Source organism: Crocodylus siamensis, chromosome 1, assembly GCF_052110815.1.
Source record: "Crocodylus siamensis isolate JL-2025a chromosome 1, ASM5211081v1, whole genome shotgun sequence".
Taxonomy (NCBI): domain Eukaryota; kingdom Metazoa; phylum Chordata; order Crocodylia; family Crocodylidae; genus Crocodylus; species Crocodylus siamensis.
In genome coordinates, this window is record NC_143395.1 from 257,807,083 (window position 1) to 258,095,440 (window position 288,358).

The 288,358-nt window shown below is 43.2% G+C and overlaps 6 protein-coding genes and 1 long non-coding RNA gene across 18 annotated transcripts in view; 4 read left to right on the top strand and 3 right to left on the bottom strand.

Annotated features, from left to right (window-relative positions):
* The window catches only part of LOC149874396 (interferon-induced GTP-binding protein Mx-like), a gene marked incomplete at its 5' end in the record, with an annotated part of 16,971 nt that extends 4,519 nt beyond the window's left edge, over positions 1–12,452 (top strand). The window contains 9 exons of the mRNA XM_090043821.1: positions 1,360–1,558; positions 2,467–2,545; positions 3,053–3,286; positions 4,819–4,869; positions 5,803–6,028; positions 9,225–9,306; positions 9,445–9,457; positions 9,712–9,984; positions 11,150–12,452. Of these exons, the coding sequence (XP_089899947.1) occupies positions 1,360–1,558; positions 2,467–2,545; positions 3,053–3,286; positions 4,819–4,869; positions 5,803–6,028; positions 9,225–9,306; positions 9,445–9,457; positions 9,712–9,984; positions 11,150–11,395 (1,403 nt within the window). The remainder of the gene's footprint in view (positions 1–1,359; positions 1,559–2,466; positions 2,546–3,052; positions 3,287–4,818; positions 4,870–5,802; positions 6,029–9,224; positions 9,307–9,444; positions 9,458–9,711; positions 9,985–11,149) is intronic.
* Positions 12,453–22,760: 10,308 nt separating this feature from the next.
* LOC149874397 (interferon-induced GTP-binding protein Mx1-like) lies at positions 22,761–43,467 on the top strand. Its single transcript, XM_090060987.1, has 12 exons — positions 22,761–23,004; positions 24,455–24,589; positions 25,440–25,594; positions 27,252–27,390; positions 27,978–28,176; positions 28,762–28,840; positions 30,427–30,549; positions 31,953–32,094; positions 38,030–38,188; positions 38,608–38,684; positions 39,540–39,782; positions 43,054–43,467. Exons 1-12 carry the CDS (start codon positions 22,845–22,847, stop codon positions 43,282–43,284), a joined length of 1,842 nt encoding a protein of 613 aa, XP_089917113.1. The 5' UTR covers positions 22,761–22,844; the 3' UTR covers positions 43,285–43,467.
* A 168-nt stretch (positions 43,468–43,635) lies between these two features.
* Positions 43,636–84,493, top strand: LOC149874398 (interferon-induced GTP-binding protein Mx1-like). Of its 2 annotated transcripts, none has more exons than XM_090061000.1 (15): positions 43,636–44,219; positions 50,186–50,258; positions 56,660–57,180; positions 59,841–60,033; positions 62,017–62,154; positions 64,910–65,064; positions 67,877–68,015; positions 70,313–70,511; positions 73,868–73,946; positions 74,972–75,094; positions 76,402–76,543; positions 79,685–79,843; positions 80,223–80,299; positions 81,840–82,103; positions 83,914–84,493. In XM_090061000.1, exons 3-15 carry the CDS (start codon positions 56,710–56,712, stop codon positions 84,145–84,147), a joined length of 2,373 nt encoding a protein of 790 aa, XP_089917126.1. In that variant the 5' UTR covers positions 43,636–44,219; positions 50,186–50,258; positions 56,660–56,709; the 3' UTR covers positions 84,148–84,493. The 2 variants fall into 2 exon arrangements, with proteins under 2 accessions (XP_089917126.1, XP_089917136.1); XM_090061010.1 differs by having other exon boundaries at positions 56,716–57,180.
* Positions 84,494–86,016: 1,523 nt separating this feature from the next.
* On the bottom strand, positions 86,017–140,794 carry TMPRSS2 (transmembrane serine protease 2). 3 transcript variants are annotated; one of them, XM_090061078.1, is made up of 16 exons: positions 140,673–140,794; positions 130,612–130,673; positions 109,765–109,913; positions 105,370–105,427; positions 104,184–104,391; positions 103,569–103,655; positions 101,554–101,673; positions 99,950–100,079; positions 99,018–99,128; positions 97,934–97,977; positions 94,488–94,662; positions 92,335–92,510; positions 89,654–89,749; positions 88,524–88,666; positions 87,790–87,942; positions 86,017–87,544 (listed from the first exon to the last, which is right to left on the bottom strand). In XM_090061078.1, exons 4-16 carry the CDS (start codon positions 105,382–105,384, stop codon positions 87,533–87,535), a joined length of 1,470 nt encoding a protein of 489 aa, XP_089917204.1. In that variant the 5' UTR covers positions 105,385–105,427; positions 109,765–109,913; positions 130,612–130,673; positions 140,673–140,794; the 3' UTR covers positions 86,017–87,532. The 3 variants fall into 3 exon arrangements, with proteins under 3 accessions (XP_089917204.1, XP_089917185.1, XP_089917195.1); XM_090061059.1 differs by lacking the exons at positions 130,612–130,673; positions 140,673–140,794 and adding an exon at positions 119,727–119,852; XM_090061069.1 differs by lacking the exons at positions 130,612–130,673; positions 140,673–140,794 and adding an exon at positions 119,349–119,635.
* A 763-nt stretch (positions 140,795–141,557) lies between these two features.
* Positions 141,558–169,504, top strand: LOC149874400 (uncharacterized). 4 transcript variants are annotated; one of them, XR_016439935.1, is made up of 5 exons: positions 141,558–141,755; positions 155,761–155,830; positions 165,297–165,425; positions 166,920–167,032; positions 167,669–169,504. It is a non-coding gene; the product is annotated as an uncharacterized LOC149874400 (long non-coding RNA). The 4 variants fall into 4 exon arrangements; XR_016439936.1 differs by having other exon boundaries at positions 168,108–169,504; XR_016439934.1 differs by lacking the exon at positions 167,669–169,504 and having other exon boundaries at positions 166,920–167,579.
* A 47,496-nt stretch (positions 169,505–217,000) lies between these two features.
* Positions 217,001–284,885, bottom strand: RIPK4 (receptor interacting serine/threonine kinase 4). 6 transcript variants are annotated; one of them, XM_090061168.1, is made up of 10 exons: positions 251,839–252,093; positions 240,355–240,646; positions 230,616–230,764; positions 229,630–229,679; positions 227,963–228,121; positions 222,826–222,932; positions 221,813–222,071; positions 218,374–219,411; positions 217,772–217,834; positions 217,001–217,682 (listed from the first exon to the last, which is right to left on the bottom strand). In XM_090061168.1, the coding sequence occupies exons 1-9, from the start codon at positions 252,018–252,020 to the stop codon at positions 217,782–217,784; spliced, it is 2,289 nt and encodes a 762-aa protein (XP_089917294.1). In that variant the 5' UTR covers positions 252,021–252,093; the 3' UTR covers positions 217,001–217,682; positions 217,772–217,781. The 6 variants fall into 6 exon arrangements, 5 of the variants coding, with proteins under 5 accessions (XP_089917294.1, XP_089917283.1, XP_089917269.1 ...); XR_016443975.1 differs by having other exon boundaries at positions 217,772–219,411; positions 251,839–252,092; XM_090061157.1 differs by having other exon boundaries at positions 217,001–217,834.
* Positions 264,088–284,080, bottom strand: LOC149874402 (histone H4 transcription factor-like). Its single transcript, XM_090061206.1, has 10 exons — positions 284,065–284,080; positions 282,924–282,995; positions 279,729–279,952; positions 277,471–277,582; positions 276,254–276,406; positions 274,951–275,028; positions 269,062–269,182; positions 267,646–267,784; positions 266,951–267,063; positions 264,088–266,086 (listed from the first exon to the last, which is right to left on the bottom strand). Exons 2-10 carry the CDS (start codon positions 282,985–282,987, stop codon positions 265,696–265,698), a joined length of 1,395 nt encoding a protein of 464 aa, XP_089917332.1. The 5' UTR covers positions 282,988–282,995; positions 284,065–284,080; the 3' UTR covers positions 264,088–265,695.
* Positions 284,886–288,358: the final 3,473 nt, after the last annotated feature.

The following is a 288,358-nucleotide window of genomic DNA, read 5'->3' on the forward strand; positions in this document are numbered from 1 at the left end:
GTTGCTAAAAGAGAAAAAATGTACATTAGAATCTACAGTGGATAAGTAGCAGAGGAGACAGCCCTGTGCTTTGGCTATGGACATATTTGAAATTCATACAAAATCTTCTCATTTATTTTTTGTTTCAGATAAAAATGTCAGATGCTCTAGGCACAAATCCTTAAGAGACTACCAAAAAAAAAAACCCACAGCATTTTTAATCCTTTCTCTCTTGTGTGAAATGAAGTAGTATAACTAGATGAGAACCAGTGGTACACTAGCCCCAGGTGCTGATTTAGAGGTGGCACCAGAATTGTGGCCCCTGGTGAGTGCACATGATAGCAGCAGCAAGGGGTATGTGAGAAGCCTGCACCATGGCAGCAGCGGGCAGGGTATGGGGAGTCAGCACTGTGGCAGCAACAGCTGGGGGCTTTGAGTTTCTGGAGTCAGTAAGGTCCTCAGGCACTTAGCACACTGCTGCCCTGCTCTCTGGCATTTCTAATTATATGTTTACTAAAATGTTGGGAGTTATGCCTCTTCTGTGTTCCTGAAAATGTCTATTCTAAAACTTTCTGATTTGTGAATCGTATAAAATTAGGGTTGGGATCTCAGGAGTTCATCTAGTCCAACCCTTTGCTCAAAGCAGGACCATCCCCAAATAGATCATCCCAGCTAAGACTTTGTCTAGCCAGGCCTTAAAAACCTCCAAAGATGGAAAGTCTATCACCTCTCTGAGTAACCTGCTCCAGTGTTTTACTACCCTCCTAGTGAGAAAGTTTCTCCTTATATCTAACCTCAACTTCCCTTGCTGCAACTTGAGACCATTGCTCCTTGTTCTGTCATCTGCCCCCACTGAGAACAATCCATCTCCATCCTCTTTGGAACCACCCTTTGACATGCAATCCACTGCTGTTTGGATTAGGTTTCGGGTCACATCTGCATCCAGCCCCTCTGGCTTGCCCACATGCACAACCATCCCAAATGTGAATTCTCAGTGAGTACTCTTCCTCCACTGACCAGACACTGTACCTCTCCAGTGTGAATGGCTGTAGTCTTTGATGCCTAATCAGTAATTACCTGACTGGCTAAATAAAATAATGCAATTACATCAAATATCAGGGTTCATACAAACATAAAAATAAGACTAAACACAGTTTAAAATTAGCTACAAACAGAGACCTAACACCGTATTAATAAAACTAATTGAGGAAAACATCTACACGTGAGATTCCATGAAAACTTCAAAGTATTCCTACTTTTGGGATGGGTTCATGACAATCACCTTATCCTTAATTATGAAACCAAAGGTGGTGCTTCCTTCAAAAAAAAAAAAAAGTGCATCAGCTCTCTGCATATAACAATTCTCTTGTTGCTTTTCAGGAGTTCTGACCAAACCAGACTTGGTGGACAAAGGAACAGAAAGAACTGTCATTGACATAGTCCACAATTTAAGTGTTCCTCTAAGGAAGGGTTATATGATTGTAAAAAGTCATGGACAACAAGACACCAATGACAAGTTGACCCTGGCTTCTGCAATTACAAGGGAGAGAGAATTCTTTGAAGAGCATGAATATTTTGGGTTGGTTTTTAAAATCAATTCACACTGATCAACCTACAGAGTTTTCCCTATTAATTGTTGAGAGGGGAAAAAGTAAAGTAAATGTGACCAGCACAATTTTTTTCAGTAGTTAAGCCTAGGTTACATAGGGATTGGGTACAGACAAGAAGGTTATCTGTGTGCTTACTCTCCAGCTGAAACAGGTAGATCTTATTTAAACACTGGATGAAACTGGTTCAAACTGAAGAAAATCCATGTTACAGAAGGCTGGAAAGGGAAAATAAAGTACAAGGAGGTGCAAGAACTGGATTATCCCTCAGAAGTGGAGAAAGAAATAAAAAATGGTAAATATACCCTGAGATACAAGTGGCAGGCTGAAAACTGAACTGATTCTTTTTAGAGAACACTCCAGAATGGTTAGGTCTCTCCAGCCTGGAGAAGAAACGACTAAGGGGGCATATCTGACAAGTCTATAAAATCGTGAATATTGCAGACATACAAAAAAACTAGAACTCTTGGTTCCAAAATGATACCTTTTATTAGACCAACTGGGAAATCACAAGAAAACTGTCCTTCTTTGCATGCTTTCAGGTTCAAAGTCCCTTCATAAGGCTCTGGGAAAAGTACAGATGATACAAGATGGCATAAAGTCCCCATAGGTAGGAAATAAACTTCATTTTTGCACAGATGGAGCTGAAGATGGAAGGCTGTCCCTCTGGGTCCATGAGAGCTGTGCTGAGTAGCTCTTTGATGAGTAGATCAGGTAGAATTCCTTCCCTGGAGGTTTCAGATGGTGTTAACCAGGTCTTCAGTAGGTTCATCATAGTAATTTATAAATTCATATGAAATCCTTTGGGATAAAATAAGCTCTTATGTACACTGCAAGTATAAAAAGGTATTATTTTATTGTATTCTTTAATCTCTTTCAGCATTGTTCTGGAAGAAAAAAAGGCTACTATCCCCCTCTTGGCAGAAAGACTTACACAAGAACTGACAGATCACATTAATGTAAGCTATCAAATTAGAGCTCCTGGTTCTTTGGAAAGGTATTTGATAAGGCATGAAATGAGAGAATGTTTTTTTAGCTCCTTTGCCAGGGTATTTATTTTGCTGGACAGACCTTTCTGAAACCTTAACTAGCTTCTAGAAAATTGAACATAATGGGAACTTTTTCTCCCAAAAATATGTATTTTGTAACTAGTGATTAGGGATAAAGCAATTTACATGCATTTGTTACATATGGTCAAACAAAAAGGAAAATTATTTTTTATTTAATCATTTAACAGTGGGCTATTAGTGACTGTCTGAATGTACCTCTATGCCAATACCTAGGTGGATAAAAAAAATGATTGATACTTAACGAAATGTTGGTTGAAGTTTAAAAAAAAAGCAAAAGAAAACAGCCTCACTTTGTTAATATACAATGACAATGTATATTGTTAACTAGTCAATCAGCTGTTTTTGTTTCTTTCTTTTTTTTTCAATTCTTTCCTTTTTATTTTTCCTTACCTTCAGAAATCCCTGCCAAATTTAGAAAAGCAAATACAGCACAAACTCCAGGTTGCAAGCAGCAAGTTACAAAAGTGTGGCCTAGGCATACCAGAGACAGCTGAAGGGAAGATGCTCGTTCTAGTAGAGGTAAGTGTAAATGTGGATTTAGTAACACATTTGAATAAAAGGCCAATTAGCCTTTGGAATCAAGAGTATATTAGATGTTCAACTCTTTGTAGACTGTGTGGTCATGAAACCACCAAATAACTATACCCATATCCACATGTGTTTTTGTTAATTTTAGAAAATTAGACTATGTAACGTTATTGTTAATTCTCATCTTTAGCAACCCAGGATGCAAAATGAACTCGGTTAAAAAAAAGACACTTTTTTTCTGTCATGCAATTATTGGCTGTCATAATCGAAGGGGAGCATCCAAGCTATCAGTGTCCTGAAGCATGCCCTGGATTATAGAGTATCCTGCATTAAGAAAAAATACGGTGGGCATCAAAGCTAAATAGAAGGTTCACCCAATTAAGATTCAGCTCTACAAAGCTATATCCCACAACAATATTTTGCCCTGAATAGCAGTAATTTTTAGAAGTAACATTGTCTGCCATCTGTACTTGAACCAAACCAGGTAGTCCTGGAATTAATGTACAACGCCACTCCTCAGACAATGAGACAGTCAGGATTGAGGTTACACACTAAAATAGGGCTGACCAACATGTAGCACTGGATAGCCTTTTTGGGTGGTATGAAACAGATTAGGGAGGGAACAGGCAGCACAATGGCAGATAGAGAAGGAAGCAGAGCAGCAGATTGGGCAGAAGAAAGGGATCTGTGTAGCATATAGAGCATGTGGGGCCAATTTGTGGCATGACTACCAAAAAGGTGAGGCCCCACTGCACTAAGTTCTCCAAAATTGTACTTATGGGGCCTTTATTTAATACATCCACTGTCTTGTGAATCACTGACCCCGCTTTTGTAACAACCCAGCATCTCATTACAGCAATTGCTTGCATGGTAAAATAACATTAAGAACTACCATTTGTTATCTATATTACAGTTACATTTAAAAGCCCAAGCACAGATCAGAACCCCTTTACACTAGGTACTGTGCATATGAAGAGAGAGGTTTTTGTTCCCTGTGCAGCCTAGACAGGCCAGACAAAGAGTACAAGGAAAACTGGTACAGGGAGATGAGTGGTAGTGTTGAAGTGATGTAATTGTGATGGTCCAGGAAATATGCAAGAGGCAAGGATTTTTGTGGGTTATATCTTTTATTGGACCAACTGCATGGCTGGGATAATTGATCCAATAAAAGACCACCATAATTCCTCATTAAGACACAAAAATTAGTGCCTCTCAAAGATGAAGTAACTTGCCCAGTGCTACCCAACAGCCTGACAAATCTGAGAATATAACGAAGCCTAATGAGTCTTTGGTCTCATAAGCTTGTTCAGAGGCTAAAATACTGCCCCATCAGCCCTTCATGTATCACTGACAAAAAAGGTGCAGATCATCAGCTGTTCAGAGTTCATAGCTTGAGTACCAGGGCTGAAATACACATCGTATGACCTTTGGCTGCATCTCAGAATGTCATTTCCATATTTCCATGTACAAGCAACTTGCAGTATATGAATATGACAGTTTTGCCAGGAAATGGCATGCAAATTTTTCCCCTCTCGACTGTAAAGTTTTGCATGTGTACCATAGTCACTAATAACTCAAGGTCTGTATTAAGTCTTGTAGTTATTTTTAAATGGCAGTTTCCCATCTCTTTACAGAAAATCAAGCTCTTCAATCAGGACTTCATGAATGCAGTGCAGGGAGAAGAGGTTTGCACTAACAAAAAGAGTCCTAAACTCTTCACAAAAATTTGAAAACTCTTTAATGAATGGGAAATAGATATTAATAACAATGCACTGAATAGTAAGTACTAAACTTTCACATTGTGCCTTCACAAATTCCTAGCCAAGACAACAAGCTCAATGTGTACACAAGTCAGTTTATAGGAAATAACTTATCTTTGTCCAGGACTTTTTTCCAGTAATGAGAGAGAGGAGTTCACAGTGATAATTTCATATTTGGAACCAAGCTTGTTTAAATTTTAGGAATGGTCAAGTCCAGAGTGTGGTGTGAGCCAGTTGCTGTTTTTAAATGACCTCTAATCCCAATTCAGTTCTAATTGACATAGTATCAACCCTGAAAGCTAATACTAATGAAAGTAAAACCCTGAAGTAATGGAAGTTTAATTCCAAGGATGGTTTTGTGGTGATTGTTTCTAAACTTGTCAGTGGGTTGACTGACAAAAATAATAGATGCAAGTAAAAAATCTGCCATAAAATTACATCGGTTATTAATCAGTCTAAAGATAAATGTAGTTCTTATTCCATGAAAAGCAGTGTTATTGTTGAACTTGATTTTAGGTTGTGCCTTCAGAAGCATCTCAGAGAATTAAGTGCCCAGCTTCCTTATGTCCATTTGGTATCTCATCCTGTTATATATAACCCAGACCATTCAGAGTCTTTTAATGCACTGACTCTACCTCTGCCTCCTAGATAATATACAACATTAGAAAGAATTTTCTCAACCACTCAGAGAGCATATATGTAGCCAGCAATCCTACAGGTCAAAACTGTGCATCTACTACCATTGTAACCCAAGTGGTGCTGTAGCTCTTCTTCATTCCAAAGAGTAAATATAAGGCCACTAAGTAACAGTATAAATCCTGAATTTACCACATTTTTGTAGTGTAAAAATAAAAATTCTGGAATCATCTGAGAAAACAGTGCTTCTGTTTTAATGCTGTAGCGAAAGCCCATATGAAAGAAGAAATTTTGAAATTTGAAAATCAGTATCAGGGAAAAGAGCTCCCAGGATTTATCAATTACGGAACATTTGAGAGCATTGTAAAAGATCAAATTAGGTTGCTAATAATTCCAGCTACTACAGTGCTGAAGAACACAACCGGTAAGTTTCATTCATTGAATTTTTTATAAACTTTGACTATAGTTGTGGAACTGATTATGACTTTTAGATTTACTTAGCACTAGTACTTAGGACAAGATTTTAAATGACATGAATCAAAATAATGATAAAAGCAATTAATTGAGTGCTGCTGTCTTTTTTAATACTAAAACATTATGTACCAGTGTAGCCATGGTTTTGGATTAAATATATAAATGTGTATGTTCTATGAAATATCAAGATTATTCAATGAAACAAAGAATATCCATTTCTTCAAATTAGGTAAGAGATGAAAGAATTTCTATGAAAATTATCCTTCATATTAATTTCCACATTACATCAGCACCTTGAAGCTGGTATATTTTTCATAGACTGAGCCCTGAAAGAGCCATTGTGACCTCCTGTGTACTGCAGATTACAACACTTCCCTGAATTAATTTCTGTTTCCACTAGAACCTATATATATATTATAAAAACATGCAGTCATAATGGAGACCCCACAGCTGCCCTTCATTCAGAAGGAGAAGTGGGGGTACTTGGGAAGTGCGCCACTGTCCCAGGTACCCCAGTGTCTCCGCGCCACTGCCACATACCCCCTGGGGCCTTCCCAAGTACCCCCAGGGGTATGCGTACCTCCAGTTCACAACCCTTGTTCTAAAGGTTAAAAGCCCTCATTCTTTGAACTGTGCACCTTATTTTAAGACTGAATGCGTCTAGCTTCACCTTCCAGCCATTATATTAGGTTAGAACTTTCTCTGCTAGATTGAATACCAAAGATCAAATAGTGAATGTCAAATACCAGCTCCCCAGGGAGAAATTAAGTTTGCAAACAAATCACTCCTTAATTTCTTTCCTAAAATAAACAGATTGAGCTCCTTGGTCGTGTCCACATGTGCGTGGATGTTTGGTTCCCTGGGGACAGCTAGCAGCGGTGCACCTTGTGCCATGGCTAGTTATCCCTGAGGAATGTCTGTGTCACGTGCCCTCTGGTACATGGTAAGTTACTTCAGGTGGAGTAGGAGAGGTTGGGGTCAGCACTGGGCTGGCCCCAGCAGCCTTACCTGGGGTCCTGGAGGCCTCCTGGGGCTGCAGCAGCAGCAATCCTGCCTTGCAGAACCTGACCAGCAGCTGGAGTATGGCTCTGACTGGGCAGGGTCTGGTTTTGAGTGGTGCACACTGCCCCCGTGTGCACTGCTCCACTTTTTTAAAAACCTGCAGGAAAAGAAACCTCTGCTCCCTTGCAGCATGGAGAACAGCTGAATGTGCACTACATCATGCTACACACATATCTACAGCACCACACACAACACGGCTGTGCTCATCTGCACGTGGCCTGTGAATCTATTATTAAAGTCTTTTTTCCTAGCTTTTTAATCAGTCTTGTGACTCTTCTCTGAACCCTTTTCAACAACATCCTTCTGGGACTATGTAGGCTACAGAGGCATAGCAGGGTAGCTCTGCTCCTGGGGCAGTCACAGCATATAGGGCAACACCAGCTGCCACACTGCCTATGAACAGTGGTGCAGTCAGCCACTGGTAGCTAGTTTTGTGCTCCCTCCCCCAACATAAATGTGGTTCCCAGAGATGCTGCCCTGGTTACCTGACCCTCAGTTACACTACTGATATGGCAGATCTGTAAAACCTTCCAGCAATGGTTGTACCAGGGTTAGATACAGAGGCAATTTGATATTCCCTAGTTTACATATCTAGGAACACAGGACTAGAATTGACTTCCTGGGCCTTCAGGTATGGTCTTCTGCATTTACAGAGCTATCAGTATATGTTTAGTGGAAGTGTTACAGATTTTCAAGGCTGAGATTTGAAACCAACAAATGGGTTGGACTTTTACAGGTGTTTAAAGGTTAAAAATGTGATCACATGCATTGTTAGAGCAGAAGGGATTGAAAATATTTGCAATTTGTAAGACCACAACACAATATTACCAAATGTTTGTACTAGACAGAAAATAAGTGCACTGATCAAGAAGCTTTCAAATTAAAACCTGCTTTAAACTGAATCTGAATACAATCTGTCAAGGTTTTGCATGGTTCTTTTTTATGCTAATGTCATTAGCTTACAATTTCCTTCTGATCACAGATTCACAGAAGTTTAGGGCTGGAAGGGATCTCATGAGATCATCGGGTTCAGCTCCCCTCATCTTTTCTTTTCTTTTTTTTTCCTTAGACCTTGTATGAGGTCGTGGTGGATGGGTCGGTTTCGACCTGGAGGGGTGTGGGCAGTGGGGTCCCGCAGGGCTCGGTCCTTGGACCGATACTCTTTAATGTCTTCGTCAGCGACTTGGATGAGGGAGTGAAATGTACTCTGTCCAAGTTTGCAGATGACACTAAGCTATGGGGCGAAGTGGACACACCAGAGGGCAGGGAGCAGCTGCAAGCAGACCTGGACAGGTTAGACAAGTGGGCAGAAAACAACAGAATGCAGTTCAACAAGGAGAAATGCAAAGTGCTGCATCTAGGGAGGAAAAATGGCCAGCACACCTACAGCGTAGGAAATGACCTGCTGAGTGGCACGGAAGTGGAAAGGGATCTTGGAGTCCTAGTGGACTCCAAGATGAACATGAGTCGGCAGTGTGACGAAACCATCAGAAAAGCCAATGGCACTTTATCGTGCATCAGCAGATGCATGACAAATAGGTCCAAGGAGGTGATACTTCCCCTCTATCGGGCGCTGGTCAGACCGCAGCTGGAGTACTGCGTGCAATTCTGGGCGCCGCACTTCAAGAAGGACGCGGATAATCTGGAGAGGGTCCAGAGAAGGGCCACTCGTATGGTTAAGGGCCTGCAGGCCAAGCCCTACGAGGAGAGATTAGAGAAACTGGACCTTTTCAGCCTCCGCAAGAGAAGGTTGAGAGGCGACCTGGTGGCTGCCTATAAGTTCATCAGGGGGGCACAGAAGGGAATTGGTGAGTATTTATTCACCAAGGCCCCCCCGGGGGTTACAAGAAATAATGGCCACAAGCTAGAAGAGAGCAGATTTAGATTGGATATTAGGAGGAACTTCTTCACAGTTCGAGTGGCCAAGGTCTGGAACGGGCTCCCAAGGGAGGTGGTGCTCTCCCCTACCCTGGGGGTCTTCAAGCGAAGGCTAGATGTGTATCTAGCTGGGGTAATGTAGGCCCAGCACTCTTTCCTGCTTATGCAGGGGGTCGGACTCGATTATCTATTGAGGTCCCTTCCGACCCTAGCATCTATGAATCTATGAGATGCTTTTACCGAAATTGCTGTGAAACATTTTGATAATTTCCTTGCTCTTCACAGAGCAGCAAAGGTAAGGAACTACATAATGTGTCTCTGACCCAAGTCATAATTAATGGTTTATGTTTAAATCCAGGTTTATTTCTGGCCAATCTACCATGCAGCTGTTTTAATTGCTAATGAATTCTTCTCAATGTTATTATATTCAGAAGAATATTCTTATTATAGGATAGTGACTAGCGTATAATGGAGTTTTATACAGTGAACAAATAAAGATACTGAACAAAGTGCCATAGGTTATGGAATTAGAGTCTGATTCCAATCTTGAAGGAAGTAGACAATCATCACTTTCCCTTTATCAGCCCATTTCTGTGGTGACTGATTTCAGTGCTCACCTTTGTTGTTATTGAGGCAGTAGGGTTGTACTTCCTTTTATAGATTGCTGAGAGGTGACAGGTCTCAGATGCTAAAACATTCTTCCCTTTTTAATGACAGAGTGGAATTGAAGACCTAAAACAAAAACAAGAAGCAGCAGCTGAAAATATGATTCAAACCCAGTTCAAAATGGAAAGAATTGTCTACCGCCAGGACAGACTTTACAGTGGAGATTTAGAGGAAGCTAGGAAGCTTCCTCTATCTGCTCAGCGTTTCTATTCCCTTTACACTCTGGATTCCCCAAAACAGTATTCTATTAACAAAATGACTTATCACTTGACTGCATACTTCAAGGTAAGTCTTTCTCTTTTCTTTTCCAATAAATCTTGCTTTGTAAAAAAGATATACTCATGGAAAAAGCAGGGAATCTAAATAAAGGGAAGGAAGTCTTGTGGCAAATACTGAATTGGTAGCATGCACAGAAGACCTATGCCCATAAAGAACATTCAAAACGTTCCTTCTTATTGCTTTTTGGTGCTTGTTCTCACTGTGGTTCAAAACCTGCAGTGAAACATAGGGTAATCACTTGCAGCTAGGCCTCATGGTTGTCTAACTGCTAAGAGTAATACTATATTTGGAAATCATATGCTACGGTCATTCTAGGGTAGAGATACTGGAGACAGATTTAAATGAACCAGCTTGGGGTATGTTAGCAAAATATATGTGACAGTACAAAGGTCAATAAAGGCTAATTTTACTCTTCTGCGTTTTATGCGGCCAGGGCTAGACTGCATAAGCTTATGTAGCTTAGACTGTCTGGCTTAGTAGTTAGGTTACCAGAAGAGGGACAGAGACAGAGGCAGAATCCAAAACAGAGGCCAAATCAGGAGGTAGGAATCAGGACCAAGTTACCAGATATAAGGGGTACCAAATCCAGAGGCAGAGTCCAAAGTACAGGCCAAGTCAGGGTTCAGGAGCCAGAGACCAAGTTACTTGATCCAAGAGGAAATCCAAGAAGCCAGAGTCCAGGGCCAGAGCTGAGCAGGGTCAGGAAATCAAAAAGCACTGGGTCAGACAGGCTTACCAGAGCAGACCCCCAAAACTGTTGGCCAGCCTGCAATCTATGGCCCCAGGTGGAACCAAATGGGGGAGGCCTCTCCCCAGTGGCCAACCAAGAGCTCCAAGCAGTGGCCAGCCAGGACCACCAGCTGGAACAGGGCTGCCAGGAGACACCCCAGGCAAGTGCAGCCAACCAGGAAGTCAGCCCAAGCTGGGCTGTCTGCCAGGGCCCCTAGCAGCTTGTTCCAGAAGCTGTAAACTAAACAGCAGTAGTTTCTCTGTGTGTAGCATAGGCAGACCTGAATTTCAATCTGGTAGCAAGTTAAATGGAGGGAAACATCTTATTTTAGTGAAATATACTGTTATATTCCCAGCCTCAGCTAAGGAAAACTCTAAATATGGTGTTTGTGAATTGCAGAATCCCATTTTGTATATTTTCTTGCACATCCGTCCCCCTTGATTTTAAACCTATGAATTCTCTTCTCTTCTCTTCTCTTAGGGGACAGGTAATCGACTTACCATTCAAATTCCTTTAATTATTTGTTCCTATGTCCTCCAAGACTATGGTGAAACATTACAGAATGCTATGTTGCAACTTTTGCAAGATAAAAACCAGTTCAACATACTTCTTAAGGAGTGGAAAGACATGTCAAGTGACAGGACCAATTTGAGGGAAAGTATTAAACACCTGAGAGAAGCTCAACAATGTTTAGCAAAGTTCTCAATTTCAAGTAGCCATGCTTAAGCAACAGCACATCTTCTTTCATTTTTATGCCTGAATCATTGGAGTTGGTGTTCAGCTAGATGTAGGATTTTATTTTTGTATGGTGTGTGTATTTTTGCTGTAGAGACTCATTGAAGACTCCTGTTTGGTGAATTATCCTGAATATGTTAATAAATAGTTGAAGTGTATGTTTTGTTTTATATGGTGTGTCATTACTTCAGCCTCATTACTCTTTGGTCTGTCTTGGAAGCAGACAATACATTTCTGAAGACATATTAATAGGGGTTTTCATTAAGATATGCAATTTACTTTTATGGAATGAGACAAAACATTTAAAACCTTGTATTTAATTATGTTTAAGATTAGATTCATATCATTCAATCAGATGTGAACGTTCTGGGTCCAGGGGACCCACGGTTAAGGTTTGCTGGTGCAGCCATCAGCATTAGCTAATGACACAAAGGTGCCATGTTCAGGAGCCTACAGCAACATGTGGCCTGAGGACTGGATCCAACAGATCCAGGGAGCTGAAGGGCTTTATGCCTGTGCCCAAGCTGGGGCTAGGTAGTGAGGAGATTCACTGGCACTATGCAGCTTCACCCATATTGTAACTAGGAGGTGGGGAGGGGAGGGCAGAAGAGAGGCAGCAGCACTGTCAGCTGTCCACTCCAGCCCTGGCTCAGTTCTCCACCAGTTGGAAGCAGCATCCACACCACAGCTTGGGAGCATGGGGCTGAGAGAAGCAGCAGTGGCATGGGTGCAGCTCCTGGCTGTCTAGTGCCAATGCAGATGCAGACAAAAGACCCCTGTTGCTGCTGCTGCACTATCAAAGCCACCTGTCCCAGGTCCAACCAGAGCCAGATTGTTGCAGCCCAAGGCTTATAAAGCTTGCTGGTTGCTGTCCTAGAGAATTTACAAGCTCCCCAGGAGCGGGAGTCACTTGGCTAAAGAGCTTTGGTGCAGGGGCTCAGGGCATGAAATCTTCAGCTCCTCTGGTGAAGATGAGAAATGCTAATTTCCTTATTCACAAATCAGAGTGAGGGAACATTTATTGTTAAAATAGCAATATTCAAATTTTGAGACCCTTGGGGAATCAAGAAGTTCTTCAAGTTAAGGGTTCTCTACCATAATCACCAAAATTAACTGAATTACCACATACAGGTATCTCTTTCCTATTCATGTTTTCCTGTTTAAATAACTTTAGTCATTTGTTTTCTGTAAAACAGGATACAAATCATAGCCAAGTTACTGACACAATGACTGTTTTTGACTTTTCATGTTACCTTTCTCTTTGGATCAAAACCTAGTTCTCACTGATGATTAGGGACACATTAGTTTTTCACTTTCTGCTGACAATTCCCATCCTGGCCTAACTGCTCCTCTTCCTCCTCATGATACATAAAGCATGAGTCATTCTCAGTATTCAGTGATTTTCTAGCATTAGCATTTCCCATCCTCCTTTATAAAGCCATTTCATGGCCTCGTCACCTTTGTTGGAGACCCTTCTGTATACAAATCTACCAGGTTCCCACCGTACCTAGAGCAGGTGCTAAGCGTCATATTTACAGCATGGGAGGAGTAAGAAGATCTCAAGGAAGGTTTTTATTGGGTTGGGAGGTTCCCCTGGGGCAGTCAGTACAAGATTCTGCTGGACCGAACGTATTTGAGAGGGCCACACATATGTTCCTGTCAGTTAATGTGAGCGACACATGCTGAGCGTCAAGTGTACCTGCAGTTGCCTTGACATACTTGAACCACAGAAACTCCTGCCCTCCTGAGGAACTCCATGACACTTGTCCCTTCCAGTTCCTTCTTGCCTCCTTCAAGACTTATAGCTTTTCCTTCCAGTTGTCATTCTTTTTTTCTTTTCTTTTTTTCTCTTCTCCTCCTCCTTTACCTTTCCCTATCAAATTCTCTTCTCTTTCACTTGTTTTCAGTCCCTTTCCCTTTTCTACTCTTCCTCTCTGTATTATTTTTCCCCAGAAGTCTTTTCATCCACTACTTCTTGCTTCTCTACCCGTCCCTCCAATTGCTGTCTTTGTGGTATCTTTATTTTCCAGGACACTACATCTGAGTTTTGATTCTTTCAACCAAAGCAAACTCAATTGTATCAAAACTCAGTTATTGAGGATAAAAGAAAGAGGAACTTCTTGTATGAAGTCTGAATGATGAAAAATTGTATGTGGGTCATTTGAGGACACAAAGGGAAGGAGGGGTAAGATCATGAGCCAAAAACGAAAAGGGAATGTCTAGCAAGTCACTGGTAAAAGGAGTGTTCTTGACAAGAGCCAAAAAAAGATAGGACAAAACTTGCCAGTTATTTACTTATGCATTATACAGGGAGGTTTCTATTTATTTGCTGCTGAGCTTGCTCCCAGTTCCCTGAGAACCTGGTCCCAGATTTCATGTGTCAGGTGACTGTCCCCGAGCACCCACACCCTGGTCTCTAACACAGAGGTTCATCCTCATCTCCCAAGTATTATGCCGAGATAGCTACTAGAAGACCCTCGACTGAGCTCCTTGACAGATCAATATGCTTCAGCTCCAGCAAATAGCCTTATATTTCAGGAATAGAAAAGAAGTTAAGAGAAATATTCTTTGGACATATAGCCTGCAACTATTTGGGTAAACCTATCAGGTAACTGTGTGTTATATAACTCTGATATAACACTATTTAATCTTAATTAATTTTCTAAATTATTTTTAAAAAGCCAGGCAGGACTCATAGTAGAGATGATATCTTTTAGTAGACCAACAAGATTTTTGCAAAAAAAAAAAAAAAAAAAAATCTTTAATTGCAAACTTTTGGGCACAAACACCCTCCATCAGGCATTGGAGAAAAGATTGTAAAAGTTCTCTTGGGTAGAAATGAAAGTTCATCTTTCATAGCATTTCACAGGGGAGTCAATAGATGGAAAATTCCTCTGGGCAGTCAGTTCATAGCTGGTATGAAGCCTCTCACCTCCTGTGAGGATCTGTGATGTTGCAAAAAAAGTAGTATTATATCAGAGTTATATAACATACAGTTACCTGATAGGTTTGCACATACAGTTGCAGGCCATATGTCCAAAGAATATTTCTCCTAACTTGTTTTCTGTTCCTGAAATTGTCCTTAGACCTGGCTATGTCCTTAGACCAACACAGCTACAACCTACACCCCTGTAACAGTATGACCCTGCACTTCTGCACCAGGGTCTGTTACAACTCCCACAGATTGGCCCACAGACCCACAGAGTGAAAGAACCTCATGTCCATCTTCAGGTTCTCTCATGTATACATTGCAATCACTCCTTTTTAGCTAATGGTACAAGAAACCACAATCCCGGTTTCTAGAGATGCCATGTTTTTATGTCAGTATCATGAGTTTTGGTGGACTGATGCATTGTTTTCAAGTGGTTGTAGTTGGCACTACTTACTTGGAGAGTACCTAAAAGGGAAAAGCATCGAGGCTTTGGCAATCTTGCACTAAAGCAAGGTTGGGCAGCCTGTAACACATATGCCGCAAGTGGTGTAGGCTGCCTCTGTGTGTGACATGTGGCAGACTGGGGAAGGAACAAGCAGCACAGTGGCAAATGGGGCAGAAAGCAGAGCAGCAGATTGTCAGGAATAAAGAAGCAGAGTGGCCCTTGGAATGGGTGCAGACTAATGTGCAACATGCCTGCCAAAAAGGTTGGGGACCACTGTATGAAAGTATCTATAATTGCTGCATCTATCACTTTTATGTACAAGTTGCTTTAACCATGGATGGATACAAGATGTGAGATTAAGTATAACACGGATGTCGAAAACAATTGAATGTTTCAAGTCCCTGGAAAATTCCATAGAGGAGGAGAAGGTATGGCACTATAAGTTCCCTTCTTCATTTAGTTTCATTTCTCTTGATTACCTGTGGAGAATAATAAGGAACTTGATGGAGAGGGATGAGAAACTGAAACATGATCTACATAATTATCTCATAGTTTCAATTCTCCTCTTTTCTGTCTGCGCTGTGGGTGGAGTTAGGAGCTAAGAAAAGGGAATGCAATCTAGTGAACACTTTCACCTTGTCCAAGCTGCTATGCTGGTAAGAGTCTCTTTCATCTTACTTTTTAAGATAATAATGTGTTTTAATAGCTGAATGTACCTCTACTAGCAGATACTACATAGAAATCCAAAACACTGAGCACAAGATTTCATCCTGGCTGGAATAAAAAACTATTAGCATTTTTATCAGCCAAGGACACAAAATACAGCCATTCTTTCTTCTTCTTAAGGCTGTTTCTGAGACAGTATTTTAACGTGTTAAAGTGTGGTGCATTTGTATAATATGAATTTGTGTGTTGAGGGTGCTAGAGGTTTTTTTGGAGTATTCAGCTTGATAGATAGGTAACACTAATTGTTTTCAGTACTGTGGGTACTATAGGAGGTCATTTATTTGTAGGGAAGTTATATGAGGTTAGAAAGTATAATCTAGAACAGGGGAATTAGAGGCCAGACTTCTAAGGCAACCAGCCCAGTATAGCAAAAAGAATAGTGTCTCCTTTTGGACACACACATTTTCCATATCTCTGTTTGCTTGTATGACTGAAATAGGTTGTTTGCTACTTCTGTGAGCACTGCAGAGCCAGGACAACTACCTCTCCATGGTCATCAACAATTATTAATTAGAAAGCAGGTCAGATATATATACCTTATAGACGAACCTTATAGACAGAGTTGCTTAAGTACTGACTAGTATTTACTGATGATGAAATCAGGAACTCATCACATAATGTAGTTAGTGTATTTAATGTATTGACTTATATATAATAAGTACACTGGAAGACAAACACACAAAGGCAAAGGTCAAATTAAGCCAGCATTATATTGCTCAACAAAATACAAAATGTTCTGGGCATTATTATCTTTTACTATCAGCCTATCTTTTGTGTGACACTTTTTTATGACGTGTTTTAGAAGGAACCTTGAAAAGCCTTTTTTTTTTCCTATTTCTTGAAGTTCAACACAGAGATTCATTCAGTGTGAAGCTATCCACACTGGCTCAGGTACCAGAAGCACTATGGCTGTGGCTCTGTGTAGGCTAGTTTATTCTGTTTCTCAGCTCAGTGCTGCTGAAGTTAGACTGATTCCTGTGCCCAAGCTAAATCACTTAAAGGATTCTCAGGTAGTTCTGTGTTACACTGCAGTCTTCAGAGTAGATATACCTAGAGAGAGATTTGAGTTGTCAAGTCATGGTTTCCCTCACTGAAATATCTCTGCAGCAGATGGAAATCAGGTTGGAGATTAGGAAGAACTTCCTCACTATTATGAGGGTGGTTTATGTCCTTCATTGAGAAGTCTTCCTAATGGCCAACCTAAATCTGTTTCATTACAATTTAAACCTCTTCCTTCTTGTCAGAGAAGAATCAGTCACCATCCATCTTTGGACTAGGATCATTCTGCTCATACCCATTAGTTAACTACCATACTGATAAAGGTTCTCAGATCATTTTCATCAAACTATTTCTTTGAAGAAATAGCTGTTACCCAAAATGAAGAAAAGAATCCATTTTTTCCTGGAATGTTTTATTTATTTATTTTAAAGACTGAAATACTTCAAATAGTTTTTGAACCTCCAAAGTGTTTGGCTTCCAGTTCTTCATTTTTAAAATGGGGGCTTCCACAAACCAACACAAAAGGAGGGCTGTTTGGGGGTCCATGGTGTCGTGTATAGATATGTTCCTGAAGGTGATATACTAACATAGTATTTGGTCTCTACGGGCATGTCTATATGTTGTCCTATGGTGATATTGTTACTGCACCGTACTTTAGTACTTCCTTTTAGAAGTACTAAAGCACAGCATAGTAACCACCCATAATGCACTATACTCATGGCGCATAGTTATTTTTAGGAGCTACTTTGCTGTAGTGGCATGCTATAATGGGGAAGTGTGCCAGTATGGTGAAGTAGCTGCTGGTCACATGTAGACACCCGTGCATGCTACATTGCTGTAGCAATGTAGCATCATGTGTAGATGCACCCTATTTATAGCTAATGTTAAATTGTGTTTTGTCTTATCATTTTTCTGCTTGCATGAATTTCAGTATTTGATATAAATGTATTTTTGTATTTTTATTACATGGCTGGGATTGAGCAATATGGTGACGATTAAGATCAATGTTAGCCTTAGGCAGTACTGTTGCTACATCCAAGGAATAATCACTGAGAATTTGCATGGCTGTGCATATTGGCTGCATAGGTGAGCTGAGGTTCATCCACAAATATACAATGGGGAAGGCTGGTGGCCAGCCTGCCCCTGGAAACAGTCTAATCAAAGACTGGTATTTCTCACATTTGAAGAAAATAAGTGAGAGACCATACATCACTGTGATAATTGATAGCTAAGGATAGATAGATCAGAGGTGCACTGGTGCAGGTGCAGCTGCAGCCCTCTGATTCCTTATCCATGCAAAGTTTAAAAACAACTTTCTGACAGTGGGAGAAACATTTCTAGCCATTAAATGGAAGTGGTATTATCTGACTAGCTCTGCACACTGATGAAGTACAAATAGCCATTCGTTTTCATTGATACAGCCTACTGATTTGATCTGATAAGGGACAAGACAGCTTGAGTATTTGGGAAATAAATGACAGGATAGTTTTGAATTTCACCATTGCTGTTACTGCTGAATGTTGGATCCACTCATGATAATATAAGGATAATAATAAGGGTATTATTTCAGAAGCAATAAGGAAGAGTTGTTTGACCAGGCCTTAATCACTATTCTGTGAAAAATTTATGCACAAGACCCGTGGTTGCTATACACCTTCATCTAACAAAGGAAAAGAAGCAGCCAGGGAGCGTGCAATTGCTCACAGCCAGCAACAGAAGAACAGTCAACTACTGGACTCTTTGGAAACAGTCCGTCAAAAAAAACTTTTCCAATAATATTCCAACCCCTGTCAAATACGGGTTTTGCAGCACAGTCCCCATCACAGCTCCGAGCAGCTCCCGCACTTACACTCTCAAGATCTCCCACAGCAGTAGCCTCACCTCTCTCAACAACTACACCACCTCCAGAGAGAAATAAGAGTATTCAGCAAGGGCTGGCTACAGTGCACCATATCGAATCCGAGAAAAAGGGAGATCAGAGAGAGAAATGCAGCAGGGGGAAATCTACCCTTCCGAAGAAATGATTACGGTAAGTCAAATATCTTGCACCTGTGTGGAACTGACAGATTCTCTGGGATGAATTCTCAGATACTGTAATTTAGAGCCAGATTTTGAATGGCTGGCTTTATTTTTGCGCATAGAATTTGCAGACACAAATCAAGTATGTTTCTCTCTTTTTGAGTGCAAACCTGGGCAAGGATCCTTCAAACAATTGTATGTGTAGCCCAGGTACACCCATGGGTGTGCCCTGTTGTCAACTGGATGGGATAGGTGGACAGACAATAGTGCTGTGAGAGGGAGGCTCTTATTTGGGTTCAGATCCCTCTATCCTCAGTAGAGCCAGGCCAAGCAAATGTTACTTAGCTATATACAGTTTATTGATTTGTAATATAAATATAAAATACACCTGAAAATAAATATTTACAAAGGATAGACAAAAAACAATACTCTAAAATAGTTGATGGTCTGGGAACTGACTGTCCTCTGGGGTATCACACCCAGCACCAACACCTGATAGGGAAACCCTATAACCAAGAAGCAAGGTGAGTCCCATAGTCACCCCAGTGGGAGGAGTGATAGATCCTGAAACAGGTAAGCATGGATAGGTTAAGGCATCACTTCAATAAACATATACAGGCAACCCAGCAGGTAAGCACAAGTCAGTCAGGTAACAATGCAGTAGGCACATACAGACAACAAAGCAAATAAACACAGGTAAGTCAAGGTACCATTTCAGTAAGCATACACAGGCAGCACCCAGGTAACTCAATATGAACATCTTAAAAAATACCCATAATTATATTAACATCAACATTATATCAATCACAAAATATGAGGCGCATTCAGTATCCCACAGGGTGTCCCATGGAGCCCCTCTCTTTTGAGTCCAGGCTTGGGCTCACCTCCCGGCAGAGGAGAAGGAAGGCTCCAGAATCTCCCCTCCCTCTGACAGCACCAGGCCTCCCTCCCACAACCCAGGACCCCGTATAACTAGCTCCCGCAGGGGCCTCTCCCGGGGCGCTGCCCCTGTGGGACCCACTCCCCAGCAACTCCCGCTCCCACTCTCCAGAGCAGTGAGGGTCGTCCCCTGGATGTCGGTTCCCTGTGGCCTCTCCCCAGGAGTGCCTCCTGCTCCTCTTGTGGCCAGGCATCCCACTCTGGGTACTTGGGCCAAACTGTGCTGCCTCCTCCGGCTATCCAGCCTTGCACTGGGGGTTGTCCTCTCTCTGTGGCCCTGTGCACTGAGGGCTCTGTTGGCTACGCCAAGCAGCGCTGCCGCTGGCTCCAGCCATCTGGCTTCACGCCGGGGCTTCCCCAGGCCCCGCTCCCGGCACTGAGGGCTCTTTTAGATATGCTGAGCAATGCTGTTGGCTCCGGCTGCCCAGCCTCATGCTGGGATGCCAGGCCCAAACCGCCTTAAGCGGCTCCTAGGGCTGAGGCTCCATGCACCAGTCCGTGCACCACGAGGTAGTGCAAGTGGTCTTGAACCGCTTCCAGGGCTAAGGCTCCATGCACCAGGTTGTGCACCGCAGGAGCCTCCTGCTGCTTGAATCTCCAAGCAGCGTCTTCAGGGGTTCTGGGCGAATGCCCACTGGGCAGCTCTCCCCAACTCTTTAGGACCCCGCTCTTCTTGAGTCCCTTGATGCGTCTGCCCTGCATGCCACACATGCTGTCCTTTTATTCTCTCCAGAGGCTCTGTCCCCAAAGTCTGCCGGACCTGTAAGGTGCAGTTCTCAATCAGGCCCAAGGCTCTTCTCCCTCTGCCCCACCCTGGGAAGGGGCAGAGCAGCCTCTCCTCCATTGCCTCCTGATTGGTGGGAAAGTCCCACCAATGGCTCAAAGCTCTTTCAAGCCACCAAGCCAGGCTGCTACCAGCATGCCTGCCATATATGCATGCTTAATTTTACCTGTCTGAGTAAATTCCATTAACTGCTTTGTCGTTCTGTATGTGCACACATCTAAGCACGTGTGTAAATACTGTATTTACATGATTCCAAATTTAACATGGGAGAAACCACTCATCTTGGATTCAAGTACAAGGTTGCAGGGGAACAGGCAGCTGCTGTGGTCCCAGCCCCAGCGCCAAACCAGAATTGGGATTGAGGCTACAGGTGCTATGCTCCAACAACACTGCCGCCCCACTCCCGCCTGGGGCACAGAGCATATGGTTGCTCCAGTTCTAGCCCAACCCAGTAGCAGTGCTGGCAGTGGCAGCTTCAGTCCAGGTTCAGGGTCCCAGCCAGAGTTGTCACCTCCACAGCATCTGGCCAGAGCAACCACATGCTGCATGCCCCAAGCTGGAGCACTGGTTACCCGAAGTAGTACTTAAGCATTTATAGCCAAATCTGATTTCACCTTTACACATCTGAATACCACGGAAGTGGCTTTTTTTTATACATATGCAAATTTTAGATTCTGCTTGCATCTGTGGCAGAATAGATCTTTCAGCTACACATTCATAACTGTGCTTTAAATGCCAAGATTTGTAGTTTCAGAAAAGACATGATTGCTTACTGTAGGACCCTAAAGAAGGAGATAGTGCCTGGCTACCTTTTAGCCCAATGGTCTAGTGCAGGAATACTCAACCCCTGACCTGTGGGTCAGATCCAGCCCCTGGCACTGGGTCATCCGGTCTGTTGCACAAAGGCGGTTCGTTTCCTTGGAGGCGCGCAGAGATCACAGACACACAGACATCAGTCGGCACAGAAGGATGTATTTGTTTGCAAACCAGGTCAGAGTGGGGCATTGATGCCCAAATCAGCTTCTGACAAACTAACTGTGTTTGCAAGCGGAATTTATCTTCTCTCCTGGGCACGTGTGCAGACACCGGAACTCTTACAGCTACTTCCGTTTTACACAAGCATACATGTAGTTACATCATTACATACATCGCATGTATAGTATAATTAGCTACTTAAGTATGCGGGGCGGAGAGGTAAATATGCAACAGTTCATTAAGCATGCTCAAAACTACAACAGTTCGCCAAAAGTTCACCCCTCAAGGCCATGAATAGTTGAATTCCAGCTTCTGTAATCAGCATGAGAAAGACTGAGGCGGGACCGGGGGAGAAAGGAGCCTTGGGCAGTATTTCTTTCTTATCAGGTGCAAGATGCAAGCTGCACATTTCTAACACGGTCCACACAGCTCCCCAGAAAACTATAGGGAGCACCATAGGCCATAGCCCTGCCTGCTAGATCTGGTGCACAGGGAGGCTTAGAGCCCAAGCCCAGCATGCAGGATTCAGGCTAGGGCAGTGTGGGGCCCCCAGAGGCTGAGGGGGCAGCACAGGGCCTAAGCCAGCCCACAGACCAACCCTGCACCATTTATTTGGCCTCCAGGGCCAAAACTGTGAGCACCACTGGCCTAGTGCTTATAGACCTTGCACAGGGACTAGGAGACAGATGTTCTAGGCCTCCTGCTTTTCTGGCATCAAGCAGTTAGTTTTTGGTCATGGTTTTTGTGGGATTACAGTTTCAGGAACTTATGCATAGGTACATACTTCCCAAGCAAACTTCTTTCACCTCAGAGCCCACATGACTGTACTGGGGCTTTCTAAACATGCTCAGAAGGGAACCACAGGACAAGTGCAGCTTTGTAGGTGAAAATAGACTCTAAAATCTGCATAAATGCCAAAAGTGGCCCTTTAGCACATAAAGGTGAAACTGGATGTGTTTTACAATGTAGAACATATCACAAAGTGCTTGCATTTTATATGTAGGTGCGTCTATACAAAATGTTACTGTGCAGTTGGCTAATTAACTGTGCAGTAAACATCTCAGAGTCTACACAATAGGGCACCGCTATTATGGCCCACAAAATTAATGAGCTCCATGTCATGGTAGTACTTGCAAATATAAGTACTACCCTGCTGCAGAGCTTTTTGTGTGCTGCAGAGCACGTGTAGACACTGCTCCGTCTGGCTGGGGCACAGGGTGCTTCAGGGTGAGGCTAGCCAGCAGACAGCCCCCCACACTGAAGCACCCTTTTGCCTAAGTTAGCCGCTCTACAGCATACAGAGCCCAGTCAGAGCAGCCTTGAGCAAGTAGATTGAGACACCATGTCCCCTGCCAGCCTGAGCTGCTACACATGAATAAACTCCGGAGCAATGTGCTATGGAGATTTTTGCTCCCGTGTACATGTTCAAATAGTGCTCCCAGGAGCAAAATACTCCAGAGCAATAAGCTATGGAGTTTATTTGTGCACATTAATCACACTTGTACACATGCCCACAAAGCTGCTGACAGATGTGATTTAACCTTTAACTTCACTTATGTTCTTATGCACTAATTAACTAAAACAGCAGAAAGCAGAGAACACCTTGTATAACCAATATGAGATGAGGATCCGTCCCTGTATTGATTTCATTGATGCTCTGAGAGCCCTTGGAATAGAAAAGAACCTTGCTTTGCCAGCCATTGCTGTGATTGGAGACCAAAGCTCTGGAAAAAGCTCAGTCCTAGAAGCACTGTCTGGTGTCGCTCTTCCTAGAGGCAGTGGTAAGAATTTACCTCATGACTTTCTATCTCTGAAGTCTCTGATAATTGCTGGACAGGTCTGTTTCTCTTTGGAAATGGCATACTTGTGAAGCTAATTTAGACCTTTACCATCCCATCATATGGAAAACATTACAACTAGAGCTGTGCAGAAAACAGAATTTCTGATTCACAGGAAATTCATCAGTTTTGGTATGTGAGCCCATTCTAAATTCACCAAATCTTAGACTTCATCATGAAACATTTTTTAAAGAAGAAAGGTTGGGGAAGGAAGTTAAACAAAACACTTAGTTTCAAACAAATTGATGCATTTTGTTCTGTTTAAACAAAAGTGAACATAAACATTAACCAAAAGTGAAAATGAACACTGAAATTAAAAGGTGTAAATTGTTTCAGTTTGTATACACCTTTTGGCAAAATAATCATGTTCTTTTTGCATTTTTTCCCATTAAAAGGTGTAAATTGTTTCAGTTTGTATACACCTTTTGGCAAAATAATCATGTTCTTTTTGCATTTTTTCCCATTAAAAGGTGTAAATTGTTTCAGTTTGTATACACCTTTTGGCAAAATAAACATGTTCTTTTTGCATTTTTTCCCATCAGAAATTTCTGATGAAAACCATTCTGTCAGAAAATTTATGATCAGCTGTACTTAAGACCATGAATCCAACCTGTCATTCAAAGTACACTTTTTCAGATAGGCAGGAAACAGGTTCTGATAAGTAAAAGAGAGTATTGGCAGTTCCAAAGGATGCTCATCATAATTCTTTGTATATAAGAGTAGGATCTGCAAACTCCAAACTAGCTGAAAAATACATAACTTCTCAGACATCACTTGGTCTTAATCATGTTTGCCATAACATAGATTTTCTGCTAGCATTATACTTGACCACACAGCCCAAGAATAATTTTAGGGAAATGTTCTTAATTCAGATAATACAAACATTTAGATGACTGCAAGATGTAAAGGGGACTTTGATGTTCAGTAGTGTTTCCATACCCTTACTACGTATATGATTCTATTCTGATCCAGTTTTTAAACATCTGTTTCAAATGTGTATGGCATCTGTAGTACATGGGCTTTAAACATATCTTTTCTTTTCAGAAATATTGCTAGTTCCAAAGGTATTGTCCATATTACAAAATTTGAAATATCTTTCAAATAAATATCACCTTCAAAATAGGAGAAATGATTTCGGTATTACCACTTCAAAGTGCAGCATATAAATAGGATGACTTCTCTTTTCATTGATCAATCAATATGCAACATATTTTTCCAGCTTTCACATATGGCACTGAAAAAGCTCTGTGGACAGCTATGAAGCTTTAAAGAGGGCAGCTATGAAGCTTATGCATACTACGGGAAGAATTATATTCTGTGGTGTTCTCTGTATGTATTAAAAGCAGCAAGTATGATCTCTAACGTGATTAATTCTACCTCTGAACTTCTATAGGTATTGTTACCAGGTGTCCTTTAGAACTTAAACTTAGAAAAGCACCTGAACAGGTGTGGAAAGGGAGTATTAAATACCAAGGTATGGAGGAGAAACTCGAGAATCCTATGCAGGTGGAGAAAGCAATAAGAAAAGGTATGTTCAATTTATTCCATTCTGATTCCATTGTATGTCTTTATTTTGTTTCTATGTTGTCCCCCACTAAATAGCCTCAGAACAGCTGACAATAAAAAAAGCCATAAAAACAAATAAAATAGTACAGGCAACCCCTGCTTAATGCTATTTTGCTATAACACTCATTTTAAATTGATACCTGATTTCACTTAGCACTCAGCAAGTTTTGTTATAATGCTCACAGCGCCCTGACCCAACAGCTGAACATTATGTAAAGTGCCATGAGTTACAACAGGGGCCTGCATGTCTGTCAGTGCCTGCTAAATGTTCATGGGATGGAATGCACAAAAGTTAGGCATCACTGCTCTGCACAATATGCTCAACCTACAGAAGATACAAAGTATGCGATTACTCTCCCATCCTCATACAGATCTAACTCAATATCTCTCACTTGAGATTGGTCATAACTATACTCAGTCTGTATTTATATGTATATTCTTTGACTATTTCAAGAAACAATGAAAAAACGATGAAGTCAGAAAAACCAATAACATATCCAAAAGTTTTTTCCAATTTATAAAATAGGTGTAAAAAATACTTATCTGCCTCCCAATGCTGTCAGCAAGTAACTAATGCTTGCAAAAACATTTTGAAGATGAGCAAAGATTTGTGTGAATGCTTAAAGCCAAATCCTACTTGAAGCCAACCCTATGAGATTTGCCATGAAGAGATCTCCAGGCAGGATTTGCTGCCAAATGCCTTCTTAAAAGAAAACCTGGAACAATATGTGTTTGTTATGTTCAACTCTGAAATTCCTTAAGATGAGTTTCTAAACTCTGTTTTTGTTGCTTTGTTCTTTTCCCCCTTGTAGCCCAGAATACAATAGCTGGTGAAGGAGTCGGTATTAGCCAAGAATTAATTTCCCTAGAGATCAGTTCCCCAACTGTTCCAGATCTGACCCTTATTGACTTGCCAGGGATTGTCAGAGTGGCTGTGGGGAATCAACCTACTGACATTGGAGAACAGGTAAAGCACATACATGTTCTTTTCTGGGAATCAGTTTGAGCTGTAGCGGTCCCATGCATGAGTTGCCTTAAACAGGAGGCTTTGCTGGAGGATGCAGATAGTACTATGTGGCATAGTTAATTATTTACAGACTAATAAAGAGCTAGTGAACATACAGAATGGTTCCTGGAGACAGAAAATGCTGGAAAGATTGCACTGTAGTACTGAGATACCCAAATCACTTCCGGTACAGGCAGAATGGAGGTCAGTACAGGTTAATTTCTCCTATTTCTCTAATTTAAAGCTAGCTTGGGCTTTTTACACTACACTGCAGCATGGAATACATGTTGGTCAAACCTGTCAGTGAAATTCAGCCAAAGGACAGCTCATACCTAAAGAAACCTCTCTCTCGTTTATTTATTATACTCTCTGATACTCATCTGAGGAGCAAGAAAATGACAGATTTGTTTCATTACTGACTGAGGCATCTTCCAGTGCTTCCTCAAATAGTGGTTCAGATTCTAACTTCAGAGTCCTCATGTATTTATATAGTAATACAAATGAGAGCAGAATTTGACCCATTTTCAGTTTTTTTCTGAACCCTATAGAATATTTTGTGAAGTGAAAAAAGATAATGCTTAACAAAGAGACTGACAATTTTCCTTAGTTAATTTTAGGAGAAAAGGTAACAGGAACTAATTTGTGTAATCCAAAACAAGTTATACCACAAGAGCAACACTAGTTGTTATGTAGCCCTACTGTTAATAATAGCTGAGGGCGGGATGGTGATGTACATTATACACCTCCATAACGTGGCAAAAAGTAGGCAAAGATTAATATTTTTTTTAATGAGAAGGTTCAGGAGTAGATACTGTAACATTAAAGAAAACGCAAGTGCAATTTCTTTATCAATCAAGAATTCAGGGCAGCAGTCATATTATTCTATGATAAAATTGCCATAGTAATTTTAAGACTACTTACTGTATCCACATTAAATTTGTTAGTGTGATATCACCTACACATTTCCATTGTCCTTGAGTGCCTTCATTCTCCAAAAAAAAAAAGGTAGGTAGAGCATTTTACTTTCAGGTTGTACAAGAAAATGGGGTTGAAGGGAAATATGAAAGACAAGGAAAAGAGTTACCAAAGCTCAAAGTAAGCAATTAACTTAATTAACTACATACAAGTAGATCTGTGTGAACCTTTGTCAACATGCAACACATTGACTTAACGTGAAATGAAGTCACCCAAATATCACATAAAATTTTTTTTATAACTTTCTCATGAAAATGCAAAGCAAAGACATAGTGCTTTCATCTGATGGACGTGCTTTCTAGATTTACACTTTTAGTCTGACAAATTAGCATCAGATAAATCTTAAATCTAACTTGTATATTGTTTCTGGTTATGCATTTTGATAATGGAAATGGTTGTCTTATACAACTATCACTTCTGAGAGTAAAATATAAGTAATATTTTCAACATTAAATAGATCGTTTACCCAGGCTGACATTTCACAAAGCTGATGAGACAGCAATCTGTCCTCATATATCCATAGTGTGTATAATATTCCATCTTGTCAGCGGAAGAAGTGACTGGTTATCCCCTGGAAATCATCATATGCTATATGATAACATTAACCATTATTTCATTTCTTTCTTATTATACTTTATTGCAGATCAAAACCCTAATTAAAACACACATTGTTAAACAAGAAACCATCAATCTGGTGGTGATATCTAGTAATGTGGATCTCGCAACAACAGAGGCACTGAAAATGGCTCAAGAGGTAGATCCTAAGGGGGAAAGAACTCTAGGTATGTTATAATTTCAAAAATGCAACTTAGGGAAGAAGTACGTTACATTTCATGGAGTCCTCTCGTCCTTTCCATCATGTCTCAATCTCAATCCGCTATACTAGAAAAAGAACAACCTATAGAAAATAGTATCAATTTTGCAAACAGGTAAAAGGTACGTCATAGGGATGGAATGTGAGATTTGTATTACTTTTAAATTAAGTTTAATAATGCAAATCCATATCACTTAGAAACATTTTAGAAAAGGGAAAAATGTTATCACAGGAAGACAGAAAAAGTCATTTCAGAATGACTTTAGAATATACTGTACTGTTCTACCTTGTACTTAGCTTGGATTCTTGTATTGAGTACTTGTAGAGTTTCACAGACATGATGGAGGGGGTTTTTTTAACCCAAAAGCTTGTCTCCAACTCATCCAGCTATTCAAGATGAGGCAATAATAGCTATTACCTCACCTAACCAACCTTGCCTCTTTCACATCCCCAAACCATCATGGCTTCAACAATACTGCAACTAAATACCTTGATAGATTTTCTCCATCTGTAATGTCTATGCTTCTCTAATGTTCTCATCATATTCATTCACAGGGATCCTGACAAAACCTGATTTGTTGGACAAAGGAACAGAGCACGCTGTGGTTGATATAGTACAAAACCGTGTCATCCTGCTGAGAAAGGGTTACATGATGGTTAAATGTCGTGGTCAGCAAGACATACAGAACAACGTGACCCTGGCTTCTGCAGTTCAGGAAGAGAGAAAGTTCTTCAAGAATCACAAATATTTTGGGTACTTTAACAACAAATGGCCTGATCTTTAAGTTGGTGGCAAGATTCAGACTGATTCGAGTGAGACTTCATTGGGGCCCATAATGAGCATTATACTTATTTTCCATTGTTATGTAGGATTGTTTTCCAGTGTGAGAGAGTCTGCACATCACATATTTTTTCTTAAACTGATCTACTTTTGAAGTTAAAGGTTAAGCTCCAATCTAGAAAAGAACATTTTGACTTTCAAGGACTTAAGTAGAACCAATAAAGTCAGGTCAAGCATGTATTTAAATTGTTTTGCTGAATTCAAAACAGTTCCTATCCCCTGGAAAGTATAACAAGACTTGCAGAAAAAGTATGGTCAGCTATTTCAGAAGAATACCATCCTCTGTAATAATTAATACATCAAAAGAAAGTGGAGGTCTCTTTATTTAAGTACACGTATGTAAATGTTTTTGGAAGGACGTTCCTGGAATATTGTTAGCATTCCTCAGCTTGATCAAAAGAAACAATCAACCCTTTTTATGTTTCAGAACTGTGTGAAAAAGACAATGCTCACTTTTTCTGCAAAAACAAATTTTGTCTATTCTTTACTCTTTTTCAGGGTTCTTCTGAAGGAAAAAAGGGCTACTATCCCCCTTTTGGCTGAGAAACTTACAAAAGAACTGGTGATTCACATCAGTGTAAGCTAAAACAGAAACTTTAGGCTTTTACATTGCCGACTATTAAAAACCTAAGAGTTGATGTCATAACTTGGAGGACAAGGCTTGTTGAAAATACTTCTGTAACTAGCTTTTAACTAACCTGACTTGACAGCAGTTAGGAAGTTTATCGAGCCTTTTACTGGGGATCAGGAGACCTGTAGTCTGCTCTCAGCTTTGCCATTAACTCAGGGTTGTCCAAGTGGCAGCCGAGAGGACACATGCAGCCCACAAAGGGTTAATGTTCAGCCCCCAGGTTTCTACCCAGCTGCTGCCCCCACTTATCTCTCTAAATGATGCTGCAGCTGGGGTCTCTAGGCTCATGCACCCCTCCCCCCCACCAACTTTCACTTCCTGTTCCTGCCCCAGGGTCAGAGTGGCCCAGTCCAGTGGTGCAGCAGCAGTATGCATGGCAGCAGCCCACACGAATGGTGCATAGGGCACGTGGCCCAGGGGCCACAGCTTGCATTAGTGCAGCTCCCAGGGTCTGGGGCCTGTGCAGTGTGCAGTCTGAAGACACCTTGATTTTAGGCAGCCCTGCCTTCAGTTTATGTGCTGACAATGGACATATCACTCAATCTTTTTCTGATTCAACTTTATCTCCTTTAAAGTAGGGATTATGATTGTGGAGTGGTCATAGAGTCCCAGTCCTCCACACTCACTACAGAGGACTAAAGGGAAATACTAGTGAGACAATAAACCAGGCTGGACAGCCCCTCTGGGGCACAGAAGAGTGGGGGAAGGAGGGGCAGATTATGACCCAGCCTACAGCTAGTCTAGGGCTGTGCAAAATAGCAGTGTTCCACTTTGACTTCCATTTCAACAGAACAGTGTTTTGTTTTGAGTTTTATTTCATCTTGAAAGCACTGTTCCGTTTTGCCCATAGGGGAAGCACCAAACAGCCTATAACTTTGTCATTTCTTACCTGCTTCTGATTAAACTTGCAGAGATGTTAGCCCCTTCTGAGGGCATGAAGCCTGTCAAGTTTCAAGGAGATAGGTGTAGGGGTTTCTAGGAAACTGTACCTCAAGCTGCTGCTAAGCAGGAGCTGGGGAGGAGGAGCAGCATCCTGTGATCCGGCAGGCAGATCAAGGGTCCGCACCCCCAGGAAGAGTCCAGTGAGCCCCTGCAGCCCTCCTGGGGTGCAGCCAGGCTCCCAATCTGCCTGCCAGATGACAGGAAGCTGCTTCTGCCACCTGAGACCCAGAGCTGAGGAACTGAGCCTGGCTGGGGAAAGTGCCTCCTGCCGCAGGGCTCAGTTCCCAGCAGTTCACAGTGCTGGGGAACTCAGCCCGGCTGGGGGAAGTGCTTCCTGCCACCAGGCTCTGTTCCCAGTACTGGAAAACTCAGCCTGGCTGGGAGAGGCACCAAGCAGGAGTGTAAGCACAGCACTGACTGATACTTCCATGTTTGGTAAGAGAAGTGATAAGACCTAGAGAAGGCTGTTGGACGTGCAAGAGCAGGAAGGGATATGTATATGTCTGTGGCCACTCAGAAATGTTCTAGTTTTCTGTCAAAGAATGGAGTTGTTCTGTCCATTCAAGAATAATTTTTCTTTTCCTCACTAGAAATCTTTGCCTGCATTAGAAAAGCGAATAAGTGAAGAACTTCAAAAAGCAACTGAAAAGTTACAGAAAAATTATGGGAGCATACCTGAGGAAGAAAGCGAAAAGATGCTGTTACTCATAAAAGTAAGTATAGGAATCACTGCTGGAGTTAATATATGAGGGCATTTGGCTCATGGTGTCCAGTTTGGACAAAGCTCTTCTACCTAGTTCTGTCTCTTTACTGTGGATCTTCCTATCCTTGAGTGGATAATGAACTGCTGAAAAATCCAACATTTCACCTTATATACACTAAGGGAGGATGGGGGAATCTGAAATGAATACCTTCAAAGATTTTAATGAACATATTCATAAGCATGTCTGAGTGTCTACAAATAGAACTGTATCCATGGGCGTATCGACACATGCATTAATGCGCCACTGCTACCTCTAATATGAAGTACTACATAAATACACAGTAGCCAATGCTAATGTGCAGTAGCAACGGCACAGTCTTTCTGTGATGCTTATTGTACAGTAGACTAATTCTACTATGCATCAGAGCATTAGCATGATTTTTGCCATCACACACTAATGCACAGTAGAATTAGTCTACTGGGCATTAATCATCTTGTGTAGATGTGCCCTGTCAAAGTTAACAATAAAATTAATGAAAGCAAGATAAAGTACAGCAGGTTGTCACTTCTTAATGCATTAGCCAAGCCAACCCCCTCTGAAGTCATCTGCCCCCTACTGGTATGGCTGGAAGATTGTTATTATGTCATTAGTGACCTCTATGAAATGAATTAGTGGTCTTAGCTATTTTCAGTAGACAAATGTCTATATTAAAGAAAATGCAAACCTTACATATCATATCTTTGTTAGCACTCTTGTAAAAAGAAACTAACAATTAAATGAGCTTTGACAGTGGGCTCTGCACTCCCTTGCTTATCTAAAGCAAGACTGAGGCATTTGGGCAAAGTGAAGAGGAAAAGCTGTCGGATCGCAGAAACATTTTCAAAAAATTCCAAATTCCCCCCAATGTATAATTTCTAGTCCTGAAGCTATTTTTTTAACTTACTGTTTGTAACCAGAAAAATAAATATTATGGGGAATTAGATTTTCACAGAAATGCCATATGAAGAGGACCACTTTTAGCCAATAGGCAGAAGGCAGGGCAGTGTGGCACCTTAAGGACTGATTCTTCAAGCCAATGGTCAATATAAATAGTGTGTTTTCATCCTTCTCTCCTGTTGGGTATGCTTCATTTTGTATAAAGAACTTGAGTATTCATTGAGTCAGAGGCAAGAATTTAGGTAAGTATGTACAGTATATGCAATAGTGTTTCTAGTGAGGGAAGCTGCAGTGGATTTGCAGAAACGAGGTATCCAAAGCAGAAAAGAAATATAACTGAAATTTCCAGAGAAAAAACACTTTAACTGCAAATGACTGAAGTCCTACTGAACATGCATATAAATTAGTTCTGCTGAAATGTTAAAACTGTCCAAGATTCTTTTTTAATTTCATAATTTATTTTAATCTCGTTATAGAAAATAAAATGTTTTAATACAGACATCACAAATCTAATTCATGGAGAAGAAGACTTATATGAAAATGAAGTCCGAATGTTTTCAAAAATCCGCAAAGTGTTTCAAGAATGGGGGAAAATACTGGATGCCAAGTCAAAGAGAGGTAAGTACAGAGGAACGGCAGCTGAAGCTGCTCAGAAACGTTCAGTTGCATTGATCTGGACTGAAATTGTATGAAATTTAATAGACTATGTTAAGCTGTTAAACAAATGATGCTTAGATGCCTGGAGAAAGATCCCAGAGAGTAGAGATGGTGCACTGTGTTGAAAGTAACAGATTTCCCCCTAGCTCCACTGAAGTCAATGGAGCAAAGAATATGTATAGGATTGCAGAACCTACACCAAGATGCTTCCTCTTTTTTCCTTAGCCTATGGTTCAAAGTTTGGGGTAGCCATTTGTGGGTTCCAAAACAACTGCAGGCATCAAAAGAATAAACCCTTTTTACAAATAAATCAAGCTGCTAATTGCTTACTGAATTTGAACCTGAAACTATGAAAATGACTTGTACAAATACACCATTAGTAGGGACTCAAAACATTTCTCTGTATTTCAGAATACCTACTTTGCTTTCTGTTGGTAAATATGTAGTGCTTCTTTCTATCTAGCAGCTCCTCTTCACATAACACTTTTTGTTTCTTGATGCATTTCTCCATTCATACGACTAAAATTAATTATAAATTAGTAGTTGTGAAATAGAGGTGCATGCCACTAAGAGATAAATTCATTTAGCTATAGGCATATTAATTGACTAATCTGTCCATCATGAACCCATAACCCATTAATCTGAAAGTATTACAGGAGTGAAAAAAAAGGTAAGAAAGTATGGAACAGAAGGAAATAGCAGACAGGGAGAGGGGCCATCTAAAAATGGCAGGAGCACACAGCAAGTAAAAAACTGTAGTTTCTTGGTAATGTTATTTAGTCCCCTTCCCAATTAGTGAAAGTTACATGTATATGTATATGGGAACTGCACTTGTATTCCAAGTAAAATGGAGATATTTATGCCTGCTATTTCCTTGATATTGTGATTTGAGGTCCATATATAAAAAATATTGTGTATGAGGCAGGTATTTGTGCTTACAAAACTTAAGTGACTGCAAAATTCATTTAATGATCCTAATGTCAGTAGATCATGAAAGAGCTAGAGAAAATAATAAAAATAACAGATAAAGTGAGCTTCATATGGTAAAATATGTTAGAAGATGTTCATGTGTTGGCTGACCAATTTAACAAAACCCTGCATACCTCGCTCCTAAATCTCAAACTGCCATCCGAATGACATTAAACTAGGCTTTTACATCTGCATTGTATGTGTATAAACTCATACATTTCTGGTATGTCTTAGAAGTTGTGAAGAAGGGTCCCGTAAGAACTGATGATTTGTTATCTCCCTCCTCCAGTTGCTCATGATTATACTATAATTCCATAATCCACCCATACTCCATCAATTCCCTAAGAAGAATTTTTATTCAAATCAGGGGTGCTCCATCCAGATTTGGTGGTAGGGGAGTCATGGCACCATTCCCCTGCTGCCATTAATTCCAGACTCAAAGGGAAACCTGTGCACTGGAGAACATAGTTTCATAGCCACATTGTTAGGGGCTGGAAGGGACCTTACAGATTATTGGGTCCTACCCCACTGCACTTGGGCAGGAAAGACTGCTGGGATCAGAAGACCCCAGCAAGATGGGCATTAAGACGCTGTTTGAAGATGGCTAGGGTGGATGACTGTATCACCTCTGAGTGGAGCCTGTTCCAAACCCTCGGTACACAACTTGTAAAAAAGATTTTCCTTATGTCTAGCCTGAAGCAATCTTCAATCAATTTGTACCCATTATTTCTTGTCCTCCCCTGGGGGGGGCCTTGGTGAATAGATGCTATCCCAGGCCTTGATGTACACCCCTGATTATACTTGTAGGCTGCCACCAAGTCCCCTCTGAGGCTTCTCTTCTCCAGGCTGAACAGTCCCAAGATCTTCAGCCTCTCCTTGTATGACCTGGTCTCAAGGCTTCTGATCATGCGTGTGGCCCCTCCTTTGGACTCTCTCAAGTTTCTCCACATTCTTCCTGAAACACGGCGCCCAGAAGTGGATGCAGTGTATCAGCTGCAGTTTCACCAAGTGAGAGGATGACATCCTTAGCCCTGCTTGAAATGCCTCGGTAGATGCATGCCAGTGTTTGATTAGCTCTGCAAGCTACAGCATCATTTGGTGGCTCATGTTCATTTGTTGTCTATCACGACACCCAGGTCTCGTTCAGTTGTGGTGCTGGCAAACGTAGCACTGCTGAGCTTGTAAGTGTGTTGTGGATTATTTCTCCCTAGATGGAGCACTTTACATTTCTCTGCATTAAACGACATCAGGTTCAGGTCTGTCCACCTCAGGAACTTATCCAGGTTGGCCTGTAATGCCAGCCTGTCTTCAAGTGTGACCGTATTCTCCCATAGTTTGCCAGTTCACGTTCAATACCTGAATCCAAATCGTTGATGAACATGTTGAAAAGCACTGGTCCGAGTACTGAACGCTGAGGGACACCACTGGTCACCTTCTGCCATGACGACTCAGTTCTGTCCATCAATACTCTTTGGGTCCTACCATGGAGCCAGTTACCTAGCCACTGGACCATAAAGTAGTCAAGGCTGCATTTTCTCAATTTTACCATGATGACATCGTTGGAGACTAGGTCAAAGTCCTTTTTGAAGTCCACGTATATGGCATCAACCTCACTTCCCTTATTCAGATGGTGAGTTAGCTGATCATAGAAGGAAATGAGGTCTGGCATGATCTGCCTGTAATGAAGCCACATTGGCTATCCTTCAGAATACAGTAACTGTTCTGTTAACTGGCATCTTACAAGCCGGCATGCTCAATTAACCAGCATGCTGGCTTGTAAGATAAAGTGAAACCAGAAGTGCCCACCGTGGCACTTCCGGTTTCTCTAAGCCCCCACGGCCCGGGACAAAGCAGCCTGTGCTGCCGAGCCCCCATGGCCCAGGGGCATGACAGGCTGTGCAGGGCCCGCCTCCCTGTCCCACAGGGCCCGCAGGAGGAACGGCGATGCCGCAGGAGGGGCAGCGGGACACCCCAGATGCAGTGGGAGAAGCAGCGGCCTGGGCCACTCAATTAACCAGCATATTTTGTTATCTGGCATCCCCCATTCCCAGGGGATGCCAGATAACAGAGCTTTTACTGTACTGACTTCTGTTAGCCTGTCTGTAATGGATTCTTTGATAATTTTTTCCAGGATTTTGCCAGGGATTGAGGTCAAACTGATTGGCCTGTAATTTCCTGGGTCCTCCTTTCTCCCTTTCTTAAAGATAGGCACCACACTGGCCTTCTTCCAGGCTTCTGGGACCTCTCCCAAGTGCCACAAGTCTTCAAATAACTTTACCATATATTGCGCAATGACATTAGCCAGTTCTTTTAGAATTCATGGGTGTGGTTCATCTAGTCCTGCTGACTTGTAGATATTTAGCCTTTGTAGGTGCTCCCCTGCAAGATCTATGCTAATTATGGGAGGCTCACCCTCACCATGATCATCCTGTATCCTGTCAAGTAGGCTAACACCCTTGGACTTGTGGAATACCAATGTGAAGTATTCATTCAGGGGATTGGTTTTGTCCTGAGTGTTGGTTATCACTCGTCCCATTTCATTCATCAGGGGTCCTAAGCTTTCCTTATTTTTTCCAGCTTCCTACATATCTAAAGAAGGACTTTTAGTGGTCCTTGATTCCAGTTACCAATTTGTATTTGGGTGGTGCTTTTGCTGTCCTGATCTGCTCCCTACATGTGTGCACTGTTGTTAAGTATGCCTTTTTGGTATTTATTCCTAACTTTTGTCCCTTGTAGGCTTCTCATTTTAATTTCAGAAGGTCCATGACTTCCCTGTTGAGCCAAAGGGGTCTTCAGTGTTTGCAGGGCCAGGCAGAGATTGTATGGGACTCTGGGGCTTCATCCTGGCATGCAGGGGCAACTTGGGGCCCAGCAGCCCATTCTGAGTGAGCAGGGCCTAGCGAGCATGTTGGGGAGTTATTGAGCCCCAATCTCAGCATGCAGAACATGGGGCCGAATCCCAGTTTGTGGCCCCAGGCAGGGGAAGCACAGGGGCCCTGGGCCTAATCAAGGCATGCATGGGTAGTAGAGAGCCTGAATTGGTGCACAGAGCCCAGAACTGGCTTGGGGCCCACCTGGACCACTGGGACTCAAGTCCAAGACAAGGATTGCTTTCTCCATGTTGACTGAGGGAAAAAAAAAACTTGTTTTGGACTCAAGTAACTGTAGTCCATTTCTGTTAGTTGTGGGGTACCAATATTATTTAGCATGGTTAAATTCCTCTAGTAGTGACAAGGCTTTAGTGATAGTGGTGCTAGAATGTATGTAGAATCTAGTCATGGCTTAGACATGCTGTGATGTGGCTGTTGGGTTTTTTTTTTACCTTTCCCTGAAGCACCAGATATTAGTTACTTCTGGAATGATGTCAGGCTTAATGGACCAGTATTCTGATCCACCACAGGATTAGCTTCCTTTTCCTTTAGTTTCTATGCTTTTCTGAATGACCACAATGCCTCAGCCTTAGAAACAGCAATGGCATATTTTGCATCAGTCTTATAATGCATACTGGGTACATCAAGATGAGACATTTACTGCAAAGCTGCCTAATTAGCTCCACAGTAAAGTCTCAGAATCTACATGTGTGGCCCTCTTAGACTACAGTAAACTAATAAAATGCTGCTGTAGGATAGTACTTGTCAACACAATTACTATCCTGCAGTGGCGTTATTTACTCCACTTCAGTGTATATGTAGATGCTGATGGGGCTGGCTTCAGTGTAGGGGCTACCTGCCAGTTAGCCCTGTACTGAAGCACCCTTGCACTCCAACCAGCCCCTCCACAGTATGCTGAGCCAGGTCAGAGCAGCCGCAGGGTGACGGACTGGCCCCCTAGGGCTCCTGCTAGCTAGGGCTGCTCCAACCCAGCTCAACATGCTGTGGCACAAACTGAGCCGGAGTTTATTCATCTGAATGAATAGCACATGTAGACATGCCCACTGTGCATTAGCTCTTTTAATCTAGTGGTTTTTAATTTTTGGGGGGCCTTGTACCTCTTTACCTGCACAGTATTGCTGCTCTAACCCCCTACAGCAGGCATATCTGTCGACACCTGTGTTAACTCATGGCAACACTATGGCTCACCAGGCACTGACCAATCAGAAGTAGGGATGTGTGAAATTTTGCCGGCAAAATTGGAATGAAACAAAGGCCATCGAAATAGCCTCTAAACAAAATGAGGCTGACTGAAATGTTTTGAAAGTTGAAACATTTTGACTGTAGGCTGGGGACAGGAAGTCAGTCCAGCTGGCCTGACTTCCCATCCTCAGTGCAAGATCTGGCAGGGGGTGTGAGGCAGCCAAGCGGGGCTGCTTCCTGGTACCCCATACTAGATCACACCAGGGGCAGGAGGCAGCCTGGCTGGGCTGCTTTCCCGACCCTGTACTTGAATATGCAGGGGTGGGAGGCAACCCAGCAGGCCAATGAAGTGCGGGGGTCAGGGAAGCAGCTCCACTAGGCTGCCTCCCACCCCAGTGTGATCAAGCACAGGGGTCGGGAAAGCAGCCCAGCTGGGCAATCTAGCACAAGGGATGGGAAGTCAGCCCAGCTGGCCTGACTTCCCATCCCCAGCGAAACTCAACACAGTGGTGAAACAGCCTTTCTGTTTCGACAAAATGAAACAGGACATGTTTTGACTCTAAATTAAATTCAAGACAAAACACTGTTCTGTTGAACCGGAGAAACTCAAGGCAAAATAGAACGATGCTGTTTCGCACAGCCCTACTCAGAAGCTCTACTGCCTTTATTAAAATTTAGGCACGTACACCTTGCTTATTGTTTACTGTGTATCCCTAGGGGTATTTGCATCCCAGTTTGAAAACCTCTATTTTAGTCAAAAGCATCTTTAGAACAAAGACTTAAGCTTCTTTTTAAAACGGATTGTTGTGCTTATTAATTAATTAATTAAAATAATGTTGTTTTTAATGTTATAGTAAAAAAAGCTATACAAGAGGATGTGTGGAGATTTGAAAATCAGTATCGTGGAAGAGAACTCCTGGGTTTTATCAATTACAAGTCATTTGAGGACATTATAAAGAAGTATATCAGGGAACTAGAGGGACCTGCCCTTGAGGTCTTAAGCAGAGCAATTGGTGAGTTTCATTTACTAAGTTTATTCAGAGCTTCAGAAGTATTAGTCCGTCTATGTTTTGATTGATGTGGCAAGAGTTGCCACATCTTGGCACATGTACTCAGGACACTTCATGGAGGGAAAAATGAATATGTAACAAACTGATTTCACTAACTGATTCTTCTTTGTCAAGATTTCAAATCTCTGTGCATGACCTTCAGATTTTGACAGAGCTATTTTCAAAATGTTCAGTAATTTTTGAAAAAAATAGAAACTTAACGTGATAAGAAAATTATATCAATCCTATGGTATGATGGAATTAAAATTGTATTGGATAAGCCTAGCTATGTAGTAATGTCATTTGGATCAATTAAGGAGACTGACTAGTTTTCTTATTTATCAGACTGCTGCCATCATTTTATGTTTTTCTTTTCCCCTCAGATATTGTTGGACAGTCTTTTACAGAAGTCGCCACAGCTAATTTTCAAGAATTTGTCAATCTTATCAAAGCTGCTAAGGTGAGATAAAAGGCCACAACAATACTGAACGGCCTTTTATTGAGCACATTTACTCCTTTACTCTTGGTCACTTTCTAATTTAATTAATTTTCCTTAAGCAACATATGTAATCCTACAGATGCTTACCATATTCAAAAAGTAATAAATAACAAAGAAACCTAATAGAAAAAGTTTATTTGCAGAAATACTGAAAGTGTTTATACCCTCCATTGATATATAATACACCTTTCCCCAGTTAGATGAATGGGCTGCACCATATTACACCCTCACCTACGGGTGGGGATAGTTGTAAAGATGTGTACATGAAAATGACTCCTAATCTGCTGTTGACACTCTTTCCAAAGACATCTATTTTGAGGAAGAAGGGCAAACCTTACATGATGCTGTGGTCACCCAAATGAGCTAGCTGATGTCTTTGTATTTGGATAACATCAAGGCTGTAATGACCATAATTCAGTCATTCAGTTTCTGCTCAAAATGAAACAGAGCTGTAATTAAACTGCACTGGCTTAGCTGGACTCAAACTGCCAGTCAGTTATTTAACTGACAGGAAGGCTTGCTATGAAATCTAAATCAGGTTATATCAGAGGAATGACCTTTTGGTAGAACACCAAGGTTGACAGACTGCAGGCATCTACTTATTCTAAGTCAGACTCAAGACACTTTACGGACCCACGTGGGAGGTGTGTGAGTCCAGAGCAGGGACAGAAATGTGTTTGTGTCATGTTGAGAAAGAATATGATAGTACTGGCCAACACTGCCAATATCTGCTCAATGGCAAACTGGTTGTCAGCAGCAAGGCCTGGTTGTTGGTTAGTAGCTTCTGAGAGTTTTCTTCTCCATCTTCCTTCACAGGGCAGAATTGAAGACATTAAAATGCAGCAAAGAGAAGAAGCTAAAAACATGATCCAAACCCAATTTAAAATGGAGCAGATTGTATACTGCCAGGACAATTATTACAAAAACGCTTTAAGAGATACCAATGTTAATGTTGAGGAAGCACTCAAAACTCTGACATTCCAGGATGTTAATGGAATTGTTCCAAACAGGAGCCTATCCACTGTTGACCTGGCTCATCACCTGGAGGCATACTTCAAGGTGAGTTTCTGGATTCCTGTAATAGCAGTTCCTATTTCATTCTAAATTCAACAGTATATAATGTTCATCCAGTCCCACTGCAGTCAAGAGAAGGGGTTCTCTTTTGGTTTTAAGAATATGGTGATACCAACAGGAAGACAGCATATGTAATCTCCCACTTGATGTACATGCACATCTGTCAGACTTAACTAAAACCTTAAGCAGCCAATGGAAAAAGATCATGGGCATATTCTGGGGTGACCAGAAAGGTTGGGGAAGGAATATACATACTACACAAGTAGTTTATTGGCTCACTCTGTAACAGGAAGTTGTGAAAGCAGAGGGCTCCTTCATCTTGAGCTTCCTTTTTCAAGCTACTTCTTGCTATTGATCTTCCTCTCAAATTATACCAGTTTCACCATCAAAACTTAAACAGTCCCTGAATTCAGACCTTAGCCATAAAAAAGAGGTCAGAACTCTGGTTTTAAGCTGATTCTCAACCTATTCTGTAAGCTGGTGTCGCCAGCTGAATCTAGCTGCTGTGGCATTCACTTAGACACCTAACTGTATTTTTGGAGTACAATTAAGCTAAAAAATGTGCATCTATCAAATGCTGAATACAAATACTGAATATAGTTTGTTACAAGAAGCAGTGAAAGACTTATCTTCATGAAAGCAAAATGGAAACTAACATCTTGCTGTAATTATTAAAATGGGGTATTCTGGAGGCAGATGCCATCAAATTGGATGCAGAGAAAATAAAGTAGAGTTTGTTTTTGTGTCACACATCCGTGTGGTTTCCTAAAGCGAGTCAGACTGTAATGGATTACATATTAGTCAAAGTAGTGAGTTAGCAGTTAAGAGCCTTGATACTCTCTCCTATATGACACAAAGCCAGGTATATGAAGAGTAAACTTTTCAAAAGTGATCAACCCCTATTTTCAACAGTGACAGGCACTTGAAGTTGAAGTCTCAGAGGAAGCAAGTGGAACTTGAGTACATAAGTTGCTCAGACTACAACCCATTGCCTTTCAACAGGACTTATATTGTTAGATGTCTGCCACTTTTGAACATGGGGCCTCAGCTATTAAATCAGTAAGCATCAGGTTTTAAAGACACTATGTTCACATTTAAATCCTCTGAAGTCCTGTTTAGCATCTGCCGAAATCTTGAGGGTGCCTAAAATCTGTGAGCAGCTAAAATACCAGGACTGAAGTTTCATAGGTACTTAAAAGTCTGCTTCTGAGTATGCTAAGAAATAGCTAAGCCCTGAGAGTACTGGGCAACTAGGTGCCAAGCTTAGGGTTTCCATACTTCATTTAAAAAAAAAAGAGAGGACATCTGTTGGCGGGGGGAGGGCAGTGATATGCCTGTGCCCTGCCTCTCTGTCCCTTACTGCCAAGCCACAGCCCCCTCAGCCCTGCTGCTGCCCCTCATTCGCAACCCACAGTACTCTGCACCCCCCAGACCATGTTGGTATCCCTCACTCCCAAACTGCAGCCCCCGCCATGCCTGCTGATATCCCTCACTCCCAAGCCACAGCCCTGTGGCCCTGCCTGTGCTCCACGCTCCCCACCCACAGTCCCCCCACCCCCCTGGTGCCTGTAGGTCCCAAGCCACAGCCCCCCCAGCCCTGCTGGTGCCCCTCACTCCTGACCTACAATCCCTTGCCCCCCCAGCCCTGGCAGTGCCCCTCACTCTCAACCTGCAGCCACCCCCCTTGCGCACGCACGCACACACAATCCCCAGCCCTGGCCCTCCTACACCCATCCCCCACAGACGTACCTGCCTGCAGCTGCTGGGGCATGTGCACAGATGCACATGATGTCTCTGCCTCCACTCTCCCCACCCCCGCTCCCCACAGCCCCAAGCAGCTCCTTGCTAGGGCAAGCCAGGAAGTGCCAGGAAAAAATTTGATGCTAAGCACAGGTGGAGCAAAATCCCAGACATTTGTTGATATTAAAAATAAATAAATAAAAAACACCCAGATGGAGATGGGAGGACCCAAAATGAGGATATGTCTGGGCAAACCCAGATGTATGGTAACCCTAGCCTAGCTAATGCCAAAGCCCTATCAGGATCCACAAGTTAAAAGTCCCCCCACCCACATTGGTTCCAATTTGCTTAGAGGGTCCAATTTGATAGGTGTTTTTAGAAAACACCTACCCACTCAAAACATCTTCCCACACAAAATACGGCTGCCAAGAAAGGAGGTGACGATGTTGCCCTTCTTATTAACTAAGTCTCTCCCCATCAATGGTTTGGGCATAGGCCAATTCAGTTGCTTGCTTTGCCTTATTCAAAGTAGGACTTTTCATTTCAGATCACTATGAATCAGGAAGAGCAGAGATTTGAACCAGTATCCCTAGATTTCTGTTCTTCATTGCTCCTAGTCCTGTCCCTTATAGCCACAGGGAAAAGTCCATCTCTAGCCTCTCTATAATCACCTTTCAAGTATTAGAAGACTGCTATCAAATCTCTCCCTGCCCAGTCCTCTCTCATAAATCATGCTTTCCATTCTCTGCTAGACTCCTTCCAATCTGTCCACATCTTTCATAAAATGGGGCCCAAAGCTGGTCACAGTGCTCCAGGTAAAGCATCACCAGTGCTGAATGGAGTGGAAGTATCATTGCTCTCAATTTGCAAGTGGCGCTCAAAATGAAAGCTCAAAAACAGCAATGAAATGGAATTTCCAACCTTCAACTAAATACTTTTGGGCATCTTTACACATGCTATGGGGTGGGGAGGGCACCTTAATTAGTGGCTCTCAGGAGCTGCTCTAATTAAGTGTATTCAGCACCCTGCGCTTCAAAATGACAGCAGGGATGCTTTTACTAAAGCTCGTTCGACTTGCAACTGAAAGGACTAAAGTGCCAGACTATCTTTTAGATAAGACACTTTTGAACATATTCTGTTTGATGGATAGGCTTCCAAATTGGATTCTATTAACAGTAAAATTATTTATAAAATGTTATTTATTAGATAACCCTCTACTACAAAATTAATTTCATTGTATAAAGGACATAGCAGTAACTAGTATAATTGGTGTTTATATTCCTGAGGAAACCTGTGGTTAAAATTTAGAGCAAGTCTCATTCTGTCTTTTAAAATAGATAAAAACGAAAACATGGCTCTTGGATTTCATCATTTCCAGTCTAATTCCTGAGGTTAAAAATCACTTGATGAAATTTGAAGAGTGCAGCTTTCTGTTATTTCTTACTAACTTTGGATATCTAAAGTTGCTGTCCTTTCCTCTCTTTACTAATTAAATTATGTAATTATCTCTTTTCAGGAAGCAGATCATCGCCTGTCCAGCCTAATTCCTCTCATCATTCAGTCCTTCACCATTCGGGACTATGGAGATAAACTCCAGAATGCAATGCTGCAACTTCTGCAAGAAAAGCAGCTATTAGACTTCCTGCTCATGGAGCACAAAGACACAGCTGCAGAGAAGAATTTTCTCACTCAACAAGTTAATTCCCTCAGAAAAGCCCAGCTTGACCTACTAAAACTCTCTGCCTGATAGCATTGGTGACTTCCTCAAATCACAGTCCTTTTACCAACAATACGTGTAGCAGAGCATTGTAAAACCTTTTCCAGTCACAGACCTAGCACTAAAATCACAAATAATTGCTTAGTTTTGACTTAGTTTACATATATTGAGCGTGGGCTCATCTGTGAACTATTCAGTTGGTCTTGGAGTACCTAGATAAAATTTGTGAATAAATTTCGTCAGGAATTGTCTCAGCTTCTCTCTCGTAACTATCAGAAATATTCCCAGTTTGTTTTAGCAAGCTGGGGACCAGGGGCTCTCATCAGCGCAATGCCAAGATGCCGGTGTACCAACACTTATAAATCAAAGCCTTGCAATACCTTAAAGCCGCGATCATGCCCGAGTTCCCGGCCCTCTGCTCTCGCAGGGACTGTCGCAAGCGGGGTTCTCTTTTCGCAGCGGGTCGCAGTTGTCTTCTTTTGTACTGATACCACCCGGGGCTTCATTGGAAAGCCCGTGTTATGTTGTATCCATTTACGCGCTTGTTATCGCTGTAGGGACTGCTGCGGACAGGCGAACCGCACACCCCGGATGTCTCATCTGGAGGGCGCTGCTTCCGGAGCTGCGGGGACGCCACGTGCGTGCCCCAGTGCCTCCGCCCGGCGCTGCACGCACGTGGCGTCCCGCCCCGGCTAGGCGGCCGCGCCCAACGCCGAGGAGCGGCCCGGCCCCACCTCGCCTCGCCTCGCCTCACCTCACCTCACCTCGCCTTGCCTCCAGTGCTGCTGAGCGCCCCCGCTGCGGCCCGAGCCTGCGGAGCCCTGGCACAGCCCCCGCTCCCCGCCCGCGGCGCCTCCTGCGGCTGCCTTCCTTCTCGTCTCTCTTCCTAGCTCTCTCTCAGCTCGTCCTCTCTTCCCCACCATCACAACAAGCTTAACCAAAAAGAAGGCCCACGAGCACAGGTGGTACGTGAAGTTTTATTGATTGTCCCCAGGCTTAGAATATTTAGAAACCCTGGTATTTACTATTAAAAAGAGCAACATTTATGGTTCTTAATTGTATGAATATGCACTGTGTCCTGCCGTGTACCCTTCACCCCAGTTTTGTCTGGTGTCGCCACGCTGCAGCACCTTGCGGATTTTTTTCAGTACTCTGCCCAAAAATGTTGCCTGCCCCTGGTTTGCACTACCTCTTTTCCAGTCTACAGCTGGTTTATATGGCTACCATAGCTGATAAAACAATGTTTTATGATTACTACTTGTTTTGATGTTTCATAGTTTTCAGGGTCGGAAGGGACCTGAGTAGATCATGTCGTTTTAATGCATAGTCTGTTACCTATGCGTATGAAAAATTTGCTGGTGGTACTTAAGGCTGTGTCATTTCAGATTGGTGGCATTTGGCCTCCCAGAGTTTGGGAACTGCTGCCCTAGCAGAATTGCCCTAACAGGTTTGCTTGATTAGTTGAATGACTTTTGCAAAGGGGACTGTTAAGAACAGGTCATTAATGGGCCATTGACTCCTTTGCTGTCTGAATAGTAATTCCAGTGATACCCTGCCCCCACCTCTGCCTGCAACAGCTGGGATAGAGGGGAGCAGTGTCCCAGATTTCATATTGTCCCATGTAGTCACCCTAGCTGTGTATATCTTTGTTTTGGGATATGGCTTAACCAGAGAACTTGGGGAGTGGATAGAACTGCTAATTATCATTGTGTTTTAGGGCCAGGACAACTGCAACTCACAGTAGCAGAAATAAGGGGCCACTGGTGGGCTGGGCACCCCTGGGCATTGTCAACCTGTGATGGGAGCAATCAACTCTACAACAGCAAAGGCATCTGGAAGTAATGGCCCCTCAGGCCAGTGGGACTCCAGGTACCCTAAGCATGCTAGAACTTCCTGGAGGAATCTGGTGACCCATGATTTGATAGACATTACGGCTGGAAGGGACCTCAGAAGATTGTTGAGTCCAGCCAGCCAGAGGCAGGAAGGAAGTCAGCTGGGGTCAAAGGATCCCAGCAAGATAAGATAAACATCCAAACGTCTCTTAAAGGGGTCCAGAGTAGGTGCTTGTACCACCTATGGCGACAGTCTGTTCCAGGCCTTGCGGGGCTCAGACAGCAAAGAAGTTCTTCCTTATGTCTAGCCTGAAACGGTCTTGGAAGAATTTGTGACCATTTGACCTTGTCATCCCTTAGGGCGCTCTCTGGTGAACAGGCATTACCCCAGATCCTGATGTACACCCCTTATATACTTATAGGCAGCCACAAGTTCCCCCCCCTGAGCTGGTGCTTCTCCAGGCTGAAAAGTCCCATGGCTCTCAGCCTCTCATCCTAAGATCTATTCTCCTGCCCTCTGATAATGTATGTGGCTCTCCTCTGGACTCTCTCAAGCTTATCCACATCTTTAAATCATGGAGCCCAGAGCTGGATGCAGTACTCCAGCTGCGGCCTCACCAAGACCGAGTACAGTGAGAGGATGACATCCTGGGATTTGCTAGAGAAGCCTCTATGGATGCAAGCCAGAGTTTTGCTCACTTTACCAGCTGCAGCTTCACATTGGTAGCTTATATTCATCTTCTGGTCAATCATGACCCCCAAGTCCCTTTTGGCCATGGTGCTAGCAAGTATGGCACTGCCGAGCCTATGAGCATGCTGCAGGTTTTTCTTCCCAAGGTGGAGCACCTTGCGTTTTTCAGTGTTGAAAGCCATCAGGTTTTCGTGCACATATTTTCTGAGCCTGTTAAGGTCGGCCTGGATCACTGTCCTGTCCTCAGGTGTGGATGCTTTACCCCAAAGTTTGGTGTCATTGATGAACTACATTGATGAAGGGTAACAATTCTCCCTCACCCTGGTGGTCCCATACTGGGGGTGGTAAAAAACCAACACAAAATACCCATTTAGCAAGTTGGCTTTTTCCTGGGCATCAGTTGTCCCATATGGTTTAGCAGAGGTCCAGTGTTACCCTTGCTTTTCCTCTGGCTCCCCACATATCTAAAAAAGAACTTGTAGCCAGTTGGAGTTCAGTCACAGCCTTGGCTTCCTGGTTCACTCCCTACAGGTTCAGACCAGTGCAGAATACTCCTCCTTTGAGGTGGATCCAGTCTTCCATCCTTTATAGGTCTTTCTTTTAGACACAGGAGGTCCACTAGTTCCCTGCAGAGCCAAAGGGGCTGCTGTGCCCTTTCCTGCCTTTCCTCTGAGATGGGGTAGACATTGCTTGTGCTTCCAGGATCACTCCCTTGAGGTGCAACCACTAATCCTGAACTCCCCTCCCCTTCAGATTGTGGTCCCTTAGGGCCTCGCCAACAAGCCTCCTTAGCTTGTCAAAGTCAGCTTTCCTGAAATCGAGGACTTTTGCATTGCTGACTGACTTGCCAGCCTTACCGCGGAGGGTGAAGGGGATCAGCTCATGGTCATGGTCTCCCAGCTTCCCTTCGATCGTTAGATCACTGATTAAGTCATCCCCCGTTGTTAGTACCAGGTCAAGCAGTGCTTTGCCTCTCATCAGCCCATAGACTTCTTGAGTCAGATAGATCTCATGAGGAAGCTTTGCAATCGTTTGGAGTGCTCTTCCCACGAGATGTCTAGGTAGTTGAAGTCTTCCATGACAACTGTGTACCGAGAGCCGGCAGCATCAGCTGGTTGCTTGGCAAATTCTTGGTTGAGCTCTTGATCCTGGCTAGGAGGTCTATAGTAGACTCCCACCATGGATTTTACATTAACCATGGATTTTAACCCAGAGAGTCTCCGGTCATCCACCCTGGGTGCCAGTGTTGGCTTGCAGAGACATGTAGCTTTCCTTGACGGAGAGAGCTACACCCCCACCCTTTGTGTCTATGCAATCTGACCTGTACAAGGTATAGCCATCTATACCTGTGGCCTAGTCATAGGTGGAGTCCCACCAGGTCTCTGGTATCCTTGTGACATCATAGTCATTCTTGTTTAGCAGGAGGACCATTTCCTCCTGTTTATTCCCCAAGCTCCTGGCATTGGTGTAGACACGTATGTGTCCCATTGGGGTCCCTTGCCTTCCTTATGGATTGCTCTGGGGCTGGGGTAGGGGTGGGTTCCCTTGAGTGCCTCAGCCTGCTGGATTTGCAAAAGATGCCCAGTGGGCTTGCTGTGGCAGTAGTCCTCCCCATCCCCCAGTGTGCTTAGTTTAAAGCCTGGTGGAGCAGGTCAGCCAGTCTGGCTGACAAGAGCCTCCTCCCCAGTGCAGTGAGGTGGAGGCCATCCCTTTCCAGCAGCTCACTGCCTCTCTCACCAAAGAGCAGACTGTGATTGTGGAAGCCGAAGCCTTCCCGATGACACCAGCTCCGCAGTCTTTGGTTAACTTCCTTGATCCTCCTCTCCCCATAGCACGAGACGGGAAGAATTGAGGAAAACACTACCTGTGCCTTCAATACCTTAAGCCCCACTCCCAAAGCCCTGTAGTGCCTCATGACCTGGCTGGGATTGCTCCGAGCCATGTCATTTGTGCCTATGTTGATAAGGAGCCTAGGGTAGTGGTCAGTAGGCCAGATGAGTTTTAGGATTCTCTCGGCTACCGGGAAGCAGCAGACCTCCCAGGCTAAAGGGTCGGGGCAGCAGATCGTGCCCTCAGTCCCCCTCAGGAAGGGGTCTCCCATGACAACCAGTCTACGAGTGGCCTTAGTGAGAACAGGGACAGTAGCTGTGAGTGAGCCTGCATTGCCTGCAGGAGCTGGCAGCTCTGCAGGCTCTGCTGGGGGTGCAAGATGTTTGTGCCTGTTGCAAAGCTCCAGAGAGGAGGGGACCCTGGTGCAGCAGGCCCTGGGGCCGTTGACCACCTTGGTCCAACCCCCTGGCTGGACAGTATCGAAGATCCTCGAGTCCTCCCTTGTCCTGGAAAGTGACCTTGGTCTACCCTCCACCTCCAGAGGGTGAAGGGCCTGGCAGTAGGAGACTCTCCTGCTGGCCATCCCTGATGGCACATGGTCTCTGGACTGCAGCCTGGAGCTCCTCCGTCTGGCACCCCAGAGACTCCAAAGAGAAGCAAATCTCACAAGGGCAGGTGGCCATGCTCCCGGTCCCATGTGCCTGGATATGTGCCAGGCAGCCCCCGCAGCCGAGAGCCAGGGGCTCTGTGTACGTGGAGCCTGGAACCATGGGTTCTGTCCGGGTGGAGGCCTCAGACTCCGAGGGGACCCTTGGGGTGCGGCGTGTGTCCATCCGCATTGTGTCACTGGTAGCCCAACTACTGATGGGACTACCTTCCCAAGGGCTCACTGGCAGGGCCTTGGGCCCTCCTTTTCACCCTGCTGCACAAACTCCCGCACGAAACTACTTCACCGACCCAAAAGACTGCCTGTTTGCACGTCCTGTTCGTGACGCTCTGGCTGCGTGGCTCCTTGCAGGGCTAGGCCAAGTGGGAGCCGGGGAGGAGGGCATGACCCTCCTCAGCTCCACTCAGCTGCCCCACAGCTGGGCTACATCCCTCCCACCACAGGCCCCTGCTTACCTTTGGGTAGGCTGGGGCTCGTCGGGGGTCCTGAGGGTCCCTGGGCTCAGTGGTGCAACTGGCTTCTACCCGTGCATCTCTTACTGGAGCTGGGGCCTGAACGATCCTAGTTTGTCTGTTACAAAATCTGAAATGTTCTGATAAACCCCCAAATCTGTGTTTTTCTGTGATTTAAATGAAATGCCACTGTATATAGGTATCAGGTAAACACATTTTTTTAATTGAGCTATTTACAATTTTAAAACAATTTGGAAGCCTACCAGTGCCTCAGTCATTTATAATAAAATTAATTCTAAATAGCCCCCTATTTTCGTGTTTGATTTTTGGTTTTTTTCTCATGGAAAATGAGAAGAGGGGTCCCCCTGCCCCCTCTGCTCGCCCAGACGTGGGTCCACTTATGGCTGTTTTCCCCCCTCCCCGCTACTTTTTTGCAGTGAGCAGCCCTGATACGCTAGTGTCCTGCCCATGCTGTAATGTCGCACTCCCAAGCCCCAGTGCCCCTTACTCCTGACCCACAGCCCTCCACCTCCCCCCGTCCCTGTTGGTGCCCCTCACTCCCAACACACAGCTCCCACCTCCCCAGCCCTGCTGGTTCCCCTCAGTCCCAAGCTGCTGCCCCCCACCCTTGCCAGTGTGCCATATGGTTGGCTCACAGCATGCCACCATGGTTGGCTATTTGCCCATGGTGGCACCACTCAGACTTGAATGATTAAGCTCTGCTGAGTCAATAGAATTCAGAACTGATTTGGCCCAAGGTACAAAATTAAAAAAAAAAGTTTGTATGACATATAAGTAGATGGCAAATGTGTGTTATTGAGTACCTGTACTAAAACTTGCAGCAGTTTCAACAACAACAAAAAAGGTAACGTGCATCAACTTTGGATGAACTAAATGCATGGGTAGTATATACAGTTTACTGCGGCTATGTATAATTTCAAGGTTATTGTTTTCAAATTTGCTCATCACTTCTACATGCTTAGGGTAAGCAGGGTCTGACAGTAAGGAAATGGGAAAGTTGTTGGGTGGGGAGTTGGGGTGAAGTAAAGAGCATAGGGGCTACCTGACCCCCTATATTTGTTTTCCCTGCTGTAGCAGTAGGAGGGGGACAAATTCAAAGTGAACCTCCAATAATTCAATTCTATATCTAAAAAATTATAACAAATGTATAATTTTTCTATATACAAAATCTAATTATTGGGGACATTGTCATATAATTAGGGTCCTTTTTTATTTGAGTAAATAAATACAGTGACTTCCAGTTTACAGCTTGCTCTTGTATTAGTTTCATTTTCCCTGGTTATATTTTAAGAAATAGGTTTAGTTTCATTTCCCCTTGTTACATTTTAAGAATAGTAGTGAATGTGGTTGCAAGCCAGGTGCAGGAAAAGAAACCCAGTATATTTTGTGCAGTCACTTCTATGGTTTCATTTCTTCTGCTTCTGGTCATCAACTATAGGTGGAGTCTAGCAACTAAAAGGAAGAAACAGCTATTAGAAAGCAGTTTTCCCTTGGTCCAAAGCATCAGACAGGTAAGAGTTTCTCTTTCTCCTTTTTAAGGTAATTATTTAAAAGTCTGTATAAATGCAATTGAAATTTATCCTTTTTGCTACTTATATGTGCATAAAAAGTAGACACTGCATGGGAGTCTGAAATAAGAGAGTGATGTAACATTGTTACCAGGCAAAGGATTTGTCTTTGTGCCTGGAATACAAACTATCAGTATCTCTTCCAGCCTCCCGCCTTGTAATTCGATATACACTCGGGTCTCTCTTTATGCAAATTTGTTTATATGCGACATCCTTATTTATGTCACAAACTCGCTTTGTGCCAGCAAAGTGAAACATTGTAGGAGGGTGAGTGAGGCGGGCATGCAATGCCATCACGCACTTGCCTTAGTCTCATATCATCCATTGTGCTGTGCTGTGCAGTGCTGTGCTACTTGCACTCCTATTGTGGTGCATCTATTTGGCTTTATTATTGAATTTAGTGAAATGTCATCTAACCAACTTTCTAGCGCATCTCCTAACCCCCCTCCTGAGCCAGCCATGAAGTGAAAAAGCAAGCTGGTATGTATCCCTATTCATTGCATGTAATAATAGATTTGCTTTATGCGAGGCTTTTTTGGAACGCAACCCTCACATAGAGAGACCAGAGTGTAGTCATTGCTTCCTCTTACTGGAGGTGCAGGTGAATGTTCAGTATGAGGATGTGTATGCTAAGGGGATTAGCATCTCAACCTGGCTACCACAAAGGATCAAATTTCAGTTAGAACAAGGGGCAGGGACTGATCTTTGTTAACTCTTCCTACGCCTATCTTATCCATTCAGTCTGTCCAATGAAAGAAATTGCCCATAGAAATCCTTGCCTTACAGCAAGTAAAAGCTAAACAGAAGTAATTTAGCCCTCTACCATTCAGGCTACATGAATGTCTACAGAAGTTGCTTTTTTGCCATTTAAAGTGCTTTATCACCATGGCTTAACAAAAGCACATGGCTTTACAGCACTTTAAAATGGGTGCAGTGCTTTAAATTAACCCTTCTTAAATGAGGTATTAAATTTGAAACACTGGATTTTACAGCACTTTTAAAGCACTGTAGGTTGTTAATAACTTCTGTACGCTAGTCAAATTTCTGCCTGGTGGAGAAGCCCCAGGAGGCTGTGGAGTGCCTCTTGCCACCTATCCGGAAAAGTGCAAGGAGGCTTAGAGACCACACCTCAACCAAACTTGCCCTTCTTTCATGTTTAAGAGCACAGCAACTTTATACTGCTATAAAAAAGTGCTCTAAATTACAGCACTGCTCAGAAGGTGAATGTTGTAGCTATATTGGTGGAGAAGAAGAGGCAATCAAGACCCGTAGTAGAGATGATATCTTCTATTAGACCAACAAGATTTGTGCAAAAAAATTAATTAAAGAAATTATTTTGCAAAAATCTTGTTCTAATAAAAGATGGTATCTCTGCTGTGAGTCCTGATTGGCAGGGGGATTAGCATTTCAGCCTGGCTACCACAAAGGATCACATTTCAGTCAGAACAAGGTGCAGGGACTTGCTGTAAAGCAGCTTGTGTTTGGTAACTCTTCCCAAATATGCCCCAACCATGTGGCTGGTCCAGTGAAAGAAATTACCCACGTAAATCTTTGCTTCTAGCCCACAGCAGATGAAAGCTAAACAGAGGTAATTTAGCCCTCTACCATTCAGGCTACTTTGCTCCAGAGAATCTTTTATTCTTATAGGCAGAGGAACAGTTAGAGCAAGTCACCTGCTGAGCTGTAACCCCTCTCCCCCACTTAACTCAATTTGATCCTTTGTTCCTAATTGTTTTCAGTGTTGAGAGAACTGCATCAGTCCACTTCATGCCAGTTGTGTGAAATGTTAAGTTATGAAATTGGATTCAGATGTATAAAGGATTGACATGAAAACTCATTCAAGGAATGACTGAATTTGAGGACAGAAAGGCTTTATTTACTACGTCTATTCACTGGTAAATAAGCCTACAACAAAGTCCACTATACCTAGCTGTAAAAGTGGTGGTATTTCATTAATACAGGAGAAGAGGTGGTGTCAGTTTTGTCAGCTTCTTAAGGCTTGGATCTGTTAACCAGAAGATCATCTGGGCGCAGAAGCAGTTTTTGTCAGAATGATTTCTCATTCTTGAAGTGTACCCTGTTAGCGACTCCCTTCCTTTTCTTGAAGTGCACCCTTCAGCTCAGCATCTTCAAAGCTTTTTTGTAGTTGTGTAAATTAAGTGAGAAACCCAAGCAGTAATTAACAAGAAAATCCTATTAATCAAACTGTTCATTACTGGTTATCAGAAAGTCCCAGTTTTGATTGAATTAACCTCCTGTTACCAAGGAATAGATCAGTGTGTAGTTATCAAAAGACCAAGGAGTTAAGCAATAAAGTTTGTCAGTGCTCAGCTTACTCTTCTGCTGTTCCCTCCTGCAATCCCTGGGAAAGTGTAGTAATTTGTACATAACACTCCTAAAAGTATCCACATAATCTGTTTCTACTAATTTGGGACATATCAAGAAATTGATTAACAACTGGGAAAAACACAAAGGTTTTGAGGAGTTATCCTTGAAGTATCAAGGGAACCACTGAGGCAAACGAAAGTAAATCAGGAGGAAACACCTATCAAAACCCATATGGTTTTGATACCCAGATCTTTTCCTACACATAAACATGAGTTAATTGCAAAGAGATATTTACTATAATAATTAATCAAGAATAGACATTCCACACAGTCACATACCAGACACACAGAAGCCTGGTGTCAGCATAGGTAAGATAAGCTAGAAGTGATGCCTTATTATTTCTTTTCAAAAGATCCAGCCGGAAACTTACATCCTCCTGCACTATGCAAATGTCATCAATATTTTATATTTTAACTTCTGTGCGTAGGCCCAGCTCAACTTAAGCTTCGCAGTCATCAGAAGTTAGAAAGGATTACAGAGGGTATGTCTACACATTCCATTAATGTGCAGCAATAAACTCCACACCTTATTGCTTCCAGGAAGCTCCCGGGTGCACGGTTTATGTGTATGCTTGGCCCACAGCACACTGAGCCAGGTCAGAGCCCTCACTGGCAGGAGGCCCATGGGGGTGGTCAGCCTGCCAGCCTGGGGCTGCTCTGACCAGTCTCCATGTGCTGCAGAGCAACTGGCTGAAGCATGAGGGTGCTTCAGCATAGGGCTAGCCAGCAGACAGCCCCCACACTGAAGCACCTTCATGCCTCAGCCATGTGGTCAGGGTCTTGTGCTGCTGCAGAGTAAAAAAAAGCTGCAGGCGGGTAGGAGTCGTATTTACAAATACTGCTGTGGAGTTTGTTTCCTGTGCCCTGATGGAAGTGCACATTTAGACACAAAGATATTTACTGCTGAGCTAATTAGTCAGCTCTGCAGTAAATGTCTAGTGTAGATGCACCCACAGAGTGCAGGGATTAAAGACCATAGTTCGGAAGCAGTCACCACAGTATTGCAGGAGGAAGTCTTTGCCTTCATTGGGCTGGACAAAAATTGAATTTGGATTATATTCAGGAAAGAGAGCGTATGAAAACTGCTCCTTTCTCTGAAGGACATAAGTTATATTAGTACTGAATGACAGAGGTATGAGCTGTTCCAGTGTGCTCCTACAGTGATACAAGCATTTTTTTCAGGGTTAAAGTTGCAGTGATTTAATTCATTTGTATTGCAAGATAGGTTACATCAGGGGTCAGCAGCTACCTAGAACCTGAGCCAGCTGCAAACATCTGCTGCCTCTGTACTCCAGCCCCAGGCTCCAGGGAGGCAGCAGATACCGACAGTGCTCCCCGCTGTGCTGCCCTCGCCGCTTCTGTAGAGCAGCGTTTGGAACCCAGTGCAGCAGGGCACAGCGGGAGGCTCAGAAAGCTGCTTGCTCTCAGCTCTCCGCTGCCCTGCCACACTTCCCCTGCAGGCGGGGGCAGCAGCGAGGGGCACAACCCTGCACTGCTGCCCACGCTGCTCCTGTGCACACAGGGGAAGTGTGGCAGGGCACCTAGGAGCAGGCAGCTTTCTGAGCCCCCTGCTGTGCCAGGTGCCAACACTGCTCTGCAAAAGTGGCGAGGGGAGTACTGGTGGTATGTGCTACCTCCCCGGGGCCGGGGCCGAGTGGCAGCAGATGTTTGCAGCTGGCCCAGGTTCTGGGTAGCTGCTGATAGTCACAAAGCCCAGGGTGGGGAGCAAGAGCTTTGGGTGGGAGGCAAGGGGCACAAGCAGGGTATCCTGCCAAGTACCCCCTGCCCTCATTTTGTTTTTCTGGCATGCCAGCACTCCGGCACCTTCCAAGGTAGGCACTCTTTGGGGGTGGGGGGTTTTGGCACTCCAGCCAAAAGATGTTGCCTACCCCTGAGTTACATCATAACAATGAATATCCACCCCATAGCAACAGCAGCTTCCCCTCCCATTTTGAAGTGGAGAAACATTAGGTCTCTCCATAAAGCTCATACTTTGTACCCAGTGCTCCTTTTCTTAGAAGATAGGTAGAGAAGAGTGACAAGGCTTCAATTCAGGGTCATGAAAAGAGGTGTTGATGCACAACATTATTTACAGGCACTAAAATCAGTGGGTACTATGTAATGTATGGTACAAGCACCTATCCTGGGTAACTTGAAGGAATGCCTGGATGCTTATCTTGCTGAGGTGATCTGGCCCCAGCTGACTTCCTGGCCCTTGGGCAGCGGGGCTGGACCCAGAGATCTCACAAGGGCCCTTCCAGCCCTAATGTCTGTGAAATCTTTGAATGCTTAGCTGATTTCCTTCACTGGCATAGAAGCATGTGCTGCAAATGCCAGCCCCTTCTCTGGGTTAGCGAGCAGCAGGGGTGGAGTCCAGTGTTAACTCTTTCACAGCCCCTACTGAATTAAAGTAGCTTTTGGATGAGCAGCTAAACAACTGCTATCAGTATGTCAAAGGGTGGACTCTGCCCATGCTGCTTGTTGCCTGAAAGAGAAGTGACAACCATTTTGCCTCTCCATGAAAAAGCCAGATCTAGTCCATGACTAGAAACCTCTTGTGTCCTACATGCTGCCTTCCAAAAACAAGATGCATGTCCTGTTTGGGGGAACGTGTCGCATGCAAACGAATATCGTGTTAAGAAAGCCCTTACACTACCATGTTTCAAAGTCATGAGTTTCCTCACTGTACCATCTAAGCTCATCTTCCCCAGGTTCTCATACAAGATATCATTCAAGACAATGATTCTCTTAGTGCTGATGTGATAATGATGCTTTTTCTACCAGACTGAGGGAAGAGTGGGACATGAAAGAACAAACACTAAAAATAATAAGATGTGGAAGAAGGTTATTTCTTTTCAAGGGGCAAAAGAAGGACCTGGTTGGTAGTGGGTGATGAAAGATGGCAGATTTGACATTAAATATGATGACTCGCCTCTCCACTGCAGTAGAGGAGGCAGTTAGCCATGTTAGTCTGAAGTCAGGCGGAAGGCACGGCAGGGTGGTACATTAACAGCAATTCTAGTTTTCTGTGATTAAAAAAAATCCCCAGTTTTCAGATTTAAAAAAGTAACCCAAAATCCATTTTTCCATGATTAAAATAAAACGCCGCTAATATATATATAGTGGTGTTTCATGAAAAAATGCAGATTTTGGGTTACTTTTTTAAATCTGAAAATTGGGGATTTTTTTTTTAATCAGAGAAAACCAGGATCCCTGCACATCAACAGATGCTGTCTTTAAGGTGCCCACCTGCCCTGCCTTTCATCTGCCCCCTTTCCAGAAGCAGGAAAGGGAAGACAATGCTGAACTACTCCAAAATGTTTTGGGAATACTGAAAATGCCTTTTGAAAACAAAATTTTGGGACTCCTATAGCTGTGTGGGGAACCTGCTCCAATATACTGGAAATCTAGTGTGTTGGAACAGACTCAATTAATCGAGTCTGCTAGATCACAGAAATTGATGCGCTCCAGTACCCTTCCAAGTCACATGTATCAGTGTCCCTATGAGTCCCTGTGCTGAAAAAAATGGTGACAGGGCGCTTTGAAATAAAACACATTCAATGAGCTTTAGTTCAGAGCTCCCCACTGCCATTTTTTCAGCCCAGTGCTGCATCCCAAAACGCATGTAAATATGCCTTTTGGTTTCCAGTTTCCATTAAAAAAAAAATGGCACACTAGAAAATTTTTGGGGGAAAGGAAAATATTTCAATCCCCTTTAAAACACAATTGCTGTTATTTAGTGTTGTTTAAACAACTTGGCAAACAAATGCACCAAAAATAAAGGGCTAGTACCTCAATTAATGTAAATTGGTACAGACCATGGGTCGGGTCTGAAAAGATCCGTGACAATTTCTACCAGATGTAGAGTGGCCTTATTAATTAACAAGAGTGTTTTGCCTTTCACTGTTGTTGTTACAATTGCAAGCTGAATCCAGTCAAATTTATTTATGATTTCAGGAGCTGCACAGAAAAGTTGTTGATGTCAATTACTATTTTGTGAAAATTTTATGCAGAAGTCCCGCAGCTGCTGTATGCTTTCAACTGACAAGCAAAGAAGAAGAAAGCAGAGAGTTTCAAATTGTTCCAAGCCAATTATGAAGGCATCCTCTGCATTCTCTTTTGGGGCTATACCACCAAACTCCGTATTTACAGGATTTTCAGTACAGCCAGAGAAAGGTATTCCAGTGACAGTTTCAGCATTGCCAGATGTGCCTTGTACACGTGCAGACCAAGCAAACTCAATCTTTGGAGTCCCAGGTGGGTCAAATCCAGGTCTGAATGTACAGCCTCTACCACAGTCAGAAGCAACTTTGCCAGCACAGTTCCTGCCAAAGTTGAAAGAACCTGAACAAGTAGCACTGCCTCTGTCAGCAACCTCACTCTTCTCAGGGAGAGATGAAAACATTCACTATGTTATGGATAAAGTGCAGCAGCTGGAACTTGATAAAAATCATCAAGAAGCGCAAAAGCAACAGGAGGTAATGTATCCTTACCATGAAGAACAGAACAAGGCAAGTCAGATTCCTAGTGCTTGAGGGTGAACTGACATGGTCTTTGAACTTTGTCTTCAGAGACTATGGTTCAAGATCAAATTTTTGGGAGCCAGCAGGGGTATAACAGGCCAGTACTGCACCAAGGGCAGCCCCTTGTCTCCCCCTCTCCAGCCTGTATCCTTGCAGTGGATCTGATGGCAAGAAGGGCACAGCAGTGACAGTGGCATAGGAACAACTGCTAAGAGAGATGTCACTTTATTTTCTTGCCCCCAATACTCATGTTGGTGAACATTTAAATGCCAGTTTTCAGCAGCAAAAACATGAGGTGACATCTCCCAGTAGCAGCAAACCATCAGCCGCTACTATTGTACCATTGTCTCTGCTCTGCATTCCCCACTGCTGGCACTCAAGACACTGCAAGGAAGGCAGGTGGAGAACGGGGATTGAGGACAAGAGGGTGAGACACCGCCTAGCTTCATTCTAGCCCCCCAGGGTATGAGACTGTCCCACTCACACCCCATTGTTACACTACTCAGCCAGTATCATTTCTGAAGAAAGTATTTTTAGGCACAGATCAGTTCTCTTCTATTCTGATTGTAGTGGAGAAATCAGCACACATGCTTGTCCTGGGTGAGTAAATTCTGTCAACTTCTCTTGTACTCTGTACCTGCATCAATCTAAGCATAAGCATTCCTATTCACAGAATGGAGTGACTTTGCCTACATTTCATTTGTAGATGTAAAACATGGGAACTGAAAAAGCAGGAGGACCACAGCCTGACTGCAGCTTTGCCCTATAGCATTTATGCCATTGAGTATTCACATTAGGAAACTTGAAACGGAAATCCCATGACAGGGTTTTTACATAAAGTTTCAATGCATTAAGTAAAATAGCAATTCTCAACCAGGGTGCCATGGCATCTTGGAGTGCCACGACATCCTTTTAAGGATAATACACAATATTAGCACAGTTAGGTACGCCAGCACCTACAGATGATAAACCCAGAGATTTCAAATAGGAATCTATAGTTTTTGAGTACTTTGCAACAGAATTGCTCAATTCTTTTTTGGTACTCTTATGGTGAAAGTGTAAAATGAGTGAAAGCTAAGAGCAGATATTTTCCAAGGGGCTTGAGCCTAAAAAGGCCAAGAATCACTGCAACAGAAAATGGTAGAAATAAAATAAAAAAAAAAGCTTTTGTGAAGATTTCCTATTTTTTTAAACCAAAACATAGGAAAAGTCTACTGCAAAATTAATAAAACTCTTGGGAACAAGTACATAGTTAAATAGTATTTGCTTATTAGATTATAATAGTTATAATTAAGATGAAAAAAGGGTTCAGTATGTCTTTCTTTGATAAGTACTGCCTTTGATAAACAGGCTGTCATTGAGGTTTGCAACAATAAGGAGTCTACTGAACTTGAGGCAGTGGCCAGCTGATTTTGTGGGCAGATCACAGGCTCGGCTGCCATTTTTACGGGCTTATCCTGGCTGTGGGTCCTCCCATTCCCCACTGCTGAGGGATTGGAGAGGGTTGTCCATCATACAGCTTCACCACTGATCACTGATTGGTGGAGAGGGGCAGGGCCGCATGATAAGCAGCCCTCAGCCAATCCATGCCAAGAGACGGGGGCAGCAGGCATCTTGCCTACTCACTTTCATGCCAGCAGCCCCTTTAGTGCCAGGCTGCGTGGCTGGGAGGACAGCTTACATTTTATGTTTAGTAAGTTTTGGGGGTTTTTCCATGGATTTCACTGAGATCACCTTCTTTCATAGTTTCCTTGAAATCCACAAAATCGTGATTTGATTAGATCCCTAGCAATATTTATTTACTGATGGAGGGTTTTCAGCTCAGGGTACTGATTAAACATTTAGTTTATTTCCCAACTTCATGCCATATTTTAGGTTAAGATATGAAGCTGTCTCACCAGATAAGTCATCAAATATTTAGTTTATCAAAATGGCTTGGATGCCCTAAATGCAGGAACCTACTTGAATCCTGAAGGGAAGATTACAGGATGAAGGAGAGAAAATTTGGAAAAGACAACAAGATGTCAGACTGTCTGCACATAGCTGGGAATCCTAAGCAGTAGTTGAAATGCTAAATAGTTTCTAAGGAGCCAGTTTTAGTTTATTAAAATTGAGTCCTCATTTGTTATTACCCTTTGTGCACGATACCTGAAACAATAAGTTACATAAATGACTTGTACAGAAACATTCATGGGGAGTATCCCCAAATTTTTATTACTAAGACCTGCATTATTTTCACAACATATCTTGCAGTACATGTACTAGGAGATTATTAGCTTTATAAATATTATAAGCAAAATAAATGTGCATTTACCAAAGTAAGTGGACAGAGTGCATTGATAAGTGTGGTGTTCCTGCTTTTCTGCAACTTATAATGTGTACCTCAGTCACTAGTGCAAGTAAACTAATATTTGCTGCATTTATTGTGTTTTATAATGTAAAACATATTTCAGAAAGCTTGAACATTAAAAAGCTGAAGCATGTTATGAAGTATAGATTGTTGTTGATGTATTTGACTTATTTATATGCCAATATGAGTTCTTGTATGGAAACATTTAAGTTTTTCTATGCTCTTATGAAGTGAGCTCTTATTAAATGTCACACTATTCTATCAGAAAGCAGAGAACAGCTTGTATGGCCAGTATGAGGAGAAGGTCCGTCCCTGCATTGATCTCATCGACTCTCTCAGAACACTCGGAGTAGAAAAAGATCTCCCTTTGCCAGCAATTGCTGTAATTGGAGACCAGAGCTCTGGAAAAAGCTCAGTCCTAGAAGCACTGTCTGGGGTTGCTCTTCCTAGAGGCAGTGGTAAGTGCTTACTTTTATGCTCATAGGTGGTAGAAGGCTGGGTGGAGCTTTGCCCCCACAAATGCAGGCAGCCTAGTTGTGGGCTTTGGGTGGCTGCAGTGGCGGGGGCAGGAGTGCACACACGGACGAGCAGCTGGAGCTTGCAGGCAGCTGGAAACTCTACCCAGCCTGGACCATCCCACATCCATAAATGTGTGGATGGGAAGGAGCACAGGGGAGGGGAGGGAAGAGCTATGGGGGTGCAGCAAATCGAGACCCCCCCCACAGAGTGTGGGGGGGTGAATAGGGCCTTGGTGCAGGGTGTGGGATGATCCAATTCTGGGCAGCTCATCCAGGGGCATGGGGGGGAGGGGCTTCCGCCACCCCCGGGGCAGGCACAGGAGCACGTGCCCCCCGATCTGCTCATGGGGCAGAGAGCTGGGTTCTGCCCCTGCTGCCAGTGCCCCAGCAGCCACATGACACCGGTGGTAGGAGGCATGTGGTGTTGCGTGGCTGCCAGGGCACCAGCAGCAAGGACAGAGCCCAGCGCTCAGCAGCAGCTGCCTGTGTGCCTCACACAGATCGGGGGTATGTGCTCCCTGTGCCTGCCTCAGGCAAGGGAGCAGGGTGAACCCGCACCCCTGGACAAGCCGCCTGGGCCCAGAGCATCCCACAATCTGCCCTGGCCCTGGGGCTCCATTCACCTCAGCACCGCTCCCTCCCTCACCGTGGGGACCCCCCCCACCCCTTCCCCACAATAGACTTACCTTCTGGGGTGCACACATGCTCAGCCCCACCCCACCCCAATCATATTTTCTTCTTCTGCCTATGATTATGCTTTTTCATCTCTGAAATCTCTCAAGTTTGCAGAGGTTGCAGTCTGTCCTTTATCAGATAAAGAGCTGAGATTTGGAAAACTGGAAGTGCATTTTAGATTCATAACTCAAGGTATCCCCCAAAAAAACTTTGCCATCAGAAAGTTTATGACTAGTTTGACTTGCTATCACACACTCATTTAAAGTCACTTCTTCTCAGTCAAATGAGAAAAATATAAAGTTGCTCTCCATGGTAAAGGAGAGTGTTTGGAGCTCATACAGATACCAGTCTTCCCTCTCTGCATAACATAATGCTATCTGCTTATTCACTGCTAACGCAAAAATGTCTGAATCAGTAATAGATGTTAAGTTTTGTCATGTTTTCACATCACATCCAGTTTTTGTTTTATCATTATGTTAGATTTGCATGCATCAGTAAACATTTTTAGGGAAAAACATGTCCTAAGTTCGAGAAAATTATTCATTTAGATCCCTGAAGTTTATAAAAGGCACTGATACTGTAGCTCAGCAGTGATTTTAAAGAGTGGTTCCAACTAGGCTGCCCACCTACACATGCAAAAGTATTAATGACATTCCGAAGAACTACAGAAACCACCGCAATCTCAGACTGGCTCCTATTTGGCTCCTAAATGTGTGGACTGGCTCCTAAATGTGTGGACACACACACATTTTCTGATAACATATGCTTTTTAAACATCCCCCATTTATGCAAACATGTCAGAAGACATGGCTTTGAATTCAGTTTTTCATGGCTGTAACTGAAGGGGTATTTTCATCACAGCTGGAGAAGGATTTGAAATTTGGACCAACTAATTAGAAAGTCCATTGCACTTTTCCCTCTTCATGTTTTCACCATGGTCTGGCATATCTTAAGTTGAACTGTTACTGGGGAGTGCATGTGCCACTGCAGCACACAGGGTTAAAGCAAAAGTGATTTTATGGAGTGAAATCAACTTAAAAGCTGCTACTGTTGTTGTTGTTGAGAGACTTATGCTGGCCAAAGCAGCTATTTAGGATATGGTTTCATATGTTCCAGGAAGCAAACTTTGAATACCTGTGAAGCTTTAGGCACTGTGTGTATTTGAAGAGCGATTATATTTTGTGGCAAACTCTAGATCTTAAAAGCAACAAGAATGATCAGAGTAACTCAATTTGTAAATCGTTATAGGCATTGTTACCAGATGTCCTTTGGTACTCAAACTTAAAAAGACAGCACCTGAACACGGGTGGAAAGGGAAAATTAGTTACCGGGATATACATGAGGTACTCCAGAATCCTGCACAGGTGGAGAAAGAAATAAGAAAGGGTAAGTTCAGTTTATTCCATTCTGATTCCATTGTATTTATTTATTTTATTCCTATATTGCCCTCTCAAAAATAGCCTCAAGGCAGCTTACAATTAAAAAAGCCATAAAAACAGATAAAATAGTACAGGCAACCACTGCTTAATGCTATTTCGCTATAACACTCATTTTAAATTGATACCTGATTTCACTCGGTACTCAGCAAGTTTCGTTATAATGACCGCGGTCGCCATCTTGGGTCGTCAAATACTTTTGGTTTCACTTAACACTCATTTTGCTTAATGCTCAGTTTTTCAGGAACCAATTAAGAGTGCTAAGCAGGGGTTGCCTGTAAATGATAAGCGCCACACAGTGCCACAGAACTTCTGTCAGATTCTCACCTTTCCATCATTTTCTTCTTTCAATATGCAGAACAATATTTCCCAAATTAACACACACATCATAACCGTAAAGAATGCCGAGAACATGGGGCCAAATAATAATAAAAGCAGAAAAATAATACTGTATTGTATTGTATGTTGTTATGTATCATCTACATTGTTAAGAAATAGTAACATGGAGTAATAAAAGTGACATATTTGCCATTCTTGACCTCAGTGAAGTTCCACCAGGGTTTGTCATATCTGCTTACAGTAGGCACGCACCTGGATGGCATTTCTCTGGAGGTTTGGCTGTAATGCAGTAACTGTTTAATGCCTCATCTGATCAATTCCAAAATTTCAGGGAAAGTTAAAGACCTTCATGTTTTTGAACTAGGTAAGAAAAACTGAAAGGGATAAATGCAGGACACATGGAGTCCCAGCTATTATTTTAACATGCCACATTTTCCAACAATTCTGCATGTGTCTGTCTATATTTCAAACACATCTTAATGGCTTCTGAGTAACCCTACTTGTCCTCCCTAAAGGCTAGGTACAGACATTCAAAACATGGTTTTCTGTAAGCAGCATAGTGCAGATCAGTAGTGAACAGAACATGCATTCACCCTTGTTGGGAGGGCGTAGGGAGCACAAATCTTAAACTGGCTTCCACCATTTTTAACCAGTCTACGTGCACCAGACTTGTGTTCTGTTATGGGCATAGACTGGTTTCCAGTCACTTGTATACTGGTAAAAGTGTAATGTCTATACCTGGCCATTGAGCTTAACATGCTGTCATGGTGCAAAAATAAATGACATAGCATCCCAAAAAGGAGTAATGGTGAAGATGGACATGCATCAAGAGGCAATAGCACAAGGGACCTGGTAGAAGCACCCAGAAACTGTCAGAGGAAAAATTGAGGATAGACTCATGAATTCCCTGAAGCAGGAAAGGGTAAAAGCCATTTGTGTAATGAAATGGAAGGAGCCCTTAGCTTGCATGAGAGGCGTGGCTTATAGAAGATACTACAGACTGTTTCATCTTTATGCACCCAAGTGACTCTTGCCACTGTGTGGTGGCAATTTTTGACACTTCTGCACCATTAGGATTCTGTTTCCACTTGTGACAAATAGGGATTGCTCTGTATGTGTACCTGTCAGAATAGACTCCTTCCTTGCAGCCCACTAAGCTAGTCACTACTTGCTCAGGGACTGGGAGACCTGAGTTCCAGGCCCTTTCACTCAGGGTATCCTGTTTCCCAGCAAAGTACTCCAACTGTCAAGCCATGGGGAGTCAACCTGTATCATGGGTGCCACAAGTTGCATGGGAAGCCTCTGTCTGCAGACTGAGGCAGTGGACAGGCAACACAGTGGCACATAGGACAGGGAGAAGAAAGCAGAGCAGCAGCTTGGTTAGGAAGCACAGAGCAGGGAGCAAAAAGATGAGCAGCAGATCAGGTAAGGGTGTGGTATTGGACTGGAGTGGCATTCAGGAAGGGTACAGGGCTAATTTGTGGCAGGCCAGCCAAAAAGGTTGGTCCCCACTGGTCTCAACATTGGTCAGAGATCTGTTCAGCTTCCCCCTTGAAAGCCCCATGGGTTGCTAGAAGAACGAGGAAAACATCTCTCCTGCCCTAATGATAATCTGTTTGTCCCTGGAAGCTTATGACTTGATTGTCCCTACTGACTTAGTTTTTATAGTTGCATGCATTATTAATGGTCATAACTTTATCCAGTTCTGGTTTATTTGTATGTGCTTTGAGGTTTTCAAGAACTAATTAAAAATTTGGTAATCAAGTAAATCACATCCATGTCAAATAAGCAAATTACGACTATAAAAGTTTCTTGTGAGACATTATTTACTTTGATACCATAGAACACTAGCCTCGCACTATTATCTGACAATATGGTCAGGCAGAAATAACAAACTAATTATGTATGTATGCATTTCTTTGACCTGTTCAGCTTGGACAATGTGATCTAATGGGTAACGCAAAACCCTGAGAATTGATATTCCTACATGCTGTTCTTGGTTCTGCCTTTAATTATTGCAGACGTAGTTGAATGTGGAAACAATTGTATAACAACTAAATATTTCATTAGCTCACTATTATTGCATCGTATTATCTGCCTCCATAAATCTTTGGGTATATGGAGATTTCTCAGAAAGCACATTTCTCAGTAATTATCAAGTCCCCACATCCTCTGAAGGACATTAACCATGAACCAGTAATTTCCATAGCATTTTTCATGAGTAGATCTTCAGATCTTTTAGCCCCCAAAAGCTTTCTTAAAAGGAAACATGGGAGCAACTCATGTTCTCCAAATCCATTATGTTCATTTAAAATTCTAAGTTTCTAAACTCTGCTTTCATTGCCTTGCTCTTTCCTCCGTTGTAGCCCAGGATGCAATGGCTGGTGAAGGAGTGGGCATTAGCCATGAATTAATTTCCCTGGAAATCAGCTCCCGAGGTGTTCCAGATTTGACCCTGATTGACTTACCAGGGATTGCAAGAGTGGCTGTGGGGAATCAGCCAGAAGACATTGGAGAACAGGTAAAGCACCTTCCTTTCTGGAAAAAAGTTGCAGCAGTAGAGATCCCATGCACACCATGCTATAGGGCACAGCTAATTCATCACAAACATCATGAAAGAGTGAGAGAATACACAAGACAGTTGCTGAGAAAGGAAATGCTCTGATTAATACTGTACACAGCAGTGTACTGCAGAGATGCCCATGCTACCCCAGATACCAAGCAGTCTAATTATGACTGTATTATCAGTAATTATCTAATTATCAGTAGCATAAGGATGGGTGGGTAAGCAGATCATGATCCCTGGGCCAAGAGCAGGATGTGCCAGAATGGAATGGGGGACACTTGTCTTTCCTGTTCCCCCACTTGGCTCCAGATCCTACCAGAAAGGTCATGGTGCCAGCAGTGGTGGAGGAACATGTCATTTTAAAGTCATGCTGGGGAATGTAGGTTCTACTGTGGTGGGGGAGATGTTGCTTCATATTTTTTTTCTGCCAAAGCTTTTCTTTTTTTGGCTGTTGTGTGTGCATATCTGCAGCAAAAAAAAAAAAAAAAAAAAGAGGTGACACCTCTTAGCAGCAGTGGATTCCAGCTGCTTGTTCTTGCAATGCTGTCATCTCTTTTCCCCTCCCTGCTGCCAGTGCCACCAGAGCCAGGAAGCTGAAAGGTGCAAGGGGAAGAGAAGAGTGGGATTGTCTAGGCCATAGTCCTGGCCGATTATGCCTCTGGAAAGTGTGGAGCTCTTTTACCCCACTTCTGGTACCTAGCCCAGATGGTTTAAAGTAAGCTTGGGTACACTATGCTAAAGTCTGCTGTACAGATATAGGCCTAAAATGAAATATGTGCTGGCCCTATAGAGATCATTGTGTAAAAGGATGGCTCACAACTAAGGAAACCTCTTTCTATCATATTAATACACATTATCATCCTCAGCTGTGGAACAAAAAAAGGCAAATTGGGCACATTCCCATGAGCACCTCAGAGCAGTCTGAGGCACTGCAAACTTAACATGGTGCACGTGCAAGCATTCACTGCTGCTTAGCAGCACCGTGCAAGGGGGGCGGTTTACGCCAGGCAATCCTGATACCAAAAAAGCCTGCTAAAAGAATCAAAGTGGTGCCAATGGCAGCAACATGCACTGCCAGAAACCAGAGCCTGATCATCCAAAGCCACGTTCTGGCCACTGGCCGGGCTCCAAGCAGCCAGATCGTCCTTGGCTCCATTACAGGTTCAATGATTTCTCAGTGCTTCATAAAATAACAGATCAAAATCTGACTTCAGAGGGTCATTGTGAAGTCACAATAGTATAAATGGGAGCAAAATATGACCCACTATTTCTGCTGGGCTTTTTTATTTCTGTTAAAACATTTTCTGAAGTTAAAAGGATAATGTACAGAGAAGTGAGAGAGACCCCCTTTTTTAATAAGGTAACAGAAGCTAATTTCTGTAATGCAAGTGAGAAGACTGGAAGCTTAAGGCTAACTCAGTGTAACTTTAGCATGAATAGGAGCTAAAGGATGGTATATATTCTCTTCCCCCAAGGAACATCTAAATAGTAAATTGGAATGAGAGCAGATAAAGTTCAGTAAATCTTTATGAATGAGAGGTTTTGGGGTAAGTATTGTAACAGCACCAAGTGGTCTTTCTTATTCAGCCAGAATGCAGGGCAGCAGTCATTCTCCTTTATAATAAAGTTACTGTAAATATTGCTAGGGCAATATCACAATCAAGTGGTTGGTTTGATATTGTCCTGAACTGGGTATATTTTCTAGACAAAAAAATAGAAAAGATAGAAAGTATCTTAACTTAGGAAGACGACAGAAAATATGATTGAAATGAAATGGGAAAGACATTTCAAAACTCAAAGTAAGCTGTTAATTTAATTCAATAGAAGTAGATCTATGCAAACCTTTAGCAACACACCCAAAATCATGAAAAACCTTATTGATCTGGGGGTTTATACAGAGAAACAAAACCAGCCAAATACAACGTAAGTTTATTTCTCAAATCTTACTTTACTGCACAGAAACAATGCTTTGCTTTCTTTTGACGGATACCGAATCAAGACCAATCATGTAGCTCTGCATTTAGCTTGATGCTGGTGTGTCAGTATACTCTAACTTCATTTTTCTATTCTAACATGCACTTTGACAACAAAATCTGGGTTTCCCACACCATGGCCGCTGATGGAATGAAATGTTGCTAATATTGTCATCATCAAATACTGGAGCTGGGAACCTATGGCCCACAGGCAGGATCTGGCCCACAGAGGTGGAGCATCAGCAGCAGGGGGTACCTTGCGTAGGTGCTCTCCTTATGCCACCATGAGTATGAATGTCAGCTTCAGGAGCTCTCCCTGTGTAGCTCAGAAGAGATGTATCTGCTGCAGGTGCTTTCCCTGAGCAGCCAGGGAGACATTTGGCAGACAGAGCATTATCCTAATGCCCGCCTCCTGTCTGTCTTTGATCTAGGGAGGGTCATTCTAGCCCACAGCTGGAAAAGGTTTCCTACCCCATTCAACTATGTTGTGTATGTGAGCTGGTTTATTTTCAGACAGTTTCACAGAGCAGATCCTTTTAAATCTAGCCAGGTTGTAAGAGAGGTTTGTCTCCTGTCTCCATTGAAACAATGAACGAAAAAATGCCTGCAGTTGTATACCTTGAACAGTTAAATTATCTTTAGGTAAGAGACTGAATTCATCTGCAGAAATGTCTGTACCCACTTCCGCGAAGTATTTCATAATGGTGAGGTACCTCACTTTAATTGAAAACTGGTCCATGCTATTTGATAACATAAGCCTTAATACATCTTTTTCTTTCCACACTAAACTGCAGATTAAAAAGCTAATTAAAAGAATCATTACTAAACAAGAGACAATAAACCTGGTGGTGGTACCCAGTAATGTGGATATTGCAACAACCGAGGCACTGAAAATGGCTCAAGAGGTGGACCCTCGTGGAGAAAGAACTCTAGGTAAGACGTATGTTTAAAAATGTACCTGGAAAAGGAAGTAAGTTATATTTCATAGAGCTCTATTGTTTTTTCCACCATGGCCCAAGCCCACAATAGGTTATAAAAATATAACCTATATAAAACAGCATACAAAGAGATGGAAGGACACTAATAGGGATAGCTCAGTCTTGGGCCCTACTGGGCACATCCATACATGCACTTTACTGCAGGCTTGACTAATTAGCTGTGCAAAAAAAGGTCACAGTCTATACATGCTCCCATATTAGGGTGCAGTAAATTAATTAACTCAACTGTAGGATAGCACTGCCTGGGATAAGTACTAGTCAATGACAGAGTACTTGTGTGCTCAAATGCATGTATAGACTGTACCAGGGTTGGCTGGGACATGAGGATGTTACAGCGCGGGGGTTGCCTGCCAACTAGCCCTACACTATAGCACTCTTGTGCCTCAGCCAAGACATTGCCGAACACTACCACCTGGAGTCCAGGGTTGACCCCCCAAGCTCTCTGTTCTGGATCAGCTGTTCCTGGGTGCAGCATCCTCATGACTAGGGTCAGACTTTCAAAAAGCCTGAGCCTAAATTGATTCAACCTTTGCAGGTTAGTCTAACCTGGCTAGCCTGAGCCAATTGGAAATTGGACAGACATTCTCTCTGGGAAAATTCAGGCATATGCCTGCAGTGGCTCAGGCTAAAAGTCTGGGAGCACTAGAACAGCCCTCCCTTCCTGCCCTTTGGGCAGGGGGCTGGACTTGATGATCTCCCAAGGTCCCTTCCAGCCCTAGTGTCTATGAAATCTATGAAATCCCTTGCTCAAAGTTGATCTGAGGCGGGTATGGCCAGGCCCCAGCAGGACTTTCTCATTAGGGAGGTCTGCCTGCAACATCCCAGGCGTTTCGCCACTGGCTGCTCAAGGGGTGGGAGAATTGTCAGCCCCCAGGCCCTTGCTAGCGCTCTGAGGCAAAGGGGTGTGTGCAGTGCATGGATCTGTTGATGATATGCCTCCCTGCTTGTCAGACTGTCTGCAGCAAACTGACAGGGGAGCAAGGTTGCCAGAAGCTGAAGAGTCTTTATCACCTGCTTAGCAAAACAATAGGCTCTCTCCACATTACTTCAAACTCTTCTTAAACAGCTTACAAGGGTGATCTGTTGATTAGCTCCAAAAGCCCTTTTCTGTCTGACTACCTATCCCAATGAAATTGGAAAGACATGCACACAGACACCACTCGGTATTAGCTAGCACACCACATGCCTAGGATCCATAGGGCTGGGGTCTGTGCTGTGGGAGATGGGAGGGGGGGAATTCCTGTTTGAGCAGTGAGGGGTCTGGGCAGGGGAAGCCAGCAAACCCTGCTCTATCTGCAGTCTTTGTTGGAATCTTGTACAGCACTAGCTAGCGTAACATATGCTGGCTATGGGCCATGCTGTGGGAGAGGGGATCCCTGCTTAAGCAGCTAAGTGGTGGGGGGAGGGGGACACAGGGAAGGCAGCAGACCCTGCTGTGTCTGCAAGTCTCTGCCAAAAGAGCTCTGCCCAGGGAGCAGAGGGGAGGGTGCAGCCCTGCTGTGAAGCAGAGAGCCCCGCCCATGCCAGGATGCTGGGGGGGGTGTTTGATTTATCTTAAACCAGCAAGGGGTCTGGGACAGGCATTGCATAAACTGGTTTGAGCCAAATCAGTTAAGTCTGATACTACCAGGTTTATCTCAGACTGGTTTCAGCCATTTTTAAATTGTTTTTTATGTGCACTGAACATCTGTTCTGTTACAGGTTTAAACCAGTTTCTGATCACTTAAACTGACTTATGTGTAATGTCTGTCCCTAGCCATGTGTTCCTGGGCCTGCCCCAGCTCAAATTGCTGCGATTCTGGGCACACATGAAGATACTGTGCCCAGGAGCAGCTGACTCCAGCATGAATGGCACTGTAGTTTATTGCAACATGCTAAAAGCCCATGCAGATGCTTTAACAATATGCCTGCAAACTTCTAGAAAACTGAAAAGTTCAAAAGTTAATAGTGGGAAAGCCTCACTGTTACTAAAATATCCATAAGGTGTGCAAGTCTGGGAGGAATCAGAGGTGTTGATTGCTTTTCACATTGTAGATTTCTTTTTAGAGTATAAAGAGTCATTACTAGGAAACATTTTAGAAAATGAAAACAGACACATAAAAAGAATGGAGAAGTTAATTTAGAATTTTGTGCTAAGGAATTTTCCTGCATTGGAGAATTAAATATTCCAATAGATATTCCTCCTCTTTAATTTATGTACTCATACAATCTTCTCATTGTATTACTTCACAGGGATCTTGACAAAGCCTGATTTGGTGGACAAAGGGACTGAGGAGGCTATTGTCGATATAGTACGGAACCTTGTCATCCATCTGAAAAAGGGTTATATGGTGGTTAAATGCCGCGGACAGCAAGACATTCAGAACAACTTGAGCCTAGACTGTGCAATCCAAAAAGAGAGAAAATTCTTTCAGGATCACGAATATTTTAGGTAACTTTCAAGCAAAGGCTCATTACATTTTGGGTAGCTTTCAAGCAAAGCTCATTACATTACTGGAAAGACTTCTGCTGACTTCAGTGGGCTTAGATTACACCTGTACTAAAGAGTATACTTACTTTTTTGTTTTCCATGTAGTATTTCTGAATGTGCAAAGAAGACTTTAAACATCAAATAATTGCTTGTAAATAGAACTCCTTCTGAGATGAAAGTTTGATTCAAGCCCTAACCAAGAAAGGAAAGTGCTGAACTTTAAGCACCCAAGTAGTTCTAATGGGGTTAGGTTAGATGCTTTAAAGTCTTGTGCTGAATGAAAAACTTGTGCCTATTCACTGAAAAGTATGACAAAACTTGTAGGCAAAGTATGACTGATGCCCAGAGAACAGTGTGCTCCATATAAGATAACTCCATGGCAATTGATACATCAAGGCTAGGGACAGAAATTACACATAAACCAGTGTAAGTGCTTGGAAACTGGTTCAAATCTGTAACACAACAGAAGTTCAGTGCACATAAACCAATTCTGGCCATTTTGAAAGTGGTTTAAGATAAGCCTGGATTGATGTAGTATCAGACTTAACTGAATCAGTTTATTGAACTTCTGTCCCAGATCCACTCCAAATTCAAGTTAACTCAGTCCCCCTGCATCCCAGGATGCCTTGCACCTCTCCTGCAAACCCCCTTGTAGGGTGGGTGGGCTAGCCTTGGCCCAAGCTGTCTGCTCCAGCCCAGCCAGGAGGAATGCTCTAGTACCCACCACCACCTCCCTGGCTTCTGGCCTGTGCCACTGCAGGCATGGGCTGCATTCCCGGAACCAAAAGTGAATGTCTGTTCACTTGCTTATTGGTTCAATCTACACAGTTTAGACTAACCTGCAAAGATTGAATTTATTCAACCTCAGGCTTTTTGACTCTGTACTTAACCAAAGAGAATATTTGAAGCTGGAAGTAGGTTCACTAGTCTTACTGCACACAGCAATGGATACATTATTATTATATAATAACAAATTATATATCTTTCTTGAGCACCAAATTTGTTTGGTAATATCATTTATTGGACCAATTGTGAAAATGAGGAAAGACTTGACAAGCTGTTAGGCATAAAATACCCTTTCTCACAGGTAGGAAAGAAGCAGAGACAGCTTAAAGTAAATAACAGATAAAATCATGACTTTTGCTTAACCTCATTATTTAAATATTTAAATTATTTAAATGGTTTCTTAATAAAGGAAGCAGGCAGTAAATCTGTGGAGCAACAATGAGTCGTCAGCAGTAGTTACAGGCCAAGTAAGGACAATTATAATAGATAAACCCAATTACAGAAATGAATCAGGCCATTCAAAAGGGCTCTCCTCCCCCTCTTTTTCCTTTACTACCAATCTGAGTCACTCAAGGACTCCAAATTTGGGAGGACAAGCAGGACAGTATTTGCCCCCGGGTTTCCAGAGCCCTGCTAACCTAATGGCTCCAGCAACCACACCAAGCCATGCAGGCTGCAATTTAACCTCACATGCTGCACATGCCTTGCAGACCACTGCTTGGACAGCTCTGCACAAAATCATTGTCTGATGTTAAATCTATGGTTTTGAGTGTTTAGTAGAGCCATGGATTTTATTCCCAAGTAGTGTGTTGTTTTTCCTTGAGGATAGGCTGAGATCAGAAATCTCTGCTGATTTCACTTTTCTGTGAAAAGTGTTCTCTCACTGATAACTGGATAAATTCGTATTGCTTTTCTGTGTAATGGTAATTTAATTACAGCCTCATAGTTTCCTTGGGGCATTGGATGAGGTATTTCATATTTTATGATATGCATGGGTAGAATGATTTGTTGGGGGTGGCGGTATTCTGGCTGGTGATGATGGAGTGTGTTGGCAGGGCATGCATTCATTGTTTAGGTAGGGTCTTGCTCTGGTTGCTGATAAGCAGGGAGCTTGCTTCTGATGGGGAATTTGGTGAAGTTAGGGGTTGGTTTGAAAGTCAGGGGGAGAAGTTGAGAATATTTCCCTTAAGGTATCGCTTTCTTCAATAGTTTATAACTTCTTAGTTCTGCTCTTTATAGGTTTCAATGTGGAATGGTATCTGACAGCCAGGCATGACAATCAGTGAGGGGGAGGGGGGTTCTCTCATACTAGTTTTGTGCATGGTACTGAGGTGGGTTGTTGAAAGATGTGTTTTGTTTCGCTCATGGATTGTTTTTGTTGGGTGAATGATGCTCTTAGTTGGTGAGGTGCATGTTGAGAGTATTTTCAGAGTAAGTGGAGTAATATCTGAGGGCCTGGCAATAAATGACAGGTTTCTTGGTGTGTTTGGGATGATTACTGACCTTGTGGAAGTGTGACAGTTCATAAGGTTGGAGGGTTTTGTATATTGTTGTTTGTTAGGGTGCCATTCTGGATGTGGATAATGGTATCTTAGTGTCATTGCACTGATGTTAGTGTAAAAATATTCTAGAGAGGATTTGAAGGGCAGGATGTTAATTGTTGAAGTTGTATAACATCAATAAGTGATTTAATGTATTCAGTCCAGGTGATGATGTCATCTTTGTATTGTAGGTATAATAACGATTTGGTGGTGAATTTCTCACCACCATAGTTTGAGGATGCTTCAGTTATTGAGGGTAGAATTGTTGAGAGTGAGGATGAAATGCGTGAGCTGTGCAAAATGTTTTGGTTGGGAATCCCAATAGGCGCCTACACGCGTGCAGCAAGGCCGCTCTCATGTGCTGTCATTACAGTATGTCGTAGCATACTCGATTAATTGAGCCTGCTGAAGGTGGTAATTACCACACTCCAGCAGACTCCAGCGTCATGTGCATCAGTGCCTCTGTGCTGAAAAATGGTGGCAGAGGATCTTTAACTAAAGCTTGTCGAATGAGCTTTAGTTAAAGCACCCCTGCCAAGCTTTTTCAGCGTAGGGATGCTGATACATGCTATGGTCCAGGCACTTTCATTAGAGAGGCTCTCGGACCTACTCTAATTAAAGCTGCTGCCGCCCTCCCCCACACACTCCTGGCGCACGTGTATAAATGCCTGATGTTTCAGTGCGTCCCTGTGCATATTTCAGGCAGGGATGCATGGATGCTAACGTTCTTTTATGTTGCTTCCTTGTTTAGCAGAGAGCTCAGAGTTCCAAAAATAATTTTGTGCGAAAGCAGTTTTGTAAGAAAATCATAAGGCTACTGCTGCATTTTTGTAGTATTCCCCAGCTTGATCAAGAGAGACTGCTGTTACCTGTCTTGTGTTTGAGGGAAATACAAAAAAGAATAGCAAAAAATCCCAAAAAACAAACACGTTGTTCCTTTCTCCGCAAATGAAAGCTTGCTATTTTCATTTTTTTTTAATTCTCTTTCAGTGTCCTTTTGGATGAAAGAAAGGCCACGATTCCTCTTTTGGCAGAAAAACTTACAGCAGAACTTGTGTTTCACATTTATGTAAGCTAACAGAGAAGTTTTGCCTGAGCTGTTACTGATGTAAAGAACCTGAAAACAGGACTTGATCCTGCAGTTTTGGAGACCAGTATCCCTACCTCAGCTTCCCAGCTGCAGATTCCATGCTGCACTGTGCTGCAAGCTCTCCCAGTACCATTGGTTGTGCCTCTCTGTCCCTGGGGTGAGAACAGGAAGCAAAAAAGTCAGAGGAGAGAAGGGGAGCCTATAGAAGTCAGCTGCAGCAGCACCTGGAGTTAACAATGGCTGGGTGACAGCCTAGGACCTGTACATTAACCCCTCACAGGCTGCTTGTTAGACAGCCCTGGGCTACACTATGGCTGTCTAGCTGCTCTGTCATCATCTCCAGTGGCCATTCTCAAGCACATCAGTCTCAGGTTGTGAGAACAGCTGTAGGGACAGTGTCTTCACTGGTAGACTTGCAAATGCAGCATGTGACTGCATGCTCAGGAAGAGCTGGCTGGTGCAGGCCATGTCTACACCAAAGTAGTGGCGTGCATATCCCTGAGATTCAACTTTCCCATGAGGTCCCTGCCAACTCTAGTTTTGTACAATCTTTGAAATAAGGGATTTGAATGCCTTTGTAAAGAGCATTTGAGATGCATGGATGAAAAGTGCTATAGAAGAACCAAATATCATTATCATTGCTGACTTATGAGAGCCTTGTTACATAAAGTAAAAAAAGAACATGACACTTCTAAAATTTGTGTCAAAAATAAGGAACTGGTTGCTAAGGTGCACTGGTTCTCCAAAACAGATTGTAGGGACCTTGCAGGATATATATATATTTTTAATTTAAGATTGAGGGAAGAATCACTGAAAAGTATATTTAAACCTTCCCCTTTTTGAGCTCAGCTCTTTCTGTACTTAAAAAAAAAAAGATGGGGGGACAGAGCATTCTTGAATTTAAAGAACAACCCTCTGTGATACCCAAAATTGTTTTATTTCTTTAAAAAATTGGACTTGTCCAATCTGTTCATGTGGGTTTTGTTTGTTCTTCCTCCCTCAAGAAAAATATCCCCAGATTAGAGGATCAAATAAGTGAAGAACTCCAAAAATCATCTCAAGAGTTACGCAAATATGGCAAAGGCACACCCAGAACAGATGGCGAGAAACTGTTTTTCCTCATAGATGTGAGTATAAACACCACTTGGTTCTAGGACAGAACAAAGAGAATTGAATTAAGAAATTTTATCTTGTCAAAATCATGAACTTTAAAGGAAAAAAAATAATTTCTGATCTTAAAGTTTTGGCAGATTTTCGCTGCTTACAACGCTTGTAAGATTAAATGCATCCCAGAATGTATGACGTGCACAAGGATTTACTCTCTGCCACTGAGCGATAAAGATACTTGCCTGGATATGGGCTTGTGGTCTGACCCAGGATGGTATTAGTTATAGTCTTATGCTCATTTTTATGAGTTAAGTCTGTGTGCATTTTGCTCATGGTGTCCATCTTGAACCAGTGTCTTCTGTCTAGTTCTTTCTGGTCTGTATTGTGTGTCTTCCTGTGATGAATGACTAATAGTGAGTTCCTGAGGGAACCAAAGTTTTTGGGTTACATAAGTTTCACAGTAAAGCAATAAAGTAGGCTGACTTTCAAAATTGCTAGGCCCTCAGGACTATATAATTTTTAATTCATTTAGACCTTTAATTTCCACTGGAGTCAAAGAAAATGACTTTTTTAATGATTCAAAGATAGGTGCCTAAATACCTTTTAAAATGCATCCTCTGCCCACTTCCATAAAAATCGGGACACTGGGGGCAGAATCCCATTTCATTTTATATCCCCAAATGGCATTTACTGAGCTGGGTAAGAGCTGTTTTTGACATGTATTGTTTGTGAGTCTACAGTACGGGGGGGGATGTTCAAGCAAAGATGTTGCTGTTGAGCATGCTCAGAAGGCTGTGCTCTGGCTGGGCAGCTACACAGTTCTAGACACATTTATTTGAGCATAAATTCCAAAATTGTAGTTAGGCAAAATGGAGGGCACTTGGCTTGGAAGTACAAGACCCAGGTTCTAGTCTGCTGTCACCTGGATTTGAGCTCACATCTCACCCATCATGGTGCTCCAAAGACTATGCCAGAGATGAGGTATCAGCCAGTCCCTAGTCCAGCTGTCCTCTTAAAGCTGAACTACTGCACCTTTGTATTTAATAATCTTTAATGCCAGCTACACCTCTTCATTGGCTTTGGATGTATTTAGTTGAGTAGAATTTAGTAAGTTACTCTGGCCCATAAAAAGAATAGAATCAAATTCATTCTTTCTTCCCTGTTCTGGCTTTGCAGAAATAGCAAGAGTCAAAAGCCACAAAAAGAAAATAATTCTGAACTTTTCAGAGATGAACCATGCTTCAAATTAAATTAGCTTCAAAAGTAATACATAAATTGGACCTGTTGTGAAAGTGTAATCATTTTTCAAGGTTCTCTTTCATTATAGAAAATCAAACTCTTTAATCAAGACATTGTGAATTCAGCGCATGGAGAAGAAAAGGTGTCTGGAAATGAAAGCAGACTGTTTACAAAAGTCCGCAAGGAGTTTCAAAAATGGGGGAAAGCACTTGATGAGAGTTCAATGAAGGGTAAGTAAAGAAGAATGGCCAATGAAGAGGCACTGAAATGGTCAGTTGCACTTATTTGGACTGACATGTTAATAAAGATTAACATTTACTGAAGTTAAGTAATGTGTTTACTATGCTGTGAAGTATAATTTGCCTGGGGGCAGACTTCCAGCTAGCGCAAACTGTCACAAAGATTGCAGTGGAGCTGGTGGAAACCCACTGAAAATATACAACATCAGAGACCATACTCCTTGTCTGAATAGTTATGCGAAAGAAGGTTTTCCCATGGTGTAGCAGGGCACTAGGGTGTCTGCTACTGGCAACAGGAATATGGGCTCAGCTGCCACTCACCAGGGCGGCAGAGGTGGAGGTTGCTAAGACAACTGCTTGGGTCAGCTGACCAGAAGGGGGCGGGGCGGGGCCTTTATAAACAGCAAGGCCGAGGCCAGAGCCAGTTCCCCTCTGGCAGCCTAAGAAGCGGGAGCTCTGCTGGAGCAAGCAGGACGGGCATAGTAAGGAAGTCGGATGGCCTGAGCAGTGTTGGCATGATGATACGGGGTGGGGAGAACCCTGGCAGGGATATGGATGAAGGATAGCCGGGTTGGCTTAGGATTTATGTTGTAGCCGAGGGGCTTTGCGTTTTCTGTTTTGGTTGTGGTATAAGACCGGAGGACCGGGCAAGGCTGTAGGGGTGGAGGAAGGCTCAGGTGAGCTCCCCAGCAGTGGAGTGGGGGTTCCTAGCGCTGGAGAGGGTGCTGCGTTTTGGGGTGTCCTGACCCCGGCCCCAGTGTGGGCAGATTCGGGAGGAGCCCAGTGGGGCGTAAGTCCTGGGAAAGGGGTTTGGGGGCCAGGTAAGGCTGAGGCCGCCTGAGCCCCAATTGAGAGAAGCCCAGTGGGCGTAGGACCTGAGGATGGGGTCTGGGGCCAGGTAAGGCTGAGGCCGCCTGAGCCCTGAGCGTGGGGAGCGCGAGGCACAGGCCCCAGGTGGGGACGAGGGGGCGCCCGTGAGAGCGCAGGTGGGCAATTGGACAGAGCCGTGGTACAGCGAGGCAACCTCCCTTAAATAATATTTACCAGCAAGACGTGGCGGGCGAGATAGAGGGTGCATTCAAGACCCGATTTGGCACAGTAGGTAGGGCTGCTAGGGGAGGTCACGGGCCCTCTAAAGGCATCCTGCCACACATGGTTTCAAATTTGGGAATACCAATTTATGAGTTATAAAAATCACTAAATGAATATCCATTCTTGCAGAGAACTCAGTCTAACTGCAAACTGAAATCAAATCTAACATGAGAAAAAAAAAAAAAAGATTCATGGAAACTGACTTTTAATAAGGACCTCAACCATTTCTCTACCTTTCAGAATACCCAACTGGAGGGGCAGGCGTGGGGGATGCTTTTCGCATAAGTTCTTTAAGTTCTCACTTCATACCTATATAAACATTGCTGAAAGTAATTCTAATTAACTGTTACAGAATGATGACAGAGATGCATTCCCAAAGGAAGGAGAAAAAGTAAAGTTACAAGTGGGCATATTCTGTTGACTTTTTTCCATCAGATACCCAAAATCAACTACTTTGAATGCAGTGGGGGGAGTAAGATAATTGGAAATATGGAACAGGAAGAAATACTGCACACCCACACACAAAACAGAAGGAAATGAAAAGCTAGAAGTAAAAAACTGTAGTTTCTTTGCAGTGTTATTTATCCCTGTTCCCATTCCCAGTCCATGGAGGTCCATACACATGTGACGTGTAATTGTTTGTAACAACTACACTTACAAGTCTCTGATTTTGTGGTTGGAGACTTATGAATAAAAAGCACCTTGTCTGAGACGGATATCAGTGGCTGCATCTACACAAGACGCTGACTGCACAGTTGTTACTGTGCAGCCATTTAGTACTTGCATAACTAAGTACTAAATGACTGCGCAGTAGCGTCCTAATACAGCTTCCTGGTGGTGCTGACTGTGCAGTAGCCTTGTGGCATAAGGGTTTGTGCCATAGGATGCTGCTGAGTGGCACTTATAAGCTACTGTGCAGTAAGCGTCTCATGTAGATGCAGCCACTGTTTATAAAATTTAAGTCACTGCAGTGTGAGTTCATCTAATAGTTATAGCTGCACTGCAGCCTGAAAGAGCTGGATGTAAATAATAGAAATAGCAAACAAATATAATAATGTCTCATAAGATGACATTATCTCCTGCTTCCATGTTATAATTTCTCAAGCTACTCATAATCAGTCAGGGTTAGACTTCTTTAAAGCATGTTGGTACAAAGTACATTTCTAAGTGCAAAGTGATGGGGGAGGGGAGGGAACAAACACTGGAGCTGGACAAATGGCACACTTGCATTGGTGTAATTGGCAAACGATCGAAGTCAGATAATGCAAATCCTTAAGTGGGCTAACTTCTGCTCATCTGGTGGAGAATTACCCATGAAAGAATTGGGGTGAAAATTCCCATGCTGGTCTAGTCTTTTCCTAAAAAATGAATGGGCTATTACTTACTTAATTGGCTGTTACAGTAAGCTTGCATGGTCAAGCTACTAGAATAGCCGCTTACTTTGCAAGCTACCCCAGGATACGGCACTCCCTCATTTTAGCATGCTGCAACAGTAAAGTAGTGGCTAAAAATAACCATGCCCTGCACATACAGCACAGTATGGGCGGTTACTGTACCTGCTAAAGCATAGCACAGTAATATTGTCACCGTAGGGCAACATATAGACATATCCTATGAATCTATAAGTCACACCAAGTATAGTCTCTCATACCTATTAGTTAGGTAAGTTTTACAAATGGTTAAAAGGTTTTACAAATGGTGCTAGTAGAATTTACCAAGGAAACTAATTACAAAAAGCTTTCATTTTTACCTGTAGCATCAGCTAATGGGGCACTTTTGAAAGGCTGTTGAGATGTAGCAGATGAGTATTCTAATTGTTCCTGTTTCCACTGTGTCCTTTTCTCATGCGTATAAGTAGAAATAGCATAGTTTGGGCTCAGGATCACAGGAATGAAAGTGCATGAATGACCAATTGTGTAATAGGTTTCTCTAATCAAGGGCATCTTCAGAACAAATAACTAAGTTTCTTTTCTAAATTCGTAGTTTTCTTTATAAAATTAGTTGATTTGGTGTACAATAGAATTGCTTTTAATGTTTTAGTTCAAAAAGTTATACATCATGAAGTATGGAGATTTGAAAGTCAGTACCGTGGAAGAGAGCTCCCTGGCTTTATCAATTACAGGACATTTGAGGACATTGTCAAACAGCAAATCAAGGAACTAGAAGAACCAGCTATTGAGATACTGAAGACAGTGGTTGGTGAGCTTCTTTTACTAAATTTGTCCTATGTTCTGACTGATGTAGCAAGAATTGTACACTGGATACTTTAGGGAATGAAAAATTAATATGCAACAAACCAATTTCCCTTTGCTAAGACCTCGTATCTGTGCATGACCGTCACACTTTAACAAAGCTACCTCCAAAACTGAAATGATTTCTTAAAAAGGTAGAAACTAATAACCATCATGAGAAAATGAAATTAATGACATGGAATGATTAAATTAAAAGCATATTACACGCGCATAGCTGCATGGCAGCATCCTTTTGGATAAATATGGAGAATGACTGACTAGTTTTCATGAACCTTGTACTGTCAACAGCCACAAATCACGTTCACATTTCTCCTTTTTCTTCTCAGAAATCGTCCGACAGCATTTTACAGTTCTTGCCAAAGCTCACTTCGATGATTTTTACAATCTTAACAGAGCTGCCAAGGTGAGACACAATTTGTTACTTGTTAAAAGGCAAAAACAATACAGAGTGGCATAATAAATAGTATATAGGGCTGTATTTACTTCACACATACTTGCTTTTCTTTCTTGTACAACTACAGACATTATTTTTGTGAAGACACTTAAACAGTGAAGTTACAAACTAAAAATAGCTGGCAATGCTTACACGTTACAGAAAATTTGCACACATTCATTACTCTTACATTTCATCATTTGCTGTTAAACACTAGTTCCTACTTGAACAGGCTGCACTGTATTTATTAAATGTGTATGGCACCAGTGCTTTCACACCATCTCTCAGTTAGGCCCAGAGAGAAATATAAAAGATAGACTCTTGGAGCTTAATTTTCAGAAGTGCGGAGGATCCCCAAATCTTACTGAAGTGCCATTTAGGCCACAGATACATGAGTGGCGTTGGTTGAGTTGAAATGTTTAGAGAGATGATTGGGAAGGACAGTAACCAATAAGGGGAGAGAAGATGAAACAAAGGTTAGTTGTAGAAAGCCTTGAAAGCGAGAACAAATCAGAATTGGATTTGGATTGTGAAAAAGGTTTTAGGATGATTGTATTACATTGCATCTCAATAGAAAAAATGAGTTTTGGGTAAGTTAGAAGGCTGAGGTGAGGTACCAGGAAGGCCAGAACAAGAGAAATTGTTATGGCTAAGTCACTAAATGATCAGAGCTTGGATAAACGCTGGCTGGCACTGGAGAGAAGAACAGATTTTGGAGACAGCACAGAGGGGAAGAAAATTCTGTACAGGCATATTCATCTATGGAGAAGTAACATGGTTAAAATGCTCCCAGTGTGCAGGCTGTAAACAGCATTAGAAGTCATTACATATTGCAAGACAATAGTTTGAAATGAGGGTATCATTGTACCCCAACCCACTGGACTTGCCTTGAGATCTAATATAATGTTAGCGCTGTTAGGTGTGCAAATAGGATTCAAAAGATAAACCCAGAGCCTCCAAATAAGAAGCCATAGTGTTAAAACTATTCTGTCCTCTTGTGGTCTTTGACAGAAGATTTACTCTATTATTTTTCTATAGTAGAAAATAAACAAGTGAAAACTACATTTTTCAAGGGGTGCCTTGAGTCTAAAATGTTGAGAACTGCTGTTGCAAGGCAACTCGCTGCATGTTGCCTTCAGTGGCCCCTGTTCTTTGCACACCCTACCCTCCTGGAGTGCCTAGCCCTCTGGAAATTCAAACACCAGACACTTGCCTCTTCCTGTCTACACATTTGATCTGACAACAGGACGCTGATCTCTTAGTCACTGTGAAGGAGCCAAATTCTAACCCTTGTAGCTGCATCCAGATGAGCATGGACGTTTGTTTCCCCCACGTACCACACAGCCACGCTCATCTGGATGTAGCCTGGGTGTCCAATATAAAATGGTTAAATGCTATGATTGACAAAGACTCAGATATCATGTTGAATGTTAGCGTTCACACAGGGCTGGCTCTAAAGTTGTCTCTTAGTGAATTCTGAGAGCTTTCTTCTTCTAATCTTTCTTCACAGGACAGAATTGAAGACATTAGAGAGAAACAAGCAGAAGCTGCTGAAACAATGATACGAACCCAGTTTAAAATGGAGCAGATGGTTTACTGCCAAGACAACATTTACAGTGAAGACTTAAAATCTATCAGAGAAGAAACAGCTGAGCAGGCAACAGACAAAAAAACTATGATACCCAAATCCAGCAAGTTCAATTTTGGAACAACTCCACTTCATAACCAATATTCTGTCAAGGAAATGGCTTATCACCTGGAGGCGTATTTCACTGTAAGTGTATGCATTGCTAGAAGACTAGTTTCTATGGCATTCCAAGTCCCGTCGCCTGCCTTATTAATACAGACTCATTATAATCAATGGTATGAGTGGTTATTTTAGCAGCAATTAAACTGCACTTAATACCAACTGAGCAGCCAATAGGTGAAGAGCTGTTACGTGCCTGCTAGAGGGCTCAAAACTGTGCGTATTAAGAGTAACTTTATCAAAGCACCCAAGCTGTGCTTTCAACAGTAAGAGACATCTTTGACTGCCACAGAAGCTTGAACCCCAGGTGACTGAACAGTTAAATCATTCAGACAAAGACCCTTTAACTTTTAATGACACTTGACCACCAAAGTGCCTGTCTTCTTTGAAAATGGGACTTGGGCATCTAAGGGCTCCTCTAGATTATAAGCCTTCTGCTGACAGACAGCAGACATCTCAGTACAGCTGTCAAGAGCACCTCACCTCCATGGTGTGTAGTACATGCTGGAAAGCACCTTTTTAGCTATTCAAGGACTTTAGCAACCAGCAGAAAGAATTTCGTAGCAGTTCCTGGCAGAAGCCTTCTGTTGCTCACACAGCTAGTATTCATAGTTTTATAGTTTCATAGTAGCTAGGATCAGGAGGGACCTGAACAGATCATCTAGCCTGACCCCCTGCCACAGGCAGGAATGAATGCTGGGTTCACAAGACCCCAAACAGGTGATCATCCAACCTCCTCTTGAATTTGGCCCAGGTAGGGGTAAGGACCACTTCCTGGGGAAGTTGGTTCCAGATTTTGGCCACCCTAACTGTAAAAAATTGCCTTCTGATCTCTAACCTAGACCTGCTCTCCATCAGCTTATTACCATTGTTCCTCATCAGGTGGTGCTGGGGAGAAAAGGGCTCTACCTATTTGCTGTTGATCTCCCTTGATGAGTTTGTAAGCAGCCACCAGGTCTCCCCTTCAGCCTCCACTTGCTGAAGCTGAACAGTCTCTCCTCATAGAGAGGGCCTGCCCTACTGCCCTCTAACCAAGCAGGTGGCCCTCCTCTGACCCCTCTCCAGGCTGGCCACATCCCTTTTAAAGTGCAGCACCCAGAACTGGATGCAGTACTCCAGCTGCGGACTAACCAAAGTGGCATAGAGGGGGAGTATCACCTCTCTTAACCGGCTTGAGTTGCACCTTTGGATGCATGACAAGGTATGGCTGGCCTTGCTGACTGTCATCTGGCATTGGTGGCTCATGTTCATCTTGGAGTCCACAATGACTTCCAGATCCCTTTCTGCCTCTGTGCTTTCAAGAGGAGAACTCCCCAGCCTGTATGTATGCTGTGGATCCCTTCTCCCAAGGGGCAGCACCCTGCATTTGCCTACGTTGAACCCCATCCTATTCTCGTCTGCCCACTATTGTGTTGTCAGGATTCTGTCAGTCACTTCAGGGGAGGTAAGAATTGATGCACTTCCTTTTGCCCACACAAAACCACTGTCAAAACCATGTAGCGCTCCTCATGCCAGGACTAAACAGTGCAAAAGGACTTAAGCACCTACTGGTCACATAAGGTACCTAAAGCCTAAAATTTAGATTCTCAAAACACCTACTCAGCTGCCAGCAAAACTTTGAGGTGCCTAATATCCATAACCATGTAAGATCTACCAGCAAGTCTCATTGAATTTAAAAAGTTAGATCTGGGGTTTCTCTGTCTCTTCCAGACTAATTCACAAAGGAAAGTCACTTGATGTACAATTGGTAGAGTGTGTTTTGATGCTTCCTACCAACTATAGATTCCCTCCCCTCTCCTCTTTGCAAACTATAAATCTCTCAACCATCTTCTTTCAGGGAGCAGGTAATCGTCTTTCCAGCCAAATTCCTCTGATCATGCAGTCCTTCATCCTTCAGGACTACGGTGATAACCTACAGAATGCAATGATGCAACTCTTACAAGAGAAAGCACAATTAGGTTTCTTTCTTGAGGAGCGAAAAGAGGTAGCTGACCAAAGGAATTTTTTGACTGAACGGATTCATCGTCTTACAAAAGCTCGTCAACACCTAGTAAGATTCTGTGTTCTGTAGCTGTTCCATTGCTTATGCAGGGGTCTCAACTCCGTTAATTTTTATTGAAAGAATCTGCAGCAGTTTATCCTTGTGGAATTGCATATCTGTCTACAGTGGCCTTTTTTCAAAACAGATCAATAGCTGAAAGAAACAATTGTTTAGCTGAGACTTAATTTGCATAATTAACTTAAAGTAATACTTACATAAAATGGGTCATAAGCAGATGAGCATAAATTTTGGAATATAAGTTACTTAACCTTGCATTTCTGATTAAATTTGTTTCCACGTATTACTAGAAAACCAGTGAGGGCAGGGGCTTTCATATGTAAAACACTCAACATTTGAATAGATAAGATACCTGTAGTTTAATTTCTGTAGATCAAACTCTTACACACACCAGTAACGTCACTGTTGTGGGACCATATTACTGCCTCAACATTCATCTCATTCAGGATGGCAATAATGTCAACTGTATCAGCTTGGAAGATAGAGCTAAGAGGTTGGGAATGGGGGTGGGAAAGTGTTAACTACTGTTATCAACCAGGTCCTATCTATGTACAGACCAGAGAACTGATTAAATGCCTGCTACAAGCAAGTAGCAGCAGCTGTGTGCCACTTTATTTCCCCTGAAATTAATAGGAGTTTCTTTTGATGCCTAAAATATTCCCTGACACTTTGGAGGTGAGCAGGATATAGCTTTCAAAAAAACAGCATTACATCCAACTACCTGCCATCAAGTTAAGTAGGGGGTCCCACTTGGCTAAATCAGTGAATAAAGGCAATCTAATATATCTTGACAGCCTTACACTGGGAGGTGAGCAGAAACCTTTCAAATCCCATCCTGTCCCTCAATCATGGAAGCAGGTTACATTTATTTGATGCTTTTCTGGAATTTGTTCAATTATATTTTGCATGGGGATAGGGGTTTTTTTGTTTTGTTTTGCTTTGCTTATATGTTAAAATATCAAACAAGGACAATATTCCTGGATAACAAGCTTTGTTAGATATTAGGCAGAGTGACTGTGGGTGTGTGAGAGATTGTCATCTGGCCCAGGGAAAACAGTTGTTAAGTGTAGGGAATGATTCATATACTATCAGTTTCAAGAAGTATAATTACAGCACTGGTGTTTTTAAATGAAGGATATTAGGATGCAGAGATTTCAAGTCTCTGGCTTTGAACCTACATATAAAGTGGCAGTGACAATGCTGAAAACATCTGATGAGGGGCCAGTGGGCTGTGCTGAGTGGAGATAGAAAAGCCTATATGGCATAATTCTCACTGGTGTGAGTAGTACCCATTTTAAAAAGAAACAGGTATTCACTGAACTATCCTACCTCTTCCTCAAGTTTAGTGTTGGCTCGGGGAAGATGACATAGATGCTTCCCTACCCATTTGCTACTGGAAATGTAAACTTTTATTTAAATTTAAAAAGTGTTTGTCTTTACACACCGAGTTACCATAATTCTGTCTTGTTTAAAAAATAAATAAAAGCTTGACAACCACTTCTGGACTCCTGGGAATGTTTTAGTTAAAAACTATAACAATATTTTTGAATGAAATAAGGTGAACACTTCCTCAAACCAACCATGAATAGAACAGAATGGATCTCTTGTAACAAGGTGAGAATAAGGAGGTCCAAAATTAATTCATATCAAATGTGTGTAGGGTGGGACAAAGCAAACCAGTGAAAGAAAGTATGTACCCCCTACCAGAAGTCAGGCCACAACTGAGTTTAAGGACCACAGAAAATTTAAGTCAAAACAACAAAAGTTCCACATGACCCTCTTCACCCCCATCCTGTGCTTTATCAGATAAATGCCTAAATAGATCCAGGAAGAATAAACAAGCATTACAAAAGATGGAAGTAAAAGGTCTACAACATAAAATTTGTAAATAATCATTTATTAGTTATATTACTTATGTGCAAAACCAATTTGTACCAAGATTACTTGTCATTGTAAAAAAAAGTCATTCCACTTCATTTCATTTCTAGAGAAAATAATTAATTATGGCTTTTCCTTCCGATAAGTTATAGAATTTTAAAAAGATTGCCTCATCAGATGGCACTGTGATTCAACAGACTTCTCTAAAATGTTTGCAATTACAAGGTACAGTTCAACAGGAGCAAGCAGGCTCATGTTTGTCCACTAGAAGTGGAGAGCAGATTGAAAGAGCATACTGAATTTCAGTACTTCTGATGACTGCAGCCATGTCACATTTATAGCTACAGCATTTTCTACTCCTGTCATTATACACACACACATACATACATACATACACACTTTTAAAATACCATTAGGTTATTGGTCTCCTGCTAAAATATACAGAAAGTTCTTTACAAGTCTGTATAAGAAAATAAAAGCCAGATTATTTTAACAGTGAGGTAGTCACATGTAAACTTGGGAACAGCATTTTCTCATATCTCTGATTTCCACATCTACATTAGTTATCGTTGTGATCCACTGCCTCAAAGCAAAGCTTTGTTCTTTGCCTCTCTCAAAAGGACAGAGTTCTCAAGGCTCAATCTGTTAGTGGCTTCCAGTACATAAACCTGAATATGCTACTCAGTACACTGTGTCCTGCTACAAGTCAGAAGAACTGTTCCCAGCAGCTTATGTAGGCAGCCTGGCTTTTAAAGGCTACTTTAAATGTTTCTCTTGTATGTCAAGCAAAAACCACAACAGGAATAACACAAAATTGGGCAGGAGTGAAGGACAGGGACACATTACTGAGCAAGGTTGATCCAAAGCAAGATCAGCCCAGCTGAGTGCATCACCCATCAAAGTCCTGAGGATTTTCAGCTACCTGAACACAGTACTAAGACATTTTTCTGTGCCTCTGCTCTCCAGCGTGTTAAGTAGTTTCCCTTATACCCTACAAGGGGCATTCATCATTTCAAATCTCTAGCCAGCCAGCAGCCCAAAGATTCACATTCACATCATATTTATATTAAACATCTTATAAGCCAGGTGGCTTGACACTTGCTTTAAATTCCAACTTTTTTAAAAATAAAAGTGAAGTTACAAGGTGATTACATTTGTGATTATAAAAATGAATGATTTTCTAGCCCAGATGCCAGAAAACGAGGAACGTTTCAGGGAGCAACTGCCAGAGCAACATTTTGTCAGATCCCATGTCAAAGGCAAAAGTTGCTTGTTGCGAGATTTTTACTTCACAGACTAAACCAGTCAGTCACTGTAACCAGCACAGAACTGAGGGTGCAAACTTTTGCATTACTTTCAAAGTAAAAAAGTAAGGACTAGAAGAAGAGTGCAGGGGAAGGGGAAAAAATAAAATAAAATCACTCGCAAAAAGTAAATACAGTAGTTAAACATCCAAGGTAGCCAAACGTCACTTAGGATTGTTCCTGAAAGCACGGTTCAGCAAGAACAGAAGATACCATCATCTGTTTCCCTGTTTAAAAGAAAATGGGGGGGGGGGGGGAAATGTGGTTAGTATCATGTGTATTTACTCTTCAACAACAACAACAAAAAAAGAGGAGAAAAAATCCACTATAACTTCAATTAAACAGCATCTCTCTTATTTGAAAATCATAAAGCCAGTTAGAACTAAAGAACTTTAAAAAATGCAGCATTTCTTTTGATACTTTAAATTATTAAGCCCAATAAAGGGCATTATATCCACGCAGAGCACTTTACCTGCATGTTTCTGTAAATCCAAGTCGTAAACACGGTCATATTTCCATAAACTCCAGGTCTATTGCGAGTGGCACAGCCAGTTCCCCAACTTGTGTCACCAACTAGCCACCACACAGAGTTCTTTGCTGTTACTAAAGGGCCTCCACTGTCACCCTGGACATAAAAACAAGCCACAACTGTACTATTAATGAACAAGTGTAAAAAGAAGTGGACACTGGCACCAAAGGGGAATGAGTGAATAAAACAAAAAAACAACCCTGGCCCTTCCTCTTGAAGAATTTGCAACACGATGGGGACTCAGAAGCCTGACTGCAATGTTTGGTGCCATAGCAATGATATTTGGTGCCTAAGGAAAAGCATGCAGTGGCAGTCCGCCCTCACCCCACGCATAGATCTGGGGGGGGGGCACATCCCAGGAGTGTGCGCAGCAGCAGGAGCCGCCCTTGCCCCATCCCCCCGCCCTCCCAAATGAGGTGCTCACAGCTCTGTCCCGCAACCTGCCCCGGTTGCGCAGCACCTGTTGGCACCCCTTCGCTTTAGGGCCCAAGGCAGTTGCCCCACTCACCCCCATCTCCCCGCCCCCCTTGCTACAGCACTGGCAATGTTGCAAAGAAAGGTCAGCGAGTTTTCTTTTTCATAAGACTTGTTCATAGCCACTACTGTAATGCCCTCCCTAGCAGACGTTCAAATAAAAAAAAAAAAAAAGCTGTTAATAATATGAGTGGTGTTCTTACCTGACAGGAATCAATTAGTCCTTCTAGATATCCAGCGCATATCATAGTAGGCAAAACGAGGCCATTATAGACGAACCCACCGTTACATCTGGAACGCTCTATCAAAGGCACCATCACAGCATTCAAAAAATTTGAGGTTTTACCTAAAGTTGGAACATGCAGATGCATAAAGGAACTGGAGCAAATGGGAAAAAGCCAGAGTAGCTTGCAATGGCACCCCAATCAAAAACAAGTCAATACTGCTTTGGGATGCATGCTGAAGTTCACTGTTCAATATAACAAAAAACCGAAGGAGTTTTCAGTGTCCCTTTAAGGGGATGAGAACTTATTTCAACCAGCTGTACACATACAGCTGCCATCACAGCTGTGATCCCGTGATGTTATCTACAGGGCTATAGAAGAGAGTGGGCCTACAAAGATGGAGAGGAGAACCCCTGCAGCAACTCCAAGCAACCTCATGATTAGGTAAGGCAGCAGGGGAATCAGCTGTCTCCTCCTCCCGCATCACTACCCAGATCTTCTATGCCCAAGAAGCTTCACTTCTCCCTTTGAATCATGCTGCCATGACACTGCTGTCTCAGCCTTAAGATGGGAAGAGCAGGAGGGTATTCAGCCTAGAGTTTATACCATGCTGACCATATCCCCATCAAATACAACTCATACACATGAAGGAACTCCTGTAGAGTGCACGCTGCTACGCCATCACAAAAGTAGGGCCCCTGGTCACTAAAGTCTCTGCTGATAACAGAGGGACTGAGAAGATTTCTATTGCTACAGTACCAAGATTATGTTCCCCACTCTGTGATAATCCTTATACCCCAATATAAACATTAGCTGAATTTGCAAATACGCATTACAAGTGTCGCCGCACTACCAGAAATGTTGACTTGGCAAACTTACAGCTTGTACAGCCACATCTGCATAGCAAAACTGCCCCTGGCCAGCAGCACCCTCAGAAGCATAAGCAAGCTGGGCTAAGCAGGCTCCCCTCTAAACTGTATGCAGTGCAGCGACATCTACTTGAGGCAAGCAAGCTGGTCTTGTCACTTGGCAATGCTATTTATTTGCTAAGACACAAAATGAAAACAAACTAGTTCTTTGTCCCCACCTTTTAGGGCTGCACATCTTACCTCCTTGTTGTAGGGCTCCCCATCCAGATATCCAGCACGACTGATTAGGATTGAACATCATTCCAAGGTTTGGCAGACAAATTGGTGCTGTAAAATCTGTGAAATAAGAACATGGCCATAATCAGTAAACCTAGATGAGTGCACATGAATAAAGATTCAACAGAAAGTTGTCTGAACAGGACAAGAAACACCGGGATTGAATACAAGAGGAACTGAGGGCTCTTATACATTTGCAAGGAGCCTGCTCGCTCCAGCAACCTCCAGCATCACGTGCACCAGTGTCCCTGTGCTGAAAAATGGTGGTGGGGCACTTTAAACTAAAGCTTGTTTAACATAGGCGGAGGAAGAAAAAAAATTGGGGGCAACTGAGTGGGAGAAGGGGAAAGGGCCACGGGGAAGAGCAGCAGAAGCAGCATTTCCTTGCTCCAGCTGCCTCCCAGCCCTGACCACATCAGCTGCCGCACTGGCCCAAGCCCCAGCTGCCTCCCCACCCAGGCCCCAGGGGTCTTGATCTGCTCTTTGTCCCCCACAGCCCATGGAAATAAAAAAAACAGATTAAAAGAAACTTACCTGTCTGTGGCTGGACCAGCTGCAAGCGCGCAGTGTAGCCAAGTGTGCGCACCACTCCCCCCACCCAGCAGCCAGGCTGCTCTAAGGCAATGCCTGCTGTTGCCCTGTGTTTAGGGGGGCTGAGCCCCATTAGCCCCCTCCCTTCCACCGCCTATGTTGTTGAATGAACTTTAGTTCAAAGTGCCCCACTGCCATTTATCAGTGCAGGGATGCTGATACACGTGATACTCTGGGTGCTTGTAATTAGCAAGACTCTTGGAGCTGCACTAATTAAAGCACCCCCCATACCACCTGAAGCATGTGTATAAACGCCCCAGGAGTCCATATTAGCACTTCTTCATGTGAGGGCTCCTTCCCGCTACTTCAGTTCCTAGCAAATAGGTGTTGGGGTCATGAAGACTGTCAGGTGGAGAGCTCTGTCAGCCACTCAATCCAACTTCTGTACAAACAGCAGAAGGGCAGGCCTCCTACCTGTTTCTCAGTTTTGAGTTGAACATCTTGGGGGATGGATATAGCCAATCAAGCAGCCATTACCTGTTTAATTACTTAAGAGGTTAGTGACAGATCTTTGGACAGAGACTTTTTGGGGGGAAGGGCAGTGAGAAGGAGAGATAAAAAACATTTTTTTCCCCCTGAGACATGGATTGAGGGCACATCTTAGTTAAAAACAGAACAGCTTACTTGGGCACCAAATATTTTCTTTGCAGATCATATTAAAAGTAAGTGCGACACTTCCATCATAAATTCCAAACGGATTGTGCACTAGGCTGACAAGCATGAAAGTATGCTAAACAAGACAGTTCACACCTCAACATGCAAGATATGCGCTATTCTTGGCAAACTGACTTTGCCAAGCAGCAAGGCAAAGCTCTTTTATGTTATTTCTGTCTTTTCACCTAGTCTTATGCACCACTTTTCACCAGTGCATCTTTCTAGAATGTATTTAAATTTCAGGTAACTTAAACACTGTTTCATTTGCCTTTATCTAGGATTCTGGAGTAGAATGTGTCATTGCCATAATGATTCCTCAGGCATCCCTCCCTGGGTGTGGACTATGATACTTCTTCCAGCTGTCAAATACCAATTTCACATTTTAAGAAGGGCCTATATCTGTTCTGCACTTTTCGCTACAGTGTGGCAATCTGCAGCTGTGCGCAATCCATGCAGGAACTGGAATAGTTCTTCATGTCTCCCCAGAATTTTCATCTTGGAGACTCTGAAAGGCCTTGATTTAATATCCTGCATATATTTCAGTTTAGAGTGAGGTCATTTCCATCACTGTTGTGTTTATATTGAAAAAGGAATTATTTTTTCTTATTTCATCTTCTACTGTTGAATTGCATAAGAACTATATATTGTTTATGGCAAAAACTAGGACATCTGAAACACTGATGGATGTATTATAGAATTTGTATGCATTAAGTTCTGAGAGTTTCACTAAAGCCTTTGTCCTCTTTTTGTGCCAAAATTAAAAAAAAAGGTCTTCATATTATGTGCATAAGGCTTGTGTGCTGCAACACATTCTAGATTGTGGAACTATTGGATGGTAACTGATACAATGAGCAGGTCATCAACATGTAGCATAGACTGGGTTTCTCACTCATTTAAAAAAAAAAAAAAAAAAAAGAGGATAGTTTTCAGGAAAAATATTCCTTTTTACACTTATGACCTGCCAGCTCTTGGGGAAGAGGCATGCTGTAATTGCATCCCTGCCCTACTCTCTATTTTCTTGCCTTTCTACATAACTCATGCCTTCACTGCATATCTTATTTTGTTGCAATTTAAATATTCATTTTTGAAGGTTGCATGTTCAAGTCTACACTGAAAGGGGAAGAGGGTATTCTATAAGTGGCCTGCAGCAGTGTAACTAGGGTGGGGTGACAGGGTCCACCAGCCCAGGTGCTGACAGGGATAGGGAGTTGGGGGGAAAAAAAAACAAAACAGCTTTTGTCCTGGTCATGCAATTGTGGCAGCAACAGGAAGTCCCTGTGTGTGGCAGCTGCCCCAAGCACTCAGCTGCATTGTTATGCTGCTGGTGACCAGGGATGTTTGAAAATGGGAGAGTTACTACAGCTTTAAGATTTTACTTTCAACAGCAACAGAATACATACTTGTAAAACTCACTGATGTCTGTAATTTCATAAGGGCAACGTCATTGTCTTTAGTCTCTGTATTGTAATTTGGATGTGGAATTATTTTCTGTACTCTGTGTCCACTTCTCATACGCATTTCATTCTGCGTTAGAATCCCAGCAAAAACTTTCCAGTAATATGGATCCGAAAGCTGTCTAGAGAGAAAAGGGTAGATTATTCATTATTGTAGTAAACAACGTGAATCAACTCATCCTGCAGCACCAATGTTATTTCAAATTTCAGGGGGGGTTCTCCTCTCCCCCCCTTTTTTTTTTTGCAAGCTGGCAAGCACATGCATTGAACAGTAAATAGTGACCTAGGATATCTATTTTTCCCCAGCCTCTCCTTGGTTGCCAAGTTTAAATAAGCAAGCCAAGTATTAACCATTTGATTAGTAATTGCAAATAATGTTTGAAACACAGAAGTGTGAGAAATCAAAAGATAATAGAAAACCAGGTTTTATACAGTTATTGCAGATATGCCTGCAATGAGACGGCACAGACAACAATTTAGGGAGATAGTCACACTTCTGAAGTCATGTTGCCAGTGTGTAGACTGATAATGAAAACAGAAGACAATATACTGAATACTGGAAAGACTTATATATCAAATAGTTATCCTATTTTAAAGGCTTGTTTCGTACACTGGTTATATAGAGCTATATTCTGCAACTTCATTCAGATGGTCTGAAACCAGTGGAAGATTGTATTACTGACTTCAGGATCAGGCAGTTCCTCTGCAGATAGTCTCATGTTTCAGTAGGCCTGCATATCTTCATAGGCACTCCCCAAAGAATAGGACAGTATAAGCCACCTACTCCTACACCTGGTGAAGTTTAATATCTACAAAATCTTCAGTGTTTTGCACAGTACAAATAGGAACTTAAAATTAGCTAGAGTTGTCATATGAGTGAGATCTTGCATTACAAGCCAAGTAGAAAATGAAGACTTACAAGCAGTTTCTACATGGATTACTTACTAGCCTAATTGCTTTCTCTCCACTACTAGCCCGCCTAGAACAAAAAAATACAAAAAGACTGACTCTTTTTCACTCTTGTTTAAACCAGGATAAATAAATAAAAAACATAAGCAATACTGTTTTCCTGGCTTCCCTTCAGACTCTGAGCATTTCCAGGTAGTCAGATGTCCTTGTTGGCCATTACAAGAATTAGTAAGTAGCTAAACTCAGGATGTGTTTTACTCCTGAATATAATTTGTGGTGCTTCAAATGCTGTTTATGTTTTGTTTCTATAGGCTGTTATTTAATTAAGTGTGTTGAAAAGTAAAATTTAACAAGTTTTTGTAGACTGAATTAACTCAAGTTAGCACTGTTCTTCATGTATTATATTTGTTATCTATATATTTCACATTAATCTGATTCCCCAACTCAAACACAATCACACCTCCTGGATGTCACACGTGGCTTGCAGGATGTATGATTTGGGGATCAATCCCAGCTGTGCTGTATTTGCCAGCACAAACTGAGCCCGGGATCATGAGCCTGGGCTCCCCTTGGATCAGCAAATTGAAAGCTGGGTACCCAACAATCAGCCAATGGTCAGCTTGGCCAGGGGGCCACACTAAGGTCTGGAACCAGCTCTGATGCAGCCCCTAATGAACTGACAAAACCAACTGACTATTGGTCCAGTTAAATCCTGGCCAGTGCTGCTTGGGGAGGGGTGTAAAGTCCTGAGCAGGTTAAGTTCTTTGGCTTCCCCCGACCCAGCCTCCAGGTGGGCCAGAAATCAGGTGACTGCTGGCAACACACTGAAATTTAGGCACCCTACAAATGAGCCATAAAAATGTCTACATTACATGTAGAATATTTTTATGGTTTGCTCCCCATTTTGAGGTGCCTTAAATTGGTAGCACATGTAGCACCCTTCCTGTTTATGCCACAATTAATACATTAACTGCAGCATAAATGTAATGTATAGAAGGGACCCTAGTCCTTTTTACTTTCTATATGTACTTGCATTGTTCAGGTATACATGGCAAAATTTAACTTTCTCCATTTCCTCAAGTCACTGTGTCCACCATTTCAAAAGCGTATAACTAATGATAGCCTGTTCAATACTACAAGTCATTAATTGAGTTCCAAAAATCAGTACAATACAATTGTTCAGGACTTACCCTTCCACACAGTGTGCTGCTGTCACTACCCATTCGGGGGTGATGAGGGAGCCTCCGCATATATGATTGTTCTGGATGTGAAGGCTGACCTGCCATGGCCATTGCCCCAGTGATGCAGCACTTCCACCCACAATTCTGCCTTTAGGCGTCAGGTTCTTACGGGAATAGCCACACTCTGGAAAATATAGGGGATTGTTAAAGCACAACAAAGAGCATAAAGAGAACTTTTTCCCCACTGTCACGTCTTTCCCCTCCAAGTTGCCAACTGCGAGTCTCAGGATCATGGTCACACAAAACACCACTGGATTTTCTTATTAATTTTTTGTTCTCGCCATCAGCAAACAAACTAGAGAACCTAGACCCTTGCAGCCTGAAGCTATCTGTTACTGTTAAACTGCTGTTTAAATGCATTATGACTGTCTGGTTGGGGCTGTGGTGACTGCCATCTCTAACATTTCAGACTACTGCTTAAAATTTGAAGGGTCCAAGACAGTAGCAGACTCCTAATTTTCCTTAAATGATTCACCCACTAGAGGGCAGCATAGATCCAGGCCAGAACCCATGCGGCCCATTTGCCTTCGGTTTCTCACTTGTCTGTCCATAAGGTTAAAAACAAGAGGTCACCTAAGGAAGTGTGCTGTGGCACAGCTGATCCATTTCACTGGGCGGAACACATGTTGCTCCTTGTTGGTTCAGGACAAGAGGCAGTGTGATCTCCCTGCTTCCTCTGCTCAGCCAGACCTGCCAGCCCCCACCCCGGGATCACAAAGGGGACCTGGTCTGGCAAAACTGGGAAGGATGTTCCCCTGCTCAGCCAGACTTGCTCCTGCAATGGCCAGAGACAGATCTGGCAGAGCGGGGAATCCAACTTCTCTGCTTATGGAAAGGCACCGGAGATTTTGTAAATGAGAAAAGTAGGCAGGTGCTCCAAGCTTTGAGGGTCCCTTAAGCACCAAGAGCATCTGCTCAGACTGGCTGGAGAGTACAAACAGATCACTTTCTGCTCTCCCACCACAAAGCTAATAGATTTCTGCCACAATAAAGCAGCCGTGTCTAATACTACCTTCTGTTGCGCCACTGATTTTCTTTTGATGTGGTGCAACAAAGGGTAGCAACATCCATTAGCTCACCATTTGGACTGCCACAAAAATTTTTATGGGAGCACAAATGAAACGTTATGCAACATCTGTTTCCACCCCAATTTGGTAATTTTTTAATGGAAAACAGGGTAGATTTTGCACCTTATAGATTAACCAAAGTAAATGATAGGTATCAAAGTGTGTGTGATCTACTTTGGTTAGTCTATAAGGTACAAATCCCCCGCCCCCCAGCTGATTGACTTCAGACTAAACATGGTTAAGTACCTGTCTGGGCCAGCAATCCCTCACCTCCTTTCTACAGACTCATAAGTTCAAATTCCACATTAATGGTCCCTCGCATCATTCCAGGAGCAAAAAATATACTAAGTGTATAGGTTGTTGAGAGGACCAGAAACAGGTGGCATGGCAACCCACACTCACCAGAACTGCAGGGATCCCTTTTAGCCATCAGCATGCAGAAGGGAGTGGAGGAGAACGAAAGCTGGGGGTAAAAATGGGGCTAGTCACTCTCTCCCTACAAATTTTTAGTCCAAGCTTTTAAATCAGAACTATTGCTTTCAGCATCCTAATAATATACCTGGCAAACCAGAGGACTGTTCTCCCTTCCCACCCAGGAAAGTTTTGCCCAAAATGCTTCCTTAAAAAAAAAAAAAAGACAACTTTTCAAATTAGTCCTATGCCATTTTATTAAGAGTTGGGAAAGGGTCTCTATTCCACCAAACTTGGAGATGGGGGAGGTGGATGTATAGCAGTATGACTATTGCTTATTTTCGTAAATGATTAATAGCAACTAAAGGGTGGCAACTGGGGAGAAGGCAAGAATAAGTACAAATGTATGAATTTATACCTATGCCATATTCATGTTCCTGTTCTAGATCCCATAAAAGGGAAGCACAGCTCCCCACTTAAAAGGCTGAACAGCCAGAAGAATTGTATGGACGCATATCTTTGAAGTATCACACCTACAGATAAGCCTCTCTGTCCCTAGTTGTTTGCAAAGGAATAGAGTGTCCTTATGAAATTGCATCAATAGATACAGAAAACCTGAAAAGAGCTGTGTTCCCAAAAGCTTATCTAAATACCACCCCCAACTACAGAATTAGTCTAATAAAAGATATCACCAAAATAAATCTCACATATTTCCTGGACCATCACAGCTATATTACTCAAACCCCTAATAAATAGATACAAGATATTTTACATAGAATAGGACACTTTACCATGGGGAGCACAGGATGGAAATCAAACCCAGTTATGGGAATCAAACCCAGTTATAAGCAAAACCAAACAGAAAATTCTCCCACCACCTGTCTCTCCAGAAAGGAAGCATCATCTGGGTGACAAAAATTCCACACACGGCCTTACAAAAATCTTGAGAGAAAAATGATTCAGTGATAAGGAGAGATTAAGAAATTTGAACTGTGGGCTGGTTACTGCTTAAGTGTAATGTGTGCATAAGCAATGTTTCTTGGACTTTCCCACACAACATATAATACTGGACTCTGGTATTCAACCTAGAATCCAGTCATACAGGTCTAACCTTATATGACAACTGCCAAACAAGACTAATCACAAGCAATTCATTCCAAAGGCTGGTACAGAATCATGGGGTTGGAAGGGTCATCTGGTCCAACCCCCTACACAGACACAGGGACAATACTCCTAAATCATCCACGACCACTACTTATCCAGCGTCCTTTTGGAAACCTCTTGTGAAGGAGATTTCACAGCTCCCCCAGACACTCTATGCCATATCTCGCTGTTTTAACAATAAGGAAGCTTTCCCCGTATATCTAATCTTAGATCTACTTTGCTACAAAACTGGAAGCCATTGCTTCAAGTCCTGCTCTCTACAGCAGTTCTCCCACTTCTTAAATAGCAGCTTTTCAGATATTTGAAAACTGCTATCTTTAATCACCTTTAATGTAAGCTAAAGCATGACTTCTTCTCTCAAACTTTCCTCATACAGATTGAATTTCAACCCCTTTGTTGCCTGCCTCTGGACTTTCCCTAACTTTTCCACATCTTTCAAATATGGAGCCCAGAACTACACACAATACTGTAGATGTGATCTAACCAGTACAGAGAAGAGTGTCACTATTGCCTCCTATGTCTTACACCCAATACATAGATGGACAAAAGCAATTTGTGACTCAGTCTACTTGCTTCCTATCTCCCCCTCACTCCCAAATTTCAGATTTAAAAATATAACCAAAAAACATCTCTCCCATAAAAATAAAATCCAATTCTAAGGGAAGAAATCTTGCACAGCAGATTTCCAGACAGATTCAGTGAAAGTGCATATAGAAAAGGTTATACGTTACTGAAGAAACACAAAACACTTACTTATGCAGCGCAGAGAAACCACTGTTCCCAATGCACAGGAATCACTGCAATAAAAATGAGCATGCAACTATTTAGTATTCATATGAAGCAGGTAAAGTTACAATTTAACAGATGGTAATCAGAGGCAGGTCTCCCCAGCTGCCTCAGTTACCTTTGCTTCATGGACAGCACCTATGCATTCCTGCCCCCTCCTTATTCAAGAATTCTTACGCCATTGCTTCAGCCCCACTTTTTCTGACTACCCTCCCAGCACTCGAGTGCCTTTACCATTTCCTCCATTTACACCAGCATACTGCAGAGGAATCTGGTTGTGATTACAACTGCCAGACACACAGAACTCCAAGGCATATAAGCACAATGAGTGAGGTGAATGGTGACTTGCCTTTGTAGCCACTGGTTGGCTCCAAATCATTCACGTTACAGTATGTCAAAAAAAGGGAAGAGGAGGAAGGGAATTTTGCGAGTGCAGCAGCCTCTGCAGCAAAATCTGAACTGAAAAAACTCGTTATATATAACAAAAAAAAGTTTAATAAAAGCAGTTGAATTCAGAGCCTGTCACCCTAGCAAGTATCCTGTTTCATCTGTAGTCACATAAAACACAGTACCAAATATTGCAGCTATTTTATGCTTGGTACAATTATCAAAACAAAAATTCAAGACAGTAACAACATGGCTGACTAGTTATATGACAGTTTCTACACCCTTTTAGAAGTGTGGGGACAGAGGGAAATGGGGAACTGTTAAGGAAGTAGGTTTGCTACAGGAAACAAGGTGAGAAAGGGAGTGGGGAAAAAAAAAAAAATCAGTGTCCTTGAAATTTGTCAAACTTCCGAAATAGGATTTGGAAAACAAATCCCTAGAAAGATAATGTCAGGAATAATTTAATAGTTGGAGGTTTAAAGATGATGAAGAATAATTATTCCATATCAAGCATGGGACTGTCTTCCCCTGCTCCCAATCCTAAAAATAAGGTAATAATATAAAGGGAGGCTAGCCCTAATAAAGGTGGAAGACACACCACCTACAAAAGTGGCAATGAGAATGCAAAAAAAAAAAAAAATTGTAGTAGTTTATACTTAAATACCTGTTATACAATCTCTTGTACAAGTCTATATTCCCAGCACTTGTGTTCAGTCTCAGAAAGCTTTTAGCTCCTTTCTCAATTGCTGTTCTCCCACTAGAGTAATAAGTATTTCTGTAAAGGACATAAGGTTTAGTTATAATAGTGATGTGTCATGTAGAAGACTAATTAAGAACAAACCCAACAAGCAATCCCACCAAAAAATAAATAAATAAAAAAGAAAGATTTTGCTTCAATCTAAAGCAGATCAATAGTTATAGAACATTAAATAAAACCACAATTAAGATGTACAGCAGAAGAATTAAACTTTACTTTCTTCCATAATTGTTCTCAGTGCCCATTTACACCAAACAATAATGTTTTACTTTAAACTAATTTCGTCATGATCAACAGCTCTACCTACTGCACAGACTGAGGGTTATGTCTACAACACTTCCAAAGCTCTCTAAGGAACTGCCTGCCTGGTCCCACAAATGTATGCCAAGTCCAGAAGTATGGAAGTGAAGCTGCACGGAAGGATACTGTGATTAAATGGTGGCACTCTTATGAAAGACCACCATGAAAAGTGATCAATGTCCTCAACAGGTCAGGACTTTCTGTGCAATACTCACCATAATGAACTAGTTTGGATAAAGATGCATTTTATAAAGCAATTTTATTCTCATGTTCTGCTTGCATTATAAGCACAAACTTTCCTCCTACCATTGATTGAATGTTATGTATTACATGCTTTAACACCACTTCATTTTGCTTCTGCGATAACATATAACCTTTTCTACATTGTGTCTCTTCTATTTATGAAAACTGGACTAGTAATTTTACAGCAGATATCCATTTTTAGGAGTGGGGGGAGGGGGGAAACAACATAACGAAAGGATTGCCTTGGATGTACATCTTCATTGCTTTAGTTTCACAAGTAGGTTTCTTATACTTACACATTATACCCCATGTCTTTACATGCTGTCTTTCCATAGTCATCATTCCAGTCATCTGCACATACAGAATGCCAGGATTTGTTCTCTGATGAGTAGACCTCCAGAATGAAATTGGGTCCATAGAGCCTAACTGCCACCAAGAAAGACAACATTACTGACCTCATTCCTCAAAGCCCAGGGCATTCACATTGCTAAAAAAGGTATTTTTATTTCCTGTTGCTATAAACAAGCAGCAAGAGTACCAAAATCAAAATAACAGAAGAAGATTGTTTCACGTATTTGAAACTAGCTACTAAAAGCATTGGTCAGTGTTGTCCCTTATAGTCAGTTCCCCATCTGGTGTGGTCTTTCACATAGCAACAGGACAACTGCCCCCCACTCCCCGCTTCTGAATAGTAAGAATAGGCTTTGTGGGATTATAACAAATCAGCAAAAGTGCAAAGAAGTGCAGTACCTGAAGCTGTCTTATATGAACTAGATTTCAAGTTGATGCCGTCTCTTTAAACAGATATTTTTGTCAAATTTTAATTTTCTGGAGGATTACATAAAAATGTGTTTATTTTGCCTAAGTCCACTTGAATGAGTTACTAGCTTAAAAGATATATTTACATTGTGTTATTTGTCTCTCTTTACTGTGTGATCTTTAAATTTTCCATGCCTCATCCAGAGGGTAAGAATGAAAAGCAGTAATTAGATAAGAAGGCAAAAACATTATGTTCTCTCTTAGCATAAAAGGTCAGGAGCACAGATCTGACATGAAAATGTTTTCTCTGCCTCTTTCAGGCATTAAATATAAAGATACTATGTACTGTACATGGCAGAAAGAGGGAAGAAAGCAGGTCAGGCCAAAGATAATTGCAAAGAGACCCAACTGTGCATCCAAACAAGGGGGAAAGGATATTAAAGCAAGCAGAGCTAAAGCATACACCAGAGTACCAAAGGCAACATAGGGCCGAGAGAAGCAACCAGTACATCTCCACCCCAAAGTAATTTTCTTGAAAAACACGCAGATATTTTTAAAAAAAATCAAGACAGGTATATCTTTTGAAACTGCATGTTTATGATCTCCACCACGAAATAGTCTCTTCAGATATCTTCAGCTCAGCATGAAAGCCTTTAATTATTTCTTTAACTGAAGTCATTAGCAAGCCTCCTACCCTGAAAGTTACTTAGTGTTTTTTGCAAAGCAAGGTTTTTGGTGGTGATAGTATTGTTGATCTGGTGGGCGAGTGAAGGGAAATTCTTATAGAGGAATTGTAGAGAGGATATGAAATAAGCCAACTCACGTCAACGAATTCAAGCAGAATCGTAGGAACACAATTTCCTATAGACTAAGTATGAGACACATCTTCAAGTAAATTAACTTATGATTTCTAAACTAACCTAATTAAAACTGCCACAAAGCCCTGCACGCACCTTTATATCAGCTTAGCAAGCCATTAGGAATAAATTTGGGATAAACTAAGTCAGTCTCAAGCCAAAATAGGACAGTCCACACAGGCTTCTGAATCAGTTTAAATTGGTTTAATGTTGCATCATACATAAACTAAGCTGGTAAAACTTAGAAAAATACAGTTTTACCTTTGCATACTTGAAGTACCTACCACATCGGTTTTCATCTTCACCATTAGGACAGTCGAAGTGTCCATCACACCACTGGGATGATGGCACACATTGTCCTGAAGACCCACATTCTATTGAAGAATCCAAACACGGATTCTGCACTGCAAAGACACAAACGCACAACCATTAATTTATCTTAAGGTTCATTTATCCACAAATTATTATTTCTACTGACTTTTCCAGCAGCATAATCAATTTAGTTAAGATAGATGTGAAAAGATTATTAACTGAATAACTTGGGGACTTCTGTATGAAAAAAAAGAGGGCAAAGAGCTGAGGACAAAAATGGAAAAGTAGTTTAGGCTTTTTAATCATACATGTCATCATTAATAATTGTCAAAGCAGTTTTTATTTATTAACTCAGGGCTATCCACCTTCTAAGCACATCGGGGCCCCCCTCTCTCCCACCACTCCACGTACACACTATATCAGGCAGGCACTCGAGCCTTACCCTCAGCTTCCTGAATACAGAGTCACATGCTGCGTTGCAGCACTGGGACACCCCTAGCCATAGGTTTCCATGAGACCATGGGCTACACCATGGGGCAGGGACAGGAAGTAGAAGCCAGGAGACTTCAGCTGCTGCTGCAGCCATAGCAAAGGAAGGTAACAGCAGCCTGGTGGGAGCCCAGGAACCACAAATTAGCCCTTCACAAGCTGCATGGAGCCCATGAGATGCCAGTTGGACACCTCTGTATTAAGTAATTAGATTTCATGGTAACTCCAGTGAACTTCAAAAGCAGTGTTAAGCTCATAACTCACTCTGCCAGCTATAGCAAAAATTAAATGAAACAGGGAAAGAAAATAGCTCTGTTTAGTTGCCACCTCTTGGTAGATACCATTCTTACAGTGATTGGAATTAATTTAAATCAGTGGTTTTCAACCCATGGTCCACAGTGACTATGTTTGAGGGGTCCACAAAAGACAACTATGATCAGTCTAAAGTATGTGAATCCCCACACTTACAATTCAAAGGGGTCTGCTCCCCCCATTCAAAATTTCCAAGGGGGTCCACAAATGGAAAAAGGTTGAAAACACTGATTTAAAACAACACTTATTTTCACATTAAAATTTGGAAGTCTGTTCAAAATAGCTCCAAATTAAAGGCAACCACACATGCTCTCTCCCTCCACAATTCCTCATTCACTTTTTTCAAGTCAGCCAACACGATGAATGAAAGGAATATGTAAACTTGTTTTGGTTGCGGTGGGGGGGCGTGTAGTCATTTGCAATTCAGGAGATTTGGCACTGTGTGCGACTGGTGTGATTAGTACAGTTTTCCTATCATCTCAGCAGGCATTCCTTATCCTGCAGGTATTTTTAGTTTAAAAATTTGAAATGAATAAAATCTGAGTCTAGTAGTTTTACTCAGCATCACATTCAACAAAAGTCTAAAGCCTCTAACTTATGTCATTCATTCTTTTCCCTGAAGTCAGGGAATGAAACAGTGTGGGAAGTTTTAAAATTTATTTTGAATTTAAGCGCAGAAGCTAAATGCTTAGTTAATGTTCACTCAAAACCTTAGAGCCAAGCAAGCTCTGAAATAACTTAAGCCCCAGGTCAAAAGTCTTGTAAAAGCCCTTTGCACAGAGTTAAACTGCACTTTACACCACTGTATCTGAAGTGATAACAGCTGTACAAAAGCTGGTGCTATAGTAGTAGCTGTCAGGAAGCTCAGGATGGGCTGATGCATAAGAGTTGGCAACAAGCATGAAAAAAATGGTGGAGGTTAATTGTTTCAAATATATTTACGTGTCATTAAAAAAAGAGGAAAGGAAAACAGCAGCAGTGATGCTGGTTATACTTATAACAGGAAAGTAGCCCTTCAAATTAAAAGCTAAAAATGGATTTTATACCAGGAAAAAAAAAGAGAGAACTAAAACTTCCCTGTCCTAATTCACCATCAGATGGAAAAATGAGACTCTTTCCAAAAATAAGTGTGCCACGACATCTTACACTAGCTTCTTCATAATTTTAATATCATGCAGATCCTTACCAAAATACCAAATAAGGAGTGCTGCAACTACTGCACCTGTGAGGATTACTGCAACAGCTAAGACAATGCATAAGGTTTTCTTAACACCTACAAATAAAAAGGGAGAAAAAGAAAAAAGTTAGAGAAGGAGGCTAACCTTAGATCTCTTATCTGGAATCTATCTGTGCAGAAGTTTAAGGCACAAATATCAGTCACTAGTACGCACGTATAAACCCAAGCAGGCAAGGTTCTTTGGGTAGATGTGATATCTTTTATTAGACCAAATGAGTAGTTGGAAAAAAGTTCTCATCAAGCTTTCGGGCATAATCACCCATAGTGACTGCACCCAAAAGCTTGCTAAGAGCTTTTTTCCAAATACTCAGTTGGTCTAATAAGATACATCACATCTACCCAAAGAACCTTGTCTATGTTCTTAGACCAACACGGCTACAACCAACTACCCAGGCATGAACCTGAAATCCAGAAGTCTCTATAGGCCCACGCCCTTCCAAAGGAAGAAGGTGGTCCTTATGGAATATTTCACTCAGCAGGAGAGCATGGAAAGAAAGATCTTTCATCTATCAGGATATCAAACTACAGCAAACCTGCATGGTAAGAAATCCAGACAAGTCTTACCTGATGTGCACAGTTTCTCAGATGATGGCTTTGGCTGTACTACCACTGTAGCAGGATGTTGAGGAGAAACACTTGGAACATAATGTGGCACTGATGCAGGATGGCTTGTAGGAGTGTACTGTGGATAGTCATTAGTGTTTACAACGTGCCTAGAATTACAGAACCTTTCTGGCTCATAGCCGTGATTTTCATAGTATGGTGGTAGCCCCTAATAACAGCAACAAAAGAGAGGGAAGCAAGAAATAAGAGGGGGGAAGAAACATGTGCTGTGTAATATTGCAAAATCAGAATACAGAAGTTTCTAAAAGAGCGTTTTTGCATATGCGCTATTGATACAATAAAACCCTAATTCAGAAAGGTATCAGTCATGCAATAGAGGATATACAAAATCTACTGAATATTGGAGTGAAAGACAGACACCTTCAACTACAGGGGGACTACATTTGAGACAGTTTAAATTAATTTCTAATACACTGCCCCTCAAATAAGTCTTGTATGCATATATTGAATTCTTTTAAAATGTTAAATGTTTTGCTTCCCTGGTGATATCTAATATTTCTTTTATACGGTGAAAAAAAAAAAGACGGCAGAGGAGAACAATGAAACCAATTATACATCAAGAATTATTATAGTCACTAGCAAATAAATCAGGAAAATAAAGAATTAAATTTCTGCAAGCTTTCTTAGTTTAATTTTTGGGGGTTATAACCATTTGAACATTAAGATTTCTCAATGATAAACATAATTTTCCAGTTGACAGCACCCCTTTCATTCTAAATATCAGATCTAACTAATGTTCTACTAATATCTCATTACTTTTGTCAAATGTACTACACAACAAACAGGAGTTAGCCTAACAGAATTAAGGTAATTCATAATAGCCATCAGGCTACAACTTGGTATGCAGAATAGGGTTTTTTTATAATTATTTGTTTGTTTTCTTTCCATCCATGGGACTGGGAAACCCACAGCAGCATACAAGTTAGAAGGAATCAACAACTATAAGCCCCATAACTCTGCATCCTAAGAAGGTTAACTGCATCTCCTCCATACACTGAGGCAAGTCTCTTCCTTGTTATACGAAACCTGAAGCAAAGAACTTTGAGTCAAAGTTTAATAGACTAGATTATTAATTAGCGTACTACTCAGTCAGTTATTACCCAAAACAGAATGTTTAACTACTTACTGAGTTTGAGGCCATCCTAGCTATGTCCGCAGTGTCTACACAACAAGTGAGAGAGAACCTGTAAATATAAAAGTGGCTATATAGTTATGATAAGAAACAGCCAAAAATTCTGCATAGTAGTTTTCCATTGGAACATGGCAACACAACAAAAGCTAAATAATTTTGAGGTTATATATAGGTTTTATGTTTTGGCAAGAAATCAACCCATTGTATTTCAGTAAGGTCCAAACATCATACAAAAAGCTAAAATATTTCAAATAAAATATTTTTGTGGGGTTTGGGACACACACACATACGATTTTTGTTGCAATTCAGGGCAAAGCCAGCATTTCAAACTCTCCATAGCTCCCACAAGGTGGAAGTTCCAGTTTTCAACCAACTTTAGTTTTGATATAAATCAAGTTGTGAAATGTACTGTCCTAGGTATCGCTATAATTTCATCTATACAATCTATAGCTTCTCAATCCGATAATAAGTGAGAGCAGGAAGCAAACAACATCAAAGCACTATCACATCTTTAAAACACACCTAAAATAAGCAACAATACTGTTGGTCGATAGTCATTGCCCTGTCCTTGCTAGACAAAAAAAAGACTCCAGATACTTCTCAGGGTTAGGGTACTAACCCTCTACCAAGATAAGAGATTGGGAAGCATCAGAGTATTCAGAGCTGCAATGCTGCACAGGTCTGCTGAACTGCTGCAGTCCTGGCTTTTATTTCCAAGGGCTTCTCCAATCAACTGCATATGACCACCCATGTGCTCCAGCTGATCCAGGAAGTGGAGCCCTTTCCTGAATTAAGGGCTGCTCAGCTGTCTGCTGTGGCATTTGCTGAAAACAAAATGGGTTGCAAACCACCTGGATACAAATGATCAAGAGTCTATTGTATTATCCCCACCCCTAGACCACAAAATCAGCCCTGGTTCTCGATTACATTGTGATGTTAGAACAAAATGGCATTAACGGTTTGTTTTCTAAAGACAAGTTAGTCAGACCACTGCCTACTTCAAAAAAGGAAAAGGAAATGTCAGTTGTTTGTAAAGTGGGCAAAACTACTTCAGACCAACTCAAGTCAGGCTTATTTGTCATACAGGCACAGCGGGCCTACACCAGTGGTTCTCAATCTTTTTAATATTCAAGGCACCCCCCCTTATCAACTCCTATGAATTTAGTATCAACTGGTTGAGAACCATGGTTGTACTGGCTCAGCTTACACCTCAGTGGTTCTCAACCAGCCCAATGAAACTGAACCATCCCCGGCAACTACTCCATAGCCCAGTGAAACTGCACCCCCCCCCAATGCCTTGTATTGGCATCATGACCCAATGAAATTGTTCCATACACTGCTGTTTTCAGGAGGTGGTGGCAGAGGAGCGGACGCTCTTTCCTCCATAAGTTTAATAGATAAGCCTAATGCATGCAGGAGCACACCCTCCTGCCTGTTAGTCACTTCTTGATCTGGCTTCACTGTCTCCTCGAAACAGGTGCACAGGGTAGTTTCACTTGGCTGCAGTGTTGAGAGGAGTTACAGCACCTTGGTTGAGAACCACATCCCTAGACCCACCAGCAAACCACAAGCCCCCCTCAATGGTTACTAGTCATATAACAATTACCTTCCTGGGACAAAGGACATTAAAAAAAAAGCCAGGAACAGGAGTGCAGGTCAAAGGCTAATAAATTAGGTTTCTCAGGGGGAGGAGGAAGGGGGTACATCTCACAGAGAAAAATTGGTTAGTGTCCACCACCCTTCAAACACCATAAGGAGGTTATGGATATCCTGCCACTGAAATTCTGGCCAGAGACATCCATGGATAAGTAAAAGAAAGACAACCATGCAGTTGCCCAGGTTCCTTCTGGCCAAAGCCTCCTTCTTGGTCTGGCAAACAGACATCTTGGCCAGGGCCAAGAGGAAGTTAACCAAAAGGTTCTATAACTTTGTAGGGCCAAAGATTGTGAGTGCATAAAATAAAAACAGTGGGGAAAAAAGTGCAGCCAGAACCTCAGTAAGAGATTCTTGAGGAGACAGTAGAGGGACTGCAGTCTGATGCACTTGAGATAGAGGGAAACCCTGGTTCACGGGTGTCAGAGGACTCAGTGAAGCGTGTCAGGCACATGGCCATATTGATAGCTCTATGCAAGAACTACCTGCCGAGGTCCCTGGTGGCTTCTGCGACTAGGATGAAATACAGGCCAGTCCACTGGGGACTGTTGTTCGCAGCCAAGGCCCACCATCTGGTGTCTGGACAGGTCACGATGGCAGGATGTTGAATAGCATGGAGCATGAACATGCAGAGCCTGTGGTGATGGGCTATTAGGAAGGGAACTGCTCCCCCAGCCTAAATGACATGGTGCAGTGAGGTGTTTAAGGGGGAGGAGAATAGGACAGCACAGGACAGTGCTGGTGAGGCAGAAGCCCCCCAGTCTTGTGTCAGGACCCTCAGAGGAAAGGCAGAAAGAAGTCGTGTGTAGTGTTCCTTTTCAAAGTTGAGAACTCTAACAAGATTTCAGCTCAAAGTTCATCTTACAACAAGATGAACACAGAAAAAGTGTGCTTTATAAAATGTAGTATATTGACACAATGTTAAGTATTCTACAGCAGCAACTAATTTGGCTGCAAAAGTGCCACATACCCAGAAAAGATGAATCATGGAACCACTCCTGCCAGAGCAATTAAAGCTCAGAAACAAACTCAACAGGTCATTGGGTAACACAAGGTGCTACTCTTTCCATGACCTGACAATGCAAAGTTCGTGCTATTGTATTTGCTGTGCACATTTACTGATCTACACACATTGTCATTCATTCATCTTGCTGATGTTTATAACTTGGATCCCAGGACACTAAGAAAAGACCACAAAAAAAAAGTTAGCTGGCTCAGTTATTAAGTTATTCTGAAAACCAGTCCCACAAATCATAATGACCTATTTTAATTGTCTTCTGCTTTGCAATCAGTTTTCTTCCCATTTGTATGCTATAGACACTGAACCTGGATCAGAATAAGAGTGGAAACAAACATGACCTTTCATTGCCTTTCTGCTGCCATAAAAGGTTTTATGGCAGTACAAAGCAACATCAGATAGACACCCTTACCTTTTGTCTTGCCACAGTAAGGCCGCAACAAAAGGTAGTAATAATATTATGCTGCTTTATTGTGGCAGATGTCTATTTGTTTTATGATAAGAGTGCTGACAGCTCTGGCAGCAGCTGCCCACACTCTCCTGCCACCCTGGTCAGGCACATCCCAGGCTTGAGGGGCCCAGTCCTGTGCAGAATTGGGACCCTCAAGCCCCAGGAGGGCCTGTCAACTTTCCCTGCCTCCAGAAACATGCCCCCCATCAATCTCCGGTGTGAATCCAGGAGTGCAGATGGTCAGAGTTCCCCACTTCCAGAGACTCACCCCAGAGATTGTCAGAGTTGCATCTCTAGATCTCCAGTGATCTCCAGCTTTCTCTCCTTCCACAGACATGCCCCAGAGCTCCCTGGGGATGTCTCTGGAAGCAGGGAAAGCCAGGACATGATGGTGCAGACCTGACTTTCCCTACTTCCAGAGACAAACCCCTGGGATCTCCTGGGTGTGTCTCTTGAAGCAATGAAACACAGTAACCCACTGTCTTGCCTGTTGATCTTGCGGGACAACAAGTGACGAGTTTTATCCAATGAAGTGGATCATCTGTTCTAGGGCACAGCCTGGCATAGCTGAGACATCCCCAGATGAAGCACATATTTCTAGCCCAAGTGATTCAGAAGGATTTTTTAATATTCCAGTTAAACAGAAATGCTCATCATCCAAAACAGGTAGCAATTCACATAGACCTCAGCAAGAGGAGCGCAGGTCAGAGGATGAAAAAGTTTGGCAGAAACACCAGAAAAAATTATCCTGTGTACAGCTAGAATGTTGGCTGCATTTGCAACTTCTCTTACAAGTGCAATATTCCTTTATTCCTTCTTCCATATATATTGTACTTTCTGAAAGCAAAGGTCTTGACATCTCTAGGCATTATCGTAGGCATAAGCTTACTGTTGCACCCATCACAACAAGCAGTTACTGTATATATTAACAGAACACAATTCAGGATAAAGGACTACAAAATGCTTTAGAACCTACATATGAGTCTCATTTTACTCGCTACTAACAGTACATCTGCTTGGCACTAAATCGTGCATTGTAGGTAGTCAAGTTCACCGTGCAGACAATACACAAGGTTCAAATTTCTTTGGCAGCAGATTGCAACAGCACCCTCCACCAGTTAAGAATATAACATGCTGGTATTAGCAATTTAGGGGGAAAGAAAAAAAGAAAAATACCCAAAACAAAACTATGGGAAACACTTAGGCCAATGGAATATTACTACTGTTATTCAGGTAGGATGATTGTATTAACAGCTTGTTTTCTTACTTAGAAGTGCAATGGAAGCCAGAAGACCCAAGTTGTCAGAACATCTATCTTTGGTCACAGCCACTCTCCATTAGCTCTTCATGATGTTATAGTTGGCACATGAAGTTGACCTTAGGAAAGGGACACTGCTGGAAATGTTTTTTTGTTCTCTGAAAGAAAAAAAAATATGTATGAAAAATAATGATAATTGACACCAGAAATACTGTTTCTTAAATAAAATTTAACCTTAGTCTACACCAGTGTCTCTCAGCTCCTGGTCACAACCCACAAGTGGGTCACAAGAATATATGAAAGGGTCACAAACAAACTTTAAAAATGAATGAACAAACTTTAAAAACGGATTATCCTTTAAACAGAGAAAAACGCAGGAAACCGTGGCTTCTCCCTTGCAGGCTGGCAGAGTTCCAGCCTCCAAGGGGCTGCTTGGGGGCCATCCTGCCCATTGGCGACACATGGGGGTGCACACGGGTGCACATGTACCTCCTGAGAAAAGCATTGCCGATGCTGCTGGCAGTTGCTGCTCACCACCCCCTCCCTCCCTCATGCCACGGACACTGCAGCGGCCACCTGCAGGAGTTCTCCACTTGCTGCTACCTATGGGCAGTCACCGTGCCTCCCCCCCTGCCCCCCCAGCCTCCAGGGCACACATTATTCATGTCCCTGCCCCACACACACCCACCCCCTGTGCTCCACACACTAGGGAGCTAGGACCTGGGAGCAGCAGGTCAGGAGAGGGGCATTGGGTTGGGACTGGCCATCAACATTTACAAATGGGTCCTGGTACAAAAAAGGTTGAGAACCACTGGTCTGCACCAGGATGCTTTTGTCATTTTCTATGGTGGAACCTAGACCTCGTGGAACACATGCAGTAGGCATTTTTCCACTGCTAGAGTTACACCAGCTTCCCCAAAAGACAGGAGCTCAGCCCCAAAAGACAAGGCACAGCTGCATCTACACCAGGAAGTCTGCCAACATAGCTAAGTTATTTAAGCAAAACAATCTTTTCACACTCCTGGCTGGCACAGCTCTATAGCAGAACTCTAATTTAGACAAGGCCCCAAAAGCAGTTCCAGAGAACAGAGTACATCTATAGTACTGCATGCAGGCACCAGGTTGGGAGGGAGGAGGGGATGCCAGACCATGAGTATTTCACACTAGAAATAATTAACTTCCTAGAAGTTAAATACACAACCAATTTTAACCATACAGCTCTGATGCTGTAGGACTCACGTTTTTTACATTATCCTGTGATGTGCTCCAAAGAATAGTCACACATCAGGTCCAATCATATTTCCATTGATTTCAACAGAAAGACACACTATCTTCACTAGCATGATCTGAAGGAATTGAGTGCGATGCCCTCTTAGAACCCCTTCCCTCCTACTCCACAACAGCAATCTTTATGAAGGGATTTTTGAAGATGTCAGCCAGCTTGGACGCCAGCATCTTTGTTCTTCCTTCTAGTTATTACCCTATGAAGGTTTTAAACTACCATTAGTTATTAACTGGTGTAAAAGGGAAGAATGAAGCTAATGCAGTCATCAGCAACACTTTCAACAGAGCCTTAGGTTTGAGTTCAAAGGCATGTCAGCATCACCTATTACAATGTCATGGAGTGATACATGGACAAGCTCTAACTGAACTACCCCAGATAACTGCATGCGGTACAACTACATTAGTACATTCATCTGAAAAGGTTAATTGGCCCTGCAGTGATGCAGGGACTATTAGCCTAGGCAGACCACTGTGCTAACATGGCTTTCCTGCTTCTGCTACCCATGCTAACAGATTCAAAGTGAGCTCAACTGCATGCATAATGCCATGTGCACATACCCCAAGACCAGTCATGCAAAGTTCTAAACACTTCTTAGCTTGTGATGTCCAGTGAAATCATAATATGAGTTGGTGTGGATGCAGGGCAACTCTAGTCGCATCATGTATTTATATCCACATATTGAGTGAGTTTATCATTCCATGCTTGTTAATTACCTTTAAAACTATAGTTCAAAAGAATTAAAATACCATTGACCAGTTGGGCAGTCAACTTTCAGTCCAAAAAAGGAGTTTGAAAAACTCCACTGCAATAAATAGCACACTGTACACACACACACCCCTTCAGGGCAGGAATCAAAAGTATTTGTGCAACTAAGATTGGAAAGTTTTTCTATTTCAGTCAAAGCAAATGCACTGCGTAGAAAGCAGGTTTTGTTTCCATGTTCATTCAGTAAATAGCAAGTGATTCTCCTTTGCTGTATTTTTTTAAGCAAGCTGTCCTAAGAAGATTTCTACTAAAAAGATCCTCTAAGAGTTTTATTAGAGAAATTAAATCAGGTTGTGACTTTCACACAATTCAGAACTCTGAATGACCTCATGACAAAGACAACTGGGCCAATACAGTAAAGACACTTGCATGCAAACTCCACTAGTAAGAATTCTAAAAATATGAATTTTATTTCTCTGGCAAATTCTTTCTTCTTACTGCCAAGCTAGAGAGACGGCATCCTCTCAAACAGTTTTCACCTACAGTGTTTCAATGTAAATTTTGCATTCAATTCTATTGTCAATGCTTTTAAATTTATCACATTCCTTCTATTTAAAAAACTATACAGCATTTAAAAGACAGGTATTTTTATGGGTGATTATTTTTATAGGACCAACTATACAGTTGGGAGGTCTATAGACAAGCTTTCCAATACCAAAACTGGAGGAAGGTTACTCAGTGCTGGAAAGCTTTTCTGTATCCCTCCCAACTCTATAGTGGGTCTCTTAGGATGCCAAGAAATGTTCACTGCACCCAGTTTAGGTTTAACCTGCCTAAACGTAACCTGGGAGTGACGCATGCAGGCACTTAATGCTGCTAGGAGTGGTGTGGGCAGTCAGAGGTAAGTAACCGGAGGTTAAAAATAGCTGGGGGGGAGGGGGAAGGCGGAGGAAGGAAGGGGAAAAAAAAAAAAGGAGTACAAGAACAGCACAGCCCTGGGACTGAAGCAAGTGGCTGGACTTCCCCAGTCCTAAGGCTGTGCTGTGAATTTTGGTAGGTTGAGTTAACCCTCCATAGACCAGGTTAACCCTTCCCCACCCTAAAGTTAGTTCACCCCAAGATGAACTAACTTACATGGGGACACACCATTTTGGCAGTGATTTAAGCCCTGTGAACATCTGCACGACTGGGCGTTTAGATCGACCTAAACTTGGTTAGGCAAAAAGAAATATATTTTTTTTAAATCCTTGCTTCTTGCATTTTTCCTAGACCATCACTGTTAAAAATTTAGTTATTGTGCTGTATTTGAAAGCACATTGCATAGTCTAAGACAGACCTCTTGCAACATGATGTCCTTAAATATCTCCTTAGTATAGATGCAATTGTTCTGCTTTACTAAACAAGCAGACCTGCTAGAGGACAAAGCACAGAACTGGAAGCCAAAAATTCCTGAGTTTTAATTCCTACTCTTTTGATAACTTTGTCTGGCTTTGAGTAATCTGTTTCTGTGTTAGTTCCTTGCTACCCCAACCCCGCAAAATGGCAGCAATACTTAAATCCACACAGGATGTTTTAAAGTCAGGAGTAAGCAACAATGGGGCACACAAAGACATTTTGCTTGGCACATGCACCTTGGCTTGGATGGTGGGGAAGGAGCCAGGGCTGCATTGCCACAAGAATCAGGCCCCACACAGCTCCCCTGCCATCCACCCTTGGCATGCAAACATCCTACAAGTCAAGGTTTCTGGGCAGAGTGCCAACAACACCTGCAAACGTTACCACCCCCTGCTTTACATATTACTTTATAGTTGTAGCATTCTTTAAAGAAGCAAAATTTTATTCATATTAGTTTCCTCAAACTTTATAAAGAAGGAAGAGAGAAACACAGGTCTAGACTCCAGAGCAACACAACAGGTGCTAAAAAAAAGCATTACTGTTCTATAATTACCTTCACAAATCTTAATATAAGCAACATCATTCACTCAGTCATAAGATGAGAGAAACAAACAAAAAACAAACTTCCTGCATTTGGGTAACAACTTGCTATCATATTTTATGCCTCATTTCTCAAAACTTTAATCTTATTTGCTCAGTCTCCGAGATATGAATCAGCAATAGAAAAATCAGGCTAGCTATGCAAGAGCCAACAAGGAACGAGAAAAAACAAGGAAGAACACATACCACATGATGCAAATTAATAAGCTCCTACATAACAAGCAGCAAGGTCACAGTCCTCACACACAACCACAACCAAATAAAACCTGCAAAAAAAAAAAAGAGACTATTTTCTTGCATATCAACCCCCCCCCCCCCCCGCCAATAAAAGAGACCTTGTTTTTCCAAAGACAGAATGAAGAGACAAGATTTCCCCAGTTATAGCTGCTTGGAGCAGGGACAGAGCTAAAGAATCTTCAGTCCAAAATCGGAAGAGTGAGACCAGGAGGAACAATTTTAGCAGATGACAAAAATGCCAGAAGCAAGGTTAGCTTGATTAGTGGAACACTGAAAACGTTGGAGAGGCGCTCCTTAGCACCTGTGGAGTGAAGAACAATGAGCTATTAAGTCAACTGACTCCCTTGGGTGCTTAAAAAAAATGCCATTGCCAGGCAATTGGTTTTAGAGCAAGCATCAAAGCTGGGTGCTACTATTCCGGGCAGAAAAATCAACTTCCACACTTAAGACATGCACCCCAATTTTGGGGAGCTGATTTTTTGTGGGGAAAGGGTGCATGATACAAGAGAAAATAAATATTACATTACAGTGATAAAGACTCAAAGGTTCCCAAGAACGAGCAAGGTAAACAGAAATACACCAAAACAATTTTGTCTGCTTTGCAGTCTCCCAAGACCCAGTGAAAAAAAATCAGGACTCTTCTGCTAGACATTCAGAGAGCAGGTAAGGAAAAAAATGCATCTTCCCGAAAGAGTTTACAGTGAAAAAAGACAAGACAAAGACTATAAACCTCTTTCTACAAATAGGCCATTGGTACATAGAGATGTACTAGCTTGCCCAAGTTCACCAAGCAAGCAGTAGAACAACTCCAGTACAGAGATTTGCCTTTAAAACAAAAGGTGTTACAGCTCTCTGGTTAATGATACCACCAAAGAAACTACCTTTTTAAAACAATTATTGTAATGTAATGGACCCCCTGCAAATTTTCAAACCACCAAAGCTACTGAAGGATTTGAGCAGAGAAGTAAAGAACCTGTCTAGACCAGCAGTTCCCAACCTGCGGTATGCGTACCACCAGTGGTACTCAGACAACTTGTCAGTGGTACACATTAACAGATTTATTAAAATGACTTTACATGGCAAAAATTTGCTGTGGTGGTACTTAAAGTTGTATCATTTTAAATTGTTGGTGCGCAATCTGTCAGAGTTTGGGAACTGCTGGTCTAGAGGTTTGTGCATGGTCTTCTCACACACTGCCCAGTCCCTCAGCCTTTACTGCCGCAACAAGATATAAAAAGCAAGCACAAGATTCCTGTTGAAACAAGCAGTACTCTGTAACATTTCCATTGGTCAAATATGAAAATATCAATTACAGTGTAATGAATGTGTTGAAATATCCTATTTTCCATTACTTTAAAGGAAAAGAATTAATAAAATAATCCAATCTCAAGAGGTTTTTTTTCCAGAGGTAATATCAGTCCTTTTCAGCTAGGCACAGAGACCTTCTCAACCAGGGTGCTGAGAGTTCCTTTCAAGGGTGACACTAAGGGGAGGAAGGTGCTTAATGTTAGTACTGTTAGGTCTGCCAAGCCTTACGTAGCATCAAAAGCACTGTGACCCGTTGCGGTCTTTCTAAGTTATTTGCTCTAGTACAATGATTCTGGACCCTTTCAGACTCAAGGAACCCCTCAGAAAATGTCAGGTCTTAGTTTTCACTCTCATTTTTTTTTACTACAGAAGAAACAGAGAAATTCTTGTTGCAGGAAAAACCACAACAGGGCAGAATACTTTTGACACTGTGGATTCCTATTTGAAATCTCCAGGTTTATCTTGTAAATCAAGTTTATACATCTAACAGCGGCATCTCATTGGCACCCCTAGAAGGATCTCTAGGCACCCCAGTGATTCTAGCTAAGAATCACTTCTTTACTACTTTTTCATAGTCAAAAAACAAGAGAAAGGTAGGAGCTGAGATTTTCCAAAGAGCATCTCAAGTCTAATGAGGTTGAGAACCACTGGCCCAGACGAATAGAGTTGAACTCACCTCTGTGCAAAGGGTCAACGCAAGGTCTGCATCTAAGATATGGCCCACTTAAAACCCCCAAACTGGACGTTTTCCTGGTACATCAGCCACAAACTAGTCTTCTGTAAAGGGATGAATTCAGTCAAGATACGGGAATTATGTTCATGTGTTCAGGGTTAAACCCATCACTCGCTTTAGGGTCAGGAAAAATTGTCCAAGTCAAAGAGACTGCCCACTCGCTTTAGGGTCAGGAAAGATTGCCTAGTTCAAAATGGCAGGACCATTTGCTGCATGTGTGCAGGCAGGGGAGCTGGGGGTCACTTACTCTCCTCTGTAGCATGGGTCATGGCTCAATTCCTCAGATAACTAGGCATATTTCACCTCACAGGTTCTTTGCCATCAGAGAGGCCTGATTGGCATGAACGCAGTGCCACAGTATCAAGGCAACACTGCTCTGACAGGGTCTACTTCTTCCAATGCATCAAGCTGCTGAGCTACAATTTATCATGATGCTTAAAGGAAGCAGTAAAGGAAGTATTTCTGTTAATATTGTATGTGTATACTATTCGGTCATAGTACAGCAATACTTCCCAGATTAAAAGGCCAAAAGTCTCTTAACCCTATCCACACCAGAAGTGTTCTGCTTCAAGAACTGAAGAACTGTGACAGTAGCAAAAGCTTTTATTTAAACAGAAAAAAAAATTAAAAAGAAGAGTATTCATAATGCCACAAAACAGAAACAATACCCTGAAACTTAAATAGCATAACTCAGTCATGCAATGTGATTTCAAATAATGATCACACAGGAATGATCCAGAAGTTGAGAAGAAAAGGGCAAGAAAAACAAAGGACAAGTTTATTTGTTAGACAGATTTAAGCTGCAAAAATATAGATTACAGGTAACTGAAACTTGCTTAGTTATATTTTTAGGGGAAAAAACATACTGAGCCTAAACAACGTATGCTCTGGTTCTGCTCTAAGCTAGTACTACAGAGACATACGATCCAAACCGTGCTTTATTGCCAACTACGTGTACCCATATCCCATTGCCTTAAGCAGGGCTGTGCATTGGTGTTAGGATCTACCCACACAGATCATCTGGCCAAACACTGGTCTCCCCTCAAAATACTATTATAGCCAATATCTTTTAAATAGGATTTAATGTTGTTTTATTTCCTGGTTTCACTGGTTCTTTTACAAAGTATACTGCCACAAAGGAAGGTTGAAGATGAAGGAAAAAGTAGCCAATTAAAGGTTAAATGTCTCTGCCTGTGGTTTTTTGCCAAATTAAAAAAAAGCAAACAATTTGAATTTCTCAGCTTTTGCGCAGTCCAACCATAATTTGAATACCTATGAATATGTCCCAAGAACACACCTGTTCATTGGGAGGCTAAGAGCTCCCTATTCGATTCTTCTACTTTCTAACAAATACCATAAGGTACTCTTGGGACAAGCCAACTACTTAGAAATCAAAATTCAACACATTTCCTTTCTCTGGTTTTCCCTAGCATGTCACATTTTCTCTATGTTTATGTTTTAGAAAAAAACTCATCAGATGAGAATCTGTTTCATTTGGTGCTTTGTACAGTGTTAAGGATAATTCAACATGCATTATATCACTTAAGTACACTAAGGAAACCTGGTCCTGGTCCTGTGCAAGAGCTAGGAATTAGTACTGTTAGCAACATCAGCAGCAGTCTTGCCATCCACTTCAGCAGAGTAAATTTTACTCCCCTGGATCCATTTTCATCCCGTATTTGGATAGATTGGGAATGGATACAGGTAGCTTATATGAATTTCACCAAAGAGGCATGACACCTGTACTCTGAAATTGAGCCTTTATTAATAGTCCATTAACAGTCGCTATGTGAATATGAAACTGTGAGTACAGGACTAATAAAGAATTCGGACCTACTCCCAGTACAGCCAGTTCCATGTGGCCCAAGGCAAATTGCTTAATCTCCATCTTGGTCTCCTTGCCCATAACTGTAAAACGTGGATAATGTTTTACCGCTGAAAGTACTTGGAGGCTCAGCCAAGTGTTTGAAGAGCACTGAGTACCTTTAACATGGGTATCTCAAAGTACTCTTATTATTCCAGAACATATGCCAAGTTTTCCACATTTTTCTGACATTATGGGGAGGGGAAGGGCACGATAAGGAAAACGATCCACACACGCATGAAAACACTGCGTGTTTTCCACCGCTGCTGTACGTAAGAGGCTAAATCTAGTGTGCTTCTTAACCTCTTTAGACTCGGGACACCCTAGAAAAGTGCCAGCTTATATCCTTCTATAGTCAAAAAACCAACCAAAAACTAGCAGAGCAATTCTTCTGTTCCAAAGAACTCCAAAAGCCCACAACAATCCCGAACGCTTTTAACATGAGATGAGCAAAATGCGGCCCAGGGGCCGGATGCGGACCGCCAGCCCATTCTATCCGGCCTGTGAGGCCCCTAGGAAATTTAGAAAATTGATATTAATCTGCCCTGGGCTGCCTGTCATGCAGCACCCTGATGGCTTGCTGAAACTCAGTAAGCAGCCCTCTGCCCAAAATAACTGCCTGCCCCTGTTTTAACAATATAGATTCCTATTTGAAATCTCTGGATCTATTTTGTGAATCAAGTATGCACATCTGACAGTGCTTACCCTGTGTTGCATCCCATGGCACCCTTGAAAGGATCTTAAGGCACCTCAGGATGCTCTTACACCATGGCTGAGAATCACTGAACTAGGGTGGGTGCAAAGGGTAAGGAACCTAAATTATAGCAATTGTGGACTGTGGCCCAACCTCTCCTTTTTAGGAACAACCCCACCGAAACCAGTAAGACTACAGACAAAGAACAAGGATCACTTGTGCCTTCACATGAACTGATCACAGCTTCTCTTCTGCCTTTTGGTCACTACTTCCACCAAGGAGGCTGTATAAATAAGAAGCACCGGCTATCTCTAGCACCTATTACTGTCTTCCAACACACCTCTCGCGGGCTTCCAATGAACACCTGACAGCTTGGCTTGCACTAGGAGAGGAGCTGAAAGTGGACAAGCCTGGGTGTGCTCTCCCTACACCCCTCAGCAGCACCCACTCTGCCTCTGTGCCAGGCAAGAGACTGGACCAGAGGGATGCCTTCACCCAAAGCAGTCAGAGAAACACAGGACCAGACAAAGTTTGGCGCCGGGGCAAAGCCTGCAGCGGCACCCTGCCCTCGCCCCACACACATATCACGGGCGGGGGGCACATGCCATGCTTGCCTGGGAGTGCACGCAGCGGTGGGGGCTGCCTCTCCCTGTCCCCACACCTCCCCAAATGAGCCACTTGCAGCTACATCCCGTGCGGTGCCCTAGCTGGGCAGTCCCTTCGCACTGGTGCCCGGGGTGGCCACCCCATTTGCCCCTCCCGCCCTACTTACTCTGGCCCTGGGACCAGAGGACTGGCGGGGCCAAGCCGGTGGCAGCTCCTGCCCTTTCTCCAAGGACTAGGCAGGGGCTTCCCGCAGTTTAGTGCTCCCCTCAAGGACCGAGAAGGCGGGTCTCCATGCCGGAACACCCCGGGGATCTCAGAGCAGCAGGGCCCCCAGCTGCCTGGAGCAGAGCGATTGCGCCCAAAGAGCCCCTCTACCAGCTGCTCGGAGTTACAGCCGTCTGCCCGAAGAGGCTTTGCCTCTGCTCGCCGGGACCAGAAGCCCTCTCCAGCCCGGCCCACAGGTCTCGTCTCGCCTCTCCTCCCGGGGGCCCCGCTTCCCCGGCGTCCCCTCGCGGCAGCCCCGGTGGGAGCGGCCGGCGCTTACCTGGGCCGGGCGGGCGCGGCGGGCGGCAGCGCGCGCTCTGCCGGGGCCGGGGCGGGGGCGGGGCCGGCCGCAGGGGCGGGCGGGCGGCTGCAAGCACGGGCGGGGGGCCCCAAATCCCCGCGGATCTCCGCCTCCCCCGGGGCAGTGCCCCCCTGCCCGGGCTGCCGCGCCGGCTTGCTCTCACCTGGATCCGAGCCTCGCTCGCACAAAATGAACTTTCCCAACCCGGCAAGGTTGCTTGGGTAGAAGTGTATATACCTTTCATTAGACAGCTAGTCTATTCGCTATGTATTACCTTCTTTAGGACGCTATTTCTTCTGCTCCTATTGCTCCCACTTTTATCCGACCCCGATTTGCACCAAATGAACTTTTCCAGTCCCGTGGGTCTTTGGGTAGGTGTCATATACCTTTTACCAGGTATTTATTTTATTCGCTATTTAGGATGACAGCGATCCCATTCCCATTGTGCTTTTCTCTGAGCCCGATTTGCACATAACGAACTTTTCCAACCCGACAAGGTTCTTTGAGAAGATGTGATATACCTTGTATCAGATATTTATTTTATTAGATGTGTAGGACGAAACTTCTCCTACTCTGTTGCTCTCACTTTTATCCAAACCTCACTTGCACAAAATGAACTTTTCCAAACCAACAAGGTTTTTTGAGTAGATGTGATATACCTTGTATCAGATATTTATTTTACTCGATATGTATTAGCTATTTAAGGTGATACTTCTATCCCTATTGTTCTCACTTCCATCCCAGCCTCAGGTTCTTTGGGTAGATGTGATCTCTTTTATTAGATATTTTATTAGCCATTTCTTAGATATTTAGGACAATAATGATCCTATTCCTATTGCTTTTTTATCTGAGCCTAATTTGCACAACCAGGCAAAGTTCCTTGGGTAGATGGGATATCTTTTATTAGATACTTATTTGGTTAGCTATTTAACATAGACCATCTAGGTAATAATAAATCAGTAAAAATGAATGAATCAGTCAATCGATACATAAATAAATGAGTCTAAGAAAAGATATTGCATCTACCCAAAGAACCTTGGACTAACATGGCTACAACCAGAAACCCTCTTCCAACCAGGAGATCTTACACCACCTTCACCTCTCCCGTGAAACAGGAATTTTCATATCCACCTAGGAGACATTTTTACAATCTTTGCATTCTCCTATGCCTGAAGAAGGATGTGTGCGCCCAAGAGCTTGCAAACGAAGAACATTTTTTTGCAAATACCTAGTTGGTCTAATAAAAGATATCATCGCTACCACAAGTTCTGATTCATACAATAATTTCAACCTTTGTACCATGTATGATCAATAATAGCAAAGGTGATCCAAGTGTACCATGGTTTGTTGTAGCCATGCTAGTCTTAGGACACAGGGAGACAAAACTCTAGGTAGAGGTGACCAACTAAATAAATACATAATAAAAAAGAACAATTATTTTGGAACTATTTAGTTGGTTTAATAAAAGATATTGCCTCTACCCAAGGAGTTTTGTTTGAGGCAGCTAATTCATGCAGCATATGCAAAACCAAAATCATTCTGGAGAGTTTTAACTTTTGGGTTCACAGTCAGCACTTCCTTATGAGAGTTTGCTTCAAAAATAAAGAAATGCTTCAATCTGATGGCCCAGTTCTCATTCATTCACTGGCGAGTTATAATGAACAATATAAAGTAACTAAGTTTTATTGGCATGCTTATATGCATATTTTCAGTGTACAATAGTTTTTCAGCAAATACAGTAATTTTGAGCTTCCAGTATGATAATTTCATCTTGAAAACCTGGCAGGACCCTGCCATCACCTCCAGCCAGGCTGCACAGGGGTGGGAAGGGGTCCTGCCTGCCAGACCCAGAGCCTCTAGCACCTGGGCACCACTGAGGGGGCTCCCCAGGGGCTCACCCTGCAGGAGAGCTGGGCCCCTTCTGCCACATGTGGATGGAGCCAGCGCAGCAGCTGACAAACAACCTGGCAGGGGAAATTCTATGACCTATCAGGTGGTTTTCCTAGTTGCAGGGGAAACCCACTTTCGTGGCAGGGAGTAGTACCCTGACTGAGGCAATGTATAGTTAGCCTCCCACTTCCACTTCCAGTGGGAAGATCTTGACTTTATGCCAACTTTATGGAAATAGGAAACTTCTCTCTAGCTTGTTCCTGTGGCCATAAGGCTGAGGGCAAGTGAAACTTGGGGTCATCGGAGCCCCAAGCCTCCGGGCTTGGGCCTGCACATGGGATGCCTGCCAAAGGATTTGGAAGCATCAGAAGCCCCGGGTTGGGGTGGAGGATGTTTGCCAGTTGTAGGGCCACATATGGTTCTTGACTGACTGACGGAATTGATTTAGCTGATTTGACTTGGAACATGAAAAATTTTCCAACCCCCTTCCCACCCCCCTGAAAAAACAAGGGCACCTTCTCCCCAGACCCCTTTCTCTGGGGCTAGCAGTCCCAGCACCTTCTCATCTTCCTGGAGGAACACAGCCCTGTCTGGGAGCAGCAGGGGCTGGAAGGTGCCTCTACAGGCCACCTCAGCCAGCCCCTGCCTGACACCCCCACCCCTGCACCTTTTGCCAACAGAGAGAGCCCCTGGTGCCAGCCCCACTTCTGCCTCCTCCAGAGCCTCCTGCTGCCTGTGCTTCCCCCTGTACCTTTTTTGTTAGGCGCTTCCCCTCGGTGGCCCCACTAAGCTCTGGGACCTCCTGGTCAACCTCCTCCTGGGCCTGGCTAAGATAGCTATGCACCTGACCAAGAAGGAGGCTCTAGCGCAGGAGAGTCCCCGAGGTCACTTTCCTTTCCTAGTTTGTTCCCATCTCCAGGAAAAGTATCACTGGGCAGTGTCCACTGACTCCTTGGATTCAGTCAAGGGCCAGTGGGTGGTGTCTGGTGTACTCTGCTCAGTGTCTCCCCTTGGCACTCTAGTTATTAACCTTTGACCATCACTCCCGTCCCTCTTTTTTTTATTATTTGTCACCAGTAATCTGTTGTCCTCTTATCTGTAGCCTTCCCATCTGAGGGAGGCTGATAGGTTACCTGGTGGGCCTTGACCCATGTCCCTCAAGGTGACAAATATGCCTGGCCCTGGCCAAACTGATCCATCTGACCAGGAGAGAGGCTCTGGCTGGATGCAGCCTCAGAGGCTACAGGACCACTCTCCTGTCCCTGGTCCATTGACAGCTCTGGGCAGAGTTTCACTGGGCAGTGTCCCCTGGCTCCTTGGACTGGTTTGGGGACCACTGGGCACTGGCTGGTGTGCTCTTCTCAGTGTGCCTTCCAGATCCCTAATTTTGAACCTGTGACCTCCCTCCCTTCCTTGTTTTCTTTGTTATTTTGTCCCAAGAAATCCATTGCTGCATTCTCAGTGGCCTCCCTTTTTAAGGGTGGCTTATAGGTTTTCATGGTGGGCGTTGACCCATGATCCCTTGAAAATAGACACTAGGCCTGGGCAACCTCTTCCTGGCCCTGGCCCTGGCCCCGGCCAAGCTGGCCATCTACAAGAGCAGGAAGGAGGCTCTGGTCAGGGGGAACCTGGGCACGTGTGGGGTTGTCTTCCTGTCACTCCTCCGCTCAGGTCTCAGGACAGTTTCACTGGTCAATGTCCACAGGCTCCCTTGACTCATTTAGGGGGCAGTGGGCACTAGCTAGCCCACGCTCTGATCTGTGTCCCCTTCTGGATCCCTTGATATGCATCTATGACCTCATTCCCCTTCCTGTTCTCTTTTTATTTGTGCAGAGAAATCAGTTTATAGTATTTTGTGATAGGATAAGTCCATGATCAAACAGGCCAACCCCCCACCCCTGCCTGAGGCAGGATCATCCCTAGCCAAACCATCCTATACAATCCATCACCTTAAACTCAACATTGTCTTTCAGCAATAGTTGCTTTTTCAGCCTTGGATTGAAGGCCCACTGCTCTGTCTCAAAGAACAGCTTTTAAACAAAATCTACATTTATACTGAGGTGGGTTGGTATTGTGATGGTCCAGGAAATAACCAAGAAGCAAGGGTTGTTTTTTTTTATTGGACCAATTGGGAGAGCTGTTCATAGAATAATCCTAGAGAAGCAGGGCTGAGGACGCCCTACAGAGGGCATCTAGTCCAACCCCCTACCTGAGGCAGGAGGTCTTAGACAAATCCCTATATTGTTTGTCTTAATCTCGGTGTTGTGGTTGCTGGACAAATCCCTACATTTGCCTTTTAATCTTATTTGACATAGCATCTTTAAAAAACTGCTGGACATCTATCCTTGCTGTTTAATTGGGTAAACAAACAGTAGACCCTTAGGCTGGGAGTATCTCTCCCTGAATTGGGAAGGTCCTGATTTGTTAGCATAACAAAGCTGGAACACCTGGCTTCTCTTCCCCTAATTTACACCCAGTAGAGTTGATTGTAGTGTTAAGTGGTCAACCAAGAGAAGACAAAGGGCTTAACTCTGCACTTGGGCTTGATGAATGTTTTGGGTGCCCAAACAATGTGAAGTGGAGTAGGCTGTATGTGCTTAAAGTGGCCTGTGTCTCTTGCTCCTGTTAGTAAGTCTGACATTTTTTTAACTGGCTTTTTGTGGACAGAGTCCAGTTGGAGTGGATAAGGCCCCACCACATTTCCAGTCCCAAGAGTTTTCAGGTCCACGCCCAATCGCAAAATTTGAACCCTGAATTCATCTTTAAGAACCTACTGGGTAGCTGAATCCAGACCTATGAGCAAAAATATGTCTCCCATCTCCTCCCTTTTTAACTTCCCTAACTAAGGACAACCTGAGTACAACGCTAAATATGCAGAAAATATTTGATACATTTTATATTACTGCAACATCAATGCTATCATTGCTAAGTTATGCTTAGTTATGTAGAGATACTTAGTTAGGTGTGTTTAATCTGAAGTTGGGTAGAAGTCAGGGCAGAGTGGCCTTGTGGGCTGAGTAATTCAGATAGCATAAGCATAAGCTTTCATAAGCAACAGAGGGTTCCTCAGTCTTGATTGTGTGATGTGCTGTCTTTCCTCAGTCCTCTCAGCTCGTCTGCTGGTGACATCCAGAGGTTAAGCTTTTGGGATCTGAAGTGGGATGGCCGCTTTGATAGCTTTCTTGATCCTGTTCTCTCAGAGGACATTGACATATGCTAACAGTGACTTTCAAGGACGCAACATACACGTTGTCCCTTTTCTTTCTCAGGTAAAAAGAGACCAAAGTTCATAAAACAACTTCATGCATTTTTATCTTCCATTTTAGAAACTCTTAGAAAATCTTCCTTGCTTTTCTTGGAAGATGTTACTCATAAATGAGCGAGAGAGGAAATATAGTTCTTGGCTGTGTTTAATTGTACCTGAGGATATTTCTTTTACTCTTCAAGAACTGTTGTCTCTTCATTTGGATCTGCCCAAATACCTTGCTGAACAGCTAGAGGTATTAGTGGGTGGTATAAGCTACACAGCTCTAAAGCATAGGAGTGTGAGTGTTTCCAATGAATGGAGTTAATTTAATTTTAAAGGGTAGAAAAACCGAGTGAGTGACACAACAATAGGACTTTAAAATCTATATATGATGAGCTTAGCTTGAGGCTCCTGGCAGGCATAATATTTGTCGTGCAATTAATGCGAGTTTTGTGTGTTTAACTCATAACTTGTCAGATGTTAGAGAAAATTATCCCTTGATAAAAATGGCAAACGCACCTTATAGAAGTTACTTGTTGAACATGGAACTTCTTTGTGGTGGGTAGGTACCTGCCTTAATATTAACACATGGCATGTTACTTAGACCCTCCACTATCCCATAGTGCTCTGCTCTCCCACCTCCAAAGGGGAAGGAGGGAGGAAGAATGACTAGCTTTCTGTCAGGGAGGCTTGCACACAGCCCTATTACCATTGTTTAAAGGTTACCATATTTCCAGTTCCAGAAAAGAGGACACTTGTCAGGGGTGGGAGGTAATATGATTGGGAAGGGTGGCAGTTTCTAACTGTTACAGTAAATAACAAGTGTTATTGCCTCAGAAATTAAATGTAAAACACAAATAAAGCCACAGCATGCCCCCCCACCAGGTCCCTTCACTCCCAACCCACAGACCCCACCCCAGGCTATGGTCATGCCCCTCACTTCTAACTTACAGTTCCCTGTCCCTGCTGGTGCCCTTCACTGCCAATCCACAGTACCCCGACCCCCCCGGGCCTTGCTGGTGTCTACCTCTCAGTCCCAACCTACAGCTCCCCCCCCCCGCTTCCTTCTGGTGCCCCTCACTCCTGACCTGCAGCTCCCTGCTTCCTGCAGCCCTGCCAAAGGGGACCCCCAGTTGCCCGCATCCTAACCAGACCAAAGCGCAGCAGCTCCCACCACCCTTCCTGGCCCTATGGAGCCATGTGACTGTGTGGCATGGTGCTCCCTGCCGCCAATCACCCCAAGCAGCTTCTTGCAGGCTGGAAGGCTGCCAGCTTGCAAGGGGAAACCCATGGTTTCCCCCTTTAAGGAGGAAAATCCACACTTTTCCACAGCAAACGGAAAACCCAGATCCCTGGTAAATACATACACTGCTAGGGCAAGCCAGGAAATGCAGTTCTACAAACATCAAGGCTGAAAAAGGACTAGCAGAGCAAAATCCTGGATGTTTGTTCATACTTCAAAAAAACGCTCAGGCAGAGGTAGGAGGACCTGAAAAGAGGACATGTCCAGGAAAATGCAGACATATGCTATGCTAACCCTACCATTGCTGCATGACAGGAGAGCAGCTTCCAGGTCCAGGAGTACCCGCCCTCTTTAATGTGAGATTGTGGGAGTGGAAAGTTCCTACCCAGCATAGGGGCAATACAGTAGTGCAGTCACACCCCAATGTGATTTTTTTACCACTGGTATAGGGAGAAGCTGGCTTTTCATGCAGCTCTTCTGGGAGGTGGCTGTGTGGGAGTTGGCATGACTCTTCCAGGCTCTCTCTGACTCCATGCTGGCTGTAGAGAGCTACTACCGTTCTCTGGGCAGAGCAGGGTAGGGGTGGGGGTTGTAATGGAAAATTTCAAGGACCATCTGAGCCCCGCAACATCAGCATTTCCTAATGCAGCTTGGGCTCCCTGCACTAGCATACCTAGATAGGGCAACTAGGACATGAGCTCCAGGAGCTGGTTTGGAGGAGGCAGCAGACTGGGGGCCCCAGAGAGCCCATGCTGTGCTGGAAAGGTCTGCAGCTGGGGTACAGGGAGCAGGCAGCACCTGCACCACAGTAGCAGCAGCTGGAATGCAGGCAGTTCCAGCCCTGTTGGGTACCACTTCTGCTGAGCTCCGTCCATGTAGCACTGCTGGAGCTCCCAGGCTGGTGCCGGGCACACAGCAAGGCCGGGCAGGTGGTGGGCTCAAGAAGGGCGAACCCATTGGCTGTCACTGATGTCTCCCTGCTGGGAAGAAGCCCCAGAGCTTCCCTGTCCAGCTTGAGCTGGAGGCTGTGGGGAGAGCTGGGGGGTGGGTGCTGAGTTCAGTTGGGACAGAAGGGTTTCCCTCTCCCTGCCTCTGCTCCCAGCCAGTGTATGACGTAGGAGAGGGTGGGAGAACCAGCAGGGAGCAGGGCCAGGAAAAGGAATTCTTCATGCTGCAAGTATTATTGCCTGCCAAACCTAGCATCCTACACAGCTTCTTCCTGCAACTAGAGCCCCCAAGTTGGCAGGGGACACCCAGTGGGGCTGGACAGGGAGCAGGGGCAGGAAAGAGGGTCCCAGCCACCACTGCCAATATCCCTGGCTGAGCTTGGCACCCTGCACAGCTGCTCCCTGCAGCTGGATCGCCCAGGTTGACAAGGGACTCCGGGGAGCAAGTCACGAGGAACAAGGGATCTACCTGCCACTGACTGAGGCACTATATCCCACTTACTGAGGCCTCTCTACCTGACTGCCTGATGCCCCAGAATTGGTCCTGCCCCACTTCAGCTATGGGCTGCAGGGAGTGGCTGCACACAGGGGCTGGGCTCAACTGAGGACAGTAGCAACAGTGGAGCACTTCACTGCTCCCCACCACGTTCCTCACTGGCCCAGGGACTCTGGCCCCATTCCTCATGGTCTGAGGGACAATTCCTGTGGCCTCTGCCCCCCATCCTTTTCCAAATCCTAGATCTATCCATGACCCAGCCCCACGATGTCCACATGCTCTTTAAAGTCCTAGTGACATTTGGAGTCAAGGAGCCCTCTATCCTTCCATGGCTGGAGACTGTGACTTTGTCACACTCCAGCCAGGGGGCTTTTATCATGTGATTGCCCATAGCTCACTCTTTTTTTTTAAGTTTACACAATTCGTGGCACTACAAACATAAAATCTAGGGGGGGCTCTGACACATACAGGTGTGTTTAATTTTGACAGACGAGCATTAAATATTTAACTGGTATCCAAATTACTTTGTAAATTCCTAAATAATGGACCAGATTCTCAGCCCTTCTAACTTAGGGTGTGCACACCTGACATGTTTAATATGTGGTAAATTGATTTTTATTACATCCTAAGAATAGAGCAGACACATGAAATATGGTCCTGCTGCATAGTAAATCACTCTGATCCAGACTAAAATTACCCTTTGAAAAATGTGTGGTAACTTTGCCATGCAGTAAAATTACCATGTAAATATGAAATATTTGTCCATAGTAAGTTTCATCCTGAGAGAGGCCATGTGACCATCCATTGTAATAGCACCTACTTTGGCAGCTAGGTTGGGAAAGCTGGTGGCATGTCTGCCACAATCTACAGAGTAAAACCTGGGGTAAATCACTCCATGGTCATAGTACATCTGCACCCCAGTACAACTGCATTGAACCTAACAACCCTCTGCTGGTTTATACATCTGGGAACCTGAACTAATGAGTGTGTCAGATGTCTGATTAATGTATACTGGTAATGTAACGTGACATGTGTCCCAGTAGTATTTTTCTAAATTCTTTCTACATGTACTAATCATTATTCCATTTTGACACTTATTTGTAGACCTACTAACCAGTATTTCCAGACATGGATATTTTATTATTGGGTACCCAGATTTATATTTCAGCAGTGTCTTAATAATAGGAATGCCAGTTATAGGCTATCATTCCATCTTCATATGACTTTCTTAGATTTTTATGACATGGTTCTTACCATATGCATTATGTTCATGTTGCACATTCACTCATCATCCAAGCAATGCATTTATCTTCATTCACTCTCCCAAATTGTTAATGCTGGGATAATCAGTGTGTAGGTTGCTCTGCTGTTTAGATTGCTGTTGAATGTTACACTCATGTTTATTAGCACCTAGGTTAAGATTTGGGAATTGAAGATGAAACCTTCTCAACAGAAGTCTTCTTGGTTCAAGGACCTTTTTTAAAGAACATTAAACAGCATCTAGATATTGGTCATGGGCACTCCAGAAATGCTTCTAGATAAATTATTCTAAAGGCATAGGTCAGTCCTTTAATAACAGATGCATTTCTTTTTTAACCATTAACTCTTCTTTCACTGTTGATAAGGAACCATCTTTCTTCTTTCTGACTGCATTTACATATATAATCTGAGTAGGAAGTGAATCTCTAGGAAAATCAGAATCCTTTGCTTTAACCCTCTCACTGTGGAAGGCATATGGAGAAAAAAAGGAGGCAGTTTTGTAGGCATGACCAAAACAAGACATGCTGAAAGGCCATGATATATGTGGGTTATTTAAATAAATTATCTTTCTTCTAGCTAGCTGTGAGAAAAGAAGCATGTACCCATGGAAAAGGGAGTGTGCATATGTACATGCATGTGCACTTTCTGTCTCTCAAGCCCCACATGCTTGAAGCAGAGGGTCCAGGAGAATTCTCTTCTTCCTTCAAGAGGTGCAAAAGAAATTGTTCAAGTGACAGCAGTGTTGCACTTGGTCTCTTGTAGGTCTTGGAGCTTGGGGGTGTTGGATTCTCTGTTCCTTCCACAGAGAAAATGAAGGACAATCCCTTGCCCTCTCATGCACCCAGACAATAAAATTAATGGAAAGCCCTACACATTGATACTGAGTCTCCTGTCTTACATATAGGTTATTCCCACATAGGAAAGAACGAGGATTTTTGTTTAGGACCTGCTGGAATCAGGCTGTAGCTCTTCATTTTGTGCAGGGCTGAGTCAATTATTAGGACTCAGAACTAATCACGGTACAATGTTTCATAACCCTCCCCAACCTGTTTTTCTTTTTCTTCAGTTTTTAGAGGAAGAAAAATTGAGTTTTTATGTGAAATTCTTCCCTCTTACCTGAGAGGAATGTCATGAGTTATAAACAACCTTCCCTTTCCTCTACCTGCCACTAAGGCTGTCTCAATGAGCCTCTTATCTGTTCTCTAAAACTAGAAAAACAAGAGAATAAAAATTCAAACAATGTCCTTGTTTTACACTCGGAGAAATCTAACAATGTAAATACAGCTGTGTTGTAACTGAGAACAGCATTTGGGCTGCAACCTGCGTCAAAATACTGATGGGTCTGTTTTAAACAAAAAAATGCATAACAACTTTTCTGTATTGTATAACTGCACAAAGGGGCCAGATTCACTGGCATGTGCTGGCTGCTTTGTGTTACTGAAGCATCCATAAATCAAGCATGACTGGCCAGTTAAAACAGGTTGGTAGTTGGTTTTAGTGCCAACCAGAGGCATAACAAGTCAGCCAGGCTCCTGGGACAGCTGCTATGAATAGAGGTAGCAGTGACTTTCAGCCACTGCCGGCACCACAACCTGAACAGCAAAAGTATTGATTCTAATTGATTTCTGCTGGAGTAAATGCACTGATCCATATACAGACAAATATCCTGGCAATCATAATGAAAACAAATACCCAATAAAATAAAAAGTACTAATGCCTGAGCAAGACTGACATCTTAGATTTAGAAATCCTGGCACGTAAATAGGCAAAATTTCCATTACCTTCAGTGGAGGCAGGCTTTCACCCTGGGAACCTGAAGTCTGTGCAAAGAGGTGTTTAAAATCTATGGAGAAAAAAAAATCAAATATCAGTAGTGAAGTCACTGAATATTGAGTTCAAGTTCATTGATATTTCCCCTGCTAAGGAACAAGGACCTATGACACTATTCTCCTTTTGGGTATTCACTGATTATATTGAGAAAGTATACTGTAGTTCAAATTAGCTGTGGATGATGTCTGGCAGAAAATCATGGTCATCTTCTACAGCGTATGACTGAGAATCAGAATTTATTTTTAGTTCCAGTTTGGCAACAGAGTTGCTGCATGGCTTTGAGTAACTAAGTGCTCTGTGCCTCAGTTTCCTGCTCTGTAAAGAGGAGTTAATAATGATACCTGTCAGTAAAGTTACTGTGTCATTTAACTCACTGATTTTGTAAAGTGGTTGGATATTTTTTTCTGATAGAGTATACTACAAAGATGCGGGGTAATGTCTTCATATCTTGCTTTATACTGTTACCATTCAAGGTTTTGAGTTGTCTTGCTGTGTCAGTTATATATGGCTAATTTATCAACAGTAATACTTCCTTTTAAATCCAAGATAAACTAAGTCAGGAAACTATAAATCATTAATGATTTGCTGCAGCCAAAATACTGGTCCAGCTCCCTACTTGCATCCAAACATGTTGTAGGTAACTGTCTGGTAAATACCAATATAGATTTGAAAATTATACCTTATAACAAAGTGAACAAACCAGTAAACAATCCAGAACCTAAAGCAGCAAATATTTACTCTATTAAATCTTAATAAATGTTATGATCAACCAACTGAAAAGCACAAAATCAGGTTCCTGGTAACTTGTCAAAAAAAATATTTTAAATTTTCTTGATGCACAGTAGTGAAACTGCATACTGTCATGAAGCAGTAGAAAATTTAGGCTCTGATCCCACAAAAAACATGTACACCTGCTAGCTTCATATATGTAAGTAGTTCAAATAGGGCTGTATAACTCAGCCCAAGTTCTGTGTGGAGATATATACACACACACACACACACACACACACCATTTGAAATGTTCGTTTCTGAGGGCACCTCTGCATGTGTAAGTAAAGATGTGATGAGATCTAATGAGTGATCCCAGCATGCATGCAGGGGGGATGACTGTGGGATGATACATCAGATCCCATCAAGCCTTATTGCTGGTACAAGGGAAGCCCTATCCCAGACTCCCCTTCCACCAGCAAGAAGCTCCAGCAGCTGGGGGGCCCCTCTGTTGTGGGACTCCAAGCCACAGGGGCTTCATGCACCTCTGAGGCTGGGAGATCCCACAGCCCTGGGGGTTTAATACACCTCTGGGGCAGCCGTGCCTTTCAGCACCCAGTTTCTGCAGCTATGGTGGTCACCATGTTGCTAGGATCTACAGCCCTGGGGGTTTCATACATCCCTGGGGTAGTCATACCCTTCCCCTCCCCCCCTGCAACTGGGACCCAGCTGAATCCCAACACCCAGCCTCGGCAGCTCTGGGGTTCTGGTCCTCCATGCTGCCTAGAGTCGGCAGCTGAGACCGATCTCTAAATATTAGAAATAGCACGAGTAGAGCAAGGGTAGGAGAGACTGGGGAAAAATAAATCTTGGTTTATGCCAGGTTATTTAGCAATGTTTTATATGCAAGAAATATTGATGGTTTGACAGATTTCATCACCACCACCACTACCCTTTCTGGTAATCCCCGTCAAGTTTGTAACAGCTGCTGAAAACTTGGATTGTCTGAATAGTTTGCAAGCAGTTTTGGAGTAACTATGTACAGATGGACACAATCGCTGTGTAGCTGGAACCTCTGGGTTTGGGGTTTTTGAAGAATAGTCTTTTCTTTTTAATGATCTCTTGTAGTGTACAGCACTAGCTACGACAGATGTGTTCTTTCAACTAAGTATCTGCATAAGTCATGGATGGAAAAAATCATGGGCAACTGGTGCCTCCTGAGTCGGGGGGGCACTTGCTCTCCCCACCTCCCACAACAGATCACATTGGGCAAGTCCCCCCACAGTCGATTGCACCAATGCAGAAGTGCCAGCGCGGGGACCGCAGGGATCACCTTTCCTGGCAGCCCCGCTCCCTGGCCAGTGCTCTCAGGGGGGTACCAGCACTCTCACCTGCACCCTGGCCCATCGCCTAACTGGGGAACGCTGCTGTCATGGGGTGCACCAGCGCTCCCAGGGGGTGCACATGCATCCCCGTGCACCCCCTACACATCGCCATTGGAAAAGATGTCACCCATACTGCTTCCGACTTTTTTCTCTGTTTGTGGTATTTTTTTTACTGCTTTTGATTTGATATCTGCTTCATGGACTAAAACTTCGCAATACCAGAAAAACTATTTTTGCTATTACTGGATGCTTCCCTTTTTCTACAGCTACTTGTGGGTTTTGGGGTTTTGGGGGGTGGGGAGGGGGTTGTATACTGATTTAAACAGTTCCTGCATTTACAACATTCAAATATTTGTAGACTGGTATCACATTCCATCTCTTATTCCTTCCAGTTAGTTATCTTTTCTCACTAGTCTCTGTCTCCCATCCTTTGATCATTTTTGTTGCTCTTCTCTGAATAGCTTCCAGTCTTTTGAAGTCAGTTAGGTAACATGGTACCCAGAAATGCATTCCATGTTCCAAGAAGAGTTGAATCATAAGTGCCACGGGCTTACTAGCTTTCCCATTTATGACGGAAAGTCTTGTATATGCAGTCTAAAATTGCGGTAACTTTGCAGTATGTTTGCTAACTATCTCCCCAGATATGAAATATCTGCACAATGTCATACAAATAATTAAAAAATTGTTTTTTAGGTATTCTGCTTAGTTACATATTAATAGTTATTGTCAACAGCTGTTTTCACAGGACCATCCTTCCTTGCTAATTATTTAAACTATTTTTCCATATTCTTCTGAGAGGAATATTTTAAAAAGGACACTAATGGCAATATCTAAATTTTTTAAAAAGTCAGTTTCATACAATCCTCCTGTGTGTGTATGTGTGTTGTTACTTGCTTTTTTTTTCTTTTAGCTCTTTTTGTTCCTGCTGGTAATTCTACTTTTGCATTAACAATAGTTTCCTGTCATTTTTAGCACTGTTGAAATTATATCAGCATGATAGCCCTGAAAACATCTCTGTCAACAGAGTATGTTGCTTTAAGGCGGTTTAATGGAGTAAAACAGGGGGTACCGTCAGCCTCTTGCTGGGTAAAGGTAAGGAAGAAAGCAATGTATTCCACTGGCCAACAGCTTAGACAACATACAATTATTTGCCTTGATGTCCTACATTTTGCTGAGTTCACTGACAAGTGTCTAGGGTTGCAACAGAGAGCAAGGGAGTGGTCCACACCTGCTGGAAAGTAAGACAAAGGGCTGATGACTGGATTTGAGGACAGTCCCTAGGGGACAGACAGAGATAGTTAAGATGAACTCTCACTTCAGAGGTCAGGGTGTCTGGAAAATTAGATCAGCACAGAAGATTTTTTTGCCCAAGGATGCAAGTCTTTAGTTAAGCTAAATAGACGTGTAGATCCCCTGTTGTTTAAAAAAAGTATTTTCTTATGCTAGATGTTGTACCTGTGATCAAAAGTTTTATATATCTTGAAAGAGGGTTCTGCATTATTCTGCCCATAGCTGATCACATGGTAAGGAGACAACCAGGACATGGACAGACAGGGTTTGACCCTAGAAAGCAGTAGTGTAACTATGGCAGGGCAAACAGAGCACCCCTCCTGGGTGCTGACTAGGATGAGATGCTAAGATCTCCCTCCATCAGGAGCCTTTGCAGGAGCAGAGGAAGCCCTGTGCTATTGCTGTCCAGCCACAGAAGCAAGGCAGCAAATCACCACACCATGGCATATAATATATCTGAATAGCAAGGGGGTGAGTGGGTCAAGCAGGATGGTGCTCCACCCCTCCCAGCCTAGTCATTTCATTTGCTTGCTACACCTCTGCTATACAGTCACAGTCCAGAGCTTCAGAAGCAGATAAGATCTAGACAAGAGTCCTAAGTGAGGGGATCAGGAACAGGCAGGTCAGGAGGCCAAAGTCTTTAAGAAACCAAGACACAGACAGATACTGAAGTAGAGACACACGCTAGCAGAGTCAGGCGCAGAGAGCAAGGATCCAGACTGGATCGCTGTTGGCCAAGGGGTCCAGGGCTGTAATTGTAAGAGAGTAGGATGTGACAGTTAACAAACCAAAGCCACAAGCCAGGAGCCACCAGTCAGAAGACAGGGATCTGGAGCCAGAAAGCTTGGAGCAGAGGAGTTGGGAGCTGACAGGTGTTGAGCAAAAGGGTCTAGGTTGGAGTCTAAAACCAGAAGCTGGGAACCACCAGGCAGGAACCAGGAGCCAGAAGTCAAGCCCAAACTAGACAGAGATGCATCAGTCCTGTCAAATAACCTGCTGGGCCCTGAAAGTGCAGTTGCTGCTGTTTATAAGCAGACAGCCACACCTGTTACAGGCAAGCTGGGGCCAGCTGGAAGTAGCGATGCCAATAGCAGCCAAGTCCAGCTGGGGCTAAGTAGCCAGCCTGATGCCCTGACTCGTGACCTGTGTATCAAACCCAGTCAGACCTAATAGGTTAGCATGCTCACATATCACTCTAAGGGCAAAAATTAAAAAGAGGTCCTAGAAGCAGAATCAAACATTGTTATTCCATTGTTAAATCCTTCCAGACCCTTCATGGTGTGGTTTAATGAAGTGGGAGGAACCATCTTTCCTAATGGGGCTTCTGCAGGCATGTTGGTTCCATTAATTTATTGGGTGATGCCATCAAAACTGGCTCCTGCTCCTTACCTTAGCACCATGGAGTGCACTGACTTCAGTATAAAAGAGGGTAATTATGTTGAGTTGAATTTCAGCTGCTTAACAACCAACGGGCTGTTTATTCAAAGCGGGAACAGAGCTTGCTTCAAGGTCACGGTTAAAGCTTTTTTTAAGTACCTGGTGTGTAATGCAGCTGTGCTTCTCAACTGTTTGCTTCCCATGTTGTCAGCGTTCTTTGGATAAGGAGATGCAAAAATCTAATAAATAAGGCTTGCATTTACAGACTTAGAGAGGTGTCCCCAGGACATAAGGAAGTGTACTCTGTGCTCTAAAACATGTCTAATTTCTCTCTCAATGTACAGTTGGTTCAATAAAAGATATCACAAAAGAACCTTTGTCTCTCATATGTTTCCTGGACTCTTGCTCCTTTGATAATACTTCCACCCCATCACACTTAAATAGGATTTTCTCAATGGTATTCTTAATGTGATAAAAGTGTAGTTTTAAACTATGCTCGTTCCAAATAGAGAGACTCCTGCATATGCCTTTTTAGTCTGCTAAATGTGAACCATGGCTGAACGAAATGCTCCCCTAAGGTTTCTCTAGGAACAGACATGTACAACCTGTTGGAACAATGTGTACTTCCTGGTGCTCGTATTCTTTTTCTGTTTGTCCATGAGAAGGAACTAGAAGAACTTTTAACAGACAGTTTTACATTGACACAGTACAGTAAACTCAAACAAACTGGTCTTTACCGGACACACCCTATATTTTTGTCCCCAAGTATATGGAAATGATGTAAATGCAAATAAAATACAGATAAATCTTGGTAAAGATTTGGGTCCAGAATCCATGTCCACTGCCTGATAGTACAGAAGTCTAAAATCATATTTACCATTTAACTTATTATAATTTTACACCCACTTTCTCTCTCTCTCTCTAACTCTCTCTCGTGATTAAGATGCCAGAAGGTACATTTCTTAGTATGTTTAATAGCTTATGGGAAATGGTTTCTTCTCCCTCCTTTGATTGTTCTTTTTGACTGCTTTCTTTCTGGAAACAAGGAAGAGTCTTTTCTTCAGTACCACTTAGTAGCATTTTGCCATGAGTGATCCATAGATATCGGCTACATCTAGGAGCATTCTGAGATAAGTACCCTACTTAGATCCAGAACGGCCAACAGAAGAACAGCTGCAATGTATCCAGCGGTTCTCCGCAGCCAAGGAGCTTAGCTGCTTATTGTATACTAGCTGTGTATCATAGTACAGTGCTCTGGCCACCTTTTGAGGCTTTCAGTCTAGAGCAGCCAATGGGGCAGATCCAGCCTATGGGATATCTTGTGGACTGGATGACCTACCTCTGTGGGACAGATTTCATCTATTGGGCTTGTTGCCACAGCTACCAGAGTCACTGCATTGGCACAGTAGCACAGCTTTAGAATTCAAGGGGTTAATGCTGCTGCCACATGAAGGGGAAGAGGAGAGGGAGAGAGAAGCCTTACTCACCACTGAGTTTGGGATTTTTAATTGTCGATGGGCGCATCTACGTGAGATACTACCAAGCAGTGGTTACCAGAATTATTGCTTAGTAGAATGCCTCTTAAGTGACATAGTTATGCAGTAGCCTAATAATACTGCTCAGTAGTGTATTAGCACTGTTGGTGCTGTGATGTGCTACTGTGCAGTATTATTTGGCTACTGCACAGTCAGCATCTCGTGCAGACGCACAAACTAGTGACTAATATTAGCAGAGGGAGGAGTGGGGATGGGCAGCTGCATTAACCACCTGAGTTCTGGAGCCATGCTGATGCAGTCAACCAGATTAAAGCCACCAGTGCTGCTCAAGCTCTGGATTTACCCTGTAGAGACAAATGTCTTTGACACCTCTGATCTTGATTTGCCATTGGCAAGTGCATTTGTTTTAAGACCTGCATGGGCAAGAGAAGTAGTCCTGGATTGAGAAAACCTAAGTTAAGCATTTTGCTAAGATGTTTTCATTTATGGTTTTGCTGTTGGTTTCTTTTAAACACTAGATCTGGGCAAGATCTTCAGATAATGAAATCTTCCAACAAAATGAGGCAATATTTTCAAGAAAAGTTTTTCCTACTTTTTGACCAATTCTGCAAACTCCTAGGATGTCCCTGACTACAAAAGGACCAGGATTTCATCCCTAATATTTAAACTGAAGTTCTATATTTTTTCCCAACTATTGAAATTGTTTTAATAAAAGATACCCGATTCACCCAAAGAACCTTGCCCACATTCTGGAATGTGACTCTTAAAATCAGCACTTTTTTTTTTTTGTTCCATATTGTGCCTTGCTTGTCTCCATATCAAATCTGCTTTGTTTTCTGGTATCAACACTGTATTGCTAACTGTTAACCCTGCCAACTCAGTGGATGCGTCTACACAAGATGCTTTACTGTGCAACAGGCTAATTTGTCACGCAGTAAAGTATCACCATCTACACATGCACAGCAATTAGGGCACAGTAAACTAATTTACTGCACTGCCAGGTAGTCCCATTGGATACAAGTGGTATCTGGCAGCACAGTAAATTACTGCACTTAAATGCACATATAGACTGTGATGCTGAGATTAGCTTACTCGAGCTCAAATTGAGCTGGAGTATATTCAGTTGCATTAATTGCACATGTAGACACACCCAATCTGGGATAAAAAAGCAAAGTTGTGTTCTCTGTGGTTGGTGCATTGTAAAAGTAAAGATCTTGTAGCTGACATGTTTTCTTGTTTTGTTTGTTAATCTCCCCCAAATTTAAATGGAATTCAATTCATACTTTCTTAATGGCCTCAGTCTTCTCCTGCAAGGAATATGATACTGGATCTCACTTTAAAATTAGCTGATGTCTTGCTTCCTCAAAGAAACAGAAGAAGCACTTGTTGTTACCCAACAATTTGTGAGGACCCAAGCAGCCCAGAAGAGGCAGAGGTGCCCTTATTTGCTTCTCCACCTACTGGAAAGAGCTGTGTGATGGCTGGTTTGGCTTGTGTTTTTTGCCAGGGAGGCAAAGTGTTCCTGTCTCTGAGTGCTATGTAGTCTCTGAATTCTAAGCAAACCAGATAGCCCCTTGAATTTATGGCTTGCCCTGTGACCTCAATGTCCTTTTGATCCCAGTGAAGTCAATTTTCATACCCTGGTTTGTTTTTTCTTTTCCCCCTTCTCCCCTCCTGTGCTGCTGCCTCTATGCCTGACAGGTCCTCCCAGTCTTTGGGGCTGGCAAAGCCACTCCTATTCTTCAGTTTCTTTTAAAAGGTCCTTTCTTCTGTGACACCCACAAGTTTTCATTTTAAGGGTAGGAAGGAAAGCAATGTGTCAGTCCCTCCTCTAGATTTTCCAAGGCACCCTGCTTCTTCATGGCTGTCTGACTTGACTATAGTTCTCTGACATAAGGGCATTCTTGTGCAATTATGGCAAGCACATAATTGGTATGAAATAAATAGCAATATACTAGTATTGCTATTAGGTTAGTAATTATATTTATATCAACCTGCAATCAACTTGTCATAAGCTGCACAAGTATCACAAAAACTAACATTTTAAAGAGGCCTTCCAAAAGCACAGGCTTTTTAAAGACCAGTTTGTTTTCTCCTGATGCAGCTATTAGAGTACTCGGTCATTAAGGGAGTACAGTGTGCTTTCAAGACAACAAAGCTTGGCATTGTCTATACTGTACTATGCAAACATGCTGCATTTACATGTGAACTTCCCCTCTTGAAGTTAATCTTGGAACAAATCTTGCCTAAAAGCACAAGATAGAAATTAAATACAACATTGAAAGGAACCAAGAGAGATTCCCCCATTTAATTACCACACAGGCAAAGAACAGTTAATGCTTTTATCCTGCTCTTCCTGTCAGTTCAGAGAACTGAAATTTTCATGAGCAATAAACAAGTATTCTCACCAGAGAGCCCTTACGCAGGGAACCTGACCTCTCGTGGTAGGTCTATACCCAGAGAACATGGTGAATGGAAGAGCTTTCCTTGAATCAGAAGGAGGAAAACAGGTTTCAGCACTTGTATTCTATAAATTGATGCATTCTTCTGGTACAGACAAGCCCCAGGTGTTCCTTCTCACCTTGAGTTCAAAGGCCTTCCGGGCATGGTGAAAAGCATGTGATCATCCATAATTTTAGCTGATTGATATTATGTTAAGCTGAAGATCCTCTGTGTACAAGAAATAAGACAAGGGTATATTGATCCATCTCTGCTTCTCCCTCTCTCTCTGTGCACGTGTGTGTGTGTGCATGTTCTGAATATTAAACCACCTACATGACACCCAGCAGAGGGGTGAATTAAATGAATACATAAGGTCTGGATTCAAAGCAAGGGAAAATGCAAAAAGGAGTGAATACTGTGGTTTGGTGGCTGAACTGAGAAACTGGAGGAAAGGAATTGAAACAGAATCTCTCTTTAAGTTTCCAAGAAAAACAAAAATCATTTTGGCTTGACCCAAACTGCCAAGTTTTGTTCTGCTTTCAGGTTATTTTGAAACATAAGTCCAATTGTTTCATTTAAAATACGGCAAAACAAAATGTTTACTTTTGTTTATTTTTTTAGCTGAAATGATTTGTAGAGTTTGACAATTATTAGTATTTTAGCTCCTTCAATTTTTTTTGGTGAATTTACTGTCTGTTAAAAAAAAAACCCCAAAACACCCAACATTAATCCAAAGCTCATTCAAACTGTTGGTACTCTTTCCATTTTATTTCAGTGGTCTTTGGATCAGGAACCAAATGCTCATATCAGATCTATTTTCAGAATGTCTTTAAGCTGTTTTCAGACCAATTTTCAGAAGATCTTATTTTCATCAGATCTGTTTTCAGCATGTTACTTAATTGAGGAACTTGCAAATATTAAAATATTTAAAAATAGTGTGATGGGTAAGAATGGTTTAAAAACAACACAATAATAAAAAGAATTCTAAGCTAAATTAATTACAAGTTGAATGAAAAAAAGTGATCTGTACACGTTGAAAATCTTTTTCTGCACACCTGAATACCAGTGAAACATTGAAACTGATATAGTTCGGTAATAAATACCATGGAAGCAGAAACAGCTCTGGAAACCTAACATATTTATTTCCATCACGAGAACATTACCAGAAAACTTATTTACAGCTAAAAGACAGTAAACCTGGTATAGAAAGGTCCAGTTAAAGAACAGGGGCGTTCTAGTTGAACAGATTCTGTTTTACATTTGCAAACTTCCCAACTCATGTTACAACTCACATTACAAACTCACGTTACTCACCCCGGTATTGAACGTGCAGTAGCTTTGGCCTCCATTCTGCAAACACCTGAGCATGTCTCATTGAAACTGGTAGATTTGTGTACAGAGGTAAAGTAACATGTTGAAAGGTTCAGGAATTGTAATATTGTGGATCCCACTCACCAAAATGCACATGCACCTCTTGAACTTCATGCATATCAATATTTCTATTGATGTCAATGAGACTTCTCACATGAATGAACCTATGCATTCATTTACATATTAACAGAATGAGGTTCTGTATGCTTGGTAAAGAAAAGAAAACACTTTCTAGGCTAAAGGTAAGGAAGTACTTTACTTGACTGATATCTTGTGAAAAAGCTTATAATCTCACAGGCACCTGCTGCTACAGAAGATTAAAAGGGAAGAAAAGAATTGATTTTTGTTCCCAACCTGTCATTAACAGCTAATGAATATATATCGGGGGAAAGTGCTTGTGGGCTTTTATTCCTGGCTTTGTTCTCATATAAACAGTATTACCTTTTATTTTCACCCTTGTACACGCAGTCTGTGGTTACTTGAATAATATTTAACTGTACACTCAAAGAAAGTTTTTAGCCATTATTTACATGGTGCATTTAATGTCTTAATTTTTAGAATAACGATTTATAGAAACTGTTAAATTTTATATGGATAAAATGTGGACATATGGTCTTGCATAAGCCAGCAAGTATTATAGAAGTTAACAAGCCTACAAATCTGTTTGTCCCTTGTAAAAGGAGTTTACTTTTTTTCCCCTATGGGCATATGAAGAAAATTGGATTTTAGAGAGTAAGCCAAATACTGCCCTGATTCACATCTATGCAGCCTCAGAGAAATCTGAAATTGCCACTTCTTGGAAATTACTTGGCTTTATAAGGTCTTTTCCTTGCATACTAGTTTTGCAGAAGGCATAGCAGGCTGGCACCTTATAGACCAGTGGTCATCAACCAGCAATCTCAATCGACTGGTCGAACGTGGAGCCTCTGACAGTCAATCTCAGTCTGTCAAAGGCCCCACAATCGGGAGCTGGAGGATGCATGTAGCTGGGCTGAGCCACGCACCCTGCCACCCGGGCTGGACTGGGTGAGTGGGGTCAGAGCCTGGCAGCTTGTCCAGGAGGCAGTGGGGCAGGGCATGGGTTGTGGGGGGCCAGGAGTGGGATAGGGGGCAGTGCAGGGAGGGGGCACAGTAGATCCTGGGTGCCAAAAAGTGATCTTCACCATAAAAATGACTAACTCATGAAAGACTAACTCATTCAGTGTGTCATGAGCTATGCAGAGGTACTAAATAGAAAGAAACAAGGTCATTTAAAAAAAAAAGGATAGGAAAATGGGGGTGAGAGAAGGGGGTACAGTTGAGTTTACTTATATGAGCAATTCTTTATTGACTTCAGTAGGAATTCTTACACAGCCAGAGTTGTTATCACACTTAAGTGTCTGGAGGTTCAGGAGATTGCACCTGATATTTCTTACCCCCTGCCCTTCTCCTCCCCACTTTCTTCCCTGCCTTCTATCAGTAGACTTAAAGGTGATTGGTTTTTCTAAGAATCAGGCTCTTATGTCTACTGAAGCAAATGCCTGTGCTGTGTGTTTTGCCTTGAAACCTATTCAAGCACAACACTGACTCACTTTATTAACTCCCAAAGAGGTTAAATAAACCTTTAGTTCAGCAGGTAGAATGGGGGGAAAGTTGCATAGTTATAATGAGAAATGCATGTTAATTAGCACACAGCCTACTTTTACCTTTTACTTGAAAGTAAAAGCCTGTAGATGTTAGGCCTCCACCTCTCTGGAAGAGTCAGAAGTTAAAAGTGGAGAATGGCATGAATGGATTTTTAAAACCTGTTATCCATTAATACTAATATATCCATAGTTCTCTGGGAAAAAAATCACATCTGTAAATACCAGAGCAAATGACACCGTAAACCATGCTGCTCCCCTAATGTGGTTCCATTATTGATGCTGGTGCAGCAGGTATGCCTCAGTTTCATTTGGACCATGACACGGTATGCATGACTTTACTAGTCCCTCTGATGTGTCTTAGCACAGGGGTGCCAAACTCACCTGCATCCCCAAGCCAAATCTGGATCATGGGGTTCCTCGTGGACTGTGAGGAGCCTCACAGGCCAGAGCTGGGTCCAGAAGTGGTGGCAGAGTGAGCAGCAAGGTGGTGGTTAGCAGGGTTTGAAATACAGGGGGGCTCAGGAGGAGCTGAGCCCCTGCCATAAGAGATGAGAGCCCCCAAACCCCCCCACCCTACAAGAGATGAGAGCCCCCAGCCCACCCCACACCTTTCTAAGCAGCTCAGGCAGCGGTAGCAGCAGCTTCTTCCAGCTTCCACGGCCGCAGACCCCCTGCAAGAGCCCAAGTGTAATTCAAACCCTGGCAATTAGTGCAGTCATCTCTCCTTCCCTCCCTCGCCTCACCACCGACACTCCTCCCCAGTGGTATTCCATAGCTGGGAACCCAATGGTAGGCCCGCAGGCCATATGCTTGACACCCGTGCCATTTAAAGATTTGACAGAGATAGTCCCTGAAAGGATTTCAGAAATTATATTAAATTGGGAGGCTGCTCTTAACATGAGGGAGGAGAGCAGTCCTATTAAGGGATCAAAAGAGATCAGAGGCAGCATCTCAGAATCATGTAGCGAAATAAACATAGAGGGGCCAACTGTAAATGGACTGGATGGACAGAAAGTATTAGGGCTAAAGAGACTTATGATATGAATTTATAATGGGGTCCGTGCACAGAAAAACTAATACCACGTATCATAAGGCACCATTTTGCAAAACGGAAAGGTAACTCAGGTCCTGCAGTGACTGAATATGGCTCTCTGTGTGTGCCCCACACTAAGGATTGTTCGGTTACCACATCCCATGATCCCTTCTCTCTCTTGCTTATCCGAGGCACCTGCTTTTTTTGGTCAAGAATCAGTTTCTGTTCCTTATGCAATCTGGTTTAACCCCTGTTTGAGGTCAATGAGTCTGTCTGTTGACTTTAGCTAGATTTGGATTATGCTTCCAGTCAGGTTGTAGAGTGTTACTGCAGAGATAGCACTAGGCCTAACTAACCAGTTGGTTAAGTGCGCTGAGATCTTTATAGGCAGTACAAGAGCAACTTACAATACCGTCAATGCGTAAGCTGCCAGATAGTGAGTTTTGCGAACAGTTATAAAGGGGAGAAAAAAAAGGAGACTTCTCTGGATCTGTACGTGATTGCTCAAGAACCTGCTAGAAGATGATCTGGTGAGGGGGCTGCGGGTGCTCGACCACCTGGGCGACAGCAATCATCGCCTGCTGGAATTCACCATCCAGTGCAAGGTGGCAAAGGCATGCAGTAAGGCAGCGGCCCTAGATTTTAGGAGGGCAGACTTCAACGAGCTAAGGAGGATAGTTGGAGAAGCGCTGAGGTCCCGGAGGGGAGGGGAGCCAGGTGTCCAAGGAGAGTGGTCGCTCCTTAAGGAGATGATCCTCCAAGCCCAAAGGAAGGTAATCCCAATGAGGATCAAAGGGAGCAGGAGAGCACACAAGCCTCTGTGGCTCACCAAAAGCATCCGGGAATGTCTCCTTGCTAAAAAGGAGGCTTACATCCAATGGAAAGAAGGGGTCATCACCAGGGAGGACTATTCTGTAGTTGCTCAGGAATGTAGGGGGGTAGTTAGGAAGGCCAAGGCAGAGATGGGACTGGGACTAGCTTCCCAGATTAAGGACAATAAGAAGTCCTTTTTTAAATACAAAGGGGGTAAAAAGAAGGTCCCGGGTAAAGTGCGGCCCTTGCAGGAAGCGTTGGGAAATTTGGTCGTCACACCAGACGACAAAGCTAACATGTTTAACGATTTCTTTGCCTCCGTCTTCCTAAGAAGGGACCAGAACATCCACCTCCCTGCTGGTCATCCCTCGGGCCCCGGGGGAGGCACACCTGGGCCACAGGTTAACAAGGATTTAGTTAGGGAGCTTCTGGAGGGGTTGGACATATTCAAGTCAGCCGGCCCGGATGATCTCCACCCTAGAGTTCTAAAGGAACTGGCCGAGGTCATTGAAAGTCCCTTGGCACGGCTTTACGAGCACTCGTGGTGCTCTGGTGAAGTACCGGAGGACTGGAAGAGGGCCTGTGGTGGGCCAGTAGGGAGCGCTCCTGCGTTGAGCCACCCACCTCCCTGTGCCCGACCACCTTCCAGGCTCCGAATGCCTCTCTAGGGGCACCTTATGCTCGGCTGACCCGTCTCCCGGAGCACACTCGCTAGTCTGGGGGTAACATAGTCGCCACCACCCTGAGAAGGGACTGTCTCTGCCCTGTGTCCTCGGGGAAACACAGGCCTAATAGTCCAATGGGTACTCGACCCGGTACAGGCACTTGGGGCACTTCCCCAAGTCAGGGGGCAAAAAGTAAAGTCTCCCTTAGTTCGCAGACCTAAGGGGTCTCTTAGGCATAATTTAGACCCACCCCTCAATAAGTCTCCCACACCAGTCAAAAAGGAGAACTTTATTGATTACAAGGGGTAGGGTAAACTAGGGTACAGGGCTGAGCAATTTCTTAGGAATCCTAAAGAGCAAACAGTGTGGCTGAGGTAGCCTTTTGATCACGCATCTGTGTTACTGCCAGCTAAATATCTAAGCAGATCTCAAGTAGCTTACTCACAAGCATCTTCCAGAGGCTGGTGCAATTCCCCTCTGAAAGCAGGCGGTTTCTAGCTCATGAGTTTGGGGGAGAGAGCCAACTTTAGATGGTAAAGCTCCTCTGTGTCCCCCGCATGGCTGCTGCTTCACCTCATGGCCAAAGAGAGAGCCTCCTTCCCCACACCTAACATATATAGCCCCTGTGACCTCATTCACCTGGTCCAGTGGAGGTCAGCCCCAGTTGGCTATCAGCCAACCAATTTGTAATACATCACCTGTTACCGGGCAGACTCCAGCCTACCAGGTAGAAACCCCTCTCCCAGGTACCAGTCAGGTGGGCAGAGGGAGCAGGTTTCCCCCCTCCCTCAGGAATGCAGCCAGCTCAGGTTACCTAAAGAAACAGGCTGAGGTGTGAATCCTCTGTGCTGGCCCATCTTGATCCCATTGTCACAGGGCAGAGATTTTTGGGAGAAATCTGGGCTTTCTGCCACACTTCCCCCCCTCTTTATAAAGCTTGGATCCATAGCTTCACAGAGGTATGGAGACAAGCGTGCTAGTTTGGAGGGGTCACCTTTCACCCCTAAAGAGAAATTACATATCACATAATACTGATCCTAACAATAAAACATATCAAACATAATAGCACATTCAGGAACTTCCCCGCCTGAGCGCTCTCAAGCAGGTCTGAGTCCATCCAACTCCTGCCCAGAGTAGGGAGGCTTCTTGTCTGACCCCTCCTGGTTAAGCAACAACTGATCCGCAATTTCAGCGGCCTCAGGGCCAGTTTTGGGGCCCCTGTCCTTGACTAGGGTTTTAATCTCCCTTGGACATCGGTAGTAAAATTGGTCCAGCACCATAAGATGGAGCAGCTTCTCTCTAGTGTCTGCCTTGGCTCCATCCGCCCATTTAATGAATGCATCCCACAACAGGGCCATAGAATCAGTCATTGACTTCTCGGGCTGTGGGCAGATATTCTGGAATTTTTTTCGGAAATAATCCGGTCCTAACTTGAACCTTGAAGACACAGCCTGTTTAAAGGCATCATAGTCATCAGCTGCATCCGAGGGCAGGCTGTTCAGGACCACCGCCATGTCCCCTTCTACCAGAAGAGCCATGTGCATCATGAACTTTTCCTCAGGCACCTTCCACTCTTGGGCTTGCCTTTCAAAGATGCTGAGGAACACGTCAGGATCGTCTCCGACTCGGTAGCGAGAGAAGGCTGGGGTGTTCGGTTTGGGCTGCAGACAGAGTACCTCTAGTTCATGCTTGCGCTTGAGCCTTGCCTCTTGGGCCTCCGCCTCGCGCTGTGCTGTCTTCTCCGCCAGCTCCATCTTTTTCACCTCCAGCTCATACTTGCGCTTGCTCTCTTGCTCCCGCTTTTCAGCTTCTAGCCGCATCTGGTACCTCCAGCGCTCCTCCGTAGGGGGTGATCCCTCGGTGGGCTGTGGAGTTGGTGTCCAGCGCTGTGATTCTGGGGAGGAGTCAGGAGTCGGTGTGCGTGAAGGTTGCTCTGTGGCTGAGTCATTGTCGCTCAGGAGTTTAATCAGCTCTTCCTTCTTTAGCCCTTTCTTTACATGAAGGCCTCTCTCTTTCACCCGTTCTTTTAGTTCAGGCATGGTCATTTGGATGTACTGGTCCGCCATCCAGGCTATCTACACTATCCAGTCGACCCGATGCCAAATTAGAAAATGTTTGCTCAAGGGATTTCAGTGACTCTATTACTCTTCCCAAATGATGCCTGTAAAACAGCAGGGTATTCGGATCCCACCACTGCCACCACATGTGGCAGGCTAGTAGGGGGCGCTCCTGCGTTGAGCCGCCCACCTCCCTGTGCCTGACCACCTTCCAGGCTCCGAATGCCTCCCTAGGGGCACCTTATGCTCGGCCGACCCCTCTCCCGGAGCACACTCACTAGTCTGGGGGTAACATAGCCGCCACCACCCCAAGAAGGGACTGTCTCAGCCCTGTGTCCTTGGGGAAACACAGGCCTAATAGTCCGACGGGTACTTGACCCGGTACAGGCACTTGGGGCACTTCCCCAAGTCAGGGGGCAAAAAGTAAAGTCTACCTTAGTACGCAGACCTAAGGGGTCTCTTAGGCATAATTTAGACCCACCCCTCAATAAGTCTCCCACACCAGTCAAAAAGGAGAACTTTATTGATTACAAGGGGTAGGGTAAACTAGGGTACAGGATTGAGCAATATCTTAGGAATCCTAAAGAGCAAACAGTGTGGCTGAGGTAGCCTTTTGATCACGCATCTGTGTTACTGCCAGCTAAATATCTAATCAGATTGAGTAGCTTACTCACAAGCATCTTCCGGAGGCTGGTGAATTTCCCCTCTATAAGCAAGCGGTTTCTAGCTCGTGAGTTTTGGGGTGAGAGAGAGATAGTCTCAGATGGTAAGGCTTCTCTGTGTCCCCTGCTTGGCTGCTGCTTCACCTCATGGCCGAAGAGAGAGACCCTCCTTCCCGCCCCCGACTTATATAGCCCCTGTGACCTCATTCACCTGGTCCAGTGGAGGTCAGCCCCAGTTGGCTATCAGCCAACCAATTTGTAATACATCACCTGTTACCGGGCAGACTCCAGCCTACCAGGTAGAAACCCTCTCCCAAGTACCAGTCAGGTGGGCAGAGGGAGCAGGTTTCCCCCCTCCCTCAGGAATGCAGTCAGCTCAGGTTACCTAAAGAAACAGGCTGAGGTGTGAATCCTCTGTGCTGGCCCATCTTGATCCCATTGTTGCAGGGCAGAGATTTTGGGGAGAAACCAAAGTGACTTTCTGCCACAGGGCCAACATGGTTTGCATCTTCAAAAAAGGCAGGAAGGAGGACCCGGGAAACTATAGGCCGGTTAGTCTTACCTCGATCCTAGGCAAGCTGTTTGAGAAAATTATGCTGGCACACATCCAGGAGGGGCCAGCTGGGGACTTCATGCTTAGGGGCAACCAACATGGGTTCATCAGTGGCAGGTCCTGTCAGACCAACCTGGTGGCCTTTTACGATCAGATCACCAGATCATTAGATGCAGGGGTAGCAGTGGACATCCGGAAGGCTTTTGACACTGTCTCTCACCCCGTTCTCATTAAGAAATTGGGGGGCTGTGGTGTAGACACCCACACAGTCAAATGGGTCGCCAGCTGGCTGGAGGGCCGCACCCAGAGGGTGGTGGTGGATGGGTCATTTTCAGCCTGGAGGGATGTGGGCAGTGGGGATCCGCAGGGCTCGGTCCTCGGGCCTGCACTGTTCAACATCTTCATCAGCAATTTGGATGAGGGGGTAAAAAGCACCCTGTTCAAATTTGCTGATGACACTAAGATGTGGGGGGACGTGGGCACATTGGAAGGATGCAACAGGCTACAATTAGACCTCGGCAGGTTACAAGGGTGGGCAGATGAGAACAGGATGGGTTTCAACACAGACAAGTGCAAGGTGATGCACCTCAGGAGGAACAACCGGCACCATACCTACAGGTTAGGGAACTCCCCTCTTGTCAGCACAGAGGCAGAAAAGGATCTTGGGGTCATCATTGACTCCAAGATGAACATGGGCCGGCAGTGTGGGGAGGCAGTCAGGAAGGCCAACCGCACCTTGTCATGCATCCACAGATGCATCACGAGCAGGTCCAAAGAGGTGATCCTCCCCCTCTATGCGGCATTGGTCAGGCCGCAGCTGGAGTACTGCGTCCAGTTCTGGGTGCCGCACTTCACGGGGGATGTGGACAGCATGGAGAGGGTCCAGAGGAGGGCCCTATGATCAGGGGGCAGCAGGGCAGGCCCTATGAGGAGAGGCTGAGGGACCTGAACCTGTTCAGCCTCCAGAAGAGAAGGCTGAGGGGGGATCTCGTGGCCTGTTATAAACTAGTCAGGGGGGATCAGCAGGCACTGGGGGAGTCAGTGTTCCCCCAAGCACTGCCAGGAGTGACCAGGAATAACAGTCACAAGCTGGCAGAGGGTAGGTTTAGGCTAGATATCAGGAGGCGCTACTTCACGGTCAGGGCGGCTAGGGTCTGGAACCAGCTTCCAAGAGAAGTGGCGCAGGCTCCTACCCTGGGGGTGTTTAAGAGGAGGTTAGATGAACATCTTGCTGGGGTCATTTGACCCCAGTACTCTTTCCTGCCATGGCAGGGGGTCGGACTAGATGATCTGCTCAGGTCCCTTCTGACCCTCGAAACTATTGAAGCTATGAAACTATGACAAAGGACAGTGATGCTTGCAGAGATCAGGACGCATATTTTGACCTGAAAATTAATTACAAGTTTCCCTCACTTTATGCTGTACATGTGTTCCTGGAAAACAGCGCATAACTCAAATTTGCATAAAGGGAATCAACTGTACAATGTTACAAATAGGGATATGTTCCAAGACCTTGACTGTACTGACCCCCCCATTTCTACCACTTTTACAAGACGATTTTGGTACTCATCAACAACTGACACGTGGCTGCCACTGCGTGCTGCACTTTGTACACAGGAGCAGCTGCTCCGGGAGCAGTGTCTCTGGGCTGTGCCGCACCCCCTGCCTGCCTGGTGGCAGGATACACATGGTGTCGTGCTGCTCCTGGGGCGGCTGCAGCTCCAGAAGCATGACCACTGGCTGCCCTGAGTAGCGGGCTTCCACCATACCTATCACCTAAAAGTGAATTTATGCCACATGTAACAAATTTTTGGTATAAAAAGGGTCATCGCAAAAGAGCGAATTCACACACACAGAACCTGCATAAAGCGAGGGAAACCGGTAACTCATAATGCCAGGGTTAGCAACATAGGGTGGGAGGCACTTTAATTGGAGTGGCTCTTGGGAGCCACTCTAGTTAAAGCACTTGCAGCGTCTCATGTATTCACCGTCCCATGCTTCAAAATGGTGACAGCGATCTTTAACTAAAGCTTGTTTGATGAGCGGGGACACTGAATACACGTGGCACCAAGGCTGCTGAAGCATGCTAATTAGCATGCTCCAGCAGACTGTTAATCAGAGCAGGGTTTGGACATGTAACTCGAATGCATTGGAGCAGGTGTCTGACATGTGTATAGGTACCGATAGAGTCTGTAGAGTCACTTGGCCTGCAGAGAAACAGGACTTTGCCTATGCCTGCACCCATGCTGGGGCCAGGCCACTTCCAGCTGTGTCCTTGCCACTGCTGTTTCTCCATCCTGCCTCCTAGCCTCCCCAAGCTGCAGTATGGGCACAGCTAACAGCACCCCAGCTGCAGCACAAAAGTGGCAGCAGTATAGACACAACTGTCAGCTTCCTTCTCCTCACTGCTGATGTGCCATGGAAACCACCATGTTGGACTGGAGCTGTGTTGTTCCAGCCTGTGCCTGGCAAATGTTACCATCTGCTGTCATAATTCACCTGAACAGGATCTAAGCAATAGCATTTTCTTTGCTACTTGATTATCGGTATGATACCTCTTAAGTCTGACAGTGTCACAGTAATTAATCACCCAACTGCATTCCTCCTTAGTTATAGCCTAGACGGTATTTGCATTTTTTCTTCTTTCTTGCCCTGTAGGCAGAAATTACACTGCACATCATCTGACAGTAAAAAATAATGTGCCCTAAAACCAGGGCTAAAGCTAAGGACTGGGTCATAGACAGTGTGGTCTAGAGGGTAGGCCATCAAGGGAAGGGCTAGGGTCAGGAGCTGGTGGAGCCAGAAGATCAAAGTCAGAGCAGGCCTTCTAGGCTACTGATTTGTCCTGCCCACTTGCAGCACTTTTGAAAGTGCTATATTGCTCTCCACCTTCCAGTGGAAGCAGCATAGCTGTGCGTATCCAGTAAACTAATTAGCTGTATCATTTAAGTGTTAATAAACTCACCCTTGGCACCACACACATGTAGCTGCACTCCTCCTCATTGGGAAGGTATTTCTCTTAGTATGCAGAGAGCAGGGTAGTGTGTTAGAGGGCACTGCTACTGGGCAAAAAAGTTTTGTGGTCTAGAAATGGGCTTGGACATTCATAAGCAATGTGTGCTGTGGTATCCTGTAACTTCCTACACCGTCTCGTCAGTCTAGATTCCTCTGTTTGCCACAATTTTTCATGTTCTTCCTACTTAAAAATATGTAAGTGAAAAGAAACATGCAACAGGAGTCTCTAGAAGGAAGGAAATGTCTGGGCAGGAGAACAAGAATGTTCCAGGATGAGCTCTCTGCCTCGGTGAGACCTTGTGTCGATGTCCCGTTCCGCTGTGGACAGACCCAGAGTTGTGAAAAGCAGGGTGCAGATGGTGAAGTGAGTCATCACATATAAAACAACACATATTTTTCTCCAGTTAAAAATAAATTAGAGGCTTTGCTAAGATGCCAGGGGCCTAGGTCTGTATTATTTAGTTTAAGATTGAAGCAAAAACAAATATAACTTCATTGAAATGAGTTAAAAACAATCGACAAGGCTATGAAATAGGAGCTTCACTGCCAGGAGCAGCTAACAGACAGCAGAATTGCAGAACAAAGGATAGCTTTCTGGGCGAAACATCAAGAGTAATAAACAGAAGAGCAGGTGGTTAACACCTGTGGCATGAAGCATTTAGAAGGGATGAGTTAGATTATAATGAGCCACAAAGTCAAGTGACTCCCTCAGCACTGACTGACTAGAAATGCTGTTGCCACCCCCAGGCAGGTGGTTTTAAACTTTGGGCAGAACAAAAATCAAAGGGGGAAGCAAGTGCACCAGTATACCCGCTGCCCTGGATCCACCCCTGTGTTGCCACAAACCTTATATATGACTTGAGTAAAATCCTAAGAGTGAGAACCTTTGCAACATAAGGCATTGTGGTACCTAACTTCTAGTGCATTGCCACCCACTGGAAGTCTGAGACCCAGATCAAGAGCCTGGGGTCTCTGTACAGTGCAGAGAGAGACTGTGATACCTATGAATGGGATTTTCAAACACCAACATGCTAACAGGGGAGCAACCTATGCTAGGCAGAAGGAAGTGCCAAGGAGAGGGACTTGAGTACCAAGCTGAGTTTGGAGTTAGATGCCTTCTTTTTAGGGGTAGAGCAACTGCCTCGCCCTTTATATTCAATAGTCCAGTGATTAGAGCACTCTCCTTGGAAGTGAAAAACCTGCTTTCTCCCAGATCATCACTCTGTTTTGACTTGGAGCAGGAGAACAAATTCAGGGCCTCTACAAGGATGCCCTAATAACCTGTTGAAAATGTTTTGCTTTATAATTTAAATATTCATAAAACCAGAAAATGTAAGACAGTGATTCTTGATTTTGTACAAAGCGGAACAGCTCTAAGTCACAGACTAAAAGAGATCTACCCCAAAATAGTTAATAGCCTGGGGTCTGAGCACTCTTCTGGCCCATTGACTTCAAGTCTTTGCTCCAAATTGAGGATATTAGAGATTCAAACTGGCTGAGCTTTTGGAAGAAATGGGAACACCACCCCATATGATGTGCTGAAATGTAAATATCTTTTGAGTGAGTCTTGATTCAATAGGCATGCTGTGAAAGCATCTGCTGGATTGGGCCTCACAGGTCAAACAGGTAGACAGGGAACGCTATGAGAATACTGCCAAAATTTGCTGTGAGATAGGGTTCAAGTCAGCTCAGTAGCACCAGGCTGTAGGAAACTTGGATGCCTAGGTACTTCAGGCACTTGTTAATCTAGGCAGCACCTGACCAGGGATTGGAAGGGTCTCTGTAACACCTAAATGTTGGCACCTAATTCCCGCTGTGGATCTATACCTTGCCTCCGTTCCTGATCTGTAAAATGGTGGGGAAGATGAGATGTTGTGATGGCAAAGGCTTCTCAGAGGGCTCCTAGTCTGGTGCTTCCTCTAAGTCAGCACTCAGGGCTGGTGCCATCCTTGTCCACCCTTAGTCACACTACTGACTCCCTGCGTGTTTGTGTAGCAATTATACAAGAACCTTTTGCTATGCTGTTAGCATGGGAATGTACTAAGAGATTATGAAAATTGAACTATTGTTATAGTATTTGAAATGTAGTAGAAGCTGGAGCTTATCCATGAAGACAGAGTAGCCTGGACCAGCCTGGCTTTTCGGCTAGAGAAATGAGGGATAGTTCCTTTGAAGTCAGTTGATCTGAGCAGATTTAACCCAGCTGAGTTTTGACCCATGCTGTGTGTTAGAGCAAATACATAAAACTGAAGTTCTGTCCTGTAAAAGAACAGAACGCATCACAGGAAAGCAGTGGCCACTATCACATCCACATAGTTTTGGAGTTACAATCCATTTTGGTTGTGGGGGTGTGGGGAGAGTTGAAAGTAAGAGTTATTTTAAGAAAACTAATTTTATTCAGACATTATGATAAGGTGAGGAGAGTGTAAGTATAATAAGCCAAATGTCACCTTTAACAAAATGTGTAAAGGTAGCTGGTGAATATTATGGAATGATGTTCAACTTCTTCATGGACAGCAGACTGTAGGACGTAACCTTCAGGGAACAACATGCTGTTCATCATCAGACATCTCTCATCTCATCTGGAATGCTGCTGGTACAGCATTCTTAGGATGACAGACTATGAATTCAATTCCTCTTTCTCCCCTACATCAATTCAACCATAGAAGAGACGCTTCTTAGAGAGATTGGTGGAGTATTTGTAATGATTTTTCACTTTATTAATATTGTTGGCACCAGTCTTTATAGAACCGTTCAATTTTCTTTATTTCATGTTGAGACTGAATATAGTGCAATTGATGGAAATGAATATTGCAGTGACTAGCCTATGAAGAGAAAAAATTAGTAGAGCTTATTAGCTTAAACTGTGGTTCTGCTCTGAAAAGTGGTAGTTTAAATGCAACAATTTTGCATACATCAGATATGTATCCTCCACGTATTCACCATGTTGTCACTCCCCCATGTAGTCCCTAACTTAAATAGCTATGACAGAAATAAGGCTCCACTATACTAAAACATTCATGTATGTGTTTATAAGATCAGGTCCTAAGCTTTTATTATTATTTCTGTCAAATCAGGAGAGCCATTACAGCAAAGAAAGCCTCATTCTATTACAAATTACACATGATCAACGTAATTAAATTTCCTATTTTAAGACTAAATCCTGCCTTCTGTTCTATCTGGGCATGTCTACATGAGATACTTAACTGCACATTAGTATAGTTTACTGCAAAGTAAGCATGTGCGTCTACATGTGCTTACTATACACTAAACCTCCCTAATCCCAAGTAAATTTGCTACCTGCAAATGCAAGTAGAGAATTTACTTGAGATTAGTAATGGCACAGTAGCACCCATGTAGAAGACACCTGACTGGGAGCAAAATCTGCTCCTGGTCAGCCATCCACCATGGGGCAGGAAATAGCGCCCTGCAGCTGGGGCAGGGTCCACCACAGGAGTCCAGGTGGGGACTACATCCCCACACCCTGGCAGCAGGGAGCTCCAAGACCCCAGTCCGAGATCGTGATTGGGGAGCAGAGGGCTGGGAGACCTTTATCTCGCAGCACCTGCTCCACAACCATGGAGCCGGTACTGGGAGATAAGATTCTCCCAGCACTGCCCCCAGTCATGGAGCTGGCACTGGGAAACAAGGATCTCCCAGCACTGGCTCCACAATTGCGGAGCTGGCTTTGGGAGATAAGAGTCTCCCAGCACAGGCCTCATGGTTGTGGAGTTGTTGCTAGGAGCTCCCTGCTGGTGGGGGCAGAGGAGTCTGTTCCCTGACCAGTTCCATGAGCACAGAGCTGGGTGGGGAACGGGCTGAAGAGATTGTTCCTGGCTTAGCTCCACACTCAGCTGGTCAGAAAACAAGCCCCCCAACCTGTTCGCTCCCCAGCTCCAGGCTTGCAGAGCTGAGCAGGTAACAAGCTGCCCATCCTCTGGTACGCTGGGCAGGGGCTGGGACCCATCATGGTCAGTGACGGGTCCCATCCCTATGCCCCAGTGAGGTGATTGAGGCATGGTGATTGGAAAGAGCTGCAGGGGTGGGATAGGTCCCAGCCCCCTGGCCCGATTACCAGTGGAGCAGCTAGCAGTGAGCTCGCTGCTAGCTGCCCCACTGACAGATTGGGGCAGGGGGCTGGGACTTGCCCCTCCCCTGTAACTTTTTCCAAGTCCCCTGCCCCTGATTGGGGAGCCAGGGCCAGGAGCTCCCTGATGCTGGGGCAGCCCCCTGGGGCTAGGAGTCAGCTGTCTCCGCCAGTCTCCGGGCTAGCACCCATGGGGAGCCTGGAGCTCCCCCCAGTGGCAGTAGGGCCTCATTGCAGGGCTGCAGGAAACCTGGTGCAAAGACCAGCAAATCTGCTCCCTAAAGGTGCCTGCCCATAAGCACTCCCCCCAGAGTAGCCTACAGCAGAGTAAACTTAAGCCAGATCAAATGCATGTGTAGACATATCCACTATGTAACCTCTCCTTCCTCAGAGCTGGTCAGAAAAAGTGCTTGAATAACAAACTATGGGGCTTTTTAATCCGACTATTGTTGGTGGGGGGAGTGCTGTTTATTTTTAGCTTTTGTTGTTTTGTTTTATTTTGTTTTTTTTCAAATTTTCAGACCAGAGTGAAGTCTTGAACAAGAACAATGGGGTCGCATAGATGTGACTGAAGGAAGAATTCAGCCTGCAGTATCTTTATGCTGGTGCTGATAAAGAGGTCAATTTTACTACGAAACTTTAGAAAATTACTTGCAGGAATTATTTGGAAAAGTATTATCTGCACCCATTGATGTAAATACATCCATAGTTTTAATCCCTATACTGTTCAGGTTCAGTCAGCACCTTCGCTTATCCAATATTTGGTCAGTTGCATTAAATGTAAAACCCAGAGTATCACTGTTACCTATAATTATTCAGTTTGGGGATATCTTGGCAGGTTTTAGTTTCTGGGCTGTAGGACTGGAAGCCAGTTGGGCAACCAAAAGTGCAGAATCATAGAATCATAGAAAATGAGGGCTGGAAGAGACATCAGGAGGGATCTAGTCCAACCCCCTGTTCAGAGCAGCACCACCCCCAACTAAATCATCCCAGCCAAACCTTTGTCTAGCCAGGTCTTAAAAACCTCCAAGGATGGAGCTTCCACCACCTCTCCGGGTAACCTGTTCCAGTGTTTTATTACCCTCCTAGTGAGAAAGTTTCTCCTAATATCTAACTTAACCTTACCTTACTGCAACTTGAAACCATTGCTCTTTGTTCTGTCATGCTGATCTCTGAATTAATCTGTGTAAGGATCTGTTTTCTTTGCATTTAACTTCAGAATTTCTATTACCACAAATAAGAAAACCTATGGCTATTTCTCAATGCGCTGCACTGAAAATGGATCTTAAGTAATAAATGAATTCATTATAAAAGCGCCTCTGGGTATGTACACAATTTAATCTCTGCTTAAGTAAACACTGCATTTGTGTGACTTTCTGTAAGACTGGAGGAGGGTATTTTTCCACTGAACAATTTTGTAAAGCTAATTTAGTGCTTGCATTTTGGAGATCACAGTAGTGGTCAGATTTTCTTGCCCACAACTGTAACCTTGCTGGCGCAGGTATCTTCTGTCCCTCTTTTTTTGTTCGTACACAGAAATAGCAGTCCTGTGACAGGTTAAAGCAGACTCTTTGGATTCAGGGAGAAGAGAGCCACTTTTTGCAGTAACCTATATGAGGGGCCAAGCCAATGTCTTTGCCTCAGAATATTGAGGGTGGTAAGACTCATGCTGATTGACTACACTTCCCAATACAATTATATGTATCAAATTAACTGCAGTTTTCCCAGCCTGGAACCCCTCAGGGGTTGACTTCACCTCAGAGTTAAAGGCCCAGTGTACAGCAGATTCCTGGACCAGCTCCAATGAAGAAGGACAGGGAGAGTCTGGGGTTGGAGGCAGGGGAGACTGGGTCATAGCTAAAGGGGAAGGGTGGACGCTTGCCAGGAGTGACAAGCAGAAAATGACAGCAGGAAACTGGAAGCTGAACAAGTCAATGGGGAGGCCAAGTCAGAAGTGTATCCTGAAGGTCAGAGAGGGTTCTCATAGAAAATTAGGGTTGGAAGGGGCATCAGGATGTCAGCTAATCCAACCCCCTGCTCAAAGCAGAACCATCCCCAACTAAATCTTCCCAGCCAAAGGCTTTGTCTAGCTCAGGGGCAGGCAATTATTTCAGGCAGAGGGCCACTTACTGAGTTTTGGCAAGCCATCAAGGGCCACATGGCAGGCAGCCAGGGGCAGATAAATAAGAATTTTCTAAATTTTTTAGGGGCCCTGTGGGTCAGATAGAATGGCCTGGTGGGCCACATCTGGCCCACAGGCTGCATTTTGCCCACCCCTGCTCTAGCTGGTTCTTAAAAACCTCCAAGGATAGAGATGTCACAACCTCTCTGGGTAACCTGTTTTAGTGCTTTACTATCCTCCTAGTGAGAAAGTTTTTCCTAATATGTAACTTAAACTTCCCTTGCTCCATCTTGAGACCATTGCTTCTTTTTCTGTCATCTGCCACCAATGAAAGTATTCTAACTCAGTAGTTTTCAACCATTTTTCATTTGGAGACCCCTAAAACATTTCAAATGGAGCTGCAGACCCCTTTGGAAATTTCAAATGGCAGTGCAGACACTTTTGAATTTTAAGTATCTGTATTCACATACTTTTGATTAATCAGTCATCTTTCCTGGACTGCTTAGACATAGTCTGTGGCCCCCCCAGGGCATAGGCACTGACTTTTATTTTTTCGGGGGGGGTGGGGAGGAGCTAAGATAATGGACATGTGGAAAGTTATATGCATTTCAAGTGACAGTCCTCTTCCTGAGGGGGGCCAGGGACCTCAGCCCTCCCCTCCCCACCCCCCACACAGCATCTCTGCCCCAGAGGTCTGTGGACCACAAGTTGAAAACCACTAGTCTAGCTCTATCCTCTCTGTAACCATTGAAAGTTGCTATTCAATCCCCTCTCATCTCTGCTCCATACTAAAAGAGCAGGTGGATTAGTTGATCAGGTGGAGCAGAACTTGTTGCAAGTGGTCATGAAGAGGCAGTTTAGAAACTGGAATAGTAAAGGAGACAGAAGCCCAAAAGGAAGCACTGCCAGTAACTGAGCTTCTGTGAAGAGATGTAAGATAGGAAATGACAAGTTAAAATTAAGGATAGTTGAAAGGGAGGTACCAGGAAGCAGGATTGTAGCAAGAGGGTCGGACTAGGCTCAATAGCCTGGGTTGGAATAAAAATGGCAGCTACTGGGAGCATCTACATGAGACATTTACTGTGGAGTAGACTAATTAACTCCACAGTAAACATCCTGTGTCTACATGTGTAGGGCTATTAAGCCACAGAAAATTAATAAAATCTGCAGCAGGGTAGTAATTGTAAATGCAAGTACTATCTTACTGTGAAGTTATTTACTGTGCAGCAATACACATGTAGATGCTGACCCAGTAGTAAATTGTTCCCGGTCAGCCTACCCAGCAGGAGGCCACACATATAGCCCTGCCTAAACATGTGGCTCAGCAGCTACAGGAGCCTCATGGCCCAGCCAGCTCCTCCACTGCCTGATGCAGCCACTCACTGTCCTGGCCTGACCCCTGTGGCCCCTGCCAGCCCAGGGCTGCCCCCAGGACTCTAAGCCACACTGCCACTGCCAGCCAGAGCCCAGGGCTGACCCTTGTGCCCCTGGCAGCTGGGGACTAACACCCAGTCAGCTGCACCCAGAGCCTGACTGCTGCAGGGAGGCAGAGCAGGGCAGGAGCACCCATGGCTTAAACCTGTTTCTCAACCTATGGGTCATGCCCCAAAAGTGGATCACAAGAATGTATGAAAGAGCCACGAACAAACTTTTAAAATGGATCAACAAACTTTAAAAATTGATTCTCCTTTAAAGGAAAAAAATGTAGGAAACCATGGTTTTTCCTTTGCAAGCTGATAGAGTTCCAGCCTGCAAGAGGCTACTTGGGGCTCCCCATGTCACGCACACCCACCCTCTGCCCCACACATGGGGGGTTGGGGCCTATGAGTGAGGGACAGCAGGTTGGGAGTGAGGAGCACCAGCAAGGGTAGGGAGTTGATTTATACTTAAACTATTTGCTGAGTCAGGACTGGCCATCAAAGTTTACAAATGGGTCCTGGTTCAAAAAAGGTTGAGAACCACTGGCCTAAACTGCTATCCTGAGCACACATGTAGATGCTGCACCTGGGAGTAGTTTATTGCAAAGCAAATTGTTCTGCAGTTTATTCATGCACATTAATTGTTGTGTAGATGCAACCAGACATGTTGCAACCCTTTGATCTAAGGAAGGCATCTAGGGTACAGGCACAGCTGGTGAACTCAGACTTGTAGGGTGGGTGGAGCGTCCCATGGGAGCTGGAGGGGTGTTTTGTAGCCAGCCAGCAGCGGGGGGTGAGGGTTGCAACTCCCCACCCTTCCACCCCTTGGGTATCAGTGCCAAAATATTGGTCCAGATCTTGCACAGTGCCCGTGATACTTCCAGGCAAAAGAAAAAATTAATATCAGGTTTTGACAGGTGACTTCTAAAAAGTATGTCTACATGAGATGTTTACTGTGCAGTTAACTAACTAGCAGCACAGTAAACATCTTGGCATCTACACATGTACCCCTATTAGGGTGAAGTAAACTAATTTACTCTGCAGCAGAATAGTACTTGTAAATACAAATACTATCCTGCTGCAGAATAAAAAGTTTTGCAGCAGCACACATGTAGAAGCTGCCCTAGCTGGCTGAGGCATGAGGGTGTTTCAGCGCAGGGGCTGCTTGCTGGCTAGCCCCCACTGAAGCTCTCTTGTGCCCCAGCCAGCCCCTCCACAGCCCATTGAGCTTGGTCGGAGCAGCCCTGGGCTGGCAGCCTGTTCCCTTGGATCCCATGCTAGTTGGGGCTGCTCCAACCCAGCTTCTCATGTTGTGCATGAATAAACTCTGGAGGTCATTGCTCTGGAGTTAATTCCTCCCAGGCTCACATTCAAACAGCACACCGATAAGCAATTAACTCCAGAGCAATAAGCTCCTTAGTTTATTCAGGTGCCATAACTGCACGTGTAGACATGCCCAAAGTGTATTTATTTACTGCTATGAAATGTATTCTTCTAGTACACTGCCTTGCATTGTGCTTACCACCATTTTGCTCAGGTGTTTAGAAAACATTTTGGTTCACATTTGAGTACCACGTTCATCGAGAAGATTCCATTTTGTGTGCATAACTCCACTTCCTTAAAGATTTGCTGAAAGTTGGGGCATGAATGCTGATGCCACTTTAGACCAGTCATTCCCCATGGGAATTCCTAGGTCTGGAGTTCTATGTGATACCAAAGCATTTTTTAGACTTCCATGGGGGCGCTCCTTCCTTATAGTGCAGGGACAGGCAAAATACAGCCTACAGGCCATATCCAGCCTGTCAGGCAATTTCATCCAGCCCGCAGGTGCCCACCAACTAATTGTATCCAATCCAGCCTGCCAGCCTCGCTCTCACCCTTGTGCACCGAAGGGCATGGCCCAGCCAGCACGCAGCTTCTGGGCAGGGCTGCTGCTGCCACTGCTGCAGCCACCAGAGGACCTGTTTGGCTTCCCTGGCATCCCACTTACTCCAGGCAGCAGGTAGGGAAGCAGCGGGTTCGGGGGGGAACTGCAGCTGTGTGGGAGTGTGGAGCATGTGGCTGGGGCTGGTGGCAGCATGGAGTCTGCACCCAGGGGGGCAGCAGGAGAGCAGAGCTTGGGTGGGCAGGGTGTGGGCATGAGGGAGGGTAGGGGCTGTGGCCCCCCACACACACATTCCCCACCCATGGCACACAGCCCTCGCTGGCTGCAGCAACAGGTAGGGGTGCTTGGGGAGCTCATGGCCCATGCAGGTGCTGCTGCCCGCCAGTGTGTGGTTCCAGCCAGTGCTGCACACGGCATCAAGGAGTGCAGCCCAGATGGACCACTTCTATGGTGTGGGACTTTGTGTGGCACACATGAAGCTCAGTGCCACCAGGAGAAGCCTACATGATGGAGCTAGCTGCCTTCATCACTCCCTGCCATGCAGGCCATGACTCTGCTGGAAAGCAGGAGGCAGATCTCCTTTCCACTTCTGGCAGAATCCCAGGACCTGCACAGCAAGGAGTGGTGAAGGCAGCTGGCTCCCTTGTGTGGGCTTCCTCCAGTGGTGCACTGGGGATGTGCCAGGCATGAGCAACCCAAGCACCACTGCCTACTGCTGCTGGTGGTAGGTGCTGTACACCATGGAGGGTTTCCATACCCCCCCACCCTTCCCCACACCCCACAAGCTCCACACAGCCACACCCTGCCCCCCAAATTCCCCCACATATACACCCCCAACATACCGTATTGCCCCCCATACATACAACCAAACCCTGTCACCAACCTCCCCACACATACACCCGCCACCCCTACCATACACATACACACACCCAACCCCCCCCACCCACCCCCACAATTTACAAGAGTAAGACTTTATTTTTGAGTTATTATGCAATCACATCTATATACACTACACAAACACAAATCATGACAAAAATATTTTTTTAAATAAAATTAAAATATGTTATAGTAGGGGTTTCCAGTGGCAAAGTTCAGGGGTTAGGGATGGGACTTCCAGTCCCAAGATGGGGACCAGGGGGTGGGGCTACCCTTGTGGCCCTCAAAATCTCACCAAAACTCATTAAGCGGCCTTCCAGCCAAAATAATTGCCTGCCCCTGTTCTAGTCTGTCTCTTTACACTGGTGGCATGAACTGGGCCAGGCTTTCAGGAAATCAGCATGGATCCCAGGGCAGGACTCTGGAGGGAGAAGCAGAATATTAATGGTGTGGTAATGTCCCAGTCGTACCTTCTGCTGAGCCTGGAACACCTCTGAAAGGCCAATAGCACTGAAGACTCCTCCAAGGACTAAGAACAAAATTACAATTGCTGCCTCTGTGTCAACCAGGAAGAGCCCCTGCACCAGGAATATTCCCTGGTAGAGACCTAAGGGATTTTGCAGCTACCTTGAGCTGATAAAACCAGCACAGAGTGGATGCAGTGACCCTGCAATCCATTCCCGTTGTGACTATAACAACCTCTCAAGTCTTCCTGGCCACAAGACTCCATTACAATAATTCCCCTACCACTCCACACACCCAAATTGTCCTTTTAGGGTCAATATAGGACCTGTCAACATACAAGTGGATACCGAAAAAAAAAACCCAAATGGTGTGAATGAGAACAACTTTTATTTATTTTAATGTAGGTCTGCAGGTGGACAGTCTCTTATTTTTAAATACACGTGGTTAAAGCTGGTTTAGCCAAACCCAATTATTTAGCTAAGCCTGGTACTCAGAGCTGGTCTTAGGGAAAATGGCACCCTGGGTCAACTTGTATTTTGGTACCCTTCTCCCATCTGAAGTCAGTGGTACGGCTGCAGGAAGAGGCAAAGGCAGAGGCAGGCGGGGTGCAGTCCAGCGGGGAGGCAGAGCAGCATGGTGCACCAGGCAGGCCCACACATGTCCAACCCAGCTCCTCCTGAGCAGCGGCTGGAGGCAGAGGGCGGACTGGGCTGGTCACCACTCCTGCCTGGGGCAGGGATCTACTAGGGCGGGTTGGGGCAGGCCGGGGCAGGGGAGGAAGGGTGGAGAGCACTTCTGTGAGCACAGGCTGCTAACCCATGTGTGTTTAGTGCCCCCTGACTACAGCACACTGGGCAGTAGCCCATGTTGCCCATCCCTAAGGCTGGCTCTGCTGGGACCAAATAGACTTGGTAGTTCACCACTCTAAAATTAGGATCCATGCACAGACTTGGCCCTAAGCAACTGCAGCTGATATTAATTTAGTTAAATCAATGCAATCCTGGAGCAGATCACTCTTTACAAGTTGTTCAGGATATTTTGCCTATTAGTCTGTGCCATGATGGTCACCCTGATGGTCACCCTAGGCATATGCCAGCTGTGTATGAAGCAACCAGCTGATTTTTAATAGCATGACCTTTTTTTACAGCCCACAACAACCTGGGTCATGACTACACTTAGTTGAGTTTCATAAGACTCATCCTGATAATGTATTTTATACTCATGTTAATGATAGTCCTACACTAGGCCTTGTCAATACAGAATGTTACACAGATTAAACTGAGCCAATTGGATATATGTACACACCAGTGGTGATAGAGATGCACTCAAACTGTTCTAAGCAAAGGTTAAACCAGTAAAACCTGCTTCAACAAATCACTAAATTTAATGTAAGCTGACTTAGGTGATATGCAAGCACTTAGCAGTTTAATCTTGCATCATTAGAATGAATAAAAATAAATTAATTACATGGGTTAAAAACTTTTCTAATACACAGGAGACCTATGGCTGGAATGTGTTTACTTACCTCTTTGCTGTGGTGGACTACAAGAAGTAGAACTGAATACTTCTTCACATTCTTGACAATACTACAAGCTTTTTAAAGGTTTTTCGTTTTATTAGACCTTGTGGGCTCTCTAATAGAACACATTTCCGTTATCCTATAAATCAGGAGTGTCGAACTCACCATGGACTCTAGGCCAGATCTGGACCATAGAGCTCCTTTCCTTGATCTGGACCATGGGTTGAGGGCTGCCACAGTGGCAGCACCAGATTCAGCTGTGGCAGTGATGGGCTCAGGAGATCAAGTCCAGATGCTATGGCACTGAACCAAACTCACTGTTGATGGCCATACCCAGCAAATCCAAAGGGCACTGGATGCTGCTGCAGTTGACCATGCTCTCCAACTTCCAGTGCCTGCTGGTAGGATATAGTTATGTCTTTACCAATTGTCATACAGCAGTATACTGTTATGAAACCTTGTGTTTTTAATAATTTGACTTAGCTGGTATGTCTACACATGCTATTAGAATGCAGCAATAAACTCCAGCACATATTACATCAGAGTTTATTGCTCCTAAGCACACAGCTTACACATGTGCCTAGAACTGCAGCATGTTGAGCCAGGGTGGAGCAGGCCTGCGCTGGCGGGGGGCCCAAGGGGTGAGCCTGCCAGCCTGGGGCTGCTCGGACCCAGTTCAATGTGCTGCAGAAGGGCTGGCTGGGGCACAGAGGTCCAGTGCAAGGCTAGTCAGCAGGCAGCCCCCACAATGAAGTACCTACGTGCCCCAGGCAGCCACATCAGCATCTACACATGCAGTGATGCAAGGTAAAAAAACCTCCTCAGCAAAGTAGTACTTGTATTTACAAGTACTTGTCTTTACAAGTACTACTCTGCTGCAGGGTTCATTAGTTTCCTGCAGCCTAATAGAGCTGCACATGTAAATGCAAGATGTTTACTGCACAGCTAATTTGTCTGATCTACAGTAAACGTCTAGTGTAGATGCACCTCTGACATGTTGTAGACCAGAGCAAAATTGAAGAACAACTCCTGTGAGCTGGGGGTGGAATAAAAATTCTACAGCCGCCAGGGGGCACATTTACATCAAGAATTAGAATCCAAGTATAAAGATGCATTTGAAAGATTCTTTGTATCATAATGTCTTATGTGGAGCAGATCAAGCTTTCTTAGGTGTTTTATCACCCTGGAAAACACTTCAGCACATTGGAAAGCCTATGGTAATGAAGTCACAGGAGTGAAGATAACCGTGGGCAGGTGTTTGTAGAACTATAGGATATTTTTGGTGTTGTTAGACTCACCTGTATTCACATCCTTAAATGCTAACCCCAAATGCCTATACATTTTTGTTCTCGCAACTAAAGGTATTTTCCCCTAAAACTCTAAATAATGAAACAGAATAATAATAATCAGTAGTAATTAATAAACTTAGTACTCTTCATCCATAGATCCAAACACTTCAGAAAGATGAGTAAGCATTTTCATCTTGTGATAACAAAACCAATTTGAGCTAGCTCTATCTACCTTAGCCACCCTCTAGCCAATATGAGCTTGCACACAAGGAGGCAGTACCTAGTTTTACTACGTTGTTTCACAAACTAAATTATGGAAAACCGCAGCAGGTTCAACAGACACTTGATTGGGATGTTTTAGTCAGGGATGATCCTGTCTTGAACAGGGGCCTCGACTAGATGACCTTGTTGATGTCCCTTCCTGCTCCACTTTCCTATGATCTTATGATCCTAAACAGCATATTTGTTTGTGTGGGTTCCAAGGACATCAAAGCTGACCGGTTGCACCAATAAGCCCAATCATGATGCCATGCAAAGGCAGCTATGCACCTTCCAGTTCTGGACCAGCACGGCCTGTTTCAGCATGACACTCCCTGGCATAGTGAGAGAGAGGTATGGGCATGTCCTTAGTTGAAATTAATGTAGTTCTCTGAACTGTTGATGGTAATAACTTCCTGCTCTCCTGCTTTCTTCGCCTGCTGTGCCTTCTCATACAACAAGAGATGGCAAATGCTCTGTGGCAGAGACTACCTCTCTTTCTGTATATACATTGTCCACCACAATAGGATCCTGATTTAAAGCTGGATGAACTGTTTTGAACAAATTGTTCTTTTGCTGAAAATACCATTTGGGGTTAACCGAAGCAATCTGCCAAGTTCAGAATTCATAAATAGCTTCAGCAGCTAAAAAGCAGGTAATTAAAATGTCAACATTTTCAGAATGATGCCTTTTAATGTTTCAACTCTAAATAAGACTTCTTTTCAAAATTTGCCAAAATGTTTTTAAAAGGTGAGGAGGGGGGCAGGGGAAAAGACCTAAACTTCTTGTTCAGCCAAAAGCCATAATTAAGGTTTTTTTCAATTTACAAGAGAAAGAGAGAGATTCCCTCTTTTCACACAGTATAATTTTTTTAAATCATTTTCATAGTTCAGCCGATGAGTTAAGTCATCATTCATTTGCTCATGTCTAGTGTCTCCCCCCCTTCCCCCACTGAGGACCCAGAATACTACTGTAATATAAATAATGAATAAAAACAACAGCCTTGGATGTAATGTTTTGATATTTCTTTTAACATGTGTTCTTTGCATTTTGTTTTTTCGTATGTCTTACACAACTTTCTATAAAAGGCAAATTGACTAACTATGAGAAGAGTCTTAATTTGTGATCAACATTTATTCAATCAAAATGCTTGAAAAAACATTCAAGTCTAATCCTTTATACTTTTATTCTGCCCTAAGTAAAGAAATTGTGATGTACATACTATAAAAGTGAATCAGATGAGAATTGCTCTCCATGCCTGTGTTTAATAGAGTACTTAGCATTTAGACACCTGATAATTTTATAATAAGAAGCTCAGGGTAGCTAACAGCTTTAGCTGTGAAGTATATAATCTCCATATGAGATCAGAATGCAAAGTATATATTAGCCTATCTCCAGCTGACTACCTGGCAGATTATGGTCTGTCACTATGATTTGTTTGTGTGAACTATGAATAGCAATTTTCTTGATGAGAAAACTGTACAAGTTTGATTAACAGTTTGACTATGTTTACTCAAATCTTGGGTAAAAATCTTCATTACTTTTGAAGACTTGCCTAGGGGGAAAAATTTTTCCATTAAATATTGTATACCAGGCAAATTTATATTAGGCCTAGCTCAGATCTAAAAATTATTCCTGGAGTAGCATCAAAATTGCTCCACTTTTTATTTTCTGTAGAGCATCAAATGTTGATATTTTTCCATGGGAAAGCAGACTTTTTAACTATTTCTATATTAGCTTGCCAACCTGAAGTGAAATGTTTTAATTAAAACATGTTAATAGTTCATTTTGGCTGAAAATCTCAGAACAAAATGTTTCAACTTTTTTTAACCGGAATATCTTTTCCAGGAAAAAAAGATACTAATTATCCATGAATGTTCAGCTTTGCATTATGACTTCTTCAAATCTCATCAAACCTGCATCTGGGTTGGCACCTTGAAAATCCCTCTTCTTAACTGAAGGTACAGCAGGATTTTTGAAATGCTACTTGAAACATTTGTCTGGAGAATTTCAGAAATGCACATAAATCAGAGGGGGAATGATTGTTAGATCACCTAGGACCCTTTCCCCTAGCAATGTAAAGTTGTTCCATTATGGGCATATTTTGTAGTGCCTATGTCCAGTTCAGCTGGAGTTATTTCATCCTCTAACCTTTGCTTACTGTGTCTTACAGAAAGAACAGTGTGGAAAAAAACTGTAGTATAATAAAACCTACATTCCTTTCTTGAATGGTATTTATTTAGCAGTATTTGAAAATGTGTTGGAATTTGACAGGCCATGCCATGAGTAATTTTTCTCCATAGCCTCAAACGTATGACCTTTTGGGTGTCAACTGGGTGTCTTACCACCCGCACCACAGTCCCCTTGAAACCTGTGCTGACAATAACCAATAGGAAATGTGTGTCAAATACACAAATACTGTAATCTAGTATAATCCCTATGAACTGGTAGGGTGTTTCAGCAGCCCAGGAAGGGAAACCCTCCCAAGTCTTTTTAGGCTTTACTGCAGAAGAAAATTTATTGGCCATAGAAGACCTAAATAATGCAAAAGAACTTAATTAATGACTTAAGTAACCACCACAGTTTACTTTTCCCAGAGGCTCATCCCTGGCTCCTGCCAACAAAGGGAGAAAAAACTCTACTCCTTCCATCTCTCCCTCCTGATTCCCGCTACTTCTCTCCTAAATGTTCCTCCCAAATCATGCAGTACATAGGGAACCCTTGCCACTCCTCAGGCTGCCACTTCACCTTGTCATGCTGCATATTTTGGATGTCCTGAAAAGTACACCAAGGTCCCGAGGTTTCTTTATAACCAGATGACTATGACTGTCCTTTATGGAGGATGGGAGACAGACCCATTTGTTATCTGAACTGGCATTGAGCAAGATGTGTCATCGCCCCAGCTGCCTGCATCCAGTCACCTGACCGGCTGCAGGTGCTGGCCAATTACCTCATTGGCCAGTTGCCCTGAAAACCTGCAGCTGCAGCACCTTGCCTGTCTGCAGAGCTCCCTGACTGGGCTACTTTCCTCTTTAGCTACTACCAACTACCATTGTCATCTCAAGAGCTTGGAGAAGTATCACCAGTGGTGCCTCCAGAAAGTCCTCCACATCAAACAGGAAGACTGCTACACAAATGCCAGCATCCTTGTTGAAGCCCGTGTTACCATCATGGAGCCAGTGATCCTCAAGCATCTACTTTGTCGGACCAGACATTGTGTGTGGATGCTCAAGCCTTGACTCCCAAAGAAGTACTCTACTCCCAGCTTAGTAATGGCTTGAGATCTTGTGGTGGCCAGAGGAAGTGCTACAAGGACACATTGAAGGCATAGCTCAGGACAATAGAAGTTGACATCAGGAAGTGGGAGAGGCTGACTGCTGACCAACTCCAACAGTGCCGAAACTTCAGCTAAGCAGCAGCCCATTTTCAGGTAAAGCGTCTTGCTCTCAAAGCAGAGAAGAGAGAAGGAAGGAAGGGAAAGGAAAAAGAAAGAAATCCTGGCCTACAGCCTACCCTCCCCTGCAGAAAGACCTACAACTCCTGCAGATGGGTCAGTGGTTCAAGGACTGTATTCTTAAGTCACCTGAAGACCCATGAATGAGCTGTGGTGGAGATCATCCTCAAATAAAGGATTGCCAATGATGATAGAATATTTACGCTAGCTCTAAATCCATCCTTGACTTCTTCCTATGCTTTAATTTCTAAGGTGCCCCCCTGCCCTGTTTTTTGCTTGACTTCACACTAACACAGCTACCTCCTTCCCTCTGATCTATGGAACTGCAGAAACTGAAAGAAACCAGATGAACGCTTTACAGTTAAATAATTAAAAATTTCATATAAATATAGCCAATCATCTTGACACAAAATTAGGCTTACAGGTGGGTACCTAGCAACAAAAACTAAATGTATACATATAATGGACAAACTAATCCATCTAGTCAATAAACCAAAGCAGCAAATCCGCCCCTTGCTCTTTTCAAAAACCTTCTCAAATAAACCTGGCCTCTGAAGTCAAGAAAGTACTTGGTTTTAACTATCTATGAGGATTAGTTTCCTGTAGGCATAAAGAATATTCTGTGAAGGTACTGTAAGTGCAACTGTAAGGCATATTATGGGAGAGAGGAATGAAACGATGATTTATGATAAGATTCTAGCTTTTTTGACACAATGGTGAAATTGGTCTAAAACTTAGCACAGAGATTGACCAGGAACTGATTCTGCTTTCATTTTTGCTAGCATAAATTTTTAGTGACTTCACTGAAGACAATATGGTCACATTGGTGTAAGAGAAGAGGAGCAGGGCATCTGTCTGTTCCAAATATAAATCCAAATATAAAAATAAGCCAGGGGCAACTGAACTGTTTAATTCTGAGGAAGGCAGTGTCAGCCTCTTGTGAATTGCCTATGGAAGAAAGCATGCTAGTTCCATACAGGCAGCCCAGTCCTGGGGCAGGAGAGGCTCCCAGCCCTGAACCCTGGGGCTAGCCTAAGGCCGAGTCCCTAATTGCAGGGCTGACCTGGGAGCAAATTTGCTCCTGGGTCTCATCTACATATGCGTTACTGCTCAGTAACTAATCACATGTATTTCCAGGTACCAAATTTACTTGTGATTAGGGGTTTTTACTGTGCAGCAAGCATGCGCACATGTAGACCTGTGCTTACTTGACAGTAAACTACACTACTGCATCATTAAGCATCTCATGTAGATGCCCCCAGTTTAGAGCATAGTAGGCAAATGGAGCCATATCGTGGATTAGAATTTGGGGTATTTATATATGAGAATAAATATGATGCAACCCTAACATTGAGACTTAACTCCAGGTATCAGGAAATATAACAGTTAAGATTCCTGTAGCTATGTTGACACAGGGACATCACACATTCATGATACTCTATTCCTGTTAGCCTAGGTAAATTAATTAATATATGCCCGGTTAATGAGGAAATGGGACACTGCATGCAAAGACCAAAAAGTTAATGCAACAACGAGTTTGAGATTTTAACTGCACAGTATTCAGAAAGTTCAGAGCTGAGATTTCCCCTTGACTAAGTCTCAAGAGTCTGTTCTGATTTGGTTTGCATTCACTGTGGCATAAAGTAGGTGTTTGGTGATGGCCACTGTCAGAATTTGCACATTTTGACCTGTTACCTTGTCCTCCACTCCCTCTTAGTTCACTTTTTTTTACCTGTCAGATATTACCTAAATCCTAGTTTGCAAATATTGTGAGTACTCCATAGCAGGACTACACCAACCTACAGCCCACAGCCTGTATCCGGTGTGGAGCCATTTGAGCTGCCCCATGGATGTGGGTCTTCAAGAGGATTTGGCAGTGGGAGTCTTCGGTGCTCTTTCCATGCAGCCACGGTACAGGGACGTAACGAAGTGGCCGGGTGCCTGGGGCAGCTACTACACACAGAGACTACACACTGCCATGACCATGGGGCTGCAGTAGCAGCCTTTTTTTTCAGCACCCCCACTGCAAGCCAGCACCCATGGTGGTTGCCCTGGCCTCCCCTAGTTATGTGGTGGAAGTGGCAGCAGCCAGGCCCTAGCACCCACCCACCCACCTCTGACCTGAGCTGTATCATTCTGTCCACAACCTGAAAATGTTGCTGACCACAGTGCTCTGGAATGGACTTTGTGGTATTTGCTTCTACAGTGTGTAATATAATTGGGTCTTAATCCTTGCTTCAAGATGACAGGGTGTTACTGCAATAAAAAAAATGTATAACATGTTATTGAGAAGAAAAGAACCTTTTAGATGCAGTATGAATACATTTTTGTGGGAACTTATAGTTGCTGTAATGAAGCCAAGACACCTGTAGATAACTTCTTAGGTGTTTCAGCACTGTTGTAGCAAATAGCTCTCCTGTGAGAACAGTGAAGCTGTTGTTGAACTGAATTTCTTTCTGATGCCAGTGCTTCATTTAGTATGCATTTTCTCTCTCTAACACAATGCGATCAGTTAGAAAAAGATCCAGCCAAGTTGAGTCAGAGTAGATGATTGAAGAAGATCCAATCTCCATCCCTCATTTGAATGCTGTCTATGTAAGGGCCCTGTCATAAATAACTCCTTAATTTCAAGACTATTTGAAGTGCCTTAACACAATGTTGGTGCCACATAAACAGACAATGAACCTGCTGCTATTTCCATGACAATATTTTTGAACCATAAGTATGTCTTATTAATCGTGAATCCCTTTTGCAGCTAAGGTTAAAAAATAGGAAAGATTACCATTCTTTCCAGATGAATTAGATTTATTTCAAATTATGTTACCTTGAAAATTTAGTGTTGCACAACACTAGACATTCAGAAAAGGAAGTCAGACTCCCTCCTTCCCCCCGCCCCCATCAAGATATTGGCCTAAAAGAATAAGATTTTTTTTTCTTTTTTAAATAATTCCATTTCTGTTCTTTGCCTTCCAATTTTTAAGCCTTCAGGGTGTATTTGTCACCATTTCAAACTTTTCATACCCATTAGGTGAGCCAGATGCTTATGCTGATTTTTAAATGAAAACTGGAATTCCAACATAATTGTTTGTTTGGGGAAGATGAGGCTTCAATTAAAACATCAGGAAACTCATGATGATAAAGTCACAGTAGTTGGCAGCACTGAAAAATTTCTAAGTCATGGAGAGAAATGAAACCACAAAAAAGACAAGCTGGATTGAATTTCGTCTGAATTTTACTTTCCTGCCTTGTCATATTTGAGCACACCTGCTTTTCAGACCGGAGACTGTGACTTCACTTGCTCTTTGAGGTGCCTGATCGACTTCGGGGTACCAACAGATTTCATTTCCAGTCTGTCACTTGAGACTTTTTAAGGTTATGCTGGATAAAGGCCTGGAATACATACTCAAGGACTGTGTGCATCCAGGCAGTTACTCAACAGCAGCTGGCACTCTGCAAAACCCCACTGCCTCTTACTGCATGATAACTTCTTTCTGTGTCCATATCCTAAATTTGTGCTTTGAAATGTGTGCGTTAAGAAAAGCTGTCCAGCATAATTTTCATGAACTAACTTTTCTCTGTTAGCTTGAAAAGTGTCCTAATGGGTAGAAGCTGTGCACACATTGAGAAATGGAACTGCCTGGCATTTGTGCTGCCTTGCAAGGATGAGAGGCGCCCATTAACAGCACCATGGGCCTGCATTTATAGTCCAGCTCTGCACTTCTCTTCCTCTGTTCTTATTTTGTTGTTGCTTGTTCTGCAGCTCTTATTTTCTTATAGGAAAGTGACACACTGAGGCAGAGTACCAATTGGTGTCACATGAATCCCTTGATAAGAGTTGAAAAATAGGCGTCATTGTTAGCTCAATATCCTACTGTTATCATATGAACTTTCATTATCAGGTGCTGATAAAGTAGTGCCAACTACACAGCAGAGGGAAGGTAATGCTCTCTGGTGCAGGGAAGGATGACTCATGGCAGGAGAAGGAAGGGAAATGCCACAAACGTGCATTTTATGATTGTTCTGAAAAGGAACAATATGCAGGCAAGTCCAACATTTGCCTCCTGTGTTTAGGCCCTTAACCATCCTCCTTGGCCTCAGGGCTATGGCGCACCAGCCAGGTTGGTAGCTAGTCCATTCACCTACCATTCTCTTCCTATTAGTATTATTTAATTTCTTGCTTTTTCATTGTCCTCCATGTACTCACTGTTTCACATATAAAACAAGAGAGGTTACAGCAATAAAGTCTAAACTATGTCTCCCCGTCAGCAAATCTCTCTGGACCTTGAACAAATGAATGCACAGATAAAATAATAATTGGGCTAGCTGCAAATCTGTTCCATCAGAAAACGTAGCTAAATCTGTCTGTATGGGGTTTTGTATGGAGTTCTGCCAAACAACCGTTTCTTTTCCATGAAACAGTGAGAACATGCTGTAATAGATTGTAGTGTAGCCATTCTGCCTATATTACACTCCTTTTGGGTCTACACTAACTTCCTATAAAGCTTTCCTGGAGTTTGAGGTATCTCTGCCCATCCAGTACTTCCCTTTAGTTATGTAAAATATAGAAGATTGTCCTGGTTGCACAGTTCTACATGGTTTGCAAATATTAATAAATGCAGGGAATACTATGAATCACATCAGTTGGGCAACAGATGGGCATGTTGGGACGCAACCTGTGGAATGCAGCCTGTGTTATCAGTCATCACATGAGATAGCTGAAGTATGAGGCTCTATATAGCCACACAAATACACTCATGATATAAGACAGATGTCGAGCTGGGGGTGGTCCTGGCAGATTCAGGGGGGCGGTATTTATTCATCCATGTTGGTTGGTTTAGCCCTGTACAAACACAGGTTTTGATCATAGCAGATCATCTGTTACCTCTTTGCTCTGGAAGAATCACATATTGGAGGGTTTCCCTGTCCTAATGTCTCCAAACTGCTGGTTTGATGGAACTGATTTTTCTCAAGAGAAGGCAAAAGAAGGCTGTGATTCAAAGCGAGACAAGGCAGTTAACCACAGTGCTTCCACCCATTTAGTGGTTTAGCCTCCTGTGCTACATTTCTAGCCTCATCCAAACATTTCTGGTGTGTAGAAACTTGCAAGATAGAAATGCCTCAGCCATACAAAGATCCAGTATACAATTTCAACCTTCATTTTTTTCCTGGTCTACCCATACGGCAAAAGTGAAACCATGAACCTGTTTCCATGCTGTCATTAGGCCAAATTCACACAGCCACATCCATGTCACATATATTTACTAATTATGGTGATTTGAAAATAGATTGCATAATATGGGGTTCTTGTGTGCATGTTTTGTTTTTGGCAGTGCCCACAGTTTGGTATGGTGATCCTTACAAACAGGTATGAAGATAAGACTGCAGGATACCGGGCCAGATCCAGATGTGTAGGCACATGTGGTTTGTGGCACCGCAAACCTCTTTGTGGTGCCACAAACTGCACGCCTGGCATGTTAAAATGTGCCCTGCACTGCAGATTTGCAGTGTGGAGGCAAAATTTGCTACTGGGAAATCCTGGTAGGAAAAAAATACTGCAAAGAAAAGTGACACAGCACACGCCACAGGAGTGTGAGCTGGCAGACACGGAGGCTCAGTCGTTCGGGGAAACGCTCTGGCTGCTGGCCTGGCCATCTCCCCTCCTTTAGTTCCCCCTTGGCTCCTCCAGCACTCCAAGAGCTGGGAGAAGCAGGGAAAGGGCAGTTTGCCAGAAGGAGGGCCATTTGCCCTGCACCAAAGCACACGTGCAAAGGCATGGGCACAAATTTGTCCTGCTACTTTTTGCTGCTGCACATGCCCCTCTATGTGGGGACGCACTCAGAGAGTCTTTATAATCTCAGTAAGTGATGTACAACGTGCCAGACGGCAATGGGAAGGAACAGCCATGGTAAAATTTAGAATGGAAAAACCTGCAGCTTTGTATGCGTCTCCTGTTTGGTTTTAGGCACGCATTTAGTTAAATGAATATTACTGAGGCAGATGGGTTAGGTAAACAAGAGTAATTAGGTAAGCAAAAGTAATTTTGAAGGTTAAGTTAATGTTTTTGATAAATTAACTTTCATGATAAACAACTTTATACTGTGCTGTCAGTACTTACAGTAAATCCCCACTAGGTGTCCTCAGGAAGTAACACCATGCAACTAGGGAACTCATTTTTCATAGTACTAGTTTGGTCTGAGTTTGGGAATAACCTGAAATGTCTGGATATTTTTGGGGATGCCATGAATTCTTTTCCCAACGTGCTCTGCCTAGCTGTACCACACCTGTCTGCACTCACACCTATTTCCTGCTGTGGTATGAAATATCTGGTATGTTACATTTGGAGATCTCCCCTAGAACAAATTTTTAAGAGACAGATATTATTTCTATGCTTGGAAGCTACAGAAGTAGATGACCTCTTTGTATAATGTATGTTAATGGTCCCATCAAAATAATAGCACTTCTAAGCATTGTCAAGTTTTCAGTGTAAAAAGATCCACATCACTAAACCTATGTTAATTTGAACAGCCAAGAAAAGTCAGTCTTCAGCAGTTTGAACTTGGAAAGCTTCCAAACATTTAGGTGTTTATTCACATCTTATCTTACGTAAATTAGTAAATTAAGCTAACCTCCTCAGTCTGCAAATTGAGCTGGAAAACGTGAGACTTCTGCTGTTTATTGCTTCAAGGCAGGTTAAGTACCATGAGAACAACTTCCCAATCAGAATCTCAGCTCTTCCTTTTCCAGCCCCTGGAGGTGCATGGGAATGTGGCAATAATTTAAATCGTCAAAAAAAATCTTTCATGTCATGTACAGTTGAGTTTAGGTTTCCCTCTAGTTTGGGGGAATGATGGGTCAAGTCTGTGCTTGGTTTACTTAGATGGGTTCTTCCATCTCACTTGCTGCCTCCTGGAATGTCTTGACAGCAGAGGCTCAGAGTCTATTGGATGTAGATGTGGATGAAATTTTTCATGCAAAAACTTATAAAGTTGACAAATACAGTTTAGGTTTTCTTTATGCCAAGAGTTCTCATGTTAGGCTTAAATATAATGAACATTTTCATGCTGACATTGCTATATTTCATTTTTAAAAACTGAAAAATTCTGTACATTTTACATGAAGTGTCAAAATGAAAAATGTTAATTGGTTTTTCAATTGAAACAAAAATGCTGAGTAGGCATCTCAACATTAAATCCTATTTTATTTTATTGCATGATTATTTTTAACATTTCAATTTTATGTTCCAATTCAGAATGGAAACGAATTTCTTATGGGACAAAATTTTGTTTATGAGCAATTTTGGTAGAATTAGGTTTCTATGCTGGGGGTAATCACTTGTAGTTGTTAGGAAAACTTACACCAGTATCAGGGTTAAAGCCATGAGAGGTCCACACATTTATATCAGGAACTTTATATAGGTTTGCAGTTATCCTACCCCCTGCATGTGTTTTAGGCCTCAATGCCATCTTTGCAATGTGGCCTGATATTGAAGGCTCTAATAAAAGAAATAATTGAAGGTTCTAATATATATTGTTATATATAGGACCTGGCAGCCTTTTCACTTTATAAAACTGCTTATACATGATCATTCCGGTATTCTGAAATCATTTTGTACTCCTAGAAGGAAAGTAGTTTTAAAGGTTAGAAACTGCACAATGTGCGATCATTGCACATTTTAAAACAATATATATATTTTAACAGGAAGAGCAGTACTCATGGAAAGGGCAAACTGACACTGTTGGGAGATAGATTATTCTATACATCCACAGGATAGATATAGGCCCTATCAAAATGCCATGATCTGGATCCTTCATAGCTCAAGTTTCTTGTTAATTTAACTGTTGGATTTTTTTGCTAAGGTTTGAAACATCACACTTCTTTCCTCTCATTTTGATTCTTTCAAAGAACACTGCAGCTCTACATCTTTTCTTGGACAATGTTTCTGTTTTTCCCCTCTCTTCTTCCATTCCCTTTCTCCACTCAGCACTGACATGCTAGAGCTCCTGATCCCTCCATATGTAATTGATGTGTCTCTAAGTATGAGCCAATTTAACACACCAGGGAATTTGGTAGCATTATTTCAATAGAGGTAGCTAGCCCTTCCTGTAGGCATCAGATGGGGAAACCTAATACACTTAGTCCTTCTAAGAAGGAAAAACACTTGTTCAAAAAGACAGGAGACAGTATGGCTAGAGACAGAAATTACACATAAACCAGAAACTGGTTCAAATCTATAACACAACAGAAGTTCAGTGCACATAAACCACTTTTGAAATGACCAAAAACAGTTTAAGATAAATGTGGATGGATGTAGCATCAGACTTAACTGATTTAGGTTAAATCAGTTTATTGAACTTCTGTTCCAGACCCCCTACAGATTCAAGTTAACTCACAGTCCCCCAGCATCCCATGCTGCCTTGCACCTCCCCTGCAACACCCCCCCCCCCACAGGGTGGGTGGGCTAGCCTTTGTCCAAGCTGTCTGCTCCAGCCTAGCAGGAAGGCACATTCTAGCTCACCTCAGCTGCTGGCCTAGGCCACAGGAGCCATGGGCTGCATTTCCAGAATCAAAAGTGAATGTCTGTTCACTTGCTTATTGGTTCAATCTAAGCAGTTTAGATTAACTTGCAAAGACTGAATCAATTCAGCCTTGGGCTTTTTGACTGTCTGTACTTAGCCTATGATTTAAGACCATGCCCTTTGAGCATTTATTCTGCTTTAACTAACTTCTGTCTAACTGGTTCTAGTCAGAATGACTTTTGAATTCTTCCTGGCCTTTTTACCCAGCTCCATTCTCTTAAGCTGCCCTTTGTTCTTTTAGTCATTCACCCACAGCTTTCCCAGTTTTATTAGTGGCAAAATGAACACTCCCATTTCTTAAAGCCACTGTTTACATACTGATTTACCCAGCCTCAAATATCCCTTTTTGTGCCTTGATGTAGGATTGTGAATTGATTTCAGTTTAGATTCAGGATTTAAACATCAGCCGACTCAGAACCCTCTTGTGTACACTAGGGGCAATAAGCCCTAAGTTTCTAAACCTACAGTGATATTTCCAGTATGTTGAGGACTTTAGGGAGTGTTCTCCTTTATCCTTAAATGCTGTAATCATCCCCCGGGGCTATTGTGAGGCACAAGGAAAGTCCATTGTGTTGCGGGAAGATATCCAGAAGTGTGATAAATAAGTAGCTTTAAAGCAAAAGCAGCTTGGATGTGGGTGATGGTCTGTGGGTGGTTCTGCACTGGAAATTGCTAAAAAGAGAACTGAGGCTGGCAGTCAGGGTTTTGACAGTTCAGAATTGATTGCATTAGCAGACCTCTGAGGGAGAACCTCACATAGCACCAGTCTGCTAACCAAGTACTCATCCCCACCTTTTCTGTATACCTACTGGTGTATTTAAGCATAGTCTATTTTAGGTAAAACAAATATACATTTTTGCCGCCTCCCCCTCAACCACCACCACCACTACAAAAGAGAATTGCCTGGTTGAGATGCCTTAAAGCAGGGGAGTGTTTACCTCACTTACTGGAACCGGTCAAATGTCGTGTTTGCTTTCTGTCTGGGAGCTGAGGTGTAAGTTCAAGCACACATAATATCCTCTCTCTACATCACAGGCTACTTTGATATCAAAGGGATGCTTTCTTCTCTCTTCTGCTTCCCACTTGACCTTTCCCTTTCCTTCCCTACACCATTTTGCACCATCCCTGTTTTTTAGTCCATGAAAAAGACTGGAGTCTTCAATAATGCTGACACTAGACTTCTGAGCTGATGCCCCAATGATGTTAAGGGGAGGCAGGGGCTCTGTAGCAGACTTGACAGCACTGCATCCGTTTACACTCAGTTCACATTTGGAAGGTCCTCCTTTTCAGCCAGGAGAATTTGAATCTAACTCTTTTCTGTTATGAAAGCTTCATCTAGATAATATATCTCAGACCTCATAAATTATATCAGGCGGGCTGAATGTGCCTCACAGGCCATACATTTGACACCTTGCCCCAAAACAGGTTCATCCCAACTTTCAATTGAGTCATTACGTCTCTTCATCATCTGTCTTATTACTGTCTTATTCACAATGCATCAGCTAGCAAGAATCTTGACAGTGCTGAAAACATGGATTAAAATGGGGCTGAATCATAAAATTCACACTAAGAATTGGATCGTCTTCTCAAAGTTCAGGAGAGGCTGGGCATACAGTAGTTTGGGATTAGCCATTTTCTTGCAAAAGACTTGAAACAAAAAATTGAAGTTTGCACTGGAGAGTCCTGCGTTTCTAGTAGATATGCCCATGTAATGCAAGGCTGCCATGCAAAGAAATCTCACATCCCAATATGTAAATGTAATAATGATTGTCAAGGAAAAGGACAAATTTAAGAAGTTTTTGTTACAAAGTTTGCTTTCAAAAAGGCCATTTTGATGACCCCCCCCAAAAAAAACACATTTGGAGAATTTTAGCTGGTTCTGTTTTAAATATTAGTAATTAGTAATTACTAGTAACATTAGTAATAATGTTGCCTTAATGCAAAATTGAGATAAGAATTTAAATGACCTGCCTCAAGATGCAAATTGTGCGCACTGGAAGAAAAAGACCTGACCCCTTTCATTATAAAATTCAACTTTGTGAGTTTTTTCTGTCCAGTTCCACAGGGCAAAAGGCTAAAGGGTCATCTTCTATAGAGACTGATTGGATACTGTTTTGGCCTTTAAATACTCGTGATAATACACTTGCATTACAAAAAAAAAATTATCCAGTTAGGACACAGACATATCCAGTGTTATCTTCTCTTAACAAGTGGCGTTGAAATCCTTATTGACATTACTTATGTCTAGCTGCATCACTCCTTTTTCAAACAGACCACTCCTTCACACAATTGTTTCTGTGAATAATTATTTACTTTTAGTGCCACCCTGCAATGTCACAACAAAGAGAACAGCACAACACTTTCCAGCTGGTGAGGCAAGAAAATCATATTTTTGTAGGGGGTGAGATGAGGGAATGATTGATAAATTGCAGTTGGTATTTTGTTTTCCACTGTTTAATATTCTCCTTTTGCAGAATAAAATTTACAAGAAACTCATCCAATGGCTGGCAAACTTCACTTCAAAAGTCAATTGACCAGAAAAGCCATTTACTGTATTTTTCTGCCATAAATGCTATCTCTATTGGAAGGACACGTCTGGTTACTTCATTGGGTCAATATTTCTCAGGCAAAGCACTCCCCTACATGCAAAATTCTTGGAATTTTTCACATGGGAAAACTGATAAAAACATCCCAAGATAATGTCAGATATGCTTATCAGGAGTGCTGAGTTATATAAAAGTGCAAAACAAAGACAGCCATTCATCCACGTGCAGGCTTATTGTCAGGACAGGAATGTTTTGAAAAGTATGGCGGTCAGTGTGTGGGCTAGGCAATAATATTCTGTATCCTTGTAGATATATATAGATAGCCTGGGGATGTATTCCAGCTGACTTAAAATGGGAATTTTTGTTGTTTGGGAAGCCTTGATATATTTGATGTTTTGTTTTCATTCTGACTGCAGAAGGGGAAGTTGGAGAAAGAAGTGTGTGCATGTGTACACTGCCCTGAGGTTATGCTGAACCTAAAGCTCATGGGGTTTACTGTTGAACTGACTTGAAATGAAGTGTTTTGACGATGCTGAGTGTGTGTGCGTGTGTGTAGATACACAACTCCCATTAAGTGTGTGCGCACACACACACGCATGCATGCACACACACATACACACAGCAGTGTTAGAAAAATTTCATTTCAAATCAGTTCAGTGATGAACTCCATGTGCTTTAGGTCCTACATGACCTCAGGGGAATTCGAATTCAAGTGTCTGCTCCTCGCTGATCCCTCTGGGCCAGGCTGTCTGCCCAGTCAACCTCTCCCACATAATAAGCCAAAATAACAGGATTCCACTGATTTCACTGAGTCTGGTCACCTATTAAAGTGACCTCCCATGCATGTAGTAGACCAGGCAATCAAACAATGACAAATTAAATAAGTAAGGTTATTAATAATGTAACCCTGGTCTGCCTTGCTAGGGGCAGCCTTCTGTCAATTTTGGATCCCTGGGGTGCCAATGGCCTTGGTCTTTCTCCCAGGCCACCAAAGGAATGGTAGCAGCTGAGCAGCAGAGTATCCCAAGTTCCTCTCCTCCAGTGCAAGACATGATTCAAACTGATATATATATGAACACTAATACACTATATATACATACATATATGTGTGTGTGTGTGTGTATGTGTATATACACACATATATACATATACATGTGTGTGTGTACACACACACACATACACACACACACACATATACAGATAAATTATAAGGACTTGAATTTATAAGTGACACAAAAAGGAAAATGCTTAACTAAGCTAATAATACTGACTAACAATCAACAATAAACAACCCAACAGTCACCATTCACTAATTGGATTTCAATATACTATACTTCACATTGGTAACATAGCACTTCAAATACACAAATGACTTAATACCACAAGGCTCAGGATGACAATAAAGTGCCTTTTGCAATCTCTCCGGTGGTCCGCAGGGGAGCACAGCTCGGGGTCTGCTGTGCTTAGCACACACAACCCTGTCTTCAGCGTGGTTTGCAGGCAGCAGCTGGTAGAGGACACTGTGCCCTCTGGCTCCTCTGGTAGCTGACTCTGGCTTCCAGTACCCTCAGCCAGTGTTGTCCCACCCCTGGTACAAACCTGAACTCAAAGGCAAAAACAAAACAAAGCAACACAAAAAAACACCACACTTCCCAACCTCTCTTGGTCATCTATAGCCCTCTGCTCCCCCTCCTAGGGTTTCCTATCACACAGCTTCTCTGTGTGCTGCTCAGTACCCCCTTCCCCTTAGGCCAACCCAACCACTCACAAGTGCCAAAGATGACCCAGACTATCTCCCTCTGGTCTCACCTTCCCTCCCACCCTGCACAGGGCTCCCGCACTCCTGGTGGATGGGTCCCTGCGGGGATCAGCCTGCAATGTCCTGAAGCCCCAGCTTGGTTCTTCAGGGCTGTGCGCTCCTGGGTCGTCCAGAGGCCCCCTTGCACGCTCTGGCTGCCAAGGGGTGAATCTACCACTGCAAGGTCCCTCTCACCTCTGGTCTCACACATGCACCTTCTGTCTTAAAGGATTCCTCCCAGCCAATTAGGAGGCTGGGATTTTTCGTGGGCTTGCTGAGGAATCACTTTTGTTTGCTAGCCTCCTAGCAGGACTTCCCTCTTCTAAGATGTCTCCACTGGGGCAGGTTTTTATTTGCCTTTATTCTGGCACCCATAGAAAGACAAACTTCACTGTTCCCAATGACAAACCTCTTCTGCTGCAAGCCATACTGTGTCCAGCTTGGAGCACTTTGCTTTGAGGTATGTGCACTTTATTGCTTGTTACATTAATAATACTATTGCAATAGAGAGAAGAAGTAGTTTATATCTGTCTTGTTGAAATAAGGCCAAGTTACCATGAAGAACACCTTCAGGAAACAAAGCCTCCTTCCCAGTTAGCTGAAAGCAAGCAGGTCTACATTGCTTTTGTGCAAATTGATAGCGCACAAAGTATGCACAAGTCTGTTAAAATAAGATTTTAATTGTAAACTGTAGGCTGGATTTTCAGTTGAGTTATGGCAGTGGTTCCCAAATTTCTTGAACCCACAAACCACTGTCAACCCTCAAATGTTTCCCAGATCACTAGGTCTCAGCATTTGGAATTTTTCAAATGAAAGGAGCATGGGACCGGGTAGACCATAAACTACTTACAGTGGCTTTATGGACCCAGTTTGGGAACCACTGAGGTAAGAGATTTTGCCACATGGCTTCCACTGAAATGGGAGTTGTTTTTGTTGACCACCTAGTCAACTGAAATTTCAATCTGACTTCCTCCAGGTATTAAAAATAATATCTGAATGCCTATATTAGACACTCAGGTCTACACATAGGAATTAAAATTGGAATTTGGTCACCTTTGTGATAATTTTGAGTGTCTCAACCATCAAACTGAGTGCCATGACTTAATTGTCTGTGTTTCAAAACTGTGTACATCTCAAATGTAGCATTACAGATTCTCAGTTTATTTTTCTAGATCAAAATTAAATTTAAAAGGTGCAAGCGCTGCTGCTCATTCACAAACTCTTCAGTACAACAAACTTGTCAAGACAGGCAAATTTTTGGACATCACGATGCATAGGGTTCAGCTCAGTAACAGCGTTCAACACCAAATGCTTCAGTGGTTGTGGGACAACAAATTAATCCTCCTATTTTACTGAATAATGAGAATGTTTTGGTTTGCCTGAAGCATGCATTGTACAGAGTGTAATGTGGTTGGATTTGTTTATTTTGCAGCGAGGACCATATTTAACTTAGCATCAGTAGGTATGTATCTGTTTCATCTCGAAACCATAGAACATATTTCTGTATAATTGCACACAGATGCATTTTGTGGATTTAGAAAAATCTGCTAGAGGCAATCATAGCTTTATATTATGGGCTAAATGCATATTCATCTGGCTTCGCATCAAGCCAGTCCACATCAGAAGAGGATCTGGTGTGTATTTTCCGATGTGCGGTGGAGGTGACGTGTAGTGGTTGTTACTATATGAGTGCAGGGGGGAGGGGGGTGGTTCTTATTTTTTGGTTGGTTGGTTGGTTTGGAATTTGATTTGATTTTTTATAAATAATTTTTATGTAATTATTCAATTAATTTTTTATTATTATATTTTTAAAGGAACATTTTTTTAAGGAACATATTATTGCATTGGTATTTCTTCAGCCTCACCTGAAACTCTGATCTGTTTTATGCTTTACTTTTGAAATATCATCAATTATCTGCAGGTAAGATGGAGGAGGAGGATATTCACAATGTGACCCCTTTCTTAATTTTGTAGTGGTAAGGGAGATGGGAAAAAATTGTTGCTTAATGAGTTTTGTTAGCTGAAGGGTTACGTCTTGACAGGTGGGGGGAATTAATAGTTAAGGAAAATCAAGCATGTGGAAGGAATGCCATAAGGGTCTGAGAGTGCTTCTGGCTATAGCGTCACAGCCGCCTGCGGAGGGTTTAGATTGAGAGTGTGGTCAGGGGTAGAAAGGTAAGAAAGATTTATTGACTTAAAAAACCCCACAACTACACATAGTAACAAGACAAATGCTGACAGACGAAAGCAATTTGCGTCCGCAACTTATTGGCAGTCCCTCTGATGCCTGATACACAGGAAGCTTCTATTTTTACAAAGTTCAGGGAGGTCAGGCATCCCCAAGCAAGGCTGTCTGAGGGGTATCGTGAAGGACCCTGGAATGCAGTTCTTGGGCTCCTCGAGGTTCACGGGCCCGCTGATCCAGGCAACAGCTAACTAATCCTTTTTGCAGAGCTGCATCTTCCTTCTGAGTGGTTTCCAAATATTTCAGATAATTCATAGCTTCTGAAGGACACTGATAACATATGACCACTTAGATTCCTTTTTCTTCACCTGTCCTTAGACTGACCAATAGCAGTACAATCCTTGCATTCCTTTGATAAGGTAATTTTAACTGCACCACAGGGCCTTACTACTTCTAGGCTTTGCTAAATTTACCAGGCCTTACTTTATACAAGGCCTCACTAGATCTTAAACTATAATTAGGCGTTTAGCAACAACTTATAGCTTAATATCTAAACAAATACAGAAAAACAGTTGGGCTAATCTTCATAGAGTTTTCAGCAAGCACTTTTACCACACAGACATACTTTTCAGCTGCCACATTTAGCAATTCTTGACTAGGGTGGACTGGATATAGGAAGGTCTGGCATCTGACAGCAGAACAAAGTTGGAGATGTTTTTCATGGGATATTAGCCTTTACTTTCAATAACATCACTCCTACTCAGTCTGTAACTCAGCCTCTAGCAAACAGCAGATCAGACACAATGATGATAAGTGGCCTAGAAACACTACAGGGTATTAAATAGCAGAAAGAAAACAAGAAAATATGTATATCTGGTACAGTTCTGTCACCATGAGTCATCACTCTGACCATACTCAATGGGAATTTTACCTGAATTACAGCTGAATAATCCTTTCGGAGTTTGTTCTATTTATATTATTATGCATTTCCATAGGGTTGTGTATGTGATGAACTCAAAAGGGGCTTTATGAACCATTTTTGGGCGTGTGTATGGGTACATGTGAACATGTGTCATGGTCAGTATCTTGCAGAGCAAAGACCTATTGCAGTGCCTGCATCCAAATCTTCCTTTTCAGCAGTGGGTCTAGCTTCATAGTGCTCTGCACAGCATCCTCCTTCAGACCCCTCGTTCAAATGCTCCTTGAAGTGGATACTTACAAAAAAACCCCTTCAGCAGTGATTTGGATATGACCTATTATGCTGAGCATATTGTCTGTTTGTTACCTTGTTCTGCACAGCCCTGTCTGGCTATATCCAGTGCTTGTATTTAGGCTGTAAGCCCTTTGAGGCCAGAGCTGTCTTTTTTGCTGTGGGTTAATACAACACCTAACACAGTGGGGTTCTGGTCTAGTGGGGCTCAAAGTGCTACCACAATACAAATGAAGAATGCTACTACAGAAAGTTTTAATTTCTACGCCTTTCCAAAGGCTTCTATATTTATAGCTGGGTTTTTTTCTGCAGTGAAGGCCCAGTCCTTCCAACCCATGCACATGGTTGGGACCTTACAGCTGTTCAGACATCCACAGAATTTAATAGAGCTATAGGCAGGCAACCCCTCCACCTCTGCCTTCAAGCTAACTTGACTTCACTGGGGCTCCACTAGTATGGATCAGCTTTCAGGAGCAGAAAATAAGATCCTGTATATTACTAAATGAATACAAACATAGCTTATACTAGAGGGTGACACACTTTATTGTCACTATTCGTACATATAACAGGGGTTCCATCTGCTCTTACCCTTGCAAGTTGTCCATGTGTCATCTTCCCTCACGTTCAGGAATACTTTGCCATCCCCTTCTCACCATTTCCCTACTTTCAGGGGTTCTCTATATCCTCCTCCCTCTCTCCACCCCCCATCAAAGGGTTTCCCACTCTTCTAGGGTTTCTTATGCCAGGGGTTTTGTATCTTCTATACCCTCTCTTCCCCCCTTTCCCCTATGTCCTGCTTCTTATATTAAAGATGTAAGTAAGCCTTTGAGTGTTAAGATATTTCCTCACATGGCCAATCTTCTCTAACAGGTTCCCTGAAAAGCAAGCTACTACAATGAGTGCAATTTGTTTTAAAAAAATGTTTTTTAAGGAAAGTGTGGCAACCTTCATCTAAAGCAGCGGTTCCCAAACTGTGGTATGTTTACCACCAGTGGTACTCAGACAACCTGTCAGTGGTACACAATAACAGAGTTATTATAATTACTTTATATGACAAGAATTTGCTGGTGGTGCTTAAGGTTGGTTATAACATTTTAAATTGGTGGTGCACAATCTGTCAGAGTTTGGGAACTGCTGAGCTAAAGAATTCAGATACATATTCAAAGAGAAAGAGAAAATATGTTTAGTTTAGAGCAACAGCAGGCTTAAACCAGAACTGCTAAGAGTTAAGCAGGAGACTAGTAACAAAAGCCTATGGCATATACATCTTGCCCTGGATCCATCTGTTGCTTACTGCTCAGCATTTTGAGAAATGATACTAATCATTTGAGTCCTGGTTACCAGTGTTCCCCACAAATTTGTTGTCCCTTCACTAATTATTCATAATCACAGTAATTATTCATAATTATTGTACATTATTTATATTGAAAAGAAGAGCTCATGAGACAGAAGATAAGGAAAGCCATTTATACTAAAGGGAAAAATCCCATAGCATTTAGTTTCCAACATGATAACTTGTTTGTGCCTTTTGTTTCAGCCGTTGGCACATATTGGATATAGTTTGACTTAGCCAAGCTGAAAAGTAGAGCAAAGGCTTGTCTACAAGGGGATGTTAGTGTGCAATAATCTAGAATGTGAACTCACAGTGCATTACTCCACACGAACCTCTCACGTGTACACTCTCCACAACGGCTTCTCAGAACGTGACTGTAAATAAAGAGCAACTCTACTGCAGTAAATGGAGTTACGCTGTAAAAGTAGATTAGCACCTTTTTAACATAACAAAATAAGTCCCCCTAGGTATCTCACACCAGTCCGGATCCCCAGGTGTACGTCAGACTCTGCAAGGGACCCAAGTGTCCAGGACTGCAGGGAATTGAAGCCACTGCCACAAGACCTACATGGTGCTAGAAGGGGTGTGTGACTGCAGCAGGGCACCCTCCCTGGATTCTCCCCTTTCCTTTTCTTTCTTTTCTCATGTCCTTGTCACAAAGTATTTAGCAGACTTTGCAGATTCACTGGAATCTGACGTGGCCACCACACCTTTAGTGCTTCTGCTGTGGCCTCACAGCAGTTTGAGAGACTTCCAGCCATTCGTCCCAGTGTCCATGCCACCAAAACGGGGTGGATCCTCCCCTGGAAGCAATAAGTTTATTGTGCTAAGGTACTATATGCTTCCTACCAAGTCTTTTAGAGGTTGCTGGAGCAAGATGGTTATCAAGAACTAACACCACACCTAGAAATCCTGCCATGTCTACATGTTTGGAGTGGGGCAAGGATGGAGAGCCTTTTACTCCAGAACGAGGTATTTCCACCCCAGAAAACGGGTAGCCATGTAGGGAATTAAACCAGAATAGCTGATTAAAAATAGATCTGCTGGAACAACTCGCCACAGGGAAAAACTCTTTGCACTCAATAGCTGATCCTGGATAACACCATATGAGAGCACACATTCCAGAAAAGGGACTTGTCTATACACAGAGTTCTTCCTGCTGAGCTCCATAGACTTACACATTATATTGGTTTCACAATCCTGTATTTTATCGTGTTACTTTATGTAATCCTGATGCTTTCTTCATGTGCTTGGGACTGAAAAAGCCTCCATTAAAAAGTATGTGGCTGTTTCCAGTGATTGCCAGCAATAGGAAGGGATTCTCTAAGAAGAGTTTCCTGTTACAGAAAACCAGTTATTAACAGACCTACATGGACAGGGCGTGGTGTCTCACCACTCCACCCACCTCTGCATCTAATATTTTCCTAAAGAATGTATCCTGGTGATATCAACATTCGTTAATATATTATTAATCATTGCAAATCTAATATTACACCATAGGTAACTCTTCCCTGTGATGCTCCCTGTATTCTGCCTGGTCTAAGTGCTACAGGAATGATTAAATGAATTGTATTAATAATGGTAATTTGAGATTTCTAGAGATCTGTAAATGTACATAATTTTATAATATTATTAGCCAAAATGAAGTGAAACAAGCCAAAACATTTACTGTTATCAAATCAAAACCTTTTGACCTCAAAATAAAGTATCCTAGATGACTCATTTAGACTTTGTTTGCCCCTTGACATCTTTATCTAAATCAGTGATTCTCAGCTAGGATGAGATCTTTTTAAGGGCGCTATTGGTACCACTGTTAGGTGTGCAAACATGATTCACAAGATAAACCCAAAAATTTCAAATAGATATCTGTAGTATTAAAAACATGCTGACCAGTTGTGATCTTTCTATGTTCTTTACAACACAAAAATTGCTATACTTTTTTTTTTCTTTAATCAAAAAATGAGTAAAAACCAAAAGCTGGCCTTTTCTGACATGTGCCTCAAGTCAGCCACTGGTCTAAATCAATAAGTTCCCAAAAATGTTTTGATTTTGTTGAAACTACTTTTAAAAAAATGCCAAACTGTTCCATTAAATAGTTTGGGGTGGTCAATTTAGTATATATCTGGCCTCAGCACCCATTTTTCAAATGATCAGCTGTAGCTCTTTTTAACTTTAGTTACATTGCAAGTACTCTGCACTTCACAAAATTGCGCCTATAAGTAATGCCTACTGATCCATGTAGTTATACAGGTAAAAGAATATTATGTGGGCAATCAGTTGTCCTAATCATGAGCTAGAAGCCAGGATATAACACTGCACAGGTTATAATACAGGCAGTCCTCGATTTACAGTGTTTCGTGTTACAATGTTTTGCACTTACAACATTTATAAATTGACACCCTGTTTCAACTTTATGACACCTGTTTCAACTTTATAATGCTTGATCCGATGCATTGCCATGCCAGTGAACAAGTTCGCTGCCCCGCTCATCTCCCTGGAGAACATCTGTCCAAACTTCCTTGGACACTTTCTTTAAGAAAGCAGACAAGACTCCAGAAAAACCTGCAGCCAAGGCTCCTGAGAAGACTTCAGCCAAGAGCCCTTCAAAAAGTCCAACCAAGAGCCTTTCAAGAAGTCCAGCAAAGTCACCTCAAAGAAGTCTGTCCAAATCAATATGATTGCTATTTACAATATAAATACATTCATGTAGCTATATTACTCATCTATAATTGATCGAGTACAAAATTCTGGGGTATTTTTGGTGAAAATAGGGTATTTCATCAGGAACCAATCTCCCATTTATATCATTGTTTCTTATGAGAAAATTGGTTCCAAGTTACAACGTTTTAACTTAAGACGCAGTTTTCAGGAATCTATTGTGTCATTAGTCCAAGGACAGTCTGTATAGGATATCCATGTCTGGAGACACACACATCATGGGTGCCAACAATATCACATCTGGCAGTGTCTGCTCTGGATAGACAGGCTTCTAAAATCTGTGTCAAAGACATAGCTATCAGCATTTGGATCTGTTCATATGACTACCATATTGTGTCAGTACCTAAGGGGAGCAAGACACTGACTGTGAATTCAGTAAACTAAGCATTGTAAAATGAGTAAAAGATGAATGTCTCTTTGGGGTAGGGACTAATCCAGCAGAGTTCAATTCGTAAGGGGTGCACTTCTGGATTATGAAATGAATCAGCTTCTCTGACTCTACATGCACTAGTCTCTGTTATCCCAAACATGAGCTGTAAACCAAAAGAACAAAATCTTGAGTCCATCCTTTTGCTTTGCTATAGCAGGTGAGAAAGTGCTTTTTATCCCCTTGTTAGCCAGCTGTTAAAAAGCAGTGACACACCTATCTGCTTCTACATGTCTATAAGGGAGAAGGCATTTAGAGGGGAATTTGAATTCAATTAAAGTGTAAAGAGAGGATAAAGCATGCTATTTCTAAGATGGAAGACAAACAGAAAAACTGGCAGGTTATTAACGAAAGAAAAATATGACATAAAACAACCCAACCAGATGCCCTTTGTGCTCTTTCTTCGTTCCTTGAAATGTACCCAGCCTTTTTTCCTCTACAGATCCCATTTAACTGTGGTAAATCCCATTTAACTAAAGATCAGTACGATCTTTAGAAATGAGTTACCCAGGGATCAATAATTGGAATGTGCACTTTCACCAGTATTCCTACTGTTGTTCTACTTACATGGGGATTGTGTCACTCAATATTCAAATAAAGGTGATAAATAAGTGATGTAATTCCTGAGAGGACTGTACAGGAAATGTGTCAGTTATTAGCTAACTCGTTATGCATTATCTTCAGGTCAGTAGACATGGGAGTGAAAACTCATCACAGGCTTCCGAATGTGACAGCTGTGGGAAATTTTCTTCATCTTTACCCCGAGTTGTCAAATAACCTCCCTCTTACTCAGCTATATCTCCACTCTTGTTTTCTCCAGTTGCCTCTCTCTCAGTTTTGCATAGTTTCCAGTACTCTTGCCTCCCCATTTCATCCTTCTTTTTCACCTGCTTTCAGTCTTGTGCTTCCATTTGTATTTCCTGTACACATGTAGTGGGCATCTATCTTATTTACTGCATTTATACATGGCCCTTCCCAACAAGGCTCAGAGTTGCATACAATAAGAGAAATAGGTGAATGAGAAGACAATTTAAACAGGAACTAGAGCATTAATGTAAGACAGAGACCCACCCTAAACCAGGGGTTGGCAACCTACAGCCTGTGGGCCACATCTGGCCTGCAAAACCCTGGATCTGGACCCGCAGCAGCTCAAGGAAATCAGTGACACACTCCAGCCACAGCAGCAAAGGAGATATTGCCAGGGTACTAGCTCCTGCGTTTTTCTATTTAGTCCCTTTGCAGCATCTTCCTACACTGGGGAAAGTATAGGGATGGAGGCTGGCTTCCAAACCACAGCCATTGCTGGCAAAACGTTGCCAGCCTCTGCCCTAAATAATATCTAGCCTAGCTTTGTTTGCTCAATGCCTACCTGTCAAGCATCCCCTCTCCCCTGCTTTCAGCTCTGGCCTTAAAGCTAGTGCCATGAGACCCAAGGAAGAATGTCTTGTATTCAAAAGCTTGTCAAACTTTATCCCAAACTTTATCCCAACTATAGTTGGTCCAATAAAAGAAATCACCCTACAAAATTTTTGCCTCCCACATGATTTCTAGAGTGACCATCATAGCTACATCACTTTTATACTATGTTAATATTAGTGCTAAGCCAAAAACAAAGGAAGCAAATTGGAGATTTTTTATAACACTTTTTAATAGATTTTCTATTTTTAGTTGTTCTGTATTTTTCAAAATTGTATTGATATGCTTAATATATTTAGTAAAAATAATAGTTTTCTTTCATTTATAATTTCATTTTCAATACTTTAAAAAAAAAATTGAGTTGTTTAAGTGTAGATTCTTGTTTAAAAAAAAAAATCTACCTTGTGATTAAGTTGACCAGCCAAAGTGCCTAAGTGGCAAAGAAAAGAAAGCAGAAAGAGGATTTTTTTCCTCTTCAACTTCCCCATTTTTGCTTTACCATTGTCTAGCTTTTGACCACACCTTGGTCATATGCTGTGGTAGTTTGATTTTTTTAGACAAATAATATTTAATTATTTTTTAAAAATCAAACATCTATAAAATTCTTTTCTTAAAAAAGTCAGTTACAAGTATTGTTAGAATTGACACAATTCAATACAAATTTTCTGAAATATGTTAAAGAGAACTTTCACTCTGGAAATTTTGCAGGAAATACAATACTGCTATATTACCGATATAAGAAATATTACTTTTACTTTTGCAGGTAAAACTACATTTTCAGTAATATTCTTAGAAATATTTTTACTATTCACTTCCCTGCTTGGGTTTCTTCACTAGTATCTCTGTACTTTATCTTAACTGATGCCTCATGTTTTGACTTGTTTGTATTTTCCTGTAAGGAATATCTGTGTCTAACATTTCTGCATTGTGTGACGCTACATCTACTGTAATTATACAAAGATTTAAAGATAAGATTTAATTATAGCATTTAGCATAGGATACCACAACTCAAGAGTAATGATATGTAGAGATTAAAAACCTCAGAAGATAGCCCTTCATTCTGTGCTAGCAATATAGCTGCTATCAAATATCCACATATGTTAATTTTAAAATAGTACAGGTAGGTCTACTGCAGTCAAACTTTGGTGCAACTGCAGTATACACAAAAGCTTTTGATGTTACTGACCCCACACTCCTAGTTGACTGGGCTGCTACTTAGAAAGAAGATTTTTTTTTTAGGTTATGTATTTGTTGCTTTCAACGTGCCTTGTTGCATACTAGGGCCTCTTGTGAAGCCACTGCTGCACTACCTTTGTCTGCTTACAACACTGTGGGCATGTCTACATATGCCAATTTAAGAAACATTAGCCTTTTTTAAGGCACATTAAAGGCACAGGTCTACACATGCACACCCTTAATGCACCTTAAAAATGGTGATTTTAGGCTAATCACACCTAAATTTGATACCTGCATAAACCAGGTATCGAAATTAGCCATGATTAGTTAACGCACCTTAGCACATATGTAGATGCCTTAAGAGACCTTAACACTGTCTATATCAACTGAGATGGCCAGAGCGAAGGCAACAGCGCCCTGTGCTGCAACAAGAAGAAATCGTGGGTGCTGGTCTCCAAGGGGCAGATGATGGAGCCAGCAATCCCACCAGCAGTGGTACCTGTTGGTATGTTGGCTGACTTGGGACTAAGCAGAGGGGGCAGGAGGCACAAGAGCTCCTGTCAAAGCACTAGGGAAAGCTCCCCACCCCCATGACTCCTTGCAGGAAGGGTGTGGCGCAGCATGGGCAGGGCCTTTGCTAGCAGCTCCTCCACACCTCTTCCTTGGAGTGGGTTATCTGACTGGGCAATGCAACTCTGCAGGGGCAGGACACCTTACTGCCCACCTGGAATTCAGGTGCCCTTAATCTGAATCTGCCCCCAGCACCCAGCACAGCTTTCCCTGTTCCACCTACCTCCATCCCAGACAAGCACCCGGCTTTCCTGCCAGACACTGCCCATGGGAGAGGCAGCATGAGCTCCTGGCAGCTCTGCCTAGCTCAGCCTCATCAGGCTGGGCGCAATGTGGGTGGGGGCTTAGCTCTCTCCTGGGCCACCCTGATCCAAGGACGAGCTCCAACCCATGTTGCACCTAGCCTGCCCAGGCTGAGTCAAGCCCAGGAGTTCACACTGCCTCTCTCATGGACAGTGTCCAGCAGGGAGGCTAGGTAGGTGGAGCAGGGAAAGCCACACCAGGTGCTGGGGCAGATAAAGTCCAAACCCGCCTGCTGTCTTGGGTGGGAGTCCCAGCACAGGCTGCTAAAGGTGACTGAATCCCAGGCAGGCAGAGAGGTGTCCTGGCCCTGAAGGGCTGCATTTCCAGGCCAGCTAACCCGCATGGAGGAAGAGGTGTAGGGGAGCTGCTAGCAAAGTCCCTGCCCATGCTGCGCTGCACCCTTCCCCTGCAGGGAGTCATGGGGGGCCTTTCCCTTGTGCTTGGACTGGAGCTCTGGTGCCTCCTGGCACCTCTGCTGACTTGGTCTCAAGTTGGTCGGCACACTGACAGGTACCAATGCTGCCAGAACCACTGCTTCAGCTCCAGTGCCTGCACCTTGAAGAACAGCACCCACTGCCTCTTCTTTTTGGTGGTGCCTGGTGGCAGCACAAGGCCCTATGGACTCAGCTCCAGCCTGCTCTCATCCAACACTGGGGAGACAGGAACATGGTGAGGAGGTTAGAGCCAGGGCCATGCTGATAATGTCCAGGGGGACTGGAGGCTCCCACCCTCTCAGCCAGCGCTGGCATGTGCCACCGGCTTTGCTGCCATGGGCTTCCAGGGGCTGTCCAGGGTGCTGCCTAGGGCAGGCTGCAAATGCATTTGCCCAGTGAACTGCATTAAGGCACCCTAAGGTGTGCACATGTAGATGCATGCCTAAATCGGTTTAATGTACCTTAGGCTAAGGCACATTAAATGTAGGTGCATGTAAATTCATGGGTAAACACACCCTGTGTGACATTACAGGTACTTAGGAGACATAGTTTGGTGGGTAGATGAAAATAAAGAGGGAAAGGATGTGGGTGAAAGAGTCCACTATAGACCATCTAATCAGAAGGGGGAATTAAATGCCAAAAGTTTCATCCACCATAAATTTCCAAAGGACAGGTTTAGTCCAACATGGGTGTGTCAAGAACAGATCATATCAAACCAATCAAATTTCCTACTCTGACCAGGAAACCAGCTGACTGAAAAAGGAGGAACTAGTAGTTCTAATATACCTTGCCTTCTGTAAGGCTTTTGTCACTGCTTTGCATGGTATTTAAGTTAAGGAAATACAGTCTAGATTTAATCAATAGGGTAGGTATACAACTTAGAGCAACCAAGTGTTTGTGGTCAGATATAGAGAACAGTTCATGTGGGGCTCTTCAGGGAGCCTGTCCTGAGTCCAGTTCTATTCCATATTTTTATAAACAATTTAGATGAGGGGAAGAGAAATACATGTATGCATCTAGCAAATAGGACCCATTAGGAAAGATGGAAAGAACTGGGTTTGTTTAGTTTAGATAACTGAAGGTTGAGGGAAACATATATCATCCATCTCCCCCTGTAGGTAGTAGATAGGTATGAAAGGTATGGTGATCAAATGTTGTCCATCACCTCTGAAGGGAGGACAAGAAGAAATCAGCTTAATTTGCTGGAAAAAAATATGTTGAATATTAGCAAAATTGCTGAGGTGGTGACACACTGGAATAAGCCACGGGGGTAGCTTGTACTCCCCTTTACTTTATGGTTTTAAGAATAGTTTATCTTATCCTAATAGGTGTTTTGTCTAGGTATACTTGATCCTGCCTTGGTGCCAGGGGTTGGACTGGATATGGTCCCTTCCAACCCTACATTTCTATGATGGAAAGGCTCAAACCTTTGTGAAGTTGGCGGTTCTCTCTGAATAGTTTCATTAATTGTAATGGGACTTATATGAACAGTGGGATGGATATAATATTAATATTTTGGAGCCTGTTGAGTTTTAGGTACCTCCTGATAAATCACAGGTGCCTTAATATGGCACATCAGTAATCAGAAAAGTTGTATCATTGTGGTCTCCAAGATGAATGATGCAATATCACCTCTATTTATCCTTCTGTATTATCCTTTTAGGTGTTCTGATTGATTGGTTTGGAGTGAAAACATACCTTATCTCACATGTGGCTTCAGTTGTCAGTAGCAATGTGAGAAGTTCATCAAGATTAGGACACATACAATGTAGTTGTCTCCTTACTGGGCTCATCTACACATTGCCCTACAGCGACATAACACGCTATATCACCGTATGGCGCACTATGGTGACACAGGAATCACGTGTGTCTGCACATGATCACCGGCTATATCACTGTAGTGGTGCACTCCCCAGCTATAGCGCACCCTTTCGGCAATGTAACCCATGAATCTAAAAGTGCACCTTTTAGTACTAAAACATGGTGCAGTAACAACATCACCATACAGCAATGTGTAGACATACCCTCTAGTTACAAATAATGTTCCAGTTAATCATGCAGCCTCAACTCTGAAGTTTTTAGTTCACCCAGTATGGTTCCATCTGTAATGCAGACAAACTTTAGCTGTCCCCAAACCAAACCAAACCAAACCAAACCAAAGTCTTTGCCCACAATGTTACTGCAATGCCATAACATGCAAAGATCTCATCTAATGCAAAGTAAATGCACACTTTGTGTCTGGCGAACTTCCTTTTTATAGTGAACCACTGCTCTATTAGCTGGTGTTAGTGGCTCCTTTTACTGTTACACAGTGGATTGCAAAAGCAAATATGTAACACATCCAGCTTTTCTTGTTCAGAGAACAATTTTTTCCATGACGACTGTGGGTTTTTTTAATTTGTTTTGTTTTTTGCTGAGTTATCAGTAAAGCCATACCACTCAGCCTTGGCATTCAGCCCACATCCACCCACATTTTTTTCCTTAACAATAAACAAGCTAATTATTTGCCTTTGTACCTTAAGAGGCATTCCTTTCTTTCAGGTGGTTACTGATTAAAACTTTCACTCTTTTAAGAAAATGAGATGAATTGATATATCCACAAGCCTAGTTTAATATTAATCAAGGAGATAGAGTACAAAAGTGAGTGACCACACCAGAATCCTGGAGGCACAAAGGTAGCGTGCAGGTCACTTTTACCACCTCCCCTCTTTGAGGCCCATAAGTATATATGCTACAATGCCCTTGAGGCATAGCACAGACACTTAAACATACGCAAGGCCATGCAAACTGGAAGAGTAAGATCAACACTATGTTCACTGTACTTCACAAGCTTCAGATAACAAGCATATCCTTCAGCTCAGACAGACTTATGCTACATTTTGTCTCTTGAAAGGATAGCAAGATTGGATGTTGGAAAGAACCGCCAACAATGAGATAATAAGGACTGTATTATTGTAACATGCCTGTGGCCAAAATAAAATTGGTCTCCCTCCCATGTCTATTTTACTACCTATTAATATTCATGAGCATTGTGTTTGCACATCCATGGGGGATACAGCTTCATGGGTAAGGAAGCAGCACCTCCCACATAATTTTGTTCAAGAATAATATTGGAATTTGATGCAGAAATCCACTTTGTAGGCACTAATTCTGCAAGGCAATTAAGCATGTTCCTCATTGTAAGCACATGTTGTGTCATTGGCTTTAGCTGGCCTTCTCATATGCTTAACATAGACACGTGTACGAGTGCCTTAGTGAACTGATCTCCAAGTTGTAGCCATTTTGGTCTAGAAGAAAAAGTAATCAGGACTTGTGATAAAGGTGATATCTTTTATTAGACCAACTAGATTTTTGCCAAAAAAAAAGTCTTTAACTGCAAGCTTTTGGTCACAAACATCCTTCATTAGGCATCATCTCTGAACCAAGAGCTCTAGAGCTTTGCATTTTGCTTTGTCTCAGAGCAACACGGCTACCAAATACATCCCTGAAACATGGAAGATGCCGAATTTTAGCCAGTTTTGGATTTAAACTTCATTGCTGAACAGCTAATGAGATTTCTACACCTCCTTTCCTGTCTGCCATCTGACACCAATAGGGAAGGAACCCTGCCTGATCTGCAAATCAAAGAGCAACTCACAAAGACACTCTCATGGGCCCAGAGGAACAGACTACCATCTTCAGCTTCCTATGTGCAAAAATGAAGTCTATTTCCTACCTATGGGGACTTTTAATCATTTTTAATTTTCCCTGAGTCTGATGAAGGGTGTGTGAGCTCAAAAGCTTGCAGAAAAAGATTTTATTTATTTATTGCAATTTCTTAGTCGGTCTAATAAAAGGTATCATATCTGAACCAAGAGTTCTCGAGTTTTGCATTTCCTTACAGCAGACATTTCAGTGTGTGGTCCATTCTAATGCTAAGTACTCCCAGGACAAGGCCTTCCTTTACCTTGAGTTGCTTTGAGATCATTCTATTGTCTCATTGTTGGAGGTTCTTTCAAATATCCAACCTTGCTATCCTTTGAAGGGACAAAAGATAGCAATAAATCTCTCTAAACTGAAAGATATGCTTGTTAGCTGAAGCTTGTAAAGTACAGTGAATGTAGCTTTGATCTTACTCTTCTAGTTTGCATGGGCTTGGGTACATTTAGGGGTAGAGCCTGTGCCTCACCCGCAATGCAGCACAAGGGTGAGCCTCAAAGAGGTAAAAGTAACTTGCAAGCTACCTTTGAGTCTCTAGGATTCTGGTTTGGACTGCTGACTGGCACAGCCAGAGACACAAGTTAGAGCAGCTTCGCAGTAACCTCCTACAGATGCCAGTGGGCTATTCTCCAGCACAGCAGGAAGTATTCCACCCTCCCTTTCTCATTATTTTTTCATATCTAACCGCTACCACAACCCACCCATATGCCTGGGGCTGCAAGGTGGATGACAGAATATATTTTGGGCTTCTTCTCTCAGCCTTGTTCAGTCCTTACACAGTTTTCCCAGGAAGCTGATTTAACCAGCTTCATGACCCCATAATCATATCCCTCCAATGTACACACATGCAGTACTGACATTGGTAGTCTTACATGGTCTTGTCCCTCTCCTGGCTAGGTAGCTTAGGGAGCCTCGGCAATTTTAGTTTTGAAGAAATGTAAATGGAACCATGAATTCTCAAACCATGACATTTCAAAACGTTGATGCTTCGTTCCAGTTGGTCCAGCGCTTGAATTTCCGGATCTCTTGCACAGCTGGCATTCTGAATTCCAGCCCAACCTGCAAGTCGCTGTGAAGAACGAGTGGAAAATTATAGTTTTCCATATAAAGGATGATCTAAAAAAAACCTCCATCCCTCAAAATACTTGTTTGCAATTTAACGTAATATTGAAAATGTCAAACTTTTCAAAATCTGTGAGGAAAACAAAAACACTTCAGCAGAAAATCTAAATATGTCTCTCTTGGAAATGCTGCCACAGTGTCTCATAGGAGCTGTAGTTTCCCTCTGGTTCCCTTTCTTTTTTATAGCCAAGATCCTAGGTTGGACTACATTGCCCATGATACACTATGTCTTTCCTCTTAGAGACTGTATGTCATGGGAGTGCCTGGGTGTAATTGTGCTTCATGGGAGATATAGTTCAGCCAAGAAAAATAGCCTATATCGCGAGAAAGAAGGGAAAAGGGCAACCAAACTCCATTTCCTGTGAGGCAGAACAGCAAACTTGCATAGGTGCTGCATTCTCGTGCTTACAGCACATGCAGAGCAGGAGCAAAAAGAAAGAGAGACAATAGGGAAATGCAGCAAAGAAGGTATTTTTTGCCAAGAGCATTGGAAGCAAGGTTGGAGAGCTGATGTCAGTACTGAGTTGCCAGATTGCAGTCATCTATGACTGTGTAATCCTGTATTCACACAGAAAAACAGTATGTGAGCAGAACATTAAAGCAGTAATAGGTAAGCCTGCAATACCCAAGAGACAGAAAGAGGGAAACTATTAAAAGCTAACAAAAGGAGGACAGGAATGAGAAAGCAATTGTATTTTTTGTAATAAGGGGGAAAGCCTTCCTGTTTTCCACAGATGGGGAGAAGGAGAGCACTGGAAAGTGCCAAAAAGCTGTTAGTGCATAGTGTATAATACTTTCTGAGCAGTGAGGACAAAGGATCAGTTGATGGCAGGAACATGCTCTTCAGTCAAAAACAGTAATACTTTTTCCACATAGGAGTCTCTGAGTAATACAGATAGGTGAACTCCAATATAGTTGAAAATCTGGTTGCTATGATACAACAGAAAACCACAAAATAGCTGTCATCCAGCTGTCTTACAGTGTAAGCCCCTACCCTACTGCCTGCCTTCTCCATTTTTGTGCATTTTCTGTTGGCTCTTTTCTCCCTACAACAGGCAATTCAATAGGCAATTCAATAGCTCTTCCCATTTCTGATCATAGAGGAAGTTCCTTAAAAATGCAACATAACAAAGATGGCAGCAAGCAAAAGAAAAGCCCCTTGCAAACCATTAGTAACAGACAGTAGAGCAGGAAAGAATAAAGAATTGCCTTGGTGTGAAAAACAAGGAGAGGCTTAAAAGAAGTGGCTGGGTGCTTGTACACATGACGCCATTACCATGTACACGTGATGAAAATGTCACTTTGTGTGGCTGAATGGCATCACGCTGTACACATACAGGAGTTTTGGGAGCTTTAAATGAGTTTGCACCATTGCAAACTAAACTACAGCTTGATGCAACTACAGTGTTGCAGCTATTAGTCAGCTTGTGTCCCGTCCACGCCCCCAACTGGAGAGGCAGGCAGGCTCTGTAGAAAAAAAGGATTGGGCCCCTTGTCACTTCTGCCTTCAGCGGGCACCTGCAAAAGGCAGAAGTGGCGAGGGGCCTGATTCTTTTTTTTTCCAGCAGTGACTGCCCGCCTCTCCCTCAGCCTGGGGACAAGCTGCCAGGGGGCCGAGCAGCCCCTGAGCTGTGGGGGCCCCAGACCCTTCCCTCTGTGGTGGCAGCCTCCCGCCAGGGCCACCCGAGTGGGCTGCTAGTGGCCTGTGTGCTGTCCCGGCTCAGGGTCAGGGAAGAATTGGATGGAGCCAGGTGCTGCCTTCAAGCTGAGACAGCACCCAGCCCACTACCAGCCCACCTGGCCAGCTTCAGGCAGCACCTCCACCATGGAGGGAAGGACTGGGGGCCCCCGCAGCTCAGGGGCTGCTCAGCCTGCTGGCAGCTCGCCCCCCAGCCGAGGGCAGGCTCTGCTGTAACAGTGATGGAAGACCCTAAATTGAAACAGTGAGTTTCAATTAAAAACCTGCCATTTCAATTTAGGGGCCACAGAATGCAACCCTAAAGACTAAACCCCCATCACATGTACAAGTGCCTGATGAGGCCAGTTGAGTCTCTTAAAGTGTACCAGGTGAGCCCCACTGTGCAGGCCTATGAACTCTACAGACGGCAGTCGCCTTCCCTTTCTGTCTCATAGGAGTCGTGCATGTGGACATCTGCTATGGGGCATTTCTAAACAGGTAGCGGGTAATGGTAGAGCACAGCTGTTGCACACGCGGATGGAAGTAGAGCCCTACCTCTGCTCCACTCAGGAGCTAGGGTGTAGAGGAAGGTGACTGTCATATGCACTGATTTTCTATGTTCACTTTTTGGTCCCTTTTAAAAAAAAATCCTTCAGTAAAGCTGAAGATCCTACGATGAGTTCATAGTCCATTGACACTATAGCTTGTCTTCATATTTAAAGCAGCTCTGTGCATAAATTCTGCGTAACCAATTCTAGCATGTGACATACAATGCAGGAGCTTGACTATAAGGATTTCAGGCATATCTGTTTTTTGTACGTCTTTTTGTCTCAGACCAACACGGCTACTAAGTATACCCCTGAGGCATATCTGTGGTAACTTAGGGAAGCTTTCCCTTAGCATGGTCGTTTTTCAATTCAGTTCAACCTCAGTCTATTCTGTAAGCCAAAGAACTTGCACTTCAGATATTTTATGAGTTAAACGTCTTGTCAGAACTATTTATCCATATGTCTTATAGGGCAGGCTCTGTCACAATCAGAGAAGCTGCCTGAGCCCTCCCTTCAACTTGTGGAGAAGTGACAAGGAGATATTGTAAATCCCTAAAATTGTCCTGAAGGTGGTCAGGGCAAATAAAATAACGTTTGACCTGGAAGATTTTGTTTCTTTAAAGACAGTAGCAACTGCCCCATTGCTGGGGCCTTTAAAACGAGACTGGACTAAGCCTTACAGGGGGAAAGCCTTCAATGCCAGGGAGTGACTTATGGGACCCAATAGGTTGTTTTAAATTTTTTGTTTTCTTCTGTAATCTCATCCCTAATTCCTTTGCCTTTTGTGATTCACACAGGCTGTGGCCCTCGGGTTCCATTAGTATTTATGGCCCAACATCTCAACAGGCAGAATCAAACAAGGAGGAAAGGGCAGCAGACACTAGCTACCAGCCTAGGGCACACCCAACCAAAGGAAAAGGTGGGTTGGGCAGCTGGCTCATACTTAATAGCTGCAGGCACACCCCTTCAATCAGGATGATGGTAGGTAGGATTGGTCAAACAGGCAAGAGGGGAGAGTTGGCATCTTCAGTGAAAGGGAACATTTGAGAATTGTATCGACGGCAAATCCAGCACCACACGTAGTGGTGGATTTGCAATCAACCCTGGGCCTGGCTCAGGGAGCAATGATCAGATCAATTGCATTTATAGATTCATAGATATTTAAGGTATGGACTTACATATAACAGAGGCTATATGAACCCCTGCCACCAGAGTAGTTTCTGCATCAAACCTATAAATTCTGTTCAAGTAGGAAAGTCGCAAGGGATGGGAATCCACCGTGAAGTAATTTGTTCCAGCAGCTAGTTATCCTTGCTATTAAAAAATGTGTGCATTTATATGTAGTGTGAATGTGTTTACCTTCAGCCAGATGGATGTAATCATCCTTTACACCTTTCTGTGTCATTGGAGATGCTGGTCTTTCCCAGGCTGAGTCTGAAGGAATAATTCTGTATAGGTTGGTTGTACGAATTGAGAACAATTTCTTTTTACTTCTTACATCACACCTCTGTCTTTTGTTTGCAACATGATCAGCTAACAATGCAGCCATTCTTCACTAGATTCAAAGAACATAAGATCAGAAGGGCCCCACTGGCTCTCCACAGGACTTCCCTGAACTTAATTCCTGTTTCAAATTAGCAAACTTTATGGGCTAAACTGCTGGCTGGGATGATTTATCCTTATGTGGTGGCACCTATGCTGGTTTGGCCATCTTTGCAGGATGGAAAATGGGCACATCCCGAAGGGCATCCTGTACAAGCAAATTGCAGGTGGGGAGGAGTAGGGCACCCAAAACTGTGCTTCCAAGATGACTGCAAGCAGGATATGAAGGCTTTTGAAATTAACCCAGACCTTTGGGAGGCTTTCACAGGAGACAGGACAAAGTAGCACTCCCTGCTCAATCATGGAGTCCAACATCATGACAAGAAATGTTCACTCAAATTACAACAGAAACGTGACCGAAGGAAACAGCCTGTCAAGTACAGTCCCTAATGCCATGCATACCTGTGACCGCTGTGGCAGGACCTGCAAGTCTAACGTTGGTTTTTACAGCCACAAGAGAAAATGCACCACCCTCAGCAGAATAGCTGCAATATCCATCATCACTCGCTGATGAACAGATGCCATAATGTCGAGCAGGCTCTGTCACAAATTAAAATAGGATCAATACAGTGGGTTTTTTCTATCATGCCCCGTCATGGAAGAAGACTGCTATCTGGGCAGTTTTATAGCTTGAATGAAAGACTGGGCTTTACATGAAGCTGAAATTAAGCCACAGCCCAGGGGCTGCTTAAAGCATTATTTTCTATTAAAAAAATAGAAACTGAAATCCTCCCTGCTCATCTTACACTTGATTGTTTCAGAATCCAGCCAAATTCCAGGGCCCTTCTATACTTCTGGAATAAAAAGCACATTTGTACTGAAAGCTGACTTCTCTGGTTAAAGCCTAACTTTGCTCAAATTCCCTTTGATCTCAGTAGAAGGACCAGGTCTTACATTTCCCAAGGAAGAATTAAAAAGTGCTGGTACATGTGCACCGATCACCCCAGCATTTTTGTATATTCCTTTAATCAGCCAGCTCCCCGCTCCTCCCCACTGCTTCTTTCTGTTTTCATGTGTAGCGTCTCCTCAAGACACAGCCCTTTTTACAAGTACTAACTGGTGAGTCTCCTTTAAAATGGGCATCTCTGGGAAAACAAGCTGCATTCTCATCTGACGTGCACTAGCTTGCTTCCCTGAGCGTGCTAATCTCACCATAGTATGCCCTAGCACATGTGAGAGTACAAAATGTTGCTAGAGAGGCAGAAATGCAGCCTCAGGTTGTTTTTAAGTGTGGCTACCCCCTAGCATTGTTGCCATCTCTGTGTAGCGGCTGGGGAGCTTCTGGATCCATCTCTGGCCACTTGGGATACCTTCTAGGAAGCCATAATCCCCTGGCACATGCACACTCGCATGTACACCCCTTGCTGTCAGCTTAACTAGGAGTGGATAGGGCTTGTCACTACCACTCCTCATGTTAGGGCTTGCCTCTGACACCCAGCACGTGGGGCAAACACGAGGCTGTACCCAGGACAACAGGCAATGTGCTTGCAGCAACTTGTAGTTGATCACATGCTACAGATGGGGATGAGTCTGTGCATGCCATAGGCATGTGTATATAGCAGGATTCAGGGTGAGGTCCTCCACAAGTATACGTTGATCTAAATCCATTGAGGCCAAAGGTCCCCTTGGCAAAGGGAACTTTTCCTTTGCTCACAATCGTTGGCTAAGTCTGGCAGCATAAAATATATTTTTCACAACATTGGTGAGAAACACAGGATTGTTATCAATGGCAGGAAGCAGGGCAAGACTGGCCTTTACATTCATTTTAAGAGTTTAGTGCAAAATATTTTGCAGTTAAGAAAAACATTTTGCAGAATTTAAATGATTTCCTTACAGGCCTTTGGGAAACAAATGTGCAAAATTTAAATTCTTTTTTATTTTTTTTATTCCTGTCAGGTAGTGGTGTCTGCACCTTCATTGAACTGTTTATATTCCAAAATGGATGTCTCTAGCTAATTCCCGCTCTTCAAAGCCTGATGTGTATATCTGTACCCTCACATTAACTGCATCTACATGAGTGGTGGACTGTGCAGTTGCTGCTTCGCAGTCATTTAGTACTTAGCATAAGCAAGTAACTTTGCTTATAGTAACCAGCGGTACTGCTCAGTGCTGTTGCCCCAAGTTTTTTTTCCCGATGCTACTGCACAATAGTTCATTAGTACAGCTCAGTAGCATCGTGGCACGGTTAATGCCCGGCAATACTATTGCGCGGTAGCTCATTGCTGCTGCTTGGTAGCACCTCATGTAGGCGTGCCATTGGGCTTTATTCTGCTCACAGATGCATTCCTGAGGTCCTCAACAACCCAGATGTCAACAGCGATGCTTTAGGAAGAACAACACTTGGAAAGAAAGATTAAAAATGCCTGAAAGCAATTTAATAACCCACAAAAAGCCACAAAAATGAGTTAATAACTTGTAAAGAAAATAACATCAGCACAAACCCTGTCCCAGCTGCAACCCATTTCAGTGGTGTTCAAGTACCTAAATGTTTGCATAATTCTGGGCCTTTACTACTGTTGTTGATTTTTCTATAGGAAATATTTGGATATTTCCAGGGATGGGCAGCAGTATAAACATCAAAGCTAAGCTAAAAGTAGATGTGACAGAGGCCAGTGGAAATGAGGAGGGATATAAGGAAGATGATTTTTCAAACTATCAAACTACAAAAATGAGAGGCCTTCCAGTGGATTGGAACGGTACTAAACTTTTTAAACCTGATGCGAGGAAGTCATCTGTGGGACTCACTTCTCGAAGGAGGCGCGGGGGCCAAGAGTATAGCAGAATTCTACAGAGGACGAGGCGCGTACAGAGATGATAAGAGTTCACTGACTAAGATGAGGAAGACCGTTTATTCCATAGCTGCCTCCAGCCAGGTTTTGTCAAACTTTTAATACCGAACATTGTCAGAAGCACGATGCTGAAACAGTTGAACACATCTGATCTGATGTGGCCATGCCTTTGTTTCCTGAGTGAGACTTAAAATATAACTGTATTGTCTTTTCTTACTGAATTTTTGGGGTATGTCGATTGCAGTCCACTTCATTCAGCTGAGCATGGTACCATCCATAAGCAAAAGGATGTCAGATTAACACAGCTACCTATCTCGCTCTGCTTAATAGTCTATGCTACTGGTTTTCAATGTTTTTAGACTCAAGGTACCCCTAGTTAGACTTAAGGCACTGCTTGAAAAATGCCAGCTCTTAGTTTTCACTCATTTTTAAACCATGGGAAAAAATAAATCAGTTTTTCTCTTACAAAGAACTCAGAAAGATCACAACAGGTCAGAAAGCTTTTCACACCATGGATTCCTCTTTGACATATCTGAGTTTATCTTGTGAATCATGTTTGCACACCTAAGAGTGCTAACATTGTGTGGTGCCCTGCAATGCCCTTGGGAGGATCTCAAGCACTCCCAGGGTGCCACAGTATCCTGGTGGAGAATCACAGGTAAATATGGTCACACAGTTATCTGGCTTTTGCCCATCTCTTCCCACCACAGAGGCGATCTTTGATCTACCATTTGGCAAGGTCAGGTTTTGCTTTTGTTGGTGTCTTCATGGGTGGAATCTGGAATGACTACAACATAGTTATATTGTGCAATTGTTCATTTTCCTGGTGTCTGCCACATCCCAGTGATATAGTCAGAGGTGTCTTTAATGCATTCTCCAAACTATCTAGCAGATTTCATGAAGCCTGAAAAGAGTTTTTTTGAGGAAGATCTGATTGATTTCTATGCTGAATGCCCAATTATTGAAGAAGCCAGAACTCTTTTAATACTTAACTCAGTTTCCCTGTAGGACTTTGCAGTTCACCTTTAATAGCAAAGACCTCTACAGGGTGCATTTTTTGTTGGTTTGTTTGCCTGCCCCATTGTAGGTCAACTGGTGAGAAGACCCCTGTGCTGGTAGAACCTATTTAGGAAATGCGGTTATTTCTCAACAGGAAATGAATACAGTAGGGTAGGAGTGTTATCAGCTTCCATTATATACATTTTAACTATCCTTATTTAGAAAGGACAGCCCAGATAACCCCTGTAATTTAAAAGGGATCAAAGTAAAGAAACAAAACCATTAAAAAGGAGAATTAATTCAGCATGAGCTCCAGCTGTGTCCCTATTGCCTCCACGACTCCACCACTCCACTCAACCCTACCCTTAATTATTTGCAAATAGGATCCTGGCTACAAGGACTAGAATTATATACAGAACTGAAGAGTGGTTCAATTCCTTCCTGTACATTTCTGAAAATATCCTACTGGAAAAAATACCCTAGAAAATCCTACGCTAAAAAAATACTTAGTCTTTACAGATTTAGACAACATTTAGGGTGGCACAAGGAACCTGGAAAGATGCTGGCAATAAAACACTCATCCCATGGCCTCCCACAAAGAACAAGTGCCATATGCTAAAACTAGTAATAGATAAACCACAAGACATGGAAAAAGTCGTGGGAATTCGAACCAAGCATTTCGGCCTTTTAAACGGAGGTCTCTTTGAGCTGTCTAGCATGTGTGGAACTCTCTACTGCTGGGACATAATAGAAGTCTACTGCACCAAAGGGCAGGTTACAGGCTGTAGTGCTGTGTTGCAACATCCAAATCCGTTTACAAACCTAGACCTGTGCGTGTGTGTGTGGTGATTAGTGCCATAAGATGCCGATCTTGATGGTGGGAGGAAAGGTAGAGAGTCTAGATGCTACTATGATAGAAACAATAAGTAGTGGCCACCAGTCCTTTTTTGTTCCAATGGAAGTAAATGGTTTAATCATTTATAACTTTCTTAACTAAAGCAAGGGTGTAGGTTGTAGCCATGTTGGTCTGAGGACATAGGCAGACAAGGTTTTTTGGGTGAATCTGATATCTTTTCTTAGACCAACTTAAGCAAGCTTTCTTAACTAAAGCAAGTGCATCATTTTTCTTCTGAGCATTTGAGAGCAGTGCAGATCTAGAACATTGATTTAAGAACAGTGGAGCAAAAACCTCTACTAGTTTTAAGATGAAGCTTGATTAGTTTATGACAAGGATTCTCTGACGTGGTTGTCCACAAGAGCAGGGACTGGAAGACATCTATTATGCTGAAATGAATGGTTAGCTGAAGTGCTGTGGGAGAATGCCAACATATTTTCTAGTATTGAAAGGTGGGGAAGAGAACAAAACTTGTTCTGCCGTAATCTCCAAAAGCATGCCCAAGAAGGAAAAACAGCCAAGGGGGGTTTCCATAAAAAGGGGAGGAATCTTCTGCCTTATTGCAGCAGAAGTATAAGCCCTAAACCTGTGATTGCTAAGTAGAGTTCTCTGATTAAATTAACTGTTAGCATGGCTAATTAATCAGTAGTACATTTGATTTATTAATAAGGAGCAGTGTAGTGCAGTTTGGCTTGCTTGGGTTTTCTTGAAGAACCTGGTTTTTGGTAACTCAAGAAAATAGGGCAGCATTGCATTTGTAAACAATGAAACAAACCCATGCTGGAACACATAAAAAACCAAAATGCTGACCCTCCTGTTTTAAAAGGCAGGATTGTTTACTGTTACACACAGCCACCTGTTGTCATATACATGCCGGCACAAGCCAGATATGCGGTAAGCTAACACAGGCAATTTAACTCAAAAGGGTTTGGGTGAGAACAACTGAGTCATCCCATTTACGAGAGGAAGTGTGGTGTTCTGTTTGAAAGCACAGACCCAGGAGCTCTGGGTGCTTTTCTTGGCTCTGCAACAGCTTTGTGAGTGTGATCCTGGGCACATCACTGTACATTGCTGAGCCCTGAGACATCTATAAAACAGAGTGCAGGACAGGGCAGGGAGGGTGGAGTTTTAAAGTTTATAAAGCTCTTTGCTATCAAAAGCATTACAGGTTTGTTTTTGTAAAGAAAATAAGTACAGTCACTTCCATGACACAGAGGACGAAGTTCAGCTGAAGACAGAAGGTTAACAGAAGACCTGAGGGTTTAAAAGCACTGTACTGGGTTGGTTAGTTCAACTTCAACCCAAGAGAACAATGCACTGAAAAATGTTAGGAATAGGGGAGAGGATGAAGGAGAAAAAAGCAGTCCAGATAGGACTGATTACTTTGGAAAGTAGTGCAATACAGGTACTTTCACTAGTAGGTTTCTCTCCAAATCTGGAATAGTCCAGGGAGGGAGAGAGTCATGATTCCTGGATTACCTTTGCAAGCAATTATCGGTATAGTATTTCTACCAATAAATACTTTATTTCAGTAAAGAGGCCAAAAATGCATAGCTGTCTGTCACCCCTTCCCAACAACCCCCTGAAACTGGATTGAGACACCATTCTAAACAAAGGACTTCTGTCTCCAGGGCCACCAGTTTGCTGCTTTCCTGATGTACTTCAGTCCCTTGATAAACCAGTAACCAAGGAAGAGTAGCACAGGGGTGCACTGAATCTGGAGACTGTTGGCATCCTCTGAAAGTCAGAACCAAATGGAAAGGTGCTGTGCTGTGACACAAAAGGTCTTACACATTCTTTGGGAAGTTGATAGTCAGGTTAAGTCAACCTGAGGGCTTTTAGTCAGCTTCCTTGGGCTGTGACAGATTAGGCTGCTGATTAGATACAATATATATTTTTAAAAAACAACAAAAGTAATACAAACATGAAGGAGATTTCTGAGATTATTTTAAGAACACAAAGCTTGCACCATTTCTTCAAATTAATCTTCTGTGTTCACCACACATGTAGTTACAGTATCACAATTTTAACTTGCCTAAGACATGTCATGTCCTTTGCATTTGGAAATGGTTTCTGTGACAAGTGTTTATGTTATACATTTATAAACATTGCTGCATACTTTATTGTCTCTAATGTTCTTTTTTTTTCTGGTTTGTGTGCATTTGACAAATGCAAAATGCTGGGGCACCAGAGCATAAACTGAACTTCTAAGGTTCTTAGTATCCATGACACGCATAGATGGCAATAGTCCAGCACTTATAAACATGTTGCCTATCAAAAACTTAGATAAAGAAATGCATTAAATAATATCCAAGAGACATTTAAGGTACCTGGCTTCACCTTTCACCTAGAGAGAGTTAAGGCCCAGTGCTCACTCTCAGGACTCCTTCCAGGAGACCAGGAAGGCTGAGAGGAGCTTGTTGGACAAGTTCTTCTCTGTCTGGGTCTGGTTCTACAACCCATCCCTGGCTTGAGAGTCCCTTACTCACAGGAGCAGCCCCACTGAACTTGCTTGAATAAAGTGAGTAAACGTTACCTAACCAAACTCTCTGTGGGCTTTGATTTCTTTTCAAATAGATTTAGCATGGAGCCAAACTCTGCTTTTTAGGCACACTGGATGTTGTTGAGACAATGACAGTTTGCTCCAGTGCCAGTTTGGGGCAGGGATAGAAGGAAATACAGACAAAATATTTCCTGGTAAGTGTGCCATAGAATGGTGCACCCTATTTCCATCACTGCACCTGGCCTGCTGCACAGGCTGATATGGATTATATGTGGGGACATCTTTAAAGCACAGCATTCACCTGAGTGCACCCAAGTAGTAGGCGCTGCAGACCCTGCTTGTGTTCCCTGCCTTGATACCCCACACAAAGGCCAGGAGCAGCCTTGTATGTAAAACCTACCCTGGAATGTTCCTCGCAGAGGAGATCTTCCTAGCAAGGTTGTGAGGGTTGAATCCAGATTTGGATCTCAACATGAATTGCCCAGAATTCACAGGCAATTGGATTTGGGGTTCCCATGCTGCCTATTAAAAACTGGAATCCAGAATGCTCCCCATGCCCCCTTTCACCTCTCCCCCCTCCAACCTCTTCATATTCAGAAGGAATATTTTGGAGAAGGATCTGGATTTCTGGTTTGGGGCCTTCACTTGCTGTTCATCTCCAAGAAGCTACGCTGCTCGGATTCAGTCTGTGGTTCAGAGTGAGGTGAGGAAGTAATAGAAGCAAGCTTGAACAGACTTCAGCAAATTGGTTGCCTCATGTGCCAGCTCTTATAGTTTAATGCCCAACCTGCAATGGTTAGAGTTTTTTTCCTGAAACCGCAGCATAAGGAATCATGTGATTTATATGAGAATTGCCGCTTTCATTTAAAAAAAACTAAAAGTTTGAGTCCACCTGGCTGCAGAGGAAAGCTTGAACACGTGGCTGCTAGCGATTCAGAAACCAGAGGCAAAGAACATGTTTGAATCTCACAGTCCTGAGGAGTTTGGGTTGCCTAGGTGTCAGTGGAGTAATCACAAGGTCCTGGTCCTCCACACCCACTAGCAGGGGCCACTGGTACGTCCCGAGTGTTGGAGGGCACCAGATTGCCAACTGGGGGGGGGGGTCCCCCAGCGGCCGATAGCCAAGCCAGCGATGAAACCAGAAGTGCACTTCCAGTTTGGGGGCTGGTGCTTTCAGGGGGTGCATGGCCAATCTCAGGGGGTGCACATTCACCTGTGTGCACCCCTATGCATTGCCAATGCAGAGAGGACTAGGAGACTGTATTATGGGGACATGAATAAGGATTGCAGAGCTCCTTCAGGGGAAACGGTTTACATCACACACAATGGCTGCATGGGGTGTTTTTTTTCTTCTCCTTACCTTCCACTCCACACAATGCAGCAGAGGATTTTTTTGGTGTGCCTATGCATCTGTTGCTCATGATCCTGAGGATCCAATAGCTGGAGCCACATGAACTGCTGACAGGCACTGCATGAGTACCTGGCTGCTGAATCTTTGCAGCGCCCATTGCGCAGACTCTTCCCAGCTTTTCCAATTCTGCCCTGCAACACACCTGCTATTCTAGGTTCAAGCCTGGTCCCATGTGAGCCACCAGCCAATTGTGCTGAACTGTTAGAAATGTGCTAGCACAGCAGGACAAGTTAGGATCTGCCAGGTGCTCCATTATCTGTTGAAACAACTTCCTCTGTTGCTATGGTAGATTTAACCAGCAGTAGCTTTGGGTTGCAGTTCTTTTTCTGGCTCAGTTTTGCGATGGGAGTGGCCAAGCTATCGTTTTGCACTTTGCCACAGCCTGGGGTTAAAGCAGATTCCCCAAAGTGGTTAGAGCACGTGGAAGTTATGGGCGAACTGTGATATAGTGCCCTTATTGCAAAAGCACTGCTGGGCTGTACAGTGCAAAGGCTACCGCACGTGCCAATATTCTGTCAGCTCAGGCTTAGAGAGGTGGAGTGGTGTCTACGCCCTTTAGGGAGGACACGAGGCAAATCACTATTCTACTTTAATAACAGGGCATCCCTTTCATCCTAGATGTGTAGCCCATCTACAAACAAAGCAATGACTCAGAAGTAAAAGCCACATTTATTTTCTTACTTTAGGCACTCATTGGTAATGAGGGGAAGAAAGAAATCTAGGTATCGTTCCTTGTCAAAGAAAACAATGGGCTTCTTAACCCGCATTATACATTCACTGCCATTTCCAAGGATGTTTGGGCTCCCGCTGGAGATCTAGTGCTGTAGGAGATGTGGAAGAGGGCTCCCTGGATCTTTAACACAAGAGCAAGAGTACAGGGAGAAATGGAGTGAGATGTACCAGGTGTGACAAAAACCATGTGTCCTTTTGAGAGGGTTTCTAACTTAAGAAAGCATGAGGGAATGGAAAAGGCCCTAACCTAGGGCCTTAATCCTCTTCACTTCAGGAGATCTTCTCCAGGGGAGGACTGAGGTGTCTTAAATGAGGACAGCTGCTCTTTGCAAGTTGTTGGTCCTTGAGAAAAAGCCTCCCTGTCCCAAATTTAAATAAAGATGCCCTGTAAAAAGAAGATCTCTAGCAACTTCCTATAGATTAAGGGTAAGAGAAACACCTCTGACCTCCTGCATAACCGGTGTTTATTGTGCTAAACACACTACTTTTGGCTGAACTAGAGCGACACTTTTTTTTTTGCAAGACCTCTAGTCTTGACTTGAAGATTTGAAGTGCTAGAAGTCTTCCTCAGTAATCTGTTGCTTACTTCACACCAGTCTTCTTGCTGTCTTAGGAGTGCTGAGAGCAGTGGTCCACAAAGTCTTTGCTCCGGGACAACCTGGCAGAGCTCATGTGCATCTTGTTTTTCTTGTAGCTTGGTTGTGCAGAGTCAAGGTGATGCAACAGCAAAGACATGAATGAAAGGGCTGAGATTTGCCCTTGGCAATAACCAACATTCTTCCCTATTAACACAGAGGAACCCAAGCATGTCTGAGCTACACACCTCTCCATGCTTCTTGAGGCCTGTAGAAACAAGGCATGACAATTTTATTTAACTGCTTCATAAAAAAAAAGAGAAGCTGTGGGTCACGGAGAACAAGCTGGTTATAAAAGCTGGTCATAAATGGAGCTCCTGAAGGCACAGGTCAGGATTATGGACGGTGGCTTTGAAGCCTCCCTCTTGCTCACCACTGTCCTTGCTGGCACTCCCCCTACTCTGAGGGAGTGAACAGTCTGCCTCCTTTGAGTGTCTTTTTCACATGCTGTGGCCCCACTAGCCCTTCCTCCTTTCCATATTGCTTTTGAAGTAGGTGGAAAGCAAGTCTCAGCTTCAGTCTGCTAGGTATGTTATTGGGCTCTGGCTCTGCATGGACCTGAAAAAAGAAACATGCACCCTCCTCTCCCTGCCCCAGTACAATGTGCCAGGGACGGTTTCCCTCTAAGTAAGGGCAAGACAATGTCCAAACAAGGCCATGAGCCTACATCTGCAAGGCCTGGCTTTCCATGCCACTTGAACCCAGCATCCACTGGTGTATGTGCATCATTGTACAGATGCAGCAGCTTGCACGCATGCTGCTGACACTAGCACCTGAATAACCAATGGATAGGAGCATGCACCTACAAGCACATGAGAACTCCTTGCACACAGTTCACAACCGCAACATATTCCCTATGCAGCGTGGAGGTCCACAGCCCATGGAAGAACACCTGAGGCTCCATTCTTAAGCTTCTGTTTTGACATTATCAAGGGTCTACTTGGTAATGAGCAGGGATGCTGCTTTTCTCCAATTTAAAGAACACCCAATTTTCAGATAAAAAGGTAAAGCTATAGTGAAATAGCGCTAACCAAAACTGCATTAAGCAGGGGTTGCCTATAACCCCAGATCCACATTTTTCCATGATTTAAATGAAACACCACAAATATATAGAAAGACATATAGTGGTTTTTCATTTTAATCATAGAAGAACGTGGATTTGGGGTTACAGGCAACCCCTGCTTAATGCAGTTTTGGTTAGCGCTATTTCACTATAGCATTTATTTAAAATTGATACCTGATTTCACTGAGTGTTCAGCCAGTTTTGCTATAGTGCTCAGTGGAATCAGTGAGGTGTTGGGGTGGGTGGGGAGAAGCAGTGGTGGCAGTGAGTGGGAAGGTGGGCATGAGAGCGCGGGTGAGGAAGAGAGGGGAGAAGTGGTGGTGGCAAGTGTGGGGTCCACGCCTGGGGCCAGGGCCGGGGCCAGGGCCAGTGGGGGCTTGCACCCAGTACAGGACAGTAGGAGCAGCTGTGCCCGGGGCCATGCCGGCAGCGGTCCATGACCAGAGCAGGGTGACAGAAGTGCCAGTGCCTGGGCTGGCATGTAGGGCTGGAGCAGCCAGTGGGCAGGCAGGGGTGGGGAGAGGCAGCAGTGGTGAGAAGCAGCAAGGCTGGTGGGGAAAGCATAAGCACAGGGCCCGGCCAGCAGGGCCTAGGGCAGGGCAGCAGGAGCACGGGTCTGGACTGGCACGTGGGGCTGGAGAGGCAGCGGCAGCCAATTATTTACATTCTATTTACATTCATTCCTATGAGGCAGTAGGTTTTGCTTGGTGCAGTTCTGCTTAACGTTTGGCTTTCCTGGAACCAAGCAAGAGCACTAAGCAGGGCTTGCCTGTCTTTTTTTTTTTTTTTAAACTGAAAATTGAGAATTTTTTTTTTTAAATCAGAGAAAACCAGGATCCCTGATAATGAGATGAGTTTTGTTTTTTTTCCTTCTACTCCTTCAAATACTGAGGTTCCTGTGAGGCTCTAGCTCGAGAATTTACAAAACTAACGAGAAGGACTATGCTCTGCCATTATACCACTTTCTTTTCCTGAACGGGAAATGTTGCATTTTGAGCATAAACTGATCAGACAGACTTTTCCATGGACTGTTTAGCTGGAGGAAAGGTATCTTGAGTAGAGGGCCCTCAGGCACTGCTTAGTTCTACAAAGCCCAAGGTTATTGAATATCAAATTTGGTTGTGTCGAGCTCTATTTTTCCAGGCCCCCTTTTTTTTTTTCTTTTTGGGAGGCAGGGGGCTGCAATAGCCAGATCCCCTACTTTGGAAAGCTATGAGAAGCTAAATGGCATCCATTTAACTCGGGGCTGGTCTTTAAAATGATGTAGGTAAACCATTGCAAAAGCTGCCTGGACACTTCCTAATCAAACTAAGCTATGGTGGAGCTTCTACACATGAAATGAATGGGATGCGATAAACTCCAGCATATAGGTGCCAAATTATTTTTTTCTGGGGGGGGGAGGGCAGCTCCAATATGATGGACATGTGGAAAGTTTTACATGTTTCAGGTGACAGGTCTTTTCCCGAGGGGAGCCAGGGCCCTTGGGCCTCCATGTACTTGGCTCCTCTGCTTCCAGTATGTATCACACCAGAATTAATTGCTCCCTGGTCCCAGGGCCAGGACCACAGCATGCCGGGCTGGGTTGGATCAGTCCCAACTAACAGGGTGCCTGGGGGTTCAGCTTGCCAGCCTGGGGCTGCTTCAACCTGGCTCAATTTTAATCTTAGGCTAAACAAAAAAGTGTCCCTTTTAAAATCCAAAACAAACGCCCGGTAGCTTTTAGCACTGGTTTACAAAGTGATTATATCAAATCAGTACATTTTTCTCTTGCTGAAGAGAAAGTAGTAATACTGGGATAACCTGGATTAACTTCTTTTTTTTTTTTCTTTTCTTTCTTTCTTTCTTTTTAGGAGTTTTAAAATCTTGGCCCCAAGATTTTTAAAGACGGACTAATGATTGTATATGCCTAATTTGACACTCCATAAGGGATCCGATCTGTTTTCAGAATGTAAGGGGTTGCAGTTTCACAAATAATGTCTCTGTTAGGTCATTAGTAACACCGCAAATCACTAGTCATTATAGTCTTGGCTTCCATGGCATAAGTGTACACAGAAGTGTATTAGCCATGTAAATCAAGCTGTTTCAGCTAGGTCAGAGAATACCTTCCACAGAACTGATTTGGTACATCAGGGCACAAGGAAAGGAGCAACTGATCCAAGCAAAAGCAGTGACCTTTATACATAGTCTGGGAAATTAGATTTTTCATGATTAAGCCCCTGCTACCATATAAAACTAGAAGGGATCTCCTGGGTCACAGAGTAATCTCCTACTGGATGACAGTGTCTACAGTAATCCCTCCTAAACTTATTATGACTTCACAATGCCTGACATCTCCTTCTCCATTTAGCTGATGCACCTTATTATGAAAGACTACACAGAAAAAAAATTTATGAGTATGTAGCTTTATATTAAATGAGAAGCTGATACTCTTGCATTAATTTGGTCTGAAGGAATGTACTGACAAGGCGGTGCTTGATTTTAATTAACATACTTTTCTCTCCAGCACAGTATATCTGGCATTTACCAGCCTCAGATGGAGTCTTCCAAGCTTTTTGTGCTATGTAGCTTAAATGGAGAAGGCTTACAGACCATTCTTTTTCTTTTCAGTGAAAAATGGGGGTAGGAGGGGAATATAGGTTAGGAGCAGATTGCAGAAGGCATTTAAAAAAAAAAAAAAAAACTATTTCCAAAGGAAAGCTCTTTGCCAACTCTAATATATAATTATGTTACTGGTGGGTACTAGATTATAGAGTAGGTCAGTATTTAATCTTTCAATGCTTTTAGCTTGAAATCAAATTCAAAATTCAGACTTTAGGGAAAACGTGAGCTTGAACAAAACATAGCATAAATTTCAAGCGGTGTAGTACTTGTACCAGTCATGGTTTAGGGTCAAGCTGAGTTTTCATGAAGAAACTACATATAATTATGGGAACATATTGGGAAGATACAGAACAACATATCAGTGGGTGCATTAGTATTGAGAATTGGAGTAAAATGGAGTTAGATGAGATGGTAAGGCTTTTGCTGATGTTGCTATTCTGTTCTAGTTAGCTTATGCCTAAACACAACAGGATTTAAAAGCCAGGCATTTCCCTACTTGATGACAACCTTAATTATTCACACATTGCCCTTGTGTTAGGAAAAGGTGATGTGTAATTCCTGGGCCCTCTGTTGCTAAATAAGTATTTCAACTTTTCTTTTCTTTTTGAAATAAAACCCTCCTCTCATTTCATTTCAAACTAGGAAGAGGGAACATAATAAAAATTGCAAAGTACAATTGACAAAACACGCTTAAATTTTACATATAACAATGAAGTGTCACTACAGCCAAGAGACAAAGGGCACTGACAGATGTGCAGCTGCCATTGTAATGCATGGTGCTTCAAAAGAAGCACCCTGAGTTACAGCAACCTCCCCCACCCCCAGACCCAACAGATCCCCATCACCCCAACTCAATCTGCACTGGAGCTCATCCACCTCATGGGTGTGTGGGATCTCCAGTCTACCTGCTCACCCGCTCCAGCATGGGCTGGGCAAACCCCAGACCAACTTCCCTCCCTTCCCTTCCATTCTGAAGACAGCACCAGGGGCTGGGCTGATGCTTCTGGCACAAACTAACAGAAGTTAAATGAAAGGCGCTCCATTTTTGAAGCGCCTTCATTTGAACCTCAGGTAATGAGGGTTTGTGTGTCATGTAGTCGGGCACTTTTAAAGCACTCTACTACATCTATGTGCTTCTGTCACGGCTGTAGAGTGCTTTCAGGGGGACAATCACAAAACAAAACATCACTTTTGTCAGCACCCATAATGATCAGGACCCTCTGATGAACAGGACTTGAGCATCAGTCTTTTCCTACAGGTTAGTTTAAGCAGTCTCCCAATCAGCATGCTGCCTTCTGCTAATCCCTTTCAAAGGCATCCATCTGTCCATGCATTGTACAGGCAAGTTAAGCCATTTACCCCTGGTTGCGGAGTCCGCTATGCAGGCAGCACATTTAAACGTTACAAACAGAACTCTTTTGCACCTAGCCCTACAATGGCTTGCCTTTACTGCATAGAGTACCCTTTTCTACTTATGCTGTAGTGAAAAAATATCCCATGCATACAACCATACTCACAGCAGGTATATACAACAATTATTTTATTGATAACAGATCACATATGAACTTTGAGAAAAGAGTGAATATTAAAACATACCCAGCTCTAAAGTCTATTTTCTTTAGTAGAAAAATGTGAGCAACAGATAGAAAAAAAACCTATATACACAGTATATTATATCAATCACACAGTTCATTCATTTGGGATAAGTACTGTGGCACTGTACATGTGGTTCTATAAAACACATGCCATCTAAACAAACTGCTTTGAAAATGTTCCATAATGTTATCAGAATATAACATTTGATTATTGCAAAGAAAAATTCATAATGAACTACTCAAACCTATGCCATTTTCACATTAAAACCATTTACAGGTACCAAGTCATATGGCTGATTTTGCATTATACACGTTGGTATGGCACATAAAATTTGTATTTTCACATGCTTCACTCCCTCAAGACAAAATTAGGATTTGTTTCAGTTCTTACAGCTTATGACCTAGCTGAGGACAGTTTCTTGGTACTGCTCAGTACATGGAAATGTGTGGCCTTGTAATCAATATTTCTCTATAGAACAATGAACAGTACAGTATTCCCATATAGTCCATCTTGCACATTCTGAAAGTGAAATGACACTTAAGCATAGAGTCCAGGATCAAATGCATCTGTTCCAGGATCAAATGCATCTTTCCTAAAAAAAAAAAACACCTTCTTAATAAGCCGTCTTCTTTAACAGTGCTCATTTAAAAATGAACATTAGGTTTTTAGACAACTTCTTACCACAGAGGCTTTAAAAAGGGTGTAATTCCAGTAGTCTGAAACAAGATGTTTGTCCCACTGCATCTGAAGAGATCAGAAGGCAGAACAACACTTAAAAACTTGATATAGCATACTGAAAAATTCAGGTACCATTTAAATGCTGTCGAATTTTACAACATGCCAGGGAGGCAGGTTAAATGTATTTATATCCATTATCAAGGTGGAAAGACACACACAAGACTGCCTAAGACCAAAGTGGCAGACTTGATACTGCTATTCAGGAGTCCCTGGTGCTTGCTCCTGCACCCAGTCTGAGATTAGGCATGGTACCTTTTGTAAAAGGTAACTTTTAAATTTCTGGAATTAAAGTTTATCTGCAGATTTTGCAGGCAAGCAGCTTACTGTACAAATTCCAGGACAATCTCCAAAGTTCAGCAGCCTCCCAACACTTAGTAGAAAGGTAAAGATACATAATTTGCTTTTTTAAGTCTCACTTAGCAACATGACAGTCGAGCTATTCCCACTTTGCTTAGCCAGCTGCAGTACAGTCTGAAACTGGAGGCCTTTCACATCAACAAGGGCCCCATGTTTTAGTAGGATCTCAACTGCTTTCGCATGCCCACCTCTTGCTGCCAGGTGAAGAGCCGTCAACCCTTCTTCATCAGAATCATTTAAGTTTCCTAAGCTGACAAGCTCCTCTACTACTTCAGAGTGTCCATGTTCAGCAGCAAGGTGTAGTGCTGATCTGTTTGCAGGGCCTTTGGCCAGAACATTAGCCTTTTCATCTATCAACAGTCTAGTTGTGGCTAGATGTCCACTGCGGGCTGCTAAATGAAATGCAGTATATCCTTCTGCTGTAACAGCCTCAATTTCTGCACCACGATTGAGAAGCAGCCTGGAAGTGCTGGTATGGCCCGTTTCAGCAGCTACATGGAGAGCAGTTTGCAGAAACGTGTTCTGGATGTTAACATCTGACTGCAGTTCGATAAGAATGCGGGCCACTCTGTAGTGCCCTCTTTGCGCTGCCAGGTGCAGAGGAGTCCTCCCATCCACTGTCTGTGCATTCACATCTGCATCTGAATGTTTTGCCAAAAGCTTGACAATGGAGAGATGACCTTGCCACGCAGCATAGTGCAATGGCAACCAGCCATCCTTTCCCTTGATATCTACATTCACGCCTCTTCTCAAGAGGATACGCACTATGTTTTCTTGGCCATGCTGGCAGGCTATGTGAATGGGGGCTCTTCCTTCAAAATCTACTTCATTCAGCAGGGCATTCTTGTCAAGCAGCATTCTGGTGCTGACGTCATCCCCGTTCTGTGCTGCAAAGTGAAGAGCTGTCCACTGATCCTCATCTTTGGCATTCACATTGATTTTCCTTGCCAGAATAAGCTCCGCAATGCTTCGAACCTTCTTCTCTATAGCCACGTGCAAGGGGGTAGACCCTTTCTTATTGGTGAGATTAGGGTTAGCATTATAAAGGAGCAGCCACTTGACACACTCTTCTTGACCTGCTTCAACAGCCAAGTGCAAGAGGCTGGAGTTTCCATCTAAAACAAGATCAACATCTTGAGGCTGGAGAATCTTCATTAGCTTGCCTGTGTCTCCAGCTAGAATTGCTTCAGCCAATTTTCTCTTTTGAATATCTGTCATGTCGATATCTGGATGGAGAAAGACAGTATAAAAATCCTGTTCGAGCCAAGAACTATATTTACTATACTTAGGTGTTTCAGTTATTAATACAGAGGTGCAATTCTCCCTCCAATTAACACTTATGTTTTAAACCAGTGGTCTCCAAAGTGGGGTGCAAGATGATTCATTGGGGTGCGGGAAGAAAATATTAGAACTTCTATTTATATTTAAATAAATATACATATATTGGGGGTGCGTGCTCAAAAATTTTTTACTGATAGGGGTGCGCGATCAAAAAACTTTGGAGACCACTGCTTTAAACCTCACTTCCCTATAGTATGTGGATGACAGTTTAAAAGTCAGACTTGAAACACGCTGTTCCTGGCCTTTCACTCATGAAAGCAGGAATGGAAGCATGGTGGGATAATAAAATGCAGCCTCTGATCTTCCCCTGATGCTGCAGTGAACATCACCTCATTTAATCCAACACTGAAATACCAATCTCAGTAGCACCAAGTGGAAGTGGGAGGCTACTAACCATTTAATAAAAAAATTAAAAAAACCCAGAAAAAAAAAAAAAAAAGAAACTCAGATTTTCAGAAACTGTGCTTACAGTTGGGTCCTTAAACACCTCAAAAGATTAATTCAAGGTACAGTAATGGGCTACAAGGATGTTTAGTAGGGCTGTGCAAAGCTTCAGTGGCTGATTCAATTAGGTGGAGATTTGGCCCAATTCGGTGGCTGAATCTCCAAATCTGAATTGAATCAGGAAACCCTTTAATCTCTCTGAACAGAATCAGAACCCTCCAATTGATCTGGAGAGATTCAGAAAAATTTGGAGATTCAGACACAGACAGCTTTAAATGTTTTTTCTATATACCTCAAGGTACCAGGTGGCTTGTGAATGCTGAGGTGGATGGAGCATCACAAGTGAGCATGGGGGGGGTGGTCCTCGGCACGCTTGGCAGCAGACCTGGAAGTAGACCAGAAGCACTTCCAATACACTTCCAGGTCCGCCACCAAGCACACGGTGGGGCCCCCCGCGCTCCTGAGGGACACCGCATTTGCCCCAGCATTACAGCATTCACAAGCCATGCCTGGTACCTCACAGTATGCAGAAAAAACGTCTAGGCCAAATCGCCGATTCTTGGAATCGGCATTGAATATTTGGATTTGGCCAAACTGAATCGGGACAGTGATTCGAATCAAATCACATTCCCCCAATTCAGGCCAAATCTGAATCCAAATTGAATACAGCCTGTTTCACACACCCCTAATATTTAGGAGAGTGGAAAAAATTTACTCAATGGCTGGAGATTGACTTGTTTATTTTGCAAAACAAAGGCTAACACAGGAGACAGTTACTAATTTGTAAGGTCAATGTCAGAAATATTGTTCTTTTATTTAAGTTAAAGAACAATGCTGGCACAAGATCTAGATACAAACAATGTGGGCTACAAACTGGTCACAAAACAAACTCAGATTGGAAATTAAGAGAGTAAAGTTTTGGTGTTCTAAATAAAACAGTTGTCAAGGAACTTTAATTGCTTTCAAGACAGAAGGGACAGTACAACAGGACAGAGGCACTGCTGCAGAAATAAATCAAGAATGGTATGTAGAACTGAATTTAATATCATGAGGAAGGGTTGAAATCTCCATCTCCATGAAGATGGGCTTCTGCTGGTCATCTGTAGTGGCCAGGAAGAATTTCTCTTTCCCCACCAAGAATGCATTATTGTTTAGCTTCTGTTTTCACCAGCATTCACATTACCACCACCGCCTTCCTTTGAAGCACTGGACATTGACCGCAGGCAGGGTACAAGAGTGCATCTCCTCATGCAATTAGGATCAAACCAGCTGCCGGGTCTGTGGTCACCAATAAGTTTTTCCTTTGCCAAATCTGATTTGGGAGACTTTTTTTTTTTTTTTGCCTTCTGTAGGAGGCAGCCATGGTCTTTTTCCTAACAAGTTTCCTATCACTGAAGTGGTAAAAGAGTTAGTGGCACCCTTGCTCTTTACCTGCAGCTTGTTGTAGGTTTCTGAAGAAGGGTGCAATAGGAGCTGGAAGGGATGTGGATGTTCTTGTGGAATCTCTCCAACAAAGTTCCTTCCGAATACAGGGAGTGGACTTTCGGGTCTGGGAGGCCTTTCCTGGTGTCACTTGATTTTATTTTCCAATGATAAGTAATAACCCCAAATCTATTAAATTCTATTTAAGTACCCAAATTTAGGCATCTGTTTTAGAAAACTGTCAACTTTGTTTCAAAGTTCCATGCTGCTTTCCAATTTCAGCTTTAGGATTTCCTGAGCATCTAGGTGAATAAAATAACAGTGCTAAGGCTATAACAGAGTTGGTGCAAGGATTTGTGGACTGATTTGTAAAACAGCATTCCCCAACCTTTCTCCATGAATACAGTTGCCAAGGCTCACCATTTCCAGAGTTCTCTCTCTCAAAGGACAAAGACAGGGAACCTCGAGACGAAAAGGCTGAATCCACAGAAGAAATTCCTGAAAGTCTCTTGTCACTGGAAGCAAGTTTGGACTCAGAAGAGCTACGGCTCAGCTCCTCAGGGCCTTCAACTGTCTGCGAAATTCCCAAATCCAGCTGGGACAACAATTCCGAAAGGCTGTAATCCTTAGCCGACACCGGAGCGGATGCTCGTTTTGCTTGGGATACTGTGCGCCTTCCCTTCAAAAAAAAACAAAAAAACAAAACAAAAAAAAAACCACTGACTTTTAGAAATGTTTGGCTCCCCATTTGGGGGTGGGAGAAGGGGGAGGACTGGTAGAATAAAATCCAGATTTAAGCTCTATGCTTAAATAAAAAAACAAGATTGTACCCAGAAGAGGACAGATACAGGATGCAGTACGTGTAGGAAGCGCTCAATTCAGTTGCTTCCTCCCTTCCTGTCACTTCTAATATCAGACCTTTCCCGCTTCAGGGAGTTCACTCTCATGACCTGGACTTCCTCAGCACCTACTGTGTTTTGGTGCTGTAACCACCTGTTCTCTGTCCTGCATGACACAGACTGCAGGAAAGGCCAACATGGAGAAGATACCCACTGAGAGTTTCTTTCCTAATCTGGCTTTCTAACATCTTTCTGAAGCAATTCTAGTATTCGCTTCTCCCCCATTCCAGCTCCATCACATCATATCACAGAGTTTTTAGCTTTCACTGCAGTGCATAATTTTGCCCCTCCCAAAGCAACCCACCCTGCCTTGCTTCTAATCACAGAAACACCTAACTCCAAAACCCCGTGGCTGTTATCTCCCCATAGCAATCGTTTGAAAATAAGGTTGAAATACACTCACTGAAAAACACTTTTGCCTGAAAGACGGTGCTGAGACAACAGCTTGGAAGAGTGATTAGTAATTATAACAGGGTATGTAAATCAAGAGATCCTTGTACATAAAAATCTGCATGAAAGGGAAAAGTAAATTACCTCAGAACATAGTTCTTGGGAACGCTTGGTGTCCAGGTCCTGGGTTACAGTTTCCTTTGTTTCATCTTCTGGTTTTTCATACAAGTCCTCTGTTTCTGAAGTGATTTCTTTAAAGATGCAAAAAAGCCTTTTAATAGCAGTTTGAGATTAACATAACATCATAAGAGCAGCAGCAGAGATAAGGTTTTATTCTACCCAAAGAACACATATCCTGAGATCTTTTCTATGTTGTCTGCTATCAGATATTCTGTCCCCTCCTGTGTAGATGTGAGAGCACAACTAAGCCTTCATAGACACCAAATCATGTATCTGTCTGAATGCCAATGACCAACTATGGACACCCTTTTGCAAGAAAATGAAATAGGTAAAACAAGATGCTGGACACCAAGCCAACAAGATGCATAATGGTAACAAGTTTGTCACTACTGCTTGATCAGATTTAAGTACGACTAAGAGGTGGAATACTCCTTGGCTTCAGTTAACCAATCCCCTATAGTACAGGTAGGTGTAGGTGTGTGGAGGGGTGGGGAAAGGAAGAAAATTAATTCACTCATTCAAGCAATTAGCATTAAACAATCTGAGGACAATTATGATATTCTCTTGTGCATCTACTATTTGGAGCACTTTCAAATTTTGTTTGGGAAAAGCTGAAGCCTTCCCGGGGCTTGTCCGAGGCCTCCACCCAGACAGAGCCCTCGGGGGGGCTGCCGTCCTCCAACCCCCTGGCCTGCGGGAACTGCCTGGCAAGGTCTGGGGGGGCAGGGACTGGGGACTCCTGCACCTGTCCTGTAGGTATCCGCCTTAGGACCCTGGAGGAGCGGGTGCAGGAGCTCCTGGAGGAGGTTAGCAGGCTGAGGGGAATCCGTGAGGCAGAGGAGGAAATTGATAGGTATTTTCTTTCTCTGCAGGGTGATACAACAGAGGAGAGGGCAGACCGGGATGAGCCCTCCACCGCTGAGTGGCAGACAGTCTCCCGCGCCAGAGCTATTAACCATGTTGCGGCACCAGTTCCTCCTGTCCATCTGGAGAACAGATATGAGGTCCTGGCAGCCCTGGAGGAGGAGGGAGCAGTGGAAGATTCCAGGGAGGAGACTTTGTGCACACAATGTCCTGTGCGGGCGGCGGGAGTCAAGAGGCCTAAGAGGAGGAAGCGTCGCGTCATCGTGATTGGTGACTCCATCCTGAGAGGTACGGAGGGCCCCATCTGTCGCCAGGATCCCTCAGCACGTGAGGTATACTGCCTGCCCGGAGCGAAGATTCAGGATGTGAAGGGGATGCTCCAGTCCATCATCCAGCCCTCCGATTATTACCCCATGGTCCTTGTCCATGTGGGTACTAACGATGCGGCCAGGAGAGCCCCTGATCGCCTGATGGAGGACTACCATGCTCTGGGAGGCGTGCTGAGGGAGATGGGCGCACAGGCGGTCTTCTCTTCCATCCTGCCAGTGAGCGGACGCGGCAGACGTCACGAGATGTGCATTGCGGAGACCAACTGGAGGCTACAGGAATGGTGCTTCGAGGCGGGCTTTGGCTTCCTCAGCCATGACCGGCACATCGTGATGAGAGACATGCTGGGATGGGATGGGCTCCACCTTTCCCCTAAAGGTAAGCGTGTGTTCTCTTCCAGGTTGGTGAACCTCCTTCGGCGGGCTTTAAACTAGGCTCGTCGGGGGAGGGGGAAGATGAGGGCGGAGGAGACGATGAGATACCAGGCCCAGCAACAGCCAGCGAGCCCAGACCAATGGTCAAAACGGAGAAACAGGTAAGCGATAGGGGACGGGGCATTGCTGTGACTAGGGGGTCAGTGGGCACAACCGCTGAAGGCCTCAAATGCCTCTACACGAATGCTCGAAGTATGGGGAAGAAGCAGGAGGAACTCGCCCTCCTCCTAGCTGTCACCAGCCCTGACATAGTAGGGATCACAGAAACGTGGTGGGACTCATCGCATGACTGGGCGGTGAGTGTCAAGGGCTATAGGCTATACAGGAAGGACAGGATAGGAAGGAAAGGTGGAGGAGTAGCACTCTACATCAAGGAGGAATATACTTCCTCGTTAATTAGCATGGGGGTAGAGGGGGGGCACTCTGAGGTGCTCTGGGTTAGAGTAAAAGGCAGTCCAGGGGAGAGAGACTTAACGGTGGGAGTCTATTATAGACCTCCCAACCAGGGAGAAGAGCTCGACCTGGAATTCTTAGGTCAGCTTACAGAGGCAGTGAGGGCTAAGGATGTGGTCATCATGGGGGACCTAAACTTCCCAGACATCTGCTGGGAGGAGCAGTCAGCCAAGTCTGATCGCTCACGTCGGTTCTTAGCCAGACTGCAGGACCTCCATCTAACCCAGGAGGTGCACAGTCCCACCAGGGGAGACGCCTTGTTGGACCTAGTGCTGGCCACGGGTGATGACCTGGTGAGGGGGCTGCGGGTGATGGGCCACCTGGGAGACAGTGATCATCGCTTGCTGGAATTCACCATCCAGCGTAAGGTGGCAAAGGGCTGCAGCAAGGCAACAGCCCTAGACTTTAGGAGGGCTGACTTCAACAAGCTAAGGAGGATAGTTGGGGAAGCGCTGAGGACCCAGAGGGGAAGGGAATCAGATGTCGAAGGTGAGTGGTTGCTCCTTAAGGAGACGATCCTCCATGCCCAAAGGGAGGTAATCCCAACAAGGGTCAAAGGGAGCAGGAGGGCACATAAACCCCCATGGCTCACTAAGAGCATCCGGGAATGTCTCCTTGCTAAAAGGGAGGCATATACCCAATGGAGAGATGGGGTCATCGCCAAGAAGGACTATGTTATAGTCGCCCGAGGATGTAGGGGGGCAGTCAGGAGGGCCAAGGCAGAGTTGGAGATAGGACTAGCTTCCCGGATTAAGGACAATAAGAAGTCCTTCTTCAAATACATAGGGGGTAAAAAGAGGGTCCCGGGTAATGTGGGGCCCCTGCAGGACACGATGGGCAACTTAGTCATCACACCAGATGACAAAGCTAACATATTTAACGATTTCTTTGCCTCTGTCTTCCTAAGTAGGGACCAGTTCAGCCACCTCCCTGCTGGGCCCCCCTCGGGCCCCGAGAGAGACACGCCTGGGCCAAGGGTTAGCGAGGAGTTAGTTAGGGTACTTCTGGAGAAGCTGGACGTGTTCAAGTCCGCTGGTCCGGACGATCTTCACCCTAGGGTTCTACAGGAACTGGCTGAGGTCATTGCGGGACCCCTGGCACGGCTCTATGAGCATTCGTGGTGCTCTGGCGAGGTGCCGGAGGACTGGAAGAGGGCCAATGTGGTCCCTATCTTCAAAAAGGGAAAAAAAGAGGACCCGGGAAATTACAGGCCAGTTAGTCTGACCTCAATCCCGGGTAAGCTCTTTGAAAAAATTATCCTGGCACACATCCAGGAGGGCCTTGCGGGGGAATGCATGCTCAGGGGCAACCAACATGGGTTCATCAGTGGCAGGTCTTGTCAGACCAACCTGGTGGCCTTTTACGATCAGGTCACCAAATCATTAGACGCAGGGGTTGCTGTGGATGTAGTCTTTTTGGACTTCCGGAAGGCTTTCGACACTGTCTCTCACCCTGTCCTCATCAAAAAGCTGAGAGACTGTGGTGTCGATGCCCACACGGTCAAATGGGTCGCCAACTGGTTGGAGGGCCGCACCCAGAGGGTGGTAGTGGATGGGTTCTTCTCGACCTGGAAGGATGTGGGCAGTGGGGTTCCGCAGGGCTCGGTCCTCGGGCCTGCACTGTTCAACATCTTCATCAGTGACTTGGATGAGGGGGTAGAAAGCACCCTGTTCAAGTTTGCTGATGACACTAAGATGTGGGGGGATGTGGGTGCACTAGAAGGATGCAATAGGCTACAAGCTGACCTTGACAGGTTGCAACGGTGGGCGGATGAGAATAGGATGGGGTTTAACACTGATAAGTGCAAGGTGTTGCACATGGGGAGGAAGAACCGGCACCACACTTACAGGTTGGGGAACTCTCCTCTTGCCAGCACGGAGGCGGAAAAGGATCTTGGAGTCGTCATTGACTCCACGATGAACATGGGCCGGCAGTGTGGGGAGGCAGTCAAGAAGGCCAATCGTACCCTATCATGCATCCACAGATGCATCTCGAGCAGGTCCAGGGAGGTGATCCTCCCCCTCTATGCGGCACTGGTCAGGCCGCAGCTGGAGTACTGCGTCCAGTTCTGGGCGCCACACTTCAAGAGGGACGTGGACGATATGGAAAGAGTTCAGAGGAGGGCCACTCGTATGATCAGGGGTCAGCAGGGCAGGCCTTATGAGGATAGGCTACGGGACCTGAACCTGTTTAGCCTCCACAAGAGAAGGCTAAGGGGGGACCTTGTGGCCTGCTACAAACTGGTCAGGGGGGATCAGCAGGTATTGGGGGAGTCCCTGTTCCCCCGTGCACTGCCAGGAGTGACCAGGAATAACGGTCACAAACTGGCGGAGGGTAAGTTTAGATTAGATATTAGGAGGCGCTACTTCACAGTCAGGGTGGCTAGGGCCTGGAACCAGCTTCCAGGGGAAGTGGTGCAGGCTCCTAGCCTGGGGATTTTTAAAAGGAAGTTAGATGAGCACCTTGCCGGGGTCATCTGACCCCGGTGCTCTTTCCTGCTAAGGCAGGGGGTCGGACTAGATGATCTACCTAGGTCCCTTCCGACTCTAGCTACTATGAAACTATGAAACTATGAAACTATCAGGGTTGTGTCATTACTGCCAGAAAGAATGAAAGATGAATCGGTTGTATTAAAAAAACCCAATCTCTTTGTTGAACAGCAGCAAATCAACAGGAAAGCAGAGTGTCCAACACTCCCCGACACCATGCCAAATCCTGCCTTGGCCAGGATGTTTTTCGAAAGTGAACCTACTTGCACTCCTCCTAGACAACGCATCTGGGGATTAGCCAGTTCAGTACAGCTCTGACTTCTAAAATGTTTACATGACATTTTATCATGGTCAGACCTGCCTCCATATAATCCCTTCCTCCACATGTGAATATTGCCTGTATAGCTTCTTTACTACACAACATACTATTTTCTCACTATTGCCTGTGGGATTTAACCCAGGTATTAATATAGTCCTGAGCAATGAAGTGACTCACAAGAGAAATGGGCAGCTAGATTACCAGAAAAATCTTACCTTGAAATGTTGGCCGCTTACTAGGATCATCTTGCCAACACTTTTGCATCAGTCTAATCAAGTTATTACATGAGCGAGGTCTGGATTTGGAAACAGTAGGTAGTTCTGGGCGGTGGCCTTGAACTACTTTGACCATAATATGCAAGATGTTGTTTTCTTCTGCAGATTAAAAGGATATAAATGGACACATCTTAATAAAATGACAGTATTAAAATTTTAATTTCTTTAGCACAAGTTCAATTTATTCACTGGAAATTTGGCTTTCATTTGGCTTGCTGTTGTAAGTTCTAGAAAAAAATGTTTTGACCTTGGGGTAGTGAACCAGTGGAGTGGGTTGCCTACAGAAGCGGGAGAATTTCCATCATTAGAAGATTTTAAGAACAAGCTAGATCTGCCAGGAATGGCTTAGGTATAGTTGATCTTGTGTTACAGCCAAGGGATGGATTAGAGGATTAGAGGTGTTTACTTGCAGCCCTATTTTCTATGATTCTTCAGGTCTGAAACATATTTCTAAGACAGTATGAAAAATGTATATTTTAACTTCAGGAATGACACACAAAATACCCAGCGACATTAGTTGTTTTTTTTTTAACACCAGTTAAATGTCAGTGGATAAGGGCACCTTACAAAACTTGAGTTAGAGAGAAATACAGTTCTGGGTTACTGTTGCTGGGACTCTTATCTCTCTCTCACACTGGGTGTATAGCACTGGATGTATAGCATGCATTAATGCACTACTGCTACTGCACATTAAGTTTAATACCTCTAATATGAGGTACTAACTAAATGCGCAGTAACCAGCGCTACTGTACAGTAGGAAAGGTGCATGGTCTTTTTGTAAAGATTAATGCACAGTAGAATAATTCTACTGCATATTAGTGTGGCTTTTGCCCTGACACACTAAGGCACAATAGAACTAGTCTACTGCGCATTAGGCATCTCATGTAGACATGCCCACTGTCTACATAAAATTTTTATATAAAGCGAAAGCAGCACTAGAGAATAGCCATAGAACAACAAACTCGAGAACTGTGGTAACAAAGGGGGACAGGATCTAGCACTTGATAAAAAATAGATGGTTGGTGGAGCGTCAATTATACAGGATGATTTTTTTAGACATTTGAGGGGACAGCCATGAGTAAGCTGATCTTATTTATAAATGTAGTACATTCATCATGTGCTAGATACCAGACAACTTTTTAAAAACAGACCTGCATCCAGGGTCTACAACTGCAGAGAGGCTTTTTAGTATACAGTTTCTGTAGACACAGTTTGACAGGTGACTCTGCAGTTTGCCATTTTTTAGGGGCTACCAGAGGATGCATTTTGAATTCTCACCGAGCTACGCAATGACTTTAGACAGGCACGGAAAACTTGCATCAATACCAAATCCTCCGTAGATTGAGGATAGTTAATGGTCTTATGGTTACATTTCCAAAATATGCAAAGATGTAGGACTACTTTCAAAGCATGACTGAAATATATGAAGTCCAAACCATAATAAAGGGATCAGCAGCACACATGCTCTAGAAACTGAGAAGGCAGAAGTTGCCCGAGACAATCATGTTTGAGTATGGGTTATGAACCTGGCAATGGGTTTAAGAATTATGTTTTTTGTTGCACACATCCAAAATCTGAACCTTCTGAATAAAACCACATTGGCTTACCTGCAAAAGGCTTCTTTTGTGTAAGAACTCCCCAAACCACGATGGAAAAACTGTCAAAAAACAACACGTGCATCTTTATATAAGATTAAAAGAAAACACCTCCCACCCAAAAAATATCAATCAAAACTATTGAAAATAACCCAAGATGCAAATCATTGAAGTAGAGTACACGTAATAGGTAAATGACTATATATAATGAGATGGTTTGGGGCCTAGCCTATGGATACATGTTTTAATAGCAGTTAACGTGAAAAACACAGGTTTTACAGGAAGGTATTTAACTGTTCATACAGAATGTTAGAATTGTTTTCACTGAAAACTCAGTCACTAACTCAGTGCACTAGGGAATTATTGGACAAATTTTGTAAAATTCAAAAACCAAAAACTAAAGCCAGCCCACAGTTTAGTCTCGTTTGTTTAGAACTTAATTTTCCTAATAAAAGTAAACAGAAGCTGGTACTAAAGGATGAAATCCAGGCACCAGTGGAGTCAGTGGCAAAATGCTCACTCACTTGTAATAAGCTCAAGATATGGCTTTGACTGAGTCTAAAAAGCATATAGAAAGGTACTCCTAGGCTCGTTCCTTTAAAAACAAATAAATAAATGCAATTAAAGAAACCTGTTAAATCACAGGTTCTAAAGGGGTTTCCACAATACTGAAAACACAGGATCTAACACCTTTATTATTTTAGGTTCTTGTCTTGACTTATAATGATACACATTCATGTAAAATGTGCAATTTGTTAACAATACTACTCAAAAGAAAAAGAATCTTAAAAACAAGTAAAGTACCAAAGCTTCAATTCTGCATAGGCTTCACTTGAATTGGAGCACATTCATAAGCCTGTCTGTGTCAAAGCCTGGACCACTCTCCCCCCTTCCCCCCCCCGCAATTCTCTTTGAAATTGAACAAGACACCAAAGAGCTCAGCTCTACCATTCTGTATCCTTTAAACAAGCTTTCAGATCTATGCCCAGATGACTGACCTGTACACATCGTGTTTTGTGTCAAAGCATCGGTTCTTCTCCTTTATACGCTCTGGAGGCAGATATGCTATAGTGCCACATAAACCATCTACGCTGAGATCATGGGAATGTGAGAGGCCATTGCATTTTGCTAGTCCAAAATCAGAAATCTGCAGGGAATAGAACACAAACATGCCCAACAATAAGATTCCAGATTATTTTACCTAAAAAAGGCTAATGCCTCCTCCCCTCTCAACTACAGTATGAGTTTTCTTGTCACAGCCTTTAAATTAAAGCAAATTGCCATTTGGAAATACTTTGCTACTAAAACCTGTAAAAACAATGATACAGCAGAGTTATATTTATTCTTTTCTAGATAGGCTATTAGTAAAGTTAGTAGTTGCTTCATGAAGATTAAATGAATCTTATTAACTCAAAAAAGAGACGCTTTATTTTTAGTTAGATCATACAATTAGCATGTATTTATGACATGTTGGGACAATTTCACATGATTAGCCACATCTGGACAATGCAGTCTGCATATTAGTGCTATGGTCACTCTTTTCCTCTTCAAGTAGGAAACAACTGGAAAGTGTTCTGCATGCTTCAGAGTCCTGTTTCTCAGCTTGGAGCAAGCCAAGTCACAAAACCTGTGCAGAGAATGCAGAACCCACCCCCCTACAAAACCTCTCCGCCTTATCACATGGTACAAATTTCAGTAACCACGTATCTATGGGTCAGACATTAACAGCATCTGGAGACAGGCAAGAAACATTAAAAATAGCAGGGAACCCTTTTTGGCAGCCAATGCATACAGCAAGTTGGTGCAGCAACGCAGTGAATCCGGCTGAAAGGAACAAAAACAAGTGATGGCAAGTTCTCTTTTAAAAGGAAACGCCTCCAGTTTAATCTGAAGTGTCAAACAAATATGCATTCATTTGCCCTCTAAAGCACAGCACAGTCAGAAAGCAAACAGAGAGAGAAAGCATGTTTCTTGTGGTACTTTAATATTTTCCCAGCTGTTCTAGAAAGCTCAAAAATGTAGGTCCCCCACTGCTTTTAGGTAGACACACCACAAGGTGAACCCCACACCCTCTCCAAGCGTCATTCTGATCCCCTTCCTTGACCAAATCTGTGGCTCTGCTTTCTGATCCCTGCTCAAATGCTGTGATCCCTGTTCCCTCCCTGATCTGCCGCATGCCACATACATGCAGCCTGTGTCACTTGTGGCACACGTGCCATGGGTTGACCACCTCTGTTCTAAAATATAATGTAGTACATTCATCATGTGCTAGATACCAGGACAGGGAACAGGATAAGATTTTTCAAGAGACCCTAAATGATTTTCATTGGTGCTTTGGAAATATTTTGTCCACCTACACAACATTCCCCTTCACGCAAAAGGCACCACATCTTCTGGTGACTCTTTCATCTAGCACCTTCTGTTCTTTGTAGCATCTCCCTTGGAAAAAGTTTCAGGTGTACCTCAAATCAATAGGTCATATTATATTTATAAAAATTCTTTGAGATTCTGACTTTACAGCAGGTTTTATGGTTTCTCCCCAGTAAAAGTCTCAGAAGTCTAACAAAGTCTTTTAGATTCTAAACAGAAATTTCCCTCTAGACACAAGGAATCAGACACTCTCACTCCAAAACTGTCTGGAAACATCGTTGCTAGAGCGAACAACTGCCATCATAATCCACCATAAGATCTAGCACAGCAGTGGAGTGTTCCAGGAAGGAGGGAAGAGATGTAGACCAGCAGGCACATACTTGTCAGGGTCTGATTTTCAAAAGGTGCTAGGCACCTGCAGCACCCCGAATTGCAGGATTCAGGGATGCTCAGTGCTTCTGTGCATGCTTGCAAAATAAATACACCCTTCAATTCTTCTTTAAAGCAATCCAGCTATCGCAAGTCTGAACAGAATACCCTTGGCAGAGCTCTGGTACTGGGTGACATATTGAAAAGTAGTTAACTGTTCATGTCTGAAGTGAGCTGTATTGCAGATGAGCATTTTAAAGCTGTAAAGCAGAGGTGTAAAACTCATCCAGCCCCATTGGCTGGATCAGCCCCACAGACCGGCCTCATGCACCAGAACCAGCATGCAAGGTCGGGCTGGTGCAGGCACTTCATGCAGTGCATGCCCTGGAAAAGCCCCACATCATATATGGTGCATGCCAACTCCCATTCAGGGCTTGGGGATGGAGCTGGCATGGGGTACATGTTGCATGCAGCACCCATCCTGGACTGGCCTTATGCACTGGGTCCAGCATGCAGGGCTGGTCTGTGAGCCCAATCTGGTCCAGCCCCGAGGCCAGCAGCGTGTTCCCTGGACCAGCCCCCTGTGCCGAGTGCATCACCCAGAGTGCCAGGTCTAATTCAGTGCACTGCATAGTATGCCCCAGACTGGCTCCATGAACATTTTGCAGTGCAGGGGACCAGAGCCAGTGCATGCCCCCTGTAGCATTTAGGGGTGGTCCAAAACTGGCAAGCCAGATTGTAAAGCTACACAGACCAGATATGGGCCATAACTTTGACACCCCTGCTGTAAAAGTAATGAACTGGCTAAACAAGTGCAAGACTTTGAATCATTTAGTTTTAGTTCAGTTGGAGGGGAAAATACAAACAGCACTCATGCATGAACTTTGGTGCTCAGAAGGGGAGCTTGCTAAAAAAGGGCAAGCTTCACCCTTTCTGTACAGATCCTTGGGACAGCCAAGGCAGAGGGAGCGACTCAAAAATCTACAAGCAAGATTAAAGGTTACTCTTTGAACTTACAAAAGCAAAGAAACAACCAACACTGGAACAGGACAGTGCACTCTGGTGCATGTGTTGTAAATACATACACTGGCATACCTTACAGAGACAATACAAAGGGATCACATTTGTGTGGACTAAGAAGAGAATTTAACTGCAAAGTTGCCTGGTGTGTGCCAACGTATCACATATGGCACTGAAAATTAAGGTACTGTACCTACGCGGCATATTCTGGAGTGAGCTTTTTTCAGGTTCAAATCAGACCTTCGAAGTAAATCAGACTACTGAGCTTAATAGGAGTCATACAAGTGGGAAAATGTAGCCCTTTAAAGCTTTTTGACTTTCATTAACTGTTTCCACACACATTTTGTAATCTATCTTTTGTTTTGTACACACTGAGGCAAGTTTGCATGTGTTCTTAGAAAGGATCTCTTCTAAATAACAAAAGCACAGAGACATCTGAAGACTCTCAAAAGTATTTGCAGATTGCACCATTGTTAGAGTAATTCTTATTCCTCCTAAGTTATTTCACCAGGCTTTCATCTCCAAGTGATTCATAAGAAGTCCATAATATAAAGCACAGGTAAAATGTAGCTACAACTGAGGCAGAGAGGATAGATTCCTGCATAGTGGGAGATGATGATGGGGGGGGGGGGGGGGAGAGAACGTGGCCCAGTTCCTGTATGGAGGCCCAGGATTCTTCTTATTTAGATGGCTAATAACATCTTGGCTTTTAAATTTCATGCCAGAAGAGCTATATGAACCATTATGCATGCAGTATTTATAAAACGTTGTTTTGCACCAATATTACAACAGCGTTTACTCCTGAAGTTGAGAGCATCACATTATTTCTTTCCACTCAGGTTTCGATTTCTTCACAGGCCTTAGACACAACATTTCTTTGATGCTTCATCTTGCAGATACTTCCATGCCAATGACCAGTACATAGTGAGCTCATTTGTAGCTTTCAGCATCTCAGTTTGGTCGAGCACAACCTCAAAATCTACTGTCATATGGACATGCCAAAGACAGCAGTCCCCAAGCAAAAGCAAGATGCATGGCATATTCATTTTCATCTACTCATTACATTTGCACATAAAGCTCATTTTGCTCCCAGCTACTTCAGACTCCGGCACTAAGTCTGCAAAGTAACAATCAGCTTTAACTGTGTTTCTCTACAGCATATGCTACACAAAGCACGCTGGGGAGTGAGAGCACAAAACGCTCTCCAACTGAACTTGTGCATTATTTTTCTGTGAACAATACTGAAGGGCATCCAGGCACCAGTTAGGTTCACTGCATCAATCAGGCACAGGGTGCATAAGAAGTTTGTTTTTTTAGTTATATAATACAAGCAGACAAGATTAATTATTAATTTGTGCTGGCATGTTTGGTGATTCTGTCATTGGCAGATGTCGTCACATACCTGGGCAGGTGGAACACTGTCATGTTGTTCTTTGTTGACTCTTTGGAAATGAAAAGGTATTTTTAAAAACCCTGTACTGTATTGTATGGGTGTGGTGAGCTGCAGTTTGGAGGTAAAAAAACTCTAAAGTTCATCCTTTTGAATTTCTAGGGTAGCGTCATATTTGACGGGGTTGAAGCAAACTGCTGCATCAACTAGTATAATCTGAAAGTGTTAAAAATTGCTGGTTTAGCCTTTGAGGACACAAGATGGGAAATTTCTTGGGGAAATGAAACAAAACCTTCATTCAAAAATGGTATTAGACCTTCCTTTTAGGTTTTTCCTTCATATTCCTTCTAAAGACTAGTAGCATCATCATTTTAAACAAGCACGATTAGAAGCATATTAGGCAATATAATGTAAGGACCTGTTTTTTCAAGATTCAGTTGCAATTGTCTGTAATGTTACAGAGAAGCACGGATTGGATAAAACTGGTCGATTACAGCTTAAACAGTGAATGACACTAGCTCCTCCCAAGATACACTACTGCACCAAGACGTTAGAAACACAGATTTTATAAAAGGGACTCAAATTTACAATTTCCCTTTCTAAAAAGGTGCTTTTCAAGTAACGTATCTTGAAATATTGAACACTTTTCTGTTACATTTTTAATAGTTAAATGTTTAATAGATCCTAGAAAAGAGTGACTGTGCCCAGAGTAAACAAAGAGAAAATGGGTCTAACTTTTTTCAGTCCTAATGAAATACTCATAGTAGTAATTTTAAGATGGAAATTGCTTTCAAACCAACTGTGTTCTTCTAAAGTTCTAACCTTTGCAATGTCTGCATTTGTCAGTGATAAAAAGCAAAACTGAGTTGAAGGGGGAGCTTAGGGCAATGAATGTATTGCTGTTAGTCTTATCTAAAACCCTTTGTAAAAAAGAGATCTGGAAGTACTGAAATGAAAAAAAAGAAGGAAAAAAAAATTGGCAGGTTATAATGGCTGAATCACAAATACCAATTAGGATAGGAAGGAGAATCCAGAAACAGATTGGAAACAGAAGTAGAATGTAACAAAAACGAAATTAGCCTGGAAAAATACAAACTAATAATACAGGGAAAAGTGATCTGAAACACAGATGCGTAATGGGAAGAGAACTCCTTAGAGATAGTGGTTGCCAGCAAGTTAGACATGGGCATTGCAGCACATGAGGCTAGCTGGCTTCATGGAAGATGAAAAACAAAAGTCACCAGAAAGCAACTTGCAATTTATTGGGAAATCAGAGAGAAGCTTAAAACAGCTAATTGGATGCACTTCAATTAATGGAGGAACTGTGATAAACTGTCTATAAATATTTGAAGGATGCAAATAATAAAAGAGAGTGGAGGATTATTTTGGTGGGTACAAGCCTGCAGAACTAGGATCAATGAGTTGACATTAAGAAAAGGATAGTACAGATTGATACCCAATGACAAAGACCACGAGAACAAGAAATAGTCTTCTAAAGGGAGTTACAAGACCTGCATCTGAAAGTGAACCAATGCCATTAAGAAAAAATGAGTCTTGGGAGTAATCTTGTGATTGCAGAGAACAGGGTTAACAGAACTATTATGCCTTTCTGACCATCTCCGTTGACACTATTTAGAGAAGTAGCATAAACTGTAAAAATGCTTAGCAAGGGCTTAGCAAATTTTGACAGTAAAAAGGTGACAAGACATCACCCTTCATGTGTCTGAAATATGTACATTTATTCCCTGTAGTTATCACCACCCTTTTAATTATTCCCCTCCCCACAAATAATAAAACAATTCAGCAAAACTATTGCGCAACTGCCCAAGAGACAACTTTGTGGAATGGAGGCAGCAGCTTGATGACTAATGCAACAGCATTGCACTGAAGTTAGTATTATCACCACCTGGAATTTTCAAAGTAAATTTTATGCTTGTTAAAAGAGAAGGATGTATTTGCATTTTAAGTGGTGGTGGGACACAGCAGCATTTCCAGCTCACTCTGCTTAGAAGCTGTTTGCTTTTTGGCTCCAGGGCAAATACTTGGTAGAGAACCTCCCCTCCACCAAAATGTTAGTCCACTCTTCTTCAGCCTGCTCACTTATTTTCAGATTCCATTAGGAACAGGTCACCTGCTAATTAAACTGCCATTTAAAAGTAAGAACATGCAACTCACAAGCTTTTGGCCATCAAAAATATAGATCAAATGAAGCTGCAGGATTTGATGTTCAATAATGGGTTTGGCTCAACATAAAAGGGAGCTTTGAGGCCACATTTTTAGAGTAAAAGAACTCCAAAAAATATGCCCCCCTGTGCCCCACTTATGCAGAGATGCATCACCATGTATTGGCACTGCAAATGCCTGGAAGATGCAATATTTAGCCCTTTATGTCCCATCACAGAAAGGGTGTGATCCAACTGCCCCCAAAGGCCTTGGGAGCTGGCCAGGGTATTCAGAGTGCCAATTCACTGAGCAGGAACAAAAGTATATTAGGAACATCAAACCCTGACCACAGTGAAAAGTGCAGTCTTCACACATGCCTCCCTTCTCATTCCATCACCACCCAAAATCTATGCCAATACCAGTTTACCATACAGCCTCTTGGTAGCCTTAGACAGCAAGAAAAATATAAAACGGGGATAGAATCAAGCTGTATGAGGGAAAGCTGAAGGAACCAAATACATGTGGTGGGGAGGGGGGATAGCAGAGACGACACATGATGGCAGTTTTCAAATATTTGAAAACTGCCATCAAGAACATGGAGAAAAACTGTTCTCCCTTACCAGGGAGGATGGGGTAGGAGACAATGGGCTTAGAACTACAGCAACACAAATTAAAATCTCAAGAAAATCTTCATAACTGGAAGAGCAGCAGGACAATGGAAGAAGCTGCCTAAGGAAGCTGTAGAACCTCTTTAAAGGTTTTTAAAGAAGAGCCTGGAACAGCATTTGTCTGGCACGGTATAGGGCATAGGCAACATGTAGGGAGAGACACAGAGGGGCACGTGCCCCCCTGAGATTGGCCCTTGCTGGCCAGAAAGTGGGGGTGCTGAGTGAAGCACTGTCTGATGCCTCCCTGAGATTGACACTGGTCCGTGAGCAGCCGATCGCCAACCCTGTAAGTGCAGGCAGCAAAACCGGAAGTGCTGGCGACCACCCCCCCCGGTTGGCAATCAGCTACTGGTGCCCCCTCAGATGGTTTAGGGATAGGACATTTTGCATCTGTATGGAGTGTTGCAACCCCTGCACATCCCGTCCAACACTTTGTATGCTGTGAACCTCCAGGCAAACCAAGAATTTGGATTTAAAAAAAAATTAAGTTATGCAAAAATAAATTATCAAACCAATTCTTAACAATAACCACCAAGCATTTCGTAGGCACAAGGCACACTTTGAATAGCAGAAATTGTCTCTTTCACAACACCATCAAGCCACTAGACTACAATCTGTTTTTCATAAGGAAAATTCCCCCACCAGAGAGCCAACAAGTTGCTTAGCTATAATAGAGATCTGAACACTTGCTTCAAGTCTGATTTACCTAAAATGAGTCTGTTATAATTCTGACTGTGCAGCCAGTAGGAGTTCTCCCCTGCCCTGAATTTAAACAAATCTGATAATTCTGTTGTAAACAGAATTCAAGCCAGGCTTCTTGTAGCACAGCAGTATGATTTTCAGAAGAGCTGAATTACCACAACTCTCCTGGAAAGTTACTGAGAACTTCTCATAGTCATCATCACCTAGAACCTAAACAAAAAAAAGTCATCCCAGCTCAGTGCTCACATTCCAGGCAAACACATTAGGCTCTCCTGGTATTGGGAACAAAACGCAGTTTTGCACACACTTATCTGCCTTGTAGTTCTTCTCTCCAAGAGTTGTGCTTAACCCAGAACAAAGCAATTCAGGAGCCGATGGATTAGAATAAACTATTTAGTTCTGGAGGGGGATAGATGAGCACTTAAATATTTCTTTACACATCACCTGAACCAGTCAGCCAACCAGTTCATTGACTTCTGCAGATCAGACTTTGAGAGTTTTAAATCACAAGCTTCAACATTGTCAGGATCAGGCCCAAAAGTTATATAACAAACATAAACCACAAATGCCAAATAAAAGAAAACTCACATTTTTACACAGTGGATGAAATAGTTAGGAACACTTCCACAAAAGAATAATGCTTTAGTTTGTGTGACACTGAGCTCAAGAAGAATTTATTTATTTATTTTAACTATTGAGCCCATGAAAACCTCTAAACATGAACTTCTTTGGATGTAGGTGGCAAGAGAAGATTTAGTGTTTCAGATCATCAAGCCCAGGGAGAAGGTTAGTTCTCTACAAGCCCAAGTTAATTTTTAGCTAATATTCTAGCTCCAAGCCCATGAGCATGGACTAGAGCAGAGGTAGGCAATATTTTTTGGCTGGAGTGCTGAAAAAACTACCATGTCTACCTTGGAAGGTGCAGGAGTGCTGGCATGCCAGAAAAACAAAACTAGGGCAGGGGGTACATGGCAGGATGCACTATATATTAGTATAGTTAATAACCATAAATGTTGCCCTGCTGCCCTCCCCCAGGCCCTCTTGAGTACAGAGTGTGACCCAGAGTGGAAGCGCACTGAGCAGCCACACAGGTAAGCTGCCTGCTGCTGCAATCTCCGCACTGCCCTGGCCACACTTCCGCTGTGTGCACAGGGGCAGCAGCGCAAGGCTGTGCCCCTTGCTTCTGCCCCTGCCTGCAGGGGAAGTGCGGCCAGGGCAGCAGGGAGCTTGGAGCAGCAGACAGGTTTCGTGCACCTCCCTGCTGTGCCCTGCCACACTGGGTTCCACATGCTGCTCTGCAGAGGTGGCAGGGGAGGGCAGCACAGTGGGGAGCATCATCAGCACCAGCTGCTTCCCGGAGCCAGGGACTGGGGCACAGCTGGGGCCAGGGTGGGGAGGCAGGAGCTGTTTGCAGCCTCCTGGTTGCAGCTGGCCCAGGCTCTGGGGTAGCTGCTGTCAGCCATGGTGCCAGCAGGGCACCTGCTGGGAGCAGCCTGGGTGGCATGCCGAGCAAAACGGCCTCGTGTGCCATGGGTTGCTGACCCCTGGACTAGAGTATATGAAGAGTAACAGGATCCCAAATGGAAAAACCTGCTAAACATGTGCTGGGAAAGATTTTGGAATCTGAACTAAGAGGTCCACATTCCACAGCCCTCTTCCCTCCATCTGCTCTTATCCTGCTTCTCCCCCAACTTCTGCCACTCCCTGCCAAATCACAGGAAATAGAGATTTGACAGATTCTCCCTCAGACCTCAAGAACAGAGATTTTTTTGTTGAATCAGCTTTTAGAGGCTGATTTTCTCTCTTTCTACTTCAAAGGGAGACCTTGTTAAGTATTGTGGAGTTGGCTAGATACAATTAAGTGAGAGGAAGATTACTCATTGAAGCCAAAGACAAGCTCATTTTGCAAGTGTGTAGGTGAGCATTTATTTTGAATGCTGAGATCATGGTTGTGCCTTTGTGTTAAGCTTGTTCATCCCCCTTGTAGTTGAGTCATGCAAAAAATTCCCCATGACAGAAACAGGTCCTAACAGTTGTGTGAATACCAAGACATACCTTGACGTGATAATGGGCATCGAGCAGAATGTTTGCTGGCTTGAGATCCAGATGGAGCAGAGGTGGTGACATGCAGTGCAGGAAGTTCATACCCACAGCCGTCTCATGGATGATTCGGAAGCGCAGTTCCCATGGCAGTGGTTCTGAGGCCAGGAGTTTTTCCAGTGATCCTGTCTCCATATATTCCATAACCAAGCCAACTGGTTCCTTACAGATGCCATAAACAGGAAGGATATAGCGAAATTTTGCCATTTCCATCTTCTTTGCTTCTTCCAGCAGCTCCATCCGCTCCCTAGGCCAAAGAGAATAATGTCATCCAAGGCATGGGTTATTCCTACCCACAAACATAACTTTAACACACGGTAATCCAACTTCTGAGCCACTGGGAACTTCACAGGCCTCCCTGCTGCCCAGCATAGCAGGCACCTCTTGCTGAGCTAGATCCCATGGGCACACCCACATTGTGCCAAGACTTAGGCCACGCTGTGCTGCCTTGATCTTAGGAGTGGGAGCATGAAAGAGAAGCTGAGGGAGAGCCTGAAGACCCCTGTGGGAATAGCACCTAGACCGCAAATTCAGGGCTTTTGCATTAACTCCTTGCTGACTGCATGTGGCCTGTAGGCCACCAGCCTGGGAGCCATGCTATAACAATTAGCCTACAGTACTACGTGATGCATTTCAGAATCTCCACTTGGAGATAAGTAGTTATCCAATCTCTGCAGCTAGCATTAAATTCATTTGTCCATTCTGTTCTTGCTTTAACAAAACAATTTTAAGGCACACAGGTTTACCACTGCTAACTCCCTGGACTACAAAAGCTAACTTTTTGTGATTCACATGATAAAAGTTAATCAGAAGCAAATTTAGACAGATTGCTCCAATTGCCTTGCTACACACAGGTCCCCAAAGTCATCTGGGGAACTGGGACTAATCTGAAAAACCACTCCCATAGAGAAGGAACAGATTCCAGTTATAAATTAAATGGACACATGGTAAGTTCCTTTCCACCATGGACTATGCTCAGTTAGTTCACTGAAATTGACCCAACTCAGGCAGCACTGAAAAACAAAGCAAAACTTACACCACAGCTGAATGCCTATATTGTGTTTCCAGAATAAATGCCAAGTAAGGAGATCAATAAATTATTTACAAGTCACGTGGAAGCCTGATCTGTGAGGTGCTAAGTACTGACCTGTAAGAAATGAAGATTTTCCTCGACTCCCAGATCAAGACACTGATTGCTTACAGTAGGAGAGAACAAGTGTCCTCACTTAACAATTATTTGATTGTTATTTGCTTACTTGGAGTCAACACTAACTTGGAAGGAAAAAGAGTCTCCCATAGCTGCCTACAAGCATAGAAAAACAGTCAGTCATGGGGGAAGGATAATAATTTGATCCAAAAAAAAAGGAGATTAATGAGAGTAAGACAGAATACTATACAGATTTCGCTCATGGGTAAGAACAAATAAGTCTCTGACCAGCAAAACAAAGAGGTAGGAAAGTCAGAGCCACATGCTCCGAGAACTTTATTTTACAAAGACCCTTATAACATCTATAACAAAATTCTACCAGCTCTGCTAACTGCTGTCTTGTTCATCACATCTGTCAGCAAGGTCCAACAGTTTAAAAACCTCAAGGGCCAATGCCAATATGGTGGTTCACTAATTTAAGCACCACTTGAATATAACAATATGCCAATTCACACCATGAAAAGAACTGCCTTAAGTGTATTTGAAGCAGCATTACGAAGAGTGAATCTCATACCTTTTTCAGCTGTTGTTCTGACAGATTAAGGGTCAGATTCTACTCTACTGATTAGACATCTAAGTGTGATTCAGCCCTGCCTGAATCTGTGGAAAACAAAAAACCATTAACTCAAGAAGGAAGTGGGTCCTCCTTCTTCATCACTGGTTTTTGTGACTTAAGAATAAGATGAAAGCGCTTTACAAAAAAACTGTTAAGTGAAGTTCTTTAGTAGCTCTAAATCCTGTTTTGGTTTTACTATGCTGGGGCTGAGCTGAAAGTCCAAGGGGCTAGAATTCTCTGGCTAGTGCTACTGCACAATGACTAATTCAGTGTTGCAGAATTCAAAAGCCAGTTGAATTGAGCAAGATCTCCTACAGCAAGATTTTAAATTCAGCACTCATAGATCTAGCACAGAAAAATGAAAAGCGTATTCTTCCTGGGAGATTAACAACTATATTCTGAAGACAATTTAGTACACCAGAAGGACAGGTCAACCACTCTTACCATGCCCAAGGTATTTATTGCTACATTGTTATAAACCATCATCTAGGCAAAAATAAAAAAAGTGATGTTGACACTGCAGTCTCTCAACAAAGACTGGTGAGTCTAGGATTTGGCTAAATTATCAAAGTATAATTCTTTTTATGCCATTTCCAATACAAATGAGTGCCAGTGATCACAGCCTTAAAAATCCAGATTACATTGATTGTAGAGTACAGGACTCAAAACAGATAATCTCCAACCACAAAATTAGATACGGTCAATGATTCCAATAAATTTTAAATGCCAGCCACCACTCTTCAAACCAGGATTTAGATATTAAAACTTTTCTTTTGATTTAAAACTTAGTTCAAATGCTTTTCCCCCCCGTGTAAAGGGACCGGAAAGAATTCCCTTCAGCCCCAGTGGGAAAGGTAAGTGATTCAACATTAGTCAGTCAAAGCGAAGAATGGAATCAGTAAGAACCCTGATTTAACAATCTAGTGCAGTACTGCTGAGTGAAATGAGTGAATCACATTTACCAGGAAGAAGAAAAACAATTTCATAGCCAAGGAGTCTAGTTCTTGTAAAGACTTATCTGAAGAATTCTCCACCCCCCCATCAAAAGGAGGGGGGAGGAAAAGAAGTGTCTCTTTGTGGGGAAGAGGAAGGAGAAGTCAGTAGGGGAGGAACCTTTTCCCTACTCTCCAGGTTGGCTCCTGTTGCTACTGCCTACAGCAATTTTCCGCTGAAATAATTGCCTTTGTAGACAAGCACCCAGGTTGGTCTTTGGCACGCTAGAAGGGAGTGCCCATGAATAGAAAAACCAACTCCTTACCCCCAAGCCACATGCATAGCCAGCATAATTCACCAGGCTTCATCTGGCTTTGGAGACAGAGGCACAAGATCTGTCTGAATACTACAGGGCAGAGTTAGTAAGAACCCAACAATTATTGAAACATGCACACTAGAGCCATGGTTTGAGCTATGGAGTTCCTTGGTTAACAGAGGAGTCAGGAGGTATACCAAGTTCATAAAGGTCAAAGACACAGGATAGAAAACTAACACTAAGCTACAAGAGACAGAGGGAAGAGGACAGCAGATAGGCCATCTTCAATGACTGAATTAACACACTATGTGAAGGGCTTCTTTCTAGTTAATTGGGACCTTTAACATTCCTTAAAAGTGGTATTTGATCTGCTTAACTGTCTTTTTCTAAGATAGTTGATCTTTCCAATCCAACATGGTCCCATTCTTCCAGTTTCTCTGAGGAGAGAATGGCATCCTCATTCCTTGCTCCTCTCCAGGAGAGTGGCAGAGGCCAACTCCTATCACAACATAGGCCCACACTCAAAAAACCCCTCAAAAGCCAACTGTATGCCATGTACCAGCCAGGTCACAAGACAAAGAAAGATGCTTCAGGGACTGACAGCACATTGTTCTATTTATATACAGAGATCTCTATATACCTTACAAACTATAGGGTCAATCTGATAAAAAGATATGACCTAGAAAACACACAAGCCACTTCCTTCTCACATAGTTCCTGGACCAACACTCCAACCCTACTAAAATGATCATTGCAATTTTGCATCCACTTCTCTTTAGTTCTCTCCTTTCAAGGAGCATTAAAAAAAGTTAGTAATTATTTTGCATGCTGATCTAGAGAGAAATTGGAAAAATTAAACATCCCAACTGGTTAACTCTACACCTGCTACACAGTAGAATAGTTGGAATGCTTTCGTACTAGAGGAGACCCACTTATTTGGGACCCCACCCTCCAAACTTTGCAGCAAGGAATACAAGTTATCTCATCAGAGCAAACCAGTCCTTGGTTGTCCAGTGATTCAACAGCCGAATATTCAGAAGCAACTTTTCTCATATCTGCACTTCACATATTAACCCTTTTCCTGCGTCATGCAAAAACACACAGTGCTGAAATAGGTCTTCTTCCTCTACCTGCTTAAAGGTTTCTATATAGATTTTCAACAAGGGAACACTCTGAAAGGTTTGGACATGTAGAATATGTTGCATTAGTGTCCTCAGGAAGGAGGACAAACAAAATAATGTAGTTGGGTTAGTGCATGTTTGGGGTAAAAAGCATCCCCGTATTTAGGCGAATGCTGTTCAGTATCATGTACAGTGGTAGATGTAAAGGCCTCAAACCTCACAGGTTCAATGCTGTGTTGTAACTGCATCCCCTGGGCTGCCAGGTGAACATTAGTTCTCTGGATGTGTGAATGGAAACTAAAGGGATACCTTCATTCATCTTTAAGAGTCAAATGGCACAATACTTCTTAATTGCCCACATACAGTTTCTCAAAGAAGGGAGCGAATTTTATTTTCCCCAAAAATCACCGCAGCTACATCTTCAAAAACAAGCCTGTTCCGATGGATGACCTTTTCATTTCAGGTATTTGTTATATTTGCATTCATTTCTAGGTATACAAAGACATCTTACCTTTCTCCCTAGGATCTCTCACAAGTCCACAGAGCCAGAATTCTAGCCATAAGTCTAAAAGAACGTGGTTTAATCCACCGTTCCCCCTTCAGGCCATCCTATTCTGCTTCCCTTTGGCCCATATACACTTTTGAAGTTTTTGCTTGGGCTTTCATCAATTCTCTCATCTTTGCAGAAATGGAATAGCATTTGGTTCAGTCCTCCTTTCACTTGGGACTGTCTAACTCAGCAGTAAGAAAACTACCGAAGTACCTCCCCAGAGACAGAAGTTCAAGAGAGACCCATTACAGTCCACTGCTACACAGCCAAGTTTTAGTCTGGTACCAAGCTAGTGAAAAGTATTCTACATTTCTGATGTTAACCTGGAATTTTTAACACCAATTATTGCTAAAATAATCTGAGAAATAGATTGGCTCAATTAAAAGGTTGCTAAACTATGGATTATTCCACTTAATTCAAGATAGCACTCAATCTGTGAATTGAAGAGATAGTGGCTAGGTGCAGACATTCAAAAAGCTGGAGGCAGAATCAGTCTTAGAGTTGTCCTCAAGCAAGGTAGGTTAGATCAGTAGCAAACAAGACACACATTCACCCTTTGGTGGGGGGAGCAAATCTAAGTCTAGGTTCCGCCATTTTTAAATTAGTCTGTGTGCTGAACTTCTGTTCTGTTATGGGTATAGACTTGTTTCTGATCACTTATACCAGTAAAAGAGTAACATTTGTACCTGGCCAGCGTTATATATATATATATATTTTTTTTTACCTCCCTTCACATTTTTAGCAGTGCAACAGCTTCAAAAAGCCAGGGAGGGAGGGGAAAAACAAATATCCCTTTATGGCAGAATTAGCAACCAAACGACTGAAGCATATGGTAAGGTAATAACAGAGGCAACAAACTTAAAATTAATAACAGCCTTTTTCAAAACCCAAGGTGAACAATGTATGGTTATAACTTCTTAAAAAAAAACTGCAATGCAAAAGTTGTTTAAAAATTAAGGCATTGCCTTGCAGCAGCTGAGACAAAGCCTTACAGCAGTGAGAACCTGAAAATGAAACTGAAATGATTTTCTCTGTACAATGACAAAAACAGTATAAATGGCCTTAAAAGACGACTGGATTTTCAAAATCAGCTTTCAATTAAAAAGTCTCAGTGAACATAGTTATTTTTTTACAGCCTTCTTCCAAGTTCACAGTGTTCCTTTCATATTGAAAGGGATAACACTTAAAGGCTTTGAAATCAATGGATAAGATGCTGTTAAACTGGAATAAGGAAAAACTCATGCAAAATTAAGAAATTGCTTCCCCACATCAAACTGGGAGACAATTTAATTTAAATGGTAGATTCTAAAATTCATGATGTATTTGCATATAAAATAAAACTATTTGAATAGTGAATTCTGCCCAGTCTCCTAACTGGGAATGAAGTAGTAACTCAAGTAAACAGAAGTACCAACTCTTTTTTAGAGTTTCTCAACAATTTAAAGAAAGTTAACTCAGATTAAGGTAGAACTCAAATTTAAGGAGCAACAGCTAACCTTGAAGGAGAGGGGGGACCCAACCAACCAAATCAAACACTGAAAGCAAGAGAGGTTTAGAGAGTTGTTTTCACTTCAACTGAAAACCCTTAATTGTTTGACTGGACCCTCATTATGGATTAGGGCAGAAATGTACTCTCTTTGAAGTTTACCCTCTTTAATAGGTTGGAGATTTCGCTCTTCTTTTGAAAGCAAGGTTAATCCAATAAAAGTTACTATCTACAACATTTTGCCCTTTTGTATGTTGTTCATTATTTGTTGACCCAAGATGATTATCATGTGTAGATCATGTTAACCCCATCCTTTGAGCAGTGGATTTTGTAATTCACCTACACTATTTAAAAATATTGGTCTTGCAGACAAGAAAGCCAGCTGTCCCATGCACACTTCAGGCCCATCTACACTACAAACGGCTACTTAATACACTACTTAAGCACATTAGGAAACTACAAGCCACACTCATGGATATCCCCAGCATAATAGTTTTGTGGCATAGGGCAGGCTATTGAAAATGATTATTTTCAATCCTGGGCCCAACCAGTCTCTCCTGTGGCAGGAAGCCTTTTTAGAGAGAGCATTTGCCCTGTTTCTAGGTAAATCACAAAGCCTGTCCCAGAACTGGCAGAATGCCCAGAGATCAATGAAGTCATAAAATGATGAGCCTCACCCAGTATAAGCCCTGCCCACCTCCTGTGCCCTGCCTCAACACAGATCCCAGCTTGCAGAGTCTTCTCTGCTTCCTGGGAAAGGGAAGATCATACTCTACACATTCGTCACTAGAGAAGTGATTCTTACATAGTGGGCCACTACCACTCATAGAACTTGATTATATTGTACATCAGCTGCCTTGTTACAGCCTACCACTGCTGAGAACAATACTTCCCCCATAAATGCCCCAAACCACACTACAACCATGCCATTGACTACTTTGCATGAGGAGGAGGAGAGGCAACACGCACAGAATTTTTTTTAAACAACCTTGACAAAACAAAACAAGGTTCATCCATTTCTCATACACTCTGCCTGTCTTCTCCCGCATAGGAAAGATCCTCCTCTTCTCTTTGTTCAGGGCAAATGGCCCCTGGCAGATGTTACACTTAAGGTGTAATTAACCGGCTAAACCCACCCCCACATCTTAAGTAGTAACAGGGCCACACGTTAATGTAATTAATGGTGTGGTAAAGCAGGGAATATTACATAAATATGTTGTTACACAAAAGCAGATACTTTGTAATAACTCTGTGGCTGGTTCCCATTGTGCCTTAAATTGAAGGCATGGCCAGGCCATGCACTGATTTGGGAAGCTCCTCACCTCAAGAGCCCCCAACTCACCTCATCAGAGCCCCCAACTCCAATACACCCGAGGCCGGGAGCAGCAATCTACTGACTGGCTTGCTACTTCCTCGTGCTGGGGGAGCCCAGGCTCATGATCCCAGACTCCCCCTTGTACGGGCAATATGGTATGATTGGGATCTATCTGATCCTTGATCCCAGAGCTACACCATGCACGTGTAGTATGGCAGGAGGTATGATTGCTGGGATCGTGGATCTGGTCCCATCACACTTTCAACTGAACATCTGACCAGGACCTAAAAGTGAGGTCATTACAGTCAAATCATGTTAAGCAGAATTAAGGCTTAGCAGCAGCTCTCTGACACAGATGTACTTAGCAGTTGGTAGTTACACCAAGACACACAAGAGATGTCCCAGGCACACTGGGAAATAAGGCACCTTGTCATAGGCAGCTATCTATCCCTAAGACAAGGCTTTGTCTTTAAGTACATTTCTATCCTTCCCTTCCATCAACATGATCAGTTCTTACAGGACAGGCAGGACAAGTGTCTCTATCTATCATCCTGGTCCTTCTTCATTTTGTACTTGCCATTCAAAGTGTAAAGTACTTCCGGTTCAGTGCTGCCTTTTCTGATCTAATGGGAGAAATACATAGCCCTGCTGTAGAGCTCCCAATGTCCCTAACTTGCCCCAGTGGCAAAGCAACACAGCTGGCACTTCCTAGAGAAAGCCACCCCAGTGTACTATACACAGGAAAATAACAAGTGGCCAGGTCTTCCCTTAAGTGCGACAAGGGCCACATCTACTTACGGAACATTTAATTGTCAGTATGTGTTCACTGAGCTTAATCACAATCCATCTAAGTTGCTGGGTAACAACATAGGCCTTGACCAACAGAGTCAACAGGTTAAAGCCTAGCTTTGTGTTGTTTAAAATAACAGTGTTAACTTCCAACACTGAGTTGTCATTTTGCTAAATTGTTTAAAACTAGCTCAGAATAGCAGGGCACAAATATAATCCAGTTTGGCCACAGTGATGTTTAAAGCAACGCTTAACCACAGGTATTCCACATAGCTCTTTATCCTAAATAGGGGGAGGCGGCATATCTGTTCTTCCCCCAGAACTAAAAGAAGAATCACGTAGGGTCCTGCTAATTCACCTTTTAGTTCATTCTTAAATTGCATGCTCTACCTGCCAAGTCTCACATAGCAAACAGTTTCCTGATACAGGAGAACAGAAGTCCTTGCTACTCATAAGAGCTCTGCAAAAGCTACTGTACTTGGCCTTAAACTGGAAAGTGACCGTTCTCAAACCTGTATCTGTGTACAGAAGTGCTCTGTGCACATTCTACAGCAACATAGTTTAGAGCACTTTTTTACAGCACTACAAAGTTACGGTGCTCTCAGACAGGGCAGAAGTGCAGTGTTGGGAGGACAGGGGGGGCGCTCTGAGCCTCCCTGCACTTCCCAGACTAGGAGGCAGGGGAACTTTGCAGCCTTCTGGGGCTTCTCCACTGGTCAACAATTTGACCAGCATCTAAAAGTGATTTAAAGCGCCGTAGGTTGCTAAAGTGCGGTGAAATCCAGCACTTCAAATTTAATATCTAATTTCACAAGCCTTAATTAAAAATGCTGTACACATTTAAAGTTCTGTAAAGCTGTGCACTTGTTAAAATCAGGGCATTAAAGTGTTTTAAATGGCAAATAAAGCAACTTCTGTACACACAAGACTCTTCTGAAGTGCTAAGGATCCAGAGCTACCCTTCATTCTCAGGAAAGTCAGCGGTTTCAGGAAGAGTTTAGAAGTGCCATCAATTAGCAATGTCTGTGAACCTTATATCTTACTGTTAAGACCCACAAGTGTGTGGGCACATTTGAAATGCTTTTAAAATAAAGATAAAGGGACAAAGTCCATTCTTTGTGTGATTCCAGTCAGGGGGTGAAAGGAAGTCTCCTGTGGATGCTGAAGTATACAACATATAGGATAGTTCAGAAAACCCCAAAAGAAATGGACATTACCAAATTAGGTCAGCTAATTTCACTCCTCTACTATCTCAGAAATCTCTGTAGTTTTAAGGGGATTTTTAATCCCCCAATACAGAAGAACCTTGCTAATCAGCAATAAGCTGCTCATGTAATCAGGCATTTATGCAAACAAAATTTCAGCTTCCATTTAAAAAAAGTTTCCAGTTCTCATGCCTACAAAGACCTTGACAAATGAGACCCAAGTATAAACTAAGAAATCAAAGATCAGAAGGCAAATAAAGAGAGCTCCAATTTTCTTAGTCTCATAATTTTCAAATCAGGTTTTTTATTATTATTATTTTTAAGGTGTAGGTGATGTCCTGCTGTGATTCTGAAACACACAGGGTTTGCCCTAATGAAACAGCCACTAGCAAGTCCCCTCCAGTGTATCTGTCAACAATAAGGTGGTTTTAGTAATGAGACTTTTCACTTACCAATTCATGCCTCATTGAAATTCAGAAATTACACAATCATTTTCCAAACAGCATTTGCACATACAGCTGCCAACATTTACAAGACAGACTAATAATCAGAGGGCTCACTTTGTGACTTTTTGTAAAGTGGTGAACATCTAACCCTGAAAACACCTTCCTGCCCCCAAAAAATACTGAGATGTTTTCCAGTCTCCAAAAGAATGAACATTAACTCTGTGTTACTCATGCATCCAAATGAAAAAGTGAACTCTCACTCACAAAACCTTCTGTATTTCAGCATCTCTAGTTCAGTTAGTTTGGTGCATCTCTACCCTGCCTTCATACATTTAACAGCCCAAAGAATGCAGAATTTCATCAACAGCCCTTACTCCTTGTAGTTCTTAAGATTTTTGGTAGGATTAAAGAAATGACAAATGACACAAAACCCTTTTCCTAGAAACCAGACAAGGGTATTTTTAGAATCTGTCCATCTTCAACAATCAAAATCTGAATAAATGTAAACTGCTAGCAAAAGCCACCTGAGAGCAAGGCCCCATGCACACATACAGGATTTGATCTTCAGGTCCCTTCAGAGCTGTTGAAAAAGCCCTTCTGCTAAACAAAAGCCCTTCCCCTCTTCCAAGGCAGAGGGTTGTGTGTGTGCATGTGCATACACATACACAACTCAATTCTTCACAAAGACACATAAAGCATGCGTGCGTACATGTGCATAATAGTTACATGTACGCATGTATATGTATATGTGCATGCATACATACATAGTACATATACACACACAGTAGTGCACACCACCACATGTGGATGTTTATACAAATACATGCACATATGTATGTGTCTCCTGTGAACACACACACTTATGTCTCCATCTCCTGTGAATATAAATACCTCGGGGGGGGGGGGGGGGAGGGCAGGATATATATAACACACTGGTTGAGAACTGCTGTAGCTGTGTGTACATACAGGTATAGATACATACATATGTATATGCATGCGAGTATAATTGCATTGTGCATGTATATACATATATATTTATATACATACACACACGCGCCCATGGGTGTCTATGATGTGTATGCGTATGCATCTGTGAAACTGTACTGTGTATGCATGTAGATTGCAGATGAGTAAGAGACCTCAAGAGATCATCTGCTCTACTTGGGGATCAAGCCTGTGACCTTGGTGATATATATGGATATAGATATAGTTATCTATAGATATATACACACACACACACACACAAGACATGTGTATTTATACACACATATACACGCGTGTACATTGCAATAGTGCGTGCATGTACGTACACATAAATAACCCTGCACGTACACACACGGACACCATGATTCCCAACCAGGGTGCCCCGAGGAGACCTTGAGAGAGAGCCTTTCAGGGATGCCATGCAACGCAACGCAACGCAACGCAACACACATACAGGTGTGCGCGCCCCTCTCCCCCCGCCAAGGGGCAGGCGCCCGAGTTGCTCCCAGCCAGCCCCCCGGCCCCGCGCACCTCTCGTCCACGTGCAGGCTAGGCGAGCACTTGATGGCGAGCCAGGTCCTCCAGTGCACGTGGCGCACCTTGTACACTTGGCCGAAGCCGCCCGAGCCGACCTTCTCCCAGGCCGCCAGCTCGCCCGCCTCGAAGGTCTTGAGCAGCCCCATGCCCCACGCCGCGCCGCTCGCCTGCTCCATGGCCGGCGCGCCCGGCCGCCGGCCCTGCCCTGCCCCGTCTGAGCCGCGCCGAGCCCCGCGCCCGGCCCAGGTGACTCAGGTGCGGGCGCGGCCCGGCCAATGGCAGCGCTCCCCCGCTGCGCCGCCTCAGCTGCTGCTCCGCCTCCCGCGCACCTCCCTCAGGCGCTCGGGGCCCGGCGAGGGCCCCCCAGCCCCGGGCTGTGCCAGCTGCCGCCCTCCCCTCGCTGCCCGGAGCAGCGCCCCCTGGCACGAAGCGCGGGCCCGGGCATTCCTGCTGCCCACCTCTGCCACGCACTGTCTGGCAGCTAGTCCTACACCACCCTCTACCAGGCCATCAAAAAATAGTAATAATGATGATAATAACAACAACAACCACCCTATCAGGCCATCGTCTCAACTCAGCCTTGCCTTTTAGCTACAGCTGCTTTTTTCCACCTTAGAAAATCATAGAAAAATCATAGAAAATGAGGGCTGGAAGAGACCTCAGAAGGTCACCTAGTCCAACCTCTTGCTCAAAGCAGGACCATCCCCAAATAGATCATCCCAGCTAAAGCTTTGTCTAACCGGGTCTTAACAACTTCCAAAGATGGAGAGTCCACCACCCCTCTGGGTAACCTGCTCCAGTGCTTTACTGCCCTCTTGGTGAGAAAATTCTTCCCAATATCTAACCGGAACTTCCCTTGCTGCGACTTGTTTTTTTCCAATGGAAAATCCATTGCTCCGTCTCAAATGGCAGCTTCTAAACAAAATCTGATTTGGGGGGGGGGGATTTGTGATGGTCCAGAAAGAAAGCAAGAAGGGAGTGTTTATTTAAGTTTACTTTTTATTTATATTATTTATTTGTATTTTATTCATCTGGACCAACTGGACAGTTATCCCTTTGATGTCAACAGGACTATTCCTTTTTAAAATTTAGCAAGCGGCTCTGCAGCACAGAGGGGCTATAGTAAACAAAGCAGATTTCTTTGCCTACAGTTTACACCTTGAGTTATTCAGCACTTCAAATATGTTAGCACACTTGATTTCACCCTTCCTGCTGCATGGTTTAGTAAAGGCAACGGGTCAAGTTAACTTGTATTTATCGGCAATCTAGAAAAAATGGGTATTTTTTTCTAGCTTTTGGGCATCGACACAATGCTGAAATGTTTGGACTCCAGCTGTTCCAAGGGACAGCTCTCTTTCAGAAAGTTATGGCCAGAAAGGACTACTATCAACTATGATCAGACGTTTACAGAACAACCTCAGCTTTCATTTGAAAGAAATAAGGCAGTCTGTAGCCTGCCTGACTGGTTCTGGAGGAAAGTTGGAAAAATGTGATCTCAAAACAAACCAAAAACAGGAAACATATGAAAACCCCAACATTTTAAAAAAAATTTATTTTTAAAACAATCTCATTATATGAGAGACATGAGTCTATAATTCTTTAAAGTTTAGGATTGCCAGTGTTGAAGCAGCCATGACAGAATTTCACCCAGTAAATGTTGCCTGGCTCAGTTGTTGCAAAGCTTTTTTTCCTGCTACAGGTATTTCTCCAGAAACAGCAACAGGTGAATCAAGGACATGCTTTGATTTGAAAAAAAACCGTTTTCGACTTATGTTTCTTTTAGGTTTAGATTTCTCAGTAACTTATTTTTTAAAAAGTCAAGTTTGATTTGGTCTCAGGTCTGAATGCTTAATGTTTGAAATCTTCAGTTGTCAAATACAGCATAACATAATTCTATTTTTGATACCCATTGTTCATAAGGCCTATCTTCAGTCATTTACCAAAACGAAACTGTTGTACAGGGTATGTTTGCATATGTGTTTTCCATGTCAAATGACCATTTTAAAATTGTGGGTTTGGGTCCATTGTGGCAAAAGGCTGCTAGTCACCCCAGAGCAAAGACTTCAGAACCTATAATTTGATGATTCTCAAAATCTACTGTTTTGTCTGAACTACAATACTAAAAGTCTGTTTTCTGGTGACTATAAAGGGAATTTACATCAGAGCTTTCCTTCAGTAAATAGTAAGTGTGGCTATCTCCATCTACATCAATGAAGACATATCTTTCATCTTGTGCAAAGGATTAAATCCTGCAACCTTTACTCAGTCTGAGTTTGGGATCTGTATCTAAGAGCTAGATCCACAAAAGGACCAAGGAACTGACTATATCACAAGCCGTCTGCCACTAATCCTGTTGGCCCGCAGCTGCCCCCACAGGAAATGCACCGATCACATACACAACTACACAATTTCTTGCAACTCCATGGCAGCTATATGACCTAGGCCCACATCCTAAGACATGATGGGCACTGGCAGAAGTTACATTTGTCAGGCAATCAGCCCCTTGAAAGTGCTCCACAGCTGTGCCTTAACAGAAGTACACAGCTACAGAGCACTTTAAAAGTCCCCACATTTTGCAACAAATTCAAATGAAGGCACTCCAAAGTGTAGTGCCTTCTTTAATTTCTCTCTGGTCTGGCAGCTGAGCTGATGCAGGCCCCCCCCCCATGATGCTGTCTGCACAGTGGGAGGGGGTTAAAAAGGATGGGGGAAGCTCTGGTTGGGCTCTACCCAGCCTGTGCTGCAGTGGGGGTCGGTAAAAGCCCCATGAAAGTGCCCAGTCTTTACAGACATTGCAGAGCCAGGTTGAAGTAATGCACTTCCTCTTCTGGAGCTCAGCATGGGAATGCACTGAGTTAGAAGTAAAGCTCTGTTTTCTGGAGTTTATTTTTAGCCTGCAAGCACCCACCGGCAAAAAAGAAAGTTGGCGCCTATATATCCTTGCAGAGAAGTAAACAGAATCAGGGCCTTAAATTGTAAAATCTCAGGGAAGGAAATGCAGTACCTCACCTCAAGTGGGGTCCTTTGGGATTTATTCTAACAATGATGATAATAATTATTTGCTTCACATATATGTTTGAGACAGTTGTAAAAACTAAGTTCAGAAAAAATGAGTGGACTGGAAAAATCCATCCAGGTGTATTTAATTGAGAATGGCATAATACAGAAAAAAGAACAATAAAGAATGGCATAATCTAGTAGTGCAGGATCAAAGTCTAAAAAAACAACTGTATAAAATGAGGCCAACCCCTTCCGGGACCAGATGCCTACTAGCAATGCTTCTGATAAAACATGATTAGAGCTAACTGGGTTCTGTCTGACCAGCACTGACAAAAGAGATTTATGCTAAGGCAGGGGTAGGCAACCCCTCACACAGGTGCCAGAGTGTGGCACTCAAAGGCATTTTGCTTGGCATACGCACCTCAGGGCGCATGGCAGGGAAGGGCCAGGGCTGCACTGTCTCAGCAAGGATTGACTCCCCCACCATCTGCCCCCAACATTCCAACAATTTACAAGTCGGTTTTACAAGGTTGCAGGTGTTTTTGGCACTCTGCCCAAAAATACTGCTGACCCGTGCTAAGGACTGCGTTAAAACTGATTAGGAAACAATGCTAGAACCCACATAGAATTCTACTGAACCCAATGGAACCAAAGCCCTAGACCTTTTTGCCCTATGGGTTGGATGGATGGTGCCAGGTCCCCCTGCAGGTCAGATCTGGCTGATGGGTCCAGTCTGGCTTTGAAGGGGGAGGGGTTGTGTAGCCTGACCCTTGGTCCATCCGCCTGGGGCAGAGGCAGTGTGCAGCAGCCCCAATCCAAATATTCTGGGATAACAGGGGAGATCTGTGAGCAGTTATGCCAGAACAGGAGATGCCTTGATGCTCAGGAGGCCTTCTCCCTGGTTGGGCCTCACTCCAGCTCATATAACGGGGCCTACAAAGTGGCTTGCTCATGGGATATTTCCCTCAACCTGCCCATCAGGCCATGATCTTACATAAGAAGGAGGGTCCTAGGATGTTACTAGCAACCCTCGTGGGCATGCACATGTTATGGATGTTCCTGGGGCTCCTCCTCCCTTTCACCCCATCCATATGCCAAGGCCTGAGCTGTGTTGATAATTCTGCCCTCAGGCCACAAAGGGCTGGTACCTCAGATACACTTCAGAGTTCGGAGATGCCTGGGCCTGGATTAATTCAGGACCACTGAATTTACTGCTACCATGACTTAATGTGCTCATTCACTAATCACGCTTCAACAATCAATTCATTCACAGGTTCTCTTAAAGCAACAGAGTCCATAATTAATTCATGGTTGTCCAACTCAAGTCCCAGCCCCCAATTAATTCACAGGCTTTCAAAATCAAGGCTTCAATTAATTTACACCGTTCAACTCAAGTCATGCACCATTAATCAATTAATGGCAGTGTCCTTATGCAAGCGGTTCTTACAACAATGAAGACTACCCTTTTAAGAAAAAAATTGGAAACCAAAATAACAGCATCTTCACCATGCCTGGCTCTTGGGCCACAATAACTGCCACACTCACATGTCCCTCTGTCTGGGCCTGGGTGCCGGGATTCAAGAGGGTCTTCCTTGGAGCAATTCTGGGTCACTGGGTGGCTGGAAATCCCTCCAGATTTCCAGGCTAGGGATCTGGCTAAGCTCCTTACTAGATCCAGTGTGACAGGATCCATTGCAGCTGTGGCATTTTGCCCTCCTGCTCTGCACGGCCCTGCTCCTTCCCCCTGGTTATCTAGCTCCAGGTACAGGCCTATGACATCACTCCCTGAGTGATGCCCCAACCACAGTGAATAGGTGCTTATAAAGCACTGCTGTGATGTAACTTGCCACTCCACTTCCATTGACTCCACACCTGATGGTAAGAATTGACCATTTCCTGCCCTTCCCAGGGATTTAGCTAAACTCCTCCAGTGGCTGGCTATACCTCCTAAGGTCCTTCCACACTGAGAAATATACATATCCCACTGTCACAAGCCCCAAATCTGGATGTGCAGGGCAGGGTGGAGGCAGAATGTCCCAATCCGGACACGTGGTTGGGAAGGAGGTGGGAAGCAGCATGGGCCCGATCCTAATCTGGACATGCTTGTTAGGGGTGGAGGTATGCAACACTCAAGGGCAAAGAGATTTATGCATATGCTTAACTCCAGAATTCTACTGAAGTCAGTGCACAAAGTTCAGCATGTATGAAGAACAAAGTCTGAGTTGCAAAGTGTACTGAGCTCAATATCAAGTTCTAATCATTCAATGTTATAACACAAACATTTGCTATTTGAGCTGATATCTCTCTAATTCCTAAGTTTCAATTACAAAAGGGTTATTCTTGATGAAGATGCATTAGAATGGGTATACAGACCTGGTTGTATGACCTGAAATGTATATTTAACTTGCACAAACAGAACTTATTCAGCAAGTTATCCGAAATTCCACTAAATTGGATAAACCTCATTTATTTTCATAAAGACAAATGGATTCTGAAAAGTTGCTTTGTTAAAAAAAATTGCAGGGGTGAATGCAGAAGAAAGTAGTCCTTTCATTGAGTTCCATTATCTCCTATTTGTAACATTTCCAAGTTACATCAGAAAAAAAGATTTTATACTGCACTTTGACATTTTCCTCTTGGAACAATTTCTCTTTAATGCTTACTCAATACCCATGGAATAAAATAGCCTGAAATTGATGATATACAGATATCTTTAAAGGAACTATGAAGTTTGGTTGCCGTATGATATAAGAAAGCAACAGGTTTGAAACAGCTTAATCTCTTTATAGTCCTATCCAATATGTTGTTAAAACAGGTTGACATTTTCAAAAGTAGGCACTGATTCTGAGTTCCCAACTTGTAACATGTCGAGCCTTATTTTCACAAATACACCCACTTCTGTGATTTAGGGCCTCAGTCCTGCAAACTTTTATGTAAGTGCTTAAGATTCAATACATAGAATAGTCCCATTCAACTGAAATCAGCTACAATTTTAATTAGGCTGCTCACTGTGTGTTAAGCCCATGTGCAATTTTTTTGTAGGTTTGGGGGCTTAAGTTAATGGACGCTGTGCATGCTCATCAGCATCCCAAAAATCAAGTCCATGATGTGTCAGATTTGAGCACCAAGAAACTGAGACATTAGTTCAGAAATCTTTATATGAGAAGCAGGATGTGTTTGGCAATATTTTTTATTGGACCAACTGTAAAGTTGTGAGAGATGTCAGGCAAGCTTTTAGGCAGAAAAGACCAGTCACCTCAGGTGAAATTTTTTCATGATATTACCAAACACATCCTGCTTCTTGCATATTTCCTGGGCCATCATGGCTACAACACAGAGGGCCCGTATAGGCATATTTATGAAGGTCTTTATTGTATTATCTGCACAAATCAAAATGCTAATTAATTTGATTTCAAAGCTTCCTGTGAAGTTGGGAAATCTTTTAAAAATGTAGGAACTGAGGCCCAAAACAATTTGCTCCAGGTCACCTAGGAAGTCTGTCCCAGAGACAGGAATACAGAATGCTCCTGTCTCACATTCCTGTACTTGAATCACTACCCCATCCTTTCCAGTGCAAAAATGACAGCTTTGCAGCCTAATGTCCTGGTAGTTTATTAAAATGACTACTGTGGCACTAAGATAACGTAAGCCATCAAAGGGAGAGCTCATAAAAATATCTCCACTACTGTGAAATACTGTAATACTTTAACACAGAGAAGGGATGTAACCTACAGTTCTGAACAAGATCAGCATTATAAAAAAGAAACAAATAACCCAATTTCTCACCCCTCCCAGGTGACCTGACTACAGCTGACATTTTGTAGTAAGGGAGTAAATGTTGCTATGCTTCATAAAAAGTTAAGAGCAGCATTCACACTCTGTTCATCAAACTTTACAGAATTACATTGAAATTCCTGTATTAGAAGCATTATAGAATGTAATGCTCCAAAAGCAAAGGAAAGTCAGAATGAGTGCCCTGAATGAGATATAGATCCTGTGGAAAAAATAATACAGGATCTTAACATTAAAGACTGCATAATACTCCATATGCAAAAGGGAGACAAGTTAAGGTCAACACCTCTTAGTTTGTGAGTGCTTTAGAGCTTTAACAGTTGTCATTTTTTTAAATGTCCTTTCCTATTTTTTAAAAACAAACTGAATGAGTTTTTCTGTCATATGGAACCGTGACCCCAGCACTACTTATCAGAAAACTGGATTATAGAACAAGTCTCTCAGATGAGCTGGTTAACAGTAGTAGGTTTTTATCTTTTAGGTGGACCAACCCTAAATGAAGATGAGATGTTTTACAAGGGATTTCACACCTACCAGTATTTACTAACAACATAAGAAGTCCAGGTCTTAGAGCTGACTAGTGAGTATCCTCCAGTGGCTAGCAATAATATTCTTCTGTCCTCAGTTCCCACTTACCTTGTTCCTGTCCTCCCCACCCAGCTTCTTTCTCCCTGTCACCCTCTCCACTAAATTCTCATCTTGATATTCCCTTCCCAGGTTTGTTTTGTTCCCCCTGCACCTCAAAAAAGAAAAACTTTGCTCCTTCTTATTCCTCAGCATTCTATTCTAGCTTTTTCCTGTGCCTCCATCCTCCTCCACTGCCAACGCAGGCCTTGAGAGCACAGGAGAAAGCATTTCCCTATTTTTGTTTTTGGTGCCAGACAGGCACCAAAAACAGCAACCTCAGCCATCAGAAGCAGCTGTGAGGCAAGTTCTACAAAGCTCTGTGGCCTTGACATGAAGCATGGTTCAGTACTGATAGCATCTGCAGAAACTTTAGCTATCAAAGGCCCATAGGAAATTAAGTTAACTGTATGATAGGGTCTGAAGAATTTTATCCCGGATCCCCAAAATCATGCATCTTGCCATACCAGGTGATCAAGATCCAGCAAGACATTAGGACACATGCTGGCCAGCATAGCTTTAAACTTGTCCAGGGAGGCCAGCATTGGAGATTGACTCCCTGACATTAGGCTCTCCCTGAGCTAGAAAATATAAACTGGTTAGCAGGCAGCCCAGCACCAGAGCTTTCCAGGTGCTCTTTAGTGTGCCATATGCTTAAATTAAAGCATGATTGCCAGTTTATAGCATGATACATTGGTTGAATGTGTGGCAAATTACAATATATTGTGGGATTTACACTTTATGCAATAAATGAAATGTCTGCCAGGGATCAAACTAACAAATCTCCCTTCAGCATGTGTGAACTGTGATTTTTAAGAGGCTGGATTAGCAGGATTTGGCTGGAGTGGTGAGATTTTCACAGGGATGGCAAAAGGTGCACAAGATTGACCCTCTGCCAAATTTTAAAGCACAGAAGTGTTACAGGTTCTTAATGGAACAGCTGTAAGCATTTCATAATATGAACAACATGTATTTTTCCATTCCAGGAACAGTTGAATCATTTTGGCTAATACCTTTCCCCCAAAAAAAATTAGCTCGAGGCAGACACCTGGCATGGGAACCATCAGCCAGAACAATTAACAATTGGCAAAGTTATAAACAACTAAAATCAGGATCTTATAATGGAAAGTCTTAGGCAACCTTAATTATATGTGACACTACCTGCTCCACCTATAATAATAAGACCTTTAGATGGAAGGGGGGCGGGGACACTATAAAGAATAAAATGTGAATAAATAAGAATAATGCTAAAATAAGGGTAAATATCTTTTTAAAGAGTTGTCTATATAGTGTTAGGAAAAAGCACATTTTTTTAATATTTATTGCCTCAACTCTGTAAGCACAAATACCCACTCTTCTATGACCTCCTCAAGCTCAGACTTGCTGTGCTTCCTGTCAGGCATAATCACTTTTATGGTACATTTCCTCCTGCTGCTAGGTGAGCTGTGGGACATCATCCGATTTCACTATCAAAGGTACTCTTTGTAATGTTTGTCAGTCAGTACTGCAAGACTGGTGAGCTCTCTCTCCAATCCTATTCCACTGAAGTCTGTGAAAGTCAATGAAGTGGCTTCTTAAGCTTAAATGGAGCTACACCAAAGTACATTACCTGAGGATCTGACTACTGGACTATGTCCAAATGAGTGTGGACATTTGGCTCCCCGGGAACAACTAGTGACAGTGTACCTTGTGCTGCCGGTAGTTGTTTCCGGTAACCACCTGTGCCATGCATCCTGTGGAGTGCGGCAGGTTACCCTGGGTGGGGTGGGGGAAGCTAAGACCAGCACCAGGCTGGCCCCAGCAGCCTTTCCTGGGGCTATGGGGGTCTCCTGGGGCTGCAGCAGCAGCGATCCTGCTGCTTGGAGCCTCGCTGGCCAGGCTTCAGTTTTAAGAGCACACCCTACCCCTCTGTACACCACTCTGCTTTTTTCTTGCACAGGTTTTTTGACCCCTGGATATCCAGGGGTCAAAAAAGCAAACAAATCCCACACTGCTCCACTGCAGCACAGAAAACAGCTGAATGTGTGGTATGTGATGCCACATACTGCACAGCTGAACTCATCTGGACATGGCCCAGGAGAATAGGAGCAAGATCAAGTGAATCATCTCCACCTCGTACCTGATGTATTCAAATAAAGAAGCTGTTTCAAACTGAGTCTCTTGTAAAGCCTGATTTTATATTTCTTTTTTTTTTTAAAAAGCATTTACTCACTAAGCATTAGCTTGCTAAAACAAATTAGATTATTGGTTTAGGACAGTGCTTTTCAACATTTTTAGACTCAAGGCACCCCTCAATAGACTTGAGATACCTCCTTGGAAAACGTCAGCGCTTAAGTTTTAATTCAATTTTTGACTACAGAAAAATAATAGATCATTTCTTCAGTTGAAAAGAACTCAGTCCACAGCAGGTCAGAATGGTTTGAACACTATGGATTCCTATTTGAAATCTCTGGGTTTATACTGTGAATCATGCTTGCACACCTAACACTGCTAACATTGAGTGGCACCCTGCATCACTACTGAAAGCATCTCAAGTATCATGGAGTGCCCTTGTTGAGAATCACTGCCTTAGGACATACACACATTTCACAATACGCTGGGTGCATCTACACGTGTGCTTTATTGCGGAGTAGACTAATTAACTCGACAGTAAAGCGTCACAGTCTACATATGCACCGGAATTAGGGCACAGTAAACTAAAAGACATTATGGTGGAGTAAGTACCTGCACTGAAACACACGTGTAGACAGTGACAGGGCTGGATGACGAACAAGGGTGCTTAAGTGTCTGTTGGCTGCCTGCTGGTTAGCCACATGGCTCCACAGGTTCTTCACCCTTGTGTCCCAGCCAGCCCCTCCACTGCTCAACGCTGCCACTCAGAGCCTAGAGCTGACCCCCCATGCCACCTGCCATCCCAGGGCAGCTCTGCGCTGGCTCAAAGTGCTGTTGTCTTGGGCATGTGTGTAGACGCCGTGCCCAGGAGCAGTGTACTCCAACTCAAAGTGCTAGAGTTTATCGCGTTGCATCAGTTGCACACGTAGGTGCACCCGCTGTGTGACACAGAGCTAATAACAAGATTTGAGTTATTACCAGCATTCCCTTACACCTTCTACAGAAAATTAAGTGACATGGCAGTCTCATTCACTCTAAACAACACCCACTTCAAGAGGAAAACACCTCCAAAATAAGGTTAAAGATTAAACTGGAGCCAGTTACAAAAACAAGAGCAATTCCTAGGGAATTACTCTTCAGTTATTTTGAGACTGGCTGATCAGCACAAAAGCAGTGCTGTCTGGAATAAGGCAACAGTTGGGAAATTCTAAATAAAACCATTTTTTGCTGAAGGGAAGGACTTTTTTTTTTAGATCAGATGAACATTCCAATTAGTTCTGCAAATTCAAAGATCCTGGGCCTAATCCTGCAACTGACTTTGTGCAAACGGATCATGCATCCCAAGATGCATCCCAAGTAAAGTCAATGGATTTCGGTGTATGCCTACAAAGGAATGTCCTGCAGGATAGTGGGGTACAGACTTCTAGTGGTAATTATAGAGGAAATGGGTAAAAATCCTCATAGCTAGGTTGCCTAATGCTTTCCATTATAAAGAATTCTTTTCTCTGAGAAACATTAGCACCTCTGTTGTTTGCAGCATTTGATATTCAGCCTGGAAAAAATCCCTCAGGCTATAAAAAAAAAGTGCTTCCTCTTTTCTTAGGCAGGTAAGGTTCTATGTTCATAAACCAACAAGGCTATTACCAACACCCCCTCTTCTTCACTCAGAGATATTCCAGACTTCTGTGTGTTGTGAAGTATTAAAAATCATGATTTTTTTTTTCTCCCTCCCTTGCCAAAATATTCTAAAGCAGCAGTCATGAACACTTCCTGGTAGTGGGCCTGAATGAGCCAGCTCAGGTCCCAGGAAACCAGCACTGGGACCTGGCCACTACCAACGCCACTGCTTCTCCCTGTTACCTGCCCACAGCACTGGCAAAACTCTCCCTGGCCACCAAATTTCCCCATTCTGGGAACACCACCAATAACCCCTCCCCCGCAGCTTTGCAGACTAGATCCAATGGTTCTGAGCCACAGGTTTCTGACCCCTGTTCTAGACCAGCTGATCCAGTCTGCCATGCCAGAGCAGCAGCAGATGTTGCATCGGGACCACCCGAGAGTTGCTAGAGCAAGTTGTAGGTGTGAGAGCCAAGCAGGGCTTTTTTCTCAGAAAAATCTTTTCATACACTTGCCCATCCATCCCCTTTCCTGCATTTCCAAGACAGATACAAAGCACGGCCCCAGTGACCTAATCATCCTCACCCTCGCTAGACTTCCACGCAGAGCGAGCAGGGGCGTCCCCCACTCTCTGAGTGGAAGGGTACAGAGCCAGGACACGCCCCCCCATAATCGTTCCTGGACTCAACACATATCCCTATTATCTCAGCCCCTTTTGAAGGAAGCACATGGATCAGCCACTCCCTGGCATTTCATAATTCTTAATTGTTTGATTTTTCCACCTAACCAACATCCTTTTAATTTAGTTCTTGCTTGTAATATATAATTAAATATAAAAAATATGTTAATACAATGTACAGGGTGGGATTTAAATTTCACAGATGCCAAGAAAATTATGGTTAATGTGTCTACAAGTTTCTCAGATCTCTGCACCTGATATACGTCCAGTATAATGCAAGACCCAAGCAGGATTTTTTTTGAGAAAAAAATCTTTAAAAAAAAAGGTGGGGGGGCAGATTCTTCTGTTTTTCACAGAAGGATTCCCCCTTAAGGCCATCATTTTCAATCAAAATGAACATTTTATAGGAGCATTTTTGGTTTGAGTTATAGTTTTCTTTATTTTTTTGAGTAAAAAAACATGAAAAATCCATAAATGATTCTATATTTTGTAAACACCTATTTGGAAGTACAATATCCTGTAGCAGGTAAATCACTTTGATCATAAGGAACTAATTCACTTATGACTGGAAAGGGAACAAAGAAGGGCGGTTTACTGTGACATTTCTTCCCAATAAAGCTTTTCCAGAATCCCTCTTTTGCTGTCTTTGGGGTATGCAACAAGTTTTTTTTTTAATGGATATTTTTGGCCATGCTTGAGCTTTTACCCTTGTTACTTCCACTTACAGTTTGGGACTAAGAAACTGTAAATTGGATAATAGGGATCAAATTTATCCTTCTACAGGGAGTGTGATCATGTTCCATTTTTCGGGACTCTGAGCTTTTCTACATGGGGAAATTTGCAGGCAATAAATTAGGCAGGGTATGAATTTACAGCATGCTAACTACTGAATACTAACTTTCTATGTACTCAGTAAAAACAGCTTTCAAGATGGAGTGAGCCATGCCAAGCAGAACTGCTCTAATTGCACATTAAGAGATTAGTATGCAGTGACTAGTGCACTATACATTCACACTGGAGCTTATGAAATATTACTTTTCTCATGTACATGAACTCTACATCCCTGTGCATTTTTGCTGGAGAGTGCATTTTTTCTATAGGTTTAAAAAAAAATTCTTTTTTTTAATTGCATGGTTGTCTCATTATTGTTATCTTTGCAAGTTAATAAAATAAATAAATATTATAAAATAAATAAAATAAATAATGCCAGTGTCTTAGCCTTTAATTGAACAGGTTGTAATAACCAGGCATATGTGGGATTATTTCTGAAAGCATACTAGTGGGCACATTTAACTAATTACACAGTCACTACACTTCTAATACCCAAATGATTATTGTGAAATGCTTTGAAATGTCTCAACAATTAATACTACAGAGAACAAAATTTGGTTTAATAATTTTTGTACTACTCTATTTATAAACTATTATTGAATTGTAAACAACTATAAACAATCTTTTAATTGTTTTAACAAAACATTACAGCTTAACATCAACGTTATGAAAACACACTAGTATATATCTTAAATCACTAACTACAAGCAAAGAAACCTATGAAGAAAAAATGAGACTATATTTAGCACATTTATGTAAATAATAAATAAAAATATTAGTCTAATAAAAAGAAGTAAGATACATTAGTGAGCAGCTTAGTTTGTCTAATGTACTGGCTTAGCTTCGTCTCCCAGGGATATAGTCATCTGACTTCTAAATGCACATGTGTGTGGGTACACACACAATAACATCATACAGATTATGAAATCCCATTTGTTTTTGTTTAAAGTTACTCATCTGAGTATGACTATATATTATATAAATGTCTCCATACTTATAATAAATGTTTCTGCTATATTGTATGTTAAGATAAAATAATTCAGTATAAAAAGACCTAAATAAGCATAAAATTGTGTGACAAGGGATAACAGAACAGACTCTTAATAAATCTCTTATTTAGTTAAAATAATTAACTTTTCTTAAATGAGTACTAAAGTCCTATGGTAACTCCAAAAACAAAGCCAGTTTCCCCACCCCTAAACAGTAATCTGAATTCCCAAGCCTAGCGCAATTTCAAATAAATTTTCAGTAATACTCAAAGACGTTGTTCCATCAAGCTCAACGGGAGTAACAAACTCTTCAGAAGTCAGGGGAGCAGTCTGAAGTTCAGAATAGACTGACTTCTTTACAGAGGTTTCTGTTTCTACAATGACATTTTCTGCAGTATTATGTGGCCAGGGCTGACACCTTGTGAGAGATACTTCCACTGATGAACTGTCTCTTCCGTAAGAGGCATCTCTCTCTCTTTTAACATTATTATGATCTAATGAAGATGATGTCTTGCTCACAAGACCCTGATCTAAACCTGTAACAGTATTATAAACTGCTACATTCAGCTTCAAATATCCATCATCTGCTTCGCTGTATCTAAAGGAATAAAATTAAAAGTAATGAAAATAAATGTTAATATATACAAACAAAATTTACAGTATAAGATGCAAATAACATCTAATTAAATGATTTAAACGTCAAAGGTTAGCATTTAAAGATGAATCATAAAAAGCAACTTAAAATGGTAGTTAAAATATATAAAAATATGTAACAAATGCAATGGCTGCCTATACACATGCTCAGAAGTGGGGAGGGCATTTTAATTAGAACGATTTCCAGCCAGCTGCTCTAATTAAAATGCTGCCACATCACATGTATTAAGTCCCCACGTTTAAAAATGGCTGTGGGACGCTATCTGTACCTCATTCCACAAGGTTTAATTAAAGTGCCCCACAGACATTTTTAAACACTGTGGGGCTTAATACATGTAAAGCTGCAGTGCTGCTGCAGCATTCTAATCAGAATGCATGGGAGTACTTGTATAGGCAGCCAGTGATATTATTTTGTACAACTCCAACTATACCTGAAATGTGCACAAGTAAAGGAGCAACATCTACAAATATTACACATTATTACAAGAGCTTCCCATTCTCTAAATTAAGAACCCGAACTTCTCTGCAGGTGCCCATGGGTATTTTTATGTTGGCCGTCCTTGTCCTTACAGATGTAAGGTATACTTTCAAACAGATACTTTTTGTGGTCCAACTGTCTACATGAGGGATTCTGCCAACATAATTAAGTTTAAGGGTGTGATTTTTCATCACTACACAGTAATGCCAGCAAAACATTTTCTGACTAAGACTAAATTAAGCCTACAACAATCATCAGTTAGCTAACTGTACCCAGAACAAGAGAAATTTTCACTTTTTGCTTTTTGGTAAGGACAAATTGATAATGTACCTGAAGCGAGAAGGACAGCTGAGTTTGTGTGTTTTGCGAAGGTGGAGGGTTAATGGGTAACACCAAGAAAAACACTTCTGACACATGTGACATTTGTATTTTTGAGTGCCATTCTGGGGGAAAGAAGGTGTTAAGAGTTGATAATCAAGGCTGATGATAAATATATAAATACAAATTAAACATGTACCATATATTACTTTAAATGGAAAAAAGTAAAATTACTTTAACTTCATGTTTTATTTCTATAAACCTTACAATGCGTTCTCTGTCTAAGTATACATTTCTGATATGCAATCTCCAGTAAATACTGCTGCTCTCTGAACAGCCTAGTTATACTCAGACTTTAAAGGTAGGCAGGTCTCTGGCTTCCACTAGAACAACTGCAGCTTACACAAGCAAGAAATGGAAAACATGCTGGATTACAACACAACTACCAAAACTCAGAAAAATCCAAGTGTGTACACCTAATCTAGACAATGAAAATGTTTATAGGTGCACAGAAGGTAGATGTCCACACATATGCATTCAAGCCTCCTGAACATCTGTGCACTTAAATGCCTGAATTGCACACACATTTTGGATATCTCCAAGTGTAAATGGCTTCTGTGCAACTGTACATACTACATTTTGAAAAAACTGATTTTTACCATCTCTGAAAAGATATTTCAGTCTATTGTGCTTTTTTAAACACCCACCACATGTGCTCTCTTGTAATGGTGTCTTAAAGTCTGTAAAGTCCGGGCAGTAAAAATGCATCCTTCTATGTCACAGCTGTAGGCATCTGAATCATTGTGTGTTTCAACATGTTTCTGCAGATCATATGCATTCTTAAAACTGTGAAATATTGAGATGAAGCAAACAAATTATATTTAGGGTTAAAAACAATAGAAGTGGGGAGTGGTTGAAGCTCAGGCTGGGAGCCATGAAATTTTGAGCTCTTTTCTTGGCTCCAGCAAGGAAAAGTAAAGAACTTGTGCCAATCATTTATCCTCTCCACTTAATTTTTTCCCTTTGTGAAATGTGGATAATTCTGCCAACATTCCCATGATTGTGATTTGCAGCTCATCTTCTCACTTTCTTTGTACACGTATAGCCATATCCAAATCCAGCTGAAATGTGTAAGCAGGTCTTGTGGCAGGAGGACAACTCAGAAGAGGAGCTTGCAACTCCCATAAAATATCCAGTAACCATTGTCAATGGTAAAGCCCATAGTTGGAGAGCTACCCAATTTAAGAAAACACATTAATACTAAACATGACTTGAATATACCACTGATGAGTTTTCTGATAGTCTGCACAGTCCTGCCTTGAAAACTCATCTTTTAACATTAAGAAGAAAAGCATCAATCCTACTGGCACCACAGTTAGGAAGTGCCTATAAAAGTATGTATTCCAAGAGGGTAGTGGTCTTGGTCTATTTAATTTCTAAAAGGATGGCTATTTTAAGGGTTGAAAGTTTTTCCTATTGTGGGCATTTCTTACACTGAACACTAAATTATTTTCAGACTTCTGCTGATGAGATAAGGCCTTGTACAGACATTCAATTTCCTCTAGGAGAGTTTCTGCTCCCCCAGGGGAAACCATTGGTATACAGACGTTCAGGCTTTTTCTCCCAGAGTGAAAATGGGCACTTCAAAAGAAAAACCTGAGAACCACCAGGGCTAAATCACTCCCTCTAGAGTTTCTCCTGGGAGAAGAAATGTCTGTACATGCTGTGGCTCAGAGGATCCTTCCTCCCCTCCTAGGAAGATAGTGTGTTGCTCACTGGACTCCCCTGCTCCAGTGGGGAGCAGAACACATCCCCTTCAAAATCATTTCATTGTGCTGCAGTGAAATACAGGCTGACCATAGACAGTCTGGGTCAGCTAATCAGGGCTGCCCTGTGTACTCCTGCAATATGCTGCCAGGCCAACTAAGGGAGCCTGCTGAGCATGCTGAGATGTGTGCACAGGACACCCCCATGGCTGCACAGTGTCAACACTGCAAGATCTCCACTCTCTTCAGGGCCTCAGTATTTTCATGTCTGTATACACAGCTCTGGTAGTTTCTTTGACAAAACAAATCTGGGAAAATTCTGGGTGAATGTGTGGACGTAGCCTCATATCTTCTTACCTGCTCTCACAGTGATCACAATGGAAAGGACGTTCATTGCAGTGTCGGAATCTGATGTGCACTTTCACAGAGGAAACACTGGTACATACCATGTCACAAAATGGACAAGTAACGCGGGTGACTGAAGAAGTAATTATACTTTTAGTTGTATGTCATGCCTTTGCCAAAACCCTAAAGATGCTGCACAACATGATAAAACATTTAAAAAACTACTCTCAGTCAAGTTAACAAAACAAAATTGGAGTATGACGCACAAAAGGAAAAGAGGAATATGACAGAGTAATAATAAGAACAAATCAAGTAAGAAATCTGCTGTCATCTCTCCAGCACTTTATCTACTTGCAAAAGGTGATTGAAACAGCTACTGCAAAATAAATTACTTTGAAATAGCTCCAAATGTGCACAAGCTTATTTCAGAATAAAACTGTTTTTTTTCTGATTTAAGATAAACTGATAAAGCGGTCTTATTTATGCATCAGAATGTTCCCATAGGAAGTTATTTCAAAATAGTTACAAGCCCTTTAAATTCATGTCCTACTGATTCCTGAATAATTTTTTAATGTACACAAATTCTTAACAGCTTATAAGGGCTTATCTGCCTCAGCAAGCTATGGCATAATATGCTAGGGCATGGATTTGAAGTGCAAGAGCAGGCAAGAACTAACTTCTCAGGGAGATGTTCTGTTCTTCGCAAGGAATGCCTTTGCATAGTTTAGCTTAATTCACTTCCAAAACAGAAGGACAAAGGAAGTAATAAACAAAAGCTAAATACATTTTTCTTTTTAAAAAATTTACTTGATTAAATTTACATTTGAGATACAATAAGCTATATGAAGGCCTAAATTTAGAATAAACTATTATACTATAGTTAATAGTATAATATTATACTATGGGGAGGAGAGGAAGAGGCTCTTCTCAGCCAGACTGGCTGACCTACTCCACTGGGCTTTAAACTAAGCCCACTGGGGGGGTGGGGGGACTACTGCCACTGCTGGCCCGCTGAGCAACCCTTGCAAAGCCAGCAGGCGAAGGCACTTAAGGGAGCCCACCCCTGCCCCAGCCCTGGTACAATCTGTGGGCAAGGCAAGAGCCACCAAGGGGACACTTGACTGCCTGTACACAAATGCCAGGAGCTTGGGGAATAAAAGCAGAAGGAGCTTAATGCAAATAATTATGTCTTAGGGATAACGGAGACCTGGTGGGACTCCACCCATGACTGGACCACGGGTATAGATGGCTATACCCTGTACAGGAGGGATCGTGTAGATAAAAGGGGCGGGGGTTGAGCTCTTTTCTGTTAAGGAAAGCTACGCATCCCTGCAAGCTGATATTGGTGACCAGGGTAGATGACTGGAGACCCTCTGGGTTAAAATCCGTGGAGAACATGGCACAGGGGACACAACGGTGGGAGTCTACTACAGACCTCCCACCCAAAGTCTAGAGCCTGACCAGGAGTTCGCCTGGGAACTGGTTGAGGCTGCATGCTCCAGGACCATGGTTGTCATGGGTGACTTCAATTACCCGGACATCTCATAGGATGATTGCTCAGCAAAATCCGAGCAGTCGCAAAGCTTCCTCTCGTGCATGGATGACCTCTACCTGACTCAAGAAGTCTATGGGCCAACAACAGGTAAAGTGCTGTTCAACCTGGTACTGACTACTCGGGATGTCCTAACTGGCAACCCAGTGATCGACGGGAAGCTGGGTGACAGCAACCACAAACTGATCACCTTCACCATCCATCGTAAAGCTGGCAAGTCAATCAGCATCACGGAAGTCCTTGACTTCAGGAAAGCTGACTTTGACAAGCTCAGGAGGCTTGTCAGTGAGGCCCTAAGGGACCACGACCCCAGGGAGAGGGGGAGTTCAAGAATAGTGGTTGCTCCTCAAGGGAGCGATCCTCAATGCACAAGCTAATTCTATTCCATCTTGGAGGAAAGGCAGCAAGAGGGCACAACAGTGGCTCTCCAGGGATCTAGCAGACCTCCTGAGGCTAAAAACAAAGGCCTACAAAGGATGGAGGATGGGATTCACCTCCAAGGAGGATTATTCTGCACTGGTCCGGTCCTGCAGGGAACAAACCAGGAAAGCCAAGGCTGCAACTGAACTCCAACTAGCTTTGAGCATCCAGGAGAATAAACAGTCCTTTTTCAGATATGTGGGGAGCCAGAGGAAAAACAAGGGCAACACTGGGCCCCTGCTGAACCAGATGGGGCAACTGACAACCGATGCCCAGGAAAAAGCCAACCTATTAAATGGGTACTTTGCGTTGGTCTTTCATCAGTCCCATGGGATGCCCATGCCTGCTACGGGACAGGGAGGTCTGGGTGAGGGAGATCTCCTGCCCTCCATTAATGCTGACCTCGTGAAGGAACACCTTGAGAAGCTAGATACCTTCAGGTCAGCCAGCCCTGACAATCTACACCCCAGGGTACTCGAGGAACTGGCGAGTATTATAGTCCAACCTCTGGCACATATCTCTGAAAACTCCTGGTGCTCTGGTGCAGTGCTTGAAGACTGGAAGAAGGCCAATGTGGTGCCTATCTTCAAGAAAGGGAGGAAAGTGGATCCGACTAACTATAGGCCCATCAACCTGACTTCTATCCTGGGGAAGATCTTAGAAAAGTTTATTAAAGAGGCCATCCTTAATGGACTGGCTGACACCAACATCCTAAGGGGATAGGCAGCACGGGTTTGTTGCGGGTAGGTCTTGCTTGACCAATCTCATTTCCTTCTGTGACCAGGTGACCTATCATCTGGACAAGGGAGAAGAGATTGATGTCATATATCTTGACTTCAAAAAAGCCTTCTATCTGGTATCCCATGATCACCTCTTGGCGAAACTGGCCAATTGTGGCCTTGGGTCCACCACGATCCGCTGGCTGGGAAATTGGCCCCGTGGTCGGACCCAGAGGGTAGTAATTGATAGTCAATCATCATGGTGTCCTGTGACCAGTGGGGTCCCCCAAGGCTCTGTCCTTGGACCCATATTGTTCAACATCTTCATTAATGATATGGACATTGGAGTCAGAAGTGGACTGGCCAAGTTCGCTGATGACACCAAACTTTGGGGCAAAGCATCCACGCCAGAAGACAGGCAGGTGATCCAGGCTGACCTGGACAGGCTCAGCAAATGGGCGGACAAGAACCTGATGGTGTTTAACACTGAAAAATGCAAGGTTCTCCACCTTGGGAGGAAAAACCTGCAGCATCCTTATAGGCTCAGCAGTGCTACACTGGCTAGCACTACAGAAGAAAGAGACTTGGGGGCCATCACTGACCACAAGATGAACATAGGCCTGCAATGTGATGCTGCGGCTAGTAAAGCGACCAAAACGCTGGCTTGCATCCATAGATGCTTCTCAAGCAAATCCCGGGATGTCATTCTCCCATTGTACTCGGCCTTTGTGAGGCCGCAGCTGGAGTACTGCCACCAGTTTTTGGGGGAACATTTGTTCACCAGAGCGCCCCAAGGGATGACGAGGTCTAACGGTCATAAACTACTACAAGACCATTTCAGGCTGGACATAAGGAAGAATTTCTTTACTGTCCGAGCCCCTAAGGTCTGGAACAGCCTGCCATCGAAGGTGGTTCAAGCACCTACACTGAACACCTTCAAGAGCAAATTGGATGCTTATCTTGCTGGGATCCTATGACTCCAGCTGACTTCCTGCCTTTTGGGCGGGAGGCTGGACTCGATGATCTTCCGAGCTTCCTGCCCTAATGTCTATGAAATCTATGAAATAATATTAAATATAGCATGCTTGCTGCCAAAGCTTTTAAAAAAATCAAAACAATGAACTGTGGGAAGTCATTGGTTAATCAAAGCAGAATTTGCTGAGACAAACCAGCTTTTGACAGCAGTAGCTTCCTCTGCAGGTACAGGGAAATATTTTCGTTATTTCATTTTAATCTATTTGGTACAAACAGCCTGTTCAAAGCTGAGAAACCAAGTGGGAGTTTAAAAACAAAATAAGAAATCTTGCACTTCTCTTCCAACCATATTTACCTGAATCCAAGACAAGGTTTTTTCTCCTTTCAACAATTATTTTCTATGCTAATAAAATAATTTTAAAAGTACTATTATCATGATTTTAATTGAATTTCAATTTCCATCCAAAGGAACTTCGATACAAATTGCAAGAAATAATCATTTAGTAAACAGAAAATTTCAGTACCCATTTTCTAACATAATAAAACATAAGAATTAAGAACATGAATTACATATATGATAAGCTGTATAATTGCTTAAATGTGGATATAATGTATTCTGCTAGCTGGCACAACGGGCAAAATTTAATACAAAAGCTCTCTTTAGTCACAAATCACCACATTGTAACGGTTACCACCCAATGGGACAACCTTTGTTTTGGGAAATGACTAAAAATACAGATTAGTTAAATTAAAAGCATCTCACTTGGTACTTTAAATCACTTATTTAAATCAATATATTTTAGCAAAATTAAACCACAGAAAAGCACTCACAGAGTACGTCTACACTGCACAATTTACCCCCAAAATCAGCATTCTATGGTTAGCTAGCCCAAAGATGAGTGTTTTCACAGCAAAACCATACTGATATACTGCATACTCATTGCTGTTCTACATGTGTGCTTAAGTGAATTATCACAATTTGCAGCGCTGAGCTCTAGGATTTGTTCCCAGACAACTGAATCAATTGTAAAATAACTCGTCTGTACCTCAAGAGCACTGAAAGACTAACAGCATGTTAGTGGTTTGTGTCCTCACTACAAAGTGTGTATCCTGTATGTGAAACTGAAATACACCTTGAACTTTAATCCGTATCAGAAACCATGCAAGCAAGCATGGATCAAAGCATAAATAATAGGGGCATGTGAAACGGGCCGTATTCAATTCAGATTTGGCCCAAATCAGGGAACAGTGATTCGATTTGTTGATTTGGATCACTGTCCCAATTCGATTCAGCCGAATCCAAATCTGAAGATTTGATGCAGATTCAGAATCAGTGATTCAGCCACAGACACAGCTTTAAATGTGTTTTCTACATACCTCGAGGTACCAGGCGTGGCTCGTGAACACTGAGATGGTGGGGTAGATGAAGCGTCCCACAGGGCGCAGGGGGAGGGGGGGGTTTCACTACCAAATGTGTGGGAGACACCCCCCCCCCCCAAGTCTCCCTGGCTCGAAGATCAGCTGCAGGGGCACCCTGGGTGCCTCCCCTGACCCAGGAGTTACCAGTCGCCCCCCACACTCCCGTGGGATACTCTATCTGCCCCGGCATCTCAGCATTCACAAGTCGCCTGGTACTGTGAGGTATGTGGGGAAAAAAATTTAAAGCTGCGTCTATGTCTGGATTGTTGAATCTTTCCAAATCTATTTGGAGGGTTCCAATTTGATTCAGAGAGATTAAAGGGTCTCCTGATTCAATTCAGATTCAGAGATTCAGCCACCGAACCTGGCTGACTCTCTGCTGAATTGAATCAGCAACCAAAGCTTCGCGCAGCCCTCATAAATAAGTGCATCTTGACTATTTTGTGTATAGTTGGTAGGGGAACCGAGCAAAAATATATGTAGGAGCACAGATTAAATCAGTAGGTATAAACTGTAAACATACCCCAAGTGTATTATAAAATGTCCACATTGGGATGCTCATGAAAAACAGGTATTTCAGACTATACCATGATGGAGAAAAGGCCTAAAACTCAAGTTTTGGGTCTAGTAGGAATAAGAGAAGGAAAAACACCTCAAATGGACTATGTGACAGGTAGATTTTAGTTCCTCCACAGCTGAACACAGCTGCCTTGATCCTCTATACTAATTCTTTCAGATGGCATATGTAAAAGTATCTAAAAGTATTCCATATCATACAGTGGAAAATATGTTTTATTTTAATAAGCTCTGACTCACCATGTCCCCTCATATGATCTCGCAGTAACCTCTCATTTGCAAAGTGTTTGTTACAGTTCTGACAAGCAAATATTTGTTCTGAAATATAAGCACATGAATCAGTGATAAAATAGATTTTAACTGAGATGTTTTTAGAACAAATGTTTTGGGGTTTTCATCTTAATAGTTAAACTAATACAGGAATGAGTAAAATGTAATATTCTTTTGCATTATGAATATTTTTCTGATGTTTATGCTGATTGTAGAATTTTCTTTAGCAATAAGTTAATTTTATCCCTAATAAAATATCCATCTAATCAGAAACATTAATAATCTGAAACCTGCTAAGTTTTTTCCATGGTACCACTTATCTGATTAAGGTTATCATAGTACCAGAGCACTTTCCAAGTATTTAAAAATTGAAAGAACAATCTTTTTCCTGAGCTGGAGGAAAACTATCCCAATTGGTTTACGGGTTTTTGAGAAAGAGGATGTTCAGAAAGCTTTCGTTTTATTCTGAAAGCAGTTAGCTCAATGACTTGCAAAAGCGAGTTCCACAATCTAAATCCTGCTCCATTAAATGTTGTCTCCTGTACTTGAGAACTTTTGTCATTCATGTGCTATTTCTGACCTCTAAGACCCAAACACTTTGGGCACAGACAGAAGTTACATCTATCACACAATCAGCCCTCAGAAAGCACTCTACAGCTGTACCGTGACACATATACACGGCTGCAAAGTGTTTTTAAAGTGGCCAATCATGCAAAAAATTAACCCTCCTCAGATGAAGGATCAGATGAAGTCATTCCACTTTAGAGCACCTTAAGGAACTTGTGTTCTTTAGGGTTCATTTATGACATGATCAGAAAGTTGAGGGAGAGAGGTGGCTTCTCTGTTGCAGACAGGCTCCTTGAGCTCCTGCAGGGAGGTTCAATCCCACCCACCCTGGGGGGGAGGGAGGGGACTGCTCTAACTCATGGCACTTTAAGTAAAGGGATTACTAAAGCCTTATTTTTACTATGTGATGGTGTAGCAGTGAGATGGATATGCACTATGTTCAAATATAGATTTGTGAGCATTCTCTTTCTTTAGCTTATTTTCCAATTTGACAGTTAAGTCTGGGCATCACTATTCAGCCAAAAGTGCTTCCATACTTTACAAAGATAATTGTTTTTGTAAAGTATATTACATGCAACTAAAACGTGAAAATAAATGTGTGTGTATAATACAAAAATAAATATATGTGTATAATACTATAAACCAGCCCCAATGAAAATTCTTTCAATTAAAAAATCCAAAACAATAATAGAGCAAATTCACTTACTATCCTTTGAAACCTGTCGCTTGATATGATCAAAAAACTTGGTGTTATTGGAGAACATTCCTCCACAAGAGGGACAGGCCACAACTCTTTCTTGAGTGTGGGTTCTTAAGTGATCCCTTAACTTGTGCTTTCCTTTAAATATTCCTAAACAGTCTGAAAACAGAATAGTTTTTAGTACTTTATTCTCTTCATGAGTACAAACAGGGAAAATGCTATTATACACTAATACTCTAGCACAGGGGTTTTCAACCTTTTTTAAGGCATATACTCCTTCTGGGTACACTTCTGGTGGAGCGGGGAGTAGGGAACAGGTGGAAGAGGCTGGATGCGGAGCTGGGGGGACTTGTACATGGCAGCAGCATGGGGTGGTGAATGGCGGCAGCAGTTACTGAATGCAAGCTCCTGCAGCTAGAACCAGAATACCTGGTTCTAGTTATGAGTGGGGGAGGTAATTAAATGGATCCTTTATGGGGGGTATCTGCAGTACACACACACATACTGAGCAGTGCTGAGCTCTAGGATCACCATGGCTTGAAATGCTATTGACTCTGGTGGGGCCCAGCCCAATGAACTATAAGGCAAATCATGTACCTTTTGGCTTTGGGCCAACATATAGTTTGTACTATATCTCAATAGGTACAAAAGTATTGCTTAAATGTGTGTTTACTAACTTGCAGCAGTTTCAAAAAAGGTGAAATGCATCAACTGTGAATGAACTAAGTCTATGGGTATTATTTGCACATTACTACAACTATGTTTATTTCAAAGTGAGTGTTTTCAAATTTGCCCCTCACTTCCATGTACTTGGGGAGAGCAGGTCCTGACATTAAGGAGAGAGGAGGCAGATAAGAGGCCACAGGGGGAAGAAGTTGGAGGAGATGGATAAAGGGTAAAGGGACTACTTGACCCCCCCCCCCCCCCCGACTTATTTTCCCTGTTGTAGCAGTGGGAGCAGGACTAATTCAAGGCAAACCGCCAATAATTAGATTCTAGATCTGGAAAATGATAATGAATTTATAAATTTTCCATATATAGAATCAAATTATTGGTAGGCTGTTTTATACTCAGGGTCATCTTCTATTCGAGTAAATATGGTATCTGAGATCTCTAGGGAAAGGTTCATTGCAGTTATATTCCTGTGCTTCATGGAACACTAGGCATATGTTATAGTGAAAGTGAAATAATTAGGACAATATTTAATGTTTTGTATTTTATACCTTTCCAATGGCAACAAACAACATTCTTGTTACCGGAAACAGTTTCTGTCTCAGTACCATAGGCATGCATGGCAACATGCTGATAAAACCATTCTGGATTACTGAAGGTAACCTGAAAACAAAACGGAACTATGATAATGACTCAATAATGCCGGCAAGAAGTCAAATGATAGGAACATACACAATAAAAGAAGTGACTTTTCGAAAGCAAACAGAGAAGCTAATTATTGCAGTGAGCATTTGGGAGAAATAACTCACTCCACAAAGAGAGGAGCTTACTAGTTATGATGGAAATATGAAACACACTGGAGTTCATTCTACATATATGAAATCCTAAGTAAGACCCCTTATATACCAGCAAAAATACAGTCAATTTTAACCTAGTTACTCCCAACTCCTTCTTTTGTTAGACCCCTTTATTCTTCATGGTGCTGCAAACAGAAGCTGCATCACAGCACGTTCTGGAAAAACTGTCTCCATCTGTTTTACCTTCTCTACACTTATTTTCCTTACATTTATCTGTGTATTTTTCTTATTTTCTTTTTTATTTATATTTTTTGCTCCCCCCGACTATCCTCCCACTAACCCGAAAATTATCAGTATAGGTTAGAGTGTAAATGGGTGGCACATTGTATCTCACTGTCAGTAAGTTTGAGGGATCAAAGGGCTTCTCTATGTGGCCCCAGGTGTGTCTACACATGTGTTTTAATGCGCAGAACTACATTACTGTGCATTAAAGTGTCACCGAAAAAACTGTGACATTATGCTAATGCACAGTAAAATAGTCTACTGTGCATTAAGCATCACTAAAAAGTGTGCAAATGCACTACTGTGCATTAGCACAACTTAATGCGCATTAATGTATGTGTAGACATGCCCATCCACATGAAAGTTAAAGCAAATTCACTAAAGGTGTTAAACTACAGTGATTTAAAACCTAAAGCCATTTTAATCCAGAAAGAAAGTGTCCACATGGGAGTTTAACATACAGACAAGTTTCTGTGAAATAAACTAAGGCCTGAATTTACAGCCCATCTGCTGTAACTGCCCATATGCACAACTTATCCTACATAGCTTATATCATTTTTACTGACGGGCAAGCTACCTCGCATTAATGATGCATAGTTGTGCGAACACATTTGCAATGGAGATAGGAAAAAAAGAAACTTGCTAGCTTCTGTGTATCTTACCTGATATTTCTGAAGTAGTCTGGACTGATTACCAAATTGGGAAACACTGTTTTCAAATTCGTAACACCTTTCAAACTAAAACGAACGTGGATAAATCTTCTAAACATATCCATTTTAGTCCAAAAGGTATTATGAATTTGAAAATAGTGTTTCCCAACTTGGTAATCAGTCTGGACTCATTCAGAAAGATGGGGTAGGATATGTTTCTCTTACTTAGATGGGAATAATATTAAAGAGAATACTTTCTCTTAATAAGTGAGAGAAACATATTCAAGTAGAAAAAAAATACATGAACATCCATAAAAATACTCCCCCATCAGAACAAGTCTCTTTTTACATGCTCTACACAAGAGACCTTGATTACTGGCCTAAAAAAAGTTCTCTTTTACTTAACTGAGCTACCTCTTTCAAATAAAAAAGGTCTTGCAACATACAAGATCGGTTTTTGTCAGAGTACATATACACATACACACACTTATTTTTTAATATAATTTTCTTTTTAAACAATTTCAGAAAGGTAATCCCTTATGTTATAGAGCTGAATGGAAATGATGCTTGCAGATGAAACTGGACAACCAATTAAAACTTAGAACATTTTTATGTCTATTTGGGGTACTACTTTGACAGCCCTGGTTTAGACTAAATCTGACTACTTTCAATTTGCAGGATATATTCTTTAAACATAGGAAAAACAGTGCTTTAGTCAGAAAAGGTCCAACAAAAAGAATACTAGGATTTCATAGACATTAGGGATGGAAGGCACCTCACAAAATCATCAGATCCAGCCCCTGGCCCAAGGGGCAGGAAAAAAAAAAATCACGTGGGGTTTAAGACAAAAGAGGTTGCCTTACGGGTTTAAGACAAAATTTAATTAAAATAAACAAGTTGTAGGTGTTGTAGTAAACTGTTTTTTCATATACTTTGACAGATGATAAAAGGCATTGTTAAAAGTAAACGGTAAAAAAACTGAGCAGTGGGATTTCTATCATTTTCAAGAGCTAGTGGAGGAAAGATTACAGTGGAATTAGAGGGGAGGAAAAAAATAACATTAGCACATGCTTCACTTACATCACACTGCTCCCAATGACAAATAAACACCTCTGAAATCTTTGGTATCTGATTCTGGTTATGGATATTCTGGGAACATACTGGCAAATCTTGATGTGAGGACTTAAGCTGAGAACCTATGAATTTCAACTTGGTGTGGTAACCATGAAAATTTATATGAGTTATCAGTTCCCTGGGACCTGCAGCCAAAAATTCACAACTTCTCCACCAACACTGGTACTGCTCTAAACATAAGAAAGAAATAACAGTTCACTGAATGCTGTACAGTATCTGGGACTGTGTGCAACAAAGTCATAATGCATAATAATTGCATGTATTTTTGGTGATTATTTACTGACTTCTAAGTCAATCTAGAACAGTGAATAAGTACTATATGCAAATAATGAAATAGCTAAACTATTTCAATCTAAAACTGTTGGATTCTCTTAAAACTCAGACAAGTCTAGTATACTAAAACTTTATCAAGTAGAAGTTCCCTCAAAAAGACAGATCTGGGGGAACTTCCATGTGCTAAAGTTTTGGTATACTAGAATTGTCTGAGTTTGCCTACAGTGCTAGAAAATATCCATCCTATTTAACAGTTCCCCAGTGCTAAACATGTTACTGAGTGGTATAATGTTATATCATAATAATGTTTGGAGGCTTGGGCCCTTTTGTCTTAAACCCTGAATGTACAATAAATGACTTGCCCTCAAAATCTTGTATTTTCAACTTAGCAAAACAAGACACCTATATTCACTACAGCCACCCACCTTTTTACAGCCATGTGAAATTTTAAGTATCCAATTCTTCTGAGCTATATTTGAGTAATTAATAACTAGCACAATCCAGAATATTCAAATACCTGGGCACAACAAATACATTTGGAAATGCCAAGGGAAATCCAAAGTATTTAACAGCAAAAAAGAGGATTGTCTCTTTCAGGTTTTTGGTCTGGACACTGACAGCAATTTTACACGTGCAAGTGCCGCAAGGTGCCCGGTGCTGCATCACTTACAGTTGTATACACAGCAAAATGCACGTCAGCATGCAGAAAATGGTGGAGGCATGCTTTTGAACTAAAACACATAGAAGGTGTTTTAGTTCAAAAGTGCACTGCTGCCATGTACACATGCATTTTGACTTGGTTAATCAAATCTACTCAAGTGTGCCAGATCTCCAGGATGTCTGGGCACGTAAATGTATGTGTATAAAATGCCCTGATTGTTGAATGGTTCCTGACTTGATAGGGCAAAACTTGAAGTCAAAAGGATAGTATGAAAATAGACAATAGATACTTTTTGTGAATGCTAATATGGTATCATTAATTCAAAGGTATTCATGTCATTACTCTATTTCTCCTGCCTGTCCTAATTTTAGCCAGTTTTTAGATTTCTGACATTTGTAAAGGATTCCATATGGGTGTGAAAATCTGCCCTTGCAGGTCCAATTTCAGAATAATGATCCATGCAATATACAAAAATATGTAATAAAACATCTCCATCAGGGTAATGAAGGGCTCATTTCATTGTGCTGAGTTTCCTTTTCCTTTAATTAAACTTAATCTAGTATCTATACCAGCAATCAAAATTGTGGTATTAGTGTTTGGAAGAAAGGTTAGGATTCATAAGATCCACAATAGTTATATTAAACATCTAGTAAATTAGTGCTACTTATCATCTAGTAAATTAGTCTATTTACATTTTTCAGTGGTATCAAACTCTGAATTTTTCTTGCAAGTTATATCACCAGAAACTAAATACTGTTAGCTTAGCCAGAGAATTTAGAAAAACTTGCTCTTGCCACGTGTGCTCTGCATTGACTCCAATCAAACTCCAAACTCCATCTTAAACTTATAAATCTTAAATAGGGTTACCATATTTCCAGTTCCAAAAAACAGGACACCTGTAAGGAGGGCACCTCACTCCCAACCCACAGAATCCTGGTCCTGCCAGTGCCCCTCACTCCCAATCCAGTCTCTCACCTCTCCCTGGGCCACGCTAATGCCCTTCACTCACAACCCACAGTCCCTGGCGCTGCCAGGGCCCTGCACTCTCAACCCCCACCTCACTTGTGCCCCTCACTCCCAAATCACAGCCCCTTGAGCTTTGCCAGTGCTGCTCACTCCCAACCTGCAGCTCCCTGCTTCCTCCAGGCCTGCTGGAAGGGGCCCCTGTCCCAACTGGGCCAGAGCACAGCAACTCCAACTCATGCAGGCGGTGGCAGAGTGAATCCAGCTCAGGATGGATGAAAGAAGGGACACCTGCGGCACACTCCACACACCCCCCAGGGCTGGGGCTCCAACGCCATGCCAGGGGGCCTGGCTGCACCCCCGTCCACCTGGGCAACATGTCCTGGCCACCCTGCCCCTGCAAGCATGGACTCAGGCCTCGGTGCCGCTGACCCAGCCATGGAGCAGCCTGATGCTCTCAAAGGACCTGCCCCACTACCGTCCACTTCCAGACTAGAGGAGCAGGTGCCTTCCTCCCTGCACTGTCATAGCCCTGGCACCCAGACAGTTTCCCACAGCATTGGCAGGCACCTGCCCCAACCCCTCCCCTCCCCTCCCCACCCACCACCTCCCTCACAACTCACCCACCACCTCCTGGGCTCTGGCCCTTCGATCCCTGCTCCCCATAGACTTACCAGCATCCAGCTGCTGAGGCTGCTCTCACCACCCTGCCTGGCTTGCACGCTGGCCACGTGTGTGCACACACACATGCACATGGTGCCCCGCCGTCTCCAATAGCCCACCCCTTGTTCCCAACAGTGGAGCAAAGCAAAATCCTAGTCACTTGTTCAGATTTAAAAAAAAAAGCCTGGATGGAGATCAGAGGACCCAAAAAGAGGACATGTCTGGGAAAACTGGACCTATGGTAACCCTACTTAATATACAAACTCCAGAACACTAAATGTTATTAATTTTTTTCTTTGAGACTCTTAATTTAAATAGTTTCATCCAAGGTGGCTCAAGAAAAAACTTCAAGTTAAAATTTTTACTTCATGGCCAGACCCATTTTATTCCTATTTTAGTATAATATACACACAAAAATAAAAAGAAAATACAGTATAATCAGATGCAATGAAAAATGTCTCAATGCTGCAATTGACTACATTGATCTCTCTGATTTCAGCTCATCTGCTCATCACCCTCCAGATCAGTACAAAATCCTCAAAATATTAATATTGTCCGTAAAATGACTGAGACATTATTACCTGCTCTTTCTAGTTGTAGATATTCGTTCAAGTGCTCTGCAATGTGGCTAAAAAGCTCCTCCATGCCTTTTCCTACAAAGAGACATCCTTGCCATTCACATGCTAAGAGGAGTTTGGAGTTCTTCAGCTTACCAGGGGCCATTGCTTAAAATCTACAGAAGTGCAGTTATGCGTCTTATATTTCCATGTCTATATCTTATAAAAGCAGCTGTCGTGTAAGTTAGTTCCCAAACAATAAGTACTTGAGCATTTTAAGTGGGTTGGGGGAGGGCAATACATGTCCAAATTGAACATGTTACCTAGTGAATGCATAAGCCTTGGGTTTTACAGATGCTGTAGTTTTAATGCCATTGGCATAATTAAAGCAGCCACCTGTACTTCTAAATCAATGGTGCTCAACCTCCAGTCCATGGGCCAAATCCGGCCCACTAAATGATTATCTACACCATGGGTCGGAAAACTTGGCAGCAGGGAGCATTAGGAGACTTGCACAGTCAGCACCAGCCTTACCCAGGACAGTGCAATGAAAGGGGAATCAGGGTGGGGTGCAAAACCCACATGTCCAGATCAGGCTGGGTTGCTCCCAACTCCCATGTGTCCAGACCCCACAACGTGCCAGAATCAAGTCTGCTCCTTCACTCTCCATCCACGTCTGACAGGGGAACGCTCTGACTTGCCGCTGTCCGACAGATAGATTGAAGTCAGATCAGACCCATCCCCTGCAGAGATTTGACACTGCCCACCCAGCCCAGGAGGTAAAATGGTTGGGCACCCCTGGTCCCTGACACACAGAGTCAATCAACATATAAAGCTTGCTGTGCTGCCCAGTTGGGACTAACCCAGTGCTTCTCAGCCCCTTCAGACTCGGGGCCCCTCAGCAAGTGCCAGCTCTTCCTTTTCACTCCTAGTTTGGCTTTTTTTTTGACTACGCAAAATCTCCAGAGCAGCCCTCCCGGTGCCAAGCCTTCAGAAAGGCCGCAGCGGGTTTCAAGCCTGCGGACTCCCACTGGCCTTGGCACCCCGAGCAGGCGCGGCTCCCCGCCGCACCCCCGGGTGAGAACCGCCGGGCTCAGCGCACTGCCAGCCTGCACCTGCGCGGAGAGGGGCACAACCCGCCCTACGTTCTGCGAAGCGACCTCACCGCGAGGTGACCGCCTTCAGTCAACAAGTGCCGAGCTCCGCCCCCCGCGCACCAGCGACGTCAAGAGTGACTCGGCCAACCGACTAGCGCGGTATCAGAGCGCCCCCGCCCAGCCCCAACCCCAGCTCCCGCACGCGCACGCGCCAATAAACGTCAGGGGGGCGCCGCGAATGGGCGGGGTTGAAGCGGCAGAGAGGTGCCTGGGGGCGGGGCTAGAACCTCTGAGCACCGCGCGGGGGCCGAAGGCGGAGAAAGGCCGGTTTGCCAGAAACGCCTAGTGTTGTCTCCTGCTGGGGCAGGGGTCGGGGCACGTGGCTGTGAGGGGCGGTGCTGCTCCTGAGTCCCCGCTCTCTGCAGCGTGTTTGGCTATACCGCACCTACAAGCACAGCCCTGGTGCCCCCAAAGGGCTCCCCTTCCCATGCTGCACGCTGCCCATAGGGCTGGAGGGCACCTGCCCGTAGAGCACCCATCACAGAGGACAGTCAGGTTGTTCTCTGTCCTTTGTTGATACGAAACCGGATTTCTTTATGTCAAGAGAAAAACAGAGGACATAAAGGTGTTGGGTTTCATATCAATAGAGGACAGTGTAGCAGAAAAGTGGGTATCCTCTATGGCCACCCTGCCTGCCTGCTTCACGCTCCCGGCACCTACGCCCACACCCTCCTCACCACAATGCCCAACCCCTGGCCCTCCAACCCCCACACCCATATGCTTACCTGCCAGGGCTTACCTTCCCACAGGTGTCCCCCAGCCGCTAGCAACTCCTCACTAGGGCAAGCCAGAGAAAATGTGCATGCTGAGCAAAGCAAAATCCAGGACATCTGTTGATATTAAAAAAAACCAAAACAAATGCCCAGATAGAAAGTGGAGGACCCCAAAAGAGGATGTGTTCAGGAAAACCTGGACACATGATAACCCTAAGCAAGGCACCAGCCCCTGGCCCTGACTAGGAGCGGGGCCCTCCTGGGGGCTTGGCGGCAGCAAGGGTCAGCCTGCCATGACTGGGCAGGGCAGTGCCACCGCCAGCGGTGCATCTGGGTGGGGCTGTTAAGTGAAGCCAGAGAAATAGTGCTTCGGCCCCTCCTTTGCCAGGGCAGGCACCACTCTGCAACCCTAGGTTGTGTGTGAGGGGAGCAGGAGAGGACAAACAGGACATCAGGGTCAGCTCCGAGAGAACCTGGCCCTGAGGCAGCTGCTGCCAGAGTAGAGCAAACTCTACTATGGCAGTGGCAGCAGTTGCCGGGGCAGGTGAGTCTCCTCCCCATGTCCCACTCACTCCACAGGAAACCTTCACGTGTACCCCCTGCTGTGTTCCTCCTGTACTCAATGAGCTCTTTATGCTCCTGAGCACTTGTGTAAGGCTTTGCAGTGCAGAGGTGTCAGATGCTGAACAAACAACCCTGGGCAGGCACTTACTGTGTCTCCATCCAACTGGGCTAATTTAGGAATGAATGCCCCCTCCTGCCAGGGACCAAATTGCTCAGGGATGGCACATGTGATACGGACTACTTGCACATTCAATATGGCAGGAAGAAGATAGTGCAACTGCTCTGCATTGAATTCATTTTGCCTTTCTAGATCTTTACTCCGCCTGTTCTCATGTATGCTTGGATTTCCCTCCCTCCCCGCCACCAATCAAATACACTATTTTATTAAACAAAAGAGTGGGGAAATGACAGAAGTCACATATTAATGCTTTTCCCATTATTATGTGTTTTACAATTATGTTCAAAACAATCGAAAATTCTTACAACATCCAAAGGAATTAAGTTGTTTATTTCTGACGGATAACGTTTTGGCTGTCAATGCCAGTGTTTTAAACCAGGGGTGGTTAACCTGTGGGACATGTGCTACAAGTGGCCCTGACAGCCTGCATGTGGCATGTGGCAAATTGGGCCAGGGGGAGGCGGAACGGACAACAGGACAGGCAGCATAGTGGCAGATAGGGAAGGAAGCACAAAACAGAGCATCAGATTGGGTAGGGGAAAGGGATCAGTGGCACTCATTTACAGGTGCATTAACAACTTTCATTAATGCACATTAAATCTAATACCTCCAGGCATGTACACACATGCAGGGACCTGCTCCAGCACTCTGTAAATCCAGCTTAATTGAGTCTGCTGGAGTGCAGAAATTAAGTGCTGGAGCAGCCTCCTGTGTCCTGCATCAGTTCCCCACACTGAAAAAACAGCTGTGAGGCACTTTGAACTAAACCTCATGTGACATTCAGGTGCTTTTAATTACTACAGCTCATTAATTAAAGTGCTCCTCCCCCCTCAACCTCTGGGAGCACAGCTGTAAACATCCTCCATTGTGAGGTAGTAGGAAAATGCACATTAACTTAATTGAACAGGGCATTGTGCTCTGGGAGACCCCGGGGGGAGCAGGCACTTTAATTAGCAAGCTGGGCTAATAAAAGCACCTGAGTGTCATGTGCATCAGTGTCCCCATGCTGAAAAATGGCAGCAGGGTGTTTTGAACTACAGTTCATTGGACAAACTTTAGTTTAAAGTGCCCGGCCACCATTTTTTGGTGTGGGGACACTGATGCATGTGATGCTGGAGGTTGCAGGAGCATCTTAATTACCATGCTCCAGCTGTATACTCAATCAAGTCTGCTCAGACGCACTAGATCTACAGTGCCTTGGAGCAGCCTCCCTCCCTGCGTGTAAGTGTCCATGGTTTTTAAGTGATGCTTAATGCGCATTACTTATTTTAAAGTGCATTAACTAAATAGCAGGTTTTTTAGTGATGCTTTAATGCATATTAAAATAAGCTAATGTGCATTAAAATACGTGTGGACAGGCCTAGGGAAGGTTTGGGGCTACTTTGTGGTATACCTGCTAAAAAGTTTGGTCCCACTGCTCTAAACTGTCACGGTGTTATTGTTACTTTTAATTGGTATCACACTGATATTGCAGGACACTCTCTTCTGGGCACTGTGCATTTCATTAACTATCCAGATAAACATGAGCTGGCTTTTGCTAATTTAAAAGGATGGTACAAAATGGCACTTCCCAAACCAGCTAGAGAACTAGCTAGCCACATTCCTCTGGTTTTTAATTTCCTATTGTCTTCACTAGTCTGAGCAAAGGCTTCAGCTGCTAAACCTTTGTGGGGAGCCTGAAACTGGCAGAAGGACAGGAGTGTCCAGCAGAGAAGGGTTGCATCCATCCTGTCATTCAGATAATTTAGTACATGCACTTCATTTAATTATATGTACATAATACGTATTTTCATACTATTAGCTTTCTATGTAATTGTTGTAGCTACCAAGATGTTGGATACTTGTAAAGGGTGGCTATCCATTCACAGTCTTAAGAATGGACACAGCCTCCTGTTACCTGATTGACTACACAGGGCCATCTCTCTTGCAGTACCCCTAAACACAGGCAGCCTGGGGGTCCATTATAAAATACCCCTGCTTGGCTTTTGGCCAGAGAGAGGTGAGAAGTAATGTTTGCTGTAATCAGCTTTCCCCAAGACATAGATGAGTTTTCTACCAGCTCAGTGTCTTACATAATCAGCTGGACTGGACAATCTCCACCCCAGAGTGCTGAGGGAATTGGCTGAGGTCATTGCGGGACCCCTGGCACGGTTTTACGAGCACTTGTGATGCTCTGGTGTGGTGCCAGAGGACTGGAAGAGGGCCAATGTGGTTCCCATCTTCAAAAAAAGGAGGAAGGAGGACCCGGGGAACTATAGGCCAGTTAGTCTTACCTTGATCCTGGGTAAGCTTTTTGAGAGAATTATTCTGGCACATGTCCACGTGGGGCCAGTGGGGGAGATCATGCTTAGGGGCAACCAACATGGGTTCATCAGTGGCAGGTCCTGTCAGACCAACCTGGTGGCCTTTTACGATCAGATCACCAGATCGTTAGACGCAGGGGTTGCAGTGGATATAATCTTCCTGGACTTCCGGAAGGCTTTTGACACTGTCTCTCACTCCGTTCTCATTAAGAAACTGGGGGGCTGTGGTGTAGACACCCACACAGTCAAATGGGTTGCCAACTGGCTGGAGGGCTGCACCCAGAGGGTGGTGGTGGATGGGTCCTTCTCAACCTGGAAGGACGTGGGCAGTGGGGTTCTGCAGGGCTCAGTCCTTGGGCCCACACTGTTCAACATCTTCATCAGCGATTTGGATGAGGGGGTAAAAAGCACGCTGTTCCAATTTGCTGATGACACTAAGATGTGGGGGGACGTGGGTACATTGGAAGGATGCAACAGGCTACAATCAGACCTCGACAGGTTACAAGGGTGGGTGGATGAGAACAGGATGGGTTTCAACACAGAC

Bases quoted from the DNA above. Each gene is read 5' to 3' on its own strand.
- LOC149874402 (XM_090061206.1), bottom strand. From the start codon at position 282,987: ATGGAGGAGCTTTTTAGCCACATTGCAGAGCACTTGAACGAATATCTA. The intron at 277,583-279,728 runs GTAAGTGAAGCA...TTTTGTTTTCAG, and splicing joins GTCATTGGGAGCAGTGTGAT to GTTACCTTCAGTAATCCAGA. The intron at 276,407-277,470 runs GTATAAAATACA...TTCTGTTTTCAG, and splicing joins TGTTTGTTGCCATTGGAAAG to ACTGTTTAGGAATATTTAAA.
- LOC149874398 (XM_090061000.1), top strand. From the start codon at position 56,710: ATGCAGAAGTCCCGCAGCTGCTGTATGCTTTCAACTGACAAGCAAAGA. The intron at 60,034-62,016 runs GTAAGTGCTTAC...AAATCGTTATAG, and splicing joins TGCTCTTCCTAGAGGCAGTG to GCATTGTTACCAGATGTCCT. The intron at 79,844-80,222 runs GTGAGCTTCTTT...TTTTCTTCTCAG, and splicing joins GATACTGAAGACAGTGGTTG to AAATCGTCCGACAGCATTTT.
- TMPRSS2 (XM_090061078.1), bottom strand. The intron at 100,080-101,553 runs GTAGGTACTTCA...TCTTGGTGGCAG, and splicing joins TGAAGATGAAAACCGATGTG to TTAGGCTCTATGGACCCAAT. The intron at 92,511-94,487 runs GTAAGTCCTGAA...TTTTCTCTCTAG, and splicing joins GCAGCACACTGTGTGGAAGG to ACAGCTTTCGGATCCATATT.
- RIPK4 (XM_090061143.1), bottom strand. From the start codon at position 252,020: ATGGAGCAGGCGAGCGGCGCGGCGTGGGGCATGGGGCTGCTCAAGACC. The intron at 222,072-222,825 runs GTAATTTACTTT...TTTTTTTTGAAG, and splicing joins CCCAAGAACTATGTTCTGAG to GGAAGGCGCACAGTATCCCA. The intron at 219,412-221,812 runs GTGAGCCTTGGC...TTCTCCATCCAG, and splicing joins GAGAGAGAACTCTGGAAATG to ATATCGACATGACAGATATT.
- LOC149874397 (XM_090060987.1), top strand. From the start codon at position 22,845: ATGAGGATCCGTCCCTGTATTGATTTCATTGATGCTCTGAGAGCCCTT. The intron at 32,095-38,029 runs GTAAGTACAGAG...TTAATGTTATAG, and splicing joins GGATGCCAAGTCAAAGAGAG to TAAAAAAAGCTATACAAGAG. The intron at 39,783-43,053 runs GTGAGTTTCTGG...ATCTCTTTTCAG, and splicing joins ACCTGGAGGCATACTTCAAG to GAAGCAGATCATCGCCTGTC.